At 38.4% G+C, this 288,358-nt stretch overlaps 4 protein-coding genes across 5 annotated transcripts; all 4 read right to left on the bottom strand.

The window, feature by feature from the left end:
* Positions 1-23,608: 23,608 nt before the first annotated feature.
* Positions 23,609-27,092, bottom strand: LOC149299007 (protein FAM13A-like). Its single transcript, XM_089486821.1, has 6 exons — positions 27,048-27,092; positions 26,668-26,845; positions 26,366-26,575; positions 25,146-25,329; positions 23,776-23,896; positions 23,609-23,644 (listed from the first exon to the last, which is right to left on the bottom strand). Exons 1-6 carry the CDS (start codon positions 27,090-27,092, stop codon positions 23,609-23,611), a joined length of 774 nt encoding a protein of 257 aa, XP_089342947.1.
* Positions 27,093-33,530: 6,438 nt separating this feature from the next.
* On the bottom strand, positions 33,531-39,300 carry LOC149299006 (monocarboxylate transporter 9-like). The gene is made up of 5 exons (XM_089486953.1): positions 39,105-39,300; positions 35,807-35,950; positions 35,465-35,560; positions 34,155-35,036; positions 33,531-33,709 (listed from the first exon to the last, which is right to left on the bottom strand). Exons 1-5 carry the CDS (start codon positions 39,298-39,300, stop codon positions 33,531-33,533), a joined length of 1,497 nt encoding a protein of 498 aa, XP_089343079.1.
* Positions 39,301-74,052: 34,752 nt separating this feature from the next.
* Positions 74,053-92,374, bottom strand: LOC149299005 (coiled-coil domain-containing protein 6). The gene is made up of 9 exons (XM_089486945.1): positions 92,117-92,374; positions 82,694-82,843; positions 82,043-82,171; positions 81,206-81,309; positions 77,263-77,423; positions 75,703-75,859; positions 74,981-75,081; positions 74,544-74,668; positions 74,053-74,235 (listed from the first exon to the last, which is right to left on the bottom strand). Exons 1-9 carry the CDS (start codon positions 92,372-92,374, stop codon positions 74,053-74,055), a joined length of 1,368 nt encoding a protein of 455 aa, XP_089343071.1.
* A 10,250-nt stretch (positions 92,375-102,624) lies between these two features.
* LOC149299004 (ankyrin-3-like) lies at positions 102,625-240,933 on the bottom strand. Of its 2 annotated transcripts, XM_089486694.1 has the most exons (44): positions 240,820-240,933; positions 201,905-202,006; positions 201,351-201,449; positions 199,570-199,668; positions 198,195-198,293; positions 196,827-197,012; positions 194,106-194,204; positions 192,670-192,768; positions 188,367-188,465; positions 185,922-186,119; positions 182,333-182,431; positions 180,833-180,931; positions 179,229-179,327; positions 178,654-178,851; positions 177,987-178,085; positions 176,972-177,070; positions 175,947-176,144; positions 175,514-175,612; positions 172,912-173,010; positions 172,173-172,271; positions 170,399-170,494; positions 169,331-169,403; positions 167,333-167,395; positions 156,475-156,598; positions 151,429-151,531; positions 140,902-141,008; positions 138,310-138,534; positions 132,934-133,088; positions 130,932-131,143; positions 129,969-130,176; positions 129,310-129,406; positions 128,781-129,009; positions 128,320-128,445; positions 127,623-127,745; positions 125,772-125,798; positions 124,246-124,327; positions 114,265-121,749; positions 113,671-113,745; positions 113,067-113,198; positions 112,566-112,712; positions 110,163-110,253; positions 109,015-109,360; positions 106,229-106,231; positions 102,625-102,690 (listed from the first exon to the last, which is right to left on the bottom strand). In XM_089486694.1, the coding sequence occupies exons 1-44, from the start codon at positions 240,931-240,933 to the stop codon at positions 102,625-102,627; spliced, it is 12,777 nt and encodes a 4,258-aa protein (XP_089342820.1). The 2 variants fall into 2 exon arrangements, with proteins under 2 accessions (XP_089342820.1, XP_089342821.1); XM_089486695.1 differs by lacking the exons at positions 114,265-121,749; positions 125,772-125,798 and adding an exon at positions 110,584-110,829 and having other exon boundaries at positions 110,163-110,310.
* Between the last annotated feature and the right edge of the window lie 47,425 nt (positions 240,934-288,358).

Here is a 288,358-nt window from a genome sequence, read left to right as displayed (position 1 = left end):
TATGGACAGGCATATGTTAGTATGTGTATATATATATATATATATATATATATATATATATATATATGTGTGTGTGTGTGTGTGTGTGTGTAAGGGCAGTGTATGTATGTATATGTCTGTGTATGGGCAGTGTATGTGTATGGACAGGTGTGTGTAAGGGCAGTGTTTGTGTATATGTGTGTTTGTAAGCTGGTGTGTACGTGTATATGTGTGTAAAGGAAGGGGTGTGTGAGGGCAGTGTATGTCTCTACATGTGTGTGTGGACAGGCATATGATAGGGAGAGCTGACCCACCCAATACAAGCAGGCTTTGTATACAACAACCAGCCAATCACCGGTAAGGTACATCGCTTGGCGTGATTGGCTGGTTGTTGTATACTGGGTAGAGGGGTAGTCTTATACGGCGAGTATAGCCCAAACGCTATATTTTAAATGGAAAAGTTGGGGGTTGTCTTATACGCCCAGGCGTCTTATACGCCCAGTCGTCTTATACGCCGGAAAATACGGTAAGTTCTTCTGCATGTAATAGAATACACAGGATGCCTGCGTATTCAGAGATAGAAGCTAGAACTTTAGCCAGATAAAACAACCAGACAGCATTAAAGATTTCTGTAGATGCAGCTTTAAAGATTTCTGTAGATACAGCATCTCCAAAAATAAAATTAATGTTCAGTAAGCTAGATATAAAGTGCAGATGGCCCATTGTCATGGATATAGTCAATCAACAGGTTAGTTACCAACAAACAACATTTCCAGATAAACTGTATCCCATAAACACTATGTTTTATTGACTGGGTTAACCTCTGCATTATTGGCAGTAGCTACCTTCTCTCTGCTCATGAGCTGGGGTGGGCAATAGAACCTAAAGGCTAAACGTCTGGTGGACCAGTGGTTGGGATGAAGAGCACTCATGAGGACACTATGGGGGTGTTCAGCTTTGGTATGTTACTCCAAATTAGCAAAGAGTTGCAAAAAGTACGAAAAGGTTATTTTTATATGTGTAACGATAGGTGGTACTCCAGAGCACACTGTCACATACAGTACATAAGCGTGCCATTTAAAAGTAAGGGTTATGGTACAATATTGGTGCTAATTTCTAGCTCCAACAATTCCCTCTTCTTAGTCCTCTGAGTGCCAGGGCTTTGGATAGTTACATTAATCACAGGTCTGGTGCTCTAACAACAAATCAATAAGCAACACAATATTTAATCAGCAGAGTTTCTGTGCGTAGATTACTGAGTAATACTGTACGTTTACTGTCGTTGCTTATCCTTAATATGTATATGTTGGAACAGTGAAAGGAGACATTAGATATGATAGGAATCTTGTGTGAAGGTAGTGGGTAACGTGTATCCTAACCCGACCAAATAACGCCCACGCCAACCTTCCCCAAATAACAGACACACAACAGTTTGGTGAAAAACAGGCCACAGCATTTATTAGAATATATAATCTCAAAAACTCGTCCTTGCCAACTTTCATTAACAATAACATAAAAAACTCTATTGGGTGCATTACCTCCCCCCTCGTCCACCAAATAATCGGCCACCAATCCAGGCCTTACCACCAATTAGTGCCAACCACTAGCCGGCTTTTAGCTCAGTGGGCACGGCCATAATAATTACCAACACCAAAGGTTAGGGGAGGGATAGCCCCATCATCACTTTCATAAACCATCAACTCCTCAAACCAACCCGGATTGGCAAGGACACCCCGGCATGCTGTGACAAGAAACAAAAGTTAATACACAAAATATAATTATCACAATACAAAAACGGGAGGGAGGGAGGGAAGCTGTTTACTTCAAAGTGGCTGAAGGGAGGGGGAGGTAGAAATCCCTTATATTCCCTTCTGACCCCAAAGACCACCCCTTATCAAGCAACCTATCAATGGCTACCTCCCCCCCTTCTATTCCCTACACTTCCCCCACACTCACACATGGCCCTTGTCCGCTTAGCTGCGCCGTACTCCCAAGGATCCTTAATAATGCCGGTGAGGGAACCAGACTTTTATGAGGTGAAGATAAATGGAAGAGTGTTAAAGGATAATTTGATGCAATATTCTAGAAAGAGGGTTGTAAATGCACAGAATAAGAAGATGTGGCAGATGCTAACACTGTTGCTCTAAAAGTCTATGTGATATATGCACTGGCATGAGTCAGGAATTGTTCTGTAGTCATCTATCTACTTGTTTAAAAAAGACCATCATGCCATTTTTTTAAGGACTAAGCAAAGACAACTATGTTTGCATGCACCCCCAGTCTCCCCGCTACCTGATCAGAACTCCCACCATTATTATTGCCATAAAAAATCAGTTCATTGTGGTGTTTGAGCACAGAAAGTCACCTAAAATATCACATGATTGACAAAAATGGCAGACTCGGTCTGTTAGAACAAAATGAGATAAAAACAGGCTTTCCTCAATACTAATCCACATTACTGTAAGGCATGAGCATTCCTCCCAGAAGTTCTCTGATAACATAACCCTATTCTGCCTATGCTCTGCCCCTTGGACAGGTCTATTTTTTCCCCTTCACAAAATATCCATGGATGGAGGTATTGGGCTTTAATATTTTATTAAATAACAGTATGGCCAAGTTGGTAGCATTTTTATACCCGGCTAATTTTAACCTACTTTAAAACAAGTATTGTGACAGTCCAAGCCCAGTTGGCAGCGGTCTCACTGACCTTGTAGGTCCTTTTTTAAGATATAGCTACTCCGTCAGCACAGTCTTCTTTTAACATTGAGAATGCAGGGCATCTCCCCTCAGCTATTTCTACTAAACAACAACTTTGCAAGTTATAGAGGAAGAATTAAGGTCTATTAATGTTTTCATTTCATGTCGACAGTATTCATTTTGCTGTTGTTGATTGATATTGCCCTCATAGTCCTAGTACAACTTTGCTTTTTAATTAAATTTCCATGTGGAAAATGTAGAGAGGACAAAATATGCGATTACTGGTTGTGTAGTTATAATGCCTTCCTGCAGCCGCTTTTTAGTGCAATTTGAATTTTTTTGTGGTGCCAATGCTCTGAGAGCAATTAGCGGTCTGAAGATTCATTTTCCATTAATATAATGCAAATTTCTAGAATTAGCTACGGAAGTGATTCTCTGTTATCTATTGAGAGTACAAAAAAAACCCCAAGAAATAATTAAAGCAAACTACTTTTCATGGAATCTCTTCTTGAAAGATAAGAATGCTTCTATGACTCTTTACATGTTACATAGCTTTACTGGTAGGGTGGTACATAAGTAGAACAGACTCCCAGCAGAAGTAGTAAAGGTTAACAAAACGAGGCAATTTAAACATGCATGGGATAGGCATAGGGCCAACCTAAGTCTGAGACCAAGGACTGGTTAAAGGTTGTATATTTATAGCAGGAAAAATAGGCAGCTTAGATGGGCTGAATGGTTCTCAACTCCATTCAAATTCCATGTTTCTATCTAGAGTACCATTATTAAACACAATTGCAATCTTCCAAGAAATCCAGAAAATGTAAATATAAAAGTAAAGCTAATAAAGCTGATATCTTGCTTTACAAGAGACTTCGGATATTGCTCTTGTGATAACAATTCTAATAAAAAGACTGCAGGATATTTTTATAAACATTTCATTATTAGTAGTACTTTATTTGTAAATTACCATATTCCAGCAGAATCTGCAATGGACAAGTAATATTACAGGTTTAGGTATTTTGGAAGCGCTGTGAATTAGGTTGATGTGTATGTAGACTAACAAAAATGATTTCCCACTTACAGTTTAAAGAGCAAGGATATAATTACACAAGTGGTAGAAGTAAAAGGGGGTCAAGATGCACATAGTTATGTTAGTATTATTCTTTATTGGTTTTTATAAAGCACCATCAGAGATTTGCAATTTTAAGGAGCTGTAGTATGGGCAAACAGGACATGGCAATCCTTACATCACATTATTTGGATGAACAAGTTTACAATTTAGGAGGAATCTTTCACTAGAAGTAATTATACAAAAGAGGTAATTGTTTAGAATTTTTCCAGATAGTAAAGCGTAATTCATCAATCCAGAGAATACGTTTCCACTGCTCCAGTGGCCACTTCAGCTGGTGCTTGGCATTGTCCATAATGACTTTTGGCTCATGAAAACCCATTATTGCTAAAAAAGGAATATGAGGTAAATGATATCAAAATAGTTTCACAAATACACTCAATGACTAAATGTATGTGGACACCTACTCTAATTGTTGAGTTAAGGTGTTTCAGCCACATCCAGAATGGAATATACCAAAAAGGTTAGTGAATTTAAATGTGGCAATGTCATAGGATGTTACCTTTGCCACGACAAGTGCACTATAAGTGCTATTATTGTGAAGTAGAAGCATCTAGACCAAAAACACTCACAGAGAGGGCTGAAGTAAGCATCACTTGCTACAGAGTTCCAAACTGCCTCAAGCAACATCAGCACAAACACTGTGCACTGGGTGCTTCATGAAATGGGTTTTCATGAGCCAAAGGTCATTATGGGCAATGCCAAGCATCAGCTGAAGTGGCCACTGGAAACATATTCTCAGGATTGATGAATCACGCTTTACTATCTGGAAGTCCAATGGGTGAAGGGTTTGGCGGATGCATAGTGTCTACTGTAAAGTTTGCTGAAGGAGGGATAATGGATTGGCCTGTTTTTCTGGGCTTCGGGTCCCTTAGTTCCAGTGATGGATAGTGTTAATGCTACAGCATACAAACACATTTTAGACAATTGTATGCTTTTTACTTCGTGGCGCGAGTTTGGGGAAGGCCCTTTACTGTTTCACCATGAATGTGGCCCTGTCCAGCAGAGTCCATAAAGACATGTTCTGATGAGTATGGTGCGGGGGAACTCAAGTCACCTCCACAGAGCACTGAACTTAATTAACACTATTTGCAAGCCTTTTGGCTAAATGGGCACAAATTCACAAAGACACACTTCAAAATCTTTTTGAAAGACTTCTCAGAAGAGTGGAGGCTGTTATAGCTGCAAAAGGGGTGCCAACTCCACTTTAAAGACAATGATTTTTGAATTGTATACCCTACAAGCTCACATATGTGTGATGGTCAGGTGTCTGTATACTTTTGGTCATACATTTTTCCAACCATTGCATACAATTATGAAAGACGTCAAAAATCACACTTTTTTGAAAACATTACGCTATGCAAAAAGTGGAACTGTTTTAAAAAAAGAAAACAGCACAATATTTTCAAACTGTTTTTTAAATAATCATCGTTATCGGCATTGTACACTGATAGGAAACAACAGTGCTGGGTCCATGGTTTTTCAGCGATGTATATATAAATTTGAACTTGGACATTATTAATGATCTTGTTTAGCAGGTTTATTTGAAGTACAGCAGAACATAAGTGTTGTGTGCCAAATAGTCGGATGTTGCTGCCAAGTGTTTGTTGGCACCAGAAGCATTCTCTGAGTACACAAGACTGGGTGACCATAAATTCAGTAATGGCTAAAATATGGGAAGCATGTAAAAGGGGCATTATTTTCTTCTAAATATCTTGGGTGAAAAATACTAATACAATAACCAATACAAATTGGCCAAATACAAGCATTTTATTTGAAGACTGTAATATTGTGTTGTACAAAATACTGTAATGTATTACCTATAAAGGTTTATGATATAATGTAGTATTACCTATTCATTTGGAAACTGTGTTCATTTCTTATTATTCTTCATATCTTATATTATAGTATTTATTTAGGAGACATAAGCCAAATGCTCCCCATCAGCTTGCCCCACCTGCAGAAGTCATGTCTCTTGTGCAAGGTCACTTAACATGGAGTTACGTGACCCTTCTGAACTTCCAGACGAGCCCGTCCTCATGTGAAATTTTGGGCCAGCTTGCCCCAGACTATGGGTCTATAGGGGCAAGCATAACATATAACATATTTGTTAAAAACAGAAGTGCATTTTGGAGAAAAACGACGCCATTTAATATTGTGTATTGCAAAGTATTAAATATTATTTTATTGTACATAAAATAAAAAACATCAGGAGATATAACTTAATATTGAAATAAATGCCTGTAGGCTATGAAATTTAATTATTTAATTAGATGAATTAGTGAGTATTTGTTTTAACAATTGTCATGCCAATATATATATATATATACTCAAAAGTTTGGGGTCATGGAACACAAGGAAATTCTAGTTGGACTAATTGAAAAAGGGTTTTGTAATGATCAATTAGCCTTTTAAACTTAAACTTAGATTAGCTAACACAACGTGCCATTGGAACACAGGACACAGGAGTGATAAGAGTGATAAAGGGACTCTGTAAACCTATGAAGATATTCCATTAAAAATCAACCGTTTCCAGCTACAAAAGCAGGTGGTAGAATTAGTGCATGTAAAGTGCTAAAAAATACCAGCATTTAAAATACCTTGGGGTGTCTAGTTTTCAAAAAATACATTGCTTGACAGGGTAAATTGAAGTGGCTGGCTTCGGAGATGTCTCAAACAGGACATAAGCACAGGATGACCAGATTTTTAAAATTCCACTTTGAAAAACTAAAATGCACCTGTACCAAATGTGCCAACTAAAAAAACTAAAACGCACCTGTACCAAATAACCCAACAAACCTATGTGAGGGTAGTATCACTGTACTCACATATTTAGAACATCGTGGGTGTTGTTTTTTAGTAACCCTTTACATTCTTAGTACATTTATATCTGAACTGCAATCTGTGAGAACAAATCACCACAAATGTTACCTCTTTGGCAAAGTTTGGCAAAGATTAGTGCTAAAATGGCTGCATGAATAGTGTCAAAATAACCATATGTACATGTGAGGGCGATTCAGTGATTCATAAAAGATATGAGTGTTACAATGTTTCAATTTTGAAATTTTGTAAAAAACTAAACAAAAAATATTGGGTACTAAGAACAAATATTAGACTCTATTTAGTAGTTTTTTTTCATTAGCATTTTTGATGAGTAGAATATATATATATATATATATATATATATATACACACACCAATCAGCCATGACATTATCATCACTGACAGGTGATGAAGTGAATAACACTGATAATCTTGTTATCATGGCACCTGTCAGTGCATGGGATATATAAGCCAGCAAGTAAACATTTTGTCCTCACAGTTGATTTGTTAGAAGCAGGAAAAATGGGCAAGCGTAAGAATCTGAACGACTTTGACAAGGGCCAAATTGTGATGCCTGGAAGACTAGGTCAGGGCATCTCCAAAACTGCAGCTTTTATGGGGTGTTTCCAGTCTGCAGTGGTCAGAACCAAAAGTGGTCCAAGGAAAGAAAAAGCTCACTGATGCACATGGGGGATGAAGGCTGGCCCATGTGGTCAAATCTAACAGACGAGCTACTGTAGCTCAAATTACTGAAAAAGTTAATGCTGGTTCTGATAGAAAGGTGTAACAACACACAGTGCAATGCAGTTTGTTACATATGGGGCTGTGTAGCTGCAGACCAGTCAGAGTGCGCATGCTGACCCTGTCCATTGCCGAAAGCAACTGGACCACAGAGCAATGGAAGAAGGTGGCTTGGTGTGATGAATCAGGTTTTCTTTTACATCACATTTTGCATCATGTTATACAAATCTTGTGTATCTCCAGTTGTCACATAATAAATAGCCAAATTAAAAAATGCTAGTGCCAAACACATGCTTCGTCATATGAATTTTGTTTGTAGAATGCCTCATCTGTATTTTGTAATACAGAATGCGTTGTTATTGTTTAGTTTCAAGGCAGTATTGGAGTCTATAATCAAAGTAAATACCAAAATAGAAAAAAGATTTAAAGTTACATAAGCTTTCAGGACCTTGGAGGTATCTTCTTCAGATCAGCCATAGCCTGTTATAATGATATGGATACAGCTATATCCATTATTGTTATCAAGGCAACATCACAAAGAACTGTTCTAGACACTATACTACTTCCTGTAAACATGGCGGGTGTATCGATGAAAAAGTCGTATTTACATATTCGTTATGTTCTATCCTTATTAGCTAAGATGCTAGTTACTTATTAGCCCATTATTGCTTAGTAGTATATTGTGGGTCTTGGGGGACTCATCTAGAAACCACACACATTGTTCCTTCAATATATTTTTATGTAAATCTCAAGTATCTTTGAATTTTCTGCTGTCAACATATTTCATAACCTGACTGTGTTTGATCGAGATCCCTGTATTTAGTACAGTCTACCTATATATCAATACCGGAAAAGACTAGCCAAGTAGCCATAGCTTGTGCCAATGAGATGCAAATTAGAAGGTACAGAAGCACAGTGTATTTTCAGCAATGTAATCAGTGTGCCTATTACAAAAATAGAACTGTGAGTTACATTACATTCATTTTGCTGGATTCAACATTTAAAATATAAACATCCAATTTGATTACTCTGGAAAGCGCTAAAAAGCAATCATGCATTTTATATTTTGTAGATTTTAATTTTTCAGATTTTACACACAGAATGGTTAAGGCATTAAAAAGGAGAACAGCTCATCAGAATGTTACTAGGATATAACATTCATTCATCTGGTCTCTACTACTGAGATCAATAAATTACCCATTTGAATCATGGAAGGTTGATGACTTTTGGATACAGTGTGAACAGCAAGCATGATTTACATCACTACAGTTTCCACTAGCATCTAGATTTGAAAATGTTAAAGGGATAGTAAGACCATAAGAAATAACTCTTGCCTTTAAACCAGTTATGGAGCCCATATGTGTTTTCATTATCTTGTATATGAAGGATACATGGTACAGTAGTTCTTCAAGGTGCTATCAATGTAGCACATTGATTGAAGCTCCAGCAAACCACAGTTAAATGTTTGCTTCAGAACTTTACATCTCAAGGACGACATATTTCTTATTAGTAATTATATCCTGGTCATGTAATGCAAGAGTAGACATATGTCACTGTTGTTGTTACTTTAGGAATAGAACTTGTCTTTCAGTCTCTTTGCTCAACCTGGTATAGAAGCAAATCAAACCAGTAGGTTGTGTAGGAAAACTAGCCATAGCTTGTGACAATGAAAAAGGACAGAGTGGTGTTGCTTTACTGATTGATCAATGGTGTATTCTGGTCTAGGCTGAATAAAGTGGTAGGCCTGTGGGCAGCCTGTTTTACACATAACAACAAGCTGATCACCCAATTTGAAGTTCCATCTCAAAAGACCTGTTAAAAGGGAGATCACTGATCGCCCCAAACGGCCATTAATACTAAGGCGGACTGGGTTGTGTTGTGGAGGAGGTGGCTGGGCTTAACCCAGGGCAGCACTGAAGATAAATATGGCTCTGTCACTGGTTAGACCACATTTTGACTGCATCCACTTCACAAGACCATGGCCACTAAAATGGTACATGGCCTTTCTAACAAAACATTCCAGGAAAGATTCATAAACTTTAATATGTACACCTTAGAATATAGAAGATATCACCGAAACTTCAAACTTCAAAGAGTATTTTTTATAAAAAGAGGTATACACAAATACAGGGCATGATTTGAAGTTAGAAGATAGAAGGTTGAGGTCTAATGTAAGAAAAATCTGCTTTACAGAAAGTGTAGTAAATATATAGTATAACCTTCCAGATGTAAACACTATAAAGGAACTCAGGAAGGTTTGGGGTGTGCATAAAGCTATCCTAATGAATAACACAGTAAATAGTCTTTCTATAAGGCCACATCAGATGGGTCATGTGGTTCTTTTCTGCTCTCACAATATGTTTCTATGTTTCTAATGTGTTGCGTAGACAGAACAGCACAATGCAAACCAACACAAAATGGGTAATTGGGTGGATTGTTGAGTTGGTGGATGAACAGATAGATGAGTGGGTATAGATCAAAAGTAGAGTTTTTCCTCAAAGGATAGAGTAGACTAGCTCTCATCCGGTGTTATTGAGTCTATGCATAGCTTAACTTCGCATTGTATGTTACTATCTCCTCTGTAGAGACAGGGTTAGTTGTCACACATTGGGACAGAGCTAGCCACTGATAGCCCTAAGTGTGCAGGTAGTAGGAGGGACATTGAGTAGGGAATAGACATGTCCAAACACCGCTCTCTGCCCAAAGAAAAAGGAGAGTGACCTGGAGACCCAGGGAAGCAAGGCTTCACCAGAAGATTCAGGGTCAAACACTGTGAGTTTCCAGGTATGCTAATACCAAAGCATGGAACAGTTTTACCATGTATGACAATGTCATACATATCTCACTACTCTTGTTATTCATATATACTAGCTCACTTAGTGTCCCTACAAGCTCCAGTGTTGTCTACAGGGTTCCCTTCGAAAGAAATAGTTTGGATATTTGTATGCAAATGTATCACTAAAAAAATATCTTTCAAAAATGATCTTGTTCAATCAGTGTAAATACAGTAACACAAAAATGGAATTTAGATCGATTAAGCTTTCATCTTAGTCAGACTCCCTCTGTTTCTGTCTATTTTTTATACAAAGGAAAAGTACAATCTGTCAATAAGATGCACACTTTCAAGTCAGCACAAACTTTAGGGATGCAAAAAGTAGCATATGCTTTTCCCAGGCTGTAAATGACCCAATTCTTTAAAAATCTAGACTATTTTGTAAATCAAATTAGTTATACTAGCTTATGTACAGCCAATGACACACAGAGCAATTACGTTAATGTCACAGTTGTCTAGATGTATTTATCATGTCTTTGTCAATAACAAGTCCCAAAGCCAGTTTGATTTGCAGAAGTAGAAAAACAATTGTGGTCAAGAATGACACATTTTTAACTCTTCAAAAACTATTCTTTTTCAATCCCCTGCCCAACATGTTTCTTTATAAAAATAATAAGCACAAAGGTCACCTCAGTGAACATAAGGTAATATACGGTAATTCAGCTTTATTCAATACTAAGCAAATCTTACCGGCATGCAGGTTCAGGGGTGCTTGAAAATATTTTATTTCCATGTATTTCTTTAATGTTGTATGTAGGTTCCATATTTAATTTAGAGGATGCACTCTCCTTTTCCTGTATAAAAAATAAAATGGCTTAAAATAGCATTGCAATTGTATTACACCGTTATCATTACTGGAACAATCCCAAAACTTAATCTGACTTAACAAATCTTATTATAGATGAGCCAACAGGTCTCTGCAGGTGCAAAAATTATAATAATTTTTATTTTCCAAGAACTCAATTTATCACCTTCCATCCAATGGCAGGAATAATCATATTCCGTGACAAGAAATGAAGATGTCTGCTCTTCCCAAACCCATAACTCCAGGTTAGTCCATTAATATTAGCACATACTTATAGAAGGTTTCTGCTACTTATTATGGGTTAGTTTACTATATAGACAGAATTATATAAGGACATTGAGAATACCAAAATGTAGGATATATATAAATAAGTAACAGGCTTATTTAAGCTATTACGTTTCTCTGGCGCATACTGTTAATTCTGCACTGCAGTTTCTATAGTGATTACTGTGTATGGCTGGGGTTGCTATAGTAACTGTCTGGGAATTCTGACAAGTGACTAAAGCACCAAGACAGTGGCCAGAGAATGGTTTTGTAGAAATAATAAAACGATCATTTATTTTTCATAAACATTATATGATGACATAGTCTGCGTGTTACAAGAAGTTTGATAACTGCCAATGACAGCTGTATCTGCTCTGTTTGCTAGAAAACTATGTTTTTATCATGAAGTTTGATCATTCTGCAGGAGACAGCTATACTTTCTCATACTGCAGAGAAGCATGTGCTGATTGGACAATTCCATTGGTTGTTATGGTGATAACACCTCTTTGCAATAAAATCACTTTTTATACATTAGCCCCGATGAGTTTGTCCAGGGTCGGGTCAACATGCCATAGGGCCTTAAGCAAGTTCAAGACTCCGACCTTGAGTAGCTGGGTTCCCCCAAGCACCTTGGTTGTCCTATGCATGTCCCAGCGCTGAGTTTGTCTCAAAGACACCCCAGATATGACTGGGAATATGTATTAAATGGGAAAACACTGGGGACGACTGACATGGAAAAGGACTTAGGAGTTTTAGTTAACAGTAAATTTACCTGTAGCGACCAGTGTCAGGCAGCTGCTGCTAAGGCAAATAAAATCATGGGGTGCATCAAAAGGGGCATAGATGCCCACGACAAGGAAATAATTCTACCACTGTACAAGTCACTAGTCAGACCACACATGGAATACTGTGTACAGTACTGGGCACCAGTGTACAAGAAAGATATAGTGGAGCTGGAGAGGGTTCAAAGACGGGCAACCAGAGTAATAAGGGGAATGGGAGGACTACAGTACCCAGAAAGATTATCAGAATTAGGGTTATTTAGTTTGGAAAAAAGACGGCTTAGGGGTGACTTAATAACTATGTATAAATATATAAGGGGGCAGTACAGAGATCACTCCCAGGACCTATTTATACCCTGGACTGTATCTATAACAAGGGGACATCCTCTACGGCTGGAGGAAAGAAGGTTTCTACACCAGCACAGACAGGGGTTCTTTACAGTAAGAGCGGTGAGATTATGGAACTCTCTGCCAGAGGAAGTGGTAATGGTAAACTCAATAAAAGAGTTCAAAAGGAGCCTGGACGTGTTTCTTGAAAGCAATAATATTACAAGTTATGGATATCAGATTAATAGGGACAGAACGTTGATCCAGGGATTTATTCTGATTGCCATATTTGGAGTCGGGAAGGAATTTTCCCCCTGGTATGGGGCAATTGGCATCTGCTTCATAAGGGTTTTTGCCTTCCTCTGGATCAACACAGTAGGGACACAATATGTATATAGGTTGAACTTGATGGACTTTGGTCTTTTTTCAACCTTATGAACTATGTTACTATGTTACTATGTAATATATACATTCCTCTTTCATTACTAATCACCAAAAAGGAATGAATGTAATTATCACCGAACATCCTTTGTCTCTTAAATATAGCTTAACTGAGTGCACAGGTCTTTAGATAAAGCTGTTTTTCAAACTTTTAGGGTCATTTAAAAAAAAAAAAAAAATCACAAATAAAGGGAACAAGAGGAAAAAACAGAATGCAAGGAAGGAAAATGGCTTAGAAACATCATTTCTAAAACCGAGAAATATAAGATTGTCATGTAATATTACTTTTGAGAAGTTTGAAAAATGTATTTATGTTATTCAGGCTCTCAAACATTAACAGTAAATAGTTCCAATGGGTGAATGTATTAAATGTTTCTGATTAAGCTAGAAATTAAGCTTGTTTCATATTGCATGGTATAAATGTTTATTGGTTGTTACTATCGTGGGTAGTATATTTATATGTAGTGACCTTTTATTTGTCATTATCGGATGGATTGCTTTTCTTAGTTACTTAGTTAAACTACAGTGTTCAGCTTTGTGGTTTAAAATAATATTTTCTTAGCATTTCTTTTAAAATTAAATTATCTACTAATTATCTATTATAAATTATTGACAATAGAAAGCTATACCAGATTTTACATTCAAAAATATCCAGATTTAAGGATATCCTAAACAATTTTTTTCCAGTTTTAAGAAATGTTTCTAAAAATAAAGTGGCTTGCACTCTTACTCATAGCTTCCTCCTGGCATTAACAGGTTCCTCAAAATTCCTACAAAATCCAAATGAATTACTTTTTTACCATCATAGTGCCTTTTAATGAAGAAAATTATTATAACTTTTAATATCTAAACACAAATTTGTCAAATGGTAATTCTGGTGACAAATAACAGATTCTAAAGACTCTAGTTCTTAGCCTCTATAATAACATGGTTAAGAATATCTAAACTAAGGGAACACAGTGTGAAGTTAGATTTTGGTCCTTGCTTGCTCTGTTTCCTTGACAACAAAAGACCAAGGTTATGCTTATCGGTCTAAATTTCGATAGTTGTGTTTCCTTGGCAACATTTTTAGCCGCATTAAAAAACGTACTTCATATCGTAACCCTGAAGTTGAAAGCAATATGTGGCCATTTTCAATATGTGAAACTATTTCTTCAGTAAAATGATTTTATTAATAAAGAGTTAAACACTTTATTATGGATTTATTTAATGTTTCATGTGATGCATGCATTACACGAGCCTTCACTTAATATAAATAAAAGGACATATATCATGTTTGAGGGAAGAGTACAGAGTAACTGTCAGGACTCGGGTGATCAGGTCGGGGAGCCCATGCGCAGGGGATACTTGGGGTTCAGTATGTAACCCACGGTGCATGATTATGCAAACAAAGACACCACAAGCAGAATTCCAGGTAATGTAGTGTATTTTATGTATAACAGGACCAGCAAATAAGGGTAATACAGTCAAAGCAAGAAACCGGACGTATGGCAAAATAAATACCGGTAATAAGTCTTTTGACAGGGAGCCCGCTTGGAAAGGCACGGAAAGGCACACAGCCCACTTGGAAGGACACAATAGCAGGGAGTCCACTTGGAAGGACACAATAGCAGGGAGTCCACTTGGAAGGACACAATAGCAGGGAGTCCACTTGGAAGGACACAATAGCAGGGAGTCCACTTGGAAGGACACAAAGCAGGGAGTCCACGTGGAAGGACACAAAGCAGGGAGTCCACTTGGAAGGACACAATAGCAGGGAGTCCACTTGGAAGGACACAATAGCAGGGAGTCCACTTGGAAGGACACAATAGCAGGGAGTCCACTTGGAAGGACACAATAGCAGGGAGTCCACGTGGAAGGACACAATAGCAGGGAGTCCACGTGGAAGGACACAAAGCAGGGAGTCCACTTGGAAGGACACAATAGCAGGGAGTCCACTTGGAAGGACACAATAGCAGGGAGTCCACTTGGAAGGACACAATAGCAGGGAGTCCATGTGGAAGGACACAAAGCAGGGAGTCCACTTGGAAGGACACAATAGCAGGGAGTTCACTTGGAAGGACACAATAGCAGGGAGTCCACGTGGAAGGACACAAAGCAGGGAGTCCACTTGGAAGGACACAATAGCAGGGAGTCCACTTGGAAGGACACAATAGCAGGGAGTCCACTTGGAAGGACACAATAGCAGGGAGTCCACTTGGAAGGACACAATAGCAGGGAGTCCACCTGGAAGGACACAATAGCAGGGAGTCCACTTGGAAGGACACAATAGCAGGGAGTCCACTTGGAAGGACACAAAGCAGGGAGTCCACTTGGAAGGACACAAAGCAGGGAGTCCACTTGGAAGGACACAATAGCAGGGAGTCCACTTGGAAGGACACAATAGCAGGGAGTCCACTTGAAAGGACACAATAGCAGGGAGTCCACTTGGAAGGACACAATAGCAGGGAGTCCACTTGGAAGGACACAATAGCAGGGAGTCCACGTGGAAGGACACAATAGCAGGGAGTCCATTTGGAAGGACACAAAGCAGGGAACCAGGAACAGTACAGGTGCAGAGCCACAGTAGGAAGGTCCATAGACTTCAATACAAAGGCCCTGACTGAAGGGCAGGGCAGGTTCATAAAGGCAGGGTACTCCAGGTAACAAGACCCAGCTGGATGTAGACTAGGGCTCAACCCAGGGAACAAGGCACACCTGAGTTCTGAGTGCTCCAGAGGGCGGAGGGTGGCCACTAGTGGTCGCAGATGTAAACGCCACAGGTATAAAAAAGCCATGGTTCAGGCAGTGAAAAATTGGTTCCTGACAGTAACATTCTATAGTTACCATAAAAGTAAGTAAAGTGCATTATACATTAAATACAAATATAGGCCTCAAAGCATCGGTATCTGCACTGTTCCACTATTTATATTACCACGTATACTCAGCTTTATCAATTAGTTATATTTATGGTAGTGATATGTTTATGCAACCAGATACTATGTCATCAAGAAGGTGATTACAATGTGTAATTGTGCAGTGTATCTAGAACATCATCACAGCTGTAGATATGCCAAAAATATTTTTTTAAATGCCAAAAATAATACGGTCATTTTTTATAAAACCTTTGCTCAGTCTTGAAAAGAAAACAAATAAAAGGTGAACAAGAAGGAAGGGGGACTTGATCGTTATATCAGTTTTGTACATTGGAGGATATGGATGTGAGTCAGTCTTTGTTTCCATTGGGGAGAGCCAAGTTCAAATTGAGCTTTACTACATTATGTCAGTTCCCCCATAAGTGTCATTAAATTAATGGAATTAAACTTTTAGCTGCATTTAGTAGATGAATTAGTAAACCCTTCTTATAAGAAGGGATTGGAGAAGTTGTATGGAGCAATAGGTAAGTATCAGGCTATGGAAAGATCCTGGAATTCAAGTAATTCTTTCACCAGTACCACCATGTGTGAATGTGAAAACCCATATCTATTGCACCTCTAATAATGAATTGATGGCATGGGAAAAAGCAATGGAGGTCTGGTGTTTTATACCAGTGGAGCCGTGAGTTTTAAGCAAATTTCTGGGTCCTGTTAGTAATGGGGAAATAAGTAGTTCCTTTGTTCCTGTGGGGTCCAGGGGTGGGAAGGTCTTCATTCCATCACCTCATAAACACAGAGGGCATGTTGAGGAGAATCTAAGAGGCAAAAACCAGAGAAGCAAGCATCCATCCACACATACACAAATCAGCTCCACCTGCAAGCCTTCTATAGATATTATATTATGCAAAAGCTAGTTTTATAAAAGAAAACATCACTAAATAAAATAAAAAAACAAAGAAAATGGAAAACAATCACCTTGGTGGAAAGCAGAAACTACCGTATATGACTGAATTACTACAAAAATACACTAGCCAAAAATCCCCAATACTACAAAGAGTAGCTTGGGATAAACCTTGGGATAAAATGTTATTTCTCATGATATTATGACAGGAGATGTAAGGCATCTCTCTACAAGAAAAATATGTGGGAGGGATGTTCTGGGGTATTAAGTGCAAAATAAATTGCGTTATTGCTTGATCTGCTGTAGGCCACTTATAGAGGACAGAAGGTACCACCCTATTTATATGTAACATTCTGTATGTGTATTCTAGTGATGGCGAACTGTATATCGGTATTTTATCTAACCCTGTGATATTTTATTTTTTGTGCTTCTAATTAAACTGAACCTGTCTTATTTCATCACCCAATAAATGTAACATTTTTTTCCTTTCAGGGTCATAGTTTACATTTCTATACTTTTACATAGCAATTACCCAGATAGCCCTTTCCTCACACAAGAAATCACCAAATTACTAATCCACTCCCTTGTGATATTCCGCCTGGATTATTGCAACTCCCTACCAACCGGTCTCCCCCTCTCCCGCCTTTCACCGCTTCAATCCATCCTCAGGAAGCGTACAACATTCCTTCCCATTACTCCCAACCATCATAATCAATCCATCTGATCAATCAACAGCTTCAACACATCATTGGAACCAGATCAACTCATCCCCATCCAAGCAGTCGTCTCCTATTGTCTCACTTCCTGCTCAACCACTGACGAGATTGTAAACTCGCAAGAACAGGGCCCTCTTCTCCTTTGCACCAGTGTGTTATTGTATGTGTTTATAAATTGTTCTACTGACTGTAACAGCGCTGCGGAATCTGCCGGCGCTTTATGAATAAATATAATGAAACAGCCTTCCACCAAGTTTGGAAGCCCTTTCTTTCCATACTTTTTTCTGAGAGTTCCACAAACACTGACGTAGCTGTTATAATTTGATGATGTATAGAAAGAAATTTAAATGTTTAATTACAGGTATGGAAAACAGTAGAAAATTTGCTAGGAAATGAAATTTATTATCCATAAATGCTCACATTTCCCTAAGGCTCAGTCTAACAGACAGCAAGTGTTATGAAATTCAAAATGCATTTAATTCTCGGAACACGCACAACTGGAAGCTGTGTCAGTTTCTATGGCAACCAAGAGGCTTAGGAACAGTAACATTAGACAAACTTTGAGGTATACGAAATAAATATAGCCATCAGTGATACTTCTTTAGAAATGAAACTCACTGGATTATGATCTATTGAGAATTTTCAGCCCTGAAATACCAAGATTCATCCCACTTCCAGAAACATGTAATAGTTATATATAAGTGAATGAGTGAATGAGTATGTATTAAACCTCTTAAAAATTTATTATGTTCTCTTACATTATACATTTCAGGAATAACTCAGTATGGAAATATCAGTAAGATATTTATGTGCAGTTCCTTAAAGGGACACTACAGCCATCATATGCTCTTTAACACATATGTTAGCTACATGGTCCCTTCAAATTTAAGTTGTGTACCCCTTGCAAATTCTGCAGACCCCCCTATATGTATTTGCCCTTTTCTGACCCCCCAGCTACATGTCATGCACGAAATGTGATTGGACAAATACATCTTCATGCACATGATATACTTATCTCCAGTCACCTCCATCATTGGCTTGGTGAACGCTGTGGGCAGGAGTCTGGGCAGACCTCCGTGTGGACATGCGGAGGACCCTTTAGAATATGGAAAAAATGTCCAAACTGTTTTAGGTTTCTTTATTTAAATACAAACATTTGTACAACAAAGTATTCAAGAGTAGCCAGATATATAATGCATGTCACTCAAGAAGAGTACACAATATGAAAATAAAGGGTCAAGAAAAAACTACACATCTACTCCGTGAGTTGGCATATCACTGCAGGGTGTTATATGTGAGCAGGTCTAGTCTTATGTGATCACACTAAGCACCAGTGGGAAGAGGAGGTGCTGTATGATCAGTGGGGGTGCATTACCCCCATGATCAGTACAAAAGGGGGAAACTGTGGTGGCGAGTATGTATGAACATTTCAGTTTCTGTGTGTTAACATACAGTAGTTAGTATACAAGTGTGCCTCTGTTGTGAGTTTCTTTGTATCTGCCTTGTTGAAGGAGGCAACATTATGTGCTGTCTGAGGGCCTAAGCCTGGACCTGTAGGTGAGCTAAAGTGAGTAAATAACATTATATAGAGCCATCTCTTGTGGGTTCCTCATACAAGAAATGCCCTTTTAAATATTTAAAAATCTTAAATATTAAAAACCTTACATATTGAATTATGTATTATGCAGGAACAAGTCCTCACCTCTTGCATGAGACATTTGTGGGATTTGTTAGAAATTTATAGCAAGCCTCCCCAGAAATGCTGCTGTTTCGGTTGCGCATTGAATCCCCATCTGTTTGTTGCATTGAAACCTGTGTAACAGGCTATTGCACCAACATCACAAAGAAGAACAGAGCAGGAAATAATAATATAATATTTTTTGTGATTAAGTATATTAGTAGTAGTTGTTTTAAGTGGGTTTGTTTAATTAATTTCCATCTCATCAGTAATTCTTTGTATGATGAGTACTTAGTGTAAGGTAGAAATGAGTAATTGAACATATGTAAATAAGTTTAATGACATTATTTTTGAGAAGAAATACAATTGTCCCTGTGACAGGGCCAGGCTAGCTGGCTCATGTGTCATATGAAGTTTAGCCGGGTCACGGAGCACTTTTGTGTCCGGTTCTGTATACCGTGACCCGGTAATATATTATATTGTGTTTATTGTGTAACCGGCCCAGAGACTGATGTGGATTCAGCCCCAGCCTTCAAAGAGACGATCCTATAATCTGGCTGGGGCTCTTAATCAGCCAGCACAGCCCTATCTGCCCAGACGGCACCCGCACTACAGGGGGGATAACACAGGTGGGGGAAACCATTGTATCCCTTAATCCCCTCACCTGATACATCCCCTGTATACTGATGGGATTTGTGATGGGATGTGGCTGATGGGATTGGGGGTTGGGTTCGGTACACATTGCATTGAGCTTGTATATAAGTTCTGTGTGTTTGTAATAAAGAAGTTCTTCTTGGTTTGCTACGAATGGTAGTCTGGATGATCCGTGGATAGCTGAGTGCTATCCGTATGAGGGACTGACTGGTGATTCCTCAGCCCTCAAACAGGGGTACCCAGCCTTGGGTACGGTGACCCTGTAACAGTCCCAAGCTGTGGGAAAATATCCAGAGAACAAATCTCTTTTCACAAGTTTTCGATAATGTAATTTATTACTATAGCTATTTATTAAAAACTAACTAGGTGCAAAATGGGATCTCACCTTGTATATATATTTAAATACATTCATAGGCATGGGAGAGCTGGCAGCCTACGGCCTGGGGGGCAAGTCTAGTCAAGTGGCCCATTGCGCCACCGAATCAGCCCACCATCCATGCCCATCTTTTCCTGATTTTCTAACACATATTGATGTAATGTGATGGGAGTACATCAGTGCACTAAAAAAAGTCATCATACACGGGATGCCTGAAGCCACAATTTAGTGGGATTAATCCTTTTTAATAAAATATGCATATTGAAATAGATTAAACAACAAAAAAACTTTTTCCTCTCACTGATTTCTGGGCCTAGAAAGTTTTGTCCTACAAATTCAGGAGGATGTTTTATCTATGGATAGGTAAAAATTAAATAGTTCGATTTATCCCCACAGTAAGTAAAGTGCCAGGAAACAGATGGCAAAAAACACACCAGGACAGGTTCTGCCGCACCGACACCAATACACACACACACAGGACAGGCTTTGCCACACCGACACCCAAACACACACGCCAGGATCTGCCCAACACCCAGATTGGAAGCATAGGACTTGCTACCTTTGCCCCCAAAGAAACTGCCTGTCTGTGGTATCCTCAAACAGCCTCCATGTGCAATGCTCCCCCCCTTACACATCCATGCAATCAGACAGCATGTGTGAGCAGCGCACAGGTGAGCGGCAGGGCCCCTGTGGAAGTGATTGCGGGGGTTGGGACCCCTGCGATCATGGTTGCTGTGGGCTTTTGTCCAGCATTAAAGACGGCCATGGCCCCCTTGCCCCCCGGCCCAGCCCGCCCCTGTTCATAGGGTACAATTGCTGTGTCATCCCTTATCATCTGGCAATATCTGCTAACATATCTATAATATGTATACCCACCTTCTGCCATGGCCAAGTTGGCTATTCAGTAATGTTTTCATGCTTCTATCCATGTATTTACAACTGCTTAATGAACATTTGTTATTATGCCAAAAAAGGTAAAAACGTTCTGTAAAAGTCTGCAAACTATTAACTTCTAGGTATTCTATCAACACACACCAGAATGCTCCAGACCACCAAACTTCAGCCTTTATAGAGGTGGTCACACTTTCTGATGAACAATCAAGCCCATTTGACAGCACCTGTCTGATACTTAGCATCTTAATTCCTATGGAAGCAGTAAGGGTGAGTTTTTCACACATGGCTTCTTCATTTTGGCTTAATTTTTTTGAATAAATCATGACATGGTGTAATATGTCATGAGTTGTTTTTCATCTGAGGTTGTAGTTACCTAATTTTTAGACCTGCTAAGGAACAGATGATTGTTATTGTGTCCTGATATGTAAAACAATTTCACACAACTGTATATAGTCATTGAGATTACAAACTACAACCCTCAAGATAATGGTTCAAAATGCTGATACACTCTATTGAATAACCTGTGTAACTATCACTACATATTTCTTTTCACAAATAGATAATGTAAGATGTTATGTGACGAATAATTATTTTTAGGAGACATATTTACATTTCATTCAGACTCTCTTCATCAAATACTTATTCATGTTGTTAGACAGTGACTCATTTTATTGGTGTATTTTACTGCCAACATCCTTCTTTATGGTTAATGATTCACTTTAAAAAAGTGTTCTCAACACTGTTATGTATTCATTTCAACCATGACAAAAAGCTTCTTCTATTATTCTTAAAGATTTTCTGTGAGAGTAGTAACAGTGTTACTGCATGTATTGTGGTTCACTATACATTAATTGTGCTTTAGGATAAATAGGCACTTGTATTATTGCATTATTACACAGTATAACGTGCACCTAAAATCCAACTGATGGATCTGAAATTGTTGATTCTGTTTTTGTGAGTTAATTTATTTAAGAAAATGGACCAGTCCACAAAGAATTATTATAAAATCGAAAAGCTGCTTCTCACTAGAAGTTTTCTGTTGAACAACAATGCTTCAATCAGACAAATCGACTTTGGGGATAACAATAAGTAGGTATATGGTCACATGAAGCCACATCTAATAATCTATTACCAGATTTTGGTTTACAACATGCCTCACGTGTCACTACACCCAAAACCTGGGTGGCTGAAAATGATATAGAGCACTGTTAAGTTCATCCGCTGTGGTGTAAAGATGAGCTTGGACTGGCCATTCGGCGTGATAGACCCTACCATGTACCTTTATCGATACTTGTGTGGCAGATACACATGGCTCCATGCTGCAAAATTGCAAAAGAATAGCATGCAGCCTCGTGCATCCTGTGCATGTATGTCTTTTTAACGTCTGCCAGCCTTATAATGCCAGCGGCCAATTTACTCCCCAATCCAGCCCTGTACAAAGAGATTAATGCCATATGCCTTGATAGGGATATTATGTTCTAAACAATGAGGAGTGTAAAATTAAAGAACACTTTATCCTTAAACATTTGTTATATATACTTCAGCAATAGGCATAGTAGATTGTCTTATATCACTATTCTATGTGCATTACATGGGCTATTTATTACATCTATTTTGCTTGTCAGAAACTACATATTATTTTTTCTTGGTATGGATCGTATTGTGTTCTTGTCCACTGATATCAAATTGTTTTAAAATGTATCCTGGGCACTCGATGCTCACCAAGCACAAAATGGAAGTTGTCTCCAATTTACGCAGATAAATTCACATACATACGGTGAACAATACTGGCCCCAGGTGGACAAAGAGTAAATTCCAAAAAATCAACAGATTTTTATGTTATACTTACCAGCTCTTCTACAGATCTATGCCATTGCTCCACATTTTTACATGGCACATTTTGAATACATTTTCATACAAAGAAGATTTAATTTATGTAATTTTGAAAATATTAGCTAATTTTGTTCATGGTAACATAGGTTATATTAAACATATATTTTAGTTAGATATATTTTTAGTTGCTGGGAGTTTTGGTCTAGGGTTAACATTTATAAAAACTGACATGGGGTTTCAATGCAACAGAAGTGTTCAATAAGATGTTTTCATAGTTTTGTACGAAGTAACATTTAAAAAAAGACATATTATTTATCAGACATTCCTGTTGTTGATTTAAAAAAAAAAAAAAATTAAGAGTTGGATAGCAATAACCCAAAACGAATAAATCTTTTTCACGATTAGATATCTACTTGGATCATATGTTGCACCTTGAGTGAGGTAAAACACAAGGTTAAGAAAATGAAATGACATCAGAATAACCCCAGACATGACTCGTCGACATCACGGACCACTCGGAGCAAACAAAAGCTTCCTGTTCAACAAAATACTCTGGAATGCGAGGATTTATCAAACAATGACTGGCTATTAATTTTGAAAGTAGCAAAGGGCAAAATAAGGTATAATTCTTGCTTTCTGTTAATTATTTTAGCATCTTCCCTACATGGAGATTAAAATCAAAGAAAGGTAAGAAGGAATTTAGATTTTTATTGTGTTATATTCTGTATGATAAATTTGTTCTAAGGGTTAAAAAACAGCATGAGCTATTTGTGAGACCTGCATCTCACATAGCTTTTTACATCCCTTGGTTGCCAGATTTGTATTTATGGGGGTCAGTGTACAGAGCTGGCCTAGGCAACTCGAGCCACCCCACTCTTTCTCATTCCAAGGTTGGACATGACATCAGATCTCTGCCCTGAGAAGGACATGGGGAAAACATGTAGATAAGTAAGAACTTAGTCTGTCTTATAGGAAAACCAGCCCCATGAGAATAGTATGTTCATGTCATATAATATGTAGAATTTGGGGAAAATGGCATACTCTTACCTGTGGTACAATATGAGTTGTCACAAACTCTCCGCACAACTTGTCACAGTTCTTAAGTATATGCAGTAATAAAGCATTGCATAGAGCCTGTTCCTCATGTACATTAGGGCTAAATCCCACCCTGTCCAAAAAAACTGGGTTAGTTAATAACCTTAGCAATACATTGTAAACCTTGTCATTATATGTAGAATAGAGAGATCACACATCACATTTCTTTTAACTGGGACCTAATATATGATAATACCAGCACTTAGAAAATTATACACGATGCTTCATCTGTGAGGTCATTTGGTGGCCCAGTCGTTACCCAACATATGCAGCAGGCAGTCACTAATTACAAATTAATCGGTGTGGGATACCATCAGGTAACATATTCATGAGTATAGAACATGTAGGCAAAACACGACACAGGGAGCAAAAAGCCCCCTAAACATTTATGCATTGATCATGTTAGTTGGCAGAACTTTGAATGCTGATACAATAATATTGTAGATGACCCACTTTTATGCATCTTCATTAATCAAAGTTATATTTAATTTTGTAGTTTCTATTATATGTATTGCATATACATCAAAGCTGAGGACTCAAATGTGTGTTAAGGAACAGAGCCAAAACAAGGGCATGCAGTATCTTAAACTAAGACCTATGTGCCTATATATTGTATTAGCTACATATATATATATATATCATCCATTAATAGTGGATTAATTCTACTCCAAATCATAATGGCTAGTTTGTTACCCATTCTCTAAACTTTCTTGCACAACCTTCACTTTACCTTTAATCCATATGGCATTCAAACCCCTACTGAAACATCTATGATAAAGCCCAATAGTATCTTCAACATTACCTCTTCTACCCAACATCTCCGGCTTTGCCCTTTCCAATTAAACTTTTCCTAAAATTAGAATTGCTATCGCCATAGAAACCAATGAAATGGCCCAGTCAACAGGAACATTCCTCTGGTCACTATGGTAATAAGGCAACTTTTAAAACTTTGCACCAGAATGGAGCTTTATAAGTAATCTCCATGACATTTTTTATTGATTTTAGTATATGTTGTAGTAGCCATGTATGCTAGTGCTTAACGTACAAAAAATAGTAGTGATTGTAATAATTACTGTTTATATGTTGATAACAGAGATGTATTTACCTTTCACACTGCCCTAGGTCAGGCTGGTTGGGGAGATCTCTCTTCTGTCTGGCCCATTGAGCAGTGACACACCAAGGGCCTCATAGTCCAAAAGGGAGACCGTCCACCCCTCTGAACAAGTCCTAGTAGGCCTAGGCCAGAACATGTGACTGGCAAATGCATGTTTGTTTACTGGACTTAAAAGGAAACAGCATTAATTGAAGTATGGGTAACTTACCTTAAAAAGCTCGGGCCGAATACAACAGAAAGGTTTTCCAAGGTCATGTAGTTTACTTCACTATAGGAAGCCACTTTGATTAAGAAGGTGCACAGATAGTGAAGCACATTAAAATGTGTGTCATTAAGACCTTTTATTACATTTTTTAGCTCTTCTGTACATTCGTCTTCATTTTGTCTGTGTGCTATAATCATAAAGTATTAGTATCAGTAAGATTACTATTTTTTCTGAAGGCATACATGTTTTTCTTTGTTCTTAACGATATGTAATTTTAAGATATGTTATTAAAATGTGAAGATGGAAAAACTAAGCATTTAGAATATTACTGCCTCCCACAGCCTTATACAATAATATTTAATAGAAATAGTCAGGGCACAGGGGGAAACTGGGTGAGGAATGCTGAAAAACTGATGTTTACGTCAAAATATGTGGGATTGGGGAGATTTATCTTTCAAAGGGAATTTTTGGAGAAACTGTCATAATGCAATCAATTGCTTGTGTTATTATTATCTTTAATATTTCATTTTAATTTTTTAAATGTATATACATTCATATTCCCACATTTGACATTTACCGAGGGCAAAGTGAGTTACTTTGCATTTATATTAGAATCCTGCTATAAGCATTGTGTCATGCTACATAGACTTAAAATCAGAATTTAGGTAATTTCTTTAAACCTGAGTAGAAATGAAAACAAAACTAATTAATATGCTATATGTACGTGAACAAATTAGGGAAAATATGGAATTTAAGAGGTTTCCTTTAACGCCCATTAACTTTGTGTCTCAAAGTGACCCTGGAAAAGTGGCTCTCTAGTCATTCCAGGCTGGTCATGTGAGGAGTACAATCAGTGACATATTCTGCCACAGGCCACCTAGTCCTTGGCATAGGGCTGCAAGTGTAGGGGAGCAGTAGTCCCTCTGTCGCAAAATCTGGGAGCAGATCATTCTCTGGGGCAATCAGGCCAGCTCAGTGTCCCAATGATCAATGGGCCAGTTACAAGGGAGATCATTGATCATTCATTCCATTTATTCCAAGCCAGCACAGCCTCAGCATACTGCTTTAAAAGGCACTTTTAACATAAAGGGACCATTTTTATATTGAAAGTAATTCAATTTGTGTAATAGGTAGCATAAACAATGGGCATTAGCCGCAAAATTTTGATACTAAGTGTGCTATTTTGAATGAATAATCTTTGCAATTAGTAATGTTTTCTTTACCTTTGTAAACATTAATGAATGACTGCTGGATATTTTCTGGGATTATAGCCTCTGGGAGTTCTTGCAGGAAGAGTTTGAGGAGACTCGCTACACTATCTATATCTCCATCTTGATTTAGATCCACCTTCTCTCCTTTATCATATTTTGCTTTCAAAGCCTTTACCTTGTTTATTGAACCAGAGATTCTTAATAGACCCTTGTGCTTCAGACCTACAATCAAAGAAATTAGTTTTTATTAACACTTCATTTTTCTGTTTGTTTTTAAGACACACCATTTTATATTGATTTGGAGATCAACCTACCATAAATGGTAAGATGTTCCACAATTTCTTTAACTACATAAGGGATAGCACATCCATTTTTTACTTTAAGTTCGTCTAAGGAAACACCAAACACTGCTTCTGGCACCATGTTCTGAGGCTCTGATTCTGGTGTGACTTTATTGGTGTTTTTTTTAACACGAACGGCAGAGAATGATTTCTTTGAAAACAATGAGAAAATGAGTAAATGAGCATCAATATCTATTCTATTTATGTCTATGTTATAATTAAATATTTAGTACATATGTGGTGTATTCTGGAGTAAGACAGCATGATAGATTCAAGGAGCTAGAATTGCCAGGTCTGCATCACAAGGAGCCATGGTCATATTGGGTCATTGGCATCCCTATCACACCACAGACCTTAATGGGCCAGTTGAGGACATCAAACACCAAACATCTCCGCATTGGTATCGCCACAGTATTATCTCCACATGAGCTAATGCAAAGCGATCTTGGCTCTGTAGAGGAAGAAGACCTGCAGTGGATGAGATGGTCCTCCATACCTCAGTAGGTCTGAAGTGGCAGCTGGGAGTGCAGTGCCAGGTCTAGGTCAACAGCCACCATAAATACAGCACTGGCAGTACAGCACTTAAAATGATCCTTCTCAATTTTTGTTTATTAAAAAATCGTTGATCATCCAATTTATTTATCTTCAGGTATATCCCAGCTCTTAAAGGGCAACACCATCTCCCAGTCATGTTTGATGCCCAAAATCTTTGCAAAATACATATTTAAAAATATTTGCATTCATATTCACGTAAATCATGGAAAATCATCTTCATCCAATCAATCTATACAAGAAGTGTAAAAATATGGGGTATGGTAAGACACATACAGTTGTCTGACCACTTCCTTGTGGAGTATTTAACCCTATGATAGCGAAGGCTATTTTCAGACTGGATTATTCTTAATTAGTTAAAAACACAAGGAGCTATGCAGGTAAGTAATACACGTTTTCATATAGCGTTCATTTACCACAAAAGAAACTACTTGAAAAAAATAAAAGAAATACTTACACATCCGGGAATCGAGGCACCTGTTCCCATAACTAAACCGTGGACCTGTGGAAAAGTGTTGTCCTCAACCGACTTCACTAAGTGTTTGGAGACCTTGATCCGACATATCAAAAATTAGTATTTACAATTCTGTATTTAGTCAATTAAAAACAGCTTAAAAATATTTAAAAATAAATTTTTTTTTATGTTATGTCCTCATTGAAAGTTTAAAGTGCCTGTTTGTTGTTTGATACATTCTGGCAAGCCCGTGTTGCTAGTACTGCTGGTCACATGATCTGACTCAATAAATTTGTCTCCATGGAGTTCCATTTACACGCTGATATGGACAGGGAGCGCCCTGCTCAGTATTGGTTTGGAATATAGTCCAACACGTTAGCAATATCCTTATCCTTACTACTGTCATTATATGTAATGTGGATTATTTTTACCCCCAGATTATCTTTTGCCAGGTATATTATATTATATTATATTACTGGTTTATATACATATATGGCCTTTTCCAATATCCGCTACTGAAACCAGTATCAGACATCACATTTTTAACAGTATTTTTCGATCTATTTTTTTCTGCCCTTTTTTATGAAAGGTATCTTTTCGAATTTTGCTTTTGCTTATTTGGCTTCAAAATAATATAAATAGTAAAGCTGCAATTTAACAGGGGATTTGCCTCCTGTCGCCTGTAATGACTTACACCTTAATCAGTCCTTGGTTTCATCTTAGATTCAGCATACCCAGATTTAGCATCCCCTCAATGTATTAGCCTCTACTACCTCTGCTGAGAGGCTGATCCACTTATTTACCACTCTCCCATAAAGTAAAACTTCCTTACATTACATCTAAGCCTATGACCCTCTAGTTTTCGGTTAAAATCTATTGTTCTAACATTTCTTTTACTTTGAAATAAACATCCTTCCTGTACTTTGCTAAATCACGTTATGTATTTAAACGTTTCCATCAGGGGCGGGCTGGGCCAGGGGGGCAGGGGGGGCGATTGCCCCCCAGGCCACCCTAAATGTTAATAAAACGTCCGGCCGTGATTTATTGGAGAAGAGAGGAGAGATGACTGTAAACTCAATACATTGTATAAATTGGATTTCTGTATTTTTTTTTTATAAAATCTGGAAAATACGGGAAAGGAAAACGTATCAGTAATTAAATCTGTTTAACCATGCATATTTCCTATAATTGTCAATTAAAAAAATGAGTACTGCAATATAAAATATCTTTTGGAGACGACTTGCAGTCTACAGATAACACTGAAACAATGGCAAAACATATTTCTAACTCACAAAGGTGCAGTGGTCTCTGAGACGCAAGAAATTAACTATAAATTATTAACCAATTGGTACAGAACCCCTTATGGTCGCCACCTTCGATCCATAAAGGATGCCTGATTAAACCCAGAAAGAAATAGGATTCCTGTCACATTACCATACCTAGCAACCCTCCGGGTTTGACCAAGAGATTGCCGGGTGAGCACTGCTTCTCCGCTTCTCCGGTTCAAGACCCAAATCCTCCGGGTTGCAGGAGCGAGGTCTTGACACGCCCCGCCCCCGCCCATTTGTTCTTGAAGTGGGGGTGTTTCTTCAGCGGGAACGCCCCCGACGTCAGCGGGACCGCCCACCGACGTCAGCGGGAACTCCCATTAATATCATCGGGAACTCCCATTAATGTCAGCGGGACCATCCACTGACATCAGTGGGACCGCCCACCAACATCGGGAGCCCAGAAGTTCCCAGGTATGCATCGATTCCGGGGCTTATATCTTCTCTAACATCCCTAGGAAAGCGGTGGATTGTAGTCACAAATATCTATTATAGAGTAATGGGTTTATGTCCATTACTCTATAATAGATATTTGTGGCTATAATCCATAATTAGCAGCTGGTTATTGGGGCAAGATTTGAATTCTCCAACATGTCAAGTGTTAATTAAGGAGGATTGCTTTTTTTCTCCCCAACAGGCCATATCAGGATGATGATGCATACATGTTTCACACAAATCAATTAGCTTTCCAAAGTAACGAACACACAGACCACATTATCTTTTTATTTTAATATTTATTTTTTCTCAGCGTCTGTTACATGTATTGATTCCAAAGTATTTATAAACTACAAAAATGGAAACGTTACATACAAAAACAGCGTGAAAAAAAATTCATGACAAAAGAGCATTCAACTATACAAATTGATATACATTTTTTTCCAGAAAAGATCCATAGAATGGCTGAGCAACTAGATAAACCTAATGTGCGTTGGAGCTTGTATCATTTTGAAATGAATTATGTATGAATGTATATAATAAAAACAATGTAGTGTATGAGCAGGTACAAGTGAATGTTAAATGTCTCCATTGCCACTATTAAATTATTAAAGGCAAGCCATTGAAATGAAAGAAACTAGTTTCAAAGGAAATAACCTTTGTAGAGCCAACTGGGCCTTCGAAGAAAGAACAACTCTCTGGTGTCTCCTGCATTATCAGAGTCTTAATTAAGTTTACTGAAAACTTCTCAATTTTAACGGCAATCAAATCAAAGAGGCACCCCAATGAGATGTGCCTGGTTTTGAGGATGAAAAGGGCATTTTTTGCATCTCCTCTAAGGGACCGAGTTGGCCTGTCATGTTGCGGAGTTAATGAGGAAAGGTGAAAATTATCATCTTCATAAAAGGCAAAGTTAAGAATTCAAATCTCGGTCTTTGGAGGGTTATAAGCTTTCTACGCCTCATTTTAAACGAATTATAATAGAGAATAAGTTCCAAGTCTAGCAACACAGGCTGCATGAAATTACATATAAACCCTCAAAAAAGCTACAGTCCGAGTTGTGATTAGGAAATCGTAGAATCGCATTTTAACATGCAAGCTGATAATGTCCTGGTATTATTTCGTATTCCTTACTGTTATGGTTCATTTAATTGCTCAGCTATATTAGATTTTAATAACGTGAAAGACCTTCGAAACATTTAAGGGAAACACTCATTACTTAATTACATAATTTAACATTAAATTAAATATTGCCTTTCGCGAAACTCATTTTTAGAACTTGTCTAATTTCTGTGATAAGACCTATAATAAATGTATTGCTCCTGTTTTGTCATAGACAACAGAATGCCTGAGCATTGTCCAAAACATCTTTATAGAGATAGTTCGCTCCATGGACTATATCAAACAATGATCGGACAAACAAGTAGATAAAAAAGGTAATGTATTGCATATTCTAAAATAAAAAATAATAAAATAAAAAGTCCGTACTAGATAATATATTACTTGAAGTAAGAAACATGGGCCCTTTTAATACTTTCTGATAATAATCACACATACATAGGCACAAGTATTAAATACACCTGACAAATTGTGTGTGCCTAGAATTTAGATTTTTATGGTCGTTTTGCAAAGTCCTGCAATAGTTTTAAGGGAAATTTTCTTTAAAAATATAAGTAAATTATTGTAATGCAATGTAGATTGTAATGGCAAAATATTATTAGACCCTCTTTTCATGTATGATAGTTGGATTTATTCTTACCAAGTTCATCGATATATATTGTCTAAGGTTCTTTTTGTTTTTCTACATCAAACGTTTTGGGTGGGAAAGGTAGAGTCCATATATGTTTAAGGACACATAGGACGGCCTGGGCACCTTACTTCTGTGACCTTTGGATTTTCTCATTGTGAACAAAATACAAAGCAAAGTCACAGTTTCTAGAATTCATCAAGTATTTATCCATTAGACATGGAGCAGTCATTTGCCACCTACACAAAGTAGATTTGAATATATGTTCTGTGAAATAACATTGTATCGTTTAAATGAAAATTTCCCTTAAAAAACACTGATTTAACGACCATATTTTGGGTATGCTAATTCCTGAGAAGATTACTTTTTGACATAAAGGTTGACGGCCGCATACATTTAAAGATGAAGAATACATCTGCATTAATCTCCTTGCAAGACCTAAAGTGGGAGATATAGCATTAAAAGGGAGTGTCTCCATAAATATAAAATGATAAAGTGATTTTCCATGGGAAATCTTATCTTAGGGGCTTTCTAAAAGCCTTAAAATTGGAAAGAATTGGAGTGACTATACAATGCTGTACTAAGGAAGTCTTAGCTACGTCAATGGTCACTTGCTTTTTAAGATGTACAGATTTGTTTCTAAAAACTATTTTCTAATAAATATAAATTAAAAAAAAAAGACAAAAGCAAACAGGTATTAAGTATTTAAAAAGAAAACATATATAATTTCTCCTGCCATCAAAGCAAAATTATTAATAAGAAAAATGAATATATCTGTATAAGCTCAAGAGAAAATGCAGTCTTTAGTTGAAGTTGACATCTCTTATTGTGCCAATGTAGGCAAGGTATAAAGTTAAATAAGCTTTACTTTATACCTTTTTGTATGCTGACTTGATGTCAACTTCAACTACGGACTCCATTGATATAACTATTAAGCTGTCAACACCTTTCCTGCCAAGAGTGTGTTTTCGTGTTCGTTCCGAAGACACGCCGAAGAGAAGACGGCGGCGGTAAAACATAGGCGAAGACGAAGACACACACCACGAAGATCTTCGTGATTGTCTTCGTCTACCATTCCCCCCCCCCCCCTTCTAACTTACCTTGTCTTCGCGGCAGTTCCCGGAAGTGGAAATCCGCAGGTTCGCCGTCACAGGTTACAGGGCAGTGCGAATGAGCCTATTGGTCGCCTACAGGGACCTCCTCTGGCATCAACCAATTGGTTGATTCGCACGGTCTTTGTAAGTTAACCCCTGACAGCGAACCTATGGATTTCCAGTGGCATCTGCAGGGTAAGTTGCAGCATTGGGGTTTTAAAACCCCAATGCTGCAACTTACCCGGCACATCCCACTGGTCTCCCTCCCTGTTCAATTAAATGTCCGTACGAGCGACTTTATTGGTCCAACTTTATTGGTGCAGATCCCACTGGTCTCCCAGTTAATAAATGCTAGAACAGGGAGACCAGTGGGATCTGCCGGACAAGTTACGGCACCAGGAGTTTAGCAGTCTGTATGAGCGACCCTATTGGTCTCCGGCAGGGGGCTCGTCTGCCATCAACCAATGGCAGACGAGCCCCCTGCTGACGACCAATAGAGTTGCTCATACGGACATTTAAACTCCTGGCGCCAGAGCGGCTTTAACCCCGTATTAACCCCTTAACCGGGGAAAACGAAGAAAAAACAAACACGAAGAATGTCCACGAATATTCGCCCGAAGAGAAGACAGGACCAGGCGAATATTTGCGGAATACGAAGTTTTTTTTTCCCCCGAAGACGAGCACGAAGACGAACACGAAGAGGCCCCCTGGTGCCCAAGTCTAGTAAATACCCTGTTGTCTGCTATATCCACAAGAATCGCTTTTGAATGGCTTAAAGCATTTAACATATCAAATAGGTTGTGGCAGAAAACAATACTAATAATGGTTATTTTGGTGTGTTGTGAAACAGATGAACAGTGTGCTTTTATTGAAATAAACATTTTGTACCAATAACGAGCTCTGTGTCGTAAAGGTGTGCTGCACTTTCTAATGTGTGCCTCCATAGTGTAGATGAGCCGGTTGAATAGATCAAAGATCTTTCCCGTAACCGGCTTATTGCGCAGTGGGACACCTGGGGGTCCTCAGATTGGCAGGCGGGGTGCGTCACTGGTGGCTCGTTAAAGGTATAATGCAATAAACACTTATGTTGTTTTGGATAGTACCTGAGACTAGTGAACGATTTTCAGCTTTACCTTCTAATGCTCAATTTATATTGAGTACTACAATAATTTCAAACAAACTATCTATACTTTTTTTCTCTCTTTCTTTCTTATTGCTGTAACCCGTTAAACAGTTGAAGCTACTTTATAAATGTAGCTTTTTGAAGATGGTTCCTGCTTTTTCTTTTTACATTTATCCCAAAGTGGTAAAGACACTACTAACAAAAGGAGTCCACTCAAGAGAACACATGTTCCGCAGAAATAGAATGCTATGGTGTATGTCTGGGTCCAGTCGAAAAACCAGCCTGAAAGCAAAAAGAAATATGTTTAATATAGTTTAAATTAAATAGACATATACGTTTATGGCTTTGCTTAAGGGGCAGTGATACTGGCTATTACAGAGAACCAGCAACACTGTACTGGGGTCAGCAACATGGTTGGGCTCTGCCCTAGGCTTTCATCCTTACTATGAATATGATATTCCTGCATATTGCTATATATTGTGTGCTATAGAGTAAAGTTTAGTGTAGCGTAACCGGCCCGTTGAACAGTGGCGCACTGGAAAGCCTGTCCATTCTAATGGGAAAAGAGTTACGAATAAAAAACAGCACTCCTACATACTTATTGGCTGAAAGAGCCATACAAGCTAGCAAAATCCTTATACATATTCTAGTAGACAGTTTAATGATAATAGCGAGAAGTCAAGATCTATTTAGAAGAAGAAAGATTGCAGGCAAAATAAGCTCTTACCAACTATTGGCGGTCCAAGACAATTTCCAATTCCAGCAAAAAACATCAGTATCCCATAGGCATGTGTTAGTTTTTCCAGCCCCACGGTGTTTGTCGTCACATAAGGGAATATTGACCAGTTCCCGGATAAAAATCCTAGTGTCCCGGCAAGAAAAGCTAAAGCAGCGTATGAGTTTGCAAAAGGCACGGCAAATAAGGCCAGTCCTGTCAGGAATAAAGTAAAAATATACAAATACAATGTATTCATCCATTTAAAATCAGCAAGGATACCTAAACTGAGCTTCCCAACGGCCATCATGAAGCCAAAGATGGAGATAAGTGGCACAACAATGGACTCTTCGTCAATATTGGCACTTTTTGCTACATCCTCCAAAAGTAAAGCAGGAGGAAATCCTCCAATGTCAAAAAGCAAAATGGCCACAAACAGTGCCGAGAACACTTTGTTTTTGAATAGGTCAATCGTATTTTCCCAATAATCCAAGTATCGGTGACATTTGTTCTTTGCTAGTTGTTTGCAAGTATGTGCCTCCGCCACTTTGCTGATACAATTGTCCTTTTCTGTTGTGGGCAGAGCTGTAAACTTGTTCTTATGGAGGAGGGTTTCCAATTTGCAGTCATCTACTGATGTTTTGACAATCGTCCCTATATTTTCTTCACTGTTACAACCTTTTTCATGGTAGATGAGGTAGGTATCTGGAATTTTCTCTGGACATATCTTCAGTGGAGAAGCTTTGGGTGATTGTGGCAAAGGTCTCATTAGAATGCCACATGCTAATATATTTAAAGACAGAGCACCAACGATTAACAAACACCCATCCAATCCATAGAGTGATATTAGCTCCTTTTGAAGACCTGCATATATAAAAGTCCCAACACTTGAACCTGCAAATATAGAAACACAAGATGTGGAGCTAGTATTAAGAACAGCAGGAATACACATGTATAAATTAAGACAATAATACTCCCCAAGAATATATATCCCAATATAAATTATGGTCCAGGTTTTTAACGTGTTGTACTGCACCGTATCACGACACATTGCGTGGGCAGCTCTGTCCAAATCTAAACCAAGGGTACACTGTCCAAAACTGTATCCCGAGATATCCGGCTCCGGCTCCTAATTATATATTAATGATTTATTTAATTTAAAAATTTTAAACTATCTTCCCATGACCTTGTTACATGCATTTTAAAAACATTGTAAGGAGGAGTATCCATGAACAGAAAAAGGACCATTAACCGAAATAAGGCAAAGGATGAAATAATATATTTAAAGTACAATTCAAATCTGTCTTATTAAGATAATTCACCTGTTGAAATGATCCCAAGAGCGAGTCCTCTACGTTTCTCAAAATACTGACATGTAATAGTCACGGTTGCGGTATACAATAGGCCACACCCAAAACCTGGAAGAATATACAATGAAGAATACATTACTTACCAACACAATCATCATGTACTCAAATAACAAAAATACTAACATAGTCAATATCGGGCCGTCATGCGTCTAGCTGTCTGAGAGAAGGTCAGCGCAACTGGAGCAATAAATCAAAAGTGACCACTTGACACCATGGGAAGAAATGAAATATTCATACTTATTGGATCATTCCATTATTTGTAATATAGATAATACGGAAGTTAAATGAACTTACCAACCATAAATCCATACGAAAAATAAAGAAAGTACAGATTGGGTGCAAAACTGCTCAGGATAAGTCCACCAGCCACCAAGAATGAGCTAAAGATGGTCACTGGGCGCGCTCCAAATGAGGACACACTCGCACTGCACAATGGACCTGCCAAGAATTAATTTTGTTAAGAACACGAACACCTAAATACTTCTTGAATGCAAACAGATGACAATCTCTGATATTTGTATATCTTTGCTGTATAAAGGCTTCTTCCCATGTCACGCTAGGGCAGAGGGCACTGTTACTTTGCACACCGAGGTGTCTTTCACCATGATAAATACATACCCGCTAACCACAGAAGAGGTCTTTGCATGTATTTACACACGTGAGGGAACGTTCCTATTGTTTTGTTTCCCGACACTTTCCTACCACTTTAAGTGTCAAACATCATTGAACCACATATGAGGAGGGCAGCTGCAGAGCTGCAGATTCTACTTTAGATAAGTGCTTTATATGTTTTACATTCTGAAAAATGTATATTTAAACCACACACATAGTACTTTAAGAAATATTCTTATTCGGTGGGGCTGTCAGGCACCGTAAACATGTATTATGACTTATTATTATATAAAACTATATGGAAAATATGCTTACATATTAATTTGCTTCCACTACTAAAGCAAGCTCCCCCCATTTTAGTATTTTTGGGGGGGTTAAATACTTCTCTTTTTATTTATAGTGCTCTAAGCTACCTTATACAGTCCTCCCGTCCCTTATTATAGCCTTGCATGGAAGAATGGGGTTGTGAATTTAAAACGTAGTCCTATTTACCCGCAGCAAACTGGTTACCTTGGTCTAAAGGCTTCACATATTGCTCATTTTATGATTGTCATTATCTCCTGCTGGTACACCACATTTATTGTATAAACTATAAACCGATACTGTTATCTCCATATTTTGACCTTTGGGTAAACAACAATTGGCCAAACAATCTTTTAGGTCTGTTACAACATCTCATTTTGTATTAAACTATAACATGGTATCTTAGAAACACATGGTCTATTGCATGGTCTGTCCTATTGAAATGAACATTCTGTCTCACAAAAAATGAGAAACTCTGTCGTGATTCCTGCAAGTTGAACTCCCATCTTGAGTCCCTCTTGAGATCAATGACCACCCACAAAAACTGGATGTTAGGCAAAAGGTAAATCCCCCGAGCTTGTTCTTTGCAGAACCTATGAGGGTATCACAATATACCCTAACCATATGAATTGCTAACTAGACCCTGTAAAGTCAAAATAGTTAATGCATTTAATGAAATGAAAGCACTTCCATTGAATCGTTGATTGCTTTCCATTCACATTCACTAGGAGACCCTGTACTACCATCATGCTAATGTGATTTAGTGTAGGTGACCTTTATTGAACTGGGATTTACGGCGCTGGTTGTAATTAGAATAATCAGACAATTTATTTGGGGATTAAATAAAACTATTCCAACAACTCAAGAATGTTTTGCAATTCTCATAATTCCCTTTTATTAAATCTGTTAGAGCAAGGTATGAAAATAACCTTTATCTTGCCCTTATTTAAACACAAAAGTTTCTTTGTAGAAAGGTTTAAATTCAAATTAATCCAGATTGTGTTGTATATTATTGAAATGGAATCCAGCCCACTTTATGCAGATTCAAATTTAAAATAGTTCTCTGTGTTATATTTATAATAATTTATAAGAATTCCATATACCAACCACTAACCATTTTTATTATGATTTAGGGTTTCGAACACATGGAATAGGAGTAGTAAGGCTCCAGAGATCACGCTGATTGGAGGCGGGGTAAAATGACCTCTAAAGTAAATTAAAGATTTATTATTTTTTTAAGCAAAAAGAATGTCCCTTTCAAAAAACTTGATTCCGGATTGAGCCAAATCCCAAATTAACTTTATATCATAGACTATTCTTGGTCACTATAGCTAACCAAATGTGCGATTATTCCCGCATCATTTTATGTATAATATAATTTTAATGATTTAAGTAGGAGATGGTCTCAAATAATTAATATTATTTGGTTTACCAGTAATGTGATTAAGAGCAAGCTTTCTTGAAATGCAAGTGTAATTGGGAGTTTCTTCCCAAAGTATCTATCAGCAATCTGGTGAAGGAGAGTTTAATATCAAGTAAAAGATGCCCTCATCACAAGATACTTGCAGAGGGCCATATACATACCAGGAAAAAGTTGTAAAGGTGAAAAAATCAGCAAGGTAATCATTCTGACATTATTATTGATTGCTCCGTACATACATGTCTCAGAGGGACCTTCCACAATGGTTAACTGGTGCAACCAATATATTGTAGTCGTGCTAATTCATGAAGATCTTTCTGATGGAATGGAGATTTGGATTTAGCCTATCTTTATTTAAGTCAATGTACTCTGCTGTTTAACTTGAACATCCGGCTGGGCCGGGGTGAAGGTGGGCTGGGTAGGTGTCAGTTTTCCCTATTTACTTTTCCCCTTCTTTCATTCCAGACCACCTGACCATCTTCTGAACATATGCTCCAGATTGCATCCTCATGTCATTTCTCAAGGTTCAGGCATGGATGGGGGAGAGAGAGAGAGAGTAACCTCTTGCCTCTGGGAGGATACGGATTTTGAGTAAACACAAAAAGCTATTGTCGTCCCTCAAGCTTCCACTGGGTTTTTGCTTCTGCTCACTTTTTAGCTATTTCCTCTTAGTGTCCTGTTAGTTATAATCATTTGAAGTTTCCAATGGTAGTCAGCATTGCACGTAGCAAACAAGGGAATATATCTAACCTGACAAATACAGCGATTAACCTACCAGTAAGTACCATAATCTATCTTACAAATGGCTTCATGGAAAGCACATCCATCCACGCTCAACAGCAGAGAAAACGTCTGCTATTACCACGGCCATAATGAGGGGCCTTTACTCATCTCTAATGAAGCATACACTGGAAAAAAGGAGCCTGGACTTCTTCTGTTTGCTGATCTAAGGCAGTTTGTACGAATCATTGAGTTCAGAGGACAGGTGTGAGGCAGTAAAATGACTGATATCAGTGCAATTATTTTTGCCCTTAACATACCCTAGATACTCACTAAGCCTGAACATTGCTCTTGTAAAGATCACAGCAAAAACAAGAACAACTAGGGGATAAAGGTTTTTTGACACCAGATCCCTATCATAGATTCTGTGTTTGCAGATGGATATTTTTTAAAAACTCAACAAGTCAGTTTTTAGGGGGGTTTTTTTTCATTAACAAATGCCAAATTTATTAAGCACATAAATCTGATGTTACTTACTCGCTAGAAGACCAAATCCAGCAGCCAGTGACCCAACCCAGGCAGTCTTCCCTTTGCCTTCATCAAACACGTCCAGCCATTCAACATAAAGAATCCCAACGGCCAGAGGGGATCCATAACAGAGGAACTGGATGAAGAAGGAGATGGTGACAATGACCCAGCCCCATCCACCATCTGGTGGCTTTTGATATGCCATCTCAAGACAAGGCTGCTTCTAAGTATCTATAAAGAAATAACAGGATTTACTTAACAGACTTCAAAATCAGAAAAGCATTGGGTAGACTAGATGGGCTAAATGCTTGTTATCTACCATCAAATTCTATATTTCTGTGATATTTATATATGTTAAAGTTCGCAAGCCTACCATACATGGGAACTTCCCAGGCTAGGGTACCCTTGGAAGGAAAGCGAGGATGAGTTCCCAGGTTTGCTAACTACTGGATGTTCCACACAAAAGGAAATGACTTGAGAAACAGTTACAAAGCCTTTTTTTCAATTTCAATGACAATATCTCATTAAACACCTATTTCTTTGCATCACATGACCGTTGCGCATTCCCTGGGAAAATGGGGATGAGACAAACTTTTTTTGGAGTTATTTCTGAGAATGTTTTTGTTTTCTGGTTGTTAATCATGTAACATAATGTAAAATAACGTAAATATTTTCTAAAATGATTCAACTGTATTGAAAGAGATATTGTCCTTAACGTAAATCAAGTCTTTGGTATTTTACCTACTAAGAAGTTACTAAGAAGTTATCAATCGTATATTTGTTTGGCCTGATTTACAAGGATTCTGAGCAGTAATGCTTCATCAGCATTTCACACATATTAATAAGTAACCCTGAATTTTATGGATCGCTGTGTCTAGGAGAATAAAAATTGCTCAATTGAAGGATACGTACGCATGACATGTACAAAGGTACTGCATGGATGATACATTTATTTGCAGTGTTGTGCACCTGTATGTATGGGACATCATCTTTCTCTTATGCTGGGACAATACTACTCAAGGGTTTTACAGTCTTTATGTTTAAGGGCTCCACGTCTCGTGTTTGAGACACACAGCCTGCTTACTGTATTCATTATTTAAACATGTGCCGTGTGATTTATTGTAGATACTGCGCCATTGGTGTTCATCTGTATTTTATAGATCCAAGGTTAAAGATTTTGTCTGATGTGCCATTTTTTCCTAAACTGTCTGCGTGCAATTTATTGTATGATTTTACACTATATATATTTTCTTCTTTTTTCCTGTTTGGTATGTCTGTATATGCGTCCCTACACGTGCGAGACTTACTTACAGAATAGAAGGGATCTGTAATGTTTGATGTTATTATTATTATTAATTCTTATTATTTTTTATTTATATAGTGCCAACAATTTACGCAGTGCTTCCTACAGTCTATGTTTTTAAGGGCTATGAATTGTCATACAGCGTCACAACTTTAAAAAGGTCCCAAATCAAACATGTTCTGGTGCAATCGTTTCAAGCCTTGCATTTTCCATTCACCTTAAATCTTCATTGCCTTGAGAACAAAATAAAAGCAAAACAAGGCACATAAAGAGATATATAAAAAAATAAAATGAATATGTCGTTATCTCTGCTTTCATTTATTTTGAATAAACTCATGGGTGGTGATTATCGGTAAGGTCACATCAGGTCAATCACCGGAGTCCTTTAGGGACAGGTTAGAAAAGATGGCAATTTAAGAACATTGTTTTCCTATGCACCAGTGGATGCCTTTCAGATCGTTCAGCCTAGCAGAAAAACAAAGGTCTTTGTAAAGGCGAGTGATCGGCTACGATCAGCTGACTCGGCACCTTTTTAGTAAATCAGCTCTGGATAATAAGCAGAGATCCTTATCCCATAAATGCTTATTAATCAAAGCATAGGTGATGTTTCAGAACCCTTTTGGTGGGCTTCATCGGGAAACAGCTGCATACCCATTAGTCTGCATGCAAATCAGTTATTTGGCGCTACTAAAGATCCCTTTGGAGTTGATCTGATTTAAAATGATATCAGTTGTACCATTAAGTATATTTTCTATGGGGAACTAAAGATGGTCTATATGTGGCTGCCATATGTACTGTATTAACCCTAACCTAGTAGCCTCCTCTAGAATCAGCCTGCATGGGGTCTATATAGACAGATGTATAGGGGCAGGTGGTCCACCATACTGATACCCACTGATCCTTATAGCATAAAATGCCTGAAAATATGCTGGCATCTTAATGAATAAAACATGCTTAGACTGGGATCTATCAGAAAGGATCATGTGTGATTAGCAGATAAAGTACTGGTCCTTACTGGTCCTTTGCATCACTGTTATGGGAAGCCAACCCATCCCCGTTGCCCCGGGATTACATCACGCAATGCGTTCGGTACTCGATGATGTCAAATAAGTTTCTATCCCAAGTAAACTTTTTTTACAGCAAACTTGGTGGGGTCTTCTTAACCATTTATGTGCCGGAGTGTAACCAACACACAAGAAGAATACCGTATTTCCTACGAGAGGGCTGCCATTAGAATCTCGTATGGACCGACAGCAGAATTGCGATGATGGAAAGAAAGAGAGGCCGTAAGAATGCGTTGGGGGGGTTACCTGCTCTCATACTCTCAGCCTTGTGGATGGGGGTCCCCAGAGAAGCAGCTCAGGGAAGCACGGTGCCGGGGGCTCGCCGCTGTAATTAGGGATCCCGGAGCGGACGCTCTCCGCAGACAATGATCCCGGCAGATCTAAAGCTTGGGCTTTTTTTTCTGCTATTTGTGTCTGGTTTTTATGGAGCCCTCCTCTTTTCTCCACCCGCTTCACCTCCTCTCCCTGCCTAACATCAGTCCGGTCTGAACCGGTTCCCATGAGTGCAGCGTGCGGATGATAATGTAACCGGGAGGGGGTGCAGCCAAACGCTCCGGAGCCGGACGCGTCTTGTTACCGCCGCCTTAGGATCTCCGTCTTTCTCAGTGGATTCTACAACGTACAGGAAATGTATATAATTGCGGGAGTTCACTCACACATTTACATATTTAGCAACAAACACAGGAAATATTTACATAAATATAAAGTGCCCCTCTTCAGGAGGGGGAACCCCTTCTTTTGCCCCAGCTTCCCCCCCTCTCCATCCCTCATGCCCCTCTTTTCTATTAGCTTAAGAAGCTTGGTGGGGTTATCCCAAATAACTATACATCTTTGTACAGAAACAGCACAAAATGGGCTTAGAAATAAAAATCGTGTTAATAAAATATATTCTTTCTTGACATTCTGTAACATAAATAACTTTTTTTTGTATAAATTACTATCCAAAGGTCACAAAATCACATTAAGAACTTTCGGTAAAGCCATGTTCCATGCTTTTATCTCTAACACATCTTCTAGAACAAAGGGGACCCTCTTTGGCCATTTGGACCTGATCTGCGGCTGAAGAGGCTATATCGGCCACTAGCCTAATGGCCACTAGCCCACCGAGCATCTGCCTGGTATGCCAGATGGCCAGTCCGGGACCCGAAGCAGTTACTTAATAAGAATAAAACATCTATTTAAAGGTTTACCTTGGGCTTGTTTAGCTACTCACCTTATGTGGCTACCTACAAATTTTTATTTGCACTAATATACCGAATAAATGAATTTATTACTAAAAAACGTACGTAAATCTGTTGAACACAAAAAATTGGCGTCACCTACCATTTAAAAAAAAAATGGAAACAAGGGGCTAACATAATTGCCAAAGGGTTTACTGATGATCATTTAGCCTTTTAAACCTGGATTACCGAACACAACGTGCCATTGGGACACTGGGGTGATAAAAAATCACCCATTTCTAGCTACAACATCCACAACATTATGATCAATGAGAGGTGAAGTGAATAACACTGATAATCTTGTTATCATAGCACCTGTCAGTGGGGGGGGATATATTAGGCAGCAAGTGAACATTTTGTCCTCAAAGTTGATGTGTTAGAACTTAGAAGCAGGAATATGGGCAAGCAGAACGATCTGGGCAACTTTGACAAGGGCCAAACTGCGATGGCTAGATGACTGGGTCAGAACATCTCCCAAACTGCAGCTCTTGTGGGGTGTTACCGGTCTGCAGTGGTCACTACCTGTCATAAGCAGTCCAAGGATGGAAAAGCGGTGAAACGGCGACAAAGTGATGGGCAGGGGGTGACAGCCCGTGTGGTCAAATCCAATAAATGAGCTGCCGTAACTCAAATTACTGAAAAAGTTAATGCTGGTTCTGATAGAAGGGTGTCAGAACACACAGTGCATTGCAGTTTGCTGTGTATGGGGCTGGGTAGCCGCAGACCAGTCAGGGTGCCTGTGCTGACCCCTGTTCAATGCCGAAAGCACCGTCAATGGAAACGTGAGCATAAGAGTTAGAAGAAGGTGGCCTGGTCTGATGAATCACATTTTCTTTTACATCACGTAGATGGCCGGGTGCGTCGCTTACCTAGGGAACACATGGCACCCAGATACATCCATGGAGGCCGCACCTCACAACTTACAGGACTTAAAGGATCCGCTGCTAACGTCTTGGTGCAGATACCCCAGCGCACCTTCAGAGGTTTAGTGGAGTCCATGCCCCGATGGGTCAGGGCTGTTTTGGTGCCAAAAGGGGGACCTACACAATTTGCAGGTGGTCATAATGTTATGGCTGATCGGTGTATATATATATACATACACACACACACATATAAACTAGTGCTATGTACACATAAATTATACTTTGTAAAACTGGGTGTGGGGTATGTGCTTTCACAGAAAGGTCCTTATATATTCTCCTTAATTAACAGGCTGCTGCATGTATTGTTCAAGAGCAGTGGTTCTGAAACAATCCTATTTGGTTGCCTGCAGGCAGCCACAGCCATGTTTTGGTGGCCACCACTTTGCAGAATCAACATAGGATTACAAACACATACATAACCAAATAGATTCACATATAGGATTCTCCCACATATATGTGTATACACACACAATGCTATACACATTCATACAAACACTCTCCCACACATTCACTCACGCTCTCCACATACACACAAAGCTATGCCCTGTGAAGATTACCGGTGTAACCATGGTAACTGAGGGTACATTTTTTTATCTGTAATGGTGGTCACACTTAAGAAATGTTGTTCTAGGTGATGTTGTTGTTTTCAGTCGCTGAAAGCCATGTTTTTGAGTTCTGTCCCAACGTAATGATGAAACAGGAGAATTTCTTCCTCGACAGTGATTAAGACCGATATTTACTGGGGTAAATCCCAACACGGCATTGGAGGACAGTTAGTATACGAATTAGAAGTGTATTGAAAATCTAACATGTACAAGTTTCCTTTCTAGCTTACATCTATTATTTGTTCATGGGAAATAGTGTGAGCAAAAGTGTGACCCTTCCCAAAGCAAGTACCCCTAGAACCTAATTTCTCCCCAGGTACTCATTGTAAGTTAAAACTGTTCCTGTAAAATGTAATTCCTTTCTCCAATGCACAAGTAGTGTTACCCATCAGCTTCCTCAATTTAATTACACTTAATAACACTAAATCACATGTTCTGTTTTGAAAAGTGGTAAGAGAAAAGTGCAACCTATGGACCCCTTTTTGGAATTTTTTGGACTGCAATTTTAAATTTCCTTGCAGGGGTTAAGTTGTAACATTTTGTGTTTCCATTTTCTTGTGTTCCTTTGTATGAGTTTTAATGCCACACTCTCCAGTATGCATTTTAATACTTCTTGAGAAAGATGGCAGCATGCTCCTGCGGTAGGGATAAAGATTTAAGTCCCTAGTCCTGAACTATCACATAACCCCTTAACGTCCATTGCCGGGTCAGGCACGTCATGCAAAACGGTCACTTAACGACCTATGACGTGCCTGACACGTCATCAGACTTAAACAAGCTTAGAAAGTGATCAACGATCACTTTCTAAGCTTAAACGGTGTTGCTGTAATGCCTCGATGTCGAGGCATTCAGCAACACCGAGATCGGCATGATGGGCCATGTCTGGCCCCTCCCCGGGGCGTCAACAGCCGCCATACATTGTATGGCGACGGACGCCCGTTTTAAAAGCGTTTAGGAGGCGATCAACGATCACCTCCTAAACTTCAATGGTGTCGCTGGAATGCCTCGATCAGGAGGCATCCAGCGACACCAAACACTTACCTCTTGATGGACTGTGACCGCTCCGGAGAGCGGTCACAGCCGCAGCTGCACGCAGTCTTCACCATCCGCAAGATGGCGGCGGCCCGGGAAAAAAAATAATAAAGTTGAAAAAGTTCGCTAGACAGTCTCCAGACCCTATAGAGAACTCTGGCTCCACTTGCAGGTTGAATACAGGTACTGCATTCAACCATACAAGTCAATGGAGCCCAGCTTTCTAATCACTATGTGATTAGTAAAATATTTAAAAAAAATATTAAAAAAAAATAAAAAAAAAAGGAAAAAAAGAAAAAGCTTAAAAAAAACATGGTAACATTTAAAAATTATTATGCTTTAGAGGAACTATCCAGTTCCAGCAAAATGTAAAAAAAAAAAAAGTCCAAAAAGAGTAAAATAAATAAAAAAAATAAATAAAGTTTATTATTATGAGCAAGTGCTAAAATTAGCGCTGTATCTTCCCAAAAATCCTGACGTGGAAAAATTTAAATAAAAGTATTTCAAATACCCAAGGGGTGCCTAATTTAAAAAAATGAATGGTTTGATGGGGTAAATTGGAGTGGCCGGGCTCAAAGATAGGGCATAGGCACAGACTGACCGAAATGGGGGGGGAAAAAAGCGCACTTCCAAAATGTGGCATTTTAACCTCAAACACCAGACAAACCCATACATGTGGGGTATGACTTAACTCGGGAGATGTTCCTGAACACATATTAGGGTGTTGTTTGATAGTGACGTATACCTGGAGCTATAAATTTATACCCAAAGTACAATTTGTGTGAAAAAAAAAATAAAAAAAAATACTACCACAAAGTGTGGCAAAGGCTGGTGGTAGAATCTGATGCATGGAAAGGGTTAACTACTACCATTTTAAGTACCTTGGGGTGTCTAGTTTTCAAAAATATATGGTTTTATGAGGTAAATTGTAGTGGCCAGGCTCAAAGATAGGGCATAGGCACAGACTGACCAAAATAGGGGGAAAAAAGCGCACTTCCCAAATGTGGCCTTTTAACCCCAAACAGCAGTCAAACCCATGCATGGGTGGTATCACTGTACTCGAGAGATGTTGTTGAACACATATTAGGGTGTTGTTTGATAGTGACGTATACCTGGAGCTATAAATGTATACCCAAAGTACAATTTGTGTAAAAAAAAAATACCAAAAAAATACTAACACAAAGTGTGGCAAAGGCTGGTGGTAGAATCTCATGCATGGAAAGGGTTAAAATACTAGCATTTGAAATACCTTGGGGTGTCTAGTTTTCAAAAATATATGATTTGATGGGGTAAATTGCATTGGCCGACTTCAAAGATACCCGAAATGGCACATGGGGGGAAGAATTACCAGATTTTGAAAAAATGGTTTTGAAATAGCAAAACGCTACCTGTACTTAATGCTCCATAACGTGCAGAAAAAAGCAAAAAAACATAAAAACATTGGGTATTTCTAAACTCAGGACAAATAGTAGAATATATTTAGTAGGTTTTTTCATTAGCTTTTTTGGATGAGTAAAAGATTTTTGGGGTAAAAGTCAGAAAATGTGGGTTTTTTTTACATTTTTCATCATATTTTATTATTTTTTTTATGGGAAATTAGATAATATGATTAAAACAATGGTATCTGAAGAAAGCCCTTCTTGTCCTGAAAAAAACAACATATAATTTGTGTGGGTTCACTAAATGAGTGAAGAGAAAATTACATCTAAACACGAACACCGCAAAAGTGTTAAAACAGCCTCGGTCCCAATGGTACAAAAGGTAAAACACAGCCTGGTCCTTAAGGGGATAATGACCGCATTAGTAGTGCAGCAGCTGCATTGAAGACGGGCTAAGGCTTCACACAGGGTAAGTAAGTTGTGCTGTGTTATGTTAGTGTGCCTGTCTGGGAATGGTAGTGTGTGTGCATCTAGGTGTGTTAGTGTGTGTGTGTAAGTTAGTGTGAGTGAGTGTGTTAGAGTGCATGTCTGGTTGTGTTAGTGTGTGTTAGTGTATGCATTAATGTGATTATTAATGTCTGAATGTGTTATTGTGTATTAGCCATTATGTCTGATGAAATTTGGTGCCATTGTTGACTGTGTATACTACTGTAATATTCTTGTCATGTGTTAATTATGTCAGTCTATTCCTGTTGTATGTCAACCCCCTTCTCCTGGCAATAAACCCTGCCCAGTCACAATAAAGTATATGGGTTTTTTTAAAACCTGACTGGTGTGTCATGGCTGGTGTTACGATTTATTGGTAGTCTTTTTTTTCCCTGAGCACCAGGGCGCTACCCATCTTGTAGCCGGCATTCACTATGAAAGTGTTGACAGCATTGGTCAGTGACCTCCTGGTTGACCCTTCCTTTCTGTTACAATTACCTGGTTTGCTGATTATAGAACGAGATGCTAACTAGATGTGTTGCTAATTTATAACATCTCTAAATTAAACCAGCCACACTTTAAATGTAGTCTCAGCCAATCATACCTTTACCATTCCTTGATGCAGAGAAATGGGTGCCTGATTATGGTGTTGGGATCCCACAGATCAAAGCTTACCTTCCCATGACCATTTGTTTGTTCAATAATCTTAAAAGTATAGGCCTATCTAACTTTATCGAGGCTAAGTGGTAATACCCAGGGCCCAAAAGGCGATAACGAGGCAGCCCAGGCACTTTAAGGCCAGCCGCAGCCTGATGATTTAAGTGCGGCTGATGGCTGCATATTTGCGGCTACATGCTACGTTTTTATGCTCATGTAGCATTGGGCCAGGGGCATAACTAGAAACCAATCTGTGGCGAAAACTGCACCAGCCTGTGAGTGCCACCTTTGCCCCAAACAGCTTATCAGTGCCATCTTAGCCTCAGAAACAGCTTGTCTGTGACATCTTTAAGTGAGTGACACCGTTTGCCAGCGGCCTACTGGGCATTTGCCCAGTGTGCCAGATGGTCAGTGCAAGCCTGGTAGAACCTACATCACAAATATTTTTTTCTCAATAACGTAAGCTTGCAAGCAGGGCCATCTCCGCCTAATGTTTTAGGTTTGTCTTATTCTGTCAGTTCTAGTCTTGTCATACTCCTTGGTTTAGCAGTCTGCACATAAACTTGTGGCATTAGGGGTTGATTATGACCACTGTTAATCTGTAAAACTTCTATAACAGATATCTGATACTTTAATCAGAAACCAAGTTTGCAGACCTCACATACAACCATAAGAAACAGATATTTTTTATGTGTAAAAATTACAATCAAAGCTAATGTGGAGTTTGGGATTGAAGGTTAATGCCACACTCTCCTGTCTGCATTTGAATACTTCCTGCTTCCCTAATCACTTTACTCAAGGGTGGATTTCCAACCCCAGAGAAAGATGGCAGCATGCTTCTGCGGTAGGGATAAAGATTTGAGTCCCTAGTCCTGAACTAACTGCTCTATCACATAATGACCGCATTAGTAGTGCAGCAGCTGCATTGAAGACAGGCTAAGGCTTCACACAGGGTAAGTAAGTTGTGCTGTGTTATGTTAGTGTGCCTGTCTGGGAATGGTAGTGTGTGTGTGCATCTAGGTATGTTTGCGTGTTTGGGTGTATGTGTTAGTGTGAGTGTCTGGGTGTGTGTAAGTTAACAGTTCCTGTTTAATTGTAATAGACAACAATAATTTGGGCAAGCATTGTCACAGACACTAGTGGCCTTGTATGCACCCTTTTGTCTATCTCTGTTCATGCACTATGTACAACAACATGAGCTTACTTTTACAAAATAGAAACAAGGCCTGATAAGGATTCCTGTGTAGCACAAAAGAAAATATAGATATCATTCTCTAGTCAGAAATAATACAAATATCCATACATTTTTAGAAGAACAAATAGGAACAAAGAATTTGACTGCAGATAACAACCATTCAGAAGATCTAGTTTGGCCATTTTTTCGGATGCAAGAAATCTAATCCCAGTATAATAAGAACATCGTACTTTGAAACATTATGTTCATTATAGCAACAAAAGGATTCAACATATGCAATTAGAATCAAAATCCCCACTGACTATGACAGTATAGTTGTAAAATAGCCAGAGATACAAAAATTCCAGGTAGCTATTCATCCCGCTGTTATCCATATATCCATTATATATATTGCACTGCCCCCTATTGTAACAGTATAATTGGCGCTACGATTCCTCCACAATGATGTGAGTTATTGCTGCTAAAGCTACAAGCTATTCAATTATAAGGTGTATTTTTTTATTTTATTTTTTACACATGGCTTCTCCATTTAAATCATAAGGTGTACTTAGTTTTTCACATATGGCTTCTCCATTTTGGCTTCATTTATGTTGAATAAATCATGACACTGTAATATGTCATGTCATGTTGTTCAACTAAGGTTACATATGAGGAACTAAGGAACATATGATTGTTATGTCCTGATGTGTAAAACCATAGAACTGTAAATATAACGTAGGAGGATCATTTGTAAACTAATTTATCATTACATGTCACATTTTGTAGAGTACACTTATATTTTGTACATTAGGCACAGGGCTGAACTAGGATAAAGAGGACTGCAATTTGCAACTAACTTCCCACATAGTAACCTCTGTTTCCTATCACATGCTTTTATTCTCAAACAAAAATGTTTCCCATGTGGGTTTAAAAGGTTCTTATCAGAAAAGTAATGTTTTCTCTTAATCTCCTCAACAGTTTACTAAATGTCGCATTATGAAAAAGGCTTTTCTCCTTAGTGATTGACAGTTTGGGTTTAATTGTAGAAATTAGGAAATAATTAAAAGGAAATAAAGGAGAAAATGATGTAATCTAAGACTGTCTATAGTTTTTTAAATATGCATTTAGCTGTTCTGGGAAGTTATTAGAATCTTCTTCGAAAGAGGGTATGGGATTATAAACAATAGCAAATAGATGTTAAAATATTGGAGGAGATTTAGCAAATCACATATAACTGTATTAACCATTACCACTTCTGCTGAAAGGTTGTTCCACTTTCCTATCACCATCCCAGTAAAGTAAGTATTTTACATCTACATATACATTACCTTATCCTCTAGTTTTAGACTATAAACTCTTGTTCTAACATTGAAATAAACTACCCTCTTGAACTTTGTTAACTCCTATATGTTTTTACGCGTTTCTATACCAGTAAACTTTGTTACAAATCGGATGTTATTTTAAAGAGTACAAACAAGATGAGACAATTGCCTCTAGAATGAACGCTCTGGAAATGTTGGACACTTCCCTACGATCTTTGCTCTAGTTAAACCAGTTCAAACCAGTGACTGAATTAAAACAAAGCCATCCGCTGGTGTATTCAAGTAGCGTTGTTTAAATATATGATTCATACGGGATGCGCCTATGTAAGGGATCATTCGAGGGCTGTGAATGAATACAGCTGTGGCTGGAATATATAACTCCTATTTAAATGCACAGCCACTTTCCAAAGTGAGCCAGGGATCATGACTGTTAGTTGTTTACCATTTTACTTTGTATCTGAAAAAGTCCTGATAATTCAACGCCTGCTTCAATATTATCCTTATTTCACTTGGAAAAAGTAGCCCAAGGACTTATCATTGGAGAGAGCTGTTTAAAATACCTCTGACGTATATACTATTGATACACTAAGACCTTTAAACCAAAGCCCTATCCAGACACAAATGTTTGCCCTTGTTTTATACTACTTAGTCTTAAAAACTAAACTACCATAAGTGGATACATATTTATTGCAAAAAATGGTTAATTTACAGGTCATATTTACATTGAAGGAGACCCTTGGATTAAAGGAAAGGTTCTTTAAGAGAAGGTTCTTGCTCTTTAAGGAAACATGTGCCTGGAGGACAGTGACCTGGGGGACCAGAAAAAGTCATCGGTGAATGGAGAGCTGAAGAGAGTAGAAGAAGTATGTGTGTGTTAAGGGAGGGGAGGTGCGATTGGTATTGTGCCTTTTGTAGTGAATGGATAATTTCTTTTCTTATGCTATATTTTTTTGCTCATTCTGAGATACACGTTAATGGGTGTTCGTGTATGTGTTTATTTCTATAGGATAACAGGCACTTTCCACTATATGGGAAGTACAGTAGTGGTGTAGAGGTCAAATATCTGCCTGCAGTATGTGGGATGTATAGAAGAGAACCAATTTGTCAGTTATACATCCCCCATACTGTCAGCATTATATCTGGGCTGGTCAGCTATATGTAAAAATGATATGTGTCCAGGAAAACATGTCCGGATACACCCCACTCCCCGTCCATTTCCTCCTTAAATGGGGGGTTTCCTGCGCGTTAGGGGGAATGCCCGCTGATGACGACAGGAACACCCACTGCCCACCGATGTCAGTGGAACCACCGGGTAGCTGGAGCCTAAAAGTTCCCAGGTATGCTTGCTGCCCTAGCCCTGGACCTAGTTGGCTTAGGCCAGTTACATCATATAACCGATAATTTTACTGAAAAAAAAGAAGCAGATATCTGATTTCTATGTGCATAATGGAGGTTGGTCACATTTTGCGTAATGATAACTTTATGTTTGGGAATATTTAGTTGAGGGCCAAAGTTGTACAGGAGGCTTAAGATTTTTATAATTCAGCTTTTAATACTGTGTGTCACAATTTAGTTAGGTGTTTTCCTAAACAGTATGCAAAGCATGACCTGGAAGTATTACTCATCTTAATGAATGCTAAATTGGGTCTCAGTCAGGGAAGCCAATATTATCAAATTACAGGTTACAGGTTTCAAAGGAAAAGCTGGAACGTTCACATGCCAGTCACAGCGAGTTCACGGGTGATGCTAAATTTTTTCAAGATCATCTTCTTAGTGTTACACATACATGTGCCATTTCTGCATACTAATTCCGGTCCATGATTCAAATACAGTTTTATCTACATACGAACCAATACCGAAACAATTGTATAAATGGTAAAACTGGAACAATTAATGGTTATAAAATTACCAGATTTTTTAAAATAAAATTTGCGTAAAAAGAAAATCCAGACACAATTTGAATATGTGGATATGGAGCATTTACGCTCACTCAGATGGGCCTTTCATAAAATACTAATTCATTCCCATCTGGATGATTGTTAATTGGCCTTCCATCTTGCAGCAATCCAATCCATTTAAAACACCTCTGCCAGGCTAAGCTTTTTTATCCCAACGCTTTCCCATAGTGCTAATCTACTGACTTCTAATACCATCCAGAATAAAATTTAAACTCCTGAGACGCACCTTAAATGCTTAAAACATGAATCCACTACCTATTTCTCTGCCCTAATTTCCAAATACTCTCCGAATCACCCTCTTCTCTCTGCTCATAACTTGCCTCTCCCTCAACCATTATCACTTCTTCTAACGCGTGTCCACAGCATTTTACCCTGCTGTACCTGCTTTCTGTATTACCTGGTTTGTTCCGCTCTCCTCTACTCATTCTAGTGAGGGAAGGGTTAACTGTACAGTAAATTGGAATGGTGTTTCCTCAACTTTCTCAGAGGCTGTTAGAGATTAGCTTTCCCATCTAACTGATCTTTAATGCCTTTCTAGACTTTTTCAATCCTTCCTTTTATGTTGCCCCTGAGAGAGGGAACTAATACTTTTTGAAATAATTTAATGAGACTGACAGTGGAAAGCTTTGTTTTTGCTTACAATGGATCACTGTATTTTATCAGACAGGTATAGAGTGTTTCTTCATACTTTGTCCCCAAGTGACACATCATTTAAAGTAATTAGTGGCACTAACGGTACACGTGAAAAATTTGTTTTCAAAGGATAACAAAGTGGCAAGAAAAAGTAAAGAAACTCTATAATTTCTTATTTGTGACCTGATCTACCTCTAAGTTACAAGTATAGACAAACAAACACAATGTGCTTAAGCTAATAACACACCAACAATGATAATCTTTCATGTCTTTATTGAACACACCCATTAAACATTCATAGTGCTGGTGGAAAATAAGTGAACTCTTGGATTTAATAACTGGTCAAACCGTCTTTGGCAACAATAACCTCAAACAATCGCTCCCGGTAGTTGCAGATCAGAGTTGCACAACAGTCATTTAGACCATTATACCTTATAGAACTGCTTAATCTCAGCCATAGGGTGTCTGGTGTAAACATCTCTGTTTAGGGCATTTCACAGCATTTAAGGTCTGGGCTCTGATAGGGCTACTCCAAAGGGTGGGTTTTCTTTTAATTTTTTTTTTAAACCATTCTGTAGTAGATTTACTTTGACGTTTAGGGTCAGCAATCAGGGAATTATCCTGTATGAAACCTTGATAAACATGGGAATTCATTGTTTGTCGATAACAGCAAGCTGTCTATGCCCTGAGGCGGCCCTAAATCTTGATGCTCCCTCCACCATACTTCAACATAGGGAGGATATTTTCATGTGGGTATGCGGTACCCTTTTTACATCATACGTAGTGCTGTGTATTCTTCAACCTTAGTTTCATCAGTCCACAAAACATTCTCCCAGTAGTGTTGTGGAGTGTCTAGGTGCTCTTTGGAAAACTGCAGGAGCACAACAATGTTAAATTGGAGATCAATGGTTTCCTCTGTGGTGTACTGTCATGGACTACTTGCCTGTTCAATGTTTTGCATATGGTAGACTCATGAACAGAGATGTTTACCAGTTCCAATGATTCCTTTAAGCTTTTAGCAGACTGTAATGACCCACAGCGCCCAATGATTGAATTTAGGAGTCACTGTGCTAGAGCAGAGTTGGACAGGGCCTGATTCAGGGCGACTGCACTCTCCAGGGTGTTGAGCACCTAGGGTTGTGCGGCCACAACCAGGGCCCTGACATAGCAGCGGATGTTGTCCAGAACAAAACAAAGTGATATCCTGCAGGCACCCTGGAGCAGGCATGAGACATAGCTCTATAGACGAATGTGCAGGATGCTACAGGCTGGGAGTAGGGAAGCTAAGCGGAGTAACAGCAGAACATAGCAAGCAAGGGGGACAGAGCAAGAAACATAGCCAAACAAGACATACAAGATACAGGACACGATAAAGGACAGGGAACAAGGAACTCAAGGGATGGAGTGAGGAGCCGGAATCCTCGGACGCTTCTCCTTTAAGCAAGGATAGGATATCTTAACTGGGACATGGGCAGAGAGAGGAACTGAGATCCTCAGATGATTCAGGGAAAAGAGGGCAAAGGCACATAAAAGACAGACACACAAAAATACAGGACTAGCCTAGGACTATATGAAAACAATTGGAGATTTAGACACATCTTATGGCCATAGTATGCTTAGCCCACCACTACGCCAAAGTACTCCAATAAACAGAACCGAGAAGGACATACCTTTAGACTGCAGACTGAGACAAGCATAACAAATGGGTGGGGCACAGCTTATAAAGGAAACAGGAGCTGAAGCAAAGAGCAGGACTGGAATAATAGATTCAGGAGTACAGGACAGAGCATAAGGAAATCCAGGAATGGATTACAACAAAGGGAGAACTGTAGCGAGACAGGGAAAACCAGAGATATGCAGCTCCGCAGCCTGGATGGGGCGTGACAATTACTTTGTAATCCTTTCCATCTTTATGCAAATCAAGTCTTTATTGTAGGTCTTCATATTTTTTGTGAGGCATGGTTCCCATCAGCAGATGCTTCTTGACAACAGCGAACTCAAAATGTTTGAGGATTTTTTTATGTCAAAGTAACTCTAAAACGCACTTCCAATCACTGATTGGTTTGCTAACTCCTTACTAAACAGTCCTGTCCCGTCAAATTTGGGAAGAGTAGGTATGCAAACGTAGGTAGAATAATAAAAGTAAAAGTAATAAAATAAATAACTTTAATATTATAATAGGAAATAGGCTTATTTTGAGTTTTTGACCCACATTTTTCCAGCCGCATACCTGCCAACAGTCCAGAATTTCCCAGGTGGGATTTAAAAAAATAACAATTTAATCCAGTGCCTTATTTAGCATTTGGGTATTCTTGCCACGTCAGGTGAAAACTGCAAAAATAAGAGACATTCATTTTCAAGCCTAGGCAGGTAGAAGTTCCTGCTGGCATACTAAGCTTACTAAGTTCTCTAACACTGGTGAAATCCTGTTCATTGGAGATCAATCATAACAATGAAAACAAGCGGCCAGGTCAGTTTTCACTTTGGCTGATGGTAAAGCCATTCTGTTTTATTGATATTGCAATAGCTACAATATAAATTAGCAAATGAAGAAAAGACGTTTCCCTTTCCACATACTATACTTGTTAAGAGTAAACTCTGACCTTCATATTGTTGAAAAGGTTCAATGTTTAATCGAATGGTAGCCTCCTTTAGGAAGCAAGATATTTTCTAAAGTGAAAATAACATCAGGCTATTGCTGAGGTGTACGAGTAACTGATCCATGATGAAAAACGGGTAAAGGAGGATGAGGCAAAGTCCTTGTGTGTGACAGTTAAACGTTATATTTTTACCATGTTCCTTGAGTTAAACAGGCAGCGTGATGTAAGGGACACAATGTGCTATCCAAACTGTCAAGTATTAATACTACGAGTGACATAAGAGTGACATAAGAGTTTGTTGACTAGTAGTGTGATACCTTCCATGTGTTCAGTGTGCAGAATACCCTGAGTTTCAGAGGTCCCTCTAAAGAAGGGACTATTGAGTATTTAAAGTTTTATGTTTATGTTAGTTGTAACTTGATATGATCTTCCTTTGATTTATGTCATGACATTTCCCTAAATATCAAACACAGTGGCCACACATGCAATGTTTCAAATATAAATTGGTTATGTTTGAAGGCATTGTAATAAAATTGTCTCATTCAGATCAAATCTGATAAATGTTTTTGAAATCATATTATAAGCTATTAGTCTACTATTTGTTATATACAGTATAAAAGCACTGTTTATATTTTGGGATAATTATCAATAGTATTTTCCAGCATTCTAGTGTACTGTATATGTTCCAGTTTCTCAATGGTTAAAACCAAAATGCATATAAATGAATACTATAGGCAGACTACAAGTTGTCTTTCTTTCTTTGTTAATCTTTGTTTTCTTCTGACTGCATGAATAGGTTAACGCATCATTTCAGAACCATCAATCCTCCATTTATTACATTCTCTTGCTGGTTTGGAAATAATTTATTAAGATAGTGAAGGTCACATCACCATCACATTCTATTTATGAAGCTAAATATACTTGTATTATTTGATTTATACCAAGATGTGTCTACACACTATACCAAGAGAGACTGGATAAAATGTGCAAACACGTTATACCATAAGGGGATTCAACATCATACAAAACAGAACAAGAAGAAGAATCAAAAACATGGAGCAGTGCGACATTCCATACCTTCCATTGGGCCATACCATACCACAATTACAGAAAATCATGTCACTACCCTAATTTTGCAGAAACTAGTTTTGTATAGTAATTGATTTTTTTTCTAATCTTCATTAAAGTTCATCCTGTCTCAATCTCAGCTTCCATATGGTCAACAAGTGTAGGATCTTCTGTTCTGTGTAGATGAAGCATTAACCATTTCGTATGGACCTGGACTATGTACACTTTGGCTAATAAAACTCACCACATACAGTAGTTCTGGTCACGTTAATGGTTTAGCTAAAATACAGGTATACTGTATCAACCATATCTGAGTGCCCTGCTACACCGTATGTTTCAGGGCCAGATGGGCTATGGCACTTTAAGTGGTTGCCTGATGACATGTGGCAGATAGACTTGGGCACCAGGGGGCTCTTCGTGTTCGTCTTCGTGCTCGTCTTCGGGGAAAAAAAAATCTTCGTATTCCGCGAATATTCGCCCGTTCCTGTCTTCTCTTCGGGCGAATATTCGCGGACATTCTTCGTGCTCGTTTAATCTTCGTTTTCCTCCTGGTTGCCTAGCAGGGGTTAATACGGGGTTAATAACACATCACAGCAGCAGCAGCTGCCGTGAAGGTACGTGTGTGCAGCTCTATTGGTCGTTTCGGCAGGGGGCTGGTCTGGCATCAACGAGTGAATTGCAGAACTGCAGAATGCACTTCATTCGTTGATGGCAGGCGAGCCCCCTGCCGAAACGACCAATAGAGTTGCACACACATACCGAGGTGTACTGTCCATAGATGTTTAATAAAAGAATAGGGAATATTTTACATTTTTAAATTGATTTTGGACCACTTTACATGCCTAACATTTGCTACCTATTTACAATGGCATACTTTGCAACAACCCAACTTACTTATTGGACAGGACTGGAAAATAGCAGGACTGTCCACCAAAATCTTGGGTGTGTTGGCAGGTATGCTGATGGAAAAATGTTGGACAAGAACTAAAAAATAGCTTAGGGTTAATGTACGGTTATGTTTAAGATTAGTAGCAGTGCACTGGTTTGGTTAAAGATGGATTATGTCTAAATAATAATAATTTAATTTTAATGTTTTTTTTTAAAAAAAAATAGGGGTTTATTTAAATGTATTTTAAAGTTAGATTTATTATTTAGTACTTGATTATATTTATTAAATGTTTATAGTAGCGTTACCTACCGAGCTATAACTACCTATGTGTATTTGCATTTTGCATACCTAGTTTAGCTAAATTAGATGGGACAGGACTGGAAAAAAGCAGGACTGTCCCTGAAAAAGTTGGGTCTGTTGGCAGGTATGTGGATGGAAAAATGTTATAGGGTGAAGTGTGAGTTATAGTGTTAATGTAATGCTATTAGTGAGTGAAGGCCAGGGCAAATAACAAGGAAAAGGTCCTTGTGTTTTGTGCATTGTAAGTGTGTGTGTATGTGTGTTATGTGTGATGTCACTGTGTGTTATATGTGTTATATGTGTTATTGTGTGTGTTATGTTTGGTTGGTTGTGTATCAGAAGGAAAATAATGAAATGGAAAAGGAAATGGGAAAGGCAAATGAGTGGGCAATTGGCGACCCGCTCACCTGTTTCACCCCAGGGCAAAGCACCCAAACACTGTCAGTCTTAGACGTTTGGCAGCAGACTTCCAGAGCTCAGACACAAGGCCCTAGCGTAAGCTGGCCACTCCGGCGGAGGTAGCAGGCGTTGCCACACCGCAAACAGAGGCAGCCAGGGGGGAGAAACTGCCCTTACCATTAGGGACATTTTGGGCATGACTCTAGCCAGGAAGCGAACTGGCAGAGAAGAGATGCTGGCACCACCACCAGCAGCAGCATTGAAAAGGCGAATGAGTGGGCAATTGGCGACCCACTCACCTGTTTCACCCCAGGGCAAAGCACCCAAACACTGTCAGTCTTAGACGTTTGGCAGCAGACTTCCAGAGCTCAGACACAAGGCCCTAGCGTAAGCTGGCCACTCCGGCGGAGGTAGCAGGCGTTGCCACACCGCAGACAGAGGCAGCCAGGGGGGAGAAACTGCCCTTACAATTAGGGACATTTTGGGCATGACTCTAGCCAGGAAGCGAACTGGCAGAGAAGAGATGCTGGCACCACCACCACCACCACCACCACCAGCAGCATTGAAAAATTGGAAAGGCGAATGAGAGGGCAATTGGCGACCCGCTCACCTGTTTCACCCCAGGGCAAAGCACCCAAACACTGTCAGTCTTAGACGTTTGGCAGCAGACTTCCAGAGCTCAGACACAAGGCCCTAGCGTAAGCTGGCCACTCCGGCGGAGGTAGCAGGCGTTGCCACACCGCAGACAGAGGCAGCCAGGGGGGAGAAACTGCCCTTACAATTAGGGACATTTGAGGCATGACACTAGCCAGGAAGCGAACTGGCAGAGAAGAGATGCTGGCACCACCACCAGCAGCAGCATTGAAAAGGCGAATGAGTGGGCAATTGGCGACCCACTCACCTGTTTCACCCCAGGGCAAAGCACCCAAACACTGTCAGTCTTAGACGTTTGGCAGCAGACTTCCAGAGCTCAGACACAAGGCCCTAGCGTAAGCTGGCCACTCCGGCGGAGGTAGCAGGCGTTGCCACACCGCAAACAGAGGCAGCCAGGGGGGAGAAACTGCCCTTACCATTAGGGACATTTTGGGCATGACTCTAGCCAGGAAGCGAACTGGCAGAGAAGAGATGCTGGCACCACCACCAGCAGCAGCATTGAAAAGGCGAATGAGTGGGCAATTGGCGACCCACTCACCTGTTTCACCCCAGGGCAAAGCACCCAAACACTGTCAGTCTTAGACGTTTGGCAGCAGACTTCCAGAGCTCAGACACAAGGCCCTAGCGTAAGCTGGCCACTCCGGCGGAGGTAGCAGGCGTTGCCACACCGCAGACAGAGGCAGCCAGGGGGGAGAAACTGCCCTTACAATTAGGGACATTTTGGGCATGACTCTAGCCAGGAAGCGAACTGGCAGAGAAGAGATGCTGGCACCACCACCACCACCACCACCACCAGCAGCATTGAAAAATTGGAAAGGCGAATGAGAGGGCAATTGGCGACCCGCTCACCTGTTTCACCCCAGGGCAAAGCACCCAAACACTGTCAGTCTTAGACGTTTGGCAGCAGACTTCCAGAGCTCAGACACAAGGCCCTAGCGTAAGCTGGCCACTCCGGCGGAGGTAGCAGGCGTTGCCACACCGCAGACAGAGGCAGCCAGGGGGGAGAAACTGCCCTTACAATTAGGGACATTTGAGGCATGACACTAGCCAGGAAGCGAACTGGCAGAGAAGAGATGCTGGCACCACCACCAGCAGCAGCATTGAAAAGGCGAATGAGTGGGCAATTGGCGACCCACTCACCTGTTTCACCCCAGGGCAAAGCACCCAAACACTGTCAGTCTTAGACGTTTGGCAGCAGACTTCCAGAGCTCAGACACAAGGCCCTAGCGTAAGCTGGCCACTCCGGCGGAGGTAGCAGGCGTTGCCACACCGCAAACAGACGCAGCCAGAGGGGAGAAACTGCCCTTACCACTAGGGACATTTTGGGCATGACTCTAGCCAGGAAGCGAACTGGCAGAGAAGAGATGCTGGCACCACCACCACCACCAGCAGCAGCATTGAAAAATGGGAAAGGCGAATGAGTGGGCAATTGGCGACCCACTCACCTGTTTCACCCCAGGGCAAAGCACCCAAACACTGTCAGTCTTAAACGTTTGGCAGCAGACTTCCAGAGCTCAGACACAAGGCCCTAGCGTAAGCTGGCCACTCCGGCGGAGGTAGCAGGCGTTGCCACACCGCAGACAGAGGCAGCCAGGGGGGAGAAACTGCCCTTACCATTAGGGACATTTGATTCATGACACTAGCCAGGAAGCGAACTGGCATCGAAGAGACACTGGCACCACCACCAGCAGCAGCAGCAGCAGAATTGGGAAAGGCGAATGAGTGGGCAATTGGCGACCCACTCACCTGTTTCACCCCAGAGCAAAGCATCCAAACACTGTCAGTCCTTGGCGTTTGGGAGCGGACTTCCAGAGCTCAGACACAAGGCCCTAGCGTAAGCTGGCTACATTGGCGGAGGTAGCAGGCGTTGCCACACCGCAGCAAGTGCAACCAGGGGGGAGAAACTGCCCTTACCATAAGGGACATTTGAGGCATGACACTAGCCAGGAAGCGAACTGGCAGAGAAGAGACACTGGCACCACCACCAGCAGCAGCAGCAGCAGCATTGGAAAAGGCGAATGAGTGGGCAATTGACGACCCGCTCACCTGTTTCACCCCAGGGCAAAGCATCCAAAAACTGTCAGTCCTTGGCGTTTGGGAGCGGACTTCCAGAACTCAGACACAAGGCCCTAGCGTAAGCTGGCTACACCGGCGGAGGTAGCAGGCGTTGGCACACCGCAACAAGTGCAACCAGGGGGGAGAAACTACCCTTACCATCAGGGACATTCGAGGCATGACACTAGCCAGGAAGCGAACTGGCATTGAAGAGAGACACTGGCACCACCACCAGCAGCAGCAGAATTGGGAAAGGCGAATGAGTGGGCAATTGACGACCCGCTCACCTGTTTCACCCCAGGGCAAAGCATCCAAGCACTGTCAGTCCTTGGCGTTTGGGAGCAGACCTACAGAACTCAGACACAAGGCCCTAGCATAAGCTAGCTACACCGGCGGAGGTAGCAGGCGTTGCCACACCGCAGCAAGTGCAACCAGGGGGGAGAAACTACCCTTTCCATTAGGGACATCTGAGGCATGATTTCAGCCAGGAAGCGAACTGGCAAAAGATACTGGCACCACCACCAGCAGCAGCGTTGGAAACGGAAAAAGGTGAATGAGTGGGCAATTGACGACCCACTCACCTGTTTCACCCCAGGGCAAAGCATCCAAAGACTGTCAGTCCTAGGCGTTTGGGAGCGGACTTACAGAGCTCAGACACTAGGCCCTAGCGTAAATTGGCTACACCAGCGGAGGTAGCAGGCATTGCCACACCGCAGCAAGTGCAACCAGGGGGAGAAACTACCTTAAACATTAGAGAGAAAAAATTTAACTTTCCAAGCTAAGAGCTGGGTAACCCAATTTGGGCAGATTGAATTTAAGAAAGGCAATCTGCTCCATCAGATGAGGTGCCATGCGTGAGCGCTGTGGACTCAGTATGTTTCCAGTCATAGAAAACACGCGCTCACTTTGAACAGTGGTTGGCGGACATGATAGAAGCTGCTGCGCAACCCATGAGAGTGCAGGCCACACACTCTTCTTTTCATCCCAGTAGCTAAGAGGATCAACATTAGGAGCAGAAGGAACTTCACAGAGGTAAAGTTTGACCATTTCAGCAGCACTACTCTCCTTTCTGCTGCTAGCTCTGTCAGATGGTCCAACTATACTGCCAAGTGCCTCTTCCCAAAACGCAGCTGCTCCACTCAGCTGTGTTGTGCTGCTTGTGGCACTGCTGCTGATGCTGCTGCTAGGGGTAGCAGACCACATCATCTCTTCCTCCTCCTGCACCTCACCCTCCTCGGACAGCATTCCCATTTTACGCTGCCAGTCACGCACCTTGTTGACCAATTGCTCCCGGTAGCTACTGAGAACATTGAATTTCAAAGCTAGCTTTCCCTTAATTCTTGGATCACAAAGGCACGCTAGCATCATTTCGGGACTCTCTTCCATTCGCTTGCGAAGGTGTACTTTTAGCAGATCCTTCAGCTTCCTGACTATGGCTGCTACGTCAGGATGTAGAGTGCCACCTTGAACAGCCTCACGGTTTCCAAGGAACACATCCATCTTGCTGCCTAGATGGGAGAACACTGGGATTACCTGGGCCAGACTGGCAGTGTTTGAGCTTAAATTTTCTGTGGCATCCCTGAATGGTTTAAGGACTGCCACTAGCTGGGCGATCACTGTCCAATCCTCCCTATTCAATGGAGAGGTAATCCCAATATTGTGCTCTGAGGCAAGATTATGGATTGCCCTCTGCTGCTCCAAAATCCTCTCTAGCATGTCTAACGTGGAGTTCCACCGTGTACTGACATCCTGACGTAGGCAGTGTACGGGAAGACCTGACCTCTCTTGCTCTTCCCTCAAAAGTTGGCTAGCCTTAACACTATGGTGAAAGTGCCCAGCGATCTTTCTGCAGCGGGACAGAACTACTGCTGCCACATTAGTTCCTTCTGACATTGCTGCCTTCACTACAAGATGGATGATGTGGGCTGCACAGCGCACACCAACAATATGACCATCTCGCAGCGCTTTCACCATATTGGCACCTCCGTCAGTTACCACAAAACCAACTTCAACATTGGTGCCCGCCTCTGCTCCCACCCAAAGGCTAAACATTTTCCTAATCGCATGCAGAATATTTTGGGAAGTGTGCTTTTCATCCATCACTTCTGCATGGAGAAGGAATGATCGGTAGCCTGCTGCAGCAACTTCCTTAGACACACCGGGCTGCCACCAGTGTGCTGTCAAAGAAAGAAAGGCATGCTGGGCGCTAGGTGCACTCCACAAATCTGTAGTGAAATGAACACACTGACCAGCAGCCTTGGAAAGCTCCTCTTTCACTGCTGCAACACAGGACCGATACAGCGAGGGGACAATGTTCCTGCTGAAAGTGGAACGTGACGGAACTGTGTATTGTGGAGCCACAGCTGCCATCAATTGTTTGAAAGGCTCCCCTTCAATCATGGAGAAGGATGCCCCTCCAACAGCAATGAACTGACCAATAAGTCGCGTTACTTTATTGGCCTGCTGTTTGGGCATCGTTCTCTTGGAGTGGAATGCCCCAAATTCTTCCAGGGTGGGCTGGGCATGCAGTGCTCCAACCTGCCTTGGTCTCTGGCTGCCAGCACTAGTTGCTGCTGCTGCTGCTGCTGCTATTGGCTCAGAAGAAGAAGCTGTTGGGGTTTTTCCACGGCCACCAGCTATGCTGCCTGCACTAAGTTTTACCTCTGCATCTTTCCCCAATAGCACAGCGTTGTGTTGAGTGCTGAGGTGATGCTTCATGCTAGCACTGGTAAAATGGCCAGACACTTTCCCTCTGCTTATTAGCTTCCCACAATGTTTGCACTTTCCATAGCGCCCTTCTTCAACATTTTCAAAGTGCTCCCAAATTGGGGCGCGCATAGCCTTGGAGTGTGCCTTGGGTGCTGCTCTTACTGCTCGGGGTGGATGAACAGAGGCAGAACTAGTGGTGGTGGGACTGGTGGTAACAGTACTGGCCATAGTGGGACTGCTAATTGCTTTAGATTTGCTAGGTTTTGCTGCTGCTGCTGGTGGTGGTGATGGTGATGATCGTAGCGGAGAAGGTGGAGGCTCAGGGGAAAATTGTGCACTAGTCATTTGGACACTGCTCCCTGAGGAATCTGATTCCTGACCACTCATCTCCTCTACTTCCTCTGGCTCATAGTCTAGCTCTTCATTAGCCAGATCGAATGGAATTCCTGCTAGGCTGGAGCTAAGACTGATATCGTCGTGAGACTCGTGACTAGTAGTAGTGCGAGCAGGAAGAATAGACTCTGCACTTGGCCTCTCAGTCTCAGGCTCCTCTGCTACCTCGCTAGGTGGAGTTCCACTATGTGTAGCCCTCTCTCTAACTGTCTTTACAAAAATTTTGTAAGGACTTGGTGGCTTGCTAGAGGTACTAGGAGGACATGGCGTGGCGGTACCAGTGGGAACAGTAGGCGCAGCACTAGTGGTGGTAGAGGCGGGGGTGGTGGTGGTGGTGGTTTTCCCTACAAAGGAATGAGATCGCTTTGGTTTGGGACCCCTCTGAGTCTTGCTGCTAATTTGGCTCTGCTTGGTACCTTGCATGCTGCTGGTGGATGGGGAAGATGCTGCTTGGGGCAAAAGGCACTTCTTTTTAGTCACTGGGCTGGTACTACTTGTGCTACCCTTTAACTTTGAACGTGCTTCTGGTGCTTTAGGCTTTCCGTAAAAAACCATAGAGCTTGTGGGCCTAGCCGCACTACTACTGCCTGCTTTTGGTGCCTTTCCTTTACTTGATGATCCTTCAAGCAATGCTTCCCCAAATGATAAGCGAGAGCTTGGCCTACTTGGCCGACTAGACTGACGCAAAGGCTGCATCTTAGAGCTGGTGGTGGTGCTGGTGGTGGTGCTGGTGGTGGTGGTGGTGGTGGTAGATGGAGCTTGTCCCTCCTTAGTCCCAAAAGGAGGATCCATTTCAAATTTTGTGTTGTGTGTGTAGTGTAGTGTAGTGTAGTGTAGTGTTTAAAAAACTATAAAAAAAAAAATAAAAAAATAAAAATAAAAAAAAGGAAAAACGAATTAAAGACAAAAAAATTAGAGGAAGTTCTCTTCAGTGCTACTGCTTAAAAAGTAAAACTATGCACTACTGCACTGTGCTGTGTGCAATCTGCCAAAATCCTAAAGTTATTGAAATTATTAACTCAAGATTAACTATTTAATAACTAGCAGTATTTTATTTTTAATTTGAATTTACACGGGCCTAAGAGCTTAGCCTACCACTATGCTAGCCTAAAGCTATATTTCCTTACTATAAGTCTACCTCTAGGCAGACGCTCTCAAACCCACTAAGCTAAAGTGAGGTTAAATCAGATTCAGTATATGATTTATTAATTAATATTAAGTTATATAATATTAATAGATTAGAACTAATTTACTTATATATTATGTATTATAGATAGAAGAATATAGATTATGAATTAGAATTTAGAATTAGAATTACTTATATTATAGATTATGAATTAGAATATTATTATTTATAATATATTATAGATTAAGATTAAAGAAGATTAGAATTATTTTAGTACTACAGCTAGTAGCTTGAAGCTTTGCTTAGTACAGCTCGTCACAGTCAATTTTTCTTGAAAAGAATTAGAAATAAAATAAAATGTCACAGCAAAACAGTTATCTTCACTGCTTGCTGCACTCACTAGCCCAACAAGTTCACTTCACTGATGGACTGAGGTGAGCAAAACACTAAGGGTACTTTTAATAAAATTGAAATAAAATGTAAAATAAATGAGAAAATCTTTGCAAAACAGTTAACGTCACTGCTTGCTGATCAAAAAAAAACACAGCACTTATGCGGCTGCACTCACTAGCCCAACAAGTTCACTTCACTGATGGACTGAGGTGAGCAAAACAAATGAAATAAAATGAAAGATTAATTAAGAAAAATTGACTTGGTCTCTTACTGTTGCTAAAACAAAGCACAAACTATAGAGCTGCAGTACCAGTACTAATAAGATTAGCTGAACTATACGCTAGTAGTAATTAATTAATATTATTACTTTTATTTATAGCTAATTTAATTAACTATTAAGATAAGAAAGAATTAGAGAATTATTGATATTACTGATTTTAGATTAGACACTAGTAGATGTTCTGAATGTCTACAGTACACTCTACACTAGTATACTATTACTAACTATAACTGACAAATATATATATAATTTTATAATGAATTCAATTATTAATTATATTAATTAATATTACTGATTTTAAATTAGACACTAGTAGATGAATGTCTACAGTACACTCTACACTAGTATACTATAGTATATATATATATATATATGACTGACAAATATATATATATATATATAATATTATAATGAACTATTAAATTATAGATTCTATTAAATTGTAATTTATAAATTCTATTTAATTTATTTAAGCAGGACAGGCAATAGGCACTAGTGCCAGCCCAGGGCAAGGGCACCCCAGTGCCACTGAGGCACTGGGTGCACTGTCAACTCAACAGCACTTACACTAAAGTTGATGACAAATTAATTTTAAAAAAATTAAATTAATCAAATTATTATTATTAAATATATTAATTAAGTAGCACTGAAGTGAGGATGAAGTACACAGTGAGAAATGGCAGGCTAAGGCTTACCAGTCTCACACAGAACAGAACAATCTCTCTCTGTAACGCTCGGATGCAGCACAGCAGTGTTGCCAAAGCAGTCACAGCGAAAAATGAATGGATCTCTCAGGCAAGCTCTGGTCTTATAAAGGCGCCTTCAGAATTAAAAAAACAGCAGCACAGGCATTGGACGAGACCCTTAGCGTTACGTCACAAGAGTGAGCTGATTGGACAGACGAGGATCAGCTCACTCCTGTTTGAAATTTTGGCGGTTGCGCGGCAAAAACGAAGACGATCACGAAGAATCTTCGAATCTTCGTGATTGTGAGTCTTCGTCTTCGCCTACGGTTTGCCGGCACTGTATTCTGTTCTACGTTCCTTCGGAACGAACAAAAAAACGGCCTCTTCGTGCTCGTTTTCATGTTCGCCCGAAGACGAATGCACAAGTCTAGTGGCAGACAACTGGCTATGAGAGGCCACACGTTTTTATGCTCATGTAGTGCGTGGCTGGGCATATTCAGCCAATGGAACAGTAGATTAGGTCAGTCTGTGGCACTCAGCCAGCATCCCTCCAGGAATTTGCCCCGTGTGCCGGTTGGCCAGTCTGGGCCCACAGTATATGGCTGGTATCGAACTGTACGCTGGAATCCAAAGCACTGTACAGAACAACTAAGGGATTTGCTACGTTCCAGTAGCCAGTCTTTTACTCGAAAAAACTGTGGAAAAGTATTTGCCGCTTTTCCTTCTATTCTTTCTTCTATTTTTTGCTTATTTGTCACATTTAAATGATTCAGATCATCCACGTAATTTTAATATAGGACAAAAACAATCAGAGTAACACACAAACCTTTCCAGACCGACATGCATCAATATCAATTTTTCTAAGGGTTTGGGGAATCACTTTTGAAACTTGTGTGCTACCAAGTTCAAAGTTCAAAGAAACCAGCGTTGGAGGGTTCCTGGTGGTCTCAATCCCACCAGGTTACCAACAACCTACTAGATTTGTCTCTAGTAGAGCCAGTACTATAGGACAAAATATCTCCCTTTTATGCTTAAAACCAAGACTACATGCGGCCAAATAGTCCTATTGGTATGTTGTGAATATGGTCAATCTAAATAATTTTCCTCTAATGTTATAAGCATTATATAACATTAGACAGTGTTTTAATTGTTCTACTTCAAATGTGATGTACCTGATGTGCTGTAAGAAATATAACACAATATGTCGGTCTTACCACAAGACCACTTAAAGAACACAAACACCTACTGGATATTCAGAGTCACATCAACATAGGGCTTAGTTACCATACAGTTTTAGTACTTAAAAAGAAACTTTCTTCTGTTGCTAGACATTTTTCTGTCTGTTCCAATGGCAATTGAAACTTTTTTTCATTTCAAGGTATTGATTAATTTACACTCATCCAGGAGATGTCACATTCAGGACATTATGTCAATAGAGAATTTACAGGAAAACTAGACGCCCTGATAGTCTCAGTTATGAATATGATGTCACACTTTTTTCTAATAATTGAAATTATTTGATGATTTTTTTCTGTATAATTTATTCATATTTATAATATAAAAAATCTGTGATAATATAGCGATGAATTATGTAATGGTTAGTTATCTACCCCACCATTGATTAATCATATACAATTTTCTCTTTAATAAGAACACAAATTCTATTCATATTTTATTTTGAATCATGTCTGAACTATCAATTTTCTCCTTCCCATAGGACCTGGCGGTGGGGCCAATGTGTGTTTATTAATTTAAGGACATGTGCTTATATGAGTACATTGGAACACATATGCTTATATACATACATATTACCTTATTCACTTAATTTTATATTCACATACATTTCATCACATCATTTATTATTTTTTCCAGTTTCACAAATTCACTTTATTGCATGATTTGTATTTTACTCACTTTAACATTTCGGCCATTATTACTATACACATGCTATTTATTTTAATCCATGTCATATATAATTAAATTCAATGTTTATACATTATATTTAGAGATATTTCTATATTATTATATACAATATACATACACATTAAATATTCAATATATACTTATTCATCACAGAGTAGAATTTCACAACAGTTATGCAATTCATATTTTTGTTATTTTGATGCTTGGGATAATATTCTTATCCTTCATTCACTATAGTATTCCATTATATATTTATATTTCATAATTTTCCCTTCTGTCGGTACCTTGCAAGTTAAAACCTCCCTTTAATATTTAATATTTGGTTCTCTTAAGGTGACTTTAGCAAATCTGATTTGTAGCAAAGCTGTTTAATACTCCGGCAGATTGCCAAAACTTTGGTTGCCAATGTATCAGAGTACACCCATACAGTTACTAAGGGTGTGTAAACTAGATGAACCCGGAGGGATAGATCATTTTGGTTCTACTTTGAAGAGGTCAGAATAAAAGCTTTAATGGAATCGTTGTCTTCCTAGGCAAGTCTATTCAATGCATGTTAGTTCAACACACAAAATGATGTGACCACAATCAATGTGCAACAACGCAGAAAATCAAACAGCGGGCAAATGCATTTCCACAATTACATATCCGAAACTCAGCATGACATTTTTATTTTTTCACTTTATCCATTTTATTTGCGCAAAGGCTCCTCAAAACCTGAACTCGGCTACTCAAGTATTGTCTACTATTTTTTGCATGGATTTTGAAGTGTGCAAAACATGGGTCAAAAATGTTTAAGGATATAGGAATATAATTTGTCTGGTTACTCGGTTTACAACCTGGAAGAACACCATTAACCCATTTTTTATAAATGCCAAGACAGTTACCCTTTAGAAATTGTGTTTTAATTGGCATGTGGTGCACCTTAATTGCAATATGGCACAAATATTTAACGCCATACAGAACAGTTACTATACTTAGCAATTATTTTTTTAACATTGTATATACGGTTGTAGGCAAACCGTGAGGCATCCCTTGGCCAATTAACGATTTAATAAGTGAAAAGAAGTTAACATAACCCCTACAGTAAACGTGATGCATTTCCACAGGTTGTAATGCATTGTTATTACTGATTTATTAACCCCTTTGTGATAATGGCTGTTAAATAAATATTGTTAAATATATGTGTGGCCAACAATTATTGGTAACCTTTTAGTCAATGATTTGAGTTACCACCCTTTGCCAAGATAACAGCTCGTCTCCTAGAATTTCAAAGTTGATGCTGGTGGACTGTACTGTTGTCAGGCGACCGGAATGGCACCGGTATGACCTTGGTTTTATGGTCAGTAAACCATTTTTGTGTTGATTTTGATGTAAGTTTTGGATCATTGTCCTGCTGGAAGATCTAACCAGGGCCCATTTTAAGCTTTCTGGTAAAGACAGTCAAGTGTTCATTTAATATCTGTTGATATTTGTCCATGACGCCATGTATCATAACAAAATATCCAGGTCCTCTAGCAGAATGGGTAATTTTCACACCCCTGCCCCAACAGGCAACTAACTTCTGCATTTTTTTGGCCACTCGAAGCATCCTCTTCACAGTCCATTGAGGCAATAGGGACACACGTCCTCTTCCTTGATTCATAACATTTCCAGTTGACTGGAATTTAATTATTACCCTGATGGTGGAAATGGGCACGTTCAGTGCTTTTGCTATTTTCTCATTGCCACTTCCCATTTTGTGTCAACAACCTTTTGCCGCACATCACAGCTTTATTCCTTGGCCTTACCCAGTGTGTTGAATGACTAAGGTAATTTGGCATACGTGTTACCCAATATTTATATCCCTGTATAACAGGCATTCATGGTTAAACAATATGCTGTATGTTTTTTTTTTCTGGGGGGAAAAAAACCATTTACTGTTAAAGCTAATGAAATAAACTACTAAATAGATTCTAATATTTCTCCTGACTTTAGGAATACCCAATGTTTTTATGTTTTTCTTGCAAGTTATAGGGCAAATAAGTACAAGTAGCATATTGCTATTTTAAAACGTTTTCTTCCAAATCTGGTCATCCTGCGACCCATGTCCTATTTGGGGCATCTTTGAAGTTGGCCAATTCAATTCGTCCCCATTCAAAGCATATATTTTTGAAAACTAGATGCTCCAGGGTATTTCAAATGGTGGTATTTCCATTTGGGAAGATACAGCATCAATTTTAGCAATTGCTCATAAAAATAAATATTTTAATTGTTCATATGTTTTATCTTTATACACTTTCCTGAAACTGGATGGATCCTCTTATGGTGTCATGATAGCACAGGGGGTTTTTATTTTTAAATTTTATTAGATTATTTTTAACTATTTTATTTTTTCGTTTACTGATGCCATAGTGATTAGTAAGATGGACTTCCATTGACCTGCATGGTTGGCTGCAGTACCTGCAGCAGAAGGGAATTGGGACTCTTACTTGCAGCATGCCTCTGACTATGGTGTTTCTGATCCCTCAGGAGAGATCACAAAGGGTCCCTGAGTATTGTTGTGTTGCTGAATGCCTCACAATTTAAGCAACGTTTCTTACAGTACATACATACATGGATATGACAAAAGTACCGTAGAACCGACAGACTAAGACAAACTGATATCAACATTAGGTAAATCAGACCCTGCTCGTAAGAATACAATCTAGAGGTTGAAGTCCTTTCACATAAACGTTTTAATTTGGATAGTGGTGCCCAGACATTTGCACATTTTACTGTTCTGTACAAATACCCTGTTGCCTCAGACGCACAGCTCAATATATATTTATATACTGGTATACAGTACATCCATCTTTCTAGTCTACATTCGAGATTTTTGCGCATTCATGTGCTTCTTAGCCACCTGGCTCTCAAATAGTTAACTGACAGAATAGGTTGTGGCAAAGGGATATTACTGATTAGTACTTTGCAATGAATATGAAAATTAAAAAGTTATCAAATAATTCAAGAAAGGTTTCGTGCATAAATGAATGCACCCATTCATTCCCACCCATAGATATTGCTTGCCAGGCATTATTATTCAAATACATTTTTTTAACCATTAATATGTTGACACTGCTAGACAGCCAAGTACTTAGGTGCAGTATATACTCTGCACTGTCCTGACCTGACCTTAATACCAGGCATGTTCATACAATACTTCCCTTGCATGTATAGTACTACAGTTTTAAATCTTCACACAGATAATTTCACATAGTGTGGCATTTCAGCTTTACATTAGGGCACACAATACCCATTTTTAGTTTAGTATTTTATATTATAAACCAATGTAAAAGTCTTGTGTTGTAGTTTTGGGATTTTTTTTGGGGGGGGGGAAATAAAAAAAAATAAACAAAATACCATTAGAAGCAGGAAGAAAGGAAAAGAAAAAATCCAGGGCATCAAGGGGGAGTGGGTCATTTATTTTATTAATAAAGGTTGCCTAGGAAATACTTGTACTCTCGCCCATACTTCCCCATCTGTTTTATTCCCCACAACCAATCAGAAATAAAAAATATATATGTTACGAATTCTTAAATCCGCATATTAAAGTAAAATTAGACTCAATATGTGAATGAACTACTTCAACATGCTAAATTTCTTCTGCAAGAAAACTTTTCAGAAACTTGTCCGACGTGAGGAAGCTCCCTTATATGTAAATACTAGACAATAAAAACTGCTGTACCACGGACACAGTGGGTGGGATGATAATTCTTACATATCAAAAATCTCTTTGTAAACATTCTGGGTGTAAACGGTTTTACTTGAGTATACCAAGTAATCTTGAGTGAGAATTTTTACCTTGACTGCCTTTTCAGCTGTTGCTCCAGAAAAACTGACCCGGACTAAAAAGGACAATATATATTCCAACCTCTTGTTTATACTCATTGCAAAACCTAACACATACTGGAATGTGCCTTTGTTTCAAATGGACATGGTATCCACGTTACTGCAAGCAGTGCCGCTTGTCCACAGGTTCTGTATTTTTAGATTACCTGATATTTGCAACAATGCACGGTATGTACTTACAATAAAAAGGTTTTTGCCATTATTAATATAGCTTTAAAAAGATGGGCCGTTACTGAGCTCCTCCATTTGAAAACCAATGTGCGTTATTCAGTTGCCCAAGTCTGTCTTATTATAGAGATATGTACTAAGTGAACTGTTCAGTTCAGCAGATGTTCTACACCCATTACAAAATTCAAAAACCATGAACATACATTCATAGTTTTGTATTAAAGCATTTTAATACAAATTTCCCCTTACATCCTCGCCACTGGAGACTGCGGTGGAGACTTAACAGAAGTTCATACAGATTTAAGCAAGAATATTTCAGCTCAAAGGTCAAGGACGAACAAAGAAAAACACATATGCTGTTCCACTGCAAAGTGAAACCAAACAATTTATTTGTGCTAAATTAAAAAAAAAAAGTTTCCAGAAAATTATTCTTCAAACATTGTACCGGTTTATATAGGCTGCTAAATAAGCATTAATTAGTGCCAAGCTGTGCTACTTTATCTGTATTCTGTCCTTTCTCTGTTTCGTAATTAAAAAAACAAACAAAAAAAACACTGCTAAAATTTGTTTCTCCAATAATGGGGTGTTGTCTACTCCAGATTAAGATTTTAAAATACTGTGTTTTTTCCTCAGAAAACATAAAAAAAAAAAAAAAAAAAAAAAAAAGGGTAAATACCAAGTCTAAGTTTATTTCGTGAAACTCAACCTCCTTTACTGTGAAAATAATAAAAAAGCACTAAATACTGAAACAGATCCAGAAATGGATTTGTGGACAGTTTACTGGTAAGATTACGTAAAACTGATACAATTAATCTTAAATTGCATTTACAATACATTCCACATAGTTAAACAAAATTTCCCACATTTCACTACCATGTCTTTAAAGAATGAGGGGTTGATTTCATGAAATTGCATCAATTATGCTTTGTGTGCAACAGACACAGAATGTGTGCTCGATTTATGCTTAGCTATAAAATTGAATTGAAATACAGGCACTGAATATCTTCACCCCACCTCCGTAAAGCCAGAAACATTATCACTAGTAGCACATGATTCTTGAATTTAACACTGTGCTTTAAAGGCTTTGCAATGAAACATGCTGTTCTGTCTTAAGTAACCAGCCTGCTCTAAGCAACATTGGTTTCAGACTACTGGGTTCTAACACATTTTTCCAGTGCCAATGAACTAATGATTTTTTTTTCTTCTTTTCTTAATATTTGATATTTCTCATATGTAGTGACGGACAGTATTCTTGGGATACCATCTAAAATAAAGCTCAATGCATCATGCTTTGTTTAATTTAAAGCAAACTAAAAAGAAACATTAAAAAGAATGGTATCCCTTTTATTATACAAACCCAAAGTCTTGAAAGGAAGCATTCGAGCAGCAAGATATAACCTTTAATAACTCTGTCCTGCTCAAAATCAAGTAGCAAATGTTTCAGCCAGACTATGAACGTACATGGAGTTTAAATCAACATGGACGGGGAACTGTGTGGGGTAGTTAATGTTGAAGACCCACAACACTGGCTGTATTTTTAGACAAACATTTACAACACAATTAAACAGTGAAGCCAATATAACCTCAGTGCAAATAAAGTCAAATCCAAATATGACAGATAAGCCTTTGGCTTGAAGTAAACTGATCCCTGTTATGAGTCCAACTCAAAATGCAGATGCTGCAGACATGCACTAGGGCTGAGGGTGCACGGAATTGTGGGAAGCAATGGACCGAGAAGGGACCGTTGGTTGTGCTGGAGGAGGTGGAGGTGGTGGCGGAGGAGGCGGCTGCACTGGAGTTTGAGTGTTTGGAGATGGAGGTGGTGTAGGACGCTTGAACTTGTCAGGACTGTTGCTTCTCCTTGGAGAAGGTCTCTATAAAACCAAATAAGAAAATAATTAAGTGGAGAGGACAAGAAGAAACTGACATAGAAAAACTGAAATTGGAACACAATTAAAATTTGTGAAACCAATTCTCTATCTACTTTACAAAAGATCAGCATTTAGGTTGATTGTTTTAAAGACAAACATATTGTACATATATGACCCTACATAACGACATGCCATAGTCATACATATAGCTATACGATAATGGACTTTAAAGCTTTGCATGCTAGAGGTTGTTATACTGGGAAATCCGTTTGGAAAGGACTTTGCGAAGTGGAGCTGTACTTAACACTTACTGTAATACCGTGGGAAGATCCCATGTGTTGCACGTGTAAACCTGGAGAATTGAAGTAGGACATTCCAGCTCTCGTCAGGGACGTAGGTGGTGTGAACCCGACGGTGTGACTTGCGTATGACAAACCTAAAAATACAGCAAGCAAGGCTATCACATGCAGCTGCGCTGGTTTGTTATTTGTACGCACATTTCTATTTATATCATTTTTAAGGATGTTAAAAACATCTACAGCTTTTGTCAGATAACTCTTAACTAGAGGTCTAGCGAGAATCAGCCGGATAATTCATTAGTGTATTTGATTTAAAGGACACAATGGTTAAAATGTTTATAGTATCCAATGCATTTACTTCATAAACGTACAGAGATGTATTAATGTGTACATTGCCTGGAGCTACTACTAATCTATAGAAGATAGAAGATAGAAGAAAGAAAAGTTACCAGGTGAAATAGGTCGGCTAGAGCTTGGCGATGGAGTATAGGGAATCGGGCTGGATACGGTGCGTGGCCTTAGTCCTTGTGCAGACATTTCATTAAAATACCTAAAAGGAAATATACATAGCGACATAAAAAAGAAGAAGGTCAACACAATAAATGAAGACATTATTCCAGGCACTGAAGAACATGATTAAAAAGATGCATCTAGATTGTATGAAACTGACCGCGTGTTGCTTTAAGGTTAAATGTTATTTCTGAGCCAAACAAAGGTACATACCCAGCGATATAAAACTTAATGTTTAATAATAATTCACTAAGCTATCCATAAATACTGAATACTATAGATAGACTAGGTGCACATTTACTAATCACTATTCTGAGTAGGTATGGAGAAGTTACAGCAAAATTACTTTTACCAAATATGCATTTTAGGTTTTGTTTAAGTCGATTTTTTTTCTTTTACTTTTTATCTATTTGACACATGATTTAAACTGTATTATAGAGATGTGGGAAAAGCTTTAGTGCACGTATGCCCATGGTGGTCTCAAGACTATAACAAGATAGAGCCAGAGACCAAACAAGGTTTGTGATGTTACAAGAAAGTAAAAAAAAAAGTCTCCACGGTGTGAGATGGAAGACTAAATAAATATTTAATTTCAAGACTCCTAATGTGAAAAAATGGGTGCATGTAAAATATGAACAGTAACAAGCAAAAAACACGAAACCTCTCATCATCCATTTCCAAGCTGGACTCGCTTTCTGAAAGTTGTCTACACAGAGCTTCTCTTCTCTCCATTTCACGCTGCAGCTTTCTCTGTAGCCGCAAGTTCTCTTCCCTCATGTGGCGTTCCTCTTCCAAATACTGAGCCATTTTCTCTGTGTCTGAAACGATAACGATAAACTATGGTCATAAGAACATATGCATTCACATTGATGGGATGCACTAAGGTTTTGTTAACTTCTTTTTAATAACACATTTTTGTATTTTCCTCAACAAAACATATCAGCTGTGCCACCAAACAATTTCTATTTGCATAAGATTTTATGTATATTTCTATAAAACGTTGGCGAGACTAATCAAAACAGGACAGGAGTTTAGAAGTTCTTCCGGTTAATGGGGGGGGGGGAGGACAGGAGTCACGTGGGTACAATTTGTGGGCCACAGATTGCCTGTAAATCCTAGAAGCGCCGATATAAAAGCCTATTTATTATTTTTTTTTAATGCATCCTACAATTCACTTTGCTTGGTCTCCAAAGTAAATTACTTGCGTTATTAAAAGAAAATTGAGACTTCAAGTCTTGTTTCCTTCATTCGTCTGACCTCCTCGATGGAAAGTGGGACACACACATAAAAAGCAGCAAATTGGAGTTGGGCTACAGCCGTTGATTATTTTAACAGGCTTAATCGGTTCGTATTAGAGTTCTTACAAAGTATTTTAATATGCATGGTTTGTAAAAGTGCGTAAGGCGTTAGCCTGTCCCCTTTAACCCCGTCACAAAGGGAGTACACGTTAGCACCGGCAAGATGGTCTACTGCCATTAAAGTTGAACTACTATTGCGTTCCACAGGAGTGCCACAAGGCATGCGTAGCCGGGGGAGAAGGAAACTAATCACCAATAACCAAGTAGGCACACAGAGAAAGTGCTCCTTTAAAACGTTCATACGTCCCACCTAGGGTATAGGCTTATCTATACACCACTAAGTTAAAAGGGAACAAAACTCATTTGGTTAAAAAAATATTCTAATAAGCAATTTAATAAAAAAATGCAGTGTTTGGCAAACATCCGAGTGCTTTGTGTTAATGAAAATCCTGTAGCACAGACCTTGTGATAAAAAGCTAAAAAGGAAGGGAAGTGAGGATTTCAGAACTTGATAAGAACACAGCGTGATAACCTTTGTTATCTCATGGAAATACCAAGAAAACAGAGCACAAGGCCATGCACAACATGTCCACAGCTGCCATACACTGATCCACGGGAGAAAAGCACAGCGGTTACATACGTCGGTGTTATTACTCCGTTATAGCTGGATTCATAAACATAATATGGAAATAAAACTTTTCTGCGAATAAAAAAAAAAAAGACCCAGTGTCTGGTTACAGCGAGTGTAAAAGGGCGTAGAAAACAAGTGAAAACAAGGAAAAACACGAAGTAAATTTAAGTTCTGAAATCACTCTAGTTTGAGTGCGAGTAACTATGACCCATGTGGTTACATGTACGGGTGTTCAGGGAGAGAGATACTTCTAGTCTAGAATGTAAAAACGTTAACGGAATCGGATGCTTACGCTGCAATTGAGCCGCTCGTAATTGTTTTTTTAGTCTTTCTACTTCATTCTTCAAGAATCGTATGTGTCTCATCATGTTTTCTGGAGAATCGATTTCCATCGAGATGTCTCGTGGTGAGGGAGGAGCTGAAACAGGTTGGTCCAATTTTTCCTGTAGAATTCTAAAATAAAAATAAAAACTTTATAAGCATCTCCCTCTCTGTAATCCTATCATTATCCTCAGCAATATACAACGAGACGTCCAAAATAGCAGTTATGTCAAATAAGCCACTGGCCTAGGCTTCCTGCACCCGCAAAGTCACTCGCCACTTACGCCCCAAGGCACTCTATTCAGATATTAGCTGCAAGAGTTGGAACCTTATCAATACAGCTCAGTACCTTAACTAGAGGGTATATTTTGCATCTAAAGCTGGGAAAGCTATAAATGTGTTTGTATTGGTTATGGTCCTCTTGAGGTTTAAAATCCCAACTACAGTTAAATTAGGAGGAATTGGATTTTTAGGTAAATGCATAATATAATAACTCCAGCGCTCTGTGTAACAAAACTGCCCATTTACTATATTTAGTAAGGTAGGAATCCAAACAGCTACAGGAAACAGATAATATGACTCGAGTTGTATAGGACCGTGTGTTTAGGAACAATGTAGAGATCACATAACGAACAAGCAGTGCATTCAGATTCTGTCATTTCTTACGAATCTCCAAAAACGAAGGACCAATGAAACAAACAAAAAATGAAGCAACGAGCTTAGAATTTTTTGCATGGATTTTACTACACTGAAATGGTTAAGATTATAAAGCTACAAACAACCTGAATCTGCCAAACGGCGAAGCTTCTGGGCAAACTCTACTCTGATTGGAGAGGGTGTGACTGGAGGCTCCGCCCTTTATGTTCACTGGCAGGCAGAAATAATGAAGACAGATTTGCTGTGAAATAGAAGCGTTTCTGCAAATCTAGTCTGTTGACTTTTACAAAAGGGCGGAGCGGGTGTGTTCGGAGGCCATGTCCAGTCGCTGACGGAGCAGCAGTCAAAGACACAAGGAGAGAGACGTTCAGAGAGCATGAGAGAATGAATGAATGAGGGGGAGTGACAATGAATTTCGTCTTCAAATGTAAAATGTCCTCCAATTTTCGTCTGAACCGAAAGGGCCAGAAATTCGTTGTCCAAAAAACTAAACTAAAGATAAGACAGAATTATTTTTGGTCCATTTGTACAATAACTAGGAGAAAGCTACCCTATTGCATTTTTTTTATTTCACACAAATAGGATGTCAATGGAAGACTATTCCCTTATAGAAATGCAACATATAACTCCATCCTCATTAGATGAGTTGCTAAAACAACAGACCCTGGCAATGCTCACCCAAGGGTTCTTAGGGAGCTCAGTGAAGTAACTAGAAAGCTTCTGTTCTTCATATTCAGGTAGCAGTAGTACTGGTCGTAGGTAAATGGTTTGAAGGATAATTCGGGGTTCAATACTAACAAATAATGTAGCAAACGAAAGCTAATATACAATCATTCAAACACTGGGTTAAATTTAAATATAGATTTGCATAGGGCCATAGGTATAATCTACTTAGATTTGATCAATAGGTTTGCCACAGTGTCTAAAGGGAGGCTGATCCCCAGGTTAGGTTGAAATCAGTAGCAAGATCCGAAAATATTAAAGCTCTACGTAAAACATTAGTTAGCCCTCATTTAATATATGCAGTTCAGTTTTGGGTATATATACATATATATTACACACACCGTATTTGCTCTGAAAAATACCTCTCGTCTTATAATAGCACCTCAGGTAGAGGTCTGACTACAAGACTAAGATCCAGATCCCCGCAGCGCTGCAGGGGACCCGGATCCTCCTCACTGGCAGCCGGTGAATGTCTTCCCAATGCACGCAGACAATCTCTGCTGCTACCCGACACTTTCGCTGGGCTTCTATGACGGAGCACCAGCGTGACATGACCTTCCAGTGCTCAGTCATGGAAGTCTTGGGTAGCAGCAGAGGACGTCCACAGGCTGCCCCCACTTAACACCAGGGAGTCTGGAGCACAGGGGACAAGTCTAGGGATGTATCAGTAAGTAAGTATGGGGGGGGGGAATACAGGGGGGTGTAGGGCATATCTGGGGACAGAGTGGTAAATAGGAGGGTATAAGGCATATCCGTGAGGCAGAGTGGCAAAAAAGGGGTATAAGGCATATCTTGTGGACAAAATGGCATATCGGGGGGGGGGGGGGGTTGCAAAGCAGCAAGCCGTGGGGCAGATAAAAGGAAATAAAAACAAAAAATGCATTTTTCTCAATCATACTTTATGAAATATGAAAAAATAGTTTACACGTGAATTAATATTTACTAAACTTTTTTCTTATAGGTTAGTATTATATTCAAGCTTTCCTAAATATTCAAATTGGGGGGGGGGGTCGTCTTATAATAAAGCAAATACGGTATATATGCACATACATACACACACACACACACTCGAGGTCTGTATGATGAGAACTGTGAGGAGTTTGCCCAGAAATACACGGGAGGATCTTGTCAATGATCTCTAGGCAGCTGGGACCATAGTCACCAAGAAAACAATTGGGTAATGCAGTACGCCGTGAAGGATTGAAATCCTGCAGAGCCCACAAGGTCCCCCTGCTCAAGAAAACACATGTACAGCCCGTCTGAAGGTGGCCAATGAACATCTGAATGATTCAGAGAACTGGGTGAAAGTGTTGTCAGATGAGACCAAAATCGAGCTATCTGGCATCAACTCAACTTGCCGTGTTTGGAGGAGGAGGAATGCTGCCTATGACCCGAAGAACACCATCCCCACCGTCAAACATGGAGGTGTAAACATTATGCTTTGGGGTTATTTTTCTGCTGAGGGGACAGGACAACTTCATCGCATCAAAGGGACGATGGCCAGGGCATTGAAAATGGGACGTGGATGGGTATTGCAGCATGACAATGGCCCAAAACACACGGTCAAGGCAACAAAGGAGTGGCTCAAGAAGAAGCACACTAAGGTCCTGGAGTGCCCTAGCCAGTCTCCAGATCTTAATCCCATAGAAAATCTGTGGAGGGAGCTGAAGGTTTGATTTGCCAAATGTCAGCCTCAAAACCTTAATGACTTGGAGACGCTCTGCAAAGAGGGGTCAGACAAAATCCCTCCTGAGATGTGTGCACACATGGTGGCCAACTACAAGAAACGTCTGACCTCTGTGACTGCCAACAGGGGTTTTGCCACCAAGTACTAAGTGATGTTTTGCAAAGGGGTCAAATACTAATTTCACTGAGTAAAATGCAAATTAATTTATAACTTAGTTGAAATGCGTTATTCTGTCTCTCACTGTTCAAAAAAACCTACCATTAAAATTAGACTGATCGTGTCTTAGTGGGCAAACATACAAATGTATTGTGTCCTAATTACAGATGCCAACATTTCAAGTATGATGATTTTGATCAGGGCTGCACAAAAATGCACATGTAGTTGCCAGCCACAAAAAGCAGCTACTACTACTAACGTGGAATCTCATGTGATCCGGCACAGCACCGAAAGGAAAAGCCAGCTCTGTACGAAGATTGTTTGTGTCCAGCAGGTGATGCTGTAGGTGCCAGGAGGTAAACCCTATTTTTATACTTTATTTATAAAGCGCCCACAGATGCCGCAGCGCTGTACAAGGTAAAAATGTTTACAGATAACGATAAGTACAAAATGACAAGCAATTGACATACAGATAAGAGGAATGGAGGGCCCTGTTCCCGCAGGAACTTTAACCCTACACATGAAGGCTGCCTGGGGTTAGCAGAACTCTAACTTACACAATTAAGAGGGCCACACACATTTATATCTGGCATTCATACAAGGATTGCCCTAATATATTTAAGAGACATGATTGTGTTGCTACCTAATGACACTTTAAAAACCCCTGGTATAAGACAACTGGTCCACAAACCTTTTCTCAGCTTCGAGTTTATCCATCCTCTTCCAGAGACGATTTACCAACGCTTCTTGTTCTTGTTCTAAGGTGTTTTCAAGGTCAATTTTTTCGCGTCTTAGCTGAGTGCATAAAAATATTTCCTTTAGAAAACAAACAGACAGGGCGGTCTAACTCAGTCTGAGGGGCACTGGGTTGAAGGTAGCTCAGTAACCAAGAAGAAGACCTTACAAACGCATAAATTATCCATTGGCTTTTGAAACGGAATTTGGACAACCCTAATCTAGCGCAGAAAGCCTCTCATAAGAGAATCATTAGATTCCCCACCGCTCCATAAGGGAAGCAGCAAAAGTGAATACTAGTGGGGTACCAGCTTCTTACACGTTCCAGTAAGAGAAGACTTTGTCTCCACCTAGTGGATATAAAGTGAAATAAAGAAAATCAGCATGTCCAAACTTTTGTTGTTACAATAAACCCTGTAACATATGTCTTAATCATATTAAAAAATTACCTCCTTTAATGTGAAACTAAACTGTAAAACATGCTTCTTTGTATGTGTATAATGTTGAGAGAACATACAGCTTTACAGGTTAGCCCATTACAAAAGATATTAATGTATCTCCAGCACATAAGATTTATCACTGAATCCTGGCATGAAACGTGATCAAGAGTGCAGTCTAGACAAGGGGAGGCTGCTCTGTGGACGCCTTTCCAAGAAAGGCCAGACATGAGGGAAGGGATGTGTGAACAGACTGGTTACTGGTAGCCGCCTATGCCGCTCCAATTAAATGCATCAGTCTAAAGAGCATATGTCAGTGACTAATGGAAGCTTGCACCAAAGAACTAACTTCTTACCTGTTCTAGGGTCAGCTGTTTGGAGATGGTGTCATTTTCCAGTTTCTTTATTTTCTTCATTAACTTATTAACCTGAAACTCTTGTTCCTGTTCCAAATGTTGTTCAAGCTCAGCCTTTTCATGCTGTAACTAAACACACAGACATATACATAAGGCGAGGTACGAGGCAAATTTACATTTAAATTCCAACTATACATTTGCTAGCAAAACAGCTTTTCCCAACGTCTAGACGAACATTTGCCCTCTATAGTTAATTAGCAAAACAATATTCTGTGCAGCTTTTTAATGTGCAGACACTTCACAAGGTACCAAACCATCAGATGCACTGAAATGAGATGAATACAATTTTTTCCTTATACCTATATAAACAAAAGAAGCAAGGCATATTTATTTAACAAAATATACCTAAAAATTTAAATATTTAAAAGGGTTGTAAAAAGTATATAAAAGTGTGTTATATTTAAGCCGCGTATGCAATTATGAGGTGGTTCTAAAAATTACTGCAAGAAATGGGTGTCCAAAATTGAAAACCAAGCTTTAAGTTTTAAAATCCAATACTGAAAATAAAACATTGCAAGCGTTATTCATCGGGGTAAAACACACACTTCGCATCATCTACAATTATTCTTCTTACAGAAAGCAGATAGTTACCTGCATGAGTTTCCGCGACAGTTCATTCGTGAGGAACTCTTCTTCTTTCTCATAGTTGACAGCAAGGGTTTCTTTCTCTTTCTGCAAAGCCTGGATCTTCTTAAATAGAGTATTACTTATAAACTCTTCTTCTTGTTCAGCCCTTGCTTGCTGCAAGACAAATGCATCGGTTAAGGACTTTTTCAAACGAAAGCGGTTAGGTGCTTGCAGGGAATAATCGACAATTGCAGGGAGTACTCCCAGACAAGATCACACATTGCTACAGAGGAACCTATAAAAAAAAACATACATAACCTGTAACCTTTAATATATTATGGATTTCCAGTGTTTATTTAGTTTAAATATTTTAGCTGGACAAAACTGCAAAGCTATACAAACAGCAGTAAACACAACTACTATGTTTATTGTATATGCTTCTCAGAAGCCCATCGCTCTTCTCCAAGTCTGAATAGCAGCTTCCTCCTGGCTGCATTGAGCAATAGCGGGATTCATAAACGCGAGGCATCGGGAAGACACGTGATTCTAACTACACACACCAGCAAAGTGCTATCATCTAGAGTATGTTTGGACACCGATTCATGTTATATAGATACGTTTTCGCTCCATTATAACATGTGTGTGTATGTTTGTTTATAATATATATATAAAATATACCACAACAAAAAAGTCGTGCTGCTGAGGTACTCCACAATGATTCACTAATTCAAAAAGTGCTTTTTTATGCAGAAATTATGAGCAAGACTAAAACAAATCTGGCAGCCAGAAAGTACACTCAAGAAGATCATTTTCAAACAGAAGCAGACCTAAACATCTAGGTACAAACTTCTGAAGTTTGCTAATACCGGAATTTGCTATTGCAAAAATGTTACTTTTTCAACTCCTGGTATTTTTAATGCATGACATTTCCAACTCACTCACTTAGAGGAAAATGGGTTAGACACATATTGTGTAAATCGTAACAATAATATCAAACTCCAACCTGTAGAAAACAGGTTAAAATGTGACCTACTTGGCATTAGATGGAGCAGGTTAGAAAAAAATCCCGCTGTATAGAGAACTACATTCAAGTTTTGCACATTGGAACCAAGAGGAAATCATAACAAGCCTGGAATTGTATAAAACTGCACTATGCAAATGTTTTCCAGGGCGCTTACCAAAAAAGAATAGATGGGTTTTCCCAACACTAGTATAAATCACTATTAAGAAGCCAAAAACAGGGTCATACACCGATCAGCCATAACATTATGACTACCTGCGTATTGTGTAGACCCCCCTTTGGCCACCAAAACAGCCCTGACCTGGACTCAACTAGACCTCTGAAGATTTTCTGGTATCAAGACGTTAGCAGCAGATTCTTTACATCTTGTAAATCGCAAGGTGGGGCCTCCATGGATGCATCCTCGTGCCATGTGTTCTCCAAGTAAGCGACGCACCCGGCCATCCACGTGATTCCTTCTTCCATTCTTCCGTGGGCCAGTTCTTAGGATTTGACCACATGGGCCAAGCTTCGCCCTCCAACATGCATCAATGAGCCTTCGCTACCCATGACCCTGTCGCCAGTTCACCGCTTTTCCTTTCTTGGACCACTGTGCAATGCACTGTGTGTTCTGACACCCTTCTATCAGAACCAGCATTAACTTTTTCAGTAACTTGAGTTACAGAAGCTCGTTTGTTGGATTTGACCACACGGGCCGTCACCCCCTGCCCATCACCTTGTCGCCGTTTCACCGCTTTTCCATCCTTGGACTGCTTATGACCGGTGGTGACCACTGCAGACCGGTAACACCCCACAAGAGCTGCAGTTTTGGAGATGCTCTGACCCAGCCATCTAACCATCGCAATTTGTCCCTTGTCAGCGTCGCTCAGATCCTTAGGCTCACCCAATTTACCTGCTTCTTAAGCATCAACTTTGAGGAAGAAACATTAACTTGGTGCCTATTATATCCCCCCACTGACAGATGTCATGATACCAAGATTATCAGTGTTATTCACTTCACTGTCAATGATCATAATTCTATGGCTGATCGGTATACATTACCAATGGAGCAAAAAGTCAAACTGGAGGAAGAAATCTACAAACCTCAATGTAGTGTCTGCTCACATTAGGCTTTACAAGCAACAAAACAAAACTAACATAACATCACACCAATTCATTCAGGCATATATAGAATACATATACACATATAGATATAGACGCTATGCTAGTGAGTTCAAGGATGTACTCTAATTACGACATATGAATAATGATTTAAAAATGGTCCTTCCTACTTTGAAGCACACAATAAAACTAAATGCAAAAAAAAACAAATATAGAAATAAAACAGTTTTTATCATTATTGCCTGTACTGGAAACCAGCAAGCAACGCTTTGAGAACTTGGCACTGGCAGAGCTATAGTAATGAGAGAAGCAAAGAAAAGGAGGCTTGAGACCTATTTATTTATGATAAAAGAAAATGGACAAACTGTTTAGTTCATTCGTTTTTATCATGAATAACTAAGAACCATGGCTATTTTTGCAAAGACCAAAGGATGCTCTGCAGCCCCAATCGCAAAACAAAAAAGATCGTTATAATTTAAGTCAACGGAACCCATACATTTCTGAAGATGCCTTGTTCTTAAGATAAAGCTTTTAGGTCAGGGGTTGACAAATTTGGTTTGGATCCAGCCAAAAAGTGTAAGAGCCACTGTTTCTCCCCCAATGCTCCCCTCTTGAATCATGTTTAACCCCTTGATATTTCTGATAAGTTTTGGTCATACCTCCCCCTGTTGTTTCTCAGGTGATGCTCCACCATCAATACGCACTCTTAATACACCGTTCACTGACCCGGGTATAGGCTGTGCATTTTCCATTAAAGACTTCAAGTGGGGGGGGGGGTTAGCCTACAATCAGGGTTTAGCGCAGGAATGCGGAATTCGTATCGCCTGACGCCCGGGACTTGTTGTGCCAAACAAGCTAACAGCCAAACCTAGTAATACCAACACTAACCGGATAATATGAGTTGGTAAGGACGTCTCACACCTGATGTGCGGCCCAATTAATGTCCTCTACAGTTATTAGGTCATTTAAATCACTAAATTTCTGTGGAAATCGTGTTTCTTGGCTGATTGGCTCCTTATCAGCACTTTCTGCAGAAAGGATTTGTTTTGTATCACAGAGGTACAATGGACGTTGTTTTTCATAACAGAACTGCTACCACCGAGATCTATTGGGATCAATTATTTAACTCAATGAGTTCAGATAATGGAGACATGAATCACCACCTTCTGGGAATTGTCTAGTATGTTCTATGAGTAAACAAAATGTGATGAGCATTTCCATGATGGATCCATCAGTCCCTCGCAGCTGTGATAACCGCATCCAGACGGCAAGCAGTTATATGCTGCGACTCTCAATAAATGATGTATATTAACTATAATATACTATATATAACCGTTGGGTGCAAATTTACGGAATAATTTGACAACAGCCTGCAATCGGAAGCTACACTTCATGAAGCTCATACAGGTCTGGTGTAAATCTGAAGAGCTTTATTATTTCCTGCAGTAAACCATATCAGTTTCTTTACGCTCTTCCTTTAGAGAATGTAGTCAGTTTATCCCATACAATAAGGTATGCAATAGTGCATATGTCATACATAGAGCCAGCTAATCCATGCTCAGGTGCTAATCTGCGCAGCGTACACAGTGTGTGTCTTATTATAACAGCATAAATTAAGGGACGCTTTCTTGCACATTTTAATTTTGTTAAATAACAGACAGGGATCTCACATTTGCCAGACTTTATAATCACAAATAAGTTCTATTAAAAGCAGGCCTAGACAAGTCCCTAGAGCCAGGTAGCTTTGGCTTGTAAAATGTTCTCGTGCTCTCTATGGACGCGTCTCATCCTGGCTCCTTCCAAATGTATCGGTCTGGCTTTTAAATTCTACATATAATACCCAGTATAATACGCAGACGTTGGAGGAACGCGGCACAAACATCATATGATTTCGTACTCATAATAACACACCCTCGCTCTGAGCCCTATATTAGGGAAAGCTTGAATTACGAGCACCTGCTTCGACCGGACTGAACAGTCTCCCAAATCCCGGCTCACGTGCCAACAATGCCCTGCTTAGTGAAAAACAAGTTTCTGCAAAGATTAAAGATTAACCAATTGGGAATGATTAGTACCTGCGACATCACAAACTTAAGAACTTAAAAACGTTCGGCCTGTACCCGGATATCCCCGCAACCCTTGGAACTGAGAAAATCTGCTAGGGGGGGCCTTTATTTCTGGAAGAAGCTACAGAAGCGACAAGCGAAAAAACAAACAACTGGGAAGCAATTCTGAGAAGTTGGCTGAACGGTGAATGGCTTCCGAACGGCCTAAGAGACACCTCTTTCACAGGGCAGACAATGAAGAGAAGAGAACATTAAAGTGCATTACACTAAGACACCTTAACAGCTGGATAAACTTACATATTAGTTAACTTGTACAAATCCCAAGGCAGAATATAGCATTGGGGACAGCAGAAGAGAGGGACTTGGAGTAATTATGAGGACTTAAAGGTAAGCAGACAAGCAATAAAGCGTCTGAACAGGCAAGCAGGGTGCTGGGCTGTACGGGGAGATGCATTAGTAGTAGCGGGTAGTCAGAGGTGGATATCTGGTCAGATCTCCTCCAGTATTGTGTAGAGTTCTGGAGAGCCGTCTCCAGAAGGATGTTGACACATTGGAGAGAGTCCAGGAGCTACAAATGATTTACAGGATATAAAAATATGAAGAAAGACTAAGGAAGCTCAGTTTGGAGGAAAGAAGAGAGAGGTGAGATGTGATAGAAACATTTAAATACTTCAAGGGATTTAACAAAATATAAAAGTTTATTTCCAAGGAGAAGAAGCAAGAGGTCAGAATCTTAAAGTAGAGGGTCAGATGTAAAGTACAGGACTTCTACTTTTCTGAGAAGGTGCTAGATAAGCAGAACAGTCTCCCATCAGGAGTGGTAGAGTTTAACAGTTATATGGGGCAGGTATATCTTCAACCTAACATGAGACCAAGGACTGATTAAGAATGAGCCCTTACATCAGGATAGATGGGTCAAACGGTTCTTATCTGCTATCAAATTCTGTGTTCCTATCTACCTTCCTGACCTCAAAATCAGTACAATTATTCCCCTTTTTGGGTTCACCAAAGGACATGAACCTATGTGATATGCTACTCCGGGGGGAAAGTAGCCCTTTAGTTTTAAGCCAAATGTCCAAAACATCGTCACAGATTGAAAACCAACATTTCATTGAATAATGCTGGAGGCTGTGTTGGTAACATCATGAGGCTCACATCTCGTTCAGACCCCCGAGACCAGACACTTTCAAACCCCTGGTGATAAACCAAGCACCAACAATGTAGGGTTTTGCTTAAAGGGAAATGAGGGCCTTCAAGCACTAGAGGGTTCGATTTGTTTTAAAAATATTAAGCCATTGGAAAGGTTACGAGACAGACAGCCTAGCAAAAGCATCATAAACCACAACGCAACAGAAGGAGAACGCACTAACCACACATTCACATCGCAAGCAACAAACCACAGACAGAACAACACTTACAAAGGAGCGACAGCCCAGCCATATAAAGGCCCGGAGAACATTTTGCTGCTACAGCACAATTTGCTAATAAATAAATATTTTTTCAAAAAAAAGGCATCGTCACCCTGATGCATTAACGTTTCCGAATTACATCCAATGCCAAACATTTGCAGCAATGCAGAGACGGGACCGACTTGTTTTCTAAAGAGCACATGCATCAATACGGAAGCAGTAGTTAGCGTTTTACTTATATGGGTGCTGAATTAGGTGCCAAAACAACACTCTTAGTTCTAGCTCCTCCGCCCTTACGTATCTGATGCCGCCATGACCAGGAAAAACTTCTGCATGAACCTGCTAACCCTCCGCTTCAATACCAGGACTCATTCCGACACAAATCCAGCAGGATTTAGCAATTCTAGAAAATTAGCCAGTTTCTAGGTGTCATTTGTGTTAAACGCTCACATTCATTAAATATTTCTACAAAAGCCAGACCCGTACAATACTGCTGAACTTCGAACGATTTCCGGCACCGATAACAGGATAAAGTGGAAAACAAGCGGCACAAACCGTGCAATCTCATCAAGCATTTATAGAGGGCCACAGCTTTATTTGTGTTTTTTGCAAATATCGCTTACTTTCTGATTAAGTTTCCATTTGTCCTGCAAACCCGACTGACGTTGTGTGGGATAACTCTACGTACGCGGTAAACGGGATAGCCGCATTCGGTCTGAACAAGTCTCAGTTACTATGTAGACAAGTCCCTATGTAACTGGGGTATCAGCAAAATAACTACCCCCCCACGGACCGTTCTGCCCATCCAGAAACATCCGTGCCGAGTCCTGACAGTTAAACACACAACACTGCTTTTTTGTTTTCACTAAATCGATAGAAACAACCAAGGTCACAGCACAAAAGTTAACATTCCGGTGTTTTCCCGAAAGTGATCCTTAGGAACCGAAAGAGGAAATGCCACGGAAAGAGATTTTTCTTTGGGAATTAAACATAGTGCCGTGATGATACATAAAGGGTTTTATATCAACAACCTGCCGAGATGAGATCTAGATATTTAGGTGATATCTCCCCACACACGCAGCACATTCAGCATATTCTCTGGGACACTCTTAATAGACTCCATTCCTCTAGACTTTCAGAAGTCAGAGGGTAGCGCGGTCTGATTAAGACCGAGACATTCTATTGTTTACCACAAAGATGTTTAATGACATCCTGGTACAATCAGTCAACATTGGTTGTTATGGTAATTAACGTGAACATATGCTACTAACATACAACGGATATTTAAATGCTAACATTGCTTCAACCAATTGGGCCATCGAGTCCATCCTCGGATTGTAATCCGCTTGGCTAATTTAAAAGGAAAGTGTGCCTGATAACCCCTCCGTACACGTAACATTCTTCTTGGGATACCACGCAGAAAAACTGGATACAAACTAGCAGGTCTTAGCTTGTCAAGGGAAAAAATCTGATTCCAGGAGCGTTAATCTGCATCAGTTTAATGCAAGTAATGAAAGACCTGCTTCCCACCACAACATTTTCATAACGGACAGGAAGGTTTTCCAGAGGAACAACAAACATAGGAGACAACAGAATGCCTTCTAATACAAAACGTTTTATTTCCCACCATCGGTTTGGTCTTTATTGACGCCTCCATTTTTACTTCTTCATCCAGCAGTTTAGAAGACCTTCTGCAACAACGCCGCGTTAGGTTACTTCTCAATTCATACGAAACCTGAGTGGCCATTTTAAAAGGAAAGCTCACAGAGGAATGCATGTTAACCCCAGTAAGGACCAAAGTATTTTTACAGGACAACAGCGTTATCTGTTCCCATACAACTTGCGCATCATTTTTTTTACATACATAAAACACACATACATACATATATATATATATATATATATATATATATATATATATATATATATATATATACACATACACACACATACATACTTTTTTTGCTTTTTAAAACTTTTTTTACACCTAGAGAGCAGTGCACAATGTACTGAGATCCACTTTTGGGGCATTTTATAAACCCAGGGATCTCTATTAGCACATGGGAACTGCTGTGATGTCACTGGTGACATAACCTGTTAGGGTTCCCCTGCACAGCAGATGGACCTCTCTGATCTCTGTGTGCAGCAGACATGTAGGCACACTGACTGACCCCATGAGTCGCTGCCACATAACAGGGATGCCCCCAATGACATCACCAATGGCACTTCCCAGAAGGAAATACCTGAACTTCTGTTGCAAAATGGCCATGATGTAGGGGATACGTCCTTGGCCCATTAAGACCAGATTTTTGTGACATACCCTTGGTTGCCACCTCTGTGGCCTGACAATTCTTGAAATAAATGTGAACACTTTCCACGCTTGGCTCCCACCATGAAAATTTAAAGGGACCACGCCGCTATAATACGAATTTAAGTGCATATGATGGAGGTGCTGCCATACTGCAGAATCTGCCATATGCATTGGCCTCTTTCGTTGCTCCTAGGCTCCTAGGCTTACACCTAAACATCATACTCACTGACTGTGTTGGCTTTTCAAGGGTTCCAACAAAGTAAACGCTTCAACTGATTTCAAGGAGAGTGTATTTCCTACTGCCGATAAGTTGCATGTATAGGACTGCAGCTCTGGAGCAGCAGTTTCTCCTAAAGATAAGCCATTTTATATGTTTTCAGACTGAAAATACATATTAATGTACTTACAAAGAGAGAAAAATGCATCCTTCTTTTAAGAGTCTGCATGGAGCACAAGGATGAAGGTATAGTTGCCGATTCTCAACAGCAGTTATACTGCGTAAAAGAGTATCAGCGTATGCAATATATATATATATATATATATATCTATATATATATTGTGCCATGTTATACACATTCAGGGCCGATCGGCTGTCCCTGGGTAAACATCATTAGTTGTGGAGCACGTCGGGCTTTTGTTGCCTTAAGTGCATCTACATGCTCAGTGTTTGCGGTTTATGAGCTTACAGCTCTCTCTCTTTTGTGATGGAGATACAAACCAAACCATCAGCAGCCAAGCAGGTTTTCTTTCTGTATTATAAACGCAGGTAACATCAATAGCAATTTGGAACCGCACGCCCGAGAAAGTACACAAATGTACACCGCTGTCCAAAAGTTTGGGGTCACTTAGAAATTGGCATATTTTTGAAAGAAAAGCAAACTGCGTCCATTAAAACATCAAATGGGTCAGAAATACTAAAAGGACTATTGTAGCTGGAAACAGTTGATTTTAATAGAATATCTTTACAGGCATACAAAAGCCCTTTATTGGCAGCCATCACTGTTTTGTGCCAATGGCACGTTGTGCTCGCTAACCTAAGTTTAAAAGGCTAATTGATCATTTGAAAGCCCTTTTATAATTATATTACAGCTAGAAATGTCCTCCTTTCCCATAAAAACAGCTAAGAAACCCCGAGCATTTGGACGGTGGTGTATATTATAATACCTGACGTATACAGCACCATCATAAATCATCACATACTATAATCCCTTCCTTAAAATTAAGATCTACAGTAGAAATTCCAAACACACTGACTTCAAATATTACACCCGATAAGAATGAAACGTGGGTAAAAAGGAGCGCCTGATGGGAAATGCTTTAACCCCTGAATGAACAGACTGATCAGGGTTAAGTAGCCAGGGACGGGCCAGTCTGGCTTGTTAGTTGCTGTTGGAAGTGCAACACCTATTTCACTCAGCCATGATGGGATCTAATGTCTGAAAGGAGATGGAGAAGCAGGCCTGACAAGGGGTGCCCATCATGTGACACTATCATGCTCCCTCCCCCCTCGTGCCAGCTCTGTCACGGGCCTTTACTCACTATGGTGACGCTGGCTTTGCGCAGATCCCGGTTCTCCTCCTGCAATGCTTTGCACTTCAGCTTGTAGGTTTCCAGCTCGATCTTAAGCACTTTGTTCTCCTGCTGCAACGAGGCCAGGCGGTTAGTCAGCTCCTCCAGGCGGAACGGAGAGATGACGATGCCCGACTTGCCAGAAGCAGACGCCGAAGACGAAGTCTGCATTGCCGCCGAGTTGTTTCCTCCACCATCCGTGTCGCTCTCGCTGGCGCTATCCGCCATGGCCGCGGCTTTAATGGAGGGGCGATACACGGCAGGCGGCGACGGCGGTTACTAGAAGCACTCGCCCACTGAGAGGGTACGGGCTGGACTGCGCACACTCTCACAGGAACCAACGAGGACAAGTAGGAGAGAGGGGCGCCTCAGGCACCAACTGGTTCTGCTAGTCATAGCGACACCTGGAGCCTTCTGGAGGAATAGCATTTTCCTTGACCAGAGCTATTAGATACCACCTAGATACCACCTAGATACCACCTAGATACCACTTAGATACCACCTAGATACCACAATTTGAGTTATCCGCAAAATGGCATTTTCTAAAAATGAAGCAAAACATTTCCCCAAGTGTTTTTTTTGTCCATGTGCACAAGTCTAGTGAGATGGCATAGCTACCCAATTAAAGGCCTAGTGGTAAAATTATAGAAGAAAATTCCCCAAACACCTTGCAAGGACAACATAAACTCATGGAATGCTGTTCTAGAACATTTACTTTAAACATGAGATTTAAAAGGTGTTCTGCTTTCATTGTTTCCACTGTATGCTTAATCCAGATACTACAGTTGTAGTAAATGATTAAGTTATGTAAAGAGACGCACAATGACACCTAGAATGGCTCCTGGTTGTATGCTGCTCTGTGTAGGGGAGTTTTTAGGGAGCATTTAAAATTGGAGTAAGCAGGAGAACATCGGATAGAATGGGGTGCAGCACGTGCTGAGCGGGAAGTGGTAATAATAGTAGAAGTGCTGCGTAAATTGTTGGCGCTATATAAATAAAAGATAATAATATAACAAGATGGCAGTTAGAAGTGTATCTGTCTATAAGAGCAGATATATAGGTGGATGCAGGGTTGTTATAGACGAGAATATTGAACTTAATTGTAGAGGGTATAAGGAGCCAATGGAGGGATTGGCACAACGGAGCAGCAGATAAAGAGTGGTGGCATAGGAAACTTTGTCTTTTCTGTCTGTTATTATTAAGAGATACTGTATGCGGATTAAAGGGCAGTCTATTCATCAAAACTGTATTTTTATTTTCAATGAATGCTGTAGGATTTTGGATGGGTTGCAGTGCACGTTACTGTATTCGTGTTGGCGCATTCATTATTGAGTTACTGGAGTTAGAAACATTGTTTTTCTCCTCCTCCGACCCCCTCTACTGAAAGATGGAAGCATTCATGCGTAACCTGCCTGCACATGCTCAGTAGTGCTCCCAATGAAGTCGCTGCATATATGTGTCCTAGCAAACCATTGGTGTTTATATAGCGTGTATGTGATTGGATGCTGCTATGTGTATTGAATTCAATAAGAGCTCAGCTTCATTTGACTAGAATACTGGGCGTGTGCAAGAAGCATACTGGGGTATACCCCCCTTGTATTCAGCAGAGACAGCTGGGAGGAGCTAACTGAGACAAAAATCTACAATAACTCCAATACCCTGATTGATTGGAAAGGATTTTAAATAAGCAGGGTAAATACATTAAGAAAGAGAACCAAGCTTGGTTGTGGAGGATTTGGTTGTTGAAATAAGAATTTCCTTTACGAAAAAAGATGTTTCTGACTAGAGGAATGAATTCTCCTGAGATTCAGTGGCCATTCCTGTCACATGCATTGTGATGGTTATGTCACTGTTTCAGACGTCACAAACTGCTAGTTACCACCTGCTTTTGCAAGCGTCATTGTAGATGTTACAAATTTGTGAGGTTCACACAGTAACTCACAATTTTGCATTTTTCACCTAACACTAGAGACAACTGTGCCCGTTCTCAGGTTTTTTCCAATCCTTGCCCTTGGTGATTGTGTAATAGTAATATGTGTATTTTCGGTAATGACAAAAATAATAAGTTTTCAATGTCAGCAGGGGTATAATGCATCGCATAGCAATGCTTGCTTTTTACGTGATTTTACCTCGATGTATAGGTGAAACTGCTGGTTGCCCCAATGGTAATTTACTGTAAGTCCAGTGAACCCACTACAATGTTTGGAGCCAAAGACCCAAATACTTGATTGAAATGGTCGTCTAATTTCTCATGTGCTATGAACATGTGTGTCTGTCTTTTGACGGCACCTCATATTAGGGCCGAGGATGACGTGCTGTGTTTGGTATCTTCCAAGGGGTTCGTTTTTATTAAATTCTCTTAACATATTGTTTTGATTTTAGTTACATTGAATTATATATTTTTTTCATTATTTATGCACATTCTTTGAATAAGTTCTACCCAAACGAGTCCTCCAGGCACACCCAATAGGTTTTTAGGATTCTTTTGCAGATGTATAAATGAATCATGTCATGGGTGGATGAGTGAAAATCACTATTTCTGCCACCAATGATCATCATGCTTATATCTTGAGGACTGGGTGTACATGTGTGGTTGATTTATCATCTTACTGGCCAATCAGCTGATAGCTAGCTCGTAACATATAGTGACTCAAGAGTCTATATTTACACTCATTTTAATAATCTACCCATCAGTTGATTATCAGTAGGAACTAAAATAGAATTTGGGGGATAAATTACTACACTCATATAGCGGATTGGGGCAACTGGTGTTTACTATCGTGCTGTCAATCATGGACTGTAAGTTTAGCTGCAGGGCTGAGACCAAGTAACCCAAATACGTTCATGTCTTGGGTCTGTTTGGGTATACTGGAACCAGCTTTCTCAGTGAACAAACCCCATGGAGATAATGAAATGATAGTAGGGCAGTAGACTCAAATGTGTAATTTTATTCCTACTAAAGCAATAAATAATTAACCGCAAGCAGTAAATAATAAATAACCAGTCATTTATCGGAAATGCTCAGTGTGACATTAAAAGCCTCATGTTTGTACCTGGCAGTGTTTTTGAGGAGCACATTTTATGGTAATAAATTTGGCTGCTACTCTTACAATGTCCGTATTGTAAATTGGAATATTGTAAGCTATGGGCCTGCCATTAAAATATCCAGTATAATAAGACAGTTAATAAGCCCTTTACTTCCGAATGGCATTGCTTGTTTCCACAGTTAGCTCTTCTATCACAGACATCAACAGACAGGAGTTGGCGTATTTATTTGGTCGCAGTGTTTCAGCAAAATCTGTCAGTGTATTACATTGAAGAGCTATACTCGTTTCTAGCAAATTTCCTTCCAAATATGCAAACTAACCCCCAGCTGTTAGCTGTTTGTATTAAAGTCAAATTCCTCCTTTTGGTCTTGGCATGGTTTTTTTTTGATCATTCATTTAAATGTTAAATATAATAACAATAATAATAACCCCTTAAAACCTTCATGGCATTCCATGCCGTCATGAAAACAAGTGCCCACAAACCTATCATGATGGCATGGAACCTCATGAAACACAAGTGGGTTCATCAGAAGAGCAAAATGCCAGGGGCCAAGTAAAGCTAAGTGGCCTCCATCAGTTCCTTGCTCCCCCTTCCCTGGTAAATCACATGTGCCCTGGCACAAACATTCACACACACATTCACCTTTACACAAACTTACACTCTCACAATAAAAGACATAAACAAACACACACACATTCACCTTTACACTCTCACAATAAAAGACATAAACAAACACACACACACATGCACCTAGGCTGGCGTATGTTTATATTTTCATGCTTTTACCACCTTTTTTACAACATTACTGGAGCCAGCTGCATCAGTTCAAACCGCTTCTTTGTCAAGATCTTTGGACCAGCCTGGAGGGCCAGTTGCCCCCTGCCCTCAGGCCAGTCTATCCTCATTGCCCCTGCTTTTTTTTTGCGATCTAAACTGTGTTTGTATAATGTATTATGTCATTTAACCCTTTATTTTCTATGTGCCTACCCTGCCCTATGCTGTCTGTTGTCCTGCAGGGAAACAGCCATATAGTACAAACATAAAAAAGCTCTAGGTTGTTGGGTACAAAATACCCTAAGTTAAGAAGTGGATAGTAATAGTGGTTTAATTTCTTAATGTCGAGACGTGGATTTGCCTTTATTGAATTGTGGGATCCCTTCTATATATTGACCTGGACCTTTTTCAAAAACATAACCTGCCTGCCCTGACCCAACCATCTTTACTATGATTATGGTTTATCTTTTTTATTGTATTTTTGTACTGTTGTGTTCATAAAGCCAACAAGCCAACAAGATCTTTGGTACCCAATATTTGGGAGTGGTACTCGTGCACTACTAAGTAGGAACTTAACTTTCTACCAGCCATGACCAGTCGTGACATAACAAAGGTCCGGTGCGTCCTGTGTACTTCAAAAATATATACATTGTTCCTTTGGCTTTCTATTAAACAGATGGAACGTTTATCTGCCTAGAACTTGGCCAAAAATATATACATTGTTCCTTTGGCTTTCTATGAAACAGATGGAACGTTTATCTGCCTAGAACTTGGCCATTAAACAGGGCACTTCAAATTAACGTAAAAATAACAACAATCTGTGACTCATGGAACAACGATCATTTATTACACAAGACCTTCTATTTAGCAATTAGTATAAAAATGCTAATGGAAAGTTTCCGAAAACACAGCATTGTGTTGACTTTAAAAATCCTGACGGCCAGCTGTTCCCCCCAGCTCCATGTGAAACATCAGCGATGAGCAGGCCATGGACAACAGCATCATCTGTATAATTGCAGTGATCAGTATAATACGTGGGTATTTAAATGCTTTAATCCTAAACAGTATGTAGACAAATTACATAGTTTGATTATCCACTTAAAACCAATACTAGTTTGGGAAAATGTAAAGGGATTAGGAGGGGATCATTGGATTAAAAATGGTATGGGTCATGAAGCTTTGAAACCACATTTAAATGACTTGTTTTCTAACCCAGACAAACTGTAAATTGCATCTTTAAAAACATGCTCGCTTTCATCTTATTAAGAACCACTCTCCGCGTTTAGTCTAATTATACTGCAAAGGTAAGGTTTGACACTATAATTATAGACATCATATAAGTGACAAACTGTGAAAAAGAATGACTTTCCATGTTGTCAATGTACATGGCATATAAAGTATATTTTCTAAGTAGGAATCACTTGAGAAGTCTATTAAAATACATGATAGGAAAGTGTAAACATCGGGCATTTTATGTATTGCCTGACTTGCTCAGACATTTTATTAGGCGAAGTTTGTGTAAGCAAAATATAAAACGCAGGATCAAAAACATAATTCAAATACAGTTTTGGAAACATCAAAAAATAAAATAATTATAATAAAAAAATATCTTTCAATACAGTCCGTAGGACTATGTACAGATTAAAGGGATATGCGTTGCTTTTGCTGCATAGAAGGAAAAAGATAAAGCAGCTGACCTTTAGGAGAAGCCCTAGAGATGCAGTATATTGCCCCTTCCATTGCTTGCTTGTTTGCACTACTTTTGGCTGTTTGAAGCAGCACATCAGTGGTAGAAAAGCACTTCCATTATAATCAGCGGAAGTTAGGGTGACCACATTGGCCATGTTTTCCAGGCGACACATAATTTTTACATATTGCTGACCACCCCAGATAAAGTGCTGCCCTGCAGTATGGGGGATGTATAACTGACTAAATGGTTTCCCATCGTGAGTCTATACTCAGGCTCATCAATATGAAAAACATATCTTTCCTGGAAAATATGGCCGATGTGGTCATCCTAGCAGAAGTGCTTTCTGCACATGCATTCATACATTTCTATGTGAGCCAGGGCTACTGCTGGCCAGCGGTGAGTATACTGCTTGGGTTCACTGGCAAGCAATATTTAGCTAAGTACATCTCCTGCAAACCAAGGATCTGAGCGGTGGGGAAAGACGCAGATGCAAAGGGAGATTTTGCTGAAAAGTGCACATGATGGCTTCAACGGCCCAATAAAATAAACAATATTAAACCCACATCTGTACACTATGGAAACATCTATCTTTGCCATTAAACCCAGTCATGAGAGAAATGTAGAGGGAGCTAGTGATGAGAACCCTTAGACCACAAAGGGAGTCGTATGCTGCAGCTTCCTACGGTAAGTACAGCTTTTTTTGTCTACTTTTCTCATTTAATGATTGTTCCTTAACATTTGATGTGAATAAGGAGGGAGAGTATCCTCTGACATGTCTGCTGTCATGCACTACATTCCTTTCCTGCTGGCTCTGCATATTTTAGGTTTCTTCCAAGACAATGTTATTATTACTATGGCCTGGCACAATAATGGCATAGTTAAGGATGACTCTACTTTTCTAAAGGGGGAACAAAGCTGCTGGTATCCCTCAGCAATGGATGCATTCCCTCCTTCCCTCCTGCAACTAACACACACTCAAACTAACACACACCTGTTACCCATCTTAACAAACACACACTTACACTCACTCTAACACACAATTATCTTTCCTGGAGCCTGCCTTCATCTGTTACACCATGTTACATGACCCAGCTGCACCCCTTCCTCTTCATTTATGTTAAGTTGTGTAAATAAAATACATTATTATTAAAAGACTTTGTTACATAAATAGCTATAAGTAGGTCCCAAAGTCACATAAGGTCTCAGTAATACCCGGCCCTGGTTTAAAAACACTCGTGGACCCTGGAATTCTGCTTCATTGGTTGCTCAGTGGTCTTTGTATTTTAAATCTTTTGTCCTTTTCCATCCCATTATTATCTCTTTAATACCATAACAATGAAAATGAAGCATCTGCACTTTGTTCAGTAGAAATGAGAATTCGTCAGATGGCATTTTAACATTCCTGGTCTTGCAAACATCCAGAACCCCTTCATGTGATCTGCTGATGCGTTAGTAAAGACATGCTTACCATCTCTTTAACCCCCGTGTTATGAAACACCTTCCTCCACCAACATAGTCCAAACATCTTTATTTTGTGAATTGTAGTACCTTGCCTTCCTCTGTTCATCTGCTCCTTAGTTCCTCCGCCAACTCTGAGGGAGAGACACTACAGCCACAACAAAGCCTAGCTTCACTAATGTGTTTTCCACAGGCAGCATCATTTAATTTCTAAATGTAACGTATGTTATCATACCTGGCATGGCACCCTCTGGCTGAAAGGGCAGCGGAACAAGTGACTTATAGACCCCCCACCAATGCCATGCGATTAAAGTGTTCTACTCTACTACTACAGGGCCATGTTATGTGACTCTCCTGAACGTCTGCCTCCCACAGCAGACTGGCCCCGTGTTCAAGCCCTAATTCTGACCAGCCCAGAGACGAATTGCCCATTTGCCTCCCAGGCCAGCCTGCCACCAATTCTGTATTGCTGGCATAAAAATGGTATAAGAAATAAAAAGTGGCTTGAAGAGGCACAAATGTCATTAGAAATGTATTGAGTTCAGAAAGTGTGTATTCATTTAAATATAACTACAAGGAAGGTCTGCCTTTGTAAGATATCTTTTTTTGTGTGTCAAGGATGGGTATTGAGTGGTCTATGTGGAGAGATGTAAATGTTTTATTGCACAAGGTTCTCAACCAGTTATTAAATCCAAGGGTTGACATACTTCTTCCACTTAATTGCACTGTAAATGTTTACATGGTGTGTCCAATAAAGACATGAAAGCATATTATTGTTTGCATGTTATTAGTTGAAGCAGACTATATTTGTCCATAGCCATGACTGAAGATCAGATCCAATGTAATGTCCAATGTCCAGATAATTCCAAAGACATACTTTTTTTCATTCTCATCCCTACTCTTCTACTGGAATGCACAGTGGGGTTATGTCTGAACAATGAATCTGCTGTAAACTTTCCAAAGTGGTCTTATCTAATAACCAAATGGTCCGATTATCAGGGACACTGCAGGAGGTATAACTTTGGAATATTAAACGGAGCGCAAAGGTGAAAGGTGGGATACTGTCACAAGAATTGGCCAGGCAGCCGCGCACAGTAATTGTTGACAAAAAAAGAGAGAAATTGCTTGTTTTAAACACAATTTATTTATTTGTTTAATCAACTAGATCATCCAGTGTTTGTTGATTTCATACATTGTTATTAGAGCTATTATCAATGAATGCTGTTCTTCATATGAATATAATCAACAAATGAAAAAGATTTCACCAAAACCCAAATAAAAATGCCCTTTTAAAACACAGCAGCATTAACAACCTAATATTACACTGCTAGAATGATTACAGATGATTGGCTTACTGAAAAGATACTACATCTTAAAGCCAGTACACAATACAGTAAGAACTCACATAGTGCTGCCTTTCTAATACCTAATTATTTCTGTCCGGTTTGCTGTGCTCGTGGAAGCACCAAGCCATGAACGAAGCCTTACGTACTTATTACCCTACCCTCGTAAAAGCAAGTACAGCAAGTGCCTAGAATTCTATGCGCTAACGCAGGATATGTCATTAGTTTCCAAAGATGTTTCAATGAAAGTTGGCAACGGCAACAGTACTGGTTAAAGGGCTGTGTAAATAGCTAAAATATTGTATTTTTTTGTTGACGTTTGTTCTTTTTTCGTGTTTCAGTGTAGCTTTGGCAAAGTTGAAATTTTTTATTAAAATAAGGTGAGACGCATGCACCAAAATATTATTAATCTGAAGAAAATGATATTTTGTTTCCACAGAACTGCAGATGGTGAGTGTCTCGTATTATCTGCAGTAAATTTAAAGAAATTTGTGTAAAAGCCGTTGGCTTTTTTCCTTTTTTTTTTTTTTTTATTTCCATATACAAACATTTGAATTGATATAATACAAGATTTTGTGGAGACCCCAGTATTATCCCCTAGTTGAAGACACCTATACAGTTATATGAATGAGCGTTATATCTTGTTTGTAAATAGTTACCAGGCGGTGCGTTATTAACATGAAATCTAGTTTGTCAGAATTTTTTTTTACAGGTTTTATTTATTTACAGCAAATCCTTGATGATTAAAAAAAAAAAAAAAAATCAAGAGTATTTTTTTTACCCTAAAAATTAGGGTTCAAGAAAAATAAGGCGGGATGTTGCTTATTTAGAGATGACTGTCCAACCAATGTTATCGTCCTGATTTTCCAAGCCAGTAGAGATGCCTTTAACAGCACGGTGTTTTATATATACACTGCATCGTAAACTCCTCACTCCTTAACACCGTCCAAAATGAAGGTGATCTCCCATGCTTTGTAAAATTGCCTCATGCTAACTTAAAAGGATTTTTTTTAACATAAAAACCCATGCGTTAATGTGTGGAAAAAGCAAACACACACTTTTATTTATATATTTTTGTGATTTTTCATGAATTCACATTCTTCTTCCTTTTTTAGTAATAACTGTACTTGATCCTAGAATGACAAATAAGAGGGTGTCAGTGCTTGACATTTTATTCATTTTTATCACATTTTATGCCATATTCATTGCAGTTCAATCTCAGTTAACGGTTAGCTGAGGCTAATGAAATGAAACATGTTGCAATGACCTTAATGTACGAAATGTTACAAAGGAGGAATTTAGTAAGATATTTATATGGAAATACAGATTTGTATTTGTCTCTTCCTAAATATTGCTACCATGAGTGTTAGAAGACTACATTTTCCCCAATATAACAATGCACGTTTTAGAGTGGTAGGCAAGGTAATGCTCTTCAACTTAGTAAATGTTGTTATCTAGAAAGCTAACCTATAGGATCAGCATTAAATTGCTAGCCTTGCAATGCATCCAGGACCCACCAAGGGCAGAATGACCTTGGCCTACAGCAGTAGCCCTAAGAAATGGACCGTTTTTGTAGCCAGAAGATATATTCTCCCTAGAAAACTGCTTAGGTGGAGGTGATATTTAAAATAAAATTAACTTAATTAAAACAATTAACTGTTTTAACCATTCAGTAATGAAGCTGGCAACCTATCAGTACATGTGAATGAGCACATTTATGTCAATCTTTTTGCTTGAAAAGTGTATTTTCCATTTAAAACATGGTGAAGCTTTGTTCCATTTAATCCAGCTAAAGAAATGTGCGGGCATTAAGTCACTTTCTTTGTAGATACTGGGCATGGAATGAATGGTAAAAGGCTGAACTACACTTAACTCTGACTCTTTGGCTTCTTGTGGAGCCACTAACAATGTGGTCATGCAGGCAACCATGTTTAAGTGCCTGGTAGACCTGGTGGACAATAAAGCCTTGAGCTTAGGGGAACCTTAATGACCTTTAAGGAACTTGTTGACTAGAGCTTCTGTTGATAGGTATATGTTAACTTCAGTCTCAGCTGATGCAAACGTAAGTACCCCAAAAGTTTACTTAAATAATCACACATATATATATATATATATATATATATATATATATATATATATATATACTGACCTTATACAACATGCCATTATGAATAACTCTTCTTCTCAATATGCCGGACTTCTTTCTTTGTTTTCACTTTGTGTCCTTCAGTCTAAAATGAAGAAAGAAATATAAGCATAACCATAGGATAAGGAAAAAAAATGATCTGCAGACACAATAAAAAAAAAAAAGACAGTTAAGCACATTCCAAACTTCAGTGCAAATGACCGAGACAAATAGCAGAGGCAGAAGGCATCCCGTTACTTTACAAATATATAAGCAAAAATCTGCAAAACCAGATGCATACATAAAAAATACCACATTGCAAAAGATTAGTAGAACAAAAGTGTTAAAATATGTAGGAAATTAGGTACTCAGGACATACTACTTTACAAGTGATCAGTCTCACAACTGAAGTGGCATGGAAGCTGTATGGGGGTCCGCTATAACAAAAGTGTAGTGCTAAAAGCTTGATAGTCTTAATATTCCCAAAATAATGTGTAGGACCCAGAGCAGGCAACAGTGATGGTGATGTGTATGATTCTCTGAAGGTATAGGCCCACAATGTGAAGACGACGAGGCAAAGGAGAAACACTAAACAATGAAAAGGGAGAACAGACATTATGAAAAAGCACAAGAGAAGTTTCAAAATGAAATGGGGTGCGTGTGTGTGTGTGAGGGGTCTTAAAGGACCAGGGTGTTTGCAGACAGGAGCAAAAAGACAACAGAAAGTATGGACACAGAGAGTGAACAGAAGTTTGTAATGGTATAATCGGTAAAACAACATACAAACCATAGACACATACAATGCTTTGTGTTCCCTATGAAAAAAATATATTACATTCATAGAATTTGGGGTTTCTGTATGTCTTGGAGTTATGGTTGTCCAAGGAGAGCTTCCCAGAGGATTCATTAATTATCCCCAATTGCCCCCCACCGTGTCAGGCTACCATACAGAGATTTCACCCACCGTAAAATCCAACAACTGCAATGAATTCATTAAATTCTAGTCTGTATAAACTGTTACAAGCAGATAATATTTGGATTAAATAAAAAACAACATTATGGAAAAAGGTACACTACCAACACAACATTGATGGGTTATATTTGTAGCATTGGATATAGTTATCCGCACACAATCAACACATTAAACAACTCAACACAGTAAACGGAACCATGCTTCAGCACAAGAAGTTCTACTTGCCCCAACCGTAACTGTTCCACCAACTTTTTTCTCTTGTGGAACCACAACGCGTCTCACGACTTTCCGAGTTACCTATGAGAGGTAGCAACATTATTTGTTTTTCCTTAATGGCTAGAGCGTTACGAACAAGCATTCAGTGGACAAGGGGCAAGTCACACATTTTTTGCCTCTGAGCAATGAACTAATTCAGGAAGCTCAAGCAGCACAGCAAAACACAATTATTTACTTTTCTTGTGATGATATTTCCTTCTTCGTCTGTATACTGTTCTTCTGTAACAGATTCCCCGGGAATGTTTTTTGCTCTCTCTCCCTAAAGAGTGCCAGAGTATTAAATAATCGAAGTAGACACCCTCATCTTGCATGCGCACTCCAAACATGCAAAGTTACACCGGTTTTGTACATCATCATGCTAGGCAAAGATCTTGCTTACATCGCATATTAATGTTTAAAACAAAGTTCTACAACTGCTAGGCGTTTCTACTTTTTCATAAATTCAGAACCTGAATGAATAGGATGTGGCATGGTATGATAATAATAGAAAATAACGAAGTATATTCACTTTGGAGCAATGGACTTTTTCAACTGTGGAATACCATGACAAATAAATAATCATAAATAATCATTAGAAATGATTATCAATCATTAAAATAAGCCAAGGTATTACTCTATTCTTGGATTCTTGGTCTTTCCCCTTGCCAAACAGACCCCCCTTTTCTTATAGGAATGTTATTATACAGGTGTATTAAAAAATAATCAGGCTTCTAGAGGTAGAAGCTCAATGATCAGATCCCATGTCCAGTTGGGTGGCAACCAATTAAACAAGGGAGGTAAGTGAATAATGAATGTATTTCATGTAGATGTAGAATGTAATTATTGAATGTACTTATACTCAACTTCTTTGAACTGTATATTCCACCTTTTATTTCTGTTACACTGTACATCCCAGAAACCATTCTTGTTGGGCAAAAATACCGAAAATACCAATTTGTTACATTACATTACTATTTCTGTTAAAGGTCATGATAAAATAAAAAGAGCTAACATTTTCTATGTCATGTTATGTGTGACCGTACCTGGGAACCTTCCAGGGTAGGCTAGCTCTCCCTTTTCTGGGTGAGTGGTTTCATGTGGGTGTATGGCTAGCCATGTGTAGGGGCAGCCTTTAGATGGTGGGGTGTGGGCTTGGCGTTGGTAAAAAGTGGATGAGGAGTGAACATATCCAGACATCGCTCATCCACCCGGAGAAAGAAGATACTGACCCAGAGACCCAGTAAAGCAGGGCATCACTCTGTGATTATGCATATGATCTGACATCATCTTATCATTTTCTGTGTTAATCTGATATGCAGATTATTTTATCATACATATCCAGAAATGGCACATTACATTACAAATGTGTGTCTGGCTACATTTGTAAATACCATATCTGCATAGCCAAATGTAAAAAGAAAAATATGGATATCGTTGTGTCTTGTATGGGGTTTTAGAAAACATTAATTGAGCTCTAGCCGGTTAAGCAAATAAACCTTCACAGGAAATTTTATTCTTTCATAGTAACATAAAAAACCCAAAACATTTTAAGAAGCTTTTTCACTTCAATTGGCAACTTCAGTAAAAGATTTCTGTGAAGGGACTAGGCACTCAACATTACTAGAAATTACGTTTAAAATACTCCATTTACAAAACTCAGTACACAAACTCAGTATTTCAGTATGCAGTAAGAACTTAATGCAATTTATTGTTTTACCTAAACATGCCGCAGGTATATTTATTCTACAGGTCCTTCTACTATACATTGATAGAACATTGATGCCACCTTGACTAACAGTAAGTTAGAATCTTTCAGTAGATGTGACTTATTGGGATTTTTCTGTAGCATTTAATACAGTTCATCATAAAAGGTTACTGTACAAATTAAAAGAGATAGGTTTAGGCAACTGGATTGAACACTGGTTTAAAGATATTGTTCATAGAGTTGTTGTCCATGGAAAATACTCCAACTGGACAAAAACAGTAAGTGATGTACCTCAGGGTTCTGTCCTAGGCCCGCTACTATCTAATGTCAGTATTAATGATCTTGCTGTGGGTAATGAAAGCCATGTGTCAGTGTTTGCTGGTAACAGAATTAAGTAAGGAAATCCGACCTAATATAGACCCTTCTTCCTTCAAAGAGATTTGGTCGAATTGGAGGACTAGACGACCAAGAGGCAGATTAAATTTAATGTTGACAAATGCAAGGTTATGTATTTTGGGAAAATAAATAAATGTGTAAATTATACTATTATTACCTTAAATGGGGTTTTGTTATGGTGATCATTGAATTAAAAGGACTTGGGATATAATTGTAGATCAACACACTTTGTTCAATGTCAGTTAGCTGCTCCAAGGAAAAGTAAGATGTTGTCATCTATATAAAGTGGTATTGCCTTACAGTATGTCTGGGCACCTGCTCTTAAAAAGGACGTTATGTAGCAGAGGTATATAGGGCAGAAGTGGGATACAAAGGTAATGGAATGAAACAGCTTTGTTATAGAGAAAGGCTAGAGTAGAATTTGTTACATCCCCTTAGAGGGGGTATGACAGCATTTTACGAAACCATACGGGGACAATACCAGACACTCTCTAATAACCTGGTCATTAATAGGACGGTGCAAAGAACAACAGAGAGCTGGATATCACTAACCACAGATCAAATTAAGCAGATACCTCCAAATATTGATTAGATGCCATGCTAGAAGAATAGCATTGGTTATAACGACAGGATTAGTTAAAGCTTGTTGACCCAGTGAGAACTCTGATTGCTATTTTGGAGTCATGAAGGAATGTTTCCCCTTTTAAGGCACAATTGGAGATTGTTTCATTGTGTTTTTTTCTGTATCAACAGCACAAGGTTGAACTATATAACTATATATAACTTTATAACACATTGCAATTTTCATGAATAGTATTTTCCAAATTTACCAAAACATGTTGAGGTTGGCATGACTCCGTATAGGAGTTGTCCCAAAACCAATAAAACTTGATAACTGTAAAAGTCTTCAAAACATGCATTTAAGCCATTGAGGTAGGTTAGCAACACATTCCAAAACACATTTAAAATGTAAGTAAAACAAATGTTTTCTCTAAAGATAAATGTTAATGAATACCCTATTTCTGAAACAAAAAAAGCCCACCAACCAATCCATGCTGGTGCCGACATTCTTAACTATCAGCACTTTGTACCTTTAATATTAACCGCCGTCGAGTAACTTTTGTAGTCACCCTTCGTTCCTCATCTGAGCTTGATGCACTCTCATATTCACTGTCACTAGAATCCTGATAAATGCATTTTAGGCATGTTTTACCAGAAGACTTAAAAGAAAAAAAATATGTATTTGTATGTTTTATTCTATAAAACAAGAAGGAAATAGTTTTGTAGGACAATGATCATAATTCATATAAATATAGACAAAGCAATTGCATTGCGTATCCAGGGGGCAACAGGATGATTGCCCCTCCCTGAGATAGATGGAGGCATGCTCTGGGAGTAGGGATAAAGAGACAAGTCCAGGTGTCGGAGGGGGGGGGGGTCATGCAATGCGTGACCCTGCATCAAAGACAGGCTGATGCTTTGTGGGGTAAGTGAGCTGCGTGTCTGTCTGGGTATGCATGTTAGGGTCTGGCTGGGTATGCTTGTGAGTATTGTAATGTGTGACCATGTCTTTGTCTGGCTAGGTATGTAAGTATGTGTCTCTTGCGATTTTAGATCAGGGTTTTAAGGGCATGATCATGAGCTGAATTGCTATAAAAAGAAGCAATAAGAGTAAAACATGACATGCCTCGTCACAGAGATTTCACCAAATGGAATTTGCCCCCAGAAGCTCAACTACAAATTGAGAGCATGTTTTAGCGATGTACAAAGAGTTCAGCAATTCATTAATTTACATCATCCAAATGCAGAAATGTAAACAATTAGATGGTCAAGCATTTGCATTAAAGAATTAGACTCATATAGTTACAGTAATTTGAGCGTATTTTACACAATTAAGGCCGACTTTGGCAACCGAGTAACTCAGTGCAGACCCAAGAAAGGGCAATGACAGTACGTCATCACATTGTTTTTTTTAAATGGAAATGCTCAGTAGTGGCTTTAACAGCTTTTTAAAGCTAAATTAATGGCAAAGCACCCATTTACTTCCAAAGTAAAATACACTGTTGAATATAATTGGTTTATAACCAGTCTCAGGCTCAAAAAGCACTTGGTTGTTTGTACATACCGTGCATTGTTGCAAATGTCAGGTCATCTAAATAATACAGAACCTGTGGCCAGCGGCACCGTATACAGTGGCATGGATACCATGTCCATTAGGCCCTTAGATTTTCCTTTCATTATGCAATGAGCATAAACAAATCTCAGGGTCAGACTTTAACTAATATTGGAATATATTTGTCCTGACCCGCATTTAGTCTGGGACAGTTGAATGTCAGTTTTCCTAGAACTACAACTGAAAAGGCAGTCAAGGTGAAAATTCTTCATGCCCTCACTCATTTTATACCCCAAATGTTTACAAAGAGATTTTTGATATGTAAGAATTATTATCCTGTCCACTGTGTCCGTGGTACAGCAGACATTACTATCTAGTAATACATAATGATAAACAGATATGAGTTTTAATATTTTTTTCTGTAGCTTACAAGGCTATCCACTATCCACATAAAGTTATCAGCCAAGCATGGGAGATGTCCTTTTAATTTCTTAATTATACTGCAGGGCTGAATTTCATTTTTCTATACAAGAAGGAGTGCTGATATAAAAATATTATGATACATATGGCTTCAATATTGGGCAGGCTCTGAGAATTTTTTCTATTTAATTAATTTTTCTTTATTGAAACTGCAAGTTGTTCCACAACCGATAAATGTGTACTTTGTAGTGTTGTGCTAAAGCCAATGGTGTAGAATACACAAAGTTGCTGCCCGGCCAGATGTCGGATCTTGGTGCACAAACTGAGCCAGACCTGCCCAATGCTTTCAGCCCCTACGCATGTCCATCTGGTCGAGAATAAGAACTTACACTAAGATGGGGAGGAGGAACGTAATTAACTCAGCTCATACTCATAGTGTTTTTGGAATACAATTATTACAAAATTATTGGGATATCATGGTAATAGGATTGTTTTTTATAGCATAGTATAGTAGGCAACACATTGGACTGTTACACACAAATACATTTGTCAATAACTAAGTGTATACCTTTTGTTCTGAAGATGATCCTTCCTCGACATGAATGCTTGATCTGCATTTTCCTTCTTCAGGCCCTGCTCTTTTAGCACTGATAGGCAGTGAGCTTCTATGCTCTCCTATTACAGTCTTGCTTGTTGCCTCCATGGATTTCTGATGTACTGTTGGTGAGGTCTGCTCACCTTTACCATTAGTTCCCTGGAAGGTTTTTGGTTTTATATTTTGTCTCTCATTCAGTTTTATATCAGCCTCGGGAATAGTAGATCTTGTCTTGCCCTCTGTTATTGACTCGGAAGGACTAACACTAGACTCTAACCTTCCAACTTCTCCTTTAAGGTATGAGGTAATGGACTCATGGCTACAAAAGAAAAAGCAAACACCAAAATAAACTAAAACATTTCCTACATAAAATGAAAAAGAAACTGTGCAGTACATACACTGTACACATCAACCTAATTACCAACATGTAATAGATATCAAAATATTTTTAAACTGCATAGTCTACCAAGACAGAAGAACTGTGCAGCCAATTAAGTCCTGCTACAAATAACTCTATTCTCTACACATATGCATACCATGTTATCATAGTGCCAAAATATGGTTCAAGGACCTTGTTGTAAAAAAAAACATTTTTTAGTGTCCACCATATTGGGGTAGAGTCTAACCACCATAAGGATTATAATTTTGAAGATTTATCTATGAGTATTCAACAAATTAAATTCAGGTCAACGTTTTCTGGAGTGGATGGAGACCCTGTCCTGGAGAAAAGTAGTGGGAACACTGTGCTGAATTTGCTTTGGACACTTTCATTTGACTTTTAACTCCTAACACAAATAACTAATGGGATTTTGTCTTTGAAAAAATGAAAATATCTCATCCTGCTATTCTCAATAACCCTATCCCTTTGGGTCTTTAGGGTCCGAGTTCAATACGCCACCTTTATATGAATTTACTCTTGTAAATCATATAAAAGGGCCCAGGATAACTGGGATATGCTTTTTTTCATCATATTAAGCACAATGGAAAGAATGCTAGCTCTTTAGAAAAGTTTATTAATGCCTGTTTTTTCTCTACCTCATATAAAAAAGCATAATTAAATATGTTTGCATTTCCAAAATTGAACATGAACAAAACACAAGATAATTGAATACTGTACATACCTGTCGTCCAATCGTTCCAATAGTTCGCTACTCATTTTGCGATCTGGAGTTGGTGGTTCCACATTGATGCTGGAAGCTTCACTATGCCAACCTGTAATTGAAGACATTTCACGTTCTGCTTGTTCAACATTTTTAAGAATGTCCTGCACTTTTTCCTCTGTCATCTCCTCTGACTCATTTTTTTCAAGATGAAAATGCTTAAATAGGAATTTAAGCCTTTCTTCTGTCATTTCCTCCTCAGGACCAGACATTTTTTTCTTATACTGTAAACTTTCACCGGCTTCTTCGTTTGATTGGAGTGGTGCATACCCAACAGACTTTTCAACTTCGACGGAGCTACCCTCATGTTGTGGTTCGTCAGACAGTTTTATGTCTTCAAATCTTATGCGATGAATAACCATTTCATAAGAGGCACCTGGACTTTGAATTAAGACATCGCCTTTGCTGTCATCTAGGGATGTGTCTTCTGCAGCCACCACTGGTGGGGCTGATAAGTTATCACCATATCCCTGAGGACTTACTACCACATCACTCAGTCTACTAGGAGTTCTAAGGGGTGACTCTAGACTAGAATTATCGCTAAAGAAATCATCCTGGTGGAGGGGGTTGGGAGGAACATAACGCAAGCCAGTAGGAGTTTCCAGTTCCACTTGAATGGCTGGATAACCTAAGGAAGACAGTACACTTCAACGGAATGTAATGAAATATGAAACTGAAAAATACATGCATGCAGAATGTTATAATAAAAATGACTTAACCAAAATATGGAATGAGTGAAGTTATGAGCCAGCAAGATTGCCTTCTAAACATCAATTTCACTAGTATTGTGGTTTTCAATTAAATATTTAAGTGCCACATGTATATCTTTTGTTTAGATCTATTGATCTGAGGCCTTTGGACGTTATATATATCCAGCGTATGATTTATATATAATAAGTCACGATAAAGTGACTCTAAATAAGCACATATGTGTGAGGTCCATATTTATAGATTTTTTTTAAGTATTATACAGCAATAAATATATGGTAGCTGGAACATGTGAAGTAATAATTTGCTCTAGTTACATAAGACAACAATGTATGTTGGATCATATTTAATTAAATTGTGAACTTTTACAAATATTTCATATATTTATTTTGAAGTTCTGTGTTTTTGCTAAAAATTACATATAAAAAGTGCCCCTGGAAACAATATATCCTCAAACATTAGAGTCAGAGGATATAGCGCGATACCGAAACATGCCATGGAGCGTTTCCAATGTAATGCATCTAAAGGAATGCTAAAAGAGGGGACTAGGGAGTCTAGATAAATATTTCAGGCACAGAAATAACTAGCGGATATATAGGATGAGATGAATATGGTGATCTTGAAGACTGAAGAGATGATGTTGACATAGGTAAGATCAGAAACACTAACCAAAGAGAGAAAACAAGAAAAAATGAGCAGTGAAAACACATGTACACATCTAGAGACATACAGACTGTAAGATTATGAGGCGCATGACGTGAAAATAAAATGTACGTCCCCTGTTCACTTACTGCCGCCCTAATTACATTTCTTGGCAGGGATGGCTGAAACGCTAGGAGCATTATGGCTCCACTTCTACAGGACAAAAAACAAATTGCAGCAGACAGAGCTTAAAAAAGAGTAATAAGTACCAATGGCACCATCTCTAAAACAAATCGGCTCCTAGCAACTGAAAATTATTGCTTAAGGCTTCGGTGACTGCAGTCTGGGTGATTATGCAGCACATCAATACAATTATAACACAAATGCTAGCGGTTGAGTTCTTTTTCCAAGAGGAGCTGGAAAATTAGCAGATTTTTTTTCATAGGAGAGAAAAGTAGAATATAGTCTGGTCTTGGGGAGGTGTGCAGAATTCAGAGGAGAAGCAGGAGCAAGCGGTACTTAATTATAAAGAAAGCGGAAGCAGACCGACCAACAACTTAACCTGAAAAAAGACTGATATTTACATTATCAAATGCATGCTCTGAGAATAAGTGTACATTCATTTTATTAAATATGACATGACATTTATTAAATGTCTGTAGAGCAAAATGTATATTACAATATCAATGCTTCACTCTATGCATGGTTCCTGATATTACTTTTGAACAAACGCTACGGCTTTTAATATATGTCAGAGCATTCTATCCTCAGCCACACACAATATGGAATTAAGCCGCCAAATATAAAGAGGACTTATTCCAGGAAAATTGCTTTGATAGTTTTGCTTATATGATTTCTAAAATTTCAGTTGTGTGGCACAGAAACAATTTGTGTGTTAAAGCTGCAGAAACCACGTGATAGGCCAGTAAACAAGACACTAGCCAACACGGCTGTGAGGGAGTCCACTCAACGAAGCAACATCATGTTAGAAAAATATAAAAAATCTTCCATTACCATCAACAGCAGAGTCATGGAAAAGGTTGTTGTCATCTGCAAAACTTCTGGTGCCGCTAATGTTTCCATAATCAAATATTGGCCCTTCCAGCAATGTCACAATATCTATTCGGTTAATTTTTGTCAGAATATTGGTTAAGGCATCAGCTAAAGGGGAAAGAAAACCAGATAAGATTCTTTAATAAAACACATTATAAATGCTTTAAAAACGCACACGTGCACTCTAAATTGTTTAATATTTTATTCCGGCTAGCTTATCAAAGGTGAAAAGAGGTACTTTTATGGTTTAGTGATGATGCGTATCCTGTTATGAGGTATCACCGCCATGCTTGGTTGGTAAGGCCTTGCTATTAATATGGAACCACTTATTACTTCACACATTATTCTAGGTTATATTTTTTAAATATAATGGGTAATACACTGAGGGAATTCAAACATTCTTGCACATAAACAAACAAAACAAAGTTTTCACCTTGTTGTGAAAGGGTTTTGTATACTCACTTGTCGCATTTTTTCCATCTCTTACGACCCATTTTTTCAACAACATAAAACTTTGCGTGGCCAAAGAATTTGGATTCTCAACACGAATTTGATTAATTTCATCGACAGAAAAATTCAATTCTCTGGCCAGTTCTGTAAATTGAAACAATTTTGCTTAGCAAGATACCAGAAACTCATTTTAAAAAGAAAATATGAAAAACCAAAGAGCATAAGCTGGACTGTGTTTCTTCTATGGCTATACATGATAATAATTAGGATCCACAGACCATGAAAATAAAATTCCCCCATGGAAAATAGTTTTCACTTCATATTAAAATACTTTTGAGCAATGTTGAGAAAGAATTTGTACATTTTAGTGGTATTGCGAGCAAACAAAATTTGGAAAAAAATCTACTTGTAAAAATATATTTGTCTCTTTGTTAATGTCATTAATATTACTAATGTTAGTATTTTTGTATATTTACACGTATATTTTACACTATAGTTTACTTTAAGCCCAAATTGCTATGTGATGCCTACTTGTTAGTTCTACAGATTGTAGTGCCCGATTGAACGATGACACTGTATAAATAAAGAAAATAATAAATATTCCAAATACAATTACCTGTCCAGCTAAGACCCAAATGATCGGCAACAATTGCCATCCTTATGTCAGTGCGCTCGCATGGGCTCTGAGGACCTGCAATTTACAAAGCCACAATTAAACCTAAGTCACGTTACCTTATTTATGTGTGTAGAATTAATAGAAAATGTCTAGTGCTGCTATTCTATGAAAATTTATTATGATTAGTGAGCTACAAAAAAAAAAAGTTTATTACAAAAAAATTACAGCTTGTACTTTGTACGTGTAGGAAGTAGAAGTATAAATATAAATATGTGTGCAAAGTTCTGGAATGGAACTACATGCCAAGTTTACATGATGTGGTAGTGAAGGAGTGGTGTAATGTATTCTCTATGGTGTAATTTCTGCATGCTTCTCTAACTCACTAGAGTGTAACTTTAAATAAAAAAAAACAAGAAGTATAAGACACAGGACACAGATGACAATGAAAGAATGGAAACTAACATAGGTCACTCCACAAGCAATCACGACAGTTCATGCACTAAGGTCAACAAGTCGAGAGGTTTACAAACTAGGCTGGATTTCCACGATGTGAGCTTTTACAGCTCCAAAAACCTGACTGCCTTTTATTCTCACCAGTCCTTCTACTGCTCCTTCTCTCACTGTCGGTCTTTTCAATCTTTGATTTTAAAGATGCTGCGTCTACTTTCATGTCTTTAGCAGACCTCGAAGTAACAGAAGGCTGGGACACTTGAGTGACTTCTGATAATGATGTGTTTCTTGAGGTACTGTCTTCATCATCAGAGATCTCAGTTTGCATTTTCTTCTCTTCATCAGAAAGACGATCCGCAAGCTTTATTGTCTCACCACTAATTCCCTTAAAATATTCAATAGAATGTTTACAAACCTCACTAAACTCACACTTCTTTGTCTTGGCTGGTGGAGTGGAATTCGGTGGAGATCTTACCTTTACGGGTAATTTTGAAGGAGCTGGCTTAACTGCTTCCTTCTCTGTATTTGTCTGTTTCTGTTTTGGTATACATCTCTTTTGCATTGGTGGATTCAATCTGTTGATGTTTTTTACAGGAATCTTAGATTTTACTTCTGTATTTGATGTATTATCAAGTTTTGTCTGTATCTCACACTTGCTTGGCAATTTATTTTTAGTAACCAAGGCGCGTGTGCTACTAACCTGGTTAGAAATTAGTGATTTAGATGGTGTTGCCTTAATAGGTAGTTTGGATCTTGGCCTATTCCCTACAGGCTCTATTGGTTTTTGGTCACCTCTGTGTATACTTCTCTTATCCCTATCAATATACTGATTAGATACTTCTACTCCCTTACCTGTACTACCTGTCATTTTGCTGACCTTTTTTACAGGCTTAGTTTCACATTCCTTAGTAAGTACCAGATTAATTGCATTATTATTTATATTTAAAATTAAAGAATCTAAGTTATTATTGTTGTTATAATTTTCAGCCTGTAAATCATGTATTTCTATGTGACTACTTACATTATCACTACTGGATAGATTTGTAAATGCAGCTTTGTTATCATTATTTAAACTCTGCGGACTCGGCAAAGTCTCTAATTTATCAGACACTTCACCAGTGCCATCCTTCTTTGTGGACATGGTTGAGGCAGATATGCCCATTTTTATTGGTGTGCGCAATTTAGGGTCAATTTTAGAAGTGGTAGTATTCGATGATGACTTATCCAATGATATATTACCATTTGTTCCATCAAGACAATCTCCACTGGTCTGGATAGTAGTATGTTCAGCTGACGTGGTCTCTACTGTATTCCCTAGGATGGGTTCTACCAAGATGTCCCCTGACTGTGGAAGTGTGATGGTGGTAATTTTGTCCCCTTCCCCCTTCTCCCCTGACTTCCCTTCAGAATTATGCTCACCAATCTGAAAAAATTGGAGTCTTTCTTCAACAAAATCCCGCTTGCTCATGTCAATAGCACCACTGCGTGTCATCTCAAACATCTTCCCTTCATGAAATGGGAAGGGATTGGGCTCACTTGTTGGGGTACTTTCATCTGTAGGGGTTCTGGCAGGAGTTGTATCTGGAGTGGTTGCTTGTGATCTATCCTCTACAGCCAGACTGAAAGGCTTTGGCTCTTCATCCTTGGATTTTGTTTCAAATACATCATCATCCCCAGCTTTACTGGACCAAGGATCGAAGTCTAAACTTTTTGTTGCCACTGTTTTAAAAGGAGTTGCAAATTCTTCATCTACTTTATAACTGAAGTATGTATCTGGAAATACTGTTCGGTCAGGGTGCCTTCCTTCCAAAGTAAAAAAATGTACTCCTGATTTTTTATCATCTTGATCACCCTTCTTTTCGTCTGAGATTTTTCTACATGGCTTATATTCCTCAATTACTACTTTGTCCTCCTCTTCGATAACTTCAAGCTTACTTTGGCTAAAGCTACGATCGCTATGTTTTAGAACACCTTCTTTACCCCATGGTTCCTTCTTTATTTCAACATCTTGGAGGTGGCTAAGTTTAGGATCTCCTTCTGTTAGTCCATCATCTTCATCCTGCAAATCATAGCCATCAAGAGAATCAATCTCAGTGGCGTCCGTATCATGGGAGAATTCTGCAGTGGTTGCTATGGAGCACTCTGTGATCGATTGATCGTTGTTACCATTTTGTTCTATATCATTAGGTGGTGAATTCAAACCTATTTCAGATTCATGAGCTTGTTTTCCATTCTCATTGATTTTTGAGCATTCCTTTACCTCCTCATCTTTTATTTTAAAGGTGTACTTCTTGATTGCAAAAGGTTGGATAACTGATTCATCATCACTTGAATCACTCATATCTAACTCAGGGGGGACAGGAGAAGGTGGCTGTACCCATATCACAGGTTCAGCTGAAAGAAGTTTGTCATGATCATCTTGCAGATTAACCTCCGTCAATTCTATTTCGCTGTCAGTGGAATTGTCCTGATTCTTTCTTCTAGACTCACTTTGTTCCGTGTCTAAAGGAGGGGGAGGTGGAAATTCAATATATGCCACCCTATTGTCTTTTGATCTTTTGGTCAAATCTTTATTAACATTAAGAGATTGTATAATATCACTATGCTGCATATCTGCAACAGAAGGTAATTTGACTATTTCTTCCTCATCTGATTCCTCTGATACCTCAGGTATAGGACTTGGCTTTCCTGGTATATATGCCATGAGCGAGTCTGGGGTTTTAGAGTTAAATTCATAGCTCACTTCCTCTGAACTAGGGGTTTCTGGGGTTAAAGGACTTTTGCCTGAACTATCTATAAATGATACTTGCTCCAGGGTATCATCTTCTGGGCTGCCTTGGGGGGATGGTGGCTGTTTCTGTGGTTTAACAGTAAAAAGAGTCCCTTTTGTCTCTTCTATTGTTCTACTCTCCTGACTAACATTTTTAATGCCTCCCTGCTGCTCCTCTCTTTCATATTGCTTTCCTACTTGCACAATGCTGACATAAACTGGTAAAGTTTTGATTTCTTTTAAAACTTCTGTTCTGGCTATTGAATAGTTTCTACCTATTTCAACACGATCATGTGTCCCAGATGAACATTCTTTAACAGGACTACATTCTAAAGAATCAGGGGACTTAACAGGAGATATCTCTGAATCCTCATTAGGAGATAACCCTAAGTAACACTGAGCCTGATGGAGTTTTACATCGGAACGCCTATTGTTTTCACCTGCCACGAAAGCCGAATGCAGTATGTCAGGTTTAAGGATTGTTGACGTTGTTGGTTTTGTCAATTCAGATTGCAGTTTTGATTGGCTATTAGGGCCATCAGCACCGAGAAATGTTCTCCTGTCTTCAGTAACTCGGACAGGAATGTGTGAAGAATTTACCAATTCCTGTTTTTGAGGATCACTTGTGTATCCTCCTTCTTTCCAAGCAAGTTCAGTATATAGAACTTTTTTTGAAGGAGATTTAACACAGCTATCTTTAAACTCTCTTGAGCATAAACCATTTCTGGAAGCAGCTTGCTCGTTTTCAGCCTCATCAACTGGAAAATGAGAACCACTGTTAACCATCTCCTTATCTTGTATAACAACATGTGAAAGTGTTTCCTTCTGTGTTTTGTTTTGTCCGGACATCTCCCATGTTCTGTAAATCTTTTTGTCTGTTGACAATGAGGATACTGCTGAACTTACATCAGATATTTGAATTTGTGCATCAGACAAGTGGTCTTTCTGTCCTACACTTGTCTTTTCAACTTTGTTATCTATGAATCCACCATTGCTTTTAATGAATTCTTTGAATTTGGAACATTCTTCATTAATTGCCTCAGTGATAGAATCCTTGAGCAGATTTATTTCTCCATTGGTTTCATCTGTGGCTTTTTGTTGCTTTTCCCTTGTCTGAAATTGAAAAAATGGCAGTCGGCTATCCTGTAGTTTTTTAACTGGAATTTTAGATGGGCTGTTTTGTTTTTTTTCGTCTTGAACATTGTCTTTACTTTTCAAATTTATGCTTTGCTCAAATTTTAGTTTTATAGAGCTGAGCTTTGATTGTTTTAATTGAAAACCAGATTGTGAGCCTGATTTAGCCTCATCTGCCTTTTCTTCGAACAGCCTTTTCTCAGGACTACATGGCAAACTGGTGGCTTTCCTTTCATCGACCCTGGCAATGGATTTTCCATCATGAGTAATTTGATGCATTTTACTCCAGTCCTCACTGGATGTCCTCAGATCTGTAACCAGTACTTTTTCTGGGCTACTGTTAGTAGAACTATGACCAGAAGCAAATTCTTTACCTTTCATTTTATGGGGCTTTTTTTCTGGAGATTGTAATTCATCATTAAGTTTTTCAGTTTTGTCCCGAAAGAATTGTGATACCTCAGTCAATTTTTCCTCTGCCTCTTTAACAGTCCTGTCGACCCTGTCTTCATACAACAACTTTTCTCTACCTCTATCTAGCCTGTCCTCAGTGAAGCGCATCCACATAGCATGTTTGGGGCTTTTGGGATCTCCAGCATAGTGCAACACTGTAACTTTATCAAAAGAATCATTACTTGATAATTTACCTATACCATTTTCGGAAACATCTTTGTACAATTTTGAAAGGATTTCTTTTTTAGGAGTAATGATCATTTTTCCTCTGCCTTGTTTGTCATGCCGCTGTAAGTCTGAGCCAAGGAGCAAAGCATGATCTGTTATTGAGTCATCTGTATCAGAATGCGACATGTCTAGTTTTTCAGAAAGGAGCATTTTTTCAGCAAATCGGTAAGATTCTCCTCGTAGTTCTGAAAGCTCATCATCATGGTACTCTACAGACTGCTGACTTAATAATTTTAGTGTTTTATATGATTCGTCTGATAGAAGCTGGGCTGAACTTGGACGGCTATCTTCTTCCTGAGATACTGGGGTGTTTACCCTTGAAGATTCTAGGTAAGATGGTAGAGACTCTTCAGCTGTGAGCTCCTCTTCTTCTGCCTGCACTTGATCATCTGAACATGTAAAAAAGTTATTTCTTTCTGTCACTGCACCTCCCTGACTTATGTCTCTTTGGTACACATACATTTCTTTTTCTGGGTGCTTTTTGGTTTCCCTAATAATGACTTCAGTAGGTTCAGCTTGGTTACCTTTTTCAATATGCACCTCAATTATGCGTTCCAGTTTTGGTTTCATTTTGGTGTCTCTCTCAGAGTGTTGCTGTGATGTGTCTGTGCACTTCTGAACATCTGACGCTTTTGATGGTTTGTGCTCAAAAAGACCTGCAAGCTCTTTAGACGGGTCACGGCCTGACTGGAAAGCTTTCATTATGTCATGAACAGACATTGTTTCCTCAATTCTTTCTGACTTGGTCTCACCACATGGGGGTGTATGATAAACCATTCTAGTTGTAGTAGTAATATGGGTTTCTTCTTTAACACATACACCTTTGCCAATAACACATTTGTGGTCATCTTCTTCATTCCCAGCCTTTATCTGGAATGCTTTATTTTTTACTTTTAATGACCCAGTAGGACTTTGTTCAAGCTCTATAAAGGTTGGCTCTGAGGGCGGTGTTTCACTTTTTTCCGATTCAGGAAGGTCCCCATTGGAAGACTCGTAGCTCCTGATAACATGGACTACTTCTGTTCGTGTTTCTGTTATAACTGGTGGGATGGGAACATCATGGAAAAGTGGTTTAGGACCCGTGCTTTCTGCACTTTGTGGGGCTGATGGAGTCTTTTCACTTCTGGTTTCAAACCCGCTGTCTGACAAAGGACTCTTGTCTTGCTCATGCTGTGAAAAATCATCAGGAGACTCTAAAATCATTTCTGTTCCAAAAATGGAATCTGACATTTTACATAATTCCTTTTCTGAAGCTGAAGATCTCATTGAAGAGGGGGGCATTTTAAGCTTATGGTCCTGCAGATTTATTGCTGGCTTCAAAACTCTTTTTTGTCTTTCCTCCCCTTCTTTTTTCCCATCATCATATTTGTATTTTAAGTTAGAAAATGTATTCCCCCCAATGTCATTTGTCAAATAATCAATCACTTTGGTCAAATTATAGTCTTTTTCAGACATAGTTCTATTTCTTATCTCTACTCTCTCAGGTGCATAAGTTGGTATGCCCATACTGGCACGCTGTCTTGCTTCTTCAAGCTCCTCATTACTAAATTCTACCCAGTCCTCATCTGATGAGTGATCCTGATCACCTGAACATTTACCTTCCATGAAGCCATCTTTTTTTAAAATTTCGCTTACTTTTACTAAGTCCTCTTTCACCTTTTCAACAATTTTAAAAGGTTCTTCATCCTCAATTCTGACTTCTTTAATCAATTCATGGGGAAATGATTTGTCCTCTGATGTATCAGTCTGTAAAATTGCTGTCATTCTCATTAAATCTTCTTTCATGTCTGCAACATCCTTCAGTATCTCCTGACTGGAAGATAATGGTGATGTTGTGGCTAATTTTAGAGCCGCAGTTGACAGAAATAAAGGTGTTTTTACAGGAGAGGAAATCCGGCTGAACTGGGTAGGTGTGTCTGTCGATAAAACTTTTGAAGGTGATAACAGGGCGGCTGCCGACTTTGTCAGAGAAGCAGACTCTGAGAGTTTTTTTATAGTTGGCTCGGATAAGACATTAACTACAGAATACACCGGCACAGTTATTGTTTGAGAAGTCACAGACGAGGTAGTAGAGGACAGCGTAGATCTAAAGGTTGTGTAGACTGAACAAGCTGCAGGACCTCGAATAGTTTGAAAAGCTGAAGATGTTGATGGGAATGACCTGAGAGGTGAATATGATGTTTGAGTTGCAGTGGGATCAGTATCATTTTTCTCTGGTGTTTCCAGAGCAGTATTAACAGTTGACGTAACAGATTTTGTAACTGTGGATATTTTATCTTGCAAATTGACTGCAGATCCATTAATATAATTTGAGCACAGTGAGTACTTTAAAGGTGACACAGACCCATTTACCAAACCAACTTCCCTGGGCACATTTCCCAGTTTTAAAGGAGAAGACAAGGAAGGCACCGGAGTTATTTTTGAGGAAGCAACAGCAGGCGAAACTACGGACTTTAGAGGTGAAGATGAAAGTGACCCTGCAGATGTAATGATTGATTTAAATGGTAGAGTTGAAGAATACATATTAATATTTGACTTAGGGGATGCTGGAGGTGTCATTGTAATGGATGATCTTTCTAAGAGGGACCCAGCAGTGGAAACCGGAGAAGTCCTGGAGGAAAAAACAGAGGCTGCTGAAAGCCCTTTGAAGGCTGAAGTATCAGCTAATGTAGGCGCTCTAATTGGAGAACCAGTGGAGCCTTGAATTGTATATGGACTCTGCGTCACAACAGTTTTTATTGGAGATGATACTGTCCGAAATGATCTAATTGGAGATGCTACATCACTGACAGATTTAACAGACGATGTAGTAGAAGCTCCTAGTGTGGATTTTATCGGAGAAGCAGAGGAGACCGACCAAATTGATTTTAATGGGGATGCTGATGGGGTATTAGAGGAGGAGCTTGACAGAGAAGTAAAGCCTGATTTAGTTTGTCCGGGCACTGTGATTGGAGCAGTGGTCCAGGACTGGTATGGTCTTGTTGGAATGCCTGGCTTGTATGAATAAGTAGCAGGTACTGGTCTTGTTGGTCCTGCGCTCCGATCAACTGGTTCTTTCAGGTTTAAATTAAAATTAAATGCAAAATTAACGAAAAATGATTGAAAAAAACAGAGAGACCAGAGAAAAAAATGGTCAGTAAAGTTTATAACATTTTAAAAGCAAGTACAACTGTTTTTTATGTCAGAATAATGGTGAAGATGATGATGCGGGGATTGAAATAAGAAGATATCCTTGATATGAAAATGAGCCACGGACATAAGCAACGTAAAATGGAGAACAATAAGCAAATGGAAACCAAAACCACAAAAGATGGAAGACAGAAAACTACACGTATTTACAGAAAAAAGAAAAGAGCTACTGAAACTGTCTTTTGACTTTCTGATGTGCTGATTTGTAATAATAAAGTAAGTTTTTTGCCCTCTTAAATACAGTGTACATTGTCACGGTGGGGTTAGTGCTTAGAATTAGTAAGTCTTTTTTGTCTTTCTCTGGTTGTACCATTATGTAACAAACACTATCGTTCATTAAACAACAATAAATGTGTAAACTTCATTTTTCTTTCACTTCAGAACTATACATGCAGACATCCGATTTATTATGTGACAGGCAAGTACGGTGCAAACCATGGAGAAACTGAGAATTGATCAAATCTATTTCTTCCATGCAGAATTGGTAGATTTGTTGCACAATCACAAAGCCAATAAGAGGTTTTATTTTCAGAAATTATTTTTGCTTGAATTTTATTTCATGCTGTCATTTTTTTTTTTTCATGTTTGATATAACCAAAGGGAAAAAAAAACATGGAATGTAATGGATTTAAAACAAAAGCATGTGTTGGGTTGATGATGAAACAGGTATTTTTGAGGATGTGGTCAAGCAGGGTTAACAAAAAAAATGTGTTACGTATACAAGCGTGCATGGAATGTTATGTTGTAACAAGCAATGTATTAAGAAAATAGTATTTTATAATGTATTTCCCAAAACCAGTCAGAAGGAAATATTTTCAAAAATGACTGTTTTTCGGAAATTGTGGCACACCATATACATTCATATAATATTTTAAAAGAAGAGTTAATGATTTCTACCACATAGTCAGAGTTTTGTGAACTACATGTATGAAAATTTCACAGGTACGTGAAAGTGCCTCTGTCTGAGTCTAAATCCAGCAGTACGCAACTGTGGTGGGTATTCCAATAAATACATTTATGACTTCCACAAACCCGGACACTGACCTCCTTATGCAGAGACTTTGCTTATACTTGGTTAAATCTTACATATAAATCAACCAAAATTAGCGGATTTGTTCACTTAAGAGTGCATTGATGGCATCATTCTGCTGTTGCTGTGATAAACGCACATAATTCACAAGTTGAGCATGCCACCTATTTGCTAAATGCATTGGAGATGTGCAGAATATTAAATCTACGTTTATATTCCAAGGCAAACTCTCAATGCAAATAGCTTAGGCCTTTTCCATTTAAATTTGTATTAGGAGATTACAAACACGTTATTTTTATTAAGGTACCTTATGAACCAAACTTTAAATCTACACTGAAGAACTATATTCAAAGCATTTTAAGAGTAAATTCCACTCAACAAAATTTTTTTTTTAAATCAAACTGCTATATGACTCTGACCTTGATTGTAAAAAAAACCCCCACATTATTTAATATTATGTATCTTTCTGTCTAATCTAAAAGTGGGCCCAATCCCATCAAAAAATTGCAAACATTGCAATAATTACTCAGATATCTTCTTTTTAACCCACTGTAACTTAATTGAGTGTTTACAAGAAATACGTCAAGTAAAATTGTGGTTTCTAATGTTTTGGCCTAACCCCTACCCCAAAAGGGCAGACGTACAAATGTTTTTGTGATGTAGAATCTCAGAAAGAGATTCAAGGTTTAGTGGTGAGATCACACATAGGGGTGGGGCTAGTTGTTTATAGTGGGTGTGGAGTGGGAGGAAAGTGAGGATGGAGTAGGCTGATGTGGGTGTGACCAAATGCCTCTCCTGTGCCTCAAGAAAGAAGAAAGTGACCCAAAGACTCACAGAAACAATGCTTCACACAGAGACTCTGGGTCACATCTAGTACAGAGATGATGCTTTGGATCTGCACCAAAATTCTCATTGGCTCTTTTTTCAGCATATGTAACGCCATCAAGAAGACAACCTTTTAAAAAATGTTTTTTTTCATTTTCTGCTATAAAACATATAATGCGTTTCTTACTTAACTCACAGGATGCAGTTAATAAATAACATACAAGCCGTTTTAAACAGCTACAGTTGTAAAACACAGAACATTTTGTGTTATCCTTGGAATGTTGTTTGCCTATGGCCCTTGAGTTAATAACCCTGACATGCTCTTTATTCAAGTGACTCACCTGCAAAGCCTTCCATGTTCTCCACACAAATAATATACTTCATTTAATCCATACAACTAAAAACCTGCTGTGCTTACACAATTCAGGCTTAAGATAGTAGAATGATAACTCTTCTTTTAAAAAAATAATTAGTTTTGTTAAAGTGTTATCAAACTCACTCATTCCAGGCTCAGTCAGATAGCTGTATCGCTTACGCAAGGCTAGTGACACAAAGTTCTGGCGTCGATCCACTTTCTCTGTCTGCGGAGGAAAATAAAACAAACTAAGTGTTTACAATTCCAGGCTAATCTGTTTCTACTAATTATAGCTATATATATATACACACATATATATATATATATATATATATATATATATATATATATATATATATATATATATATATATATATTTATTTGTTTTACATATATTTTTTGTATTTTATTTGTATTATAAAACCATTACAACCAATTCACACAAACTACATTTAACCGATAATGACAAGATATAAACATTTGGCTTCTCTCTAACATTATCATATTACATTAAAAGACAAAGAAAATTCACATTACAATTTCAAAATGGACAAAAGGTGACAATGGGAATTGCAGAATCCTATATAGTACAGGTTTGGAAGAAGACATTTAATTAGTGTGATACATTTTGCACTTTTTGAGGGTGTGAGGATATTCCTGGGATGTAATTTGGCCCTCATGCTGAAGTAAATAACTAATAAACAGACCAGAATCCAGGACAACAAAGAAAATATATATTGCTCCTTCAAAGATTTTTTTTTTTACAAAAACTTGTAAATAATATGTACTCATGTAATGAGCACATGTACCCTATAGGGTGATTTCTGAAAATTATTCTAGTTTATTATTTTCAGTAATATTTCAGACTAACCTATAGCCAAAAACATAATTAGCTTTTAATATTAAGTGTAATCAGCAAATATTGGGTAATTTAAAAAACACATATGATTCTAAGCAAGGCCATCAATTGATATGGTATCCACAGAAAGCACACAAATAGGTTTATTCACAGAGTTTAGCCTATGCAAAGAGTGCTGGGAATATTCAGCATTCTCTAAACTAACCCCAGTTTTATGAGCCCAGTCCATACTGCTTTCAATGGGACTTGAACCACTTCTCCGGGTCACTAAGGGCAAACTCTGGGTCGAAGGAGTGGCGTTGTAGAACGTCCCACTCCCTGGCCATTTCCCATTAAAAATAGAGTGCGTCTTGCAACATTGGCAGGACTGCCCAATGATGTCTGCGCGGCCACCCGCAACATCAGCGTGAGCCCCTGCTGACGGCAGAGGGACCACCCACCGTCATCTGCGGGACCTTCTACCTGCATCCCACAAGGGAGACCTTTGAGGAGCCAGAAAGTTCCTCTCTTAGGATAAAGCATTCATTAAGTATATTCATGGGACTTGTGGAGGTCCACATATCTTTCTGAAATTGGGCTGGCCCTTTAATTGTTGTTATGGATGAAATGTTTTCTTTATGAGTTTCTCATAAATCTAACTCACCAGAGTCCTAAAAAATCATAGTTGCATTGACGTTTAAGCAAAGAATAATAATAAATAGCTGTGTTTATCTGAAGAAAGAATGGATGAATTTAGCCAATGAGAAAGATTTCACAGAAGAGAATCTTGTCTAATCCTGAATAATATAAGGAAATATATAATTAATATTACCTCATCATCTTGGTCTGACTCTGTTTCCTTTTGGATCCAAGATGCATTGCAGAGATAAGGTAAATTATAGTGGGCAGCAGGGAAAAGAATATTAGCACATTTAAAGGGGGAGAGGTAGGAAATACAGCAAGCACAGAATGAACAAAGACACAAGAAGTTAAGTCGACAGGAGATGCTAGTATCATATTAACAAGACAGGTTACTGGGCTAAAACAAGGGCACAAAATGGGAACTGAACAATTTCAAACACAAACCCAACAAAACAGCTGGAACAACACATATCTCTACAGTTTATTAAACACTCCAGCTGGCGTGGTCTATGAAGCATGCTATATATATATATATATATATATATATAGACTATATATCATGGAATTTACAATCCATAGCACCTGTGATGCTAGAGGTTATCCGTTCTCTGGCTTATTTCTAAACGCTAGAAGCAAAATATATATTTTTTAAAAAAACCACCTTAAAAGTGAAAACCAGAAATGGCATACCGTTTCAAAATACTAGAGAACATAGGAGTCTTGGGTGATATATACGCATTCAGGACTTCTGGGGTTCCTTCTTCAGATAGAACCAAATCTGAAGAAGGGGCCCCTTAAAGCTTATTTAATTAATAATTATTTTTATGTTAACTTAATAAAAATGTACAGTTACATCTAAAGTAATCTAATGTCTTGTCAGTTCTAGTTTTGTCATACCCTTTGAACACGTTTTGTAAGTAGTGCTGTGTAAATTGTTGGCAATATATACATAAAAGATAATAATAATAGTGCAAGTAATGACTATTACATTGGATGGAGGAGTTTAGTAATTTGTGAAACTCAAAAATAAACTCAAATAAAGCATAATCTGTCTGTAGCAAATCATGTTTGATGTTTAGGATAACCGAATTGTTTGTGCCAAGGTAAAGTGAACCCAACATAATCATATAACATGGTGGTACATAGTTTACACAGTACAGACTTCCAAGAGTTCTCCCACCTGCCTACATATGGACTTGCTACAAATTATGTAACTACAAATTATTTAACTAGGGATTTGGGTAGTAAACAAAGAAATCCAGATCTTTTAACTAGTCAACTATATCAGATTATATCCTTGATAACTGTATTTTTGTTTTGTTTGGCTTTTTTGTAGGGACTGACAATTATTTTGTTGCAAACACTTTGTTGCAAGAGGTCATACGATATCAGAACATTGTAGAATGCATATATATATATATTATATATTTATATAATTTTAGGGACTAAAATAGTTTTACACATAGTTGTGGTTTTGAAAGATGGGTACACAGTGACTCAAATCTAGAGCTTCCAGTCAAAGTTTCTTGTGCTTAAGTACGTCCTTTCAATGTAATACATAAAATATGGATTTCTAATAGGTGTGTATATACTTAAAATCGGCAAAACCCAATTAACTAGATGCATAATAAACAAATGTTTTGGAAAGTTATGGGTCCATGTTACATTACAGCAGACTTGCGTTTGTACAAATGTTGGAGCTGAGCGGGGATTATTATGGTGATGAAAATATTTGTCAAACCAAAAAGCAGTTTATTTGGGGGATTTATATATATAATTAACACCCATTCACAAGCTATAGAACAGAAATATCATTATTGGGACAATGGCTTAAGAGCACTGGGAAAAAATAACTTCTTATGTGTATATTGCTGCAAAAAAAGCTATAAAGTTTAACCCATCCTCTGAAACTAACATATTACTCTTACTTATAAATGACCCTAATCGATCCTAATGGGAGAGGAGGTTTTCACCTGGCAGTCAACTAGCATGATAGAAAGATACCATGGAACATAGTAGTACCAATTCAGTGAAAAAATACCTTTTTCTGAGTTGGAAGGGTAATATTTAAGTTGCACACAGCAGTTTGTGGCAAGCCTTTTGTAGTTTTCGGCTCTTTCAGAAAAGAAAGTCGGCCACAAGGTTCTTGGCTTGGGTCACGGACCTAAAAGAAATAGGAAAATGACATTTTAAATTAAATTTTACTTAAATGTAATCATTACAAGCACAGTTAATGTTTTGCTGCTTAAACATTTATTATGATAATTTTCAGTGTAGTCATCCTAGGGAGAGGGGTTAGGGAACACGGCTTCAGTGTTACAACTGTTTGGTGTTGCTCTTTTTTATAGTGTATTCAGCATCCAATTCCTGATGATTCCTTGATTTATACAAGAAAACCCAGTAATATCTCTGGAATTAACAAAATAACAGGTTGATCCATACTGATCTAGAAAAAATGTAGCAAAAAAAAAATTAACATTTTGTCCTGATTTGTGATGAGGAGCACTAATGATAGTTTATCCCCTCAAAATGATTGTTCATATAGCATCTTGATAAAAAGACTTGATCTGAACTGATCTATCAAAAGATCTAAAAAGCCAGTTTGGGTGGCTAACCTTACTGACCTACATCTGGACAGATACTTCTCCAGCGTGCAGAACAAAACCCTACTTAGGCCAGAAGATGTGATACGATATCATACAAATAATTAATAACATTAAGTGATATGATCAATTTACCTTCACAGAAAATGGCAGTCTGTTTTCCTTAAATGCGTAGAAATTAAATATCAGCTGCTGTCCTCCTTTTGTCAGAGGAGCTAGATTTCCATAACAGTCAACATGGATAGGCTTTCCTTCTAGAACCTATAAACATTGCAATCAACAGTAAGAAAGGTAAGTATTTTCCTAAAGGCTGAAAGTTATACCTAGCTCGAAATTTTAATTTTCAATACCAATAAGAATATTAAAATAGGTTACAAAAGATGTTACAAAAGCTTTCTGGACAGTTTACATTAGGTATACTATCCATAAATACACTATCCAGCACAGAATATCCATAAACTTTACGGAGCCCAAATTATCCACAACAGACAACACAAAGCAAGTTTCAGCAACATAGCCTGCATCAAACCAATGAAGTTCAAGTTATGCAGCTTGGAATGACTATATATAAATTTTATCTGTAATCAGAAACCCACCTCTATGTCTTTACTCCTTGCCACCTCTTCGAAGTTCTCCTGCTGCTCCAATGTCTTGTCCACTTTGTCATCAGTCATACAGAAGCAGCGCAATTTTGCCTCAACTGGGTCATTCATTTTGGCAAAAACCACAAATTTGGCCATGTATGGAACACAAATTAGTTCTCTGTAGAGCTGGGTTGCCAAACTAACTGTCTCCGGGATCTGATGGCAGTCGCCAAGCCAAAACCTGCACAGAAAATGATGTTACAAAATGTAATACAAAGATTAAGGGGGCTGTGGCAGGAAAAAACAGAACAGCAAATATCTGACTAGCTTGTCTACAATTTGGAGTGAAATGATCTAGAATGAGTAATTACCGCCAAGGTATTTATACAAACGCTTAACCCATGGCATATGTAGTGCCACTGGTTATTGGCAAGTTAATGTTAGACGTTAGAAATATTATTCAGTAACTTTGGCCCTCTGAAAAGGTCCTCATGCAAGCTAAGCGCTCAATGAGAAATATGTCAAATGTCTTTACACATACCTGGCTGAGACATTGGTTGTAAAAGAAACACAGTCATTCACAAATGTCAAAGGTGTCGTTCCTGTGATATCCTCCCACTGAGCCGGGGATGTCCCACCTGTCATAAAGGAAATATTTCAAAAATGGTTTGTTAGACTGGTTAGGAAAGTATAAGAAAACACAGAGCACCATGTTTGACTATTTAGAAGAGTGGAATATATAACTGGGGCATGTATTTTTCTAGTAAAAGCCTTCATTATTGCATTAAAGACTACCTAGAACAGGGTACGTGCCCAGTTCAAAGTCATTCTATGAACTTGCCTTTTTTTGCTGAGGACCCTAGGCTTGGAGGAGATATGTTCAGCATTCTGACATGTGATAAACTTAATTTTTTACATGTTTAATAAATACATATTAAAGTACTTTAATATACATTCTTTGATGGAGAGACTTATTGAGTTTTATTGATATACCTTAATCCTGTGCAAATTAGAATGTACACATTATATATGGCAGACTGCATGCTTAAATATTGTTTCATAAGAAACAATTGCATATTTATTGGTGTTTATGTCTATAAAATGTATAGCTGGGTCAGGTTTTAAATGCATTATCCAACGTACTTTAATGTAACTTTAAACTCATTGGCTTGTACATACAATGAATAAGTGTGTACTCACCTGTAATACTGCACAAGAGTCTCAGGCTGGGTGTTGTGTCCCCTTTGTAACCATTGCTGACCCCTTCTCCTGATGGAGGTGGCACTGGAATTGTCATGGTGATCGGCTTGTGAAATTTCCTTCGCCTTGGCTCCACAGTGACAATTGGGCTGAAAGTTGCTCTGTTTCCAATAACTTTTTTGGCTAGTTCATCAGGTACCGGCTGTGCCTATTCAGTTTTTTTAACGACAATTACAAAACTTAATCAGCCTTTAGATAAAAGTAGATAGAATAAAATTATAACTTTTTTTTTCCTTTTACAGATAACAACAGGGCTGGGTTCCATAAGTTGAGCCAAGCATGTCACTGAAATGTGGCTTTTCTGGTTGTTGAGTTAGTAGCACATATATCAATAGTTGGAGAGCAAGGTGGGCTCTATAACCCATCAAGTTATGCTTTTAATTCCCCTTCTACCCAATTGCACATGTTGTGTGGGAAGAGGCATGTCGTTCCCTCTTAGTGTTTTAACTTGCATACCCTCACCTGTAACTCACAAAATTCAAAGTCAGATGTACTCGCATCTACTAGCAAGCAACAGATATTAGTGAATGTTCAAGAAACTTTGCAAGTGTTAAGAAGTGAGTTCAAATTAACCCTAGCTTTTAAGTGAATAGAATAAGATGTGTCAAAAGAACCTGCAGAAATGCTTCATGTTGGGTCTATGTAGTTTTTGTGAAGTACTATAATGTTACATACTATAGTGCATTTTTTTTTAAAGAAACCCGTGAACACATGTTGAGTCCCTTGGTTTGTATTAATCTAAGATTATTGCCACTAGTGAAGATGGTCCCCAAACTAATTTCACTTAGGGCCACTCCTGATTACCAGATATTACTGAAACGTTGATACATACATGTTTCAATATTTCCTCATAATTTAAAATAAAAAAGTAACATCTAGAGCTGGATTTGTATTTTTTCTTACCTGTAGTCCTACTCGAATTCTTTTGGTCAATGCCCCTTCTGGGAAGGACGCTTGTACGAGTGGTACGGTGGTACTTTTAAGTACCCCTCCCTCAGGCCCAATTTGGTTGCTTTCTTGCTTAATACGTGAAACAACAGCAAAATATTGAGGAAAGTCCTTTGTAACAATTCTACAGACTCGCTTTTTTTCCAGCTCTTCTGCAGTGTCTAGCTCTGAGAAAAAAGAAAATACTGGTTTCAATGCATAGCGTATTCAAAAACAAAACAAAAAACGTAAAAGTAACAGAAAATACATAAGTGGTATTTCAGCCACATAGTAATGGATTTTTGGTGATATTGCCCAATTGTGTTCCTTTTTTTCGCTTGTGGGCAAACATGATCATAAGACCCAGAGGGGAACTTGTGTTGGGACGTGTGGCAAGAGGCTCGGAGGAGTGGGGCCACTGGCATGACCACCTACCTTAGCTGAATACCTACATGGTCATGAAGAAGCTACAGGGAATATCTGTGCTGCAAAAGCACACTTTTCTATTGATTTTACAACTCCTTGTGTCAGAGGACCTTGCCAACTGGTCAAAGTGAAACTGTGGCAGCAGGACAGTGCCAAAAAAAAACGAAGAATTGGGACAGATGAGATAACTAAGAAGTCTTGTATGCTTTGATAAAAGCACGGAAACTCACTTGTTGGGAGGATATATAATAAGTTTGTTGGATATGATGTAAATGTGTCTCATATAAGGAATTGGGTGATCATGTGTGCCAAATTGCCAGGGATAGTCCTGACAGCGAAGGACCTTGTCCCTTGCCCCTGAATGAAAATGTTTTACAAAACCTACATGTATTTAAGTCAAGCTGATGCCACATGGACTGCCTATGTATAAGCCCATGTGAAAATACAAAACTGCTTCAGAGGCGGATTTGTGCCTGTTAAGTCAGATTTCTAATAAAGCACCCTTTCCAGAGAGAAGTGGCCTATCTATAGTAGCCTATATTTAAATAGTTTTGTGTGGTCTGATACAAGTAAGGTGGACAATGAAGGAGAAAAAACTTATAGGGAGAAATGATAGTCAGAGAAAGGCTAACAGGATAAAAAAAAAATGGTACAAGCGGCAGAAACAAATTCACTCTCTGAATGGTTTTGGATTTATATGCAACCATCCCCCTTGAAATCCTTCACCCAGTGCCACCGAGTTCCCAAATTAAAATGTGGTCAACATAGATTATTTATTTACTCAGCAACACTACAAGTGGGCAACTGCAGATGTATCTCATTTGAGATGCCTCATGCCAATTGGCAGGGGTTGCCCTTAAATATTGCCCCTTCACAAAACATATTTGAATGTTTAGAGATATTTACTTATGAATTCCAGAAGGTGGCACTGCGATCAAACCACATAAAGAAGTGTGAATGGTTAAGGAATAATATTATTATTTATTGTTTTATATAGCCTCATCATATTCAGCAGGGCTTCTAAACAAATCAAAGGATGGTACCAATTTTTAATATATACAAACTATTACTGAAGACTAATTGATCACATAATATTGTATATTACTATATACCATTTATTTGCTGAAGACCAATCACATGTAATATTTGACATTACTTTTAAAGCATCACGCAATTACATATGGCATCCGTTAACTAAATTATACAATTCTTTACGTCATTATTCATTATGAAGGTCCAACCCCACCGAGGTTCTGCTGCAGGTTGAGCTTGGCTGGCCCTGTATAATGCATTGTTTAATTAGTGAGATGTATTGACCCACTGAATTATGCATTATACAGGGCCTGCTCAGCCTTTCTTGATGGAGAATCCTGCCAGCGTTGGCCCTAATGAGTAGTGAGAGATTTAAAACCACAAGGTTGCAAACTCTCCTTCCAATTCCCTTTAGTGAATGAACCCCAATATATCAGTACTTATTATTATATTACATAAATTACATTATTCTTCCAAGAAGAAGCACAAAACTGTAATAAATATAGGAATGTAGACCAACCTTCATCCATACCATGGACCAACTCATTCAGTTCTTCAAGTCTGCAATCATATGAATGCTCTTTCCAGGATTCCCCATTTTCGCTCCTTAATACAATCAATTCCCTTTCTTTACTCCGCATGGATCCAAAGTGGGGAATCTCCACTATTACAGGTCTGTACAAAAACAAAAGAGTGGCTTTTACAGAAGTCACGGTTATTTCTACACCTGATGCTGCCACTTCTTTACAAAACACAGAAAAAAATAATAATATAGGTTAAAAAGCTGCAAAATCCAACAGTTTTAAGAACAAATTTGATTAATCGGTATTATACAATTACAAATATCAGTAGAAAAATATGTCTGCACATTATCTAAAGTATTTGTATGGTATAGTACGTATCTTTTTCTTCATTTTAAATAAAAGCTACTATTGTAAATAAAACTCAGAAAATCTAATGTGATTAACAGGCCAAGCTCTGATTCTGCAGCTTTCTAGTATGATAAGACAGTATCGATATTTTCCTACAGAGGTTGTACAGATATCATCAAGTCAGTTTTTTTATGGAAGAAGTAAAATATCGCCCACATAACATAACCAATAAAAAAGTACTCTCCGAAGAACTTAAATAATGGTTCTAGATCCAAGATAACAGTTGTTTTGTTAATATATATATTTTGTAAATAATACTATATTTTTCTTTGTTTATTGCTTAATTTGACAGATTTTAATTATTTAGAATAAATGTCAATTTTATGATAAAATACAATTTTGTGAAGTTTTTAGGCAAACAACCATAATACTGTTGAACAGACCCATGTCAAGAGGAGGAAATACAATCTTTGCAGGTTAATAGGTCAGATACTGTCTGCTTAGTGTCAAGGACAACATGTCAGTGTTCATGGTATTTAACAAGACTGTTCTTAGAGAAGGTATTCCACAGTCATTTAGGAGATTCATTATTTTCTAAATATTCAAGTATTTGCTAATTCTAGATTTTTTCTAAAAGGATTCTCTATAAATGTCATTTTTTGTATTATGGAATATGCTTTTACAGATTAATAAAAACGATATTGTGAGTTACATTGGTTAGGGACACAAATAAGTAAATTTCCATGCATGATAATTAAATTTAGGAAGAAAAAACATATTCATATTTAATATACACTTTGTTATTGTTATTTGGGTAGAGTTAGTAGCCTGTATATTCTGCATATTGCATACTACATCTTGAATATCCTATAAGACTGTAAATTGCAAGGTGCGGCCTCCATGGATGCATCCTGGTGCCATGTGTTCTCTAGGTAAGCGACGCACCCGCACCCGGCCATCCACGTGACGTAAAAGAAAACCTGATTCATCACACTAGGCCACCTTCTTCCATTGCTTGATGGCCCAGTTCTTATGCTCACATGCCCAGTGTAGGCGCTTTTGGCAGTGGACAGGGGTCACCATGGGTACCATGACTGGCCTGCGGCTACGCAGCCACATACTCATCAAACTGTGATGCACTGTGTGTTCGGACACCTTTACCAGCATTAACAATTTAAGTTACAGTAGCTCATGTTGGATTTGACCAGAAGTGTTGGATTTGACCACATGGGCCAGCCTCGCCCCCCACCTGCATCAATGAGCCTTGGTTGCCCATGACCCTATCGCCAGCTCACTGCTTTCCTTCCTTAGACCACTTTTGATAGGTACTGACCACTGCAGACCGGGAACACCCCACAAGAGCTGAAGTTTTGGAGATGCTCTGACCCAGTCATCTAGGCATCACAATTTGGCCCTTATCAGAGTTGCTCAGATCCTTACACTTGCCCATTTTTCTTCTATAAGCTTTGTGGACTAATACACCCCCCCACTGAAAGGTGCCAAAATACCAGACTATCAGTCTTATTAACTTCACCTGTCAGTGGCCATAATATTATGGCTGATCAGTGTATAGCCATATCACATATTTAGGAAATATTTAGCTCTATTTTAAGCTCTATAGATATTAAATCACCTAAAACAGTACAGCGACCTTTCAAGTGTCTATGGTAAAAATCTATCAACACCTTTTTTTGTGTCACATGACAAGAGTTCCCAACAAAAATGTGAACAAAGCAAATGACAATGATTAACAAAAATATTTCTGTGAAGTGTTTTTACATTCAACAATACTAGAGAATATGTTTAAAATGCTGTTCGTAATTACATTGCTATATTTAGCAGAGCAGGTGGAACAGCACTTTTAATAAACTCAAAAACAAATGAAGTTGAATGCAAGTAATGATCAGTGTAGTCTACTATGGATGTCTGCATTATATACAAAATAAGGTTGAAAGAGCAGTAAAGCAAATGTTAACATTGAAAAGGGAAGCAAGTTTTCTTTGGCTTCAGTTTCTGTTCTGTAATTTCTTTATAGTGTTTTGATGCTAAACAGAATAATAGAATGTATATCCCGCGCCTCTTCTAACTTAAAGGGGTCTAATGCAGCATTACATAGATGTGCTAGTACAACAAATTAATTTACTTGGCTGTAAATTAAACTTGGCACCGAGTATTTAACTTTCATTCTGCCATAAGAAGCACCTACTCGGCGTGTGATTAGCCCTACTCCATCTCTGACTATCCACGCACCTTAATGGAGCCACTAAGTAGAGCTCTGGATTGCCAATGCGGTCCTATGTGGTCTGTATGGATCTGACCAAAATATTTTATTAATTGCTAAACTGAGTCTATGGCTCATTTCTAGACATTAAGTGGCAGGATCTGTTAATAAAAAGGGCCAGTGATCTGCTAGAAATTCTTCCTATATTCTACACCAGTCCGCAAGAGTAGGGTCCTGGCGCCCCCCACTCGCTGCCCATTCCCCCTTACATGAAGGTGTGTCCTGCAACGTCAGTGGGACCGCCGCAACATCAGCAAGCAGTTCTGGCCACATCTCACGGGGGGGGGGGGGTAAAAGTTCCAGGGTGTGTATACACCTCTATAGCATATATTGTGTAGGATTAATTAAATCTCAATTTTGTATTATATCTGATCACAACTAATTCGTTTTTACTATTATTATAATAACGAATCAAGTCCATGCATAAATAAATTATGAAGCCATATGATTACTGATCAATCATTTGGCTTGTATGTTCGTGATGAATGCAGAATTCAGCTCTTAATTCATTATCTTGTAGAGGCATATCATTGTTCATCACTGTCCGCCTTAAGTAAACCAGTACTGTGTACACAGTGGACAGGATGATAATTCATACATCAAAAATCTCTTTGTAAACATTTGGGGTATTAGCCGTTTTACTTGAGGGTACCAAGCAACCCTCAGTGAGGGTATGAAGATTTTTCATCTCGACTGCCTTTTCAGCTGTAGTTCCAGAAAACTGTCCCGGACTATATGTGGGTCAACTCGGGACATATATATTTCACCTTCCTTATCCTCTGACCTTGACTTTTGTTTATGCTCATTGCAAAACTTAAACATACTGAAAACGTCTGAAATCGGAGGGCCAAATGGACATTGTATCCATGCTACTGTAAACAGTGCCGCTGGCCACAGGTTCTGTATATTTAGATTACCTGACATTTGCATCAATATGCAGTATGATCTTACAACTAACGCTTTTTAAGATTAAAAGGCTAATCCTGGTATAATGCCAGTAAAATTGGCTCAAGCATTTAAGGCCAAAATGCCAGTTTAGTAGGTCATGACACTGCTCATCAATCAATTATATTTAACAGTGTACTTTACTTTGATGGTAAGGGGCCATTTGTCAGGTAATTTTGCTTTAAAGTTGTTAAAGCCACTACTGAGCTCTTCTGTTTGAAAACAATATGGTCACACACTACATTGCTCACTTAGTTACCCAAGTCTGTCTTATTATAGAGATAACTATGAATACACCAAAAATTGAACAAACAATTCCACACAGATGCCTCTATGTGTCACAAAAAAAACTATTTTTTTGGTTGCCTGTAAATACCTTCTCTTGAACAAAGTAAAATAAAAACAGCAACTCTCCAAATTGCAATGTAATTGATGCAGCATAAAACATTTCAAACGAAGGGAGTCATGAATAGCGAAGAAAATAAAATTTGCTGTGAGTTGTACATGCCTAGAAGCACAAATATATTTAGCACTTTCAATACAAGCCACTCATTATCCTTTCAACATCAGGAATGGACTGAAAGTCACGGAAGAAAAATTATATAAAGGAAAAAAAATAAATAAAAAATAAAAAAATCGACAAATAAAAATGTAGATGAAAAAAATAATAAGATACAAACGAAACCCTTGGACAATTCGTATCTTTGATATTTTGCTTTAAGAGTGCAGCATCCTACCCAATAAATTTTGTTCCATGAGGCCCAAGCTGCAGGATTCGGCTAATCAAGCTTTCTCCCTCGTTAAGAGGGGGGGAATTGGTGGGAAGATGCAGTTTACTGAAAAAATCCATGCAGCAGGAAGAGAAATAAGAAGGGGGGAATATTAGGGTCAACTGCCATTCCAGACAGAATTTCCCAAACATACGCCATGACTTGGCGTCTGGTTTGGAAATAATTCTTCATAATAAAACTTTTGCATGCATACTAAGGGATATCATTGTAGGGGTGAAGGTGATTTGTATTGGTTATTATGTACGAAGATTTAAGGCAAAAGTAAAAGCATCGGCATTATTAAAAACAAAACAGCTAACCACATAAAAAATGTGATGCTATCTCCAATAAAATTTGCATTACAGCATCATGTACGAGAAACAGTAATCCTACATCTAACAGTGATAAAATCAGGAAATTTGACAGTTTAAATCATTTTTGTACAGTAATCATTGTTGTGAATCCCATTTCTATTCATCCATATTTGTACTCTGTTAGGACGCATTCATTTTAAAAGTGGAGAAAAAGAGAAGATTTATTAAAAGATGAACATCGTAGCAGCTCACAGACTGATGATTAGAGGTAATTATGCATCAATAAAACAAAAGTGATTCCTTATATTTTTTTCTACCAATCCAAAGGCCAGTTTTAGGTATAAAAACATCTTGAATTTGAGAAAAGCCTTTGCAGGGTCCAAAGCATCTTCCAATGATATTTTAATCCATTATAATACTATTTTGCGGAGTGCTCATTTGGACCCTTGGCAGAAGGCTCAGCTTGCACTAGTATTATGATGGCAGCAATGCAGGGGTCTGTACTGGTTGATTGCTTTGAGAGTTTGAGACAAGTTATATCCGGCCACTTTGATTCTAGGTAAAACATGTGAGAAGGGCAGTACAATCGGAAAACATCTGCAACAAGCATCGGGAGGTTAGGCATAGTTTGATTATTAGTTGTAGGAATACAAACTTTTTTACAAAGTTTGATTTATTAAAACATACAAAAGTGTTATTACTTAAAGAACATACCCCAAAAACTGTGCACCAGCTGGGCCCATTTCGACCAACCTACTGGCTAGTCCCTCTCCTTCAACCATTGGTGGAGGTGTCGCCAATTTGTGCCTCTTGACCAGACGACAGGTTATACGGGTAGGTGCTGTACATTTACGCGGTGGGATAATGATGCGCATCCCGTTATGTCGACTTCCTCTCATTGATCCTCCACGTGCATCTACCATAAAGCTAACCAGGAAACTGCAAGGAACAGAGAAAAATGTTTCATACATGAACGATGGGTTTGACACAAGCTGGAAGAACATACCATGACAAAATACTCTAGAAGTGCATGAAAATCAGTGATAACATCTAGAGTTTCCAATGCTACTCATGCTTAGTGTCTATAATTAGTACTAATCAATTAATATTTGTAGGATCACTGCAATATTAAATCAACCAATGCTCTATACTAACAAATAGAAGTAAGGATTTCTAAAGCATGCAACGAAATAGAACCTGATCATAATGAACCTTATGATAAGCTATGGTAAGAACAAAAGAACTGACTGATTACATAATTTATTCTTGTATCATCACTCAGAATAACTAACCACCAACAGAGACATTCATAACCCCATGTGGTGCCAATTTACTGTTCACAGCTGGAAGCAATTTCATTGAAACACACCTGGGAACTTCAAAGGGTAGGTTTACCAGAGCACTCCCTGTTCCAGTAGTATATTAGGTTTGCCAAGGGGCTAGCTGTGCATGGAACCATGGTGCTAGCCTCCAGACAGCCTTAACTGGGTGGGTAGTGGGTGGGTAAGTGGAGTGGGACCCAGAGACCTAGGGAAACAGAGCTTCACCAGAGACTCAGGGTGGATATTATGGGCCATGGGAAATGTCATTTTATAAAATATTAATAGCTATGCCAAATTTCAGACTCAAAGATTTTTCTTACTACATAAGTTTGATAAATGTTAACTTTTCGCTCACAATAAGCCAGTTTCATGTTTCCTATACTATTAAATAAAACAGGTGCCTTTTACCAATTGAGGAAAACCATTTTCTGGCTTTATCAAATCTTTAAGACCTATCACAGCTTTATACAATTGCATTTTTAGTTTCAGATGGTTGAGAAACATATGACTCTGTACTATTGTCTACAGCACTTGTTTGGTTAAAAGGAACCAGGGAAGCTGCAAATCCTTCCACACTGGCAGGGAATCTGATCCAGCAGGACATGGTTCACGACTGCTCACAAGTAACAGGATACATGACAAGAGATGTTCAGTCTAAAGCATGTAATGCTAAATCCCCTTAACCCTATGAATGCCAGAAGTGGCTACCCACAAAGCAAAGGACAAATACTATTTAGAGAAATAAATGATATCATAAGTATCAATGAGACAATGTTTTCATATTTTGTAACGCATACTAAATATGTATTGCTCTTAATTAATCCTATAGAGGGTAGTTCAACTGTGTTGTAGCCAGTGTAAAATTAGAAATAAAAATAATAAAATGTTAGTATAGTTAAGAAGAAATAAAATCACAAAGGTCAGCAATGTCACCTTAAATCATACAGCGGAAGTGAAGAGAAATAGCTGCAAAATAGTATAGAAAGCAAAAACTAAGTCATAAAAAGTAAATAAACACAAGGTAGCAAACTGTGACTTAACCCCTTAATGAAAAAGCCCGTACATGTACGGGCTCAAAATGCATTGTTTTCAATGGGTTTAGGGACCGCCCATTGTCCTTAACGCAAGCTCCAGTTAGACATTGATATGTTAAGAGTGAACGTAACTTGGATGGGGGTGGCTATGGCCAAACCATGCTTCCCTGTCTTATGCCGAATCCCTGGGAAGCCGCTCTACACCTGTAGACTAGGGGTCAAACCCCTCAATTTCCCATGTATATTTCTAAGGCTTTTGTATGCTCAACAGATCAAAAACCAACAGGTGGTACTCCATTGTTTCATTCAACCTCCAAACCTGTAATTCCAATGCCCTAGGTCAGCATTACAAAGGCTGGACTTAATGGATGTTGATGTCATTTTACATACCATATAAAGGAGTTAAGGGAAGTTGCTACAGGGTACAAATGACCAAAAAGCAAACAACAAAAATGTCTTTGACTAGTACCAAAAAATAGTCGTGGTTTTTATTTTTCACTTTTTAGTATATTTTCCAAAAACAGAAATGTCTACATTCTACAAAGTATAAACAGAGCTGGTTTTAATGAGTTAACTCAAACTGCCGGTAAGAAGTTTATAGACTCGGTACTTAATATGAATGATTTTTAATAAATATATAAAAAAATGTAAGTTTGTAATTTAAGCAAAAAAACAAAACAAAGACTACATAAAAAGCGAATTCTAAAAAGCAAAAGCTTAGACTGCTGATTTAATGACATATGTACAGAGGGAGAATGTTAATATTAAGCAAAGCACAGTACAACGTATGTTATAGCAGAAGCTGTTGTATTTCAGAAAAATGTTGAGAATATCTCAAAATTTACTAACAAAAAACCCATAATGTGCATATTTAAATTGCACTGGCATTATTGACCTTTCGTATTTAAATGTTCAAATATAATAACAGCCAATAGAAAGGCATTACTCACCCAGAATGCACTGGACTTGAGACCAGATTCACATTGTCCAAAGTGTCTGCAGCCCAGCTATAGTGTCTTAGAGAATCTGAATCAAATTCTCTTGTGAATGACTGGTGCTAAAACGATAAAGTTTTACAACAATTAGAGAGCGACAAAAAAGTACAATCATGAACGACAAAAAACTGCACAATATTTAGAAGGTGGGTGAATTTTCTTCTGGATTTTATTTATAGTAAGGTGATGATAACTTTTGATACATTTATTAAAAATGACTTATTCATACTTGCCACGTGTAAATAAAACATATACAAACATGTACAAAAGAATGTAACTTTGGTCTATAATGTACAAGCAAACACATGCCAGTATATTCATTTTATTATCATACTACAGTATATGTATATATAGTATACCATATCAGGTACGAAGACATCTGTTATTGGACAGTCCTTGCGTCCCCTATCCCAACCTTACTCATGCCACATAAGCCAGTCCATGAAATTCTCATCCCTAAACTCAGGTATAGGTATTAGAACAATCAGAGGTGCCACGGACTACTATTTAGAGATAAGTGCTTGTAATATAGTTTGCATAAATTTTGTATAAAAATGATTAGTTTAAAGGTCAGATCCCTTTAAACTGGCCAAAGTCCAAAATCCCTTTAAACTTTAAAAAGTCCAAAATGGCTGCCTCTTTGTACCATGAAAAGCATCATCATCAGTGCTTTTTTGGTAAAGCTGATTAGCTCTTATAGGACTATCCACCTCGAGGGAGAGGTTGCATCAGTGTGGTAACCGTTTCTCCTTCAGCAAAAGCATTAATGTTAATAAATCTGGTCCTGTAAAACTGCACTGAAAGCAGTGAAAAGTACACAACATACAAATCTGTGAATCTGTTGAGGCCTCTCATCCTGAGCTATGATCTCTGGTTTCTGTCAATGTCAGCACAGCTGGCTGTCTTGGGTCAGATATGTAAATTCCAGCCTTTGACCCTGTGGGCGCTGGAGGGTATGTAACTATTTGGTGCTAGCAGTGCTGTGTGCTTATACAATATTTAATACACAAAAAATAGAGAAGACCTGGATTCTCCTTTCTAGTTTGCATTGAATTCTAATTCAAGTATAGTTGGGGGCCATTTTCCTGCAAGTCTGTGGAACACGAATTGTGTTTTACACATACCCCCCAACAGTCCTGATTTTCCTTGGACTGCCCAGGTGGGCAGCTGCCTTTCATCTGCCTTGACCAGCCCAGAAAGCTACAAACTCACAGGAGGTCTGTGCTGCACATACTCCCATTGTAGCTCCCATATGGCCACCTTGCTACTGGGTAGTCATACCCGGCTATGGGTACAGCCACGCTCCCCAAAACAGCTCTCCCGATGTGTTTTTATGGAATATTAATGGTTAAATATGAAATTGTTTATTGGTGCTTGGTGGTTAGGACAGCGGGGATACAATGATTTCAATATTTGAGCAGTAATATTTTCAAAGAGAATCAAAATCCTTAATTTTAATAATCAAGGAAACCATTAAAAACATGTGCATTTAATACACAATTGAAAAAATATAATTTTGTTATCTGGAGATGTTCCTTAATGTGCGATAAGGAAGCTGTTCATACTGTCATATGAGCTAATTAAGATCATACTGATCAACTTAACTTACTGCATGTATTCATTAAAAAATGCGACTTAAATGTTACTCTGAAATTCCAGTGTCACTGGATGATAAATGGGTATTTATTCATTTCTAAACTTGTCCATTTCATTCTTTTTTCTCTAAAAACAAAATCCGTCTCTCTTTCTCAAATAAATACAGGTCCAAACAGATGACAGTTTAGAATATGAAAAGATTATATACCATTCCCATGGGCCCTGCAAAACACAAGCAACTGGATACGTTTTCAAGATTAACCAGAAGGGACGCAACACAAGAATGAAATAGTTTTTGCAATGTGGCTTTTAAAATTAATGAAAAGAAAATTGGACCTGTAAAAACTTTTAAAAAACTTTTTTTTACTGTATAACTTTTATTTTGAAACAAGGAATTTCTGAATTAATGCTTTGCTTAAAAATGCACACAGTCCAATAGTGTAATTCATTTCATAACTATTTTAAAATTACAGTACGTTTGGGAAATATATATTTTTTTTTTAAAAATGGTTAGGAAACATATGTGTTACATATAACAGAGATTTAGCAATTTTTATATTGTGGAACTTGCGTTATGTGCTCCAGAGAATTTCTGCAGTGTAATACTAAACATTAAAATATTGGCAGATCTTCGAGAATTGAATGAAGCCCACGGTGCTCAGAATGGGCCTTAGTGGGCCGTTGACTGTGTGCCGAGCAGGGATAGGTCCTGACGGCATTTTTTGAATGTGGGGGGAGGGGTTAATGGTGGGCTATTTAGGGGTTTGGCGCCAGTGGAGCAGTCTCCATTTTGTCTCACCTACCACTCACTGTTTGTCCCACCCTCCCTCCCTGTTCCTTTTGTGTGTTGTGTTCTTCTGGTGTGTGTTTGTCACGGTCGTGCGTAAGCTTACCAGGTATCTAGGGGGTTAATGCTGATGGGAGAGCATTGGTTTTGGGAGGTTTCCTGGTAGGTGGAACTGGGAACCTTAGGTTTGGGTTTGGGCATCTCGGTATGTCCTTCCCTGTGTGGTTCCTGGATAACCTGGTAAGCTTGGGATGGTTTATATTAAATGGTTAATGGTGAATTATGTTAATTTATGTTATTTATTGTTCTGTGTGTTGGTCATTGTCCTGTTAACGCACCTATTTTGGTTTTAGGTCTGCGTGGCAATGGCCTGCATTTAAATAAATTTCGGCTGTGGCCTTTTACACCCAAAAATCTATGGTTGTCGTGTCTTTATTGGGGGAAAGGTTTGTGTGTTCTTGCAGGGGGGCCTAGCCCGGGAGTAGAGGCTACTACAGTCAAGAATCTATTGCCTTCCACCGTCCATCACTTTTTTTTCGTTATGTGGTTGAGAATCCCCCTGACATTATGCACTATTAATATCAGCATTTTTTTTTTGATATTTCGAAGCTTGGAAAACGTTTTGAAACTTTTTACGCAGGCCCTATCTGCCACCACTGGTCCAACTAGAGATATACCATACCTCTGGAGAAACTATTATTATTTTATATAGCGGCATAATATTCCACAGCGCTGTACACGATACTGAAAAGTCAAAATAAGAGGTTTCTAAGCGACTAGTAAAAGATGAAACAGGTAACTTATATCAGGTTTGATCATATCGACATACGGGTACATATTTGAGCTTCACCAGTCCATATCTAAGGGAAACACAAACTGATTGATTTTCCATTGAACTTATCCCTTTGTTAGGAACGTCTAAATGGAACCTTTATTGTCCTCTTCACATTGATTCACACAATAAACTTAATCCGGTTTGAGTGGATCGTAATTACAAGTAACTCCAGGTGCACTGCTAGAAGTAAGCGTGGCAACAGCCTTCTCAGCATTCACTAATAAATGTATTATTTATCTGTTTGGCTTTTTTTGTATTATTGATGTCAAAGATTATCCAAAGTTAAAGCAGATGGTCTTCGAAAAAGTGATAGTGTAATGCAAATATACATTGTGCTGAATTTGATTTTCTTTTTCTAACAAAATAATCCCTAGAACTTCTCCCTGAAATACAGTTTGTATTCCTGTCTCTCCTTCATCTATCTCTGCCTTCTTACTGTAAGAAGCATATCAGTACTTCGGTCTCAAAAGACAGAAAGCTTGCTAATATTATAGGCTAAGTGATGTGTATACATTTCCTCACTGCAACAAAAGTGGTCATATCCTGAATATAAGACCTAAATAAGAATTTTGTTTTTTTTACAGCAGCAAAACATGGCAACATAGGTTCAAGGGTTCTTATCTGCCATCAAATCCTGTAATGGCATCTTTTGGCAGGCACTAGGGCAATGTAGTTTCATATTTCCCAAGGTAGGCTCTGAACACCCATGGATTCTGGTCATGCACCAAGGACCACCACCACACCCTTTAGGAACATAATTGAAGCACGGTAATCACAAAAGGTTTACCTATCCTTTTGCATATAGGAAAGTCAAATAATGCCTATGATTACGCACACAAAACAAGTTAAGGCTGTACAAGTACTGTCAGCTTTTCCTTTGTGGTGATTTATGGTGGGAGTGTGGCTCGCTTTAAATAATGAATTCTATTTGGGTGTTTGGCAGTAATGGGTTAAATTGGAACTTAATAAATAAGTAAATAAAATCTTAGACAGGCTATAGAAAGGTGCCAATGACCAACCCTTTGTAGCTGTGCACTTGGATTTATAGTCATCACTACCAATTTATCATGGGGTGACGCTGGGACAGGGTCAACAACCTAAGGAGTGAGAATTCCAGGTTACTCAGTTGATTTCTTGCACTGCCTGCTTGTAATATATTAGAAAAAAAAGACACAAATACCCCAGGTATCTCTGGTAAAACACTTCATACAGAGATACTGTTGGCCACTAGTTTCATGATGTTTCGAAATGGGGAGTCATTAAATAGTGCTCAGCAACAAACCATCACAATTGTAGCTCAATACGAGAAAAGTCACAGGCTGACCGCCCTGCCATACATACTTTATAATTCTTTTACTGTCCTTGGCTAGAAGCCTAGAAAGAACAGCTGAAGCTTGTTTATGAAGCACGCAATGTGTAGCAGCAATTACTGCTTAGTATAAGGTCAGCTACACACCAGTATACAGTATATCTATGCGTGCATTGATAGACAAAACATCTATATGTAATGTTTCCATAGGCTCTGGATATAAAAATGAAATTATTCAAGATTTTTGTTTCTTCATACAGTTTTGCTGTATATCTTGGAAAGCTAAAGCCCTATTGATTTGCCCCAGTAGAATACAAGGGAATCCATTAGATTGCACACTAAAAGAGGAGCAATTATTATTATTATTATTAATAGACTTGGGCACCAGGGGGCTCTTCGTGTTCGTCTTCGTACTCGTCTTCGGAGAAAAAAAACAACTTCGTATTCCGCGAATATTCGCCCGTTCCTGTCTTCTTTTCGGGCGAATATTAGTTTTCTCCCGGCTGTGTAGCAGGGGTTAATACGGGGTTAAGAACACATCGGAGCAGCAGCAGCAGCAGCAGATGCGTTCGCGCCGTGATGGTACGTGTGTGCGACTCTATTGGTCGCCAGAAGGGGGCGGGTCTGGCATCAACAAATGAATTGCAGAACAGCAGAATGCACCTCATTCGTTGATGGCAGGCGAGCCCCCTGCCGAAACCACCAATAGAGTTGCACACACGTACCGAGGTGTACTGTACACAAAATGACCTAGACAAATGCTCCAAGGAACTTGGCCTCCTTTTTATCATACACAGTCACACATCCATAGATGTTTCATAAAAGAATAGGGATTATTTTACATTGATTTTGGACCACTTGTAATACATGCCTAACATTTGCTACCTATTTATAATGGCATACTTTGCAACAACCCAACTTTTACTGGACAGGACTGGAAAAAAGCAGGACTGTCCACAAAAATGTTGGGTGTGTTGGCAGGTATGCGAATGGGAACATGTTGGACAAGAACTAAAAAATAGCTTACGGTTAATGTACGGTTATTTTTAAGATTATTAGCAGTGCACTGTTTTGGTTAAAGATGTATTATGTCTAAATAATAATTTAATTTTAATGGGTTTATTTAATTTTATTTTAAAGTTATATTTATTATTATTTACTTTATTATATGTATTTAATGTTGTAGTGCTACCCTACCCAGCTATACCTGTGCACTAGCATACCTAGTTTAGCTACATTTGATGGGACAGGAAAAAAGCAGGACTGTCCCTGAAAAAGTTGGGTCTGTTGGCAGCTATGTGGATGGAAAAATGTTATAGGGTGAAGTGTGAGTTATAGCGTTAATGCTAGTGAGTGTAGAAGTGAAGGCCAGGGCAAATAACAGGAGGAAAGGTCCTTGTGATTTGTGAATTGTACATGTGTGTGTTATGTGTTATGTGTGTTATGTGTTATGTCACTGTGTTATATGTGTTATGTGTTATGTCACTGTGTTATATGTGTTGTTGTGTGTGTTATGTTTGGTAGGTTCTGTATCAGACGGAAAAAAACGAAATGGAAACGGAAAAGGAAATGGAAAAGGCGAATGAGTGGGCAATTGGCGACCCACTCACCTGTTTCACCCCAGGGCAAAGCATCCAAACAACTGTCAGTCCTAGACGTTTGGCAGCGGACTTCCAGAGCTCAGACACTAAGCCCTAGCGTAAGCTGGCTACACCGGCGGAGGTAGCAGGCGTTGCCACACCGCAAACAGACGCAGCCAGGGGGGAGAAACTGCCCTTACCATTAGGGACATTTGAGGCATGACACTAACCAGGAAGGGAACTGGCAGAGAAGAGACGCTGGCACCACCAGCAGCAGCAGCATTGGGAAAGGCGAATGAGTGGGCAATTGGCAACCCGCTCACCTGTTTCACCCCAGGGCAAAGCATCCAAACACTGTCAGTCCTTGGCGTTTGGGGGCGGACTTCCAGAACTCAGACACTAGGCCCTAACGTAAATTGGCTACACCGGCGGAGGTAGCAGGCATTGCCACACCGCAGCAAGTGCAACCAGGGGGAGAAACTACCTTAAACATTAGAGAAAGAAAATTAACTTTCCAAGCTAAGAGCTGGGTAACTCAACTTGGGCAGATTGAATTTAAGAAAGGCAATCTGCTCCATCAGATGAGGTGCCATGCGTGAGCGCTGTGGACTCAGTATGTTTCCAGTCATAGAAAACACGCGCTCACTTTGAACAGTGGTTGGCGGACCAACTTCAACATTGGTGCCTGCCTCTGCTCCCACCCAAAGGCTAAACATTTTCCTCATCGCATGCAGAATATTTTGGGAAGTGTATTTTTCATCCATCACTTCTGCATGGAGAAGGAAAGATCGGTAGCCTGCTGCAGCAGCTTCCTTGGGCACACCGGGCTGCCACCAGTGTGCTGTCAAAGAAAGAAAGGCATGCTGGCCGCTAGGTGCACTCCACAAATCTGTAGTGAAATGAACAGACTAACCAGCAGCCTTGGAAAGCTCCTCTTTCACTGCTGCAACACAGGACCGATACAATGAGGGGACAATGTTCCTGCTGAAAGTGGAACGTGACGGAACTGTATATTGTGGAGCCACAGCCGCCATCAATTGTTTGAAAGGCTCCCCTTCGATCATAGAGAAGGATGCCCCTCCAACAGCAATGAACTGACCAATAAGTCGCGTTACTTTATTGGCCTGCTGTTTGGGCATTGTTCTCTTGGAGTGGAATGCCACAAATTGTTCCAGGGTGGGCTGGACATGCAGTGCTCCAACCTGCCTTGGTCTCTGGCTGCCAGCACTAGCTGCTGCTGCTGCTGCTATTGGCTCAGAAGCGGCTGTTGGGGTTTTTCCACGGCCACCAGCTATGCTGCCTGCACTAAGTTTTACTTCTGCAGCTTTCCCCAATAGCACAGCGTTGTGTTGAGTGCTGAGGTGATCCTTCATGCTAGCACTGGTAAAATGGCCAGACACTTTCCCTCTGCTTATTAGCTTCCCACAATGTTTGCACTTTCCATAGCGCCCTTCTTCAACATTTTCATAGCCTTGGAGTGTGCCTTGGGTGCTGCTCCTACTGCTCGGGGTGGATGAACAGAGGCAGAACTAGTGGTGGTGGGACTGCTGGTAACATTACTGGCCATAGTGGGACTGCTAATTGCTTTAACTTTAGATTTGCTAGGCTTTGCTGCTGCTGGTGATGGTGATGATCGTAGCGGAGAAGATGGAGGCTCAGGGGAAAATTGTGCACTAGTCATTTGGACACTGCTCCCTGATGAATCTGATTCCTGACCACTCATCTCCTCTACTTCCTCTGGCTCATAGTCTAGTTCTTCATTAGCCAGATCGAATGGAATTCCTGCTAGGCTGGAGCTAAGACTGATATGGTCGTGAGACTCGTGACTAGTAGTAGTGCGAGCAGGAAGAACAGACTCTGCACTTGGCCTCTCAGTCTCAGGCTCCTCTGCTACCTCGCTAGGTGGACTTCCACTATGTGTAGCCCTCTCTCTGTCTTTACAAAAATATTGTAAGGACTTGGTGGCTTGCTAGAGGTACTAGGAGGACATGGCGTGACGGTACCGGTGGGAACAGTAGGCGCAGCACTAGTGGTGGTAGAGGCGGTAGAGGTGGGGGTGGTTTCCCCTACAAAGGAATGAGATCGCTTTGGTTTGGGACCCCTCTGAGTCTTGCTGCTAATTTGGCTCTGCTTGGTACCTTGCATGCTGCTCGTGGATGGGGAAGATGCTGCTTGGGGCAAAAGGCACTTCTTTTTACTCACTGGGCTAGTAGGTACTAGTTGTGCTACCCTTTAACTTTGAACGTGCTTCTGATGCTTTAGGCTTTCCGTAACAAACCATAGAGCTTGTGGGCCTAGCCGCACTACTACTGCCTGCTTTTGGTGCCTTTCCTTTACTTGATGATCCTTTAAGCAATGCTTCCCCAAATGATAAGCTAGAGCTTGGCCTACTTGGCCGACTAGACTGACGCAAAGGCTGCATCTTAGAATTGGTGGTGGTGCTGGTGGTGGTGGTAGATGGAGCTTGTCCCTTCTTAGTCCCAAAAGGAGGATCCATTTCAAATTTTGTGTTGTGTGTGTAGTGTAGTGTTTAAAAAAAAAAAAAAAAAAAAAAAAAAAAAAAAAGGGGGATAAAAAAAAATTAAAGACTTTGAATTTACACGGGCCTAAGAGCCTATCCTACTACTATGCTAAACCTAAAGCTATATTGGTATTCTAGTCTAACTCTAGGCAGACGCTCTCAAGCCCACTAAACTAAAGTGAGGTTAAATTATATATATTATATTATTAATAGATTAGAATTATTTATATTATGGATTATAGACAGAATATAGATTATGAATTAGAAAGAATTACTTATATATATTATAGATTATGAATTAGAATTTATATTATATTATATAATATATTATAGATAAAATTAAGAAGATTAAAGATTAGAATTATTTTAGTACTACAGCTATTAGTTTGAAGCTTTGCTTAGTACAGTTGTTGTCGTCAAACAGTCAATTTTTCTTGAAAAGAAATGAGAAATAAAATAAAATGTCACAGCAAAACAGTTAGCTTCACTGCTTGCTGAAACACACAGCACTTATGCGGCTGCACTCACTAGCTCAACAAGTTCACTTCAATGATGGACTGAGGTGAGCAAAACACTAAGGGTACTTTTAATAAAATTAAAATAAAATGTAAAATAAATGAGAAAACCTTTGCAAAACAGTTAACGTCACTGCTTGCTGATCAAAAAAGAACACAGCACTTATGCGGCTGCACTCACTAGGCCAACAAGTTCACTTCACTGATGGACTGAGGTGAGCAAAACAAATGAAATAAAATGAAATATTATTAATTAAGGAAAATTGACTTGGTCTCTTGCTGTTGCTAAAACAAAGCACAAACTATAGAGCTGCAGCACCAGTACTAATAAGATTAGCTGAACTATAAGCTAGTAGTATAGTAATTATTAATTATATTTTTATAGCTAATTTAATTAACTATTAAGATAAGAATTATAGAATTATTGATATTAATGATTTTAGATTAGACACTAGTAGATGTCTTGAATGTCTACAGTACACTACAGTAGTATACTATTACTAACGTAACTATAGTATATATAACTGACAAATATATATATATAATTTTATAATGTATTCAATTATTAATTATTAATATTACTGATTTTAGATTAGACACTAGTAGATGTCTTGAATGTCTACAGTACACTCTACACTAGTTACTAATACTATACTAACTATAGTATATATATCACTGACAAATATATAATTTTATATGTATTCAATTATTAATAATATATTCTATTAAATTATTTATAAATTCTATTATTTAATTTATTTAAGCAGGACAGGCAGTAGGCAGTAGTGCCAGCCCAGGGCAAGGGCACTCCAGTGCCAGTGAGGCACTGAGTGCACTGTCAACTCAACAGCACTACACAGTTGATGACAAATTAAATAAAAAAAATATTAATCAAATTATTATTATTAAATATTAATTCAGTAGAACTGAAGTGAGGATGAAGTACACTGTGAGAAATGGCAGGCTGAGGCTAACCAGTCTCACACAGAACAGAACAATCTCTCTGTAACGCTCGGATGCAGCACAGCAGTGTTGCCAAAGCAGTCACAGCGAAAAATGAACGGATCTCTCAGGCAAGCTCTGGTCTTATAAAGGCGCCTTCAGAATTCAAAAAAACAAAGAATAAGACACCTTGAACATCATCAACTTTGATGGTTCCAGCAACAATGTTTATTAACATTACTTTGATATAGAATACCCACCATTTTTAAGTAAAAGACTGTCATGTACAATGTTCCTTAAAATAAAGTGGTGCAATATAACATAACACGTGGCAATAAAGAGAAAATTGATACTAGTGCATACAATTATTTTACATGTAGGGAACTTATGGACATACCTGATCCTTTGAAGGTGCAAGGAGCTCTTCAATCATCATACTGTCCCGAGCAAAGGAACTTCTATTCAGTGTGTAGGACCTATCCGAACTGAAGGAGCGGAGGCTGTTGTAGTTACAATTTACCACAGAACACGCAGATGACAATGAGATGAATGAAGGAAAAAAAAAAGAACACAAAAAAAAACAATGAATGCAACTTCCAGGGCAATGTGATGTGAGAACGAAGGGAACTTAACAACGATTAAAGTGAAATGATGTGCTTGAAGATAATAAAGGATGCAATCTGTATCGGATGAATTACATTTTATATCTCAATAGAGCAATTTATGAAAAAAGAGTCACTAGCAGCTTAGTTCTGCTGACTATGCAATAAATGATCTAGATGTGATTTTGAAAAAAAAAATTAGATGAAAATCAGGTGTGATAAAACATGTCCACCCTGGAAGGTACATGGCTGGCAGTATTCATGCCAAATATCCACCAAATCCAAAGCCAGGTCACACCAAACACCCTTAGAAGACAGCAAGGCATGCGCTACTATGGTAACGAGAGGTGGTAAACCATCTAGTAATATCATACAACAATATCTTCTACCCTTGGCCTACCCAATATCATCTACATTTGGTCTATTTCAGTTTTATTCACCTATTCTTCATGAACCACCAATAGTTCTGGTTTTATCTTTATTGGGATTCATCTGTGTTATTAATTATAAAGTCCCCAACCTATGGTGGGCTTTACTGAATAGCTTGGGCACTAGACTTGCGCAAATGGACCAAAAACGTTCTGGACACATTTTTCCTTTCTATTTTGGTCCGTTCGTTTTCAGACAACAAAATTTTGTTTCCTGCCCTTTCAGGTTGGACAAAATTCGGAGAGTTTTTTCCATCGGAAATTAAATCCGTTGTTACTCACCCTCATTCACTTTCTTGCATTCTCATTCACTCTCTCAGTGTCTCCATACCTTCTCCGCTAACATCTTTCATGTCCCTGTCTCCTTTCCCGCAGCTCTGCTTCTTCTCTTGCCTCTTCTAGTACTTCTGTCTTTTTTCTTCATCTATTTCTCCCCGTGTCTTCTCTCTTCGTCCGCTTCACCATGAACCAACCCCCAGCAAACTTCTGCAAACGTGCAGAGCCTCCAGACGACACTATTGGAGGAAGGGGAGAGGGGCTGTCCCTGTAGACCTGCCCTTTCGTGGAAGTAGTCCCATAGGCCAGAATAATGCAGACATTTTCACAGAGAAAGAGAAGTGCAGAAACGCTTCATTATTTTGGCCTCTTAGAGTACATCCGGAAAAGAGCCGTGTCACGGATAGCCCAGAGGCGCCGCCATTTTGTAGAAGTGCACTGGGAGGCCTGGTTCACAGAGAAGCAGACGAAGGAAGAACACAGAAGAACAAGAAGAGACAAGAGAAGAAGCAAGCTGCGGTAAAGGAGACAGGGGCACAGAAGTGGTCGCTGGAGGAGGTAGGGAGAGGTTGAGAGAGAGTGTGAATGAGAGAGTGTTTTGTTGGGGCCCCTCCTCATTTTTGGACATTCGAACAAATTGACAAAATTGGCAAATTTCATTAAAATTCATACAAATTTGAATGCACAAGTCCATTGAGCACCAATGTTCTAGTCAGTTTATAATACCCTTAACCAAATGAAATGATTGGAAATTGTCTAAAAGGGATGCCCCGAACCATCTTCAAGTTGTAGACAATATGTTTTCTTTGTCCAACACAAATAATACATGAGTGTGGTGGTGGTGGGGGGCAAGGCTAGACCTTCATGATGCTCCAAGGCACAGAAATGCTGAAGAGCAGTGAATGTGTAACCATATAAGTTCAGTAAATTTACGGAGATCCACAGCACTGGAGCTTTAACCTAAAACACCCTGAAAGTCTAAGTGCCCCTATGTATATGCCTAATATGTCTACAACAAGATTATAGGTCATTCCATTTGCAGAATCTAAGTATTTCACACAATGAACATATTCTTTCTCTGAAATAACAGAAGCTTTGTTGAAGCTTAAATTCTGTCACATTTCTGAAGATAATCCAAAGATCTATGTTATAATAATGAACAATCAACCTCATTTTTCATAAACAGATGACATTATGAAACCCATTCTCACTTCATAAACCACTAGGCTTTTTAAAGAGCAGCATTTCAGGTGCAACTTCTATATAAACAAATATTTCTGCCTGGCTTTTATAAAAACACTGCATAACTTTAAACCTGGTATGATATTTTACTTTTTGTAATCAATAGAAGGCCTTGCTATTTATGATCACGTTTGGTAGGCAAGTGATTATTAATGGGGTAAAAATAGCTGCTTTTGTATTAATTCTCTATGTACCAAATAATTAAGAGCAAACAAGAAATGCTGTTCCTCATGTACACTAATCTCTAAAGCCACTTTGGAAATGTATTAATCACAGCACAGCACGATAATGACTAACATGTATGACCATGAGCAGGGGTTAAAATGAAAAAGCATGGGATTAAATGGGTTCATGCCTTCTTACCTTATTTTGGGACTAGATTAAAGGAATTTATTTATGATCAGAGGAAAAAAACAAAACAAAAAGTAAAACAAAAAGTCAGATGCAGAAATGTAACGGTATATGATTTAGCATTTGAAATGTGCATTTCCCTCTTCATGTTATACACAGATATAGTGGTACATTTTAGGCAATAAGAATTTTAATGTAAAATGTAAAGTACTTAACAAATTCAATAAAGTAGATATTTTCTGTATATAACATGTACAATTTCTGGATAAATAAGCGAATGAATGAAAATACAATACACACATATAGCAAGATGTATGAGATCAAATTACCAGCGGTAACATTTTAAAATTTCTGTTCGGAAAATGGGGGGGGGGTTTGACTGAAGCTGATGAAATGTCAAGATTGGAGCACACAGAAAAACCTTCCTAACTCTTTGATTGCCACGAGATTTGTAATACATTTCTGGGACATCCAAAGGGTTAAAGGTTTATCAAGCAAAAAATAAAAAAAGTCAATACTTGATTGCGCTACAGGTCCTACCACACAATGGCTTAGAAACAAAGCCTACATAGACAAAGAATATCTAATCAGAGACGTTTAAGGTTTACCACCGAGAAAAGCCTCGGCATGAGAGCAAGATAGCCTAAGACTTTTAACAATTTTAGCAACCATAATAAGCATGGATTAGTTCTATCTTAACCGCCACATTAAGTCACCCCATCTTAAAAAACTACATGCAATTTGTAATAATGTATGTGAATCATTAATCTAATCAGAAGAAAAATCTAAGGTAACAAAGCATGTAGTGACTTATTCAGTTTAACTTTTAAATAAAGAAATTGATAAATACTGCAGTTACACCATCTGATTCAGGGTGGTTCACAGAAGTTGCATGTTCCTGGACTAAGGAACTACGTCAAGACTATCAAAAGTATAATTTATGCATTTTGTTGGACAATTCATGCATTTGTTTGACAAAAAAACACTGTGCATGATCCATATGTCTTCAATACCTATTTCTATAACCTACCGAGAATGAGAATAAGCAGGTAGATCCACGCAACAGCACAAATCAAACAGATATAGGCCAACTAGAAAGACACTAACATTCCAATGGCTGAGTTAAGACTACTTTGGCTTTCACTAAGAAAAGTTTAATTAGTAGATCAAAAATTATTTCCCTGTCAGCAAACAAAACCATCAGTAATCCAAAACACTGGCGGTAATCACCGCAAACACACTGGCTTGTTTGTTTTCAGCTCTGAATTACTTCACAGAGTAGAAGGCTCCATATCACTTTCTTCAGAGGAGAGTTCAAGCAGTGCTATCTCTGCCAAGGTGATGTCAGAATCGCATTCCACAAGCAAAATGTCATATCCTGGTAAATTATGGGTTTGTTGGAAAAGCCTTGAAAGCAGTAAGGCATATTATGTTTAAGATACTGTCACCCTGTTTGATGAATGATTTCCAACTTCAATGGACCAATAGATTAAGTGAATATCGTTTATTTACATGTGTGTATAGCGAAGGGCAGACTCATACCGTACATACCATGTTATGTTGTTGAACCATGCATGCATCGCCGTGTACACACTAGACACTCACACGTGCATGCAGAGTCTGGGGCACACACATTTTATCCAGGGGATCAGATTTAAGGTGTTAGGGCCATTCTAGTAATATCAAGGTATTTTAAACCTATTATATATTCTGCCATTTGTTATATCTGTACCTATGAACTTAGTCGTGAAATATATAGCAGCATACACATCAATGTAAAACCGTCTCATTAATACTAGTTTCAAAAAGAACAAAACCACCACAACTACATCAGAGAGGATCCTTTTCATTAAAAACAACCATAGTTTATATTAAGAATAATTCCAAGGCAAATAGCTATAGTGAACCTGCATACTTTACAGCGTAAAATAAATAAAACTGCTGTCAATCTATACTGTGGGAGGATTCCTACAGACAGACTCTATCTTATGTTATAGGTTTGTCCTCATATATGTTGACAATAAATTTAGATTTTGACGTTCATCATAAGAGGAACGCTACCAGATGCTTTAGCATCCAAAGTCACAGTTAACAGTACTCACAGCATTGTATTTGGTATGGTAGGGGCTTTGTATGTACAAGGCTACTGCTGCTGGCCTGCCATCAAATAGGAACCCCAAACAGGACAAACATTCCACGTACACTGAACATCACATGTGCACTAGAGACACCAAGATTTATTATGAACACACACCATTTGCACATTATGGTGCTATCTTTCCTCTTCTCAATGTGTATCTCTCCCCTAAAACACTAGAACTTTCATTCCTCCACAAAACATACAACATATTACAATAAATATAAGTTCAGTGTAAAGGTATCTAAATAAACAAAACATTTTTTTTGCTTGTTTATTCCTTTTCACACAATGCTACAAAAGCCAGGTAAAGTGCAATGATATGATGAAAGCTTTAAAATGTTACAGAAATGTTCTTAGAATGTTGTGATTTGGAGACCCGTTATATATCATTCATAACAGCGTACCTGGCAGATCTTGCTCCAATACTGAAACCCATATATCCTTCTTGGGGCAAGGAATCATCTCCTAGTTCTTTCAGGTCCTGTGGTCCGAGATATTTATCTGTATCTCCAGTCATTGCATCTTCACCTGAGAGGACAAACTCAATGGTTAGCTATTAAATAAAAGCTCATGTGACATTTATTCAGCAGATGAATTCCGCAAGCTAACATCTGATCAATGACATGAAAAGGACTGCAGGCTATTTTCCATACAAAGGAGTCAATTAAACACCAGCACTAGAAAGAAACCAAAAACATCTACGAGTTAGAATTTCATGTTTGTATCATTATAATATATTTTATTCTGCAAACTGCACTGCATTGTAGAGTCAATACCACTGAAGTAATTAAGAAAACACAAGCAGTCTAGTTCACTAAAGCCATGATTCCATTTCAATTCAATGATGGCTAGATCAGAGCCGAAGTCTTAGAACAAAAAGTACCATATTATGGTACACTAATTCTCCTGCAGACCCCCACATTAGTACAGACATCCCACAACACAAACATGGCATGTGCTGTAAAGTGTCCTGAGCACATGAACCCATGAAGAGGGAAAGAAAGTAATATCCTTTATCTGTATCCCTTGCAACCCAATACCATGAAAACAACTGAGGTGTTCATCTACCACGACCTGATGAAAACCCGACATGACCTAAAATAAGCTATAGCAATGATCATTTTAGGCACTCATTGATCTTTGTCACAGGACTCCGGAATTCATCACATGAACTCAACAGGTTAACCGAGTTATGGGATGTCCAACAGGTGTATTGAGCCATGGCATGTCCAGTGCTATGTTTATGCATCTTATGTTATACCAGACATACTCCCCAAAATCAATTTTAGTTTCCTGGATTAAAATGTGAATTCTTTGTACACTTTTCAGGTCTTCAAGTGTATGTTTAGAACAAAACCGATACCTTCAGAGCTAAAGCGATACCTTCTGCAACCCTATGCTGCATGGAAATGTCAGGATCACTACCCCGAAAAAATCCCATTTGTTTTTTTTTGGTTTTTAAATGTTGTTTTTTTGTATAATTATTGTCATTATTAAGATTGAATAACTGTTTCATGGTTTTTTTCCCCAAAAGTGCAATAGCATCTTCGGAAAAGCACGAAAAGATCTTTAAAGTTTTAGTGATGTGCAGCACACTTATTCATTATTGGAATGTGATCTTTACTGCGGAACTCTGTGTGAGCGGCAAAGCAAAACAAAAAAGTTCACAGTGTTTAGTTAACTATTTTTAAAAAGAAAAAAGATGTGTATATGTGCGGGTGCCAGGACAGGTACTTAAAACTGTAACTGTATCTTCCTGTGAACATGCAAAAAGTATCACTAGACTGGTCACAACCTATTTGGAAACATTGTACCCATTCAGTCATTTTAGAATCTAGAACCAAGCTCCGAGCATTAAAACGTGTCAATCCCCACTGCTTTGAGGGCACTGCCAAAATAGGAGTAAAACGAGAGAATTACCAAGAGGTGAAAGAATGAAAACTGCTCTCCCTAGGCTATTTAATGAGGCTATTCATGACACTGAATGTGGGTCAATGCAGAACGACAGAAGTTGAGACTTCTACTAATTTGAGAAAAGGGCAAAGCTGCTCAACTTGGGGGCATTAACATTTCAGCCACTATTTCACCAACCATGCCTAGCACTACATATAATCTCGAGGATATGCATGTAAGTTTTCATGAAGTTACAGAAAATCTGTGGTAAACTGGATGAAAAGGGAGAAAAGCAAACGTTTTACACAACTTGATGACACAGAAAACGGTTCTGCAAGGCCACTGATTGTCTACTGTGACAATAGACAGTAAATCGTTATCTTTCCCTCCATGCCCTTTGAAGAGTCCATCGTTTTGTATGTCACCTACTTGCACCGGAGTATTCATTGCTGTAAATAAGTAATAGGAATATTTAATTCACCATTCAATCATCCCTGATGAATATGAGCACTGAACATAACTTGTCTATCTAAGACTGCCTACAAAAATGTAATCGAATTTAGATGTTTTTGATGGCTGGGGTTGTAGAACTTGGCTTTGATGGATAAAGTTGCCTAAATTATTTCTCACAAAACCCTTTAGCCTCAGCTCAGTTCCACATCAGCTAAAATGCAGAAGTAGGCATGAAGGCAAGGAGTGGCTGCTGTAATACATAAGCCTTTGCTCAGTCGGCTGAAGAGCGCAGTAAGGAAAGATATAAACGTAGGTCCCTTGGAACAAACCGTGTGATTTATACCACGTGTAACTCTTGGGTAAGACTTTTTTCCAACACAGCTTATCTGGTTGTTTCAGATAAAACAGCGCTTGTCAAATTGTTTGTGTTTGTACTTCTATAAAGCAGTGAACGTTTCATAAGCAATGCCACCACCCTTAACATCTGGTATATTAAATGCTGATATTTAACACATGTAGGGACACATTATGTATATAGGTTGAACTTGATGGACTTTGGTCTTTTTTCAACCTTATGAACTATGTTACTATTGATTAACAGATCTTGGAAATAAAATATATAGGGCAATTTAAAAGGAAATTTAGTCACAAGATTCTAATGAGCAGGTGGACTGTAGATTTTTCTTGCTTTAATGTACACAACACTACAGATACAGGTATATTATAAGCCTTCTTTTACAAAGGGGTAACAAGAAACAAGTTGTACAGGAGTATGGGATCCAGGCCAGGTCTACACGGTAATGTTATGAATGCCAGGTTTCTCGTACAAGAAGGGTTATGAGCTTCCTTTAAAAGGGTACGTTTAATGTTACTGACACAGAAGAGGGATCTATGCTGTAGAACCTGCCAACCTCCTCCATGCTCCAACTACCTGAAGCAGCCAATCGGTGGCAGGAAAGTGCTCCCATTGAAATTAAAGGTAGCATTTTCCACGCATCCTCACAGGATTCTGAACACGATGAGCTGACTGTAGGTAATCATATATCACATATGATACATCTCCTAGAGGGCGTTTAGCCAGGGGGTATTTGTATTGGGCGATCCTACAGAAACCCCCATGCATTTGCAAAAAACAACACAGACCTCACAGCTATCATATCATATACATTAAAGTACCATACAAGGCTGACCAGGCCTTTCTTGCAGGAGGAGATAACAATTTAGGTTTTTTTTAGTTGTTGATTAGTTAAATTATTTCAAATTACATGAATGAATCTATAGCCTGAAAGTTTATTGACTAAGCCCTACAGTACTTTAAAAAAAAAATAAAACATTTCATATTTCATTATCTATTATTACACATAATAGGAACTAAAATCGGTGGCCTTTAACTCCTTACCCATTTTATGTTTATTCTATTCAGGAATGGCAGTTCTATACCGTGTCTGCCGTCGTGCTGAGCTCATGTGACACTATTTAACATGAGACTCCTGCAAATACACCGTCACATTACACGTCTTTGAAACAGGATATCTAGAAGAAGTCTGGAATCACGTCGCTTCAGTAAGACCAAAGTATACCCAGCATTGTAGGAACTAAAATAGGAGTGCCGCATTTCTGTAGGCTATAACACATTTAAAAGGGCAAGTATGTTTTTACAATGGATATCACGTTAAAGATAAACTTTCCTCATAGCATCTTTCATAGCATTTAAACGCCTGAACACGATCCAAATCATTGCGAAATGACTTTTTCCCTGCTCAATATAACTACTCTAAGATCTTGTAAAGGGACATTCAAGACAAAGGTTGCCCGGTATGATTTCTCCTAATCACAGAAAAAAAGGCCATATACCCTACAGTACAGTAAAAGAGTTTATTTAATAGATCCAACTTAATTACCCATTATGAATGGCAACCCTGGGAAGTTTCCCTAATGGAAATGGGGAAAGTAGCTGCTTAGAATAAGTAACTAAGTCACAGAGATGACATGTTGGTGTCACCTCAACTCTCTTGTAGCTCATGGAGTAGTGAATAAAATATTTTCACGTATGAGAAAAACAAGCTAGATGTAACTTTTGACCAACAGGACAAATAGTAAAAATCATAGAGAAAATCATATACGTAATCATTAAAGGGACGCAAAATTTAAATGGAAGCACATAGGAGAACACAGGTAATGAGCATTACAAACCGTGGATGTAGAATGGAGATGAAGAATGTAATTACGCATTTTCTGTTCCTGATTAAGGATGAGATTTAGTGCTGTGTTTACTAGATAAAGACTGACCAAAGTTCATCGATTTTTACTGTCTGTGTAAAGCTGTCATAACCCAGTGTGACAATTCTTTGCAAACATGGCCTATAACACTAAAAGAAAAACTTGAGCAACATCTTCAAAAACTTTACTCCCTTTAACCCAAAAGGGCTTAATCAGCTCATCAGGTCCACCGCCAAGTATCAAGGCAGATGGATCTTTGGTAATAAAGACAGAGCGTCTCATTAAGGAAGGACAGTGTAATTGTACGCACTCTACGGTGTTTGCATTGGAATTACAAATACAACGTGGTATGTGTGCACCTCGCAGCACGGCTGCAAAGCGCCACCTTAATTATAGCTTGGATTAAAAATATAGGTAGGGTTATAGCCAGACAGGAGAGCGATGCATGTCTCTTTCCTCGGGCTCTCTCGTGATTTACAGGTATATACTGTACACACACACACAACACAATTCAAAAGTTTGGGGTTTTTATCGCTCCCCTCACTCACATGTTCCAATGGCACGTTGTGTTCACTAATCCAGGTTTAAATTTAGAAAACCCCTTTGAAATTATGTTAGCGCGGCTAGAAATGTCCCTGTTTTCCATGAAAACATCTAAGTGGCCCCAAACTTTTGAATGGTAACATATAAGAATCATACTCCAAGAGAGTATTTGAAATAACATGTTTAACAAACAAAAGCCCAAATGTAAAATCCTATACACATCACAAGATATACCAAATCATATATATATATATATATATATAAGTATATATATATACAAAATACAATATATATTCTGCTAGGAAGGCAGCTACTCCTGTCTACCGTATTGTGTGCTGTCAGTCCTCCCTGGGACTGTTTCAGCTGGTAGCAGGAGAACTCATTTAATAAAGGTGAATTATATTTACCTGGATATATACTGTACATATGTGACCTACACAAGTGCTGCCCTGCTCTATGTGGGGTAACTGAGTAACTGATTCACTTCTGCAAGGTTATACTTCTCACATGTGCCTGGGTGGTACTTTGCAGGCAATGGTCAGCAACACATGAAATGTATTCACTCTGAGCAGCTGGCTCTTTATTTTTGATCTAGTCTGTCCATTTTTCCTGATGATGAGACCCAGACCTTAACCAGTCCTTGGTCTCATCTTAGATTCAGTATAGCCCTGTTGGCTATCCTAAGCCTCTTCCACTTATTTACCATTCTCTCAGTAAAGTAAACAATTGTCATTGAACATTTAAAATTCTCTTTTCCCATATGTTTTCCTTACCTCATTAAAATACTGCATTTTCTGGACTACAACTCACTAATTTTGGATATATATAAGAAAGATAACTTCACACAACTCAATGCCAATGTTCAGTCTACAAACACTATATGAAAGAACATTGTGATTATTAATTTAAGTGGACAAAACAAGCACAGACTGTGAACTAAGTCTTGCTTTAAAAGTGGTCCTATCACCATAGCAACCAGTGGAATGTCCCTGCTGATTGGACCATTCTTCTGGATGTTCCGCTGACAAAGTTACTTTAAAAGACAGTGTTCATTCTAAATAACTCCTAGTATGTATGAATGAACGTATCATGAAGAGACATCTCTATCATCGCTTTAAATAACCACCATATATTAATAGAAGTAGTATGTAAACAAAATATTTTATTATTATTCTCAGTATCAGTCCATATACATTATATGTATATATACACTGTATATATTGGAGTGTCGATGTACATTTACAAATGAATGAGCACCTTTATACTTTGGAAACAAGACCTCCAAGGGTGGCTTTTCACATGTAGGGGCAGATATTCATGTCTGGGGGAGGATATTGGCTATAAAAAAAATTCTCACAACGCATTTGGCAGTTAATAAATAATTATCATTTGCTGGTTTTGCACTGGGAGAATGAATGGCGTCTCTCCCCGCTCGTCCAATTATGACATAAATGTTACCGACACGTAAACACGCGCACAAAAAATTATTATTATTATTACGCCCCCCCACCCCGGGGTATAGTAAGATGACATTTCCAATAAATGTAATGGCATTAAATAGCCCAGCGCTCATATATTTAATAAATGACAAGACACTGCTGCTTAGAACCAAGCACGAAATCAATTCAACAAACAGGCCCCAAATATTTTGGCGAAAAACCGCAATGGGAAAAGTGACCATAAAAGGGTTAACTACAGCTTGGAAGCGCAGGCACAACTCAGGTTACAGCCTTCCAGCAATGACACAGGTCTGCAACCTTTATCTGTCCTGCACAGAATAGCTTTTTCCACTGCAGGTAAAGCAAAGTTCAGGGAACTGAACATAAATGTCTCTCTTTTACAGCCTTTCATTACCTTTCTACAAGAAAGCGGTAGTTAATTCAACCCCCCCCACACACACAGTCCTTTCATGGCATAGAATTTCCATTCACTTAAAATCAGGAAGCCGCAGATGGACTCTGTGTTTAACAAACCAGTAATAACATTGTAAATACATTGTTGCACAAGTATGTGCAACTATAAGTATATACGAAAATATATTGAAAAACTCCAGATCGTCTCTCTGCCTCGCCCTATTTATTTTAGGAAACCCATTTAAAAATCCTGGAGCGCCTCTTCTGTAACTCACCCAAGCGAGATCATCGAATCAAATAAACAGCTTTAAATATCTTACTTGTTATGAGAGCCATTTTTTTTTAAGCAGTGGAATACGCAAAGTTTCTTCCCCAAAAAATAAATGTTTCCAGAAAGTCTTTTAAGCAGTGAATTAAAATGAATCCAAAGCAGCACAAAAAGCAAATTAATCCTGGTGGGTGATGTTAACCCTCGCTTGCGACAACCGATATATTCCAGACATGGCAATCTGTTCTTGTACTTCCTTAAAGATTCCTCCGAGTCCCTTTAAACCGTGTGAAATATAAAAGAAAGCGGGACAGAAAAAAGTAGACAGTTCCAGTCATTTGAAGCGTAAAGTCTGATCCCCCGTTCTAACTAAACACGCTTCCATTTAATGCTAATTCCGACAGGGATTCAAACTTCTTTAGTGAACTTCTGTGGCCAGTGAATGGCTGTAAAAGAGAAAGCTTCAAGTATTTGTATGTAAATAAGGCTCTGCTAGGGGGTGTGCTTTTTTAAAGTAACATGAGCCCTGAAGGTGCAGTCCCACTGTGTGTGCAGGGAGACACTCGCTGGACAGACAAGCCCTGTGAAAGGAAAGCTTTTCCTTTTCTTTTAATTCACGGCTATTGTTTAGGAAGCGCGCCGCTATTATGCGGGTTCAGGAGACGGCTGGAAATCACTGGAAAATACTATACAGCAAAAAGAAATTCAATGCGCAGGATACTCGATCTGATTTCGATCTCAATCACTCCCCAAAGACAGCAAGATTCACTAAACCGATATCAATCAAATATATTGTGTATGTTTACATCAGCTGAACTACAACAGCCCCAGTAAAGAAGAATATATATTAAAGTACTTTATGTTTTCCTCTTATTTTTTTATATTTAGAAATAAACTATAAAGTAAGATCATTATTGTTTTTTCTTTTATATGTAATATATGTGTTTTGCAGAATCTAGACCCTTGTTGTTTCATTTGGATCTGCTTGCTTTTAAACCAGGGTTAATTGTGCTCTTGATAATGTGTCTTTGTCTCATGTATAGGATTTCCTACCCCCTGCATCTTGCCAAATGGTAGAAAATACCAAAGTAGGAATACACTTAAACAAATAATACACGTATATAACAGAAAAAAATATGCCTTTGGACCAAAGTAGTATAATCTATGTTAATACAGAATTCTTAGAAGCCTTAAAACTCCAGATTCCTTTAACTTGCAGAGTGAAAATACACTTTCAGCAATATAACACAATCTAGAGGATATATAACAGCAGAGAGATAAATTCAAACACTATACATTATTGTATTCAGAAAATTACATGGTAAAGCACTAATAACGATTAAAGAGACAGTCCTACAAAAGAATAATGCATGTTAAAGTACTTTATGAGAAAAAAAGGTATAAAAAGTAGAGACGATTCTTGCCACTGGTTGGCGGTTGGCAGTTGGAAGTGCTTTCCATGCATGCGATGGGGGTCTGCGTAGACCCCCACCTACAGCATTCACCAGCTTGCTCTGTAGCTGAACGGTGGTAACTATATCAGGTACAGAGCTGAACACATCTCCTGCGCAGAAAATAGCTGGGAATGGGGTAAATGCAAATGGGAGGATTCTGCAACCCCCCATGCATTTGGAAGGTGCACATCGTGGAAATTTAAAGGGACTGCTCAGTACTATTAAAGTGCATATGATAGCTACTAGCTACAGTGCCCTCTTAATAACATGGGTGGGCTCTTTTTGGTCTTTTTAGACATTACAGGCTATTAAAGGGGACTTTAACTACATTTTTAAAATGGTTCAGAATTCGTTTTTTCAGACAACCACATATTACTCATTTTATGTGTCCTAGCTGTGTTATCCTGACCCGATCTACTAGACAAACACCCTGACTCCTTATCATACTGATTTGTGGTAAACAATAAAATGGCTCAGTCTTAATCACTCAGCCAGACACTCTGACTCAAATGAAAATCTATGGAGGAAAAGGTTTGATAGTACAATTCCATAAGGAATTATCTCATTGTATGTCAACCAAAAAGCCTCCAGATCTGCAAAATACAATGAAACCAGGCCATTTTGACCACGCTAGCCTACATGACTTTATACAGCAATGTATTTAATGTTCAAGGACAAAAACAATTTCTCCCTGGGGCTTCACCTTTAATATTGTTTAACCTGTATTTCTAACCTTTACCTTTTAACTGTCAATCCAGATGTGTCAATGTGAAAAGTCTGGTGCTCACCGGCTGGAGCATGTCCTCCTGCAGGGTATCCGTATGCTGTCAATAAACTGAACGTTCATCGCTGCATAGCCCTTTTAACATTAGCAAACTAAAAATCATTTATTTATAGCACAAAGTGTATTTAGAGGAACTTTTCCAGTTTAACCTTGTTTATGCTGCAGTTATTGAACATTTTAGGTTGTTGCCATAATACATTTGTTGTGAATTTTACTTTCAACACCATGTTTACCAAAGAGCTACGAAATGTAAATACAAGTTTTATTTCAGAACTTTATTTCTGCCCAAGGCAAAAATGTGAATAAGTGTACCACATCTAATAAATACTACCCGGCCATGGCACAGCAGTTCATGCTGTATTAAAGTAACACTGGGAAGTTAGATGGCTCCTGAGGTCAAATATAAACCACAGATGTTTTGGGGAGTATACCCCTTTATTATTACACATTGATAAAAGGGTACACTCTCCAATACGTTTGTTGTCTTGTCACTTCTGCTCTTGATTTATTTAATTAAATGTAGTGTCACTGTACACTTATTTATCCATGTGGCTTGGCTCATCTTTTTTGTTACTTGCAATATGTTTTTCACCAAGAGGGGATAGTGGTGACCAATGCCTACAGAAGCACTAAAGATATGTAAATATCTATTTAATCTAGTTAACTATTTTAGACTATTTAAGTCAACCTAGTTGGTTAGCCTGTTTGACTTATTCTGGTTTCAAAAATTCCAGAATAACACTAGTCCAGCTGGTTTTGCTGAGCTGGTGCTCCCTTTTCTACTCAACTTGGCGCTCAGCTGTTTCTGAAATCCAAGTTTCTGTGCATTCCATTACTCCATAACTCTACGCATAGTAGGATTCAAGGGCCAAATTGAAATTTCATTACACAAAATTCAACCCAAAAATACGTCAATAAGCCTGTAAATTTGTTATAGTCTAAAAACAATATATACTGGCCATGAGCGTTAAAGGGAACAGACCTAAGTAAAAGAGATTGTTTGTGCACCAGATCTCCACTCACTTAAAGATTTTTTTATGTAAGCCTCCAGGGAGATAGAAATGGAGGAAAGCAGCTGAACACTATGACATGACCTGTTGTACCACATGTGGGGCTCAAGACGATGTCCACCCTGGGTTACAATGTACATTCTCAAAACAATGTTACAGAGCAATACAAAGTTCCATGAGATTTATCTCAAATGCTCAACCCATGTTAATGTCATCACACATCACTTACTGTGACAGAACAGTAATATAACACCCATCATATGGCCAGCACATAGCACACTTAAGGTTAGAAAACCAGGTTAATGTATTAGTTTCAGAACATAACAACAATTTAAGCTGTCACAAGTTAGAACTCTTAGAGGAAATATGTAACTTGGATCTCTAACTTTACAAGTAAGTGCCATGGTCTTAAGTCTATTGAGCATTATTTGATTACATACAGTACTTGCTGTTTTGGTCACATGCTATTTATAACATCACAAAACCAGCAAACCTACAATGTTAAGAAATATGGCTTTCCAAGACACAGTAGTTTAGAAAACAGATGCAGTATGCCTGGATTATATCCATATTATATCTGTGATGAAACACCCCTAGCAGCTACTACCTCTCAACAGAGGCATGTTGAATCTTTTTTGGACTGATATCAGATTTAACCCTATTGGCATGCAAAGCCATTCTCTAAAATTCATAGTAACTATATATGATTTGGCCTTAGGCTTGTACATTAGAGTCCAGAATTACTAAGAAGTAGTTAGTTTAATTCATTGTAAAACACAAGTACCTTCATCACCTTCTGAGATATACTCAGCATCACTGAGAATTTCTGGCAAATTTGCTCTACGAACTGTGTAATTCAAGTAAATACATGTTGTGAATAAAGTGATTTACATGGAACAGAAACAGCTAAACACTTGTTCGTATTGAAAATAAGGTTACAGTTAATAGGCAAAGCCTGGGTCACTAAAAGCTAAACAGGATGCATATACCATGACTGACCAAATCGACATACCATTTGCACGGAACTTTTGTGATCATACTTGGTGGTAAGGTATAAAATGACAGATTAGAACCATTTGGCCCACGTAGTCTGGTATGGTAACTAACTCTCAGTTTAGCTAGTCTGTAAAGAATTTTGAGACATCTACACGTTACCATCACCTACAATCAAATATTATTTATATTTTGAAGGCCTCTTGTATTTTTCGACCTTGTGTTGTTAATGGGACAAAGTTACCGTATTTGCTCGATTATAAGACGACCCTGATTATAAAACAACCCCCCAAAATCTGAATATTAACTTAGGAAAAAAAGAAGAAGCCTGAATATAAGACTACCCTAAAGGAAAAAAGTTTTACCAGTAAATGTTAATTCATGTAAACTATTTTTTTAAATAAAAGCTATGATTGAGAATTTTTTTTTTTTATTTCCTTGTATTTTCCAACCTGTCCCCCAGTTACGCACATCTGCCCCCAGGCTTGCCACACCAATATGGCACTGTGGCCCATGATATGCCTTTTAACCCTCTATATGCCACTGTGCCCCATGGTATGCCTTTTGACCCCCTATGTGCCACTCTGCCTCCAGAAATACCTTATACCCCTATATCCCATTCTGGCATTTAGGGGGTTAAAATGCATATTATGGGGCAGAGTGGCATATAGGGAGGTATAAGGCATTCCAGGAGGCAGAGTGGCATTAAGGGAGTTAAAAGGCATTGTATAGAGCACTCTGCCTCCAGAAATGCCTTATACCCCTATATGCCACTCTGGCATTTAGGGGGTTAAAAGGCATATTATGGGGCAGAGTGGCATATAGGGAGGTATAAGGCATTTCAGGAGGCAGAGTGCTCTATTAAATGCCCCCTTAACGCCACTCTGCCTCCTGAAATGCCTTATACCTCCCTATATGCCACTCTGCCCCATAATATGCCTTTTAACCCCCTAAATGCCAGAGTGGCATATAGGGGTATAAGGCATTCCAGAAATGCCCTATGCCCCCATTTAACACACACACGCACACACACACACACACACACACTTACCGGTTCTTCCAATTTCCTGCTGTATTGCCGGGGCAGCGGGTTGACGTCTCCTTCCGCTGCAGCTGGAAGGAGGTGGAGTTGGCAGCGGGGGTTTGTCTGCGTCCGTCGCGCATACCTTCCCCGGTGCGGGGAACTCTGATCTCTGACAGTCGGGGAAGGTATGCGCGACGGACGCAGACAACCCCCGCTGCTAGCCACACCTCCTTCCGGCTGCAGCGGACGTTGTCTACGCGGATCGCATAGACGTCAACCCGCTGCCCCGGCAATACAGCAGGAAGCACCGGTAAGTGTGTGTGTGGGGGGGTGTTAAATGGGGGGGAGATCCAGGTCCCCTGCAGCGGTGCGGGGGATCTGGATCTTAGTCTCATAATCAGACCTCTATTTGAGGTCTGATTAGAAGATGACCCCGATTAGAAGACGAGGGGTATTTTTCAGAGCATTTGCTCTGAAAAAAACCTCGTCTTATAATCGAGCAAATACGGTAATACTGGAATATAGCTTTGAGACCAAAAGCTTATATGATATTACATCATATTCTACACTGGCCCAATTAAAGGTATGGATTCCATCTTGTCATAGATTAATATGCCTATATCCAGTTATTAATTATAATGTACAATTTATTTGCCTGTAAAATCTAACTACACATTCTAGAATTTCATGGGAAAAATCTGGATATCCTCTGTAACAGTAAACATATAAACTGACAAACAGGAAGGATATACATGAGTTCCATACCTTCATCATCAGACATGTCCAAAACTTCATTCATTGTTTCCGGCACATTCATTTTGTGTTTCTCAGTTACCATCTGTTACAATAAAAAAAATACAAAACATCACTTCCTGTGTTATTTCTATAATAAAACAAGCCAAACATGACAGCAGTGCAATAAGAATTCTTCATGATGTTGTGCGAGTGAGGCCTACAACGTGCCAAGAAGAAAAACAGCTGGAACTCACTTACATGTTCTAATGTTCTAACAGTTTATATAATGAAGAGAAAATCTATGTTTTCTCATTTGCTCCATATTACGGGAAAAGCACAGGATTACATTAATCCTCACAAGCCGTGTCCTTGGTGGAGTTACATTTTGGGAAATACTTTTTCAAATATTTAGATCACTTGCCATTTAACCATAAATGTAAAGCCATGTAGCCCAACTATAAAAGAGGAGTAAGGCAGGTTTATTGGACTGTAAGCTCTATTTGGTCTATAAAATGTGAAGGTCTATTGTACTTTCTGTTTTAATGTCTGTATAGCAAACGTATGCCCTCTGTAGTGGAATGCCAACTTTAAAGGGCAGGTATCATATAAAAAATATGTTTCATACATATGTCCTTTCTTAGGCAGTGGTGGTACTGGGAAATATTATTCTAGGTTTCTGATTATATGAATTTAATATTACAAAACCTAATACTGGATAAACCTAGAATATAATTGTCCAACCTTTTAACTCGAATGGAATGAGATTCTCTTGCCAATGATGTATCTTGGCTGGGCGCTGCTCTAGGCCTGAGCCCGGGCAGCACGCCAACAACCTCTCACCACTCTGCAGGCGTGCTGCATTGAAAAGATGCACACCGCAGAGTAAGTTGACTATGAAGGCTATGCCAGCAAGGCAAATTCGTCTATAAACTATATGGGCTGGTTACAAAGGAGATTTGCCACACTGGCCCACAAAGCAGTGGTTCACCGGCCAGCCTGATCTCCTTTGCCCCTTGGAACTGTACCCCTAGGCCTAGGCCAGAATACCTCTCTGCACTGCCTCAGGTCACAAGAATTAGTCTCATTGAGTTTACTCACAACTGTAGTCAAGGTCTCTTCTGTCACCACCTTCAGAGTGTCCACCACAGAAATATAGCCCAGTCGCCGAGCAATAGCCAAGGCTGTGTTACCGTTCTATTAAAACAAATGAATTTGATAAAGAATTAACACACTTCATAAATATTCTGCAATATCCACTGTTACATGCTCCTCTAATGCTGGGCTTTATATCAGAGAACCTAATGTGGAGCTTCCACTGCCGGAAATAGTCTGCAAACTCAAGCAATACTCAAAGGAGAAAAAACAGCAAATCACTGATTTATAAGGTGCCTGTCGGATCCAAACTTCTTTTCAATGGACTGAACTGGATTCATTTTTAAAAATAAATCTATCACAAGTAAATGGAGAGCAATCCTCCCACAGAACAGATACATTTCCATTAAAATTAGAGGTAAAAATTTTTTTTTACATTTTATCTCAGTAATTGAATCGGGGAAACTGTAATGTTAACTAAACTGCATCTAACGTGGAACACTGGCAGCCTTAAGAATCAGCATTCAACAGACATTAATTATTTGTTTTCATAAGGAGAACTCATTATTATTATAGGGTACTAGCATACTTTTATACACTAGAAATTATAATGTACCTCTTGTTAAATAGGTGTTCAGTGACTAGTATAGCTAAAAACTCTACTACCAATAAAACCGACACTGCCACCTCTACCCCATAGCCGGTACCATTGTAAAGTGCATCAAAAGAATCATAAGCACATACAGGCTAACTCTTTAATTTTACATTTCGTTTTACTAAAAGAACAGAGAACCAGGGTTATGCCCGCTAGATTAATGTACTCACATTTATGCATGTACAGATTCATACAATAAGAAATGTATATTAATATATTAAAAACACAAAACTATCCATAAAAGATAAAAAAAAAAGTATATGAGTGTCAACTGAGCACAAAACGGAAAGAGAAAAAAAAATACATAAATGAAATAATGTTTTATGGAAACATTAGAAAAGGAATTTAAGAATATCTTTTAAGTTAATTGCTTAATAATAACATTTCGGAAACTTTAACAAACTTCAATAAATCTGTTTTTAATTTCCAAATGCCTCCAAGGTTAAGGGTACAGCTTTTATGGAGGATCAGCCTATATCCAAACCAGTAGCGTAATTGCCTGTATTACATCTGTGTGCTGCAGTTCTAGATATGCTTGTAATGTGCTTGCGAATTTACAAGTATACCTTCCAGATGTGTAAAGACCTGGGTAGCGAGTAAAGTAAGTCTGGGTACAGATGTTCCAGGAAATTTTACAATTATTAAAAGTTTCTATTTACTTCTTGGCTAAACATCATTTCATTAATGCCACATTTGAACACACCCCATAATCTACAATTAAATGTCGAAGTATTATTATTTTTGTTATTATTAATAATTAATTTACGTATCGCCAAGGTATTGCACAATTCTCTATTTGCATGACTTGTGTCACCTATCCTATACTTTTCACATTGCCTATGGGCACTTCAATACTTGGTAACTTCCAACATTGAAAGGAAATTGGTAGTAAGGATGTTGCTAGTAAGGATCATTCTATGGATATATGGATGGAAACAAATTGTTAAAGAAACACAGATTTTTCAATTCTAGGGAAGCCACAAACGCAGGTAAGTGTATCAATAGTTTCAACCACTTGTGTCCCACCGGCAGAATATTTTTTATTTCATAAAGGAGGCACATTCTCAGTGTTTGTCCTTGTATGTAAATGTGAGCCTACATTCCTAAATAATATAAAATACTTACCACAGTGACTTCATTCGGAGATGCACCATGGTGGAGAAGAACGTTAATGATATGAGTATGTCCCTGCTGGGCTGCCTGATGCAGAGGTGTATATCCATTCTACAAATAAAAAAAAGAATATTCTGAATGCATAATAATGTTACTAGAACATCTAAGCTGTTAGTTAAAGTTAAAAATATAAAAAAATAATGAATAAAAAATATTTAGTATAAAGTGGCTTTAGTAATGTTTTAGTTATTATTATTATTATTACATTAGTATTTGTATACAAAATAGTTAAAACACTGTGTAAAGTACATATGAAAATGGCCATATACAGGGGCAAGCTGGCATCTACATGCAAAATAACATAGCAAACAAAAATTAGCATTATGGGCACGATATCCAATACTGTTCTACACTCAGTAACCTAGAAACCCATGCTGGGAACACCAGAATCCAAAGAACTACTTCTAAGCCCACAATCAAAACAGTTAAGACTTCCACATGTGTCATGTGTAAACCCAGTGACCATTTTTTTAGATTATGAGCCCAAGTGGTAACTACCCCATTAAGCACCCCACTCACGGGGGTCTTCCAGTCCAGCTATGGCTGTATGCCTTTAAATACACCTTACTCTGAGAAGCAATTTTAATGATATCTGTCAAGGTTGCAAGGTTGCAGGTAAAATGATGTGGCATCTGTTCCTCAATTCAGTCACCCTCTCACACGATCATTGAAGTAAGAAAATATAACTCACCTTGGTTTTGGCGTTCACTTTAGCTCCATGGTGCAGCAGGAAATTCACCATTTTTACATTTCCATAATGGCTTGCAACATGTAATGGGGTATAACCCATCTGTAACCAAATAAAACAAGAGATACGTTTAGATTTTCCGATGCTGTGGCCTCCATTAACAGAGCTACAAGTGGCCCGATATTTAATACCCATATGGTAAGATCACAGATATAAGGAAAGCTCCGCATGCAACGTACACATCACTCTCAAGGTGAGACCTTAACAAATTTTGTTGCCAAGACTCACCAGACGATTCACGCGACTGCATCAGAGGACATACTGGAATATTTCTAGTGCAGCGTGCAAACTAATTTGCCCAGGTCAGGGTAATTTGCCACATTACGCTGACTTGACTAGAACATTGTTCTTTAATCATTATGATAGTATGCTTTTTTGCAAGCCGCTCTTTACGTTCTGAGAGTATTCACATTTTTTTCCCTTGTTTTGCCCATCACCACTGCTGCTTGCACCATTTTATACTGGTGAAAAGATGTGCGCCATTCTTCAACTTTGTAAAGGGAAATCTGACTTCTTTCTAATCGAGTGTACCTATGAATGTGCTCAAAGTGTGATTCATTTTACCATATGGCAAACATGCTTACTTGGGGAAACATTTTATTTTGTTAGATCCATATCCACAAATACTGCCAAATTCGTTCTAAAGAAAATGGTCCAAATACGTTTAGCAGACGATCAAAGAATAAAAATAGAATTGCATAACATTTCAGGACCCCATAGGTTCTATAATCATATGGAACTCATCACAGAAGTCAAACATGCTCTCTGCTCTAAATACCTTAACCCATTACTACATACACCGATCAGCCGTGACATTATGACCACCTGCCTAATATTGTGTAGGTCCCCCTTTTGCCACCAAAACAGCCCTGACCTGTCAAGATGTGGACTCTACTAAACCTCTGAAGGTGCGCTGGGGTATCTGCACCAAGACGTTAGCAGCAAGTTCTTTAAGCCCTGTAAGTTGTGAGGTGCGGCCTCCACGGATGCATCCTGGTGCCATGTGTTCTCCAGGTAAGCGACGCACACGTAACCGGCCATCCACGTGATGTAAAATAAAATGTGATTCATCAGACCAGGCCACCTTCTTCCATTGCTCCCTGGTCCGGTTCTTATGCTCATGTGCTCATTGGAGGCACTTTCAGCAGTGACTGACTGGTCTGCGGCTACGCAGCCCCATACACAGCAAACTGTGATGCACTGTGTGTTCTAACACCCTTCTATAAGGACCAGCATTAACTTTTGTCAGCAATTTGAGCTACAGTAGCTCGTCTGTTAGATTTGTCCACATGGGCCAGCCTCAAGCACCCCCCCCATGCATCAATGAGCCTTGGCCAACCATGATCCTGTTACCGGTTCACTGCTTTTCCTTCCTTGGACCACTTTTGACAGGTAGTGACCACTGCAGACCGGGAACACCCGACAAGAGCTGCAGTTTCGGAGATGCTCTGACCCAGTCATCTAGCCATCACAGTGTTTCCTGTTTCTAACACATCAACTTTGAGGACAAAATGTTTACTTTCTGCCATGATAACAAGATTATCAGTGTTATTCATTTCATCTGTCAGTGGTCATAATGTTATGGCTGATCAGTGTAAGTATGGCACTATAGATAATCAACGATTGATGGAAACAATCAAGTTTGATCCTTCAAAGTAAAAAAATATATATATTAGCCACCATAACTACACTGCAATTCTCTTTTTAATAAGAGGAGGAAAAATCTATATTTTTAATCTCCATTAAAATGTGCATACCCCCCATTCTTATACTTTATTTGTCCTATTTTACTCAGTCGATGCTCTAAGGTTCTAACATTGTTCAAAGGACAATAGCTAGCTAGATTTACATTCTAATAAATTGGTTTCCTGTAACCAGCACCAGTGACTCAGTCTCTGCCATTGAGTTTTTCTTTATTTTTCAGATAAATATATGCACAAGGATAGCACACCCATTTATTTACAGAACATAGACCTTTGTTCCTTATACAGTATCTATTAGTGTAATCTAAAGGATCATATAGCGGTATAGTATGCATCTGTCTCACTTGGGATGAAGCAAGTAGTAACGCTATAAAAGAGAACTTCATATCTATGCTGGCAAGTAAGCATACAGGTCACACTGTTTTATAATGTTTTAGCCCCTTTTAAAGGAACACTAAAGCCATCATGCACTTTAATGTATATGGTACCTGAGTGGTCTCTTTAAATTGGTGGCCCTCTCTGCAAAACTCCCCCCCAGAGCTCGATGTGTTCCCTTGTGCGCATGCTCAGAAAGTGCTCCCAAAGCAGCCAACTCACAACGTATTTTAATATGCATTATTTGTTGTTGGGGCTGCATGGGACGCTGTGATGTCCCTTTAATGTTGTTGATTTCTTGCAATGAAGTATAGCACCAAACAAATTTGTTGAGAAGGGCACAGATGTGAGTACTTCATTTGAAGAATTCAAGAGTGCAAGACAGAATTGGTGTGAATAAGGAATCATAATAAACCAGAAGCAGAGTAATATTAATTTCAACTGCTGTAAGAACTCTATGTAAGTACCTTTGTTGGGGCATCTATAACTGCCCCGTGGTTAGACAGAACCTCTGCCACGCTCACTCGGTCTTCCTGAGCTGCCAGGTGAAGAGGCGTCAGTCCACTCTACAAAGCAGATAAACATGTCTCAATAATTAATTTCACAACACAGTAAATGAGATGGAAAGTTACATAAATGAAATACAAAGAACCAGAAGTGTTCTAAATTTCATAGTTATTGTATTTTGAACATAATATTTAGATGATACATGGAAAACTTGTTAAATCTTATTAGGTAACTTATAATTTCTTTTATGGACTATGTACATCATGTAAATACTTGTAAGCAGTAAACCGAATGTGAATATTTTTTTCCCATAGAACTGCATGCCACCAAAGTCAAAGGTTGAGCTGTTCATACACAGGAGATGTAGTCTAATAAATATAATACATTTCTCACCTTGTTACCGACACCAACGTTGGCATTTCGGGTGAGGAGCAGAGATACCATGTCCACGTTTCCCTCTTGTGCTGCAAGATGTACAGGGGCGATTCCTTGCTTGGTCATTGCATTGGCATCGGCACCGTACTCGAGAAGCGTGGTGGCAATGTCCATCTGGTTTTTCTTTGCCGCAATATGTAAAGGCGTGTAGCCATTCTGCAGGAATGTAATGTTTATAGACAGTTATACACAGCATGCAGAAGCTGAACAAAAAGGATATATATATATTTTTTATTTTTTTTCATAAAACGGCACCGTATAATTAACAATGCTTTTACGCAAAAAGATATTACTTTGTAAGCCTTTGACATGAATATATTTTTCAAACAAAGCTTATTCGCTTATTACCCCATCGATAATTAAAATGTTAATAAACAAAATGTGGATAGTGAGCAAAAGGCCATGTAAAACATTTGGCATCATGTTTTCCCAAGCTTTCCCGAAATAAATATATGGCTTCCTTATCATGCTGTCCCCTTGATGCTATCTCCTCACCCCTTTCCAGTTAAAGGTCAGTGTGGGTACTTGGTGCCCTCTGGGGAATGCAGCAGATATTAGATATGCGCAGTGCAGCCCACAGACCACTTTCTCCATTTGTCTGATGCCAAATAATTTACGTTATTAGTCACCGTATACAGTACAACACTAGATAACTAGTTTCTTAGCAACACAACGAACTAAAAAAAAGATGTCACATTCCGAGTCAAGGGATGAAACTCTGCACTTCCTTAAAGTTAGACTTTTTACTGAGCAACGAAGAGTACGGTTGTTAACACCCTTCAACAGTGCCTATTCTTTTCATAAAGAATCTGTATTTATTAAAGTCACTATATAAGTTTATAAATATAAAAATTGCAACCTCTGGTTACTGAGAAAGTTAAAACGGCAGAACGCCAAAGCAAACTTTTACAGCGTAGCTCTGGGTCAGAATTCTAGATTCAGCATTTCTGACCCGCAGTTCTACGTGCACATTTTATTGATACCTTTGCTGCGCCGTGTGGTGAAGCTCCTTGATCCAACAGCAGTAGGGCCACTTTCTGGTTATCGTAGTGTGCGGCTACATGCAGTGGAGTTAATCCACTCTAAAAACACATGCAGAAATAATCATTGTTATGAAAAGTGCACATGTTAATACCGTGGCTTATGACAGAGGACAATCTTAGTCTAGTATGAAAGGTTGTTAGTGTTGTAAATTAGGGAGTAGGATCTACAGAACCTCATATTTTGTGCCAGTAGTTAAGTAAACTAGTGAACAATGCCCTTCGGAGTAAGAGTTTTTAGGAAATTAGCTCTCGTAGAGGGGGACTCTTGGATCTATTCTGGGACTCTTGGATAATCATGGTAGGACTTATGCCTCCATGACCACCCATTGTCTTCTGATATATGTCTGTCACAATAATACAGTGTATCATTGTCTCTTTTTTGGACTGAATGAAAGGAAGGTGGTTCTTGATTATTGTTCTTGATTGTACTTTCTGTTGATTTGATATGAAAAAATAAATGGCAGTTACAGTGGACGTATCATTTCATTTTGTATTTGAAATGATTATGTACAACTTGTGTCCGTTCCTTTGGAACATGGGTTAAACCTGAAGACAGCTGTGTTATTAGTGAGCATTGGTGGATATTAGGAGATTACTAAATGTGACTCTTAAAAAAAACCATGTTATTTGATGAAATAAAACACATTTGTTCACTACATTGTACACATACTTGAAATAATGAAGAAACTACTAATGAGTGTAACACCCTGGTTTCAAATTCTACATCCCACATTTTGTATGTTTTAAATTAATTTAAAATATATTATATGTGCCTTTACATAATTCTAATATTATGTGTACTAAATAATATTTTGTGTACTAAAATGCTGATTTTTTGTTTAAGATTACTACAAAATTAAAACAGGAAAAAGGTTGGAGCACGTGGTTCTAAATCTATGGGGGTTAAAAAACTAATCTTGATAAGAAGTCTGTTAATATGGGTACAAGTACCAACCTTTCCAGCCGCATCTGGAGAAGCACTTTTTTGTAGGAGTAGGTTAGCTACTTCGATCTTTCCATACTTGGCAGCAACATGCAGAGGAGTAAATCCTTTCTGTGGAAGAAACACGTGAAAGGGTAGAAAAAAATGTGCTTTATTCCATTGATAAAGAATATAAAATGATCGGATCCTAGTGTTTATCCAATATATGTTTTTGTGTCTCTAAGTGAAAATGAATGACAAAAAAACTAGACAAACTAAACAAATAAAAACATATAGATGATGTCATTTCATTGTACCAGAGACTCGGATTACTGCTAAAGAACAAAACCAATGTAAACAATATTATAATGGAGAAGAGTGGGCAGAGGACAACTGGTGATACTAGGTGAAGATATTCTTTTAAAAGAAGACGTGTTTGCTGAAACATGATATGCAACAAGGAACCTTTTCTTCATGGGCTCATTTGAGGTGAGATAAACATTTCTGGTATTCTATTAACAATATAGAGTGAGGGGCCTAAACAGTCATTCTCATCTCTCATCTAAAGGTTTGACCCAGGGGATGTGAGAGACACTGATATCTTCTCCCAAGAATGGCTAAGCGTAGTCTAAACTTTTTTTTATCCTTATATATACGTACAAAAATACTGGATACTGGATGTGTCCACCATACCACTTACCTTTGTGACAATTGCATAGGAAGCTCCATGTTCTAAGAGAACAGATACTATATCATCATGTCCCTCTCTGGCAGACAGGTGCAATGGAGTATAACCAGAAGTGGTGGCAGCATCTGGACTTGCCCCATGTTTAAGAAGCTGCTGAACAATGTCAACTTTCCCCAGGCGGGAGGCTATGTGCAGTGGTGTTTGGTTATCCTGGATAAAAAGAACATAACGAAACAAAAAAAAACAAAACAAAACTGCTTTATAAAAACTACAAACTGATTTACGTATATAAGAAACTGGATCTGTAAGGTGTGACTTCGGCTGATATCTGGATGTCATGCACAAAGCCAGCTGTATCCCGCTCTCCTACCGTCTTTACTGTTTTCCTCCCATCATTATGATCAAAAACCATGAACAATAACATATGTAATACTACCGTTAAGGTATTTACATACGTCAGCAAGTATCAGTGGGTTAAACACTATCCTACTCTAGGTAACATGTAAATTGTGAACCTATATGGTTGGGAATTGAATAACAATGGATGAATTCATTTTGTAGGACCTTAAGATGAAATGTAACCTTACCTTAGCTTTAGCTTCTACTTGCGCTCCATTCTGTAACAGGTATCGGACAACCTCGGACTGACCAGCTCTTGCAGCCATATGTAAAGCAGTCTCTCCTCTCTGAGGCATAAATAAAAGTCAGTCTGCTTACAATGGATGTGAATTGTTACGTTTCATAGTTGATTGTCTGGTGTCTGGAATAATGAGTCGTTTGGAGCTTGAACGCATACACTAATAGCAATCTGTACTACACACAGGCTGAAAACATCGCATGGAACTTTTTGACTATATAAAATATCAACTTTAATAATAAAGAAATCTACTCTTAAGAGCAAGCCATAAGAACTTGGAAAATGTCTCATATAAATTCTTATACTGTAAAAATCATTTACGTCACACTCAATATATACAACTTTTATATACTGCATTTTACTCGATTATGTTCTAATTAGAGGAATGTTGAGTGCAATTTCTATTTTATGAAATATATTCCAGGTTTTATTTAATTGACTGGCAATCTCCACGACCATTTGCATTTGTTGAGCCATTATCACTAGTATTAAAATGAGCTGGTCTAGTGGAACCCTGTTTAAAAATCAATATCCTTAATGGACGACATCACTACCTGAAGTTACATAATACGTAATAATGGAACATAATGTATATTGGTTTCCGAGAGCATAGATACATTTTCACCTGTATAATTTCTGCATGAAAAGGGCCATCAACTCTAAAGAATACATCTAGGGATGTCATAGGGTACGCACATTCATACAGATATGTGTATTTCAGGGCAGATGCATTCACATATAGTAGGCAAGTTATGAGGTTCCCAAATTTCTGAAAAGTGGTATGACTCACAATGCTTTTACACAGACTAAAGAGCGCTTGGTGATTACATGTATTTATATTGCAGCAGATTCACATGTGCTGTTACAATAGAGTACAGTGAAAATAAAAAAAGAAAAGGTAAATAACATTTATAGACACTAAACATAATGGCACAGAAGGAGAAGAGGGCTCTGTTCCTGTGAGCTTACAATCTATTTTGATGGTTGAGCGAGACAGTGGGAGAGGACTGCTTGAATGGGGATGCGTTTATTGTACCAAGGGTGACATGGACAGCTGTGTTGATCTTGTTGGTGGAGTTGACAGATATTTTTTTGCCATGCCCGTGGAGGGTTTTAGGAGGTTAGGTTGAATGTTTCTCGGAATAGGCGAGTAAAGAATGGGTTAGAATGTAGTACTGATTCTGTATTGATTCTGAGTCTCATGGAGAATAGGCAAAATGGTCCTTATCCGCTGTTAAATACTCAGCATCTTTAAAAAAAAATTAAGCTCATTCTCAGCTTCCAAATTAAGATGCAAACACTTGGCCACCAATTCTGTAGAGGCAACATAAAACACGTGAAGAGCTTTAAGGTGGACTCCATTCCTTTTATTTCTTTTAAGCCAGTCTCAGAATAAGTAAAATTGGTCTGGCTGAGAGGCCACTAACTGACCAGCCATATTGTAAACAGTATTCTATCGTGTAAAGGCCCAGCCATTTTACAAACTGCACCGGCACCATGGTGTACCAACAGTGAGAACAAGTAACCTGCACACAAAAGGACGGAAATACTTACAACATTGGTGGTGTTTGGTGATGCGTCGTGGTGAGTTAATTGAGAAACTATATTGACATGTCCCATGAACGCAGCCACATGGATTGGAGTCAGGCCAGACTATCAAGACAAAATATATGATTTAAATTATATATTTCTCTTTAAGGACAAATTAAAATGGTTAGTCAGCAGATATTCCACAAGTACTCATGGCAGTTTAGCATCCAGGGAAAAAAAAACCCAAATAGAATGGAATTTTGTTCATTAGAAACTTTTTTTTGATAGAGATGTGCGGACTAAGTGGAAATTTCCAATTTGTTGGAGGATACACATACGCAACCATAGAGTTTGATAGGATTAGTTAGATTAACGATGCCGGATGTCAATTACAAGATTATATTTTAATATCAGTGTATTTTAATCTTCATGAAATGCCACAATCCTGTTGTTAATTTCTAGCATTTCATCAAAAGGATATACTAAGGATAAACTAGTGAAGATGCTGATTTAAAGGCATTTCAAAATACGTGTTAATTAAATGCTGTACGGTAAGGACTACTCCAAGGTATCTCCATTGCCCGATTTATAGACCATTTGTTTCTTGTACAGTTAGCTACATTCTAGTAGAGACTTAGACACGCACATACGTGTTAGTGGCAATATTACAGAAAACACTAAATACAACATTTTTTACCGTTTATCTGCAGAATATAGCCTCATATACAAGCTCTATATTATACATGTCTATACTTCTATGAGAATATTCTATATGTCTATTACCATACGCTTCGAATGTAATGTGTCGAAGGGACAAAGACACATATTAATTAGCTAAACACCACACAGGAAGTAGATATGTAATTACAAAGGTTACGTGAACCAATCAACAACAATCAGTGACTTATAAGGAATCTGCAGCTTCCCTCCTCCTCCATGGCCAGATGATTCTTGCCACTGATTGGCTCCTTGGCAGGAAAGTTCTCCTATTAATATTAATGGTGGAAGTAGCTTTCCTGCAACTGAACAGACCCCCGCTAGAGCCGACTGACCGCAAGTATATCAGAAGCATGGAAAGTATTTTAGGGGGCAGGGGAAGGGGCAAAATGCATATCAGAGAAGCCTGCAACCCCCCTGCATTTACAAAAGGGACATGTAATCATTAAAACGTTATATGTCAAAATAGTTTACTGTAATAGGTTAGTACAATTACATAGGTTTATTTACTGTATAGAACTGTAAAATGTTACAAAAATGCTTTTTTGGATGGGGGGAAAAATCCATATTTTTATATATTTATATCCACACGTGAGGAACAGAAAAAAAATATTTCCATCACAGAATTGTTAATGATGCTATATTTTTTAATAGACGGTGACTGGAACATGCAACAGACACAGCTGTGACTACGGACACATGTTACACGGGCTCACTTAATAACTGCTGATTGAAATGTAGATTTTCAGGAGTCAGGTCTCTATCTCTTTCCCTTTATGTGATTTATTTTCCCAGTTTCCCCCTTACCTCAGTCACCGCTTGGATAGAGGCCCCGTGTTTCAGAAGGAGCTCCATCACTTTATTTCGGTTCTTCTTGCAGGCGATGTGAAGAGGTGTGAAACCATTCTGTGAATGACAACAATATCAAAGTGTAATAACAGGCCAAGCTGTTAATTGCAGAGTTTCAGGCTTACAGACCTGAAGAATACTTTCACAGATCTGTATAACACAACATGAAAAAGTCACATTTACGGTTGCACATCCATAGCAGGATTTCAGGTTCGGGGAACTAAATTTAACAATGATGAAACGGTGCTGTCATAACCGGTATCCCCATCATCAGCCAGTTTCCCACTTTTCACTGTCTTTTTTTTCTCCTTTAAGGTGTAGTTCCACCTTGTCTGCTGAATTTATAGCATTGTTTTGTTCCCAAGCTCTTCCCAGAAATAATTCTTTAATCTTATTAAATGTTATTATATCATAGTTTGTGATGGATATTAAAAGGCTACTTAAAATTACCTCTGTTGTTTTATATCTTTAATAGTTCAGAGAAAAGAATAAAATGACAGATTTGCTAAAGTTTATTTGGCTAACATAGTAGTGGAATTAACATTTAGTCTAAGTCGACCAGCACCATGAAGCTCAAAGGAACTTGGCAGCAGAGCTCTCCATCAGCTTAGGATGTAGCTGCCCATCTAATGTTCCTGAGGAGCACCCCCAAGAGGATGTTGGGTAATTAACATTACCAACAACTGCTGGGTTGCAGTTCACATATGAAGCATTAACCTCTGACCACTAGTAATTTTCAATTATTTATATAGCACCAGAAAATTGTGTTATGCTCCGGGACAGTGAAAACATTTAAGAATGACATTAAACATCACAATATATGGGATTGACAATAACATTAAGACAAGTCAATAAATAGCAAGAGGAGAGGGCCCAGTATATGTATTGGATCCCATTAAGATGAGTAAACATTTATATGTGACACAGGGGAAAAATCCTGGAAAACTCCTTGTTTCCTCATATGGCCAAGAGGAGAATTCCAGGAATACGTGAGCATGAGCTACATCACACACAATAAAAGTCGCCTGCCCTATTGTTTAGCTCTCAGATTAAGTAGCCAAACCATTAGAACATGAAAAATGCAAAGCATCCTCTAAAAACCCGCTGGTAACATTACAGATATAGCCTTTAGTTACATAACAAGCAAATAAATAAATAAATACGGCGGCAATCTCAAAGGGAAATACAGTGTTCTGAAAATGAAGGCGGTCAGGCATGAAGGTTGTTCCAGGAAGTTTCAAACTCCACTTCACTTGATACCTTGACTTTTCAGGTTAATATGTACCAATGCTACATGTTGATGGATTCAATTAATACTATGTTCTAAACTATAATGTAACATGTGCAAAGCCTTCTGGTAAATATATATATATATACACACACACTATATGGATTTTGGAGAGTTTCTGTGGAAATGTTTGCCCATTCGCCCAGTAGAGCATTTCTGAGGTCAGACACTGGCGGTGGACGAGAAGGCCTGGCTCGCAATCTCCGTTCCAGTTCACCCCAAATGTGTTCGATGGGGTTGAGTTCAGGGCTTTGTGCGAGCTCTGTTCTCCCACGCCAAACTCATGCCAAACTCATGTGGAAACAGTTTGGGGAAGGCCCTTTTCTAGGCCTGCCTTGGTTGTCAATATTGCATTATAAGTAAAACTGGTATCGACAATAAGGTTCTGCATTCTATATCCTTCGGTATGTGAATAAGACTGAGACTGACTGTTTATGTCACCCAAAAGTGGTGCAAACATGCACATCCTCATAGGAAGGAACATGCTGACTCCCCTACACACATAGCCTTAATGGCCCTATCTAATATTTATCCTTTTGCTGGTCTATTGACACTACTGCCAATGCCTCCTATGTGGTGGAGCGATCTGTCGCTGTGGGTGCAGCAAAGGTGACAGCCAGATGGCAGCATATGATTGAGATATTCTCAGTTTGTTGGGACTGTTCAGAGGAGGGTCTCCACAAAATACTAGTGATATATTTATATTATTTGCACACAGATTCTCTTGTATGACCTTTAAAAGCAGCATAAGCCCTTCCCTTCTGTCAGAAACAGAATTTCCTCAACTTTTCAAGTTAAAGATTCCCATCGCTCAGCAAGGAATTTCATCTTGGAATGTTTTAGGCCACTGAACTGTGATAATACATTGGGAGCAAAAATACAGACAAACAGACTATCTTCCCTTCAAAAAATACTGCAATGTCACACAGTAGCCGTCATGTCAATATTCTTAATCTAACTCTTCCTGTGCTTCTTATATTCAGTAAGAATTCTGGTGTTCTGTGAACCAAATAAATGTTGTCTTCTGAAAGCACGGTGATGGTAACATTTGTTAGGAAAACATAAGTATGATCAGTAGACAACCGCATGTCTACACCTACACAACTATATCAACTTTTGTATAATATCTTTTTAAAAAGTTCTAATTTGTTCTGTTCCTCACACAAATCTTGTGTGAGTCCACGTGTATTATGTGGATAAAGATCACAGTCTAAAATATATAAGGTTAGTTACAAAGATATGATCACGTATTTCTTTTAATTTGCATTTTCAAACTGTGCAATGTGATCAAATATGGTCACCGGCTTTCCTGAAGAAGACTTTCTTGGCTCTCCCTCTCTGGATGAATACTGAAGGTTATATAGCTCATTGAGGTGACGCTCCTTTCTGGGGATGCAAAATGATGATGTGCTAATAGTCCACCTCTACCTCTAAGATCGTAACACAACATGCACAAGCACGGGCTTTCATTCATTAAGCATGGACCTTCAGCTTAAAAATGTAACATGATAAACATTTGCAGAAATATAAAAGGGGGGCAGATTTACCTCTCTAAATAAGGAAGGAAAAATAAAGCATGAAAGGGAATGATGAAAAGACAAACTGTAGACAGGTTTAAATTATAAATTACAGGCAATAACAGAAAAGGTGTCAGAAGAAGAAAGTTAAAAAAGAATAAAGAGCTCATTTTGTTGACTATCAGACACTCCACATAGCTGTTCACATTTCTTGAGAATAGAGCTGTGCTATGTAAGGCACCGTGACATTATCCTCAGATGCCCTCTAATTTACTATGGATTAACCATTTCAAATTCTGGATGGATGTACACAGTAATGTTTGTAAAATAATTTTTATAATGCTGTTGTCTCTTGCTAATGGAATATCAAAACTAATTATCTTAACTAGCCAGCCCATGTTCCATGCAGCCGTCAGGGAGTCCTGAATTTCTTTTAATATGTGTGGCTTCAATCACTCACACTCACTTTAAATAATATGCACGTGTTCCACTGTTTCTCCTTATTGAACATGCTTTCCTCTTACCGATACGTCAACAACTGTTCAAAGAGCACTCTCATTGTGGAGAGTTTTTAGAGTAAGTAAATAAATAGACTAGATAGGCTGACCAGTTATTCGGCTTATAATGATATGATATATTTACACAGAGGGGACAATGGCGACCAACATTCTTTCATAACACAGTTATTCACCAGACACACTAGATATGCAAATAAAACATGGAAACCAAGAACATGACTTACCAGTGCTTTGGCATTAGGATTTGCCTTCTTATCCAACAAAACTTTTGCAACCTTGTAGTGTCCACAGTGTGCGGCAACATGCAGAGCGGTTAAATAGTCATTGGTGACATCATCGACAGGCACGTTATGCTGGAGAAGGAGTTGGACGCAGTTCAAATGGTCTCCTTGAGTTGCCATGTGCAACGGACACAGGCCATTCTGTAAGAAAAGAGTTGCACAATAGACAGGTGTGCGTTATGACTTTGTATCAGCTCTGATAAGCTCTTTAACTGCTAGCGGGTTAAGAATCACTCTGAAGGTTAAACATGTAAGAACAAAACATAGTAATAACACATTAACTAAGCCCAATAAATGGAAGAAAACATTGTGTTTTATCAGTAAGGTCTAAATCGTATTTTCCATTAAGAAGTTAATGCTCGCTTTCACTTACAGTCCACAAGATTTCAGATTCATACTGTGGTTTATAGGATTAAAACTCTATAACAGGTCTTTGTATACTCCCAAATGGAACCATACGCCTTTAGTAGGAGCGACAATGTTTAACACTTCTGCTTGTGACACAATGAGGGATAACAGCAGAGCCTACGGAGTTTGCATGAAAATGCCGAAGACTAAAACGGATTTTGTCCCAGGGAAATAAATATGTGTAGCGTATGAATGGCTGGGTTGGGTATGTAAATGATAACAGCTTATTTGATGCATACGGACATCCTGCTGAAGTCAAGGAATTCTTAAATGTTCACTAAAGATACATTTGTTTTTATAGAATGTAACTTAACTAACAGCATCAGAACTCAGAGAAGAACATTATAAGTGGTAAAGTCTTTATGTTTTTTTATTGTATTATTTGTTTTGCTCTTAATGCTCTTATACTCCTAATATAAATCAGCAACATTACTTACCCTTTAGCAGCCTTCGCAAAGTAAAATAATACAGAGGCAACATAAACAACGCACTAAGGCACCTCCAAAAGAAACATAACAATTACACATTCTGTATGGCTTGACCACACCAGCTTTCTCTGACTGGGCCATCTATCTGTTAGGACTTGCTACCACCATAGGATAAGAATATGTTCCGATGACCACATTTCATCAGCACATGCAGGTATTTATGAAAATTGCATAATGAGGGAATGATTAAACAATACTGCTTTATGAACCCAATGGTCCAACTGACCTAAAGGGCCAGTTGACTGGAGAGTATGCTTAAGAGTTTTGTTTCAGCTCCTTCAGTTTACTATATATATGTTGAGGGAAGAATCGCTTGGCTGTCCCTGTACAATGTATAGTTAAATCAGTGAGATGTCTCCTTACCAAATAATGCATTATACAGGGCCAGTTAGCCCTTCAAGCTGAGGATGAACCCACAACTCTCCTGACAACTCTCCATTAACTGTATAAACCCCACAGAATTTAGGATAAACTGTCACAATTTTATAGAAACGTACATATATAAAATATGTTGTGGGGTATTGTGTAAGCACTCTGTTTTTGCTTGAGGATAATGGATTATACAGTTTGCACCTCCAAGGTATATATCAGGAACTCACACAAAGAAAGCTCTTGTCCCATTCAGTATTAGTGTGATTCCGTTTCGTTATGACTTTTCATAAAGAATAATATTTACAATGCTTTCTGTAAAGAGCAGGTTGACATTGGCTAATAACGACCCGAGGGCATGAATGTACCTCTGTCCTCAGAGTCTGTGATTAAGCTATCCTTTTTCAGGCTAGACAGGTTTTCCAGTTCTTGTGTCCTGTTTTCCATGGAAAAACCGGTTTGTGCTGGGCTGACAAAAGCCACAAACTATGTAAACATTTATCTTGGGCAGATAGTTTTTATTATTATGTCTATCTACTGCACAAAAAAATGTAAATGAAGAATTAAATCTGCTCTTTGTATGTTGACTTGAGTAAAGGTGAATGGATCTTCACCATCAGAGAGAAACAGATCTGTTGAGAAACTCAATTCTAAACTCAGTTTTGCCCCACTTATGTCAGGGAACATCAAAGGAGGGCCTTCTATAGTGTCATTTTTGCTGTGAGTTCTTGAGAAATATTAAGGTGCAATATATTAAAGAAGTCGCTAATTGCAAATATGTTTCTGGAACCTCAACATGTACCTTCAACTTGCTACTGGAACGTGTCACTTCCTTTATTACAGTAGAGGGTTCTGAACACCCAGCTGAATATATGTAGAGATAATGGCTTCCATTGATCTTGCAGAGATTTGTGAGCTAGACAGCTGCCTGTTGGTTATCCCTGGTTTAAAAAGATCTGGCTCCTATGCCTAATCTCCTATACAAAATGCATCTCATCTGCAAACAATTTGGAGAATGTTGCCCTAATATATTGTATTCTGTATGTTCTGTATGTTGATTGTATCAACAAAACAAATACACAGTGATATTCCTCTTCTTTAGGACGCTCACTGGTCAGCATACCTTGGTCTTGGATAGAATAGGAGCTCCTCGATCCAGCAACATCTCAACAACTTGCTCGTGGCCACTACGTGCTCCACAGTGAAGAGGCGTCAGCCCGTCCTGATGAAAATCAATGTTCATTGTTATTATGATTTAGTCACTTTAGTGAAATATAGCATTATATGTAAAATCATTAAAAGTGCCATCCAAAACCTTGGAAACATTCCTGCTAATATGCCACTGCTAAAATTTCATCTTGAAAACAAGTGGCTCCATCATAACAAATAGATGCCTTTGGGAGTAGATCAGCCCCGAACAGTGCTAAATAGCTGCTGTGGACCCCAGTTTGGGAGCATCTCAGAATGTTTTCATTTGTGCCCTTAGAAAGTGAAAATCAGCATGCCAGAAGCCCAGCCACATGGGTATCTAGATGCAAAATATGAAGCTACTTTCCTCCCTGTCAGTGATCTAAAAACCCCAGACACATTTCATCCTTTATGGGGCTTACATTGGTGAAGCTGGTATCTCCTAAAGATCTTTAACTAAAGATCTTTAGGATCTTTACTAAAGTAAACATCTTGAATACTTTTGACTCTTAAGATGAGACCAATGCATTGCGATGTACCATGTGGAATGTTTCTTTGGCCAGGAGGACTGCATTTATAATAAATAGGCTAATAATTCTTAATCTGAAGACTCCATGTAAAAATATTACTGTATGCCTAACTTTAATTTTCCTGATGTAATTTTATTTTGTGAAACAGCAGTCCTATTTAAGGATTCCTCCATCAAAAAGTCACATTATCAGATGGTATCACACAAACACACAGTCTTACTAAATCTAGTTCTATTTTTATTTTGCCTTAGTTTGTAATCAAACATTGTTAAAGGTTTGTATGCAGAATGGTTACACTGAAAACATTTATAAAATATGAAATAATCAATTTGACCACTGGGTGGTGCTGTTGTGCCACAAGTAAATATGATTAGCTGAGTAAAGCTATTACAAACGTTTTTGGACACCTACTCAAGGTAGACATTTATAGGTTACTGTAAACACAAGCCTTTTTAATACACAATGGTAAATAATGTTAATTTAGTCCTTGGAAAAAGGATGACCACATCAATCTTCTTCTTCCATTTCACATGTTAAGTGTCAGACTGGCAGTGAAAAATCAGCATCGGTACTTTAAGGCCAGCGGCCGCACACTGGAACACTTTTGCAGCAGGGAATGCATGGTAAAGAATTGGATTGGCCGCTCAAGGTGATGTAGGTGAGTGGGAGGTGCTGTCACTTCTGAAATTTATTCTATAGCTGGGATTAAATATGGATTATTATTATATCTCGAACAGATCACTGTAAGTATGAAATAGAATTATCTCAGCAGAGTGGAGACTTCAATGAACATATTGAATCCAGAATCCAATCCAAAAAGATTTGAAAAACACCATCCTCAAGAATGGTTGCCATGCCACGTGACCTCAAGTCCACAAAGTGTTAATTTACCATACATTATGAGTGTAGTAGTCCGGGCAATATATATACTGCATTAAGCATGAGACTGGCTGCTTTCCAAAAGTCAATAGAGCAACCTCAGCATTACGTAAAACATGATGCGTGAGTTCTATGCAAAACGCAAATTCAGCATCTTAGTCAAAGATGTTTCTGCCTCACAGCTTGTCTCATTAAAATGCATGATATCCTTGTGGCTTTTCTCTGCCTCTCAAGACCTGTAACTTTTCAGAAGTTACTTAAGATAAACAGACTATTTAATGCACTCCTGATCTCCATACTGTATGCTTGTCAACGGCCGGGAATTACTTATTGTAACTGATGGTTTGATAGATACAATTGGAAATAAAGGGATCTGTGCGTTTCTGTTTTATTCCCAGCTAGGAGATCTACGCGTCGGACTGATTCGGTTAGAAGCTCAGCATCAATTGCAAAATTCTGTATGAAACTGATGAAGAGACAGGCTTGAAAATGACAGCTGGAGAATATAAGCAAGTTGCCATCATGTGTCAGACAATGGTGGCTTTCAGGAAGTCTGCTTTCTGTTTTCAAATGTTCGTTGACTCTTTGCATTCATCTAATTATGTCTCCCGCAACCTCAGGTTAAAATGAAGTATGGGGCTCAACCTAGTATGGAGTTGCACATCTGCTGCTATAATTAATTATTAAATGCCCACATCTTAATGGCAGCATAATACAGATCAGAGGAAATACTTGGAGATGTATTCACTAAAATGTGAGATTGCAGGTGACCTAAGCATTTCAACTGACTTCACTATAGGTTATAAAGACCCAAGAAGGTCTGAATTTGCCCTTCGAGGAGTACATTTAACTGTATAAGAGTTATTGAAATTGATCTATGTGTTTTAAATGTATTATATGCAGTGTATCCAGTCCTATTTGAAGAACTTCTCTGGGGTTTAACTTTCATTATTGAGCGTGATATCAGGATGTGCTATACGTTTATTCACAGAACGGTTGCATGTGAGCGTCAATCTTTCGTTATACACTTACGGAGAGCCGGCTTGGCCTTTCTTGTGCAAGAAACCATCCACAACACGCCACCGTTTAATGAATAATCGTCTCAGAGGAATAGCATGTCGAGACCCCCATGCTTCTATTCTTCTTGGGGTTCAATGGAAGGAAGCAGTCCCTGTACCTACCTTTCACTGATGGTTTTTGGATGACAGACTGACAGCATAGCAAGATTCGTCATCCTGCATAGACTTTCACATTTTAGAATGAAATAACATTATACTATTATTTTTAACATTACTAAAATAAAATGTGATTTTCAAAAAATAAGAAAATGCTGAAAATGTGCATGACTGATGAAGATTTGAGTCTTTACATCAGGAAAAACTGTCAGTCTGGATGGGCTAAATGGTTCTTTTTAGCCTTGGATTCTATGTTTCTGCTCTATAGGTGAAGGAATCTTTACATATCACTAACAGATATATCCCATTTCAATGTAACTACAAAGATTCCCAGGTTAGTGGAAGGAGATATCCGTCCACACATTTAATTACTTGTAACGAGCGGGATTATGCAAACAGGAAGATTACCAAATGTATCACTCAAAAGGATATCCTATGCTTTACAATCTTTATTTAGCATTTTAAAAGAGGATTTAAAATAATCAGCTCCTGGTGGGATTATTACCCTGGTGACCTAAGTACAATTAGCATTTCTAGGTGTTCTTCTTACTAGAGACATGTTTGTCAAAACGGCCTCATTAGGATATGATTCAAATCCCTAAATCCAATGGTTCTAATTGTAGAAAGTATTGTGAAAATACTAAATTAAACTTTACGCAGAAAAGGACATCGCTTCATAGGCAATCAAAAGGTAAGCATGAGTTTTATCCCCACAAGTTGCACCCTTTCAATGCTAAAGCGGTTGGCAGTGATTTTTACCGTTCACCCTCCTTACACCCAAAATATGCTGGGATGGACCTCATCCCCCATAGCTGGAGGAGGTAGAGTTTTTTATTTCAAACATTATCTCTTCGATCACACGTGATCACAAACGTGATCAAAATATTGGGATCACCAGGATGTCCATCACACCTAGTTAAGAATGTGGCCTACAACCCTGTAAAAAAGGGACAACTTAATGTACCTGACAGACATATTTCTTCAGAAATTCAGGTTTGGGGGCACCTGTGTGCAGTATTTCTTTGGACACATATGCTAAAATGATATACTAACACATGCTAACGCCATACACCAACATATGCACACTCTACTGCCATACACTAACACACACTCAAGCTGACACCATACAGTAACACAAACTCACTCTACCACCATACACTAACATATATACAGACACTCAAACACTATACAAATACACATACATACATGCACCTAGCCAGGTACCACTGTTATTGAGTAAATAGATGCATCCAAGACACCCACCTAAGCGTGTCTCTGGATTCTTGCCACTGATTGGCTGTTTGAAGCAGAATACATTTGCATTCAAATTAATGAATGAGCTTTCCACACATGCGCATAGGGGCAGGTCCCCACCTGCAGGGTTTGTCGAGCCACACTGGAGATAAGTATATCACATTTATGGAGATCTCTTCAACGGATCTGTTTCTACATGGGAAAATAGTTGGGCGATGGGGGAAGTGGAACATGCATTAGGCAAGATTCTGCAGAATCACCACCTTATAATGCATATGCAATGTCCCTTTAAGGTGAGAAAGAAATATTCTCACTCTGACAACGTTCTGTTGTACAAAAAAAAAAATGCAGGTGTCTCCATAATCAGTTTGCAGAAATGATACAAGTGGATTTAACTTACCCTTGTCTTGGCATCAATTTTAGATCCGCGATCCAACAGAAGTTTAACCATATTGGTATTTCCTCTCTTGGACGCCACATGTAAGGGTGTGATGTCATTCTGTGCAAACAGGGAACACAAAGTAAGTCATCAGTTTTGCAGCCTTAACTAAAAGGCACACACAAGTACTCTAGTCTAAGACCTTTCTTTTACTTTCAATAAAAATGATTTCCACATCCTTGTATGAACACCATACCGCCCCTACCCCTGTTTGGAGATGATCTATCAGCGATAGTCTTCTTTGAGACGTGGGGATAGAAATAAGCAGAGCTGTAAACAATTTCTAAAACGGTTATGAAACTCAACAAGCTAATACTTTACTTCTAGTATCAAAGAATATGCTATCAATTCTGATATTTTGCGATTGTTTGTTCTTGCAAGCAGGAACCTCTCAGTCCTTGATCAGTTTGTCATTAAATGTGTTTTATTGTCATGTCTGTATATTCTGTTACTTCTGTCACAGTGCTGGAGAACAAGGTCAGGTGAAAGCTGCATAAAAAGTACATAAGTATATTTCATAATGTAAGTTGAGATTTAAATTTGATACACCTCAACTTTTATCAAAAATGTAAGTATATTAGAACAATCAGTAAATTCAAGAAATATCCCAAAAATAGAGGAGCGCACAACCTAAAAAGCATAAAAGGAAGAAAAATTCAGATACTTGGGTTGCTGCTACAATAATGACCAATAAATATACAAAGAAAGCAACATAAGTGGCGGGCTAAGCAATATATGTCAATATAGCGTGACAAAAGCCCCAAATATTTATACCTAGATGGATGTTTTTTGAATGGTAATAACTAGATATGCACAATGTGTAAATTACCTAACCATTAAGTCATCACCAAGGGTTTGTTCTACAACAAGAACAGTAGAAAACTGCTATACTGAATTCAGGCAGCTGGAATGTCAGTGGCCGGGCTGGTTAACAGGCTCTCTAATTTTTGTGATCTCTAAGACCAAAAAGATCCATAAATGTCAATGTCCAGTTCAGTAATAGTAACAATATATGTCTTCAACAATAAGACTTGTGTTAACATGTCTTGGAAATAATCAAACAGGGTCAGACCGTAGGCGTGTGGCACGCTAAGTGAGCCGTGTCCCTGGCAGCCCCCTCTTGCATGCATTGGCTTGCTACACTAGTATGGGACCTTGTGGCGGTTGACCCCATCAGCTCACAGTCTGAGGCTAGCGGTTCCTAAACCAATCCTCCAGGCACACTCACAGGGCAGAGAGTTGTGATTACTCCATTCAATTCACAAAAGGGAAATTCATAAAACCTGGAACGCTCATGTGCTTTAAGGACTGGTTAGTGAATTACAACCTCAGGAAGCCTATACAGCAGAGCCAACCCTGTGTTGAGTACCATTCCAAGTAACACGCCTCTCACTTACTCTGGCAGTGAAGTCCACCGCAGCACCACGATTCAGCAACAGCGTAGCCACGTTGATGTTTCCATAATGGGCAGCTATGTGGAGTGGAGTGAAGCCACTCTGGAAAAAAAGAGGTGACCGAAAGGACAATTTGTTCAGTAGTAGCAATTATTATATACTATACTAGCAGCAAATGCAACAGCTCCATAAAAATTACAACAATAATTTCCTCTCTTGCTATATAAGCCACATTTTGGAAGATTTCATTTCTTGGAATGCATTGTGTGAATATAATGATTACATAGGGAATCTATTTTCAGTCTGGAATTATATAGTCTCATAACAGCTTTCTTCGTTGACCTGTTAAATGTTTGCCAGGTGTGTTGGCATATGGCATCCCCTGAAAGGAGTGTTTTTGAAACTCTTGAGTGATAATCAAATGTATAAACACACTATAAAACTGTATATTTTGAAATATATGTTCCCACATAGACCAGTACAGAACCGATATACAAATAGCTACTAAATTACAAACACAAATAATATAAACTTGGTTTTAGGCATTTTAAACTATAAAATGTGTTAAAAAGTGACACATGCTTATATATATAGGTGGGCTTGTAAACGATTAGTGCAAACTTGCTTCTAATCTTGTTCACTTGGGTAGCACAATACCATGCATGGTACTAAGGGTGATGGACATTGTAACATACACACTGCTGACAAATAGGTTCATTTAATCTCTTATTTTATGATTAAGGAGGATAAGAAAAGTCAGCCAGTTGTATCGATATATCTTCTTACCACTCACTTTGGCATAGGAACCTTCCATATATTATTAGTGCTTAACACCAGGCCATGGCACCTCAAACCATCAACTCATTGGATCGATATTGGGGTTGGTCTCTAAATCTCTATAACACTACTAAGTAAAACAAACTGTATAGCCTAACCCATTAGAAATTAAAGCCTTGATAAATTCATGCAATAAGCATTACTGCCAGCCTTAGAGGACCTGGATGCAACCATAGGTAGTTAGCAAGCATCTTAGTCATGCTATCCCTTCAAGGGCATTGTCATTGAATGTCTGCAAAATTCGAGTTAAGATCATCAGTTTGCTGACACCAGTAAGGGTAAGTGTCATGCAAAAAAAATAAAATATATAGCCTAAAACATCAGTCTACAAAGCAGCTTGTCAGGGCTGTCTGCAGCTTTGGAAGGTGGCCAATAAAATAGTAATGAGTATAGATCAGATTTCATGTACCACTCTGGGTGGCTTGTTGCTGAGCATTCTTATGGTCACTCGTAGCAATACATGTTTCAGCTGCAGAAAGCCCTGCTGATACATTATTGCCCCCCATAGAACATGCTATGTAAAGGTCTAAAGCAAAGATTAATACTTCGCAGGAGGCAATGCAAGGAACAGATATTTGTATGCAGCAGTACTAAGGTATGGGCAAGTGATATGTGGACATATATACCTCTGTTGTCCTATTCACCATCATCTACGTTAACACAAGTGGAAGCAAAGAAGGGGAAAAGAATGAATGGTTAGTCCACCACTGATGGTATGGAATGTGGGCCAGCTCCAGAATGGATAATGATATCAATATGGAGTAGGGTGACTGCACAGAGCATTAACACATTCACTTCAGTCTAAAGACTACAAAGATTATTAGTATTAAAGGTTCTCTGGAGTATATCCTGAACACCGCCAGTTGTTGACAGTAGAGTCCCTGTCAATTTAAATTTTAACAAGATCAATGCATAGAAACACTTCATGTGTTTCAGTGGAACTCGTCATTGGCTGTCCTATTGACGGACCCTGGTAGGAAAGGCTGAGTAGGTCCTTCAGAAGTGCAAGGTGCTGCTCAATGAATTTCTTATTTGTCTTTTTTTTTGCACATTTCTATAAATACGTGCTAAAGTATACACATAATCTTATTCTACAACCTGATTTACCTTGAGATTATATACAATAAAAGTGAATTAGGAAAGGCATGTACCCAACATGTTGTGCACCCAGGTAGCATTCATAGTGGATGTTGTATTCTCTAGCTATGCCATGGGAGAGTTTGCTGTAAGACCATGTGATGAAATGATAGAAAATGCTTCATAAGTTTGATTTTTGCTGGCCAAACGCACTGAAATCTAATGCTTTCAGTTATGACATCTTAATACAGTATGTTATACCTGAAGATCACCCATCATCACGTCTGAAACATCTAATGTTCTGTGGCGTGTATTTTTTTCCTTCTCAGTATTTACTGGGTTTAATTAATAATGTTTTATTTTGATTACATCTATGCTGTACGTTTTTGGTTTTTTTTTTTTAACCAACTATAATTCATTTATAAAGGCATTGTTGTGTCTGTTTATAGAATCTCGATTTATTCTGGAATACTGTTACTCTACTTTTTTTAAAAAAAAATCAGTTTTTTCTTTAACCATTTTGGAAAAACTCCCTTTTTCCTAAAGTTTTGTAACAATTTCAGATTATGCGGAATAAGTATTAGGTGACAGTAATTAAGTGGTGCAGACATTCAAATGAGCTGATTCTGTAGGCGCATGCATGGGAAAAATGTAAAGTTGTGTTGGAAGCAGGGAAACATGTACAAAATATAAAACATGTATAACATAGTACAGCTTTGCACAGCCCTCCTGCAGAAAAGTGAGGAACAACATTTTGCTTTCTAAATCATGCTTAATATAGCATCTTCAAACGTCGGGTGGCAAATGTACCTTTGACTCTATGTCTGCATTATGGTCATTCTGCAAAAGAAGTGCCGCGGCTTTTGTGTCGTCCTTTCGGGCGGCAATATGTAGCGCCGGAAGTCGGACTTTTCCTTTAGTGTCATTTTCAAGGAGCAGAGAGACCACCTGATCATGGCCCTGCTGAAGGGCTACTGCCAGAGGTGTAAACCCATCCTTTGGGGAGAAATACAATAAAAAATACATTTACATATTTATTAAGACAATTATTAAATATGAAGAATGGACATCTGTGGTCTCGAAATCTTATTTGAATCTACATCTTACTTTTTGAACATTGGCTCACTAAAAGTTATCCCTAACATGTAGATGACCAATACTGCAATATCTTTTTTGGGTACATTTAGAACATAGGAGAAGAATGAATTCACTGATAACACAGGTCAATTTAACAATCTTCTTTTTAAAGCCAATACAAGTATGGGATGTGCACCTTAAATTTACCTAACAAGCTATATACTGTGTTAATATAGTATGGCAGGTTATAGGATGGGATTAAAATTATCCAGTGTCACCACTAAGATTAGACAGACATTCTGTCAATGCAGAAACAACTGGTGGGCCATGTACAAAGTATAGAAGACCCAATGAATACATACAGAAACCACCGCTGCCCAGTTCCAGTGACATTTTGGACTTGCGCCAAATTCATTTTTAATGCATAACACCTATTGATTTAATGGGGTCTGTAAAAGGCAACAATCCCACTTAAACTGCACCGTATGTTGGGTGGGCTTTAATTGAAAAGCACACTTTGGATTGTGGTGCACCAATTGGTTTCAAAGCATGGTCTTTCTATGCTACTATTGACACAACAGCTTGCATGTAAACCCTGGCAGGTCACTGGCATACGGCAGACCAAGAGAACTTTACAATCTCTGTGAAGGACAACACGAGAGCTACTTTGAGCTCCGAAGAACTTGCAAAACTGTATTTATTTTGCCATTTGAGCTGTCACAAAATGACAGTTTCTTGCTTTGTCTTGTTGTTGCGGATCAATCGCTATGTGAGGACACAGCAATGAAGCAATCTGGTTGCTTCGTTCTAATTCATGTGGGTTGGCTGCTTTAAAGAGTGTTGAGAGCATAATGGTTTACCTAAACATAGCCTGGCACCAAAAGGAGGTGAAGCTACGCGTGGCATGCAGGGTATCTCCAGAATCCTTAACTATCTGTCCACTCTAATTGTTCACATTCTATTCTTTTATTCCTGATAGTTCAAACAACTAAACATATTGTTCTTTCATTATTATAGGGTTTCTGGCAAAAACCATACACCTTGTTTTAGCCATTTACTGCGCGCTCTTAACTCTTGTTTTAAATATATATCATTTATTACCTCTGTGGCAAGGCTCTGGCTTGCTCCGTTATCCAGTAGAAAAGTAACCACTTCCAAGTGATTTTCTTGCGCTGCCATGTACAAGGGAGTGAAGCCATTCTGGAAAAAGCAAAATAGTAGCCAATTTTTCTTTTTTTTTTTTGCACAAGAATGAGAAATAGTTCAATCGCATTGTAGGCAGTGCTATATACATTTATGGCAGTGACATGGAGAAGGTCATCAGAACATTCCATACCCAACTCCACTGGAAGAACCTTTCTTAGGAGGGTTTTGACACTTGTGTAGGTCTATGCCAGTTAAATATTTTTATTACGACAGTAGAGACTAACTTATATACTTTAGGACATCTGTTCTGTAAATATTCCAATTTTTTAATGAATAAAAAGTTTACACCAACATGGTCCACATATTTTGCGCTAGTGTTCTGCATCGCGATTAAACAAGATTAATGAGAAAATACTGCGGAAAATTCCTTTCTGAGTACTCATGCAAAGTATCAATGAAGAGATTATTCAGGAATGCATTTCACAGGACTCGGTGGGAGAAGACATGACTTCACTTTGGCTCAGAGAGGTGTTGGAACGATTTCACATATTTCATCACTCCCACTAAATCCTCTATATAATAATACTCGCATATATTTTTACGGCACATGCTGTGATACACCTGGCATGAAAGGGTATGTTAAGTAACGGTAAATCAACCTGTCTGTCAGATTAATAATAAATATATTTACTAGGTTAATAGCAATATTTTTCAAGTAGAAAATGGCTCTTAAAATGTTGAAGTGCAGCTTAATGCTAAGGCTGATACTAGGACTATAATTCAAAAAAGAACCGATATAAATCTACACCTTCCAAATGCATTGCCTAACAAGAACTACCCACCATTCTCCTCCACTCGGACCCTGATGATCACAAAACCACATTTCAGAAGGTGGCATGTGTTATGCATTATATATATATCAAATTAGTCCACAATATTCCATGTTAAAAGCAGATAGCTTTAGGAGCTAACAATCACTAAAAATCTGCATAATCTGATTCAATCAGGCTCTAGTAAGGTGGCTATTGCCCATCTAACATAGCTGGACCAACATCTTTTTTTATTTGCAATTCTCCATATAGCCACCAGACCTGGGATCTCAGATGTCTATATGCTGTATTCCCAACCTTCCTTGGCACTTTCTGTGGGATTTGTGTGCAATCTCCAAATAGGAAAGTGTTTTTGATCTGAGAGTCAAGGTTGCCCTAAATCTAGACAGGAGACAAACCCTATAAAGTCAGCAATGACAAGCAGAGCTGTAGAATATACATATATATATATATATATATATATATATATATATATATATATTTGTATTAATCATATTTACCTGGGATTGTGCATTAACATTGGCACCATTTGTAACCAACACCTTCACCACTACTGCTTGTCCAGCCAAAGACGCTATGTGGAGGGCTGTGTTACCTTTCTGAAAGTCAAAAAATTAAAAGAAACATTAGAATCTATTACACATACAATGATACAATTATACAGAATCAATAGAATCTGTAGAACATCTTGCAGTAAATAAAGAGGGGTACTAAGGTCGTGTCCCTCAGATAACAATCTACTGCACAACAGAGACTAATCAGTCACAGTACTAAATGTCATTTATTCATAGAACAGTTTCCTAATTACTATCAGTAGTTAATGCGGAACATAATACAGGCATTCTATATGTTATCAAGGGACATCCTTCACACTGTCAAGGAACAAAACTGTATAGTAGTTGTGTATAAAAAGTGTTTAGATTGTAAGCCTCTCTACTTAATGTATTAGTTTGTCTTAGTCTGTCATTTCTAGTTTTGTCTTTCCCTTTGAATGTATGTACTGTAAGAAGTGCTGCGTAAATTAATTAAATGAAAATAAATATAAAGATAATAAAAATAATCATGTTTGTCTTAGCAACATCTGGGAAAATTTGTCCAGAGCCACTTTCTATACATAACCTAGTTTGTATTTTAAATTTAGATCTGAGAACGGGTATGGAGGTTATATCGACTGACCTATCAACCTGACCTGACATGTCACGTGCATGAACGGAGGAATAGAAATGCTTCATTTATTACTTTTACAATTTATAATCTATTTATACTAGATTTATAATCTTTACACTCAATTTAATAACAAAATGTAACACACGCGTGTAATACAAGCCTATGGGTATCACTAATAAAACATTTTATTTATGAAGTGCCAACAAATTCCATAACATTTTACTGTAGCTTCTGGCCCTGAAAAGTATTTCTTTTTTTCCCTCCCTTGTGTATGATTCATACCTCTTTTTAAGTAACCAGAAATGGGAAACATTTCACTGGTACAGGGGCAGAGGAACAATTGCCCCTGGGTACAGAGTGCAAGCAGCCCGGATAGAAAGCTGTAGTGAGGTAAGAGTTACCCCCTTACCTCACTCGAAGCATACTCTCTGGCTGCTTGTTGAGAAGTTATGTACGTATGTATGTTAGAGTGCTTGTGTAAGTGTGTGAGCATGAATGTGTATGTGTACGTGTGTGTGTGTGAGCATCAATGTGTATGTGTGAGAGGGACTATGTGTTAGCATGAGTGTGTTACAGTGTGTTAGTGAATGTGTGTAGGGTGTATGTTAGCTCAAGTATGTGTAAGTGTGTACATGTGTAAGCGATAGTGTACAGGTTTTTTCTAAATGTGAGAGTGTCTGTAAATATGTGTGCCTTTCATATGTGAGTTTTGGGGAAAAGGGCAGGGGGCCGATGAGGCCACTTGGCTTTACCTGCCCCCCATCCTTACTGGGGCCAGAAGATGCCAACCCTCCCTTAAACTGGTGATTTGCTTAACTACAATATACATTAATTTCATAATTGATGGGTTGATGTACCTACAAGTTTATCTCAGGTAAACTGAATCTACCCAAAACTGTTACATGAATTTGTTTTCATCACGTAAGATAACTGACTAGTGCGTAGAGGTGGAGATGGTAAGACAAATGTTGTTGGGACATGAATGATATATTTTGAGAAACTAGGCAATACAAATATATGTGAAAAATGTAACGAAAAAATTATAATTGATAATCTATAGTGGAATTGCTAATTTTGTTAGTAAAAACGACACCTAATCTTTACCGTCACTCACCTTTGTTGATGCATCTACATCTGCTCCTCGCTGTATCAGCTCTGAGACAATTTCTATGTGTCCTTCTTTGGAAGCCAGATGTAGAGCGTTCAACCCATTCTGAAGAAATGAAACAGGTTTCATCAGATATCGGCAACAATAATTCAGTCGCTTGTACCAGTGAATGCCTAACTCCAGTCTCCAATGGCCACCAACACCAAGGGGCTTTCAATGTTACACGACATTAATTGCACAATGGTGGATGCTGACTTGCATCACTTCAACATCAATTTCACGCCATGCATCATTCCTCATTACATTGCTTTAGCTGTTATCATTCTGCTTTAATCTGCACTCATATGTTCTGAAGAATCCTCCTCTATGAATTTGCCCCTTTGCCCTGATTGGCCACCAGTGGCAATAATCATAAGACCAGAGCTATAGCTCAGTAGCTGCAGCTTCTCCCTAGATTCAGGGTTTTTTTTCTAAATTTTTAAAAATGTAATATTAAAGTACTCATAAAATACCCATAAAACATCATTAAGGGAGATAATATATTTTCACAGAATACTAACCTGATTGCAAACGTTGATGTCGACTCCATTTTTCAGATAGTCAAGGGCTTTTTCTAGGTTGCCGGAACGGGCAGCTCTTAAGAAACTTGCATTGGTGTCAGTCTGGAAAATAAAAATAACCAAGATTATAATGATGGTATTGATATGCGGTTAAAAGCTCATCAGTGATCTATATGCAGCCATTTACAGAAAAGTTTATAAATATTATTATGATATATGAGATTCTTTATTTATACATTGTGTAGTATATATATATATATTGATGGGATCAACAGAAGATGGCCACATGTCAATGTAAGTCATATATAAGTGGTAATTAGTAAAGATTTAGGTTTGTACTGCTTCTCAAGGTTACAATAAATAAATAAAAACTACACCAATGTTTTTTATGCTTTTTTAGCAGAAACCCCGTCCATAGCCTGAATTATTCAAGAAACATTCTTTGTTCTTTTGTTATAATATTAATGTTAAAAATTAAGCAATATATTCAGGTTTTTTTTATTATCCCAGTGTTTCAACTTAAACCAATTGTGTTACATGCTTTCATTAACTTTACTGCGGGGGTGGTAGATAAATGGAAGAGCCTCCCATCAGATGTGGTAGAGGCTAATGCAGTAACGGACTTTATATATGAATATATGAAACTGGAAATTTAGTAAAAATATGCTGTATTAAGAGTAAAGCTATCAAAAATAATTATTTATTGATTTATACAGCTCTATCACATACTGGAGCGCTGTACAATGGACACAGATAGGACTCAATAAGTAGTACAAGTAGAAAGAAAAGGTAAGGACGGAAGTGCTGAAAATGAGCTTACAATCTAGAAGACACAAAGGCTATTTGCGACATGGTGTTAAAACGAGTGCATCTCCTTGCACGCAGATATCAGATCAGCTCTGTTAAAAATAGAGACTATTTTCTACTACAGCCAGTGTCGTGCCTGTAAGCTATATTTAAATCCAGCAATAGCTCCATTGCTTTGTTTATCGGAGGCATGCAATCGCTGCCTTGGAGTCTAGGATGCGAGATAATAGCATATTTCTATGTCAAACGGCACGGCTGTTCCGGCAAACAACTCCGTAGGGGACTGGCTGTAAAACATGTAAAGCAAATTAAATGCTAGATGGTTTATTGTAATTGACTGATGCGTCCGTAAACACGTGATACTTACTGGCAACATCGTTTCTGATTTGTCTATACTACATTATTTTTCTTGATTTTCTTTCACATTTAACATGTAAGTCATTAGAAAGCAATGAAGTCAGATATTTCTGTATATCCTCTCAATATTGATTTATAATAAATGAGATTCTTTACAGGCCTTCGGCAAAGAAATCGACAAAATTCAACCATTTCTGTCTAGGAAGGATTCTCCTATGTGACTGCAGTTATAATTATTCCAGTGGCAGGTATCGGTAAGGGAGGAGCGTTGTGTTGTTTTTGCATTATTTTTTACACAATGCAAAATCAAACATATTTTATCCAGCTCTTGGCTTGCAGGAGATGTCTTCGGCCCGACGGACACATCCCCTGTTGCCTACTCCATGTGTTGAGATCAGAGCTAGTCAGCTCCAGTGTTGGCTCGACGAGAACACCAGGAAGGGGTCTAATGAGACCTTCAATGTACAGTACATGAGCAAAAATGGGAGCACTTTCCTGCCACTGATTGGCTACTTTTAGTAAAAATCGCACCAAAATGGGGCACCTGCAGCTTCTTTTTACACGTTTAATAAATGCATATTAGAGTACACCATTCTTTCATGGTACATTAGGTTGTCCCTTTAGATTCTTTACACAATGTTGATCCAAGCAGAAATCTGATTTGGAGTCAAGAAGAATTTTTTCCCCCATTGAAAGCATAATTCAAAATTGCTGACATAAGGGTTTTTTTGCCTTTTTTTGGATCAACAGCAGTAAACAAGGAATAGGAAAAGGGTTGCACTTGATGAACAATAGTCTTTTCTCAACCTAAACTACTATAAACTATAAACAATTAGCGTTATTTGCCATGTAAGTTTTATTGGGATGCCTCTGCTGCTGTCAATCTCACTGTTGTTTTTGGTAAACACTAAACACACTGCCCCAGTCAAACACGGTCATGTTTGGGGTAACATAAGTCCTATTTAGATCAGACAATGATTCCAAAAACAAATGTTCAGCCTCGTTGGCTTCTTTTATTGGGCTGTGGGCCAAGACATTTTCTTGCTCAGCATACAGAGCAGAATCTGCTAGAGACCTCTCCTTACAATAAACACAGTTAGTAGACAATGTGTAACGGATACACTGCCATGTGACAGATATGACTACCAAGCGTCGATACGAGATTTAAAAAAAAAATATGAACGTACATGTAAGGATGAATATATATATATATATATATACACATCCAACAATATACACATATCAAAACAGGTTTATGTCATAAATCTTAGCACATGTTAAATGTTTAGCTTTCAAAAATACACTAATAGCCAGTTCATAAAAGGGGCGCTTCTCCCAGGCCCTCCATCTGTTTTAAAAACTTTAATTATTATTATTTTCTGCATTTTTTCACATTTCACAACACGTTAGTGATCACAACTTCCGTGAGTCTCAGATCTAATAATGCCATGGTAAAAATTTAGCTAATTAGGTACATCTTGTACAATCAATCATAGTTAAACGGACAGTCCAGCCATCAGATGTACTTTATTGTTAATGATAGCTGATATTTTACCACTGTTGTCATCTGAATTAAGATGACAAGGCTGATTATGGATTTCAGATAATCTATAATAAAATATAATATTTAGACTCCAGACATTTGATAAACAGTATGCTTAGCTAAAAAGATGAATGCTCTATAACAGCAAAGAGGCTGGTACATTCTATACATCTTAATTTTAAGAGTGCAAGTAATACGCTTAGAAATGAGTTTAAAAAAATACCGATCGCTCAAGAAAACCATCATTTTGGTTACAACGAAAGAAAAAAACCATAATGTATATGTCATGTAATATCACAAGACTGCCAGGGAATAAATCCTACCTAACAAGATAACACATGAAGTGACACTATCAACAAAACCACCAGCAGGAAGGTGCTGAGAGTAATGAAACACATACAAACATTAAGGGGCAGGAGAGCGGACCGCCATAAACAGCCACGATTACACGCTGTCTTCTGTAACACTCCTAAAGCAAGGCACTTAGCATTATAGCTTATTAAAGTAGACTAACTGCAAAAATCTGCATGTCAGTGTTAGCTCTTCCGTTTATGTATACATAATTTATCATTCAAAAAAAAGGGCCCTGTCCATGTACTATATAAACGCTTTCTCGGTCAATGAGAATACATGAGCTTATATTTATATTGACCGGAATAAAAGCTTTATACATTAGATGGACGTTTCCAGTATTTTTGTGGGATTGTTTGAAACCCCATTACCGGATTGTATTTTAAAGCAGCTTTATCCCCACTAGCTTTACTAGATAATATGTGCGAATATACGTAAGATGATGTTTGTAAGCAGTACATTAACACTGCCATGTATCATGGGGATTGCATCAATCATACCCTATACAGATGGGCATGAGGAGTGAAAGAAAGTATCTTATACAGGTATATGAACTGCACGTATCAGAATGTAAATATACATATTTTGAACCACATACATAAAGAGAGAGAGAGAGAGAGTGAGATATATATATATATATATATAGATATATATATATTAACAAAAATGCCATGGCTCAATAACAGAAGTTTATGTTTTCTGGTGAATAAATGTAGACAGAGAGAATATAACAGAAAAATCGTATAGTGACACTTCCCAGAATATTAAAACTAGATAGATTTCAGCTCCTGCCACCCATTCAAAACATTCACCGATGCAACTATATACGAAACAACACAGAATAAACTTAAATGGTTTCGTTAGAATATTCAATTATTGTACCAGAGACGGGATGCTCTTTTCCATTGTCCAGTTCACCAAAGGTGGCCAGCCCCAGATAAAACCATCTGTGCACAGGGTATCCAAAAGTGTGCTAGCAAAACCCAGGGACGCCACGGTAAATACCATCCTATTGTTAATGTAATCAGCCTCATACGGGGTCAGCACACTCCTAAATCCAGGGCACTGGCTAATAACTATTTCACTTCTGTTCTGGATCCTGATTCATCTCTGAATACAACATAACCCAGAAGATGTATCCCAATGAATGACTTCAGCGAGGTTGTGAAGCCTGTTTTCACCCATCAGTTACACTAAGCTAACCTGAGCCATAACTGGCATGGTCTAGGGGTTTATGTTCCGCATCCAGAAAGAAGTCATCAATGAAACCTTTACAGAAACACACAAATTCCGAGCCTTATTTATTCAAGATTTATAAATATATGATGGTTAAGACACTCAAATATACTTATACAGAGACAAGTGCCCTTCATCTTTTTCGGAACACTCCATCACATCAGCAAAATGAAGACATCTCACGCACTTTGACTTGAGGAGGCAGAATACACTTTTAAAGGGTGCTATTTTGTAAATAATCTTTACCATATAAAATATTCCCCTTATGTTTAGTGTCAGACTCACTTACTATGTGCCTAAAGGCAGAAAGTTGTGGAAAACGAAAGGTGACATCAAAGAGTATGAAGAACCTCCACAGAACGGAGAATAACTTATTATGATTTTGCCGAGTTGCTCACAGCAATGTACTAAAGCATTTTATTAAATCATTTTAACTAAAAGCCCGGTGCTACCCACAAGTCAAGCATCTATCTGTACCATCTGGACTGATCCACCTTAATTTACTGTATGTAACCCAAAAATGCATTGTATGAATTTTTAACTCAATCTAGGTATATAATCTTATATACACAAGGTAATTACTGAGAGGAAGATTACATTTGATATGTTTGGTTATCAGTGACAGTGTTGGAATGTTTATCTAGTTTACTAACGGAGGCGGATGAGCGGGGAGTAGTGTGCCACATTGCTGGAGTTAACCCAGACCTGCAATAAGGACTACAACGTTCTGGTTTCCACCACTCCTCATTATAGCACACATGCTCAGTAATTTCCATGCACATTACCCTGCATGGTTATTACCCAATAATGTTTATCGACCTAAAAGTCCATAATCTCTACAGTATTTTAGAAGAAGGGTTGGCAATATGTTGATTTTGGTTATTGAAGGTGAAATTCACTTTTTATTTAATTATTCCCAATTTGAGATTTAATATAATCCGTCTAGAATTGTACATTTTGCATATGAAAATCTCCAATCGCGAGAAATCAAAGTAAAATGATTAATTGATGAGTGCCTAGAACACATCATTGTGTAACTTAGTGCTACATTGTTAATATATGTTAATGACAATATACAGTATCTCCACATACATAACGGTTAATGCAGTGGTGTAAACATTGTAGCAAACGACATACGTTTAGCTAGTTTCCAAAAATATTCAGCATTGTTCACCCCCAGGTAGAAACCGTCAATCACTACAGTACTTTAATTATCACAGACTACACTGCATCACCTTCATTTACATACTAATGAGCTTAATAAAATAGAAACATAATAAAAGTATTGAAGAACCATTAGGATCATATTTTTTATTCAATTTAGCATTATTGCAGTGCATACAATTAATCAAAGCTTTGTGTTCATATTGGAACAAGTAATGACAATTAATGCAAGAAAATATTATTATTCTTATTGTTATTATTAATATCTGTGTTCCAAAATATTCAATAAATTCCAGGCAATCACTAAAATATTTAATCATGTTTGACTGACCTTCAAAATAAATATACAAACATTGTTCTTCTTAGGAACAAGCCTTGATAATAGATATTTGACCTTCATATGTCTTTCCTATTATTATTCTTTTTATTTATTTAATTAACCTATTTCAAAATAAAACTTTAAACTGAAATTGCATCTTTTGAAAATCAAATGACCGTATTATTTTGTATACTGTCACATACACTTAGATTTTATACATTTATAATTCTAAAACGCCTAATATTTGGTTTAATACATGTTAACGGTCGTCTATCAAGAACAAACGAACACGCGTTATATTTATTCAGTGGCTACATTTAACCTAAAGGCAAGGGCACAGGCGAGAGCCATGTGCAGATGGGTGTAAACATTTGCATCTGTTCCCTGCGCTAAGTTACACTAAACATAACAAAGCAATTTTCTATCCTTATGCTGCTCTCGTAAAATGTCTTTAGGAATTGACGCAGGAGCCTTACTTGTTCAGAGAAGCGATCTCCATCTTCGACAGCCATTTTCTGGGCTAATAATGAAACTTGATAATGTGATTGTTTAACACATTGGGCTCTGAATCACGGCAAAGCTATTATATCCCAAAATGAGCAAGATATAAGTCCGGATGCCAGAGGTCCGGGTATCTAAAAGCTTCTGAAGGGCTACTCACACCCCCTGCCACTTGCAAACAACATTAAACATGCACTATGGGGATTCCAAGCAGACCATATTTGTAAGCTCCAGCCATTCTGTGTATATGTAACCATGATATGCAGAATACCAAAAATAGCCACGGGAATTAGCTGGTTACTTCCCTACAGTTGCTTGGAAGCTCTCAGTACAGGCTTTTGTCATTTTGCTTATCAGTGTCCTCTGGTGTATTGCACAATACTTGGAAAAACTAGAGGTCACTAGTAAAAATTCTACAAAGCTACCAGGAAAATGGCTAATGCGTCTAGCATTAAAGTAGTCAAAGCTTAAGCCATCCTTATAAACTCTATATACATATATATATATATATATATATATATATATATATATATACAATCCTACATATATTAAATGCCTGAGTATATATACCAAGGTCCTGCTAATTAAACCTTATTCTTCTCGGGTTTTCGGTACTGTTGCACTTGGCTCTGGTTAGGACGGTAGCTAACAAAGTATTAAAACTGGGCAAGATTATAAGAAATCCCAACGGAATGGAATTTACCAACAACAACACATGTTTAAGCAAAGTCCTGGAAAATTAGAAAGGGAAGGACAGTCAGTTTATTTAGAGGATATACCCAGAATATCTCAATGTGTCTAACAAATGTCAGGAGGCTGCAAGGAGGTTAAAGCATGAGTTTTTTTTTTTATTTAAGAAAAGTGCCAGGTGGGGGAGGGTAGGTAAGTAGAAAGCATTATATACTTAGGTACATAACATCCATACAGCAGCAGGAGGTGGTTCTGTTTTAAATCTTATAATGTGTGCTTATTGGCTTCAAGAGGGAATTGGGTGCAATAGATTGTTATGTCAGGTTAATGACTCGCTTCCTTATCCTCCAGTATATGGCATACAAACAACGCTGCGAGTATAAACATGTGATTAGATGGCCAGTTTTAATAATCTTGGGATTTCAGCTATATCTCAGTTTGTACAGTTCCCAGCGGCAGCTCAGAGAATGTACTAAGACATCACAATCCAGTGATGTAATAAAGCCTAGAGCTAGCAGAACCTACAGAGCAGAGGCTCAATCAAAAGCTAGACTTGACTTTGAGCAGACATAGCGATGGCTGTTCTACTGCGAATTATTGTTGTTACCTTCTTGTTGGTGGCAGAGTTTAGTGCTATGCCGCTTCCTACGGACATGATGGAAAGCACTGAAACAACACCAGGGCCGAGCCCAGTGACACCAGGGGCTCGTGTAAAGCGATCAGTGGGCGATGCAGTGACCTCAGTGACAAAGTGGGTCATGATTGGATCGGCAGTAGCCCTTGTGGCCGCATGCATTGGTTGCTTCATCTGTTTTAAGATTGTGAAAACTCATGGGGACAAAATACCATTTAACAAGTTGCTTGAATGAAGCAAGCCAGAGGAGGAGGAGGAGGAGGAAGAGGAAGAGGAGGGAAGTGAAGATCTTTTTTGTGTATTACTTTGATGGTTACCCAAGCAATCTAAATCATTAATATTTTAAAAGATCATTTGTCCCAGCTGCGACTCAGGGCAGTCAACGTGGCATCGCAGTACTGTGATGTAATAAGGCCAGGAGTTGGTGAGTTTACAGAGTCTGCAGAAAAAAGGGCGAAAAACGAGAGCTCATATCGAATGAGTGAAGACATATGATGGCTGTTTTTATGTGCTTCATTGTTGTTACTTTCATGATTGGGACGGTAGTATTCCTTGTAGCCTCATGCATCGGTTGATACTGCTGTTTTAAACTTGTGCGAACTCAAGGGGACAAAATACCATTTAACAAGATGCTGCCAGAATGAAGCAAGCCAGAGGGGGAGGAGGGAAATTAAGATTTTTTTTTACTTTGATGGTTAAATAAGAAATCAAAATCATTAATATTTAAAAAAAATGATATGTCCCAGCTGGGACTGGAGCCTGGAGTGGGTCCCTGAGCAGAGTCTACGGAGAAAAGGAGAAAACGAGAGCTCATACTGAACGAGTGAAGACATAGTGATGGCCGTGTTATGTGCTTCATCGTTGTAACTTTCTTGCCGGTGGTAGAGCTGCTGCACCATTTCTTTCTAACAGCATGGAAAGCATTCAGTAGACCCAAGAACTATCCCTACTAACACCAGGGTCTGTGAGAAAAGATACGTCAGCGAGACGGTGACCGCAATGTCAACATGGCTCATGATTGAAGTGGTAACACTTCTTGCGGCCGCTTGCATTGGTTACTCCTGTGGCCTGAAACTAGATAGAAATCACTGGGATACAAGGTCCAGCCAGGTTAAAGCAAGCCAGAGGAGAAGGATGAAGAACCTCCAAGTCGGATGGGACCTGATTCAATTATCAAGCCTTATTTCGCCCAAACTGCCCATTGTTCTCTCCCCTGTTCTTTAAATAAACGTTTGCATTGATAGCTTTGAAGACTTCCAGAGTTTTGTTTTGTATCAGCTTTATTTTTGCTTAAGAAAACTGAAACAGGTTAAAACGGGATAACAGAAACAAACTGGCCTTGTTATCAGAACAATAGAAACGTTCAATACGTAATAATGTTAACATCAGGGTAATTCTGAATTAAACCACTTGTTCTGTTACTAGAAGAACCAAAACTAAAATAATTTGAGCACTATGCTCCTTGTTATTGTGTAAGTGTATTTCCACAGAGGTAGTGTATGCATTGATGTATGGAGGGGCTTTTATTTAAGGTAAAAGATGCATTACATTAAAAGTCAATTTTAAAGTTAATTTGCATCCTGTTGGCGATACTGATATCATTTATCAGTTAAAGTGTATCTATCTAATAGTGGTACAAAATATATGCTAAATGCCAAAAAAGGTAAAGTTGAGCTTTATTGCCAATAATGGCGGTGTGGCTTTTAGCGCCAGGAACTAGGAATGTGAATATATTAAGATGATTGCATAAAAAGAATTTACTTTGCATCAAATAAGATGAGAGGTCTACACACGAATAAATAGAAAAACAATATGTTGCCAAAACTTTGCATTATAAGAGAACGCTTACTTGTTCTATCTTGAAAAGGCATGTGTGCAGGTTTAGAGTAATAAAATGGTAAATTGTGATCGTGTACTACATTAAAGGTAAAATATGCTATTTTATGTCCCATTGTAATTAAAGGTTTTATTTCCTGATCGTATTGTACCCATTGGGAAAGAAAAAGGAAGCTCGGTAAGTGATTATGTCACACATGTAGAACCTTCTAAAGCGGTGCACTTAAAGCTATGTTGCATTTACTTTAGAGTTGCATTATCCCAATAATAACCACACAGTCCCAGAAATATATGTAAATAACATGACTAATATTTAATTTACAGTTATTTAGTATAGTAGAGGCCAATACCCCAAATTAATGTAAACATTCATGGGACGGGCATTCGGCTATCCTGAATCTAAGGCGAGACAAAGAGATGATTAAGGTCTGAGTCGTTCCATCAGTAAAAATGGGCAGACTAGATGGGATGAAAGGATTCTGTCAAATCTGGGTTTGGCACAGAGTCTCCGGGTGAAGGACTTAATACCCGGGTCTCCAAGTCAGTTTCTTCTTTCTCTAAAGTATATCTGTGACTAGTTCTGCCCCAATGTGAGGCTAGCCTAATCCTTTTAAGAAGCAACTGAGCAGGAAGCCTACTATGGGAAGTTTCCCTAATTTATTAAAAACTTACTTTGCATATTATATAAAAATAATAAACTGCAAACGAAAAGTGCATTATGAGTAAACAAAGTAAAAGGGTTTACAGCCTAAATGGTGAGTGTGCATTGATTTAACTATAGACCATGAAAAGCCAGTCCATGAGAAGGATGCTGAGTTGGTTATACAATATACATAGCAAAATATGTGTGCTTATTTCACTGGACCAACTCAGTCCTTGTCAAATGAAAAGCCCACCTTATGGTTAAGTCATCACAGAGATAAGTTGCAAATCACCTCAATTACCCTACAAACTCATGGTTTAGTGAATAAACCCCATGGTTTTTTAGTTTACCAAGAGTGGTTGGCCAGAGGGCCAGTCAGTGATGTGTCAGCTCAGTGTGCGCTCCCTTGGCTCTAAGCATCAATTATAAATAAAAAAAAGATAGCCATTCTATGATACCATACGTCCCAAGTGTCCCTCTTTAGAAGGGATAGTCCCTTCTTCCTCTTCTGATGTCCCTCTTTTCTTGGAGCTCTGAATGTTTGTCTGGGTACAAGTGTATCACAATGTTCTAAAACCTTAAAAGTCACAATAATGTGGATATAACCATGCAAGTATAGTTAGGTAATATATGACAAGACAATACCATGGATGTTATCCCTAACACACAGGCATTTTTAGAATACGCAGATAAAGCATATTTATTATAGCTTATAAAAGCAGGCCCATTATCCAATTGTTATGCTGATTATATCTTATAACACACAAAATCAGGGTCTATTAAATATTTTATTGGATTAGTTAAATATAATATTAATTTGGGAAAAATAATCTTCCAAAAGTGTTAATCTGGATTTACCAGCCAAGATTAATGTAAATGTAACGTCTTTGTGGGGTGAATGACAAATTGAGCACAGATTATATAGCGTTTGCTGACTTTCTTGCTGAGGCGTTTGCCGTTGCTCCAAACTGTGGGAAGATTCTGCAGTGACTCATCTGGGCTTGACTTTCTTAGACAGTAAGAAGACAGTAAGACTCTTACTCATAACAGTGAACACTCGACATACCTCCACAAGTCTATATTTAAAATGAGGACACTTGCCTCTTGTAGAAAAAATCCCCCCACTTCAGATCCTTGCTATTTATAGGGTTCTAAAAAATTAGAAGCTTGTCCCCAAAATCAGGGCAGTCAGACAGAGGTAACTTCTCATTGAGACCCTCATATGTGTGTAAGCCATATATTAGGATTTTGTATAAAACCCTATTGGAATACATATGGGTAATACTTAAATCCTCGTTTTTCTTAAAGACAGACCTCAGGACCAATGCACTGCTGTACACAGGACAGCACATGAAAGTATAACGCATGCACTTTATTAAGAGGTGCGTATTCAAAGGCACTTGAGGAATTCCTGTCCAAATTCAGCATTTGTAGGACTACTAGTTCCTCAAAATACCATACCTACCAACCGTGAAACGGTACAGATTTTGAGGCATTAGTGCTCTTTTTTACCACTATAACATAGTATCAGACTTTATTGCACTCTGGGAAAGGGCAACGTGGTAACATTTGTACCCTTCAATCCAGTGTGACAAAAAGAATGACTGTGAAATACTATTTTAACTTGTGGGTATGATGGCCTCTTTGTGATGTCCTATTTCTGATCCATTTAGTGTTTGTGGGAAAAAAAATACAGCTGCCAAAACAGCCACAAATCAATGCTGAGTTAAGGGCATGACTAATATTACCAAAGTTAGCTCAACTACTTTAGGTAGCTGGATCATTTACAAAATAGCATCTAAGAACTTTACAGATGCAAAACTGTGACTGTAAGGAGAGCAAACATTCAGTATGAAATTCATATTAAAGAGCTGGGATAACTAATTATAAGGGTTGATTTTCCAATAATACACAAATTAGCACATCCTTTCATTAGCATCTGTTGGATTTAATTTTCTTTAATGAAAACTGTTTTGTCCACATAATATCTTATCGCGTGCAAAGTAACAAAGTAGCAAAGCAGACATACTCATTTTGGCTGCCCTGGACCAGTCATCGGGTAAACCGGGGAAATGCCTGCTGGATCGGCGCTAGCTGACCATAACATACATGTTTTCCAGGACACGTATTTTGACGAGCCCTGATAAAACGCTGCTTTCAGTATGGGAGATGTGTAAATGTCCAATTGTTCCCTTCTACAAGTCTATACATCCCACATACTGCAGGGCAGCGTTTTATCTGGGCTGGTTATCAATATATAAAAGTTATATGTGTCCTGAAAAACATGACTGATGTGGTCACCCTAATCGGTGCCCAATGTACCACAGGTTTGTTATTTATGACAGGCCCGCATGTGGGACAGGAGAGGGATTCTAACAGGGAAAATGTATATATATATTTTTTTAAGGTTAACATTAAACAAATAGGTGTACTGACTAAGAAAGATACAATAAATACAATTTACAAAATAAAGATAGACGACACGATGTTAGTCCAAGCCAACCAGTAGTTACGGGTTTCAGAACAGCAGAGGTCCACACCGGAGTATCAGGAGGCCAAGTTCTCCTGATGACTTCAAAGTCATGGTTCCTGCCATGGGTTGTCTACAAGCAGCCAAAGTGGTGTGAAAAAAGGACCATAAACGGGGCATTTAACTACAGCTTTTCCTAAACGTACGTTATTCAATGAATTCATTTTTTTGCAGGATAAATAATGCATATTAAAACATTTACAACATGCTTTACTTTTTCATTGGAGCTGAAAGGACACCGTATATAACATTTTTTGTACATGCGTAATTATCTTGACATTAACATTTTCTTTAGTGGACATTAGCTACATTACACTACATACCGTATTTGCTCGATTATAAGACGATGTTTTTTCCAGAGCAAATGCTCTGAAAAATACCCCTCGTCTTATAATCGGGGTCGTCTTATAATCAGACCTCAAATAGGTCTGACTATGAGACGACTAAGATCCAGATCCCCCGCAGCTGCAGGGGACCTGGATCCTCCTGTCTCCCCCGCCCCACTTACCGGTGCTTCTGAGTCCCCGGTGTGTAGCTGGGGCAGCGTGTAGATGTCTACGCGATTCGCGTAGACAACTTCCGCTGCAGCAGCAGCAAGGAGGTGTGGCTAGCAGCGGGGGTTGTCTGCGTCCATCGCGCAGACCTTCCCTGGCTGTCAGAGATCAGAGTTCCCCGCACCGGTGCGGCATCGGCACCGGTGCGGGGAACTCTGATCTCTGACAGTCGGGGAAGGTCTGCGCGATGGAAGCAGACAACCCCCGCTGTTAGCCTTGCCTCCTTCCGGCTGCAGCGTAAGTGCATGGGATCTACACTCTGCACCGGCTACATGACAGGGAAGTCAGAAGCACCGGTAAGTTTGGGGGGGCGGGGGAGTGTTAAATGGGGGGCATAAGGCATTTCTAGAGGCAGAGTGCTCTGTGAAATGCCTTTTAACCCCCTTAATGACACTCTGCCTCCAGAAATGACTTTTTAACCCTCTATACGCCACTCTGCCTCCTGAATGCCTTAAACCTCCCTACATGCCACTCTTCCCCATAATATGCCTTTTAACCCTCTAAATGCCAGAGTGGGGTCAAAAGGCGTATCATGGGGCACAGTGGCATATAGGGTTAAAAGGCATATCATGGGGCACAGTGGCATTTAGAGGGTTAAAAGGCATATCATGGGGCACAGTGGCATATAGGGGGTATAAGGCATTTCTGGGGCAGATGTGCATAACTGGGGGGCAGGTTGGAAAATAGAAGGAAATAAAACCAAAATATTTTTCTCAATCATAGCTTTTATAAAAAAAAAATAGTTTAGATGAATTAACATTTACTGGTAAAACTTTTTTCCTTTAGGGTCGTCTTATATTCAGGCTTTTTCTTTTTTTTCCCTAAATTAATATTCAGATTTGGGGGGTCGTCTTATAATCAGGGTCGTCTTATAATCGAGCAAATACGGTACTATATACATATGTTTAGGGCTGAAACAACGAATCGATAAAATCGATAATAATCGATAACGGAAATCGTTGTCGACGATTTCCGTTATCGATTAATCGAGTGATCGATTAGTTGTTGGAGAACTCGGCTTGTTTTACCTCCTCCGCGAGCGTTTCCCGGCTTCTGCTACGCGCGCTGCAGTCTCCGCCTTCTTTGAGCTACGTGACGCGCTTCAATGTTGGTCTACCGTTCAAATAAAGTTTTCGACTTCTTGAAGATTGGAAGTGGAACGAGACCATAGCTGAGGTAAGTGATTCTCTATGTGTGAATGCCTATGTGTGAGAGTGTCAGAGTGGGAGACTGGGTGCAGGGCTGGGTGTGAGTGGGGATGCAAGGCAGGGCAGAGTGTGAGTGTGAGTGTGGGTGCAGGGCAGAGGGGGAGACTGGGTTCAGGGCAGAGTGGTAGACTGGGTGCAGGGTGGGGGTGTGGGTGCAGGGCGTGAGTGTGGGTGCAGGGCAGGGTGCAGAGCAGAGTGGGAGACTGGGTGCAGGGCAGGGTGTGAGTGGGGGTGGAGGGCAGAGTGGGAGTGTGGGTGCAGGGCAGAGTGGGAGACTGGGTGCAGGGCAGGGCAGGGTGCAGAGCAGAGTGGGAGACTGGGTGCAGGGCAGGGTGCAGAGCAGAGTGTGAGACTGGGTGCAGGGCAGGGTGTGAGTGGGGGTGGAGGGCAGAGTGGGAGTGGGAGTGTGGGTGCAGGGCAGAGTGGGAGACTGGGTGCTGGGTGCAAAGTGCTGGGGCAAAGTGCTGGGTGCAAAGTGCTGGGTGCAAAGTGCTGAGTGCAAAGTGCTGGGTGCAGGGTGCAAAGTGTTGGGTGCTGGGTGCAGGGTGCAAAGTTCTGGGTGCAAAGTGTTGGGTGCTGGGTGCAAAGTGCTGGGTGCAAAGTGCTGGGTGCAGGGTGCAAAGTGTTGGGTGCAGGGTGCAAAGTGCTGGGTGCAGGGTGCTAAGTGCCAGGGCAAAGTGAGTGGTTTAGGTATTAAAACTAGTTTGATAAATATTGTGTTTGGGTTCTCGTAACAAAATAAGAATGTTAATTTTAAGTTGTTTTTTTAACATCCAGTTCATTAAATTTTAAATAAACGAAAAGTTTGCATATTGTTTTTTTTTTTATCCGATTAATCAATTAATCGAAAAAATATACGGCCAACTAATCGATTATTAAAATAATCGTTAGTTGCAGTCCTACATATGTTTATGATATAAGATGCTTTAAATACTGTCTACTGTTCTAGGTTTAGTTTCATAGAGATCTATGTTCTACCTCTGCAATGATCCTAGAATGAAATATCCGAGGAATGCTTTAGAGTCCTGAGAAACAGACGACAGACTGCGTCATGCAGTGTTGAAAGGTATGTGGGCTGCATGCGGATATCAGCTCTGCTGCCATATAGATGAGGTCAGAGCTGCATTACTTCCAAGCCTGCCAGTGCTATTTATAATGCAGAACCTACTATTTTTAATATTAATCCATAATACTCCAGAAGATAGCCATAAAATATTTTTACTAATGTATACTGATTATATAGGAGATTTTGTTCAAGCCTTCTTACAAGCTTACAAGCTACTGTTTACCCATAATCTAGAAATTGATTTCTATCTCCCTTTTTTAATATAAATACAATTCAGCAATTTAGCTAATGTTCTCTACTTTAACATCAAATACATGTTAAATTGATACACGTGGATATGTGCATGCCATTGCTTATTATTGGGCTATGTTTTATGATTATCATACATATTGCGATGTTGTCTGATGCTTTCCTTACTGACAAAGTAAAGACCATGCAATAAATCAATATGTTAAGGTTAAACAAATAAAGAAAAGCAAGTGTATGCTTTTTAAACTTCATGGCTGCCACTAGGCTAATGCCTGAAAAGTCTTACTTGGCTACAAAAGGGTTAACTCCTGCAATGCAGAGCAAGGATCACTGTAGCTTGCTTGTAATGCCTGCTTTCAAAGCTGGAGAACATGATTTAAATCACAGTATGTCCTCCTTGTGACCTTATTTCTTCTCAGTACCAAATTTAGCTTGTGCTCCATAGTGCAATGATTCTGCCATGTAAAATCACGTAGAGATTTCTGCCGCATATAATGAAATCCTAATAGACTTAGTAAAATCCCCCCGACAAACAAGAAAAATAATTAGGGTCTGTTATAGAGTTGCATAGAGTTGCATTGATGGATCTAGGAAAAACGATGCAATGTGGAGCACAAACTCCACAGAAGTGCAGCAAACACACTTCCTAGCACTGATGTGTATAAAGCAAATGTCACTGATATACTAAAGTACCTAAAGAGCTAGTGAAATGAACTGTTATTTGCATATTTTCACTCGGATCGGTCTGATCATAAAATCAAAAAGAAACTATGGCAATCTCTAAATCTCCAGGAGGATGAGTGGGACCTTGGGTGTCTTCCAGTTGGGCACCACATCCCCTGGAAACTTTTTCCCATCAATTGAGAAAACTCAGTGACATTTTTAATAATTCAATTGTCTGTCCTACCAAGCAGGAATGGTTCCAGACAGCCTGCACAATGGCAAGGATGAATTTATTTCAAGCCTCCAATTTCATTTAAAAACTAAATATCAGAGAGGAGCTGTAGCGTGAGCCTAGATAATTGTGCCTGTGCTAGACTGGTCATAGTACCCGGTAGCATAGGCAGCCACCTGGGGCCCCTTAACCTTGGGGGTGCCCGTGCCAGAGGAGCATGGCCAGTTCGAGAGATCATGGATCTCCCTATAACCAGCCCAAAATGTAGGGAGTGCAAGGTTTGTTCCTTGGAACCTCTGCTCCAGTGCTCACTAACATTTTGTGAGGATGATTGATGCTAAGCACCAGGATATTACGTCATAACCTGTGCTCAGCTCTGCAGCAGCATGCAATGTGAGGGAGCACTGAAGCAGAGGTCTGAAGAAACTGACCTTGCGCTTCCACTGCAGGATTGAGAAGGAAAAAAGAAAGGTAATTGATGGGGACCAAGGGGGTCAATGAGGAGGAGAGATACAGATAAAGAAGAGAGATGATGCTAAATAGGATAGCTCACGAGAAAGTGATAGATATTGAGAAAGGATAACGATATGAATGGAAAAAAATAGAAGATTTAAGGAGGAAAAATAGAGAGATCAAGAAAAATGGAAAGGGTAATGAGAAAGGGAAGGGAGTGTGTTTCTATTGTTTAAAGACACTGACACGGCACTGAGGTGCCACTTGGTCTAAAATGGCCCTGCCTGTCTGTGTACTGACAGCATCAACTGCCAACGCTCCATATCATGATCTTTATCTGATGATGCCATGCCCTGCTGCAAAAGAGGGGGTATATTAGCCCACCTATGCCTTACCTGCCTATGACCCATCCCTCTCTACTGTTTTGATTGTTTGATTCCTGACCTCGGCTTGATTTATCATTTATACAAGAAGTTTGTTTCTTGGACCCTATTGCCCCAGCTGACTAAACAGTTTTGGTTTGGATTATGTACTGTTTTTGTGGGTTAACAAATTGTCCATTTAAGTGGCATATAAGGACATGCACGCATGTTTACTATCATGTTTATTTATATACATACTTATGATATATTACCTATTTCAAACAAAATTCATATATTTTACCACCCTATGAGCAACAACCATGTAAGACGGATGCTTTCTGTACCATATAAAAAGGTTTGCTTTTGTTGTGGTTTCAGTTTGACAGCTACATGGTTCTAGATTCCAACTATACCACTCATTTTGTTATTTCCATAGCAACTAATGCTAATGTCAAATGCTGTATTAGCAGAACAGCTGAACTGCAGATGGAGATAGGAAACCTTGTAACGTATGACTTACTTCATCACACTGGGATGGTCACCTATTCCACCCAAACACTTTTTTTTTTTGGTTCAAGAATTTTGTTTTCTGTCCAGTCCCATCACACGTAGCTTAAATACTATCAATATTTTCATGTCGGATGCGCAGATGCAGGCTGACACTAGCCTTTTATCGGCTTAGTCTGCTTCCTGCTGCCTTTTCCAGATAAAATGACTATACTATTATCATATGCGTAATAACAGGCAGATTGGGCTATCAATCTGGCGTGACAGCACTATACAGTCAGCACAAAGGAGCCACAGCTTATTTTCACAAAAGGGTACAATCTGCCTTCAGACACACAGAAACAATGTTAAAATAAAGGACATATATAAATACCTACAAATCTCTCCAATGTTTGTATTTTCTCGCAAAATCTTAATAATCACAGAATCCAGAAAAATAAATATTTTTTAATTCTACAGCATTATATATATATACACAAACCTGACTGCCAGTACACCAGCACTTGAGTGCCTACGTCTCTCTGATTTAATAAGGGTGTAATTAATTTAAATATATAAACATTATTTATATAGTGATTTATTTTAGCATTTGCAGTATATCAATGGGCAAATTTATACCGTTTTCTAGAATGTTTTATCATCACATTTTTATATCAAATATTGAGAACAGGAGTTTTGATGAAAATTCAAAATACTAGGAAATGTAGCTTTTTTTTTTTAAATACCAGTATATAAATATGTTTTTAATGCGGGCTGCAATTAAAAAAGGACATTTCTAACCGACAGAGAAAATAAGTGTTTTGCCATTTTTTTGGCTCGCTATTTGCTGCTGCAGTTGTTTTTCCTGGGTTCCCTTTAATTTAGCTCATCATGTGAATCAATGTTTTATGAGAGTATTAGCTGTGATTGTATCACCAAAAGCACTGAACTGTGAAAGAACGATTACATTTTTTTTTTTAAAAAGAGCAGTGTGCAAAGGCAGGCAGAATCCTTTCCATTTCTGGATCTTTTTTTTCTTTATATGTGCTTCTCAATTATTCTTGGTTTCTATGAATTATAAAAGAAACAGGAATTTCTGCATACACACAATATAAGCCGACTTTTTTCTTTCTAAATCATTTTAGGTTTATTTAGACTGAGACTGTTTGAGTTGGTATCCAGCTGCATACATAAAAAGAAATACATGGCTAAAATGTAACAATGGTGTAAAGAAAAGCAATACAAATGAAACATGCGTTAAAACCTGGAACATATTAAACAGAGGTATGGACAAATGGACTTAATTTGTTTAAATCTCAAAATAATGCTTTATGAAACCACAGCCCTATTTAGCTGTTGATAACCTTAAGAGACTGGTAAAATGGGTTATCAAGATATCAAGATGAATCAGACATTGTGGTACATGGGAAGACCCAATAACATATGAGGAGCCAGGCGAAATTGGTTCCTGAATGGCTCCCGTTAACACTTTCCTCCTGCTGAACTGGACATTGGGCATAATTCTGCATGAGTATTAGATGTCATAGCACTCACTTTCCTACCATACTTCTACCCCAATTTCTATGATTGCAAGTACATCCGGTACATTTGTATCTGCCAAATATAGAATCATCCATATGACTGCTATCACATGCTTTACTGTGGACATGGTAAAAATGAAGCAAACTAATAAAATTCCTCCCGTAACTTGGTATTGGAACATCAAAATAAATTATGAATATGTACAAACAATAGTTGCTGATGTTCTAAAGGGTACAAATCAAATCAATATTTTTAACCTTACTGAAAGGGTTGTAGATAGGTGGAACAGCTTTTCAGCAGCAGCGGTAGAATATACAGTATGAGTATTAATCAGTTTGCTTAGGTGATGTACCAGTACATCTAACCTTTTTCTCAGTGACATCTCTAATGACAGCCTGGACTCAGCATCACTGACTTCCTACAGACAGATTGTGTATAACAGTGCTCAGCGCAAGCACTTGTACAACGTTATGACAAAAATGGCCGATTGTGTAATCAGACATTCCCTACCAGTAGATGTCTTTGGAGGAGAGGCCCTGTGAGGTCCGTCAGCACATTACTGAGATTTCTGATTACTCCTCCTCCTGGTGCATTTTTAAATGAAGAATAAAGGGGAAAAAAAGAAAAACAAACTATATACAGAGCTCAGTGATACCATGATACCAATGCCAATACCAATGCCATCCATAAGATATAATAAAGCTAGAGATGGGGGGGGGGGAATAATATTTTTTTTTTGTTAGTGCCCTAACATCTTATTGCCCTACAAGTTAAAAAACATTTTAAAAAAAAACCTTTATTATCCCCAAACCCTTTAAGCCAGTAGTATTAAAAACTAGCACAATATACGTTAATATGTAAAGGATGGATGTGGCCCTCAAGGACATTAAAAAAGTCTATGTATGTGTATTATTCATGTAATTCTAAGCAAAATTACAAAAAAGGGTTTGCTTTTTTCATTTTAGTATAGGATTTTTGAATACTAGCACTCATAATTATTATGTTTTGTGTGTTTCTATGATTTCAAAAGAAAGCCCTACTTGTCCTTAAAATGATGTGTGGGTAATTTAAACCAACATGGTACAAATGGCAAAGGTTACGGTATCTGGGGTACCAAAAACACTTGTTATGAAAGGGATTCTAACTAAATTGATACAGTTTTTTTGTCCAATCTGCATATTTCAGACCCTTCAATATGACAAATGTGTTAAAAAAATAAGTTACTTTCAAGGTTTAAATGTGGTGGTTGGTAGAAGATGCAACTAAGTGTTGTATACTATTTTAACAAATGTTAAAGCTAGTGTCATATATTTACTTAGATATTCCATAAGTGAAAATTGTGTATTACAAGTACATAATATTAAGGGGGACTGGATATATTGATAGACTTTACAAAAAAAGTTTTATTATTTTTAATGTTAACTAGAATTATAGTTACTATCGTTATTGCCACTATACAGTATATCTGGAAATCCAGATTCCTCTTGTGTGTCTAGCTGGGAATTTGATATTATTCTGTTGTGTTAAGTAGAATATTTGTTTACAAGCTCTGTATGTAAATAGGGCATTGTTACTATGGAATTGTGGCGTTACTTTTTGCTACCCCGATTTCCCTAATAAATCCTGGTTTTACATAACATTTAAATTGGAACACAAGTAAAATGATGATTTTAATGATGCACTGATTATCCCACATCATGCGAACAGTCGCATAATAATTTTATGAGTAAGTATAGAAGTACAATTTTTTAGTAGGTCAAATACTCGGCAGCTTCAACTTTTTTAAAAAAATGACTGTTTAAATATGCATACACCACAGGAAAAAGTGATGAACAGTTGGGACTTTGGGATCGACAGGCCGTATTTAGAAGTAATTCTGAGGAAAAGTGCTAAATTTGGACCATTCTGCAGAACAGTACTTTGGTTGCCATGGAGATTGCTCCACACACTTCCTGCCTGGTGCTTATTAAAGAGACTTTGAAATGTTTCCTCTGCTGTCTTTTATTTCAGGCCGCTGATTCACTACTGGCTTGGTATTATTATTAATATTATTACCCTTACGAAAAATTACTGCTGTTTTTTCTGAAGTAATACTGCAGTTTTTTGGACATGAAAAACTGCAATACTGCACTTTTACTGCAGTATTACTGCACATTTACTGCACTTTTTTTTTATATTGCAAACCTACAGTTGTACTTCAATGTACTGCAGCTTTATTGCATTTGTACTTCGGTACAAAAATAACTGCAGTACAGTGAAGTATAAATGCAGTAAAACTGCAGTAAATGTGCAGTAATACTGCAGTAAAAGTGCAGTATTGCAGTTTTTTCATGTCCAAAAAACTGCAGTATTACTGCAGAAAAAACTGCAGTAATTTTTCGTAAGGGTATTATTATTATTATTATTGTTATTATTATTATTATCTTTCATTTGTATAGTGCCAACACTTTACACAGCGGTTCTTACAATACATATATTTAAGGGGTATGACAAGACTAGAATTGACAGACTAAGACAAACCCATACATTAGGTAGAGAGAGCCCTGCTCGGAAGCTAACAATTATTTTGACAAATTATATTCCATGCATTAAAAGGGTGAGATGTGAACTTACTGTCTACAGTACAAAAGTCTATAACTTTTGTGCTTTAAACGTCAAAGCTTTTAAACTTAATCGTAAATGCAATATTTGTGTATTACATTGTAATACAAAAATGGATATAGCCATATTTATTTATATACTGTCAGCAGATTCCGTAGCATCGTTACTATAGAGGACAGTGAAAATAAGTTAAGAAGAAGGAGGAGAAGAGGATCCTGCTCTTGAACTAACTGCTATACGGACCCAGTCTAATTTTCTTTGCTACTTTAGAAAGTCCCATGCAGGCATGTGACGTGAAGGCGATGCAGATCCCCCAGGAATGAAACGGTTAAGCAATGCAGCAGTTAGAGAGAAGCTGGAGAGAAAACGTGTCCCTTTTTTTCCATGAACGTACTGGAACTGGTTAATCACATTTTGTATTTGAAATTATCACATTATGCAAACTGGTAGAACTACACCCACAGTATATTTCTGGGCACTGTGTATATCTCAATTTATATTTTATAACCCAAGTATTATTATGAATTCCATGTGGGTGGGTGGGCAGCAAAAAAAGAGGTGCAGCTGTAAATGCCACTGAGATTGGAGTTGGGGCTGCTATTACTGATCCTCCTGTGCTGTAGAACAATACACGGGTATTTTAAAAGCCCAAAGCACTTTAATAATATGGAATCTTTTCTTATTCGTTTGAGTATTAGAGGGTTATAAGTTTTATACAGAGGTGTCTGATCTTTGGAATCTTTGTACTGGGAAGGGCTGGTCTATGGATTAAAACTGTCCTTGTCTGCCGGCTGCTGGATACACATGGTCCGACGCTTCGCTCTTACACACTTGCAGCCATGTGTATTCGACCAGTGACTGCACACCAAAGGACTGCCGCAGTAAAGGTGGCTTCAGGTACTGAGCCATTGACTATTTGCCCAGGCTGGTGTACATGAATACATTTATATGTATAGCATTTTTGGCTTTTTGTATCGACCCAGCAACACATTCTAGCCAAAGCCAACTAGGTCTAAGATGGCTGCCCCTCCAATGAGCTGCTGCTCAGGCAGCTAGCTGGACCTTTCACAAGGTAGATCTCTCATCTCTCCTACTGGCCCATTTACCCTATGAGGAGCCTCCATACAATACTTTACAAGACGCTGCAAGCCTTTTTAAGACATGGAGTACTGGGATATGATGTAATTTGATATGATATTATATGATGCAGTAAGGAAGGTGGTGGTGGTGGGGCAAATATGCCGCTATACAGACCATTCACCTAATAACCAGAAAACCACTTTTTAAGGAAATATTACAAAGATATGGGATCAGGTGTGAACTGATTTGACCAACCGAGGTAATTGTAAAATGGATGGAGTTCTGTGGCTCCTTTGGTAGGGTAGGCAGATGGCCACCACTAGCCTTGCCACTCCCTGCCTCACCTCACAACACAGGTGTCCTGATTTGGCGGTATACCAAAATCCCATTGAACAGAAGCACATATGTGAACTCAAAAAAATAATCAAGTCAATGCGATAAATGGCCTGTTTTCTTGCACGGCTTCTTGTAACAATTAAAGGCAAGACAATTCACATTTCATAGGTATTATAGTTATTCTATATAACATCTATTTATAGTAAAGCATTACTAACCCTTCATATGAACCAAGAAGTGATATTTCTATAAAGAAAATGTTGAATGTTTTACCGCACCTAAATCAAACATGTTTTTATGTACAAAGCTGAGTGAATGAACTCCATATTTAAATTAGCTTCATTGCCTGCCGGCATAGTAATAGTTTTTCTTTGGTAATGTTCATTTCTAAAATTCACATGTTAATCAGATATTTTGCTCTTAGTAATAAAATTCATAAATATTTACTATATTCTGTTAAAAAAAATAAAGTGTACTATTGCATTTTCCTGTGTACTGAATAACATTGAGTTTGCACCAAATCTTTCAATCATCTATCTTTCTGCACAGAAACAAAAATACATATTATGCTAATGCTGTCTCTTAGTCCCCGAGAGAACAGAACGGATTCACATCCCCCTGTGCACTTAAAGATTTTACATTAATTTTGTAATTTTGTCAGCTTGCCCCATTTCATTCCCATCCCCCACAAACATCATGCACAGATGAAGGAGCCAGAGCCTTTGTCTGGTTGCCATGAAAACTAAACAACGTTCCCTCTGCTCAGATTAAATGATTTTATGTTTAACAACTACTAGAACACAAAGATGCTCTAAGAACACCCGAGCTACCATCGGGCTTTTTCCTCTGGTAGCGCCACCCGCAGTAATAACTGCTGATTAAGAACATTTCATCAGCGCTTATCGCACTATTAATTACAACATTGTTAGTTAGTTACCATAATGATGGCTTTGTTACATTTTTTGACAAGCGAAACACTAAATGTACTGTAATTTGAAACGTAGATTTTGCATGACACCAACTTTGTGCGGCTATGCCAAGCATCCGAGCGAAAGTGTTGGCTAAATGGCGCAAAATGGTGCATAAAAAAACATAATAAATTAAAAAAAATTCTTTTGCACATTAACGACATCCCAAAATGGTTCTATTACTTTAAATATTTAAATATTACCTTAATACTTTACTTTGTGATACCATTCTCGAATCTCGAAACGCACTTGCCTGCAACTTTGACAGCAGAGATCCATTTTTATATATTTTCTATATTTTTCTATAAACACTGATGTATACTATTTAATTAGAAAGTTATTTTACTATATAAATGGCAATTAAATATTTACATACATCAATTTCATGTGTAAGCCATCTCTGGAATGTTACACAATATTATTGAGCATGTATATGTGGCTGGAGATAAGGGAATCAGTTACTTAGTTAAAGTGCTCCCAATGGAAAAATACAGACTATTTTTAAATTTCTAGACTTGAGCTCAGGTGTAGAGAAGACTTCTCCTTTAAAGAGATTTTTTTCCCCCGTGGCCTGTAGGACATATACACGTAGACCTCAATGAGCCAGTGCTGAAGATAACCCTTTGTTTGCCAGAGGTTAAACCTGGGCAGGTTCTGGTTTGGCTTCGGCAGAGCTCGGCTCTATCAAAATCTTGCTGAAATAAATGGGGTTAGGGGACGCAGAAGGGAGCAGGGCAGGACAAGAGAAATTTGTCTGCTGAATTTGAAAAAAGGGGTAAACAGATATGTAATTGCGAGAATTAATAGATTTTTGGAAATACTTAATTAAACCTTTTACTACCTCGGGGGGATTGCAGCAAGATGTTTTCTAATGTACTATGCCTCCATGCAGAAAACAGGGTTACAGTGATTGCCGGGAGGAAAACCCTTGGCAATACATGATTCACATCTGGAGAAACACGCAATGTGAAGGATCTCTCCACATGTTTCATGAGTTACTTCTAGGTCGAGCAGCTGACTTCGCAATCTCCTCTTATAAGCTTCGGACGATAATTTTGCTGTCAGGGTTTGCTACAGCATTGACATGAACTTGTCACAAAGAGTAGTCTAAGGTTAAGCTTGTATTTCCATTTCCATTTATTCTTTCCTCTCGATAGGACACATTTTTTTTCCCCAAAAGTAATTTACAGGCATGACATTTTGCTATTATCAACCCGATTTTAAATCAAGTCTGTGTATTTGAGGAAAAACCTTCATGATAATTTCATGTCCTAAACTAAAAGCACGGTTATGAGAACCAATCAGCTTCAACTTAAGAGGAGTAGCAACATAATAGGGTAGAGGAATTAGGGGAATCCTGAATAATATGCATAGGGGCAGCTCAGTTGGGAATGAACTGACACCGTTCTGCTAATTCCGACACTGTCTTTAACATGGGGCAAAAGGAGGCATTGGGCTGCCTAAGTTCCCAATGCCTAAGGCCCTCTCTAAGGCCCTCCCAACAGCCAATGCTGCCTTTACAAATTGGCTCTGAAATGCCAGCTCTTCCCAAAGACAGGCCTCTAATTTACAATGCACAGGAAGGTCGGACATGATACACCCCGCAGCCATGCAAACCCTGTCATCAGGTGCTGTGCAGCCTCTGGGTATTTGCACGTTGGAAGCCGCTTGTTCCTACAGATGCAGCAATGACAGGTTAAGTTGGGGTGCAAACACTAAGTCATATTGTGTTTTAGGCATGTCCCTTCAACTAGGAATAGGCATATAAATATATGCTGAAGCCTGATCTTGAATCATAGTTATGTAAAAATGAGGGAATGAAAAAACAAACACAGCCAAAGTCCAGATCAGATCACACGGCCAAAGTGTGAATTGGGCAGAGTACTCTCTGGACGAGGTCCCCGACTCCCCATGTGCTACTGGAAGGATGCCGTGGGGACCATCTGCCAGAGGAGGAGGTTAAGCTCAGTGTTGAAATGCATAGTATTTGAATGGTCAAATTGAAATTTCTTAAATATTCTATAAGCAAACTGATTACAATGTCCGGAAGTTTTGGATTAGATTAAAATGTGAACATTTTTCAAAGTAGGACTAGGGATTAAATATTGTGGCTAGACAGGCCTCCAAAGTGCTTACTAAATGCAGACAATCTAAAGAAGAGGAAAATAGAACATTGGTTGTGAAAAAGTTTTTTTCACAGCCAATTGTAAAGTCCTTCTTATACATTAATACATTTCAGAATTTGGAAAAAATACAAAATTAATATTGTGGGTTTGCAAAATGAACATACTTTTCTCATTATGAGTAGTATTGGGAATATGTTTTTTTTATATTTAATTTACATAGAATTTATGCTAATCTAAGTAAGGGTAAATTGTAAACAACTAAATAAAGCAATAGTGATGATGAAGCAAAAGTAATGATGATTCAGACCCCAATGGGTAATAATCATACTTAAGGGGGCAGTGATGGTCAAGTGACTTTGCAGATTGTTTCTCATACAAATAATCTACAAGAAAAGTCATATTGGAGGTGACTGTTAGCACAAACTAACATTAAAAATTTTGGCTCAACAATGCGTGACCTTGTATTTCTTGTTTCAGAAAATCAGCCCTTCTGACTCTGAATTATTGGATGTGACAGTGATTCTAAGGACATGCATCACTATGATTCTTTGCAAATATTGTTCCACTGCACCTTTTTGTAAACATTGTTTTTTATTAACCTTAATGCATATTTGTTGATGAATTTGCATTTTTCCTTGAAAAAGTGGGGCATTTTTTTTTCATGTTGGCATGTGACTCTCTAGCTCACAGCATCATCTGAATAGCTCTCATCCATGGTTTATTTCATTACAACATCTCTTGGGTTTCTAACCCAAGGCACATTGTACATGTGGCCTTTCAAGCTGGATCTGCTGTACATGCTCAGTGATTTTCAGCCTAATTGGACCCTCACAAAAGAAGGTTTGGGGAACAATCCAGAAGTATATCTTCGAAAACAATTACAATGAAGACACAAAGATTTAAAAAAAACATTAATATAACATTATCTTTAGTGCCAACTGCTTGGCGCTATGGAACTCATCAGCATAAATTTAACAGACCTGCTTTAAAAACCTTAATTATAAATTATCCCATGCATGAACAAAATGCTGCTTTTCTAAAAGTAGAGTTTAAAAGATACAAATATTTCCTAGTGTTCTAAATCTAGGTAGTCATTATGAGCTCTTTGTAGGTCTAACAATAAGAATCTTGGTTAGTTGACCTTGAGAAGGGCTGAGGAAGTGCCTTCTCCTCCAGATGGAAAAACAAGGACCTTAATTCTCTACAAGCCTCTGAAGACGTTTTCGCTTGTAACTCCTTTCTCTGTAGTCTAAAGGGAGAAGCAGTAGCTCTGTGACTCTGAAAAAGATCTCCTCCCTGCTCACTCTACGGCCACTCGCTCAGTGATGGCATCATGGAATGAGATGGTTCTCTATTGTTAGGAGAAGCAGCCCCCTCGGCTACATTGTACTTTGGAACGTGGTTCTGAAAAGACTGTACTGGGCCCTAAAGTGTGTTTAAATTATTTCATTACATTCTATATTTGTCAGGTGTCATGGTCTTCATCCACTGATGTCCTAATCACCTAATGCTAGATGTTACTAGTATCAAGTTTATCTTACACTATTCTGTTAATTACATTGACCCCAGTTATGCCAGTATGACTTTGGAAGTTTGTTCTACCTTTATAAATGATGTATAGCCACATCGGATTGAGAAGGAATGGAAAACGTAATCATAGTAAACACTTTTTAATGTGTCTCTTGTAGCTATAAGTGTTTAACAATTTTGATACTACAGCCTGCAACCCTCTCAGATACCCACAAACTTCATTTTTGGAGTGGGTCATCTTCTTTGTATTGCATATCTTTGTTGTGCAAAGTGCCAGGAAGTGATGTAATACACCAGTGTTCTGCCCCAGAAGGCCACGAAGTATGAGGGATGCTACAGTGGTGTGTGTGACTAGACACAGACCTCTCTTGTTGTATCAATGGGTGGGTTACACTGGAGATCTCTGATCTCCATAACAGGTCCATTGAGCTGCACTCCACTAAGGGTGTAAAAATGTCCCTAAATACTAAAGAACTTCCGCGGTTAGGCTACCCAAAGCGCTACCCTTTTCTTGGTGTGGCTTCATTGAGGGGTGGGGAGTGAGATGATATTGGGCAGGTAAAAGGCTGAAGTGGGGATGGAATGGGAATGACCAAATGCTGCTCCCCATTCTGGAGAAAGAAGAAACTGACCCAGGAACCCAGGAAAGCAGGGTCCCACTCGTAGACCGTGAGTCAAACCTAGAAATTCACAGGTATGCTAATGAGCCTAAGCCAGAATAGAAAACTGCCATGATATTTACACTTTATTGTTATATTCTTATACAGGATATGATTAAATACTGAACCTAGGTATAACAATAATGTGTAACAATACTTGGGGACACATACAAGCAAATGGCCTCTATAACTTTAACACATATTTACCCACCCCTCCACTTTGCATCTAAAATGCAGTGGAAACTCCAAGCTCATGTCAGCATTAAGTAAGTTAAACATGCATTGAACACGGTGAATGATGTATTTTTTTTATCAGTAACCAACCATATATTACAATTTTAAACCTGCATTTAATAAAAAATGAAACAGATCTCTGTGTGCTTCTAGTATGGCAACTCGCCAGGCGTGAGTACTGCAGATGAAGACAGTGAGGTTGTGTTTATGTAACCGGCTAATGCACTGCAGATGCAGAAAAAAAAGGGCTGCACCAGAACATGTGAAACATACAGCTCTGAAGAAGTCCCGAACACAAAACACGTCCAGCCGTGTCCACCCCTTCATACAGTGAATGAACAGCACTTCACACTGACCTCCACAGCCTTTGGCCATATATAATACACATTTTGTCTTAATGCAAACAAAGGGTTTTTTTCAATTAAAAGCCTTTACCCCATAGCCACACCACACAATAACACTCGGAATGAACGAAACATAGAAACACAGAATGTGTCGGCAGATAAGAACCATTCGGCCCATCCAGTCTGCCCAATTTCTGAATACTTTCCTTAGTCCCTGGACTTATCCTATATCTAGTATAGCCTTGTGTCTATCCCACGCATGCTTAAACCCCCTCCCCACTGTACTAGCACCTCAGCTGGAGTATTATTCCATGCATCTACTACCCTCTCAGTGAGGTTATATTTTTTGCTACCCTTTGCCCCTCTAAGAGTATGTCCTCTTGTTGTGGTAGTTTTTCTTCTTTTAAATAAAGTCTCTTCCTTTTTTGTATTGATTCCCTTTATGTATTTAAACGTTCCTATCATATCCACCCTGTCACGTCTTTCTTCCAGGCTATATTTGTTAAGATCCTTAAACCTTTCCTAGTAAGTTTTATCCTGTAATCCATGAACCAGTTTAGTAGCCCTTCTCTGAACTTTCTCCAAAGTATCTATGTCCTTCTGGAGATACGGTCTCTAGTACTGTGTAAAATACGAGTAGTAAGAAGTAGTCTTTATGCTTCAGTCTGTTGTTTAACATTGTTAAGCCAACTAAATTATAGTTATGCTTGTAACTTTTCTGCAGGTTCATACAAGTAAATTAGAGCTTACGTTTCATAAATATATACCAATGACACCTTAGCCATTATTAAGTGGCTGGTAGTATGAATGTTTCTGGTGGAGCTTGCTGTGTTCTAAATCATATGTCACGTTAGTATGTACAGCCTCTACCAATTATATTCAAGACCAGAAACTTAAACGAAAACAATCATTTACATTGCAGTAACTGATAGATTAATTAAATTCTACAGTGGTAAACCTTCTCATTTCTTGATAAATTAACTTTAGACCATCTTAGTTCTTTAGAATGGTTTTTTTAGGAAGAGGGGTGGGTCAAAGCCAAATGTGAAAGGTATTTCATATCCCCAATTCCATCCTTGCCCTTAGTGTCATTTGTCTTTCATTTCTCCCAATTTCCTCCTTATCTCCCAGACAGCCATTGATTGCTTCTGCACCACTTGAAATGGTCCTGATGGGACACTGTTGTCATGGAGACATCTCATGGGGTGACTGTGTCCCTCCCTTGCTTGTACCTGAAGATGGCCTTCTAAATTAAAATGTAGAGCAATCCCTACAGAGTAATAAAAGGATGCTCTGCTTCTTGAATACAACGCTAGTGATAATGTCTGAGACTAATGTTACTTTAAGCAAAGGCGAGGTGCTGCAACTGAAGGGCCACTAATAGATCTAATGTGTAATACTAAGGACACTAGCCTATTTGTCTATAATTCTGCATGATTTACGCTGATGTTCTTCAGTCTCGCCCTTCTTACTGCATACATGGTACTGATAGGGATGGGGTTATGGCAGTGCTCATCCCTGAAGGTACAGCAGAATGAGCAGAGAAACGTGCCTCCACCACGGTCCATGGAGTTATCTTCTACCGAGTTTTAGAGTTATGCTACCTGAAAAGGTACCTTGCAAAGGTCAAAGAGATATATTTAACCTGACAATGAAGTTTGATGTACGCGTGGAAGCCAAAAAAGGGAACCTTCCCTAAACTGATTCATCTTTAGACATTCCAAGTATTATAATATATTCATGGATTCTCCTTGAAGATCAGTTTTGTGTATTCAAAATACTTGGAGAGCACTGCATTCCCTAAATAATTCCCTTTCAATATTCACTCATGACATATTAAACATATGCTCTTTTCAGACTGAACTCCTCAGAACAAATAATACTTATTTAATGAACACCAATTATGACTGAAATTCACATTAATAAATTAATGTGCATATATGTCCATAAAGCAAAATAATAAAGGATGCCTTATGCATCCTTATGCATTACATAGAGCACTTAACTAGTTTAAAACATAATGGTGGGGCTATTAGCTATGTTACGATCTTCTGACAATGTTTTTCGAGTACCTAATGGACTGTGATGCGGAGAGCATTGCATGGTTGTATGGAATGAGCGCTGACGTGAAAAGGTACATTTGTTACATTTTGTGTAGCTTTCACTATACACAGTTATTTGTTGCTTTTGGATACTTGGTTTTATATATATATTACTTTTCATGCAATATCCTCAGGCACACAAAAAACCCAAGAAAGACCTCCAACAAGGCCTACTTAGCATGCAAAATAGCAGCTATTCATCCCATACTTAGTACCTAAGTAATATTAAGAAATATTTCCCTCTGCGCCAATTCATATATAATTGGTAAAGCTATATCTTCAAGCTTAATAGTGCTAATATTTGTTTAGCTAAAAAGGACTGTTTCTTTAATGAAATCAAATCACATCTAAGTACAAAATACTATTTTACTTGTATTCTGTAGACCTGTGTACCTAATAGGGGGGGCACATGAATATGGGGGAATTCTGCAGAACCACCCCCCATACATTAAAAAGGAGACATCACAAACATTAAAAAGGGACTCCTTTCAGGTACTTTGCTTTCATTATATACATCTAATATATTTTAAAATACTTGTGATATCCAGATATATCACTATTATAGCCGCATGATAAAACAAAAGTAGGTAGTAAGTATCTTATAAATAGGTGTAGACTGATCCGTCCATTGCCATAAGTAATCTAATGAGAGCATCTATCCAGAAGTGTGGCAGCCAAATTATTGAATCCAAGTAAATCAAGTTTTATTATACTTTCAATGTTGTACTTTGTGGATATAAAATGCCTGCCTGCCAAATGTCCTACATTTCTAGGAACGCTCTCAAATTTGAATATCCCTCTTGCATTATTAATCAGGGACAGTGTAAGCAACATTAGATACCTTCTATGCAAAAACATTCCTCCGACATTTTGAACGGCCAAAAGGGGGACATCTTTTTGTAGGCTGAAAAGAGACGCAAAGGTGCTGGGCTTTACTAAGACATATTATGAAACCTATCTGGGATTTAAAAAAATAACTCACCAACAGTGTTCCCTCTAAGCTGTGCTCTTGTGCACGCGCACATAGCTTTTTTAGTGAGCGCACGTCCAAAAATTGTGTGCACAACAGTTTTTCCCCAAAAAACAAAAAAATATTTATTTTTTTTAAACTTTATGCGGCGCAGATATTGTGCGCACAAAATTTTTGCTCTGTGAAACTTTTTGCACAAGAGAAATTTTCTGCGCACGCCAACTAAGAAAAATTAGATGGAACATTGCTCACCAAAGGGGCTCCTAGATAAAAAGGGGCACAAATGGAATAGAGGGACTGTGCTTCCTAAACAAGTGCACTTGTCAAATATGTAGATGTGTCCTTTGAACACGCAAAGCCATATTTTCAATGATGCTACCTAAGGATGTGCTTGAATTTAGCTTTTGTTTTTTGCTTTGTGTGCATTACGTATTATTTGTCTTTTTTTTTCTCTATAATTGTTTTTTGTTTTTCATGGCAATGCAACTGTTGAGTGTCAAAAAGCCACCTGAATGTTATTTTTTTGAGTTGATCCATAAATGAAACTAATTATTGTATTCATAACCATTTATGCATACAATTTACACCACTGTTCGCTAATAATGCATTTTCTATAACAAAAACCTTTGTAACATTTGATCAAGTTCGAAACCAGTCATTTCTAATGCAAAATGTGCCTGCTTGTCAAAATCAATGTGAGACTGTTAAGATATACATACTGTATATCTTCTTTGAAGTTGACTTCAAAGATACTCCACTGTATGAAGTCAAATTCAAAGTGTGTTTTGCCTGTGGTGGTATTTTCTTTCCATTCTTTATATACCATGTATTTATCTTCTAACAATCTAATGTGACCTTCTCCATCCACACACTGGACCCACAATTCCATCGTCTTTGAGCACCGCTAATAGACTGTAAGCTCTCAAGAGCAAGGGCTTTCTCTAATTCTGTACCCATTGTCTTATGTGTGTTCACGTAACTGTTATCTTTACTTGAACGCATCTCCTGCTTACCAGTATGCATGCGCACTATACTCACTGCCAGCCATGCACTGACTGGCATGATAATTCCAATGGGTGTAAGAAGATTACCTCTATGCATGCGCAGAAAGAAGGAGAAGATGGCCCTGCTCTTGCAAGTCTACAATTTATTTTGTGGTTGAGGAGGAACTGAGAGAGCAGGAGAGGACTGCTTGAGATGCTTGAGAGTGCTCTCCTGGCAGCGATGGGCTGCTGCAAGCATTTAAAACTGGTGCAAACATAGATTGTGGTGGGGTGATGCAGAGCTTTAAAAATGTAAGTGTGTTTTTTTTTCTAAATTACTTACAGATAAACAATGCATATTAAAGGACTTACAAGGTAATTTAATATGTATTTGTATTGGAAGCACAGGGCATCCCTCTGGAGTGACCATCTAGTATGAATCATACACATAAAAAAGTATTCATGAACCCAAATCAATACCGAAAAAGACATCCAACATGATTTATTTAAAATGAATAAACCAAATAGGTTATGCTAATTCCAAAGATAGCACTAGATAACACGCACACACATACCGGTATATATACACAGAAATAAATATATGCTGCGATGTTCTAAATCCCCAGCTCCGGTCAATCCAATGAAATCAAAACTGAGCTTCTGAGCATCACAAGAACCAACGTGAGAAAAAATATACAACACAATCAACTGATAACAGACTGTGATAAGAGTTAAGGTTGTTTGACCAGATGGGACCTCATGAGATCAATAACTGTAGAGACATTCATCTCTATGCTGATGATAACATGGAATGAATGAAATACGGTAATTACACGAAAAAAAATAATTACTTGAGAGGAAAACAATTTCACTGAAATGTTTTACATTTCATTTAAAAATAAAAGTATGCCAGGAGGCTGCTTTTTCTTGAAAAGAATACAGATATGTTTTGGCTTAAACTAAAAAAAACAACTTTTATAACATGTTTTACAATGTATATCTCCAAGGCATGTTTAATAATATAAAGGGTTATCCCATAAAATGGGATTGCATTTTTCTTACGAGCATGTTCTCCTATCTGCTTCAACGACAAAAAGCCCACCTACCTAAAATACAAATTTCCAGTTCAGTACATTGTCAGCCGGAGGTTAATCCCATTTGACCCTCGTGTATACTCTACAGAGGAGCAGCAGCTGAGCCCCACGATCCCCGGGAACATTTTAATTGGGTGCACTAGTGAATGAATGCAACACTAATAGCAGAACACACCACGCTCCCTATGTCAAAGTAGCATTACAATTAAAGGGTCACATTATAGGTGAGGGACCCCTTTACATTTTTGTGGTGCCCCTCTTGCAAATGAATGGAGGGGGTTCTACAGAATCCTCCCATGTGCATTTACCCCCAACTATTTGGCTTCCAGGGGATGTGTTCACGTGAAAATCTCCTGCCAGCGCAGTACACAAGATTTTTTATTTTTTTTTAAGTACTGCAGACATTAGTTAAACCTTCAAGGAAAGATGGGTTAGGCAGCTACACTGCACATTCAGCTGCAGCGCAAATTGCTCTAGAAATTGAAAAAGAACATTCCTACCACTTGCCCTTACATTAACATCCACATAACATTCTCACAGTTTGCCACCTGTATCTATTTAAGTTCTGTCTGATCTCCCAAGGACCTGGAAGAGATCATATCATGGTTACATGCGGTACCAAGGCATGTGTACAGAGAGACACAACATGACACTAGATCTCTCTGAACACGCTGAAACACCACAGATCATGAGAAGGCAGATTGGTCAACATAGTTACAAATCTCCTGCTCCGCTACCAGATCACCTGGGATAGATACCCCGGACAGGGCACCGCTACTGAAAAGTCATCTACCTTTCAGGCAAGGTTGCAGTTGTACGTTGCATATTGCATTATATTTATTTATATAGCGCCAGCTGTTACAATAGGGTACAGTGAAAATAATTAACAGAACATTTAAAATATCATCATTAACATATGTTAAAGCACAGAAGGAGAAGAGGGCCCTGCTCTTGCAAGCTTACACTATTTGGTGGTTGAGGAGGGACTGAGACAGCAGGAGAGGACTGCTTGGGGGGGGGCGCGTTGTACAAAACTTGTCTTCTCTAGTCATGCCATTTTTACACAGTTCATTGACACGTTAATCTACTGCAAAGGTCATCATGATTGGTCCTTAAAAGGCCATAATCCGCTATATTTTTTCCGATTTGATCTCACACAATGCTTCAACATATAAATGCTTTTGAGTGTTCCTACAACATCAGCTATTTGAATTATTATTTTATATCCAAAAATTGTAATGATAATAGTTGGGCTTTAGGAACTGTACAAGGTAGAGTAAGAAAAATAAAAAACAAACAGGTCAACATGGGTTGTAAGGATACAACATGCCTAATATGTCCAGAATGGTATGCAGCAAATCATAGACTTTGCTCCGGCCACGATGAGGTTAACCCTCTGTTTTTTGGGAACCCTCTGCAGAAAACCCTATAGTAACACTAACTTTTCTTCTGCTGATGCTGACAGATGTATCACAGTTGAGGCGATTTCTACTAGAAACCCTTTGTCTTCAGGGTAATGAATCACTAAACATGGTCCTAGGCTGCCACTCCTACTGATTGACTTGCAGCATGTGGTCCGCAGTCATTTAAACGGCATTGCCCACGTGATTATCTAACACGGGCCACTGAATCTTCAAGGCTTCTTCAGTACGGTATTATCAACAAAACCTGTTTTAATACTTACAAGACAATCAAAGCTTTAAAATAGCCAAACTAGTTATTTTTAGGCAAGAAATGCAGCTAACAGTTGCAAAAACATATCGATATCTTGAATTGCCACTCAGACTGTCTATAGATAAAAATGCCATGTTTTATAGTACATGTTACATATAGATTGGTGGTGCAGTATGATATTAGAGGATTCACTGTACAGAAAGATAATGGCCCTTGTGGACTAGTGTAGACTTGAAGGCATAATCAAGGAGCTCTACGGTGAAGAGGCCCTTGAGAAAGGGTTTAGGGCCAGATAGGCTACCAGTGGTCAGATGGCATATTCAATTTACTGCAGGGCAGCTAACACGCTGACTGCACACTAAAGCAAACCTCACCCACTGTCTTGTGCAGTCACGCGTGTAAGTTAAATGGATTCTCGTACCTCATACAATCTGTATGCTTGTTACATAACAAGTGCTGCAGTGGTCTTGCTAAGACCCTATAAGTGCTGACAATTATTAGTTTGCAAGCTCTTAAGATCCAAATTCTCGGAATTCTCATTTGAGTACAAACTAATTTACAAATAGTTATATTATTTTGCATGGCAGCCGTAGACTTTAACGGCTTAAACTAAACAATGACAGCATTTTTGGTGGGAACATTAGCTGTATAAATCAGTGCTGGCATTTGTACCCAGAATATTAGTAATATGGATTACCATCTACTCCCTCCCACATAGAAATGACTGCTCTTTTATGCAAGTCAATAAGTTTATTGTCTGTTGGAAGGACGTCATAAAATGCATGTTTACTTTGCATTGTTCTGGTCTTCGGCTCTTGTGACTATACACAGAAAACCGGCCAGCTCGGAAGACAAAGGCGTCACATTGCCCCGATCTCCTATTCCATACTGAAGAGGAGTGGCTTTATGGTGATTTCCAAGTCTTCCCAATTCATATAGCATTTGCTTAACGCTAGTTACTGCATAAAGGGCCTTTTTCGTTAATATTTGGGGAAAAAAACATTAACACAGTCATTTGGTTAAGTAGACCGAACTCACATAGTCCCATGTAAACAATGAACGATAACTACCTCTCAATTTGGCCTGGAAGATGGGAATTCAAACATGCATGGGATGGGCGTAAAGCTATCCAGAATACAAGACCAAGGGCTGATTATGGTCTGAGTCTTTACATCAGGCAGATTAGATGCTGTCAAATTCTACATTTCTAAGGAAGGAGCTGTCCAATACTTCCAGCTGCTAAAAGAATTGGCATCTCATGTGTTATAAACACACAGCTGTGTGTGTGTGCTGCTACATACATGTACAGAATTGTGTGTAGAGGTGATTTACATGCATATACACACACAGACTTCTCTTAGTCTTAACATGTCCTTCTGACTGTTACACACAATATCAGTGTTTTCCCAGCAATGTTATCTCCTATGACCCACACCTGCCGCTTTCTGCCGGTCGCTTTATGTTAATGACGTTCATGATGTATACAGAGAACAAAATCAGGAAGCAGAAACGGTGACCCTGACATCCTTAGCTACAAGATCACATGTTTGCATTAGGTCAGCCCGGCTTCCATGGCCTGTAATCCTAGTAAAATGCGGAAGAGACGAAATCGCTAACAAAAACTTAACCAATCGCGGTAAGCAATGTAAGCAGGTGTACAGTGTATGTTTAGATGCAAGGCTGGGATACACTAGGACATACTAGGCATTGTGCTTCGGCAGGCCAATAAAAACCGGGAGGCAGTGCCTACAGCCCTTTCCTCGCTTCATGACAACAATGGGCAATTCTCTTTCTAGGTGGCTTTCTCTTATTTTAAGTGACAATGCACATAAAAGTGTGCTAAGCAGCTTGATACCTTCTTGAGACCCAACCGGAGGATATACGTTCAATGCAGCAAATTTACATGTCATTGGAGGGACTCATGCACCAATGCTTCCAGTAAATTAAGCTTATCTATCCTTTAGGGAATATGACAAAGGATCATAAAAAGAAACCCCTACAGCTGATGGTTTTGGGCTGATGTATTTAGAAGATTGCCTTTCGCTCCAGATTTATCAATTCCGTTAAGATGAGAGTCAATCGAATGCAGGGCCTTATCTTTAAGGCTGTTCTGGTTCTTACAGATTCATGGGTTTAAATTCGCCTTTGTCCTTAGCTGCTACTAAACACTGCATGAATTTAAAAAAAAAAATGACATTACATATATAAATGCAACATCTAAAGTATCATCTATTACCATTTGCTACCATTAGAATTTTTTATTTAACATTTACACCCATATAAAATGTTTTTTTTTTTTACTAGCTATCATATTAGCATAACATTCTAAATAGGAAGATTCTTTTGGCATCTCTGTCGAAACACACCATCTAAAATATATTAATAATAACGACGATTAAAAATACAAAAAAAAAATCCAGTGTATGGAAATATTAATTAAGAACGTCAGCAGAAAAAAATACAACCTTCGAGTGATTAGCCTGGCACACAGTGGGTTAAATGAAACAATAAAATGTTTTTAAGTTGTAATCTTTCTTTGAAACATGACCGATATATGAGTGTAAGGCGCACACACACACCTTCTGCATCATCACTGCAGCAGACAATAATAGTGAGATCTGGTTTTCATTTATCTACTAACACACTATGCTATAAAAAATACAATGCGATAGAATTACTATGGTACATCCCATACATACATACACATATATATATATATAAAATGACTATTTGACATTATATAACCATAAATTATATATATACCCACATGCTGCAAATACAAGAGTACCTTTTTCTTTCGATCTCTAGATCTCTTTCTGTGTCTCCTTTTTTCTTTACTTTCTTCCTCTGCATTAATGTCCAGATCCCTGTTCTTTTTTAACTGGGATGCTGCGTGAGCCATTATCAGGCTAAATATCCCATGAAACAATGTTCCTTTGGAAAAAGGGAAGTATCCTTAAGCACCCTTTCTCCAGCTTCTCACTGTATGGTCCAAGTCAGGGAGAGACAGAACAAGGAGCCAAGAAGGCAGGCTCAGGACAGCCAGAAGAACCATATATATAAATCCTTGTCTTCACAAGTCTTCTTTCCCCCCTCTGCTACCTGGATCCTTCCCAGTCATTTCTATGCATCAGTGCAAGGAGATGAGGCTGTGAAGCAGAGAGTGCTGTGTGATGCTTGTATCCCCTGCCACCAGCTGGAAGTGTCTAAGTGATCCCTGGAAAGGGGGAATGGTCCTAATGCTGCACTATGCAGAAAAGAAATGCTCATGTGGAGGAGCACATGCTAAGACAGACAATTACAATTTGCCTGCCAATACACTGGCAGCAGGCAGCTCAAACATGAGATTGTGAATAGGTACAAGAACAGAATCCTCCTGCAAGCAATTCTCTGAACCCAAGATGCAGTGCAGACTCCCACTATGGAATAAATTAACAGCTCATGGGGAAAAACACATTTATTTTGCTACCTAGATCCCCTTTCATTATGCTGCATACATTGTATGTGCATCCGTTTCCCAATGTGTCCTTTATGCACCAATGCTGCGTGTTGAATACATTCAAACCTATATACAGAGTACAGGCGCACACATACAGCAGCTCTACTGGGATGCGGTGCTGGGACAAAGACATTTTTTTGACAAGACTGGATTTAATTGTACTCCTTCAGTCACCTCAATATATTTTTACCACCTGAGGCCTCGGTATCTGCAGCTTCTGAATATTCATTATATGATCTAAAATAGCAGCAGTATTACAGCCCTGAAGGCAAATCTATTATTGGGATGTACAAGGTAGCAAATAAAAACCCACAGGATCCAATTTAAATAAAAAAAGATACAATAAATACAGCATCCACGCACCACAATATATAGTGAATAATAGATATTTGAAAAAAATGTGTGCACACAAATATTTATATACATATATACATACATTGTAATATAATTAACTTTGTGTCTTTACGAAAAAAACATTTAGCTGTGCCATGTTCACCGTGATGATGGGGGATAAAGGATATAAAAAAAAACAAATCAAAAAAAAATAGATATTATCGAACTCGCCACTAGGTGCAAAAGTGGTGTTACACATAAACAAAAAATAGCATGGGGAGAATTCAATAAAATGTAATTTTACTCCCAGATTCTCAGTACACATACACACATACATATACAGTATATTATTGTAGTTGTATAGTCATATATATTTGTAGTTCCATATGCTATAAATTATATTATAATATATATAAATATATATGCATACATATAAATATATATTATATATACACTTTTACTGACAAATGGACATAGGTTGAAAATTCACATGTTCAGCACCATCCTTTTTATTGTGTGATGAGCCAGACCACAATATCACATATTTCTATATGGATATCACAGCTAAAAATGTCAACTAATAAATAGCACCATTTAGTTTTTGGGATCTCATTTACTCATCACTGTTGGCCCCTTTTCAAGTCATATAAGTATATTTTGGAGAATATACACTGTTTGCTGTTTTTTACGGATCGTAGGATCTACTTCTCGCAGAGATAGAGCAGTACAGGCGTACAGAAAATATCCCTTTTTTGTCCTCTGCTGCTTTTCAACATGGTCACCGCCGGATGATGACTCTGCTCCTTTTCATGAGTAGCAGATGAAGGACATTTGTTGCCTTTTTATAAGTGCTAATTATGACTCATGAGTGTATAGGACATTAAAAGGACACTCCAGCCTTCGCTTTATTGCATCACCTTTGAATAAATATTATATAAAAACATATTTTGCGTGCAGAAATCCCCTGTATGTATTTGCTCACTTTCAATTCCCCTGGCGTTTTATTCAGCCAAACATTTCTCCCGCACTGCGGAGCGCACACGCGCCTTCCTACCGCCAACTGGCTGCGAGCATGCGCAAAACATTTTCACTCTTATGTCAATGGGACAGCTTTCTTACCAGTAATTGGTTGCTTCAAAAGCAAACAAAGTTGGGGCCATGCATGGACACCAGAAGTGGCGGTGTGCTGCAGCTCTGAAGTTGCAGAGACTCAGATGCTTCTTTTTATGGGCAGTCCAACAATGTATATTAAAGGACCTGCAAAATACTATGTCTCATTCTTGAAGCAGGCAATCCGTGGCTGGAAAGCACTCCCATCCCTGGAACGGACTGGTGGTAAGTATATCTCCTGCATGGCATATAGCTGGTGGGGAAAGGGCCAAATGCATATGGGATGATTCTGCATACCCCCGACCCCATGGATTTGCAAGTGAGACATCACAAAAACTTAAAGGGGCCATAGCTATCATATGCATTAAATATGCATTAAATGTCCCTTTAAGGGTTAACTACAAGTCTATTAAACTCTTACATATAATATCAATAGAGTACCTCCTCCGGATATACAGTAGTAGAGGCACTTTTTGGGTATAATCACACATGGTCATACATTGATTCATTGAAGTGGACTTATATCCATTGGACTTTAAGTTTCGATATAAGTACAAAGTATTCTTTTTATAACTCTACTACTAATTAATGTTGTCCTTTGGAAAACAAAATAGTAGAAAAAAATATAAAATAATCAAGTTGATGAAGCGTCAACATGAGATTATAAAACCACTGGGACTGGTGACCTAAAAAAAAAAAGAGAAAACAAAAATATTTGCTTGAACAGACAAACAAACACTAAAGCTTAGTTCGGATCGTATTATGGGTTTCATTAAGATTGGGAATACAATCATGTGGTTGAGGATGGTTAATCTCTGCTCGGTTTATCCAGATGTCCGCATATACGTAACACAGAACCAATAAAACCTCCTAATATGCATGGGGCGGTAACTGGTTTATCCGAAATTCTTTTAATCCAGATGAAAAATTGATTTTGCCAACTGCCTTGCGTTAACTAGGTCAGACTGTGAGGAAAACAGCACGACGGCTAGAAATCCGACTGGTTAAAAAAAAAAGATGCCACAAACACGTTTATATAATGCATTGCGTTTTTAAATATGTCAAAAGACCTATATCTAATTTAGGGTCATGTTATATGACGCGTCACCTGAAAATACCTGGATATAGGGTATTATGAATAGAAATGGGACACACATTTTTTTATTTCCATCAATAGATTTTACTGCAGGAGTACATTTTTCAGGTGTTACACACTCTTGATCGGCTACGCATTCAATTTTTTTTATAGTATTTTAGTTAACATTGTGATGATTTTTTTTTCTGGAATTTGGTTTAACTTTGTTATAACAAATATGTGGCTTTGGAAGACCATAAGTTAACTTTGCTGAGGGAGACACAATGTACACGGATCAGCCATAACATTATGACCACTGACAGAGGAAGTGAATAACACTGATAATCTGGTTCTAGTCTAAGATCAAGCTGTCTGGGGTTCACTTGGCTTTTTAATGAGTGTCTCTTTTCCTCTCTGTTTTTCTTTCCATGTGTCTCTGCACTTTTTGGTCCCTCTAGACCATTGGTGATGCTCATACAAACTTGTGACTTATTAGTCTGACCGCCAATGATCAACAACGCTAGAAATGTCCATGACAATGCTAGTGAAAATCATTGGTACAAAGTCCGAAACAAAGTCAATTGTTGCTTTCCCTTGCTCACTGTCCTGCACAGAATTTTCTGATCTCCCTGGCCAGCACAGGGAGCTAACAGACCTCCATCTAAGCTTCTATATGGACACATTGGGTCACTCTCCACCTGAGCGTTGAAAAATGCATATGTACACACACTTACACACTCACACTAACACACATATACATGCTTATTCATACATACGCTAACTCATACTCAACAACACACACATACACATTCATTCTAACACACACTTTTGCATACACATCCATGCTAACACACAAACACTTACAAACACAAACACTTACATTCACAAGCATTTACACATAACCTGCGGTAAAATACACAAGTCTGTGGGGTGCACTGTGTATTCTGCCTCTTCAATATCATAGAACTATTGAAACATTTTTCCTGCTGTAAAGACGCAAACCTTAGTCAGTCCGTTGTCTTGTCTTATATTCACTTATATGCCTATCCCATGCATGTCTTGCTGGTAGCTTTTAACATTCAGGGAATGGAGCCAAAGAGGTACGCACATGCACAATTATTTAAAAATCATGTGACCCTACCGAGGCGAGTTACATGATGAAAGTCACACCCTTCACCCTTTCCTACCTTCACAATGAATTAGCAACTATACAGCAAGTGCAACATTGTTTCCAGCCAGCATCAACAATTACATGTATAGAGCTTGTTTGATGTAAATCCTAATCTAAAGGACACACAGTTATAGATCACCAATCTATCGCACCTTTAATAAAATAACAATAATCTTGACATGGGAGGAACAATCCTTTTGTAGATATTGATAGAGGATGTATATGTGTGTGTGACACATGCGTGTATGTGTGTGTATGTGTGTGTATGCAAAGATAAAGTTTATGTGTTCCAGGAATGCTTAGCGATGCATTACTGAAACAGAGGGCCTGTTATGACTTACTAAGTCAATTAACACAGTGAAAAATTTAAAGTCAAACCATTGTTACAAACCCATTTAAAAAGATACAGGACACATTCTGGGAAAAGGAACAAATATATATATGGAAGAATAATCTGCTAGTTAGTGATGTCATTTGGAGTGAACACAGTCATTTTACAATTAAGTGGCATCAATGGTTTAAGCAATTCAGCACATCAAACACTGACATACAAGGTTCAGAGTGTTCCAAAACTGGAACACCTACAATGATTTCCAAGGACACCAGCGAGTGACATTAAATGTCTCCACTTAAATAATTGTGACAGGATCGGCTCCTGTTTTGCTTTCTACTATAGTATTTGACATGGCTTTCCACTTTATAAAAGTGTAACACTGCGTAATTCTATCAGACATTAAAAAGGATATTGAATGTTTAAGTGATTCATTATATTTTAGAACATGATGCCGTCATGGGTTGCTTCATCGGAGACCAGTGCAATGTGACTAGAGATCTCATGTGGCCTTAGCTCATACTTTTTAGTACTGTTCGTTTGGCGTCAATGGGTTCATAGTTGTTTAGTGCTATATCAATACTTTAAACAATGGCAGCATGTACTCAATAGCATTAGTACTAAATAATTAATAAATATAGGGGGTGTACCATATGACCACAATGGAATAAAATGGGATGGAAATAAAAGAATACAATGTTTTGTTTAAGTGGTCTTTTCTTTTTTGGACAACCAGTGGCGTCGCTACAGGAGGGCAAAGGGGGGGCAATTGTTATAGGTTATTCCTTGCCCCCCCTGTTGCCCCCCCCGCCAAATTTGGGACCATCCAGCAGATTGCCTAGGACAGTCCCTCAAGGGGGGTGTTAAATGGGGGGCATAAGGCATTTCTGTAGGCAGAGTGCTCTATGAAATGCCTTTTAACCTCCTTAATGCCACTCTGCCTCCAGAAATGCCTTTTAACCCTATATACGCCACTCTGCCTCCTGAAATGCCTAATACCTCCCTATATGCCACTCTGCCCCATAATATGATTTTTAACCCCCTAAATGCCAGAGTGGCATATAGGGGTATAAGGCATGTCTGGAGGCAGAGTGGCACATAGGGGGTCAAAAGGCATATAATGGGGCCCAGTGGCATTTAGAGGGTTAAAAGGCATATCATGGGGCCCAGTGGCATATAGGGGTTTAAGGCATTTATGGGGCAGAGTGACAAGCCTGGGGGCAGATGTGCATAATTGGGGGCAGGTTGGAAAATAAAAGGAATTAAAAACAAAATATTTTTCTCAATCATAGCTTTTATTAAAAAAAATAGTTTACATGAATTAACATTTACTATAGGAAACTTTTTTCCTTTAGGGTCGTCTTATATTCAGGCTTTTTCTTTTTTTCCTAAATTAATATTCAGATTTTGGAGGGTCGTCTTATAATCAGGGTTGTCTTATAATCGAGCAAATACGGTAATACCTGCAATGCTGTTTCCATGTTATTATTTGATCTATACCTGCAATGCTATGTTTTATATATTGTTATTGTATACCTGCAAATACAGGATTTGTATGTCTGATTCTGTTGATTTGATATATACCTTCAGTGCTGAGATCACAAGTGAATTTCATTTGATCTATGCATGCAAAGCTGGGTTTGTGTGTTAATGTGTTGATCTATACCTGCTATCGGCAGCAGGGTCTAATATATATATATATATATATATATATATATATATATATATATATATATATATATATATATGTATATATATATGTATATATATATATATATATATATATATATATATATATATATATAGGCAGCAGGGACTCATATTAATATATATTGGCAACTGGGGCTAATATTTATATATATATATATATATATATCAGCAACAGGATCCAATATTTATATATATATATATATATATATATATATATATATCGGCAGCAGGAACTAATATTAACGAAACTGCCAGTTCAGCTGTAATTTTGAAATCATGTTTCAATCATAGTCTTTACTTCAAAGAGATAAGTACTCATTATGTAGATAAAAATGCATGTCTAATGCGTATATGTGATGGGCCATCACATAAATCAATAATAAAAGGAGGGGCTTGCTGGGGGCATTAATACAAATAGTGGTGGCTGGAGGCGATTATACAAGGGTGTGGGGGCACCACATTAATCTATACTAAAAGGGTGCTGGCTGGGGCATCAATACACAAGGGTCAAAAACACTAAGGGGGTATAAACAACAATGCAGTGTGAAAAATCCATCCTGATGTAGATGTCAGTGACGTAGATTGTGTCCTGCTGTTTGTGTGTTTTTGGTTATCGGTGTACCAGAGCCTGTCCTGGGGTGTGTGTGCGTATAGGTGTTGGTGCGGCACAGCCTGTCCTGGTGTGTGTGTGTGTGTTTGGGTGTCCGTATGGCATAGCCTGTCCTGTGTGTGTGTGTTTGGGTGTCGGTGTGGCAGAGCCTTTCCTGGTGTGTGTTTGGTTATCTGTTTCCTGGCAGTTGGAATTATTTAATTTATACTTATCCAGAGATAAAATGCCCTCCTGAAGTTGTAGTGACTTCAGGGGACAAAACATTCAAGGCCCTTAAATCATTTAGTGGAAAAGTTAAGGTATTGTGTTATTTATGCTATAATATTTATTTCAAGGATTAGTCGTACTAAATTGTGGCTTCAGGCTTCCCATGTTGAATGACCGAGTATTATGTTAGTCCAATAACAAAAGTATCATTCCATAGCACATTACTTTTGGCAATATATTTATATATTTTCTCAGTGGTATGATTTAATAGTGGAAATTATGAATGCCCCGCCAGTTTGACTGTGGTATCTTGTGTGCCCCCCTATATATTGTTTCTAGAGTCGCCACTGTGGACAACAGAATACCCTGCCCTTTTGGTTCTGTCTTCTTTCTTCGTTCGCTTCTCCTTGTGTCTCATTTCTTTGTCAACTGCTCATTGCGTCTTCTTTCTTTCTCCACTTCTCCTTGTGTCTTCTTTCTTCGTCATCTCAGTGGCCTCCAAGTGAAATTCCACAAAAAGGGAGGAGCCTCCAGGTACACCCTCCCCTGATTGGTGGAACGGGGAAGAGGGTGTTCCTGTAGCCCCGCCCCTTCGCAGAAATGCACAAAGAGGCCAGAATACTGCAGAAGGTAGATTGTCAGAGAAAGAGAGGTAGAAAACGCTTCTCTTTCTCAGTGAATCTGTAACTACGGGGTACTTACCTTCCGTTCCCCCGAACCGCCGTTCTACTGAAGCCCCTCGTCGCCTGTAGCCGCTGGCAGGTTTCCTGAACGCAGACTGCATGAACTCTGGCTATGTACACACGCACACCACCGTGTGGCCTCTTATAGACACTACACCTATGCGTTCCAAGCCTCTGTTTCATGCGGGGCGGGAAATACAATTAGTAGGTCTATTTAAACCTGGCTGTTGCACTAGCTCATTGCCTGTGATAGTGCCTTGTGCATGTTGGCTGTGCTTATTAAATACTTCGTGATTTTGGCTTCTGACCTTGGCTTGTTTTTGACGTTCCTGTCTATCTCCTGTGTTTGACCCGGCTTGTTTTTGATTATCCTGTCCTTGCCTACTCCCGACCTCGACTCCGTGTAACGACTACTCTTTTGCCTGCTGCAACCAATATACTGCTCTGCTCCCGTACCGGTGGATGATACCAGGTTCCTGCACTGCTGGTCCTCTAGCCGTGACAGAATCTGCCTTCATTATTATTCATGTTTTTGTGTTCTAGCCGCACCCATTGCTAACAGGTATATAATGTCAATCACATCGGTATGACAGCTCCATAGACAAACATTGGCAGCAGAATTGGTTGTACAGAAGAGCTCAGTGACTCAGTGAAGAGCTTGTGAAGCTATCATAGGATGCTACCCTTGCCACCCCAGTGAAGTGGAAGTTCCAAACTGCCTCAGAAAAGAACATTAGCACAAGCCCTGTGCATCAGGAGCTTCATGAAATGGGTTTCTATGGCTGACCAGCTCCACACAAGCTGAAGATCACTATGGGCACCAGTAGTGGCTTAAAGCACATGGCCACTGGACTCTCAAACAGTAGAAATGTGTTCTGTAGAGTGATTAATCACGCTTCACTATCTGAAAGTCTGATGGCCGAATCTGGGTTTGGCGAATGCCAGGAAAATGCTACCTACTGGAATGCATAGTTCTTGGTGGTGGAGGAATAATGGTCTGGGGCTGTTTTTCAGGGTTTGGGCCCCTTAGTTCCATTGAAGGGTAATCTTGATGCTACAGCCTTTTTAGACATGTGTATGCTTCCACCTTTGCGGGAACAGTTTGAGGAAGGCCCTTTCCCACTCAAGCATGACTGTGCTCCCGTGCACAAAGAAAGGTACATAAATACATGGTTTTGTGGTGAGAGCCAGACCTTCTTGTCCAACACAAGCGGTTGATCTAACAAATGCTCTACTGGATGAATGGGCACACATTCCCACAGACACACTCCAAAATCTTGTGAAAAGCCTTCACAGAAAAGGATGGATATCATATTATTCCCCATGGTTTTGGAATGGGATGTAAGTCCGCACCATATTTACTACTGTCAGTTTAGATGTGCACATAAATTAACTTGATACGAATTCCAAAAAACAACCTACCAGGAGAATCATTAACCAACGAGTTGCAGTCTATAACTTCCATTCATGCCACAGGAGTAAATAAACACTCCCGTGCAAGCAGCAGCCACATAAGAATCTTTGTCAATTTTCTTTATGGCATTCTTTAATTTTTGGTTTGGCCCTTTTCCTTGTGGCTAAAATAAAGAGTGATGGCTTCACTGAATGTGGTTGGGCTCTATGCCCCTCAAGGCTGTTTAATCAAATTTTAACTACCCTATCCCAATGGGCATGGGTGAGAAGGGATATAGGTATTTTTTATTATTGTTTTAACATTTTGTTCTGTTCCAGGCACATACATGAAAGTTGCCGTTCAACTTGCAAGCCCTCTACAGCAGCTTACATAATTTGAAATTGCACATGCTTGCATGTACTTTCAATGAAATTATTAGTGAATGTATTAGTTGCATTGTGAGAGTTAGAATATGAGGTCATGCAACTTAGGTCAGTCAAGTTCACTCTTTATTCAACTGACCTCTCAACACTTGTAATGGCCAAAGAGGGAGAGGTCAGAGAAATCCCGGACTTATAACTCCAAGTCCCAGTAACTGCCTATTGTTTTCCAGTGCAATGTAAAAGTTTTGTGCCATGTTTGTACTGATATGGTCCTGTGCATTAAAACGGAATGAAAAGATGCAAATCTGATTTAGATTACATGTGTGATTTATACATAGGCTGGCCACAATTGTTTTCCACGATTGAGTTACAATATTTTGTATGTCGTCTGCTGCTGGCAACGTAGCTATTGTCTCGTATTCTCGTTCAGATCTTCTCAGCAGCGTTTAGTTAATGAAGCGTAATTGAAACAACACATGCTCTATAGACTATGACAGAATATGAAAATATGTTAATACAGTGTGTGATTTCATTTGGAATATACTGCTAGTGTCTGAAAAGATGAGAGTGTCAGAGCAACAAAGCTGAAAGAATGGACACCGACAATTACAATGGATGCTCATTTTGGTCATGAAGAATACGAAATATTACTTAATAGCGCACAATGATAGTTATTCTATAGTTAAATTATAAATAGGGTTATTTGCTTTTTACCTTTTATTTCAGTTCTGTCTAGGTGTCAAGGCAATAAATATATGGCAGGAAAGTTGTAGCAGGTGCAGAAAATGCCTATATTGTTGGTTTCGGGGTCTGGTGGCCCCACAGTGTCATAAAGTATCTGATCCCAAGCCATGACCGGTATGTGTAAGACCCGGTGGAGTACTTGTAATACAGGGTTGCTGAGAATCACCCTGTTGTCATAAATTGCTGAACAATTGGTAGACTGAAGTAGTAAAGTATTACATGGATATTCTGGGTATAAGGTCGTTCCGAAAGCTTCCTCTGGTTACCCTGATCTCATGAAAGCATTTTATACAGGGAAAACAAACTGTTCTGAATCTGATGATGGGATATACACACAAAGGCCAGATGACACTACAGCACCAGAGGAGTTCTACACCAGAAACCACATCTCCTGGACTTTGGTCATACACCAGGTTTCAATACATTTTAACCTGTAACTGTTATGTAAGTCTTTTTATACCCTTGCTTATTTACTGTAGAATTAATCACTGATATTACATATAAAAATCAATACCGTACTATATGTTCTACTTTTAAAAAGTGAAGGTTAACCACTCTTTTCTCATCTCATTCTAGAGGACATCCCATTGATTCTTGATATTCAAGAGCAATGAGATACAAACAGACACTGAGTAATATAGATTTTATGTTGTATAAGAAAAAAAAATGTCAACAATCTGTAAGGAAATTAGGGCATCAGCTCAAAATATTTATTGTTTACAACTAAAGGGGGGATATCTAAGGTCTCTGAACCTTGTTTTATCATTACTACGATTATAATACTTTGTTTATAAAGAGCTGCCAAGTTCAATTGTGCTGCTGCAAGGAAAGGGGATCTAAAACAAAAACAGTGGAGGAGTAGAGGGTTTTTGGTCTTGGAAACTGCAATCTATTAGGTGATTTCTAGGGTCAGCATGTAACTCCAGCATGCATTTGACAATGGCTGCCTAACCCCACTGATGTCCTGGTTCCATACTGCCACAAATTGGGAGGTACGCAATCTAAGATCAGAGATCTCCCTTGCAACAGCCCCATATACTCTGGAAGGTACTCCATAGCAAACCTACTTGGCGCAGAACGTCTTCAAAATGGAGTGTGCTGGAATATGACATCATCTCTTGGCATTCCGCATACAGGATTGTAGCCACATAGGGAAGTTAGCATAACTAAAAAGCAGATGGATGAAAATGTCCCAATTAAACTCTTCCATTTCCAGTTTATTCACTAAAGGAAGAGTTGGTAGGTGGGTTTGCAGGAGATATTGACTTCACTATACATTATGAAGATCCAGCACCAGTGGGCTTCTGCTGGCTGGTCCTGTATGATGCATAGTTAAATTGGTGAGATTTCGCTAAAGTCTCCCCATTAGTTGAATTATGCTTTACACAGGGCCAGCTCAGCATTTCTTAATGGAAAAACTTGCCAGTGTTGGCTATTCATAATAGTGATGTGAGGGAGTTGAAACCACATAATTGTCTGCTGATAATCAAGTCCAAGTAACTATAAAGGGTCCAAGAGGCTTAGATCAGTGCCATCTGATGGGACGTTCATATCAATATGCCATGGCTCACTAATTCAAACTCTGGCATAGTTTCTGAGATCTGTGTTCTCTGTAATGTTTCATTTTCTCATTCTGTCAGCTGCACATAAGAACAGCTTTTACCCCGGGGAGGAGAAAAGAACTGGGACACTGAAATGTGATGAACTACTGAGAAGGTCATATAAGATAAGGAGAGCAGTTATCCCCACCAACACAGGAGATCTAAGACACTCTGGATAAGGTTCTTTTTCCTTTTCATCTAACAACAAGAAAATAGCCCGGGAAGATAGAAAAAAAAGCACCAAAGGTTCTGGTATTATACGATGTAAGATTATTTGAAGAGCATTTTGCTGCAAAACAAATACATTTAAACAATGGCAGAAAATGAAAAAAGAATGTGATCGCGCACAAAATGTGAAAAACTCCTAAGTTTGTAATGACAAACTTCCATTAAATCTGAAATTACTATGAAAGAACCTCTAATGGCTTAATCTTGGTTGTATTTACATTTAAAATAGGAAAGGTATATTTTAAATTCCAAAGCAAAACATTTATTTCATGTGAATTGTTGTTTGTTTTAGTAGAATATTAACATGGTAACCAAGTAACTATATTCACCATATATAAATGTGAAAATAAAAATAAAAATGTAAGTCTGCATAATCCTGAGCATCATCAATGTATGACGATGCTGTTTATTTCCAGAGTTAGGTCCACATACTTTAAGGATTTAAAATAAAAAGCTGATGGTGCTCCCTAGTGGTCGTTCTATGCTATTGCTCTTAAACTGTTTTATTTTTCAATTTCTGTAATTTGTATTACGGTATTTCATATTAAACAAAAAAATAGTTGTTTTTATGCTGAAAATAATTATTTTTCTGCAGTAATTTAATATTGACTGTATCAAGTTATTAAGATTATGTAAGAAAACAAAAAATTGTTCCAGAAACATTTTGTGTCTGCAGTGACCTCTTTCCAGCCCTGCAGATACTGAGCTTGATCAACACTTTCATACTTCACTGTATTGCCATGCATTTCCTAGCCAGTTATGGCTTTCATAGTTAGTAACACCCCTTAACATACATCATTAGCCATCAAATAACTGAGTTTCTAATAATCAATTCTGTTTTATGCAAGCAGCCTTGTCTGCAGAAAGGAGTCAGTTATAAACTATTCTTGAAACCAAAAATATTAAACAAGTAGGAATTCACTGTTCTCACACATTTAAATAATTTGTCTGCGTGGTATATTTAAGTGGTGTGGGCTGATATTGTGCATTACTGTAGGTTTGCACATCCACTTGTCTGCCACGTAAAATATTTCACTTTTGCGTATAATCCCTGAGTGCTGTGGTTTTTCTTTTTGTTCCCCTATGTTATGCTGCACACCACTTGGAGCAGTGTTTGGACCTATAGCTGCACAGGACTACACACTTTATACAAGTACATTGTGTACATACCGTATAACTACAATTTTGAATTTAAAGAATGCTCTCAGTTCTTATTAAGGTCATATTTTTTCTGAAATGTATTTTGGAACAATTTAGAGGTCCCCCTGCTGGCCAGAATGATAACTGCAGCAAATCTTTCTTTTATTTCCATTACATTTTCCAATTATCACTACAATGTAAATGCTGGTATTTTTTTATTATTATAGTCTAAGTATCTAATCCTTTGACAAAACATGTTTATGAAATGAAAAAAAAAATATTACACAAAATCCAACACTTTACTGTGTAATAAATTATAGCAGTAACCACTAGAGGTCACTATTATTCTGAATTTCTGGAGAAGTCTTGTTAAATTGTTAATGATAAACAACCCAAGTGTTTGATTACATTTTACTTTTGCAGATTTCAAGTTAAAGGTTAGAAAATATGTTTTTTATACTCTCTGTTAATAATAATGATTTTGCCCATGATGGAAACGCGAATGCGTGCAAATACATGTGATTCAGAAGTTGCACTCATCCCTCTCCCAAAAATTATCTCCACTCCAGGTGGCTCCCTTGACAGGCAAAAAAGGCACATGTAAAAATTGACAGCAGCGCATGGATGGCTGCTGTCTGCCTTAGTAGCTCATCTTCAAATCCAAGCTATTAAAGAGTAGCTATTTCGAATTTAAACACTAGGGGTTGAAGAGAGCCATAAAAGACATCAGCCATGTTTTATCACAGTAAATTGGTCTCTTTATATGTGTGCTCTGTAAAAACAGGGCTTACTAACTAACCCAGATGGATAACTGCTTCTTAAGATTGTCAGGTGTCATCGCACAAACACGCGCTGTGTACTAGAGTCATCTATGCAATCCAGTACATTCTAATCTTTAAGGAACTATAAAAATGCCTTGTTTTTATTACAAATCTAAAAAATACATATATGTTTTCCTCAGCACAGCTGAGCTGCTTCTGAATCAGCTATCAACGAAAATAATCTTAGCAATACTTTCCACAATGCAGTTTTTTTACATAGTTTTTTTTTACATTAATTTATTATGTTTTCATTAAAAGTGTATATTAACATAAACGCGATCATATTACATGAACCCCGCTGAGTGCCTGTCTCCCAGGACAATGTGGTTACTGCTATAAGGTCAGAGTTATTATTGGAGATTATCTGTTATAGCACTAGGGACCCCAGAGCCCAGGCCCCCCTTGAGCCCTTTAGAAACCCACGGTCATCATCGCTCAAAGTTCAACAGGCTAATTGTTTGTTCCTCGTAAAAAAAATCGACTAGGTTTATATACTTAAAAAAACACGACACATTTAAATGCATTACTCTGTTATATAATTAGCTATCAACAGATCAAATAAAACATCTTCGTAAAGCCCTCCCCCTAGCCACGCCCTCCAGATTAATATCTCCCAACTGTCCTGATTCACGTGGCAAAAACTCAATTTCAGGTCTGCATGTCAAATCCAAATACAGTGAGCTAGAGAGACTGAGAGTCACAGAGCGCGCCGAGTAGACATAATTACCCAGCAGCCATCACTACTGAGCGCCAGGATACAACGTCATAGCTCAAAACTCTATGTCTTAAAGGCTTGTAGTGCTTTTAAATGCAGTTTATGGAGGCCTGCAATTGGTTCACTGGGCAGCATCACACTGGGTGTCCTGATCTCTTAAGAGGGCAATCTGCCCCCAGTTTTGAAGCAGAGGGATCCCTCCCTCTTGGACCTGCCACCCTCTGCCAGAATACACTGCTGAAGGAGAGCAGAAGGGTGGAGGGGGGAATGATGTATAAACTAAATACCTGCAGGGGGGGCAAAGACAATATGATTGCAGCAAGGCCAGGGTAGGTCCTATTTTTCTACACTGGAATGTTGGGAGGTATAAAGGTATTTCTCCAAAAACAAAAGTGGTTCTTGCTGTGAATTTGAGTTGTTGGAATGGAGTGCTATAAGATATAATGAAGGCTTACTATGAAAACTGACTAATGTATCCATTAGTATATTTGAACATGTGGGAAAATAATAAAATATACAATATTTATGAGTGTACTCCTAAATGTTAGATTTTATTCTTCAGTGTTGATCCTAGAAAAAAAATGTATCATCCTGTGTGTTCATTTGAGAAATACAAATACATCTTACTTTTATGCTGAAGATTCCAAAAACGTGATGAGCCATATGGTTTGTTGTGGAGACATATGCAAATGAATTCAACATGCAGGAGTGTGAGAAATATCGCTAAATGTTGTTAATATTTATGTAGATAAGATTTGTCAACAAACTGGGTTATGGTCTTGCATAGTTTGATGATGTCCTTCAATAATTTGTCAACAAACTGGGTTATGGTCTTGGGTAGTTTGAACATGTCTTTCAATAATTTGTCCACACCTTTTTTAATAAAGATAGAGAGAGACTTGGAAGACTAGGCAGGTACATAAAATGCCATTTTATGGGATCCTATAAGAGATGGAGGCTAGGAGATTAAAGAAGTAGTCCAACGCTTTGTACAGCCTCCACAACACAAAATGCATATTAAAGTACTTTGTAAATTGTCCACTTATTTTTCCCCTAGGCTAACTAGGTCTAGGGTGGCAGCTCCAGGGGGGCTGGCAAAACCTCCATAATGTGCTGTATCCTGGGCTGCGCATCTTTTAGAGAGTGAGCACGGCATATGACATCGTATTCTAACTCTCAGCAGCAAGGACAGTAAGGTCTCAGCAGCCAGGGAGTTGAGTCCAGAGAGCAACTGGGGCTTTGCTCAATATATAGCGATAGAACCCCCAAGGTTGGAGCCAAATTAAAGTAAGATTTATTCTCATCCATTAGGGCAACAACACCATTTTTATTGCGAAAAAGATAATATGGTTTATATGTACATAATTTCACCATACACACCACCACAATCTCCCCCATAAAGGATCTCCATATAAATGTTGTCTCAGGATGATAAGACACCTTTCTTATTTCCATGCTGGACTACGCTGCCTAATGGCAAAAAGAGATGTTTAGGAATACTGACACTGCTCTGTAAGGGATGCGTTTGTCACATTCAGTTACGTGACAGCTCTTAACTAAGGGCGGTCGTCAGAGGCTTATTCTGTTGCGCAGCTCACTAATGGGGATCTGTGAATGAAAAGAAAGTCTTATTTTACCAAGACTTGTGACATGTCAAATTTCCACAGTTTTTTGTATTTGTATAGCTTTAGGAAAAAGTATTTTAAAATAAACAAAAATATTCTTAAAAGCCGCTATCATGGCATTACATAGAGCAAACCTAGAGGAAAGAGGGGAGAGCCCATCTCATCTAGTGCACAGGATTAGTGTGTATATATATATATATTTATATATATATATATGTCCATTTGTGCCATGACACTACTCATCATTTTCACAAGATTCATTTTCATTATTTAATGCTAACACAATAGACTCAGTTTGGGTCTTAAATTTAAATTATAATTGCAAGCATCTCTAATCCTGCTCACACAATGAAGGTGAAATGTATCATATTCACAATGGCACCTCTGGCTGCACTTACAGCATAGATTAGTGAACAGAGAGTGTCTGGGATCACTCCGCTATCAATGGTTCTTCATTATACAATGTCAAGTGACCTTGTGCTAGACACACATATATGGCTTTTAAATGGGAGTAGACGTGCTCAGGTAAATGTCTGTGTATGTACATATCTATGTATGTATGTGTGAGAGTGGTATGCAGTTGAGAGTGGTGCATGTGGTTGAATGATTTGTACGTAGCTCAGTGAAGTGAACGTGGTTGAAATGTATGATATGTTGAGTGTATCTTTGAGAACACGGTGTGTATCAGTTTGGCTGTGGGTAGAATGATGCCGGTGTAGCTGAGAGGGGTATTTGTTTAAGTTTATGGTTGAGAGTAGTCAAAACGATTAAGCGTGGTCAGTGGGTCTGTGTTTTAATCAGTATGGCAAAGATGATTAAAACACGGGGGCTTAGAGTATAAAGTATGTTTGTGTCAGTGGGTCTGAGAATGGTCAGCATGTTTGACCTTATCTCAGTTTGGATAAATGTTTGGATAAATCAGTGGAGCAGTCTAATGAAATGGTCCACCTTTGTGGGGGGGACTTTGAACAAGGAAGAAATTCACCACCATTCAGGGCTGGCCATAGGAAACGAAAGGGACAGGGGAATTCACGGTGCTGAGAACCACATCTATATGAGATGAAATGTATGTTTTTTTGTGTGTATTAGAATGCATTCACGTAAGTGAGGAAGTGTATGTATAGCCTCTAAGCCCCCAACATGGCACAGGCCCCTACAACACCTGTACAGACCCCTACAGCTATTGCAAGGAAACCTCTGATACCAGAGCCAGAAAGTTCCACAGTCAACCCTCTGGCACCACCACTAGAACAAGAGGGTTGCACAACTAATAATAATAATATTATTATTAATATTATTCTTATTATGAGATTACCATTTTACCATTTCCACCTAGATACTAGGATACCACAGTTTCAAGGATGTCTTACTGTTAAAAAAATTAAGCGACAGATACAAAACTGAAGGTTATATTTTGCTGTTTTATACGTTTTCACACTGCATTTATACTTTTTGTAGAATCGATAACAAACATGACAAATTGTGGCAGTTCTTACAAGATTTAAATGACTCATGCTTCAGAAAATTATAGCTTTCCATTCCTGTGAAATGTGTTCTTACCTTTCCTTTTTAATACAATGCAAAGAATCATTCACCAAACAGAGCAGAACCCTTGAAATGATGGAATGACTCATAGGTTATTCATGATTTAGCTAAATTATCACGCACAACAGTGTTTCTTTTTAATGGAAAAGTTTATATAGATTGTACTGAGATATGCCTTAGACAGTGGCGTCTCCAGCTTTCATATTTAGGGGGGGCACATGGGGGGCCAGGAACCAAAGTATGGGGGCCAATTATAAAACGGTACATATACACTATATATATATATATATATATATATATATACACACATATACACACACACGTTAGGCAGTTATTTCTCATTCTTTAATATTAGCCCCTGCTGATGACAATATATAGAAATATTACACCCTGCTTCTGATATATATTAATATTAACCCCTGCTGCGGATATATATTGATATTAGCCCCTGCTGCGGATATATACTTATATTATACCCTGCTGCCGATATACATAAAAATTATACCCTGCTGCCGATATATATTAATATTTGACCCTGCTACCAGTATATATTAATATTAGCCCCTACTGCCAATATATATTATTAGTCCCTGCAGCCAATATATATATAAACTTAGCCCCTGCAGCCAATATATATTAATATTAGCCCCTGCTGCCGATATATATATAAATACTAGACCCTGCTGCCAATATGAATATAAATACTAGACCCTGCTGCCAATTAATATTAATATTAGCCCCTGCTGCCAATATATGTTAATATCTCCCTCTCCCTCCCAAACTATCCTAACTACCCCCTCTCCCTCCCAATCTATCCTAACTACCCCCTCTCCCTCCCAATCTATCCTAACTACCCCCTCTCCCTCCCAATCTATCCTAACTACCCCCTCTCCCTCCCAATCTATCCTATCTACCCCCTCTCTCCCTCCCAATGTATCCCTATCTACCTCTTCTCACTTCCTATCTACCTCTTTTCACTCTCTAACCCCCTCCTAACTTTCTACCCTCCTCCCCCCCCCTTTGAAGTTCACTTACCTTGGGTTTGTAGAAGTCCAGCGGCGGGATCGCGAGGTCTCTGTCTTCCTGGTTCTGCCGCAGTGTGCGCGGCTTCATTGCTGAGCGCCGGATATGACATCATATACCGGCGCTCGGCTTGAAATGCCGGCACTGCGACCAAGGCAGAGGCCTCGCGGTCGCGGAAAAGAGTGAGAGGCGCCGAACGGTCGCTGAGAACTTATTCCTCAGCGACCGCTCGGCGCCTCTCTCTCTCTCCTCCGGATCTATTAAAAAAAAAAAAAAAGACGGCGTTTCAATTGGGGGGGCACACCGGGGGGCACAGCATGATTTAGGGGGGGCCATGGCCCCCCTCTGGCCCCCCCCTGCCGACGCCACTGGCCTTAGAGTGTTCAAAAACCAAATACCTCAATACGTTTTATCAGTTGTTCATTACAAACATTTTTTCACGGGGCACTTGCAATACACCTCTTCCTAATTCTAAAAAGCTGAATCATGGCCATCCCGAGGAACTTTCCAAATAAACAGACCCTGTCTTTAAATTATATTTTGACCTGTCATTATTAAAGATGAGTGACTTGCTTTCAAACAGGGACATCAACCACGACATACTGCTAGCAAAAACACTAATTAGGAGCCTTGGATATCATCAGATCAATGTAGACTAGAGTATGTCAGCTTCAGACTGTGACCCTGAGATTTTGTCCCTTTACCAGGAGACCCTGAGATTGCAGCAAAACTCTGAGACTCAAAGTCAAACCTAGAGTTCCCAGGTATGATCATGGCTATGTAACAAGTTCTATTCCTTACATACACATTACAACACATAACATAGAGATGTAGCATACTTCTACAATTACTGTCGTATTTGCTCAATTATAAAATTACCCCGATTATAAGACCTCTCCTCAAAAAAGAAACCCCCCTATATGCCACTCTGCCACCTGATACACCCCCCCCCCCAATTTACCAATGCATCCCCAGACTTGTCCCCCGTGCTTCAGGGTCCCTGGTGTCTAGTGGGGGCAGCCAGTGAAAGTCTGAGCAATGAGTGTAGAAAACCTCCGCTGCTGCCCGGTACTTCCTCTGGGGCTTCTTTGGTGGAGCGCTGAAAGGTCATGCCACAGGCCGTAACTTCTCCTTGCCTAAGCCGAAGAGGTCCTTCTTATGGATGAGTAGATCACCCTCTTAGGTGATCAGGGCCCCTGGTGTGCTGCTGTTCAATGTGCTGATTACAGGGGAAATCTATGTGCGCCTTTAAGACACGTTGTGAAGATGATGGACAGATTTTCCATAGATATGCCTGCATTCTCCAACACTTCCAAATGCATACATGTATGAAAGATGCTCGATTCAAGCTTACTGTTTTGCCTTTACCACTCGCTTATGGTGTAAGCTACTGTCAAGCCATCTACTCAACCAACAAGGAATCAAGATGCCTCACAATAGATTTTACCAATGTTCAAGCAGCCTCTTGGATTGTGATCATGGAAGTTGTCATTTGTTATCATTCCCTGATGTTTTTCCCTTATAATTGTATTCTTATATATTTTAGATGTGTTGCTGAGTGTTCACATTGCTAAGTTGCTACAGATAAATACTGATTAGGTGATTTATTTTTTCAACCTTCCTGCTCGGCAGTCTCATTTCTTTATGTAAAAGCATTAGCAGTATAGCAGAACTGACAGTTTTAAAGCACATCAGTAGCCAGTAAGCAAAAAAAGACAAAAGTTAGGTCCACATGATGTCACTTAGAAGGACTAGAACCTGTTCATGTGCAAAATTTGTGCTGATTCAATATTTATGTAGTTATGATAATCTCAGTGGATGTTTGTTTGATTGGAGCCGCTAGGTAATAGAGATAACAATGATAATTTTTGTAATCTCTCATATTTTATCTGCTCTATGTTTAAAATAACGCATAGAATTCCAAGATGCTTCTGGTCATTTCCACCAATATCCTTGGCGGGTCAGTAGATAGACTTGTGTAGGCTTGTGTACAAGAATGCTGTCTTTTAACTTTTTCCTAAGGAGATGGGCAAAGTGGTGGCAGCCCTTGACCCACTTTTCGTTGTGTTTTTTCTACATGCACAAGTGGACATACGGACCTAGAGAGAATTCCACTTTGAAATATCACGTATACTTTGTGCATAGAGTAAACCTATTAGTCAATATTGTCTTTTTATACATCTGCATCACGGTTTTTGTATTTATTTTTATTTTTTCATTATCGGTCGACACAAGCGCACCTGGTTGGATTGTGTTTTGCCCACTTCACTAGGGACAGATCATCCTGTTGGGACATTAACCTCTATGCCCTTCTTTTCTGCCTTGATGCTCCTCCTTTCTATGAGCTCAGGATGTTTGGTACATATCACAGTGTTCTACAACCCTCAAATCCACAATAATACTTATAGACAACAGCAAAAAGTGTGTTTATTTACTAGAATAAACATAATAACTAAACAAAATGAAAAGAAAAACATTGGCTGGGGTGAGAAAGAGTATTCTTGCCTGGGGTGCCACTTGGTCTAGGACCAGCACCGAAAGAATGGTAAGACAGAGCAAAAGTAAAAAACATACACTAATGCTATTCAAACACTTGTATATTTGGTAAAAAGTATCATAGATCTGTGTGCATCTGTGTTACAAATGCATACCGCCCAACATTTCAGTGGAGCAGGGACAGGGCCTGAAAGTCAGCACAAACATATGGACTGTTGAGAAGGATGCAAAAGTACATATGGTGAGGATCATATAGTACTGGACTTATTGATTTATAATGTAAAGATTGCAGTAAGTTATATATAGATTTGGTGCCAATTTGACTAGTATTTTTTAAGATCAGGATGTCTCGTTCACCTCTAACTATATCCTTAAAAGATAAGTATCCATCACTGTGCATTTCAGTTGGTTATAGGTAATCAATATGCATTGTATAATCACAACAATTTTAAATATTAAATTTGTTTTGTTCTTTTTTTGCGTGAATAAGCAGATCAGTATAACAGTGACCTTTTATGAAGTCTTATGTATAATACATTTTCTCTATTGAGTGCAGGACTGAAGATCTGGCTACAGCAGAGTGGATTTCTCATTTTCTTCCCTTAATCTGCACACTGTGTACTCTTTTAGTTTTCGTTAGCAGTTAGTGTACAGCAGAACAGTATTCCAGTGACTCACAAAAGGACACCAATCCCTTAGTTGGTACTGATAATATTAAACGGGAAGTCATGCTAAACTTTATATTTTTTTTAGGGATCTCTTTCTCTGAACTGTGAAATACTGTCCGGTTATTCACTTGGTAGATGCCAACAGTTTGCCCGTATTCTCTGGATTAGTTGTTTTTCTGGCACACTATTTGACAAGGTACTGAATTTTAGGATGCATTTCCTTTTAATAAAATCGCTCTGCTTATTGAACATTAAGCATTTAAGTCTGAGCTGATTTGACTATTATACTTTGGAATAAAAGCTCTGAGATAAGTAGAAAATGCACTCTGCCTTCTTCCCAAGACATTATCTAACTGGTAAAAGCCTAAAATGAGGATTATTAAATGGAGATTGCAAAATGGCTCAATAGCACCAGTGAGATAATAATACACTGAAGGCCATTTTCTAAGCAGCTAAACACCTGAATCAGTCTAAAGATTTAACTTCCCACCCTCGGAACACCAAACCTAGAGGAAAAGTGACAAATGCAGCTGGCATAACATGGATAAAATAGAAAGAGAACTAAAGAGCCATATTTTTGGCTACAATTGTAATTTTTGTTAACAGAGAACCATAGAATTTAATGGCACATAAGAACCCCTTGTAGAATCAGTAACTTCCTTTGAAGGACTTCCGTGTAGAGCTGTGATATTTGGGTTGGTTGGTATCCAGCCTAATCATTTACTAAATGTTTCATTATGCATCTGGTTGAATACATTACCCTTAGAAAACAGATAATCACAATGGAAAATAACAAAATGTTCTAGCTAATTGCTGTAACTATAGCACTTTCCACAAATATGGCTCACTGCTTCAAGACCCCCAAACCTCCTCATTGCAAGTACCAGAAACAGCAATGTGGGGAGGAGACCCATTTAAAAGTATTATGTAGCAGGGAATGGGATAGGGAAAAATAAATAGAAAAGGTTATATGGAAATTTCAAATGTTTTTGAAAGCTTAGTTCCTCCTTATTGGAAAAAGGTGTTTTTAGGAGATTTTTTTCCCCATAGTACTCCCCTTTTTTGTGAGGAAGGATTGTCTAAATGGTCCAAATGGTTGTTATCTGTCATGATGTTCTATGCTTCTAGGTACTTGGGTTGAGATAGTCCAGAGATAGCCCTATACTCCAACATACCCCAATGAAGCTGGACCAAGGAAATGTGGGATGCAAAGAATCAATTTAAAGATACAAGGCAAAATATACTGTAGATTTAAATAAAACTCCCAATACAATAACTGAAACCAGAGGCATATCACAGAGAAGAACAAGGACCTGCGTGCCAAGTCATTATTACCTGAAATGTACAGAAGACAGATTAGTTCCATTAGTGCTCATCCTGGGGTTAAATGAAATTAAAGATGGAAGAGTACAGAACATAAAATATAGAAGTAGCTTTTGATTGCATCACCATTGCAGATTAGTAAGAGAACATTATACAGCAGGTCTCTTAAGGTCTTTTCTTAACTATTTCAGATCAATTCACCTGTATCTTAGAAAAAATCTGCTTACATACAAAGCCCTCCACAAATATTGGCACCCTTGGACCAAGACCAAGGGTGGTTAAAGTCTGAAGTCTGTACATGAAGACAAAATAGGCAGACTAGATGGCCAAACGGTTGACTGTTGTAGCTTCGATTTTCGGGCTAGGCTTAACTCCCCATTAAAAACTCCCCAATAATGACACCACACCATAAATATGGATGAGAAAAGGCCACAGCCAATTTTATTTATTATAGTCATAACCTGAAACAATAAACATAGGTGCGTTAACAAGGACAATGACTCAAAACACCAACATGTAAATATATACAATAAACACCCAAGCTTGCCAAGTAATCCAGGTACCATAACCAGATACAACTTAAGGAAGGGACATACCGAGATGCCCCCACCCTGACCTGAGGTTCCAGCACTGACAGCCAAGAACCTCCCACCAGATGTTACCAACCATTCACTTACCACCACATTAACCCCCTGGATACCTGGCAAGCTGCCGCCCCACAGACTGTGACAAACGACACCAACCTACAAACAAAAGAAAAAGGGAGGGAGGGTGGGACACGCAACCAGGTAAGCTAACCACAAAAATGGTTCCTGAGCCCGGGAAAGCAGCCACTTATATAATCTTCCCCCAACTCCACCCCCGAAATTACCGCCAAAAAGCCTACCCCTCCTCCGCACAACAGTCAAGGCCCACTATAGCCCATGCTGGCCCCCCCGTGGGCATCATCTTAGGTGCCGTCAAATTTTATGCTTCTATGGTAGACAAAATAGCTGGTAAAATATAGACACATTTTTCAATTATCATTATTTCCTGTGGGTATTACAAGAAACAGAAACATGGGAAAGTTCACCTTTCTAATGCTTGAAGAGCTACAGATCATTTGGGATAATTTTGAAAAGAAGCTATACAATTCAGGCCTTTGTTGTAGATAAACATTGACAATTATGTCAAGGCAAGCCTTTGTATACCAAGGCACAGTGTATTGATCAGAAACATACCAAGCAAACCTGGGAACACGCTGTTAAAGAAGGCATTGTGGACATGAATAATAAACTGTTGTTTTCTCTGCACTGTTTTTATGTCTACTTATAGATGTCTTCTCGCTATGACGCATGTAATCAAAAATAAAACTATTTTATATGATGTTACTGTTATGATAGTTGTTGGAGGATGTAGAGGCTATATTAATAGAAATGGTGAAAGTACAAAGACATGCTCATTGTTTAAAGATGACTTGTAGTCAGTCAGCAACCTTTAGTCAATTAGAAAAGAGAGTTATGTTTTTTTTTTAACAAAAAACGTCAAAGTTCCAATAAGTCTAAATCAGTATCTACCGGGATATTGTCTTCCATAGCATACTTTTTAAAGTACATTGATCTGAAACGCGTATGTACTGTATTAACTCAATTGACTATATTTCAAAAATAATACTGCATGATAAAAGTAAACTGTTTACATGTCTATTTTTGAAAGCATTCTTACTTTGTACCATTTCTTCACACCTGCAAAGTACTGTATTCTTATAGGCCATACTTCCCCCCCACTTTAAGTCTTTAAAGTGAGGGTGCGGCCTATATTCGGGGTCTAGCGCCCGACGCCCGGGACATGCAGCAGGGTTAGGATGCAGATCCCCCGCAGCGGTGCAGGGGACCTGTATCCTACTCTTCGACACGCTCAGACAGCCTCCCCTGCCAGCACTTTCCAAGGAAGTGCCGGCACCGGAAATTGAATACGCGTACTGCGTAGGTATCCCCCGCCGGCCCTGCAAGACCCCGGGGAGTCTGCACCGGTCTAGGGGGGGGGCACATCTTGGGGGCAAAGTGGCAGCATATCTCGGGGGGGAAAGAGTGGCAGCATATCTCAGGGGGGCACATCTTGGGGACAGAGTGGCAGCATATCTGGGGGGGGCAGAGTGGAAGCATATCTCGGGGGGCAGAGTGGCAGCATATCTGGGGGGCAGAGTGGCAGCATATCTGGGTGGCAGAGTGGCAGCATATCTGTTCCACTGAGTGTTTTTTTTTACTTAGAAAGTTTTTTCTTTACAAAAGCACCTAACTTTTAGGGTGCGGCCTACATTCGGGTGCGGCCTATAATTGAGCCAATACGGTATATTATATGTTTATTCTCCTAGTGATGGAATCAACTGGTGTTCAATGTAATTATTTACCCATCTATTAAAAGGTAAAACTGTACACTCTTTAAGGGAAGAGAGAAGAAGACGAAAACACACCATATGTGTTCATGCTTCATCAATGAGAAGACAGGCGAAAGGCGAAAGGTCCACTAAAAAGTTTCTATTTCTAACATCAGACAGAAAAACTCTAAACATAGTCACAAAGAATAGCACTAGTTCTAAACATATAATATATATATTTCTGTGAGTTACATTGGATTGGATTGCATCCGTAGGTCTCGAGTCTTTCAACCACCGCTGAGTACACCCAGAGTAGCTGTGTAGACCTTCCTTTACCTTAGAGATAAACCATTGCCCAATTGTGTCAACAAGAATAAACACAAAGAGAGATGAAGAAAGTACAGCGCTCGGTGATGTCCTGTTTGCAATCATTGTCTATCTCTTTGGTCAGAGTGCCTTGTGAGCTCTCATTGGCTGATTGTTAATGGGAGACAGCCAATAAGAAACCACGGATATAATGGTGTTACAGTGTTAGCCCGCATTCATAGAATTCAATTAAAAATTATGGTCCATTCATTTGTTTTAGTTGTCCCATGGGCAATCATCAGCCATATGTAGTCACTATGGTATCCTTATATTTTTGCTGTTGTAGCTTGTCTCAAGGAGATGCATTAATAATATAATGGAACTTTGCATATCTGACCCATGATGCAATCATTAGATCTGTGCCGTTAAATACATTCATGGAAACACAAGTCAAAACTAGTAAGAGATCGCCCCAAGGAATATATAACAGTAATGCAGATTAATGATGCAGGAAAGTGTTTCGACTAAAGCCGGAACTATAGCTGGAATCAGAGGTTTGCGTGCGTAGTATTTCCAACGAGAAGTGACATATTCTAAAAACAGGTTTACTCCTTTCCCTTTCAGTGCTAAGTTTACAATATTATTTCTCTGAAATATGTCCTTGCAAGTTAATGAAAAAGAAATAACGGGGAAATGTAGTCTTGACTGAAAATCATACACGTGTGCAGATAAGACCATGGGCAAAGCAGTGGCTTTAAATGTACTTACGCAATACCAAACAAAAATGCACCCATATGGATATTTGAGCCTTGCAGATCGGGCACCTCCTGACCCCTCCATATCATTTTTATTTGCTATTGGCTGTTTATTCTTTACTGTATGGACCACGTGTTTTCCTTGAGATACAATGCTCATGACTTTTACCCAATAAAAATTGTAAGTAAAAATCTATCAGGTCACTGATTTCCCAGTCCTGGGCTACATGCCAAGTGGCTACTAGTGGTTTTACACAATTAGGCAACATAACATGCTATTGTTAAGTGTTTTTCAGCTTAAAAATAATGTCTTTAGTGCATAGGCTTCTCCATGGAGCCAGTGAGTAATTCTATTTCTGTGGTGAAATCCAATCCTGGCTCCATAACACTCGGGTTACACGTGTTTGCATTAATGGACCAATCATGTTTTATTTTATTAGTAGGATCGGGAAACAAAACTAATCTGACCAGCAATAGATTAAGCAAACACTACTTTATCACCAACGCCAGGAGGGAGGGAATTGCTCTGATTCTTAGGCAGCATCTAGATTGTCAAAGTCTTTCACGTGAATGGGTGGTAATGCCACTGTTGGGGAAAATTCCCCAATTTGTGAGTGCACCCATGGGTGGTGACCATCAGGTAACCTAAGGTGCTCAGCTCTATGGTATTTGGTATTTCATATACATGTACGTGAGCTGTACACATAAGCAGCACACACTATTGGAACGAGAATCTGTAACAGTAATACAAAACTACCATGGGAATCATAATCTAAGGCATTTCACACATATTTCAGAAAGGGATTTTTAAATACATACACACACACACACACATATATATATATATCCAACACAAAAGAAGACTTATACAATTCTGTGTATTCACAGAATGAAATTGGGACGGTGAAGCTCGGTGGGATAGAGTTGCGAAATCGTGACTGACCCATGCAAAGGGGTGAAAGGTTGAGATCTGCCAAATCTACCTGATCTACCCCAAAAATCAGGACTGTCCAGTATTAATGGGAACAGTTGGGAGACATACTTTAATGCATAAAACCCACACTTTATACCTGCTGCAAAACAAATAAATAGAACTTGAAACACCTATATCTTATATGCGTCTATGTTTTTCTATTCGCTAGAGGAGAATACACTCACTGAAATACATTTCTCACAGAGAAGGTCAAAGAAAATAACATCCAAAGAATTAATAATCACTTGAGAAAATGGCTTTTCCTTCATTAGAATTGCGCTGTAATCACGAAGATGCAAATCTGGCCGTTCTAGAAAAAGCAAATGTATTCCACGGATGTCTTGCAGTTCAAAGAATCCTTATCAGTCAATTTCATATGGTGGAAGCATAAAGGACCACTCTTCCAAATTTGTATACATTCATCACAGCCTCAAGAACATAATCTTAGTCGTAACCATGGTTACTGAAAGGAGAAAACCACAGTTTGTCCCCAGCCTTAGAATTAAAGTATATTTAACCTTTCAGATTTTGGATTTGAACTGGCTGGGGCTGAATATCTGAATGCTTTTAATCCGCTCTGTTCATGCCGTGGAAAACACTTAAGAGAATTAGAGGGGATAAAAAAAACAAGTTTATCTTTTTTTTCCTATCTATCTATCTATCTATCTATCTATCTATCTATCTATCCTTTGTGACAAGAAATCAGCTATGGATAACATAGTTACAATGCTAAATACTCCATGTAGTTATACATTATAGCAGGTTATTATAACAAAATAATAGCATCAGTATTTTAGTAAAAGCATAAAATAAAATCAGAATTAATAGAATTAATAGAAATTACTTGAGAATTTTGTGTCTTAAATTAGTTGCATCTGAGGATACTAGTAACACTTACATGTTTATTGTGAATTAAAGTAGCTTACATTCTGTTTCTGATAGACAGGTTTAGGATGACTATTTCTGTGGGCAAGACTATAATGGTTGGGAAGAAAAAAAATATTTCCTTAGGTTTTCAACATGGCTTGATTACTTTTAAGCTTACTTTAAAACTATTATTCTATAGAGTCACACAGTGCTGGAGAGTTTTATTAAATTTATATCAATTGTAGACACTATTTTATGTTATGTATGGTCCTATTATGAATTTCAATCATCTTGCCTACTTCATTAGACATGTCTTTAGTCTCCCCACGAGTAGTGTTCATTGACATTGCTGAATGACCTTTAGCATTCGAAGACAGCATTGCATGAGTAAGTCCAATTACATCATGGGATGTCTGGGTCATTGGTCCCCTATGGGACATTGGCTGACTCACAGAACTCAGTTAAATTATCTTAGGGCTACCACACAACATTATTTGATGGAGCCTTAGTGAGGTTAAGACAGAAACAGAGCCCTTTAAATTAATGTATGTATGCGTGTATCCTAAGCTCTAAGTATAGGTCTGCAAATCATTTCACAACGAAACACAGAGCTGCAGTGAGATTACACCAAGGTCAACATCAAGGTCTGGTTCCTGTGTTTGTACAATTTAACTTAATATACAATGTAATTGGTCCACATTGACTGATGGTACTCATCAAGACTAGACAATGTAACTTTGCACAACGTGGCTTAGGACAATGGGCGTCAATAAGCCACCCCTGGCCAGACAAAGACCAAAAACTACCCGGGCATTTAAAACACACCAGCCAACAAGTGACAACATCCTCTCTGCAACTAGAAAAATAGCCCACAGCCCATCTCTTTGCCATATTGCCAGTACAGTCCAACCTATCCCCGAATTTAATGCTAGCTGTGGTCCAATCTGTAGTCAAGCTTGTTTTGAGTACTCATGTGTGTTCCCATGAGCATACACCTAGCACAAACCCCCACCAGTATTTTCTTAACGTTTTATTAGAAGTGTAACATGTTAACACTTAAAATCACTAGCACTGTTCTATTATTTTATCCTCAATTGTCAATGCCTAAACATTATCTTTACTGTATTTTGTTATTATCCATTTAGTGTTCTTAGAAGAAGTAGCAATTATCCACGGCAAGTATAACAACGTGTCCTCTGAAATCCCACTGACATGAAAAGAATCCAATTCAGTTAAATTATCAACATTAAATGTGAAGGTAACACATCCTGTAATCTGCAGTTATCTTATTTATTTTCTATCAGTTGTGATTAGCTATTGCTAATAAAATGGCTCAGCACTAATTATATCTAATTATTATCAGAATGTCCTTTGTATTAGCAAATTCAATGAAAAAGCTCCAAAAATGCAATAATATTGAATATTAATAATGGTCCCTAAAATGTTCACTTTATTAGACAGAAAGGAGAGGTGAGAGAAGAAAAAAAGGAACAAGGCGATGATAGAAAACCGAAAGGACCATGGGTCATTTCCTCAATCAACAAATCTCTAGCATTTGCACATCTCATTACTACAGATCAACTTTCTTCTGAGGATCAGCACAATCGTATACAGAGTATCACTCTTTCAATTGTCCAATGGCTGCCCAGCCAACGACCATCAAAAGAGATGTCTAGAAAGCAATTCTACCAAGACTAACACACCCCATGTGTTTACTGCATTCTGGATGTACAAGTGAGTCCTTTTGAAACTGGCAAAAACAATATTCGCTACCAATGGCTTTTGTAATTATTTAATACTAGACAAGATTCATATTGGCCAAACTGCATCCATTTTTGAGAATGATCCACCTATTTGTCTCTCATCTTTTTTAATACCTTTATGGAAAGTGTATACAGGCTGTCTGTATTAAAATCAGTGTTGCCTGGCATCACAGCTGGTTATCTAATTGGCATGTACTCTGAAGACAGAGATATAGGTTGGTGAGTCAAGAAAAATCAAATGGAAAAATAGTGATATAAGAGTGACATATATGTATTTACTAAGCATAAAAATTAGGGAACACAAATTTGTTTCTAAAGTTTGGATTATATGTCACTGAAATTTACAGTATGAATTTAAAGGCCTGGTTGTCAAATCCTACATCATTCATCAATCAGTGTCCCTTGGAATAGCTGAATTGCTTGTAACCATGTAGGTCTGTTGTATGGTTTTTATTCCGTAGTGCAAACCTCCTGAGTGATATGACCTAACATTATAGACAATAAAATGTGACATTGTAATTGTAATGTGAACTGGTGACACTACTGCAAAGCTCAGTTGGCCTGTACATTATAAATACATTGTGTAATTATTATAGAAAATGTTTAGGTCCATTTACAGTAAGACAGAGAAGTAGCCTGGCAAAAGGAAATGAAAAACAGAAAGAAAATGTAACTCAATTAACAAAGGGATGTAATTCAAAATGGTGCAATTTGTGACATGTGCCAATTGTCTCGTGATCCAGTAGCGCCATTATTAATATATTCCTTTTATACCAAACATCCACCTAAAGGATTCCCATGAAGGCAATTGGTAGGATTTAAAAGCTCTGAGTAAAGTCTGTGCTGTTGGATTCACAAACAGATAATTTGCCAATACATCGTACTGAATGTAAAAAGGAATGCAAAAGGGAATGCAGTTACTATTTTAATCAATTCCAAAAGCATACACAGGAAATGGTGGAAAGAGGTATTCGGATACAGCTGGGATGTCATGTCAGAAGTGACCAAATTTAACCTACGAGCACTTGTCATCACTAGGAGAATATTTCTGTATTATTTCCGGTCCCTGGTTCATACAAAGGTCTATGCAATCTGTTGAACAAATTCTGAAATGTCTTATTAGATTTTAATCAGCAGCTGAGTTACACCATTGATTCGACCAGCACTGATTAAATGTGAAATCAGACCCAAGCGCACAAACCTTTTTTGCTTTTCTCTCACTTTTGTACAGCTTTGTTAACATACTAAGAATATTATAATTGGGAACCTACTCATTATGGAGAATACAATAAATGTATGTAATTTTATCATTCTGACAAAGGTCAGAAAGCTCATGTGAACATACTAATTGATGTGAACACAACTTTAAGTGATGGAAGACTTTGGGTCTATTCACTGTACTGCAAGCACCTGCAAGTAAGCAAAAATTGAGTTTGAAGTAGCATGTTTGCACAATTTGGGCAAAAAGTCATCTTGCAAAAAATAATACTCTACTTGCATATATATAATAGCCTGCATGCGAGTTGAAAAAAGCAGGCAATTTACAGATTAAATAAGGTGTAAATTGCCAATGCAGGTTGGAATTTAGGGGGACTTGCAAGTCTATCCCAATATACTATGTGACCCCACAGTGAAAGCGAGGCTGCTTTCAGAAAGCTGAAAGTGAAGTAAGGAGGGGTGAGAGAGTGAGTGACTAAGTGAGTATGTGTGAATGTATGTATGTTAGAATGGGAATGTATGTATAAGTGTGTGTGTTAGCATGAATGTGTATGTGTGAGCATGAATGTGTATGTGTAACTGGTGTGAGAGGGAATGTGTGTTTGCATGAGTGTATAAGTGTGTGTTCAAATGTGTGCCAATGCGTATGTTGGGGGACAAGGGGCCAATGGGACCAAACAGTTCTTACTTGTTCCTGGTTTCTCATGGTTACATCAAGATCAGTGGATCAGCTTATAAATTTATTTTGTTTTGAAGGAGTGAAATACTGTTTGGTTTAATTGTTTTGACCTTCTCCATATGAATAAATCAGTTACAGCAAACACTCAAGCTACATTAAAACTAAAAATAGAACGTTAAAACTTACGCTTGCTATGCTTGAGAAAGGCTTGGTGCTTGCAAGGAGAATTCTACCAATTAAGCCTGGAGAGAATTTTCTCCCTTGGATACTCAGATGTACAGCTGAGGGTGTTGGAATCATACAGGGGGCTCAGCTGGTGTATAACATTTTGATTATAACTGGTATTGAACTATTTTAAAATTAGATTCCCCTTGATGCAGAATCTCGTTAACTATCAGAATCTGTGAATATATACTCCATTTATAAATCCAGTGTGTTGTTGTTTCAGTACCTACGACCTACTTTCCTTTGAAAAATAAAACATGGCAGATTATTTGTTGAGATTGGTCATCACATTAATAATAAGGGTTTCAAATGTATTGAGTACTTTGGCGAGGCAGTGAGAATTTTAGGAGTTAATATTTATATAATTTTAACTGTAACAAAGGTGATCCATCTACCCTACTGAATTTAACACTTCTGTCACTATCATTCAAAGAACTGATAAATGCCCACACAACCCCTGTAGAAATAATGATTTAATGAAGTCAAATAATGCCTCATTTATATTTTTGCTGGGAACACTTATTAGTCATGTGACACAGAAGAAGGCCCAAATAGTTTTTTGCTTAGAAATAGAAAAAAAACATCTTAGAAATAGCTTTTATATGATTAAACCTTCGTTGGAAAGACTAAAATTACAGATATGCTGTGGATTAGTTTATAACATTTTAGAGAATCCACATGTTTTTCTAAGTAAAGCATTAAACATTAGACTTGCGCATTCAGATTCGTACAAATAGCAAATTTACAGAATTTTGGCAAATTTGGCGATTTGTACAAAGTCGTGAAAATGAGACCAGACTCCCCACAAAGTCCTTTCACTCACACTGTCACTCTCTCATTCGCGTTCAGTCCCACGCTCACTAAATCTTTCCTTTTTCTGCTGACCACTTGCGCTTCCGCATGTTCTATCTTTTATCTTTCACCTTCTCTCTTCTATCTTCGTCTGCATCTCAGCAGACATAACCTGCCATGAACTTCCACCAAAATGGCAGTGCTTCCAGTGATGTCCTCTTGCCCGATCCTCCAATCAGTTGAAAGGATGTCACTGAAAGTGCCTCGATTTTGGCGGAACTTCACCTTAGAGAGCTGCAGATTAGGATAGAAAATGAAAGATAGAAGTGGAAGTGGTCGGCAGAGAAGGTGTGAACAAGAATGAGTGTAAGAGAATGAGACTGTGTGAGTGAAAGTAAATGTGTTTAGCAGGCAAAAAATGTTGTCTCTGAATGAAAAATGCCCCCCCCCCAGTTTTCATCTGAACCAAATGGGCAGGGAACATGATTTGTTGCCCAAAAGTGAAAGGGCCAAATTCAAACCACAATTAGTCCAAAACGTTTTTGGTCCAGTTGCACATGTCTATGAAATACATTTATTTAGTGCTCTACATATAATAAAACAGCAGTAAACAAGGAATTGAAAAAGGGTTGAGCGGTCATTTATGGGGCTAGGATTAACCAATAAAAATAAAGTTGTAAATCAAGAAAACAATATACTGCTCTAGATGTGTGTACTGCAAAGAGAGGGATTTCGAAATACTAAAATGAAAAATAGCATTAATTATATTTGAAATATGCTTCAAACAACACATTCTTTATTGTTGATAACCTTTAAAAATACATTCTATACAACACTGGTGAATGGAAACAAAGTGACAAGAAGTGGCGGAAGTGGATAAAGGTATGTAAATTCAGGGCAGTCAAGTCATTAATTATAAAGGATTTTGCCCTACTTAACACTGAATTAAACACAGCTCTCTTAAATTTGAACTAAACTGAGTGGACAGCTAAACACGTGTTTAAGAAAGTTTTGTCCGCAGTATTTAGTGGCAGCTCCACTTTAAGCATGTCACCTCCCACACACACACACAGACAGACACTAGGACACCCTGTTATATTATTCATTTATTACATATCTATATATTTTTTCCTCATTTTCAACAGCACTGTACAATAAGCAAACAGGACATAACACTATATACAATAATAGTATATCACATAACAATTTGTGTATACAGAAGGCTTAGTAAGGCTCAAACAAGCTTACGATCTAAGTGATGTTATATAACACAATAGGTTGGTGCCTAGGTTTCAGATGGATCAGCCAACGAATCAAAACGCGGATACGTCTAAATTATATTTACAATGGGTTAAACCACTGGATTCATAGAGATCATTGAGCTCCTACTAATAGAAGATGCAGCCTTGTAATCAGATTTACAAAAATAATCCACCGTGAAATACAATTTAAAATTCACTTAAATTCCATATCTAACTGCAGCCTTAAAAACACAGAACATACTAAATGTGACAAGAACATTAATGGCAAATTGTAAAATGAAGACAAACAACTCATTCATTTTTTAAATTAACATTTTACACTTTAGTTTTAACATTAGCTGGCCAATACTGGGAAATAGGATAATAGTGGCCCCTTCAACTAGTGTGTCGTTCTTTTTTTGGTAGGTTCTTAATAACTAATTTACAACCAACAAAATGTTGGGTAAACTAAAGCACTTTAATTGTGCTTTGAGTGCAAGTCCCATTATCCTTCAATCTTTAACTGGTATAAGATAATGGGTGTTGCAGTCAAACAAGAACTGATTGCTCCTGACAATTGTCCTAAATAAAAGGTGTTTATTGTAATTAATATTACATAGGTTAAAAGAATACATAAATAAAACAAAATACTGTTTTCTCATAAAGAAGTTTTGGTTTGCTTTTTCATTGGTGTTTATTGTACAGTGAATCCTGTAAACATGCATGTAATTACTGCAAGGAAGTATCAGTTAAGCTAAAGACTAACAAACACTCTTGATCACCATATTAAATTATCGAAATTTGCACGAAAATGCTGACATGTTTTCATGGGCAGGGTTCCAAAGAGCCCAGCGAACTGAGAAATACAGACATTTCCAGAAAATCAATAACTCCCAATCTAGCAAAGTGCCGTTCTGATTATATTTTCTGTCTGAGCCAAATGGTACTCGTTTCCTAGCAGGGAAATGTACTGCCTCTGGATGTCAAAAAGCGAGTTGAAATAACACACGTCAAGATGGAAAACGTTCACTTACCATCTTTGTCAGAAATTATGATCCCAGAATACCTGCATGTTAGTGTGTTTCTATTTCCTGAACATTAATAATTCCGCCATCATCCTAGCACCATAGAAAGTCATAATAAGAAAAGGGACGGGCCAGTGGCACACTTACCTGAAAAGAGAAAAGGACGAAATTTGAGCTTGCTAATCACGAAAAAGGCTAATCTCTTTTAACATGCAGCTAATTGCCTTTGACATTAATCAGGATTATGCCTGATATGGAAATAGAATAATGTATAACCTTGTGGTTCTCCGGTGAATATTTGACTGACACAACATGGGCATTAAAACAATTTATTGAAGGACCAGCAATAAACACACTTCCATGCCCCCCCCTGTTACTTAGAATAGAAGTCACAATAAAACATATGATGGACATGTAAGGCTCTTATGTCCTGCAGGGTGATCCCTTCAGGAAGTATCTAATGATCGCCACCAGATCCGTGGTAGCTCTCTCTTTGTACACTAGCTGGGTTGTTGGAAATCTGCCATGTGTAGCCTTGGCAACTGACATCTAAAAGGAGCTACAAATAGCAGCAAACCCCAGCGCTTACTGCTATAGTGCACAATCCTATTCGGCCTGGCAGAAGAGTAATCTTCAAACACGCTTTATACAAACAACGATAATAACCTTCAAAGCAGCAACTCACCACAAGGCACTAATAACTTGTACTGGAGCTTAATGTTACAGGATCCGTTTAGAGGAACGTCTCTTCTTCATTTATTATTTTCAGTATCACCTTTTTTTATATATAATCAAGTGTTGTCTTGTGTTTCGAAACAATTCTAGTTTCCACATAATATTTTCAGACAGCTGTATGTTTGTCATGTATATCTGCGTTATCTTAGCCCAGTGTGCTAGATAAAAACCCTGGTTCCTTATAAACAATGGACTGTCTCAGTCTTAATCAACCAGAGGGGCCCATTGACTCATGAAAGTCTATGGAGGAAGGGACTTTGTTAGGTAAACAGGACTTTATTAGCATTGCCATAAATAACCAGCCCAGTGCGGTCTTTGAGCAGGGGAAGTCACCCAAATTATGACATGCCTTTTTAAAATGGCCACCTACAGGTCTGTAGAGAGAGGACGTTTGTTGGAAAGAGAGTTGAGCTGACTTGTCTATAGAGAAATAAGGGAGGCTAATGAAATGTATGTGTATGTATTGGAAGAGAAGGATTAGCCTCCATCTGGGCAACAGAAAGACAAGTGGACAATCACCAAAATGCATCAGCCAGTGGAACAGGGTATTATGTAGTTTATTCACTACAAAGGGTGGTGAGCTTGTAGTAGAGTTGTAATTTCCACCCACTAAATTTATATTGTATTATGCAGGGACAGCTTTAGTCCTTCCTAAAAATGGTAAATTATTATACAGTCCCTTTAAACCATACAAAGCAAACTAGACAAAAATGCTATATTCTTATTGTGTCCCGTTTAATTAAAATTGATTTATAATATTGAGTTTTCATTATGCTACTTGGTTTAATTTATAAATACTAAGCAACTGGAATCTAATTGTACCATTTATTAAAGCATAGTGTATGTACTTTCAACAAAATACAGCTGTGTTATTGAACCTCCAGTCCAGCTATTAGTTACAGCTAATTATACCTACTGGGTACCCACAACAGGTGTCACCTGATCCTTAGCACTGGCACAAATTACATTGACCATTGTGCCATCATTTTAAGTTTATGAAACCTGTGGTTTTTGGATATTCACATGCTATGACTTTTAAGATCCTCACAAAAACGGTTTTAATAGATTGTGAAAAAAGACCTCAATACATTCCCTTTTAATAATCATTCCTTACGAGTAGTTTGTAGAACTTTGTTGACTGATTCTTACAGTATTAGAGATAAGTCTGCCACACTTTCCTGGTGACATGATTTCTATATTCTCCTGTTCCTCTCTTGTTTCAGCCAAGAATAAATTACTCCAGAAGATACAACTTGTCTTGCAATAACCACTCAGACATGAATACCAGGCAGTTATTATAAAAAACAGCCACAGTGTTCTAGTGTGAATAATATACATATTATTTTGCATTAGAATAAGATGAAGTGAACACATTGTAGCATATCTCATTAAAACGTGGAAACGCAATTGCTCAGATTATGATTCAGGCATTTCTTGGGATTACCCATTTGTAAAACTGGCATGCAATTCATTTAGTTTTACTTTTTTAACCCCTTAAGGACAATGGGCGGTCCCTAAACCCATTGAAAACAATGCATTTTGAGCCCGTACATGTACAGGCTTTGACAATAAGGGGTCAAATAGGGTTGTCTCTACAGCACCCAGAGGGTAAGACCCCTAATAAATGTCTGTATGGGAAAGGAGTTAGTATGAGCTAAGACAGTTAAAGCTATATCTGATATTTGTCACAATCTCTTAAAGGTCCAACCATACCAATTCAATGGTATAATTATTTATATTTGCATTCTACTCACATTAAGTGGTTTTTCACAAAGCACACTCCAAGAAGGGACATGTAGTGCTGTTGCTTATCATAGTTTAGAAAAAAAACTATTGTTATTCATAAGAGCTCCAGACCAGCAGTGGACAACAGGTAATTCTTCAAATGTTACCAAACTACCACTCCCATGATTACCAGACTTTGGACCACAACAGGTGGACTGAGCGTCATCGGGGAATGAGTTTACAAACGTAAAAGTTGCCTAAAGGATTCCCTGGCTCTAGAACTAGAGACAGATGCCTTATGAAAGCTGTGCACCGTCCCTCACACAATCCTTATCATGTAAAATGGAAAATAGTGGGTGTAAAAAAGAAAAATGGGAATGAAATATTTAATAAACAATTCTTCTTACATCTGGTTGGGTTTATTTCCTATTTGTTTTAACAAAGGAGTAAAAGAAAATGCTATTATTTAATTTGTCATAGTACAATTATAAATGTGCTGGAACCATACTGCTTAACAGGGAAAGACAAGAGGCAGATTGCCAGCTGCTGTTCAACTTTTTGGATGTTGGCCATGTGTGGATCATATAGCTCAACAGCAGCTGGACAACTACATGTTGGGCATTTGTGTGTGCTTAGAAAATTACTTATAGGACGCATGCCATATAATTTTTTATATTCTGCAAAGGATACAACACAACATTAACCTTTAAAATACACTATTCACCTTGTACAAGAATATTTATACGTACAAAGGTGTCTGTGAACCACTAGTTAAATAGCACTGAAAGCTTCTGACTCATCATGGAATTCATCATGGAAGAGATGAATATACAATTTATTCTGACAACGTCAAAGTGTAGGGCAAGCCATTAACGCTTTGAAATTATCAGTAGTTTTCATTTTCTTTGTTAAGGTCTTTAAATGTATACTTGTAAAAGTATTATAAATGCAATAAGTGTTAAAAAAAGAAGCAAATTTCTACACTTGCTCAACAAGAGCAACAACAATAAAATTGCAACAGGACCCAGAGAATTAACAAAACTAACTTCTGATTTTAATGGTTATACCGGTAAATATATTTTTGAGTTCTTTAGATTTTTTCCTTAGTCCTGGCAAATCGTTATCATTAAATTATCCTGTATTGTTTTTATAGGCAAGGAAGCTAGCAGAAAACATTTGCCTGTGTCCCAAGGTTTTAACAAATGAATATAAAAAATAGAAACTTAGAAATCATGAATACCAAACAGGAAACATGAAAAACTGGCAGCAGAGCAGAACCATACGGTTCACATGCTTTACTTAAAATAAATGTTTGCGTTTCATATAGAACACATTCTGCTCTCATTTTGCCCTCAAGATCAATAGGACAGAATAGATTTTACTACCACCAACTAAAGGGTAAAAGAGCGTGTATAGCTCAGGGACGAAATCTCATTGCCCAACTAGGAATCAACTGAGATGAAGCGTGCGTAATACAGCCAGGACGTAAGCTGATGCTTAAATCAAGTAGCAAAGAATTTAAGGATTTTTGAACACAGAGAGTTTCCTACTCCTATATAAAGTTCAGTTTAAATAGATATCAGAAAAACTTATAAGAATCAGATGATTTGTATACTTTGTCAGCTTGTAATTACACGTCAAAATAACTCAGCCGTCCGCCCTCCACACTGGAGGATTGTGTTTTGTTTAATAGTTGTACTTCTACAAGAGAATATCTAGAGGAGTCTTCATTGTCAAGGTCTTTGTAAATATGTGTTTAATGTTCTCTTGACATTTAAGGTAGCATTCAGTCTTCTGCATCAAACTCATTTTACTATTTCTCTATTGGGGGTAATGCTTTCAAATGGAAATGGACCACTGCTCTTATGTAAGCTTTTTTCACATGATGATGCCAACATGTTTTCTGGTTTTACAAAGGGTCCATCATTCCTCCTAAATTAGGAATGAGTAGGAATCTAAAGCATTTTTTTTTCTTTGTTATATCTTTGCCACCTCTTTTAAAAGTCATTTAATGGACCCCTCTTATATAATCATTGTCATATTTGTTTCTAATATAACAAGTCTCAAAAACGTCCAATGAAAAAACATTTGGATGTTTGATTTTAGTTAAAGGAAAACAGCATTTTAGTGTAGACATAATGAGTGACATGTACAATAATCAGTTTAAGATCCATGAAAACAGTAACTGCGCACAGAGTTTACCAGATTCTTCCCTTTTCTCTAGTCCTTCAAAATTGCCAAAAAGAAAAATTTCTTCAGGGAAGCCTATCAACTGAAAGGTTAACTTTTCCACTTTCCAGGGGCGTACCTAGAGTATTTGTTACCCAGGGCAGATCCTATATGTGGCAACCTCGCCACAAAAAAAAAATAATGTGGTCAAGAATATTCACAAATTTTCAACTGTATGTCAACTGGAAAAAATACAATCTAAAAAAATAAATTACTAACTTAAATAAATAAGTTTATGGTACAACATAACTCCTATCACTATATACTGGGCCAGACATTGACGGTGGTACAATGTAACTCCCATCACTATACACTAAGCCTGTGCCACTGCTGCCCCTAAAACATCCTGCCTGCGCTACCTCTGCCCTTTAGCAGTCTGCCTGTGCCACCTCTGCACCTGAAACAGCCTGCCTGTGCCAACTCCTCCCCGAAACAGCCTGCCTGTGCCAACTCTGCCCCTAATCAGCATGTCTATGCCAACTCTGCCCTGAAACAGTCTGTCTGTGCCAACTTTGCCCCTTTGACATCCTGCCTGTGTCACCTCTGCCCCTGAAACAGCCTACCTGTGCCAACCCTACCCCGTTAGCAGCCTGCCTGTGCCACCGTTGCCCCTTTAGCAGTCTGCATGTGCCACCGCTGCCCCCCAATCAGCCTGCCTGTCCAATTTCTGCCCCTAAACACTCACTAACTCATTAATTCACCCATTTACTCTCCCGTACCCCTTTATTTTTGTAGATTCCACAGTGATGAGGTACGCTACTGCCTCTTTCTCACCTTTTCTGCCTTGCTTCTGTTGTATGGCATCTCCCACTATACCCTCTTACTCTTCAGTCAATTTATACGTATATCTAGTAATATCACTTATTAAAACTATTTTTATACAGGGACAGAGTTGTGTAGCTGGTGTACTTGAAACATTTGCACTTTCGCCTCTTACACCACCACCATCTTCTAGAATGTAAGCCTATTTAAGCAGGGCCTTACTCACCTTTTCTTTCTGTAAATCTCGATTGCTATGTTATGCACTATTTGTCATGTCCTATTTAACCATTGTATAGAGCTTCAAAAGATGATAGCGCTATATAAACCAATATATATAAATCAATAATAGTAATAAAAATGATACATAAAAATTCACCCCTTTTAATATAAAATTACAATGGATGTATTTTCAACTACAAATATATAAGCACAATGAAAAATAATGTTGGAGATAACAAAATCTCAAAGTATCAGTATTGTATTAAATTTTTTTTAAAACTAGGTAGCCATAACAAATTTATTTCAAATATATAATGATTAAACTATAATACAAATGTATAATGCTACTTTGTGTTAACTTTGGAGTATTGAGCTGTGCTATTCTGGTTCTAAATGCTATTATGGACACCAGTGTCATTTGAAGCCAATTAAAGAATGTGTTTTATCTGGAGAAAACTATTCATGAAGCATCATGATCTCTAGGAAGTGATGGAGCACACAGTTCTGATTCCAAAGCAGCGGAAACATTGGATCTATGTCAAATATGTCCTGCACTGGATGAGCCATTAACTAGGTTCTAGTGATCTCTATTATGCATTAACATATCACATTGCAAAGGTATGAAATAACTTGCTATAGCTGGAGTTCCTGAGCATCTGTTGGGTCAGCAGATAGTACAGTTGAAGCCACATAAAACATTTGACTATAGTGGGGGGTTTTTTTGCATCCAAGAACATAGTATATCATGTATTTTTAAAAGGTATGTAATCTGTTACACATGAATTACCACTTATTCAAATGTTGTTTTAGAGCTATTTTAAGACTCCGTTGTATTTTAAAATATATTTTAATACAAAACTTCAGTCTACCTTGCTCAGTAGGCATTATACTAATTCTAATTCATTTCCTGATGTATTAGAATGACAGCCCAGCTATAAATCACGGCATGACAGTAATTCCTTATAAAAGCAGCAATAATAATCAGGATCACCACCATGTCTACTGTACATGACCAAAAACAGGCATTGTGAGTGCAAGTGTCCAATAAAGCCAAAAAAGCCAAGCCAATTGTCTTTGCAGAGTGTTTTAACACAAAGACAATGCACTGAAAACAAAAGGACTGGAATGGCAGAAAAAGATTATGAGTTTCTTTACGTCCAGAGTTCCATATTATCCTTGATTGTTAGACAATTTTAAGTTACTGCACTTATATTGCATTTTAGATACAGCCTTGGGATGGATCTTTAAGGCAAACTTTGAATTGGATCAGGATTTATTTCATAAAACATTACCTACATAAGGGAAAATACCTAAAAAACAGGATAAAATTATTTGGGGGGGCTGAAACAAGACTGGACTGAATACAATGGCCTGTCTGAAATCTAAATGCTTGCTGAAAATGAAGATCACCCTCTAAAATCATACTGACAAGGAAGCAAATCAACATCAGATGCACATACACATTTGGTGTATTTCATAATCACAGAGTGGCACCCATTGCACATAAACCACTGCAAATCTAATGTTAGGAGGAGGTTGTTGCCACCACAGAAGCTCATTCTAACCTTTGTGGTACAGACAATTAGTGGGGTCCTTTATAATCCATAATAAATTCAGGGAATTTCTTGTAAACTCTCACCCCATCTCTCACTTTAGTGAATAACCTACATATTCAGCTGTATGATTTATGCTCCAGTTAAACAGGCAAGAGAAAGAGAAAAAGGTAGTCTAATTTTGTAAATATAAAAACGTATGGCTTTATATCCTATAAAATTAAGTCCATGTAAAATCGACTCCATTTTGCATTAATGTGGTCTGTTAAACAAAGGGTAGATCACAATTTCTTCGGAGACCTGTCAGCATTCTAAAATGTGGCAATCTGATCACCAAATGGTTTGCACAGGGCTACCCTTAGGCAAGGACATGGGGGTCCCACACTGTGGTTTGCACTTAGGGGATGTCCAGCTGTGCTGCTGCTTCTCTCTCCATCATGTTCATGGTTTCTGCATAATTGAGCAGGGGTAGGAACTAATATTGCTCTTCATAGACATATACTGGGGTCTGTGGCGGACAATTTAATGATGCTCTTTGGACCTTCACAAACCTTGCCACAGACACTGATGTCCTTGTACAGAAACCTTGCCTATCCCTGTCATTGAGTGATGTGCGGAGATGAATGACATTGTATCCTAGCACTCCACTTCTCTTGGTCATACAGAGACCTCAAGTGCGAGGTAGAGTGGGAGCCCAACTTTTCCCTTTATAAGGACAAACCCTGAGTTTTCTTGTGGGCTATGCCTGCCGTAAGCTGCACCTTTTTTGAGGATATGATTTAATGAGGTTGAAAGGATGCAGTGTTTACCCTTACACATGTTGTCCCCCCAATAATAAGAAAAAATCTATTTTATTGTCATTCTTCAATGAAAAAAATGAGTACAGATAAAAAAAAACATCTACCACCTCCACCCCAAAAATGGAATGCAGTTATGCATCCATCCTTCAAAAAGTACCTATAATTCAGGGTGTGATTGGAATAAATGTATTTTTTTTTCTTGGAGCAGCTTAGCCTGTGTATTTTCATTTAAACAATTTTTGTACCATTTAATTACAAAAAAATCGCTATTGCTAGATTAATACAATAAATGTATAGACTAAAGATATTTTACCATACAAAGTAAACATGAACATATAAGTTAAATACCCAGTAATATAAGATATAATATATTAAAAAATGAAAAAATGGCAAGCAATTTCTATAATCAGGCATGCAAGGACTCATACCAGCCAGACTGATTTAATTAACATAAATAAAATTAATAGAAGGAATAACAGTTATCAGCTGAAGCTGAATAATTTAAATACAAAATGTTCTGCGTTTAATTTGGTATACTGCACACCTCCTGCTAAGCTGAATGGCACAAACATTGCATTTTTAATGTTCTCGGTATTTAACAGTAAGTTTAAAGGTCAGGAGAGGGTACAATGTTTGAGATTTGTGAGGCAGACTACTCTGAAACACTCAGTGATATAAATAAGCAAAAACATGTGAGAAAGTAACCAGGATGCCAACTGATGGGTGTAATAAATAATATAAAGCGTGAAAGAATCCTCCACATCCTGCTTATGGCCAGAGGAATATTTTCAGATGAATCTTGCTGTGCATAACTAATTGCTTACCGCCTTTCCTTCCAGGTGAGAAGGTGGGAGAAGGTTAAATGCTCCCTCTCTCTATCCAAAAAAACTACCTTTGTTACCCTGATTGCATAGGCAAGGCTTAGTTTGGGAGTACAATCCATGTTGAGTTGAGTTGGAACCAGAACCAAAGCAACTGAAAAGGTCTTGGCACGATCCAACTGAGTGGTTGAGTCAGCCTTCCTTTCCATGGGTTACTATGTTGATAAGACTGCTTTTCAGATATTCTATTAGAATAACTTGCTTTATAGAACCCACTGTGTCAGTGAGACTTTCTGACAAACATAAAATATAATCTTCATCCTCAAATCTATAAACGATAAGGTCTAATTCAGACAAAGGCCAGGATTTGACCAATACATCATGCTAGCAGAGGAATACATATAATGAAACCCTTAATGTTCTTGTCCTCCTTTATTACATTACATTTATAGAGCTCCAGCAAATTCCTAGCTTTATTACAATAGGGAAAGAAAAACGTAACAATAACATTAAAATATAGAAGGAGTACAGAAAGAGAAGAGGACCCTGCTCCTGCCAGCTTGCCAGTATTTTAGGAGATTGATGGGGAATTAGATCTGAGAGACTTGGGTGAGGATTTCATTGTAGCCAGGGTCATGTGGGGAAGCCAGTGGTCTTGAAGAGGGGGAGAATGCCTGTTTCCCCCCCCCCCCAGGATGCCAGTTATGAATACCAGGAGCGTAGATTGTATGCTCCTATGAGTCGGCTTTAAGGGTATGTTTAAAGCGACGAGGACCTCTGGACACTTACAACAACATAGATTATTTCATATCATTCAATGTAGGTGCACTGTAATCAGTGTTTTTCAGTTTTAGATAGATAGATAGATAGATAGATAGATAAACAATTTACTTATATAAATATATACTATACTTATTTTGGTTCATATGCTCCATGATTATCAGATGTAGCAGACATTCATCTTAATCATTTACCATACTAAATGAAAATTACATTGATTTAAAATATCGTTCAGTTGTTTATTAGACATCACTCAAACAATAATAATGTTCTCGTTCTCCATATTGTTTAATAATGAATCTTAAGTAAAAACTGTGTGTGCTGATATATGTACATATCTGTGACAAGTTCTGTACAATTAAACCATTTTAAGATGCAAGGCTGCTTATTTATTAAAAAATAATGTGGAATTATAATCAGAGCATTTCTAAATTACTTTACAGTAAATCTAAATTGTATCTTCAAATGTGCCTAAATATATTTCCCAATGCGTACATTTGATAGTTCAGTGCACTAATTATTCAATGTAACAGTGTTACAAATTAAAAAGTAACAAATTTCTATTATATCCACATTTAGCCACCGAAAAATCCTGTTCCTAGGTTTTTGAATGATTTCTCCTCCACATTTAATAATTCTCCTTTCAAGTTAAATCTTAAGTCTGTGACCATGACAGTTCCACCGTAAGTCTACAGCCTATATATCTACCCTATATACAGAGCTGGCTTATTTTAAGGCCAATAAGGTAAGTAAAATGAGACTAAAGTGTATGACTACTTCACATCACTTTGATGTACTTCTTCTTTTTCAAACATTTTTAGCATCTGCTAATCTTGACATATTAACTGATAAGTAATTTAGCATGAGGGCACATGATGACATTAACAATTTAAATGCCAGAAGGTTTCGCAGACCAAAGCTCTGTTGTTCTAGCACAGTTTAAAGTATCTTGATTCACATGAAAGAACCCAGTGGTTTAAATATCAAACACTAGAGGGCATGAAAGATGTACACTTTAAAACCAAACCAACAGTAGATAAATCAAGCCAGTTAGAGGAATATATTTACATCCACGGTTTCATTAATATAGCAAATCCATCGTTATAGTTACATTGCAACTAAAACCACTTTCATTTTGTTACAAATGTGTTGAGGGTCTTTGTTTCCATGTATGTCATGACTCAACGTGAACCAAGAAACAACCCAAGAAGCTGCTACACATTCATAATTATTAGATATATTGAACGCATTTGTCTTACAGGGAATATACTGCCCATAATACTGCCAATACATAGTGCTTACAGCAAGTCAGAACTTGTTACTTAGCACGGACGTCAGCATTATGAAAGGTAAAGAAGGAAGAAGCACTGAAGGTTTAACAGACATTTCAAAATAATGTGTACATAGTAAACCGGGAGAAACACGGGCCACGGTGTCTTTAGCGGTACTTTAGGGTTTCTTACCAAACAGAGACCCCATAAGTATTCTGAATGTTTAACTTACCCTACCAGAATCTGACCAAAAATACAGATTTTCTAAAGGGAAGTACAGGAAATAGATTTCTTTTAAAATTAAAAGACATTTCTTTTCATTATGAAGTATTTTAAAGTATTACATTGTGAACATTGTCAAAAAATGCTCTTCTAACAAACACTTGTATGTCAATATTATTTTGATGTTCCAGTGAGGCAAACTCAACAGCCAAGCAGAAAATAGGTCTGAGAAGATAATTTGAGAAAATCCAGAACATGTTTACATTTTGTATAGGCTAAGTAGGGTTGCCTGTAGGCTTACAAAACTGTATTTGCATGATAGGCTGTTAGTCGGCAGATGGGAAGAGTGTAAACCACGGTTTTATAGTTTAACGCCTGTTTTGAAGGGGTTGTTTCTAAGATGTCACAAGTGTGGAATCCACCTCTGCGTTCCTTATAAAACACATAATAAAACCTACACACAAATGGAAACTACGTTTGAGAACTGAATGGCGAGATCTTGCCTCATACCCAACTGATGCGTCATCTCTATAATCTAAAAGCTATAGTTTAACAAAGGTGAATTTGGTTATTTTA

This window comes from Sceloporus occidentalis, unplaced genomic scaffold (assembly GCF_023333645.1).
Source record: "Sceloporus occidentalis isolate IW3139 unplaced genomic scaffold, rSceOcc1.0.p SCAF_30, whole genome shotgun sequence".
NCBI lineage: Eukaryota > Metazoa > Chordata > Lepidosauria > Squamata > Phrynosomatidae > Sceloporus > Sceloporus occidentalis.
This window is presented reverse-complemented; position numbering and strand designations above follow the sequence as displayed.

Coding starts and splice junctions, on each gene's coding strand:
- LOC149299007 (XM_089486821.1), bottom strand. CDS start 27,092: ATGCGGAGATGTTTGGTGTTTGATGTCCTCAACTGGCCCATTAAG. Junction 26,846..27,047: donor TCCTCAACTGGCCCATTAAG/GTCTGTGGTGTG, acceptor TTGTTTTCAAAG/AAATCATTCTCTGCCGTTCG. Junction 25,330..26,365: donor ATTCATTAATGTTTACAAAG/GTAAAGAAAACA, acceptor TTATGATTATAG/CACACAGACAAAATGAAGAC.
- LOC149299006 (XM_089486953.1), bottom strand. CDS start 39,300: ATGGCATATCAAAAGCCACCAGATGGTGGATGGGGCTGGGTCATTGTC. Junction 35,951..39,104: donor TGGATTTGGTCTTCTAGCGA/GTAAGTAACATC, acceptor AATTCTTGGCAG/GTCCATTGTGCAGTGCGAGT. Junction 33,710..34,154: donor TCTTGGACCGCCAATAGTTG/GTAAGAGCTTAT, acceptor TTTTGCTTTCAG/GCTGGTTTTTCGACTGGACC.
- LOC149299005 (XM_089486945.1), bottom strand. CDS start 92,374: ATGGCGGATAGCGCCAGCGAGAGCGACACGGATGGTGGAGGAAACAAC. Junction 82,844..92,116: donor GCAAAGCCAGCGTCACCATA/GTGAGTAAAGGC, acceptor TTTGTCTTGCAG/CAAGCAAGGGCTGAACAAGA. Junction 75,860..77,262: donor ACGAGCGGCTCAATTGCAGC/GTAAGCATCCGA, acceptor TTATCGTTTCAG/ACACAGAGAAAATGGCTCAG.
- LOC149299004 (XM_089486694.1), bottom strand. CDS start 240,933: ATGGCTCACGCAGCATCCCAGTTAAAAAAGAACAGGGATCTGGACATT. Junction 199,669..201,350: donor ATGTAGATGCATCAACAAAG/GTGAGTGACGGT, acceptor TTTGACTTTCAG/AAAGGTAACACAGCCCTCCA. Junction 129,407..129,968: donor ACTCTTGTGCAGTATTACAG/GTGAGTACACAC, acceptor CCTTTATGACAG/GTGGGACATCCCCGGCTCAG.